This window comes from Mytilus trossulus, chromosome 7 (genome assembly GCF_036588685.1).
Source record: "Mytilus trossulus isolate FHL-02 chromosome 7, PNRI_Mtr1.1.1.hap1, whole genome shotgun sequence".
In the NCBI taxonomy this organism is placed as follows: domain Eukaryota; kingdom Metazoa; phylum Mollusca; class Bivalvia; order Mytilida; family Mytilidae; genus Mytilus; species Mytilus trossulus.
This window is the reverse complement of record NC_086379.1, coordinates 35,124,745-35,326,699: the sequence shown is the minus strand read 5'-3', so window position 1 is coordinate 35,326,699 and position 201,955 is coordinate 35,124,745. Positions and strand designations below refer to the sequence as shown.

At 32.3% G+C, this 201,955-nt stretch overlaps 4 protein-coding genes, 2 long non-coding RNA genes and 1 pseudogene across 7 annotated transcripts; 3 read left to right on the top strand and 4 right to left on the bottom strand.

Annotated features, from left to right (window-relative positions):
- Nucleotides 1–14,389: 14,389 nt before the first annotated feature.
- Nucleotides 14,390–26,105, bottom strand: LOC134726368 (sterile alpha motif domain-containing protein 9-like; annotated as a pseudogene).
- Nucleotides 26,106–44,356: 18,251 nt separating this feature from the next.
- On the bottom strand, nucleotides 44,357–83,992 carry LOC134724991 (sushi, von Willebrand factor type A, EGF and pentraxin domain-containing protein 1-like). Its single transcript, XM_063588431.1, has 27 exons — nucleotides 83,891–83,992; nucleotides 67,977–68,142; nucleotides 67,458–67,568; nucleotides 64,395–64,524; nucleotides 63,751–63,884; nucleotides 62,582–62,773; nucleotides 61,502–61,684; nucleotides 59,982–60,236; nucleotides 58,490–58,681; nucleotides 58,036–58,224; nucleotides 57,438–57,622; nucleotides 56,650–56,935; nucleotides 54,977–55,138; nucleotides 54,548–54,709; nucleotides 53,884–54,079; nucleotides 53,474–53,643; nucleotides 51,998–52,180; nucleotides 51,485–51,715; nucleotides 50,939–51,109; nucleotides 50,186–50,389; nucleotides 49,353–49,613; nucleotides 48,890–49,072; nucleotides 48,418–48,573; nucleotides 47,828–47,860; nucleotides 46,872–46,956; nucleotides 45,880–45,981; nucleotides 44,357–44,799 (listed from the first exon to the last, which is right to left on the bottom strand). The coding sequence occupies exons 1-27, from the start codon at nucleotides 83,963–83,965 to the stop codon at nucleotides 44,580–44,582; spliced, it is 4,617 nt and encodes a 1,538-aa protein (XP_063444501.1). The 5' UTR covers nucleotides 83,966–83,992; the 3' UTR covers nucleotides 44,357–44,579.
- On the bottom strand, nucleotides 69,921–76,038 carry LOC134726983 (uncharacterized). Its single transcript, XR_010108693.1, has 3 exons — nucleotides 75,889–76,038; nucleotides 71,440–71,527; nucleotides 69,921–70,565 (listed from the first exon to the last, which is right to left on the bottom strand). It is a non-coding gene; the product is annotated as an uncharacterized LOC134726983 (long non-coding RNA).
- A 620-nt stretch (nucleotides 83,993–84,612) lies between the features above and the next one.
- Nucleotides 84,613–94,341, top strand: LOC134724990 (protein jagged-1-like). Of its 2 annotated transcripts, XM_063588429.1 has the most exons (7): nucleotides 84,613–84,689; nucleotides 85,028–85,361; nucleotides 86,113–86,289; nucleotides 92,023–92,136; nucleotides 92,822–93,067; nucleotides 93,497–93,694; nucleotides 94,093–94,341. In XM_063588429.1, the coding sequence occupies exons 1-7, from the start codon at nucleotides 84,687–84,689 to the stop codon at nucleotides 94,275–94,277; spliced, it is 1,257 nt and encodes a 418-aa protein (XP_063444499.1). In that variant the 5' UTR covers nucleotides 84,613–84,686; the 3' UTR covers nucleotides 94,278–94,341. The 2 variants fall into 2 exon arrangements, with proteins under 2 accessions (XP_063444499.1, XP_063444500.1); XM_063588430.1 differs by lacking the exon at nucleotides 93,497–93,694.
- A 12,575-nt stretch (nucleotides 94,342–106,916) lies between these two features.
- On the top strand, nucleotides 106,917–109,536 carry LOC134726982 (uncharacterized). The gene is made up of 3 exons (XR_010108692.1): nucleotides 106,917–106,940; nucleotides 108,460–108,547; nucleotides 109,343–109,536. It is a non-coding gene; the product is annotated as an uncharacterized LOC134726982 (long non-coding RNA).
- A 42-nt stretch (nucleotides 109,537–109,578) lies between these two features.
- On the top strand, nucleotides 109,579–136,105 carry LOC134726367 (sushi, von Willebrand factor type A, EGF and pentraxin domain-containing protein 1-like). Its single transcript, XM_063590768.1, has 26 exons — nucleotides 109,579–109,582; nucleotides 109,712–109,831; nucleotides 110,157–110,289; nucleotides 110,668–110,789; nucleotides 113,120–113,302; nucleotides 114,025–114,207; nucleotides 115,324–115,602; nucleotides 116,003–116,212; nucleotides 116,571–116,747; nucleotides 117,298–117,786; nucleotides 118,593–118,754; nucleotides 121,017–121,178; nucleotides 121,811–121,991; nucleotides 122,244–122,437; nucleotides 126,042–126,197; nucleotides 127,131–127,364; nucleotides 127,654–127,824; nucleotides 128,601–128,792; nucleotides 129,478–129,762; nucleotides 130,069–130,260; nucleotides 131,268–131,423; nucleotides 133,155–133,253; nucleotides 133,803–133,901; nucleotides 134,240–134,389; nucleotides 134,814–134,910; nucleotides 135,785–136,105. Exons 1-26 carry the CDS (start codon nucleotides 109,579–109,581, stop codon nucleotides 135,900–135,902), a joined length of 4,548 nt encoding a protein of 1,515 aa, XP_063446838.1. The 3' UTR covers nucleotides 135,903–136,105.
- A 25,700-nt stretch (nucleotides 136,106–161,805) lies between these two features.
- Nucleotides 161,806–177,254, bottom strand: LOC134726981 (neurogenic locus notch homolog protein 2-like). The gene is made up of 6 exons (XM_063591375.1): nucleotides 176,926–177,254; nucleotides 174,979–175,155; nucleotides 170,859–170,972; nucleotides 163,601–163,846; nucleotides 162,603–162,800; nucleotides 161,806–162,269 (listed from the first exon to the last, which is right to left on the bottom strand). Exons 1-6 carry the CDS (start codon nucleotides 177,089–177,091, stop codon nucleotides 162,085–162,087), a joined length of 1,086 nt encoding a protein of 361 aa, XP_063447445.1. The 5' UTR covers nucleotides 177,092–177,254; the 3' UTR covers nucleotides 161,806–162,084.
- Between the last annotated feature and the right edge of the window lie 24,701 nt (nucleotides 177,255–201,955).

Genomic DNA, 201,955 nt, shown 5'->3' with positions numbered 1-201,955 from the left:
CTTGCCACTTGAGTGTCTATACATACTCATCAGAATCCCCCCCCCCCTTTTTCCCACAACCTAAAGGTCCATTTAGGTGAACTAGCTAAGAAGGCATTATTCTTTGTTAATATGTTTGAATCTTAGACAATAGTTATCAAAAGTACCAGGATTACAATTTTATACGCCAGACGCGCGTTTCGTCTACATAAGACTCATCAGTGACGCTCAGATCGAAATAGTTAAAAAGCCAAATGAATACAAAGTTGAAGAGCATTGAGATTCCAAAATTCCAAAAAGTTGTGCCAAATACGGCTAAGGTAATCCACTCCTGGGGTAAGAAAATCCTTAGTTTTTCGAAAAATTCAAAGTTTTGTAAACAGAAAATTTATAAAATGACCAAATAATTGATATTCATGTCAACACAATCATATTTTTCCTTTTGTAATAGCTTTGTTATAAAGGTGCTGTTTTTGAAGAAATCACTTCTTTCGTTGTATTATCCATGTTATATATATTTATCATATATTTAGTACAAAATACAGCTATTTTGTATATCTAATAAAGGTTCTTTTTTCCAGTCTGTATCACCTACCCTGTATCGCATACCCCGTATCGCATGGCTAAACCCGTATCGCATGGTAAAACCCGTATCGCATACCTTTTTTTTTTTTTTTTTTTTTTTAAACTTAAGTCAGTTTTTTGGGGGGTTTTTTTGCTGAAGAATTTTTTTTCTATTAAAAAAATTTTTTTTTTTTAAATATTAAAAAAAAAAAAAAAAAAATATTAAAAAAAAAATAAAAAAAAAAATAGGTAAATTTTTTAATGACGTCATTGTTTGGTATGTAACGTCACGAACATCAATTTTTTTGGCACACTAAATGCAACTATAAAAAATACAAAACACTCAATAATACAATAATAAACAAAATATTTTCAAAACAACAGATTGTAAGGTAACCTAGGTGCTTCGTATAAATAATTGAGCAGTTATTTAAAAGCTTTGAAACCAGACAAAAGCAGAACTGAAGGTAACCCAGTGCTATGGATCAGAAAACAGTTCATATAATATAAAAATCTTCTGTTGAAATATATGATAAAGCGTATAATACATGGCAAAATCCGTATCACATGCCGTATCACCCTCGACCAATATCATCCCTCGGGCCTAAGGGCCCTCGGGCTGATATTGATGTCTCGGGATGATACGACATATGATACGGATTTTGCCATGTATTATTCTCTATATATTTAAATCATCATAAAACGCATTATTTTAGCAGTAATAGATCCACTGAAAAACCGATCATGAATTATCAATGGGTTTACTAAAAGAGTTATGTCGCCTTAACCGGCTTAGTTGAACAAAATGTATTCTAAAGCACATAAGTTTGGAACTTGTTAAATATTTCTAAGAGATATAATGCGATAAATCAGGAAGTTTCTTCATAAAAATAAACAGTATAATCAATAAAATTGAACATCTGTGTACACATTCGGAGATTTGGGTAATAACTAGACTGACTGGTCACTACAAAAGTACAATGTAAGATGGTTGTATACCACGAATCTACTCAATTGCTTTGTTAATCTGTAATATGCACTAATATTAGTTTTCCATTTTCAATTTTATTATCCTCTTCAAAGTTTACGAAAATACATTACCTCTATATATATTATGTGCTATTCTAGGCACTCCTTCAAAGTCGTGTACATTTGTATAGGCTATATATTAATTTTAAACAAGTAACGTGACCAATATTTTAAAAACCAAGGGTGAAGAACGTACACAAAAAAAAATCATATCAATCAATACATAGAAAGTACCACATATCCTGTACTAACATGACTAAGTTGGCAATCACATGCATTCCTAGTAGTACTTAAAATTCGGATACAGCTAAGCAGTATGTGCCGCTTTTTTGGAAAGTTCTAACTTGAATAGTGTGACAGTGAAAATTTAGGTGCAACTTCATGCCTTAACAGCTGCATTCAAACTTTAATAATTTAAAGAAATTTGTATTATTTGTTTCAAATTATTATGTTTTATATATGAACTTTTTAGTATGAAAATCTTTTATACAATATTTATGAATCAGTATAATTTAAAGTAAATTATATTATCTCATGTCTTAATACTCATAGCCACAGAAATTAACATTTATAATCTTTAGCAATTTATCTAAAGACACAGGACAATAGATATAAATAAGTTTTATCTGGACAAAGTGATATTACGTAATCTTGGGTCATTTACTTATTTACGAATCCCAATAATCCGTTTTATGTCAAGAAAAGTTAAGGTGAGATTTTTGTTAGCGTCCCCCTATATGACAGGGGCCACTCAAAGGATATTTTCTAATTAAACCTTTTGTTAACGTTCAAAGTAAACCTTGTGGAACCTCACCTGAAAACTAAGCAGGAAACTTTGTTAACAAGCGTCAGTGTTGGTCAGTTTCATTCCGACCAGCACTGAATAAAGTTGTATTCTTAAAAGCTTGTTTTCATTACAGTCTCGCAAGCAGCAGAACATCAGCAAACACACAAACAAGAACATCATCACTGCAATCAGTTGTCATAACCCCCAGAACACACCCAAAACCTCGTTCACAGCTTGGTGGAACCCTGAAATTTCCCGTCTCTACCGATGCCAGGGAGTGCAGAGTCAAAGAAGAAAGGATCAACGCCTTTGAACTTCTACCCAAATACAAGGTCCTTTGCAGCCACTAGCGAAGTAACAGATACAGTACCAACAGAAGACGAACCGAATCATATAGGTTTGATAAGCAATTCAAGTTATGACTCAGTTGAACCAAATTGTATTAATCTAGATACAACAGATCATATTGATGTAATAGTACATGTTCAACAGGCTGAAAACCTAAATAATCAACCATTAGAAACAATTAATGAAATCATAGAACCAGAAAATCTAATAAACAATATAGAAACAAACACTGATTTAGATATAATGGCGTCTGGAACTGTGGTCCTTCCAAAATTCTATGATGAGTTCAACAATACACCTGTAGAATGGTGGTATTTATTCGAATCTTTTAAAGTATTCCACAATTTGCAAGACGATAGAGCACTTGCTTCACTAGCATTTAGTTTTGATGGACAAGCTAAAATTTGGCTTCAATCCCTCGCCCAGAAGTTAGAGATGATATGGCAGCACTTAAAGCAGCATTCATGCTAAGATTTTCGAACAATAGGTCAAATAAATTAATATACAAATTGCAACAATTACCTGGAGAAAATGGTAATGATTACCTAACAAGAGTGCAAAGACTTGCTATGACTACAGAATTAGGAGAAAGCACAATCGTTGAACTTGCCTTAAATGGACTTCTTCCACATTTAAAAGCATCAGTGACACAAAGTGATCCGAAAACTTATAATGAATAAAGGCAAGCCATAGACATTGCTATCAACGTTACAGAATGCCACAATCACAGCGTACCATCAACAAAGGTTAACAATGTACCGCATGTACCAGCAACTACAGAGAATACTGCAACAGCTTCCGGCTCAACTGACATTAACTCGTTACTTTCTTCTTTTATAGATTCCATGAAGACAGTTGTAAGGCAAGAAGTCATGGCGTTAACACCAAACAGGGATCAAAGAGAGGAAGGACAGTTCTCACAAGTGCCATGTAGAGGTTGTGGTAAGTCATGTCGCACAAGAAGGCAATGTCCTGCATACAATGTTCGATGTTTTAGCTGTGGTAACATAGGTCACTACAAAGAGGTGTGTGAACAAAACGACAGAAAAAAACCACAATATCAAAATAACAATAATAATAGGTATAGAAGACCACAACAAAACTATCAACAAAGAGAATCAAACTTTGATCAAGGTCGTTTGAACCCACAAAACCAACAATCACACAACAACTACAGACAAAATAACGGCTGGTAGGGATACGCGCCTATCCAGAAATTGGGTAGGCATTTCTCAGGGGACAAGAAGGGACATGCCAAAATACAAACAAACCCCTCCCCTATTCCTAAAAAGTCGACAAGTTTAAGAATAATGAAGAAGAAAACTCCAGGAGTTTTTCAATTAGTAACTTTAAATGTAAATAAAATTCAAATTGAGGTTTATGGCAAAAGTATAAGTTGCTTAGTTGACACTGGGGCAGCTATAAGCTGTTGTTCTAAAAACTTACTTAACTTCTTGGGAATAGGCAAAGATAAGTTACAAAAGTCAAACTTAAAAGATGCTATGGGAGTTGGTGGCAATGTTCTTCCTATTTTAGGTGTGATATCTCTTCCTTTAGTCATTGGCAATAATTCTTATTGGAATGATTTCTATGTTTTTGAAAATGTACAGCAGAGCATATTACTAGGCAATGACTTTTTTTTACCCAACAAGGTAGATATTTTGAATTCAGTTGGATCTGTTTTCTTTCCTGACAAAGAAAACAACACAATCAATACTCTCGAGTTGAATTCAGGGCTAGCTAGAACTGTTAGTGGAACAACAATTCCACCTTTTCACCAGGCCGACATACCTGTTACTATCTCAAATGTGCGAAATCAGGTTGCTCTTTTAGAACCCTTGCCTTCTCTTCCAGAAAAGTCACTTGCAGGAGCAAAATGTTGTGTTTCCCTATATGAGACAAACAAGTCTATTCTTAGAGTCATGAACCCCACTAAAGATGCAATTTATCTCCCTGCCAAATATGTTGTTGCTTCTGTGTCTGCATTGCATCCTGAAATGGTACTTCCAATGTCCACTTCCTGTCACCAGTCCCCACCAAAAACACCAACACAAAATGAGAAATGTGAAGAAGAGTTTTTAGACTTTGACTTAAATAATGCTGACCTTAGTTCCGAACAAAAGCAACTCCTGAAATGCTTTCTTAATAGGAATCGTCAAGTTTTTGCCAAAGATTTAAGTGAATTAGGTCACACTCACCTGTATAATCATGTCATAGATACAGGTAATGCCTTGCCAATCAAAAAGCGCTTTTATAGACAGTCACCACAAGTTTTAGCAGATATGAATAGACAGATTGATCAAATGTTAGAGCATGACATTATAGAAGAGTCAGATAGCGAATGGCAAAGCCCAGTAGTCATGTGTAAGAAGAAATCAGGGGAATTAAGGTTCTGTGTAGATTATAGGGCCGTGAACAAAATCAGATGCCCAAAGTTTTTTCCTCTTCCACGGCTAGAAGATGTATTTGATGCCATAGGTCAAGCAGACGCAAACATTTTTAGTACACTGGATCTCTTGTCAGGTTATTGGCAATGTGGCCTTGACCCTGAAACAGCACATAAAGCAGCCTTTGTCACCCCCAGTGGAGTCTATCAGTGGAAACGTTTACCATTTGGTTTGGCCTCAGCCCCATCCTCTTTCCAACATCTGTTGACTCAGGTTCTAAGAAACCTAAACTACAAAATTGCTCTGGTTTATGTAGACGACATTTTGATATTTAGCAAGTCCTTTGAGGAACATTTGAATCATCTCCAGTTGGTTTTTGACAGGCTCATTTCTGCAGGTCTTACTCTCAAGCCCAGCAAATGTCTTTTTGCTCGTCCTGAGGTGATATATCTTGGTCATAAGATTTCAAAAAAAGGAGTCCAGGCAGATATTTCTAAAGTAGAAGCTGTCGAGTCATTTCCTGTCCCCAAAACTGAAAAGAATGTTCGATCCTTTCTAGGCTTGACAAACTATTACAGGAAGTTCATTAAAGGGTATAGTCACCTTGCAACTCCACTTACTAGACTCCTCAGAAAAGATGTTCCATTTGAATGGTCAGAAAAATGCCAAAAGGCATTTGACCAACTCAAACAATCTCTATGTTCGTCACCTATATTGGCCTATCCTAATATGTCAAGACCATTTATTCTCACTACTGATGCCAGCGGCTCAGCTATTGCTTACATATTAGGTCAATTGGACTCTGAAGGTCAAGAAAGAGTGATTGCATATGGAGGTCGTTCTCTGTCTGAAGATGAAAAGGCATGGCCAATTAGTGAATTGGAATGTCTTGCTGTTCTTGAAGGAATCAAAACCTATCATGTTTACTTGGCAAACAGTCACTTCAAAGTATATACTGACCACCATTCACTCAAGTTGTTAAGTTCTATCAAGCAGTCAACAGGTCGTTTGGCAAGATGGTCAGTTCTATTGCAAGGTTATAGTTTTGATATCTGTTATAGGGAAGGCAGTAAAAATGGAAATGCTGACGGTCTGTCTAGAAGAGAATATTCTGTTTCTCAATCCTTTTCAGAGCCTGAAGACGTTATCCCCTCTGTAGATTTAAACCTAGTTTCAGTTGAACAAGAAACAAAGGAACATTTACAAGTAACATTTCTGTACAATTCTTGTAATTCACCAACCCCAAAAATCATGGAGATCACCACTGGCAATGCCACAGAACAACCAGTTCCAAGCACAAATGAAAAACATCCAGAACAAATTACTGAAGTAATTCCAGAGAATGTTGGTGAATCCCAAAAGGAATGTCACGATTTCAAACACATATATGGTTATCTTGAAACAGGTGTCCTGCCAGAAGATAAAAAGTTGGCAACAAAAGTTTTCTTAGAAGCTAGTCAATATGCCTTACTAGATGGTATATTGTTCCATTTCTATCAACCAAGAACACGAGGTAGAAAAAAGGATATCTTTGTTAAACAAGTTGCTTGTCCTCGTCAGTTTCGAAATGACCTTCTTAAATCTTATCATGAGTTGGGACACTTTGGCTTTGACAGAACTTATCTTGCTATCAAACAAAAGTACTTCTTTCCTGGAATGTTTCAAGCAGTTGCAGATTTTATTCGTGGTTGTGATTCTTGTCAGAGAGCAAAGCCACATGCTCATGCTAAAAGGGTTCCTTTAACTCCCATGCCTATTTTGGATACTTTCTCAAGATGGCATATTGATCTAATTGGTCCTTTCAAAGAGACAAAATTGGGTCATAAATATATCCTTATTGTGGTTTGTGCTTTTAGTAAATGGACAGAGGCTTTTCCAGTTAGGTCAGAAACTGCTGCAGACATTGCAGAGGTTCTTCACAAAGAAATCTTCTCTCGTTATGGAAGTTGTTCTAGCTTGGTCTCAGATCGTGGCCAAGGGTTCATGAGTAAACTCGTGGCAGCAGTTACACAAATTTACAATGTGAAACACTATTTCACAAGTTCTTACCATCCACAGACAAATTCTGTCGCTGAACGCACCAACAAAACAGTTATTCAATGCTTGAAAACTATTGTAGATGAAAATCAGTTAAATTGGGCCGAACTTCTACCTGGAATACTCATGGCTTTTCGAATGTCTCCTTCAGCATCCTCAGAATTTTCTCCTTATCACCTTCTCTATGGCAAAGAAATGAACTTACCAGTAGACACAACTCTTCTTCCAAAAACTGACTTAAACAAGAACCTAAAATTTCACATTGAAAATATTCTTGATTGTCTGAAGATAGCCAAAAGATGTGCAACTGACAACCTTCAATACTCACAGGAGAGGCAAAAGACACATTATGACAAGAATACTGCATTGCCACAGTTTGAAATACAGGACCTCGTCCTTATGCACAATCCCAAAGTTCCAGTTGGACACTCTTCTAAGCTTCATAGGAAAAATGATGGTCCATTCTACATTGTTGCAAAAGGACCTAACCGCACATTCAAGTTGCGTCGTTGTGAAGACAATAAGCTTTTAAAAAGCATGATCAATTCAAACAGATTAAAGAAATACATTCCCCCAGATCATCACCCAGATCAAAATGCTCCTCCCCCAGATGAACCCCGCCCAGACCCCCGAAGGACAGAACAACCAAATTTTCAACAACAAGAGCCCAACCCAAATTCTAGTCAAAATAGTCAAACTGATATACAAGATAGTGATGAACCCGTTGAAGAAAATTCAAAACAATTTTATGACATTGAAAAACTTCTACAACGTAGAAAGTACAAGGGTGAACCTCAGTTCTTAGTCAAGTGGGTTGGTTTCAAAGAAAAGACTTGGGAACCAGAACCATGAGAACAGAATCTTCCCATTCAATTAGTTCGTCAATTCCTGGCGACCAAAACTCAAGGAGGTAAAAGAAGAAAAAGGTCCATTAGGGACGCTGGTCTACAGGACCCAACAGTTTAAAAATTCATGTCAAAGTCAGACTTCTAGGTCAATCAACTCAGTCATTGAGTTCATTATAGCCAAAATTCTTCAGTTCTTTCAATTTGGTCTTATTTTTCATAATGCATACATATGACAAATTCATATAAATGAGTATACTCCATAGTAAAATTGTATTTCTCTAAGGTATCCTAATTATCTACACATGGACTTGGCATAATTTAGACTCATCTACTTTAAAATTCTTCAATCTTTTGTTTCTGTGTGGTGTTTGTCAAAATTATGAGGTTTCTCATGTAAAATAGTGCTACGAGGGAAGAGCTCTCCCTTAACCGACTCACACTACACATCTCTTTACATTCTTTCTTTGTTTTCTTTAGGTGCTTTGAGTTATGCCACAGTTTTTTCCTGGATTTTCTTGGTTGGCATATATGCCGTAAATGCAGATGGAGAAGTACAGATGCACCGCATCAACTATGGATTAACTTTTGCTAAGGAAGCAAACATTGTTTTCGGTAGTGAAAATTGGCTTCACACTTTTGAGATACCTCTTTCACACAAGATATCGTCAGTCCAATTCCCAAGATGTGATATAGTGCACCAAAATTGTCATATTCTAAATCAAGTCATTTCACAGTTATCAGCTGTCCGAACAGGAGTCACAGCAAATATAAATAACACTATAGATGTTATTCATAGATTAGTTAAGAAAGCAGATTTCAACTTAGATACCCGTTCCCAGAGTAGAAGTAAAAGAGGGCTTTTTGATTTTATAGGATCTTTTTCTCGTTCTTTATTTGGAACCGCTACAGTAAAAGATGTCCAAAAGCTAGCAAGACATATCAATATATTGGCTGAAAGAAACAATAAGTTTGCAAAAGCTATGTCACACCATGATTAAGAGTTATCATCATTCATGACAAATACTGACAGTCGTTTCAGTAATGTGATGCGTGGTATTCAGAAAAATTATGACAGTATCCAAAATGTAACTTTTGAAACTGCAAAATTTGTCGCTCACTTTGAAGATGTTAGTCTTAAGTTATCCAACCTGTTTATTGATCAAATGAATGATAGTTCTATTATTACAAAATATTTAGAGGAATTGAACATTGGAATTCATGAAATGGTGAAAGGAAAATTATCCCCCTTTCTTATTTCACCCAAAATACTTAATGATGCAATCAAGCACATTAAACTTATTCTAAGTGACAAGTTTAAAGGTTTTTATCTACTAAATTCAGATCCTGCATATTATTACTCAGAATGTAAAATGTTGTTTGCCAGAAAACATTCCACTTTGTACTTAACCGTAAAGTTTCTTATATCTACTTTTGCTTTTCCACTGTATTTGTACAAGATAACTTCATATCCAGTTCCTGTAAATGCTACAAGTACCCATGCAACTCAGATATTAGATTTACCAGAATATCTTGTAGTAACACTTAATAATCAATATTATGCATCACTGTCTTTTGATAAGTTGAGATCTTGTTCTGGAACAAACACATTATATTGTTCTCATAGTTTGCCTCTAGTGTCAGCTGTCAAAACTAATTGTATATCGTCATTATATTTCAATGCAAAATCAGATATTCACAAACAATGTGATTCTAGATTTCTGTTAAACGCAATACAACCTTCAATAGAACAAATTTTTGCCAACACACTTTTAGTTTATAAAACAAACACACTTGCATTTGAGTGTCAGAACAAACACAGCATTATAAAAGGTTGCAACTTTTGCTTTATTCACATTCCATGCAGATGTTCATTATCTACCGACTCAATTTTTGTTCCAAAGAAAATTGAACATTGTCAAAACAACACAGACACTATAACGGTATTACACCCAGTGAATCTTGCACTTATTCAACATTTCTTTTCACATGAAACATACAACTCTATTTTAGGAGATACTGTTTTCACTAAATCTATAAACATAGACATTCCAAAAATTCACATTTTTAACCACACATTTTCGAACATTTTGGCACAGGATAAAATTTTACATCTAAGTTTAAAAAGAATTGCAAAGGCAACACAAAAAGAACGTAAAGTATTCACATCACTGTCTGAACCACTTCTTGATGGCAAAATTACAGTAGACAATTCATGGCTTGATCTCAGTACAATTCTTGCTATTGCAGCATTAGGTCTGTTATCCATTTTAGCAATTGTATGCTTCACACTTGTCAATAAAATTCGCATACTCACAGCCACAGTACTTCTTCTACAAAAGATACCACAGGCACAAAGTACATCCATAGCTTCAACAATTCCATCATTTATTTACAAACAAATTTCGAAAACTACAACTCCAAGTACCATTGAAAACATTTTTAACACTCAGTGCAATCCATGGCCTTTTGTCATATTATCCATAATAACTACATTTACATTGACAATTTTTACATTCTATTTTTACAAAAGATCTACAAATAACAATCATACTAAAGTCGTTCTTGAAATCACAAATGGACTATCATGCATCACCATACCACTAGTCACACTATCACTTTGTCCTACAGATTGGGACATAAAGGTACCAGATACAATTACTAATATGAGAATTTCTGGATTTTTCATTACAAGATTACATGCAGACTGGCATGATTTTTGTATTCGTGGGACTAATACAAAACACGAAATTCCACTACCTCAATACATTTCAATCAATCCATACACTGCGAGAAAAGTACGAAAAATTTTAAACACACCATTCTTCTGCCATATTTTGCTCACACACCACAACCATTTTATGATATTGAAATAGAATATATAAATTATGTAAACCTGTATGCAACAGAACAATGCCTTTTTGTATTTTCATGACTTATGATAAACTCTCAAAATGACTTTTGTAAAATGTCTTTCTTACAAAAAGGGGAAACATTTATTTTTACTTTTGGATTTATCTACAATTTTGTTTTTCTTCGGGGTCGAAGAAATTTTCGACCTGGTGGGATATATGTGACAGTGAAAATTTAGGTGCAACTTCATGCCTTATATAACAGCTGCATTCAAACTTTAATAATTTAAAGAAATTTGTATTATTTGTTTCAAATTATTATGTTTTATATATGAACTTTTTAGTATGAAAATCTTTTATACAATATTTATGAATCAGTATAATTTAAAGTAAATTATATTATCTCATGTCTTAATACTCATAGCCACAGAAATTAACATTTATAATCTTTAGCAATTTATCTAAAGACACAGGACAATAGATATAAATAAGTTTTATTTGGACAAAGTGATATTACGTAATCTTGGGTCATTTACTTATTTACGAATCCCAATAATCCGTTTTATGTCAAGAAAAGTTAAGGTGAGATTTTTGTTAGCGTCCCCCTATATGACAGGGGCCACTCAAAGGATATTTTCTAATTAAACCTTTTGTTAACGTTCAAAGTAAACCTTGTGGAACCTCACCTGAAAACTAAGCAGGAAACTTTGTTAACAAGCGTCAGTGTTGGTCAGTTTCATTCCGACCAGCACTGAATAAAGTTGTATTCTTAAAAGCTTGTTTTCATTACAGTCTCGCAAGCAGCAGAACATCAGCAAACATACAAACAAGAACATCATCACTGCAATCAGTTGTCATAACCCCCAGAACACACCCAAAACCTCGTTCACAATAGTTTTACGTCGAATATATTTTGTGACCTAAAAGAACTAGGCGTTTCCTGTACTAAATTGGCTACCCCATGCATTCCTATTAGTACTTAAAATTCGGATACATGTTTTTGGAAAGTTCAATCTTGAATAGTTTTGCGTCGAATATATTTTGTGACCTAAAAGAACAAGGTGCTAGAGTAAAATGCCATGTTATTACTTTAAGTAATGGATAGTTGATTAATTCCGACTAGAATTAAAAAGATTGTGTTCATCAGCTTTGTATATAGATAAGAATGCTAAATGTTCCTTTTAATAGAAGGAAATAGATCAAGAGTATTTGAAATAAATTTAACAATTCATCGAGTTTCGCATCTGGATAATATGCGTGTTTGTTTGTAAAAGTCCTTAACAGTAACCATATTGTTTTGTTTCTAAAAATAGATGTGGGTAAGCCCATAGTTCGTGTCGACATGTAAAATAAATGTGATAGTAAAATACAAACGTATTAAAACCTCAATGTTCACATATCTGAGTTAGATAAGACAATCAAAAATAATCTAAACAATATATGTACATGTATATATACAATAACATTATCGCACTTCAAAGTGAAGAGGATGTTGTGTACCATGCTCTGTCTTCTGCTTCGTGAGATATAAAGTAATTGGATAATTGTGTGAAAAGTGCACATTATTCTCTTATTTGCTCTAAGTTGACTTGTTGGTAAACTAATTGTCCTGTCCATGAGCATTAACGAGCTATTTAAAACCTATACAGACTATCGCTTGTATATAACTATATTTGCTTGTATCACTATATGAACTATATTTACACAAGTCAGAAAATTTAGGGTCGGGCTTGGTATGTAAAATTCAACAACGTAAACATGAGCTCTGTAAATCTCTCACAAGTTCAACTGACTTGATATTTCATATCAAATCAAATATCATATTTAATAAAGCATATTTTACAACAGGAACACATGCATAATGTAAATAGCTAGGCAAACATGTAAAAATTAAAACAAGCAAGCTAACAAGAAAATAAACGCAAATTGAAAAGTATAAATATAAACATGTAACTGAGAAGCTCACTCGTGTAAATAGAATTGGTATGATTCAATGAGACAACTCTTCACAGTAGAACAAACGGCAAATAAAATAAAACAAAAAGTCATTTTACTGCCTTCAACAATGAGCAGAGCCCATGCCACATTAACTATATTTAGTCACTTTTCTGCCTTCATTTATGAGCAGGGCTCATACTGTATTAATATCAATAAGTCATTGTACTGTCGTCAACAATGAGCAGAGCCCAAGTCGCATTAATAACATTTAGTCACTTTCTGCCTACAACAATGAGCAGGGCCCATACTGCATTAAACAAAGTCATTGTACTGCATTCAACAATGAGCAGAGCCCATGATACAGCATTAATGAGTAATTAAAAACCAAAAAGAAAAATGTTAAACAAGTCAAACGAGAAAACAGTAGGCATAATTTATGTACATTTTTTTTTATATAGTAATCTAAAGCTATCGCGTCATCCGCCACACAATCTCTCATATAGTGTATTTCATTTACACGTCAGCTGAGCCATCTAACACATAGTGTATAATTGTGTATAAAAGTGGTAGAATCTATAAAGTAAATAAAGATTGAGGAATTTGCACTTATTGCCCTCGTGTGTATCTTGTGTGTAATAGCGCTAGGTGCGTCTTCAAAACGACTGCATGGTTATATAATTTATGTACATTAAAGCAGAGACATGTAAAAAAGGCCACGAATTAGATATATGACATCAAATTATAATAATAAATAACCCTTTCAGTAATCTTATCTTATCACCACCAGATTATCTTATACCTAATGAGATAAAAATCAATTAGAATAATTATACACCACAAAACATCAACTTTTTTTTTATATATATATAAATTCAACATACCAAGGTTAGAGCTTGACGAAATCTGCAAACCGCTGGAACCAGGTAGTGAATTCTTTGGATCATTGGTTCTCCTTCTTTTAAATCGTGTTTTCCTTACAAGTGCATCTTGTGCTGTGTGGAATTCTAAACGGGGGCTCCTGGTGTGAAGATTTTGTTGTGCCATTAAATTGATCACCGATCAATTAATGAGCCACTGACAAATTGGAAGCTGTCCCTGTCATTCGAGCATTGTATAACTTTTATGGCGCAGATACATTATTAAATTGTTCTAATAATCTCACAAACATAAGCATGTCGAAAGAAGCTGGATGTGTTCCTCGTGTTGATGGCATCGGATCGTGTGGTGACAGTTCGGTTTACCTTTTAATATCGTCGTTTGCTGACATTTGCAAATGAAAATCCTTTCTTGGAGAATTGTCTTGTCTCTACGATAGTTTCATTTCAAAATATTAGAATATGATATGCGGATGTCAATGATTTTTTACGATTGCATTTTTTGAAACTTTTACATATCTACAAGATTGGCTAGTGCAATGTAATGCTGACGAGTCATGTGACGTTGATTGACAAGAACAAGAACCGGATCCGAATGAGGCAATAATCATTTCTCTCATTCCCCCCCCCCCCCAGCATTCGTACACATTGCATAGTTTTCACCTGTGTCAGTCTGTTATCTAAGATTCTAGTTAGATACAAATTGCATTTATATTTCAGATTTGTATATTTTTTAGAGCTTGTCTTTTTAATCGACTTGGTAAGGATCATTTTTCTTTATGTCGATTGCTGTTCTTATGTCATCTTCTTGCTTAAGGAGTTCTTTCTGAAAGAAAACATTAATAACAGCAAATGTAGTTGTAATAAGAAGTAAGACTGATGTTATATACTGTATCATTAAAAGAAACATGCAGACTAAGTGTAAATTCGAAAGCCAACTAATTCCCAAACAGAATGTTATTGTAGCTAAATTGTAGCTGGAAAACACGGGTTTGAATTGCAGACAGCTTATTGAAGTAGTCTGCGTGTTGATCTCCACTCTATACTAAATTCTTACAAGTTTTTGTGACTCAACCCCTTTCTTACCAACCAAATTTTGTCATTTTCACAGCTTTCTGAATATTTTACCATAAGTTTAACTTCACATAAACCAGCCGACATAAACTGAATTGTACATGTATCACATTTTTACATGACATTTTTAAACCAAAGATTAAAGTCTAACATGTACTGCGTTACGTTTGGAAGACAAGTACTGTTAAAAATAACCCTTGTTTTCTGGAAATCGAAAACAAGTATTCCATGGAGGTTATATATAAGAAATCACAAGAAACCTCAAAAACATAACAAATCACAAGAAGACATCAACAGTATAACAATACATAAGAAAATCTCAACGATAAAACAAATAAGAAGGTTTCAACAATGTAACAAAATAGTAAGAGAACTTATAGTCATTGTAAAAGTATTGCCCTCCACAAGTAAAATCCTATTGTGTTTGTTAAACGATTTAAAATGGTAACAAGTTTGTTGTTAAACTATAGCGCAAAGGGTTTGATTAGTAGTGTGACATATTTCGAAGAAGTAATAGACATTTTGTAATGCTTCAAAGATGCAAAGAAAATTATTTTATTGATAAATGATTGGTACCGCCATGTCGGATATGTTAATTAAAAGCATCTGATATCAAAAGACGGATCTTTTGAATGTTGATAAAATGGAAAGCTGATTATTAAACACACCCATGGAATAAGTGGATTCCCATTTACTTTAGAAAGACGTAGATCTTTCCATTCCCTTCAATATACAAATGTAACGTAACCATATTCGAGTCATATTTTTGTTTGCAACTTAATTAATATGTTGCATTCAATATATGACTTGTTTGATTTGTTTTACGTTTGACATTTTGTGGGGTCTTTTAAAGCTGATTATATATGCAGTATAGGGGTTAACTCATTGTTGACGGCCGTACGATTACCTATAGTTGTTAATTTCTGTGTCATTTGGTCTCTTGTGATGACTTGTCTCATTTGCAAGCATACCACATCTTCTTATTTTTATAATTAGTCATTTAAAAGGCAGGTGGTGACCGAACGGATATTTGAAAACATTCAGTGACAGGCAAGAGGTAGGTGGTGTAAGGTCGGAAGAAGCTTGTTGGTCAACCTTTTTGCAACACTGTATACCGAATATGAGTCATAGTGTTGTCGCATATGTTGCTTTAATACCAAATGACAGTTCTTTATCAACAGAATTCACGGATAATTTGTTGATTGTGGATTGATTGATTTTCAGGTGCAATTATTTTATGCATTTTCAGGATGAAAACGAATTGATAATATAGATGGGGAAGAAAAGCGGGACACTTAGGCAGCCAAGGGCGAATGAAGTTACATGTATGTTTGGAAAGAGCAAAATTTTTGCCTTGCAACAGGAAACCTTCATATTTAGAGGACAAGTAGGGACATTTAATCGTATATATCTGCTGTATATGGCGAAATGTACCCAATATGCAATATGTGAAAAACTAAAAGGATGGGGCTGTGCGTGTGTATATATAAATTTTTCACAGCCATTTAGCATGGGTTTTAGTGACGGATAGAAGATCATCAAGGAAGACTAGGTGACAATATTTCGGTTCCATAGTCAAACCTTAATTAATTGACTTATGAATACTGGTTGTCCCTTTTGAAGCTTCGTTCCAAGATAGTTACAAAATAGTTTATGCCTTTGCAAATTGGTAGGTTATACGAAAATAACCGGACATTTTCCCACAATTCGGGGTTACCAATTGCAATGCATAATTTTATCAAAAGAATGCGTTAAAACTCTTTAATTTATATGTATTGTTTTACTCGTCGTCACTTTTACGCATACACATAATAAAAATCTAGTTACAATTAAAAATGCAAATACTCACCTCTCTTTCCTTTAAATGTCTTCCATTTCTTAATTTACTTTTTAAGTCCTTAATGGTATCTAATTTTTTTTGCAGGTCTTCCTCATCTTCTTCTAAAAAATTGTCGACTCTTTCATCGTCCTGCCAAAAGCTCTGTTCTATGGCTTTATCCTCGTAACGTGTAGGTTTAACATGGTAAGCAATAGGTCCAGAAATACTAAATCCAGGGTTAAAGTAAACCTCCTCTTGAGAATTGAATTCTATTTTTCCAGATCTTATTCGGCGTATTTCAATCAAATCTGACGACGGAGATTTTTCATTTGCAACAAAAATACAAGATTTTCCGTTATGAAATCTCAAGTCACCTCTCAAGCGTTTAAGATTATGTGTCGATACAAACCTTTCCCATGCTGCACTATTAAAAAGAATTGTTTCTCTCGACTCTGAACTATGACATAGAGATTTGAAACCAAGTCCATTTGTCAGAAAAAAATGAGTCGTTGGTTGAGTAATGTTTTTTTCTTCCTTGAAAAACACATATCGAAAATCTCGTGGTCGTTCTTCAATTGTTTCTTTTTTGCGATGTAGGAATTTCAAACTTTCATAACAGTTGGTCATCATATTCAATATCTTTTTGACATGATGGCCACATCAGTAAGCAAATGAAAAAATAAGCTACATCTTCGTAATCTCTTCTCATTTTTATCACTAGCTTACAATGCTCCATTATAGTCTTTGTTGAATCTCTCTTTTCACCACCAAGAAGACCTAACACTACATTTACTGAAACTAAATTAATTAAGTCTTTTGTGATTTTATCAGTTGTGTACTTTAAATGTTTTCTAATTTCGATGCTTTTTTTTTTATTCCGTCCTCTCTGTTGAAGGACATTGATCTGTCTTTAATGTTACGCAAAATATAGAAGATATTCATATAGGAGTTTCCACCTAATTTTATCAACCTTCTTCTATGCCAGTCATTTGTAACTTCAGGTAAATCAGAGTGGGGTGGTAATTCATCGCCGTTTGCTCCAAAAAATTCGCTGTAATCATTGTAAATAGAAGGATATCGATATTGTAAACCTCTATATAACCGATGTACTCTATCATGGCTAGTATCATCGTGTGAATAAAAAGTTGTATGAAAACACCGACATTGTTCAATTATAGCCAAAGCTTTTTCGCCCTCATCAAGAAATGTATTCAAAATTGGTTTGAAGATCATCCAATCTTTCAATTCTGGTGGTGAAAATGTATCATCGGAGACAAACATCATTACATGTTGGGCGAATTTGCATCGCATTTTCTTTTTAATAAATTTCAAGCAGTTAATTATGGTGTTTAACACACCCTGTATAGGATTCAGAATATGATCTGTGTTCCCTTTCCTCAAACGACTAGCATCTAGAAAATTACTATATGCTTCTAAAATAATCTTTAAATATTTTACTGCATCTTTTGGGCATATCATTGCTTTTATTTTAGCTTTTTCGTGTTTGAATTGATCAGCAAGGCATATTGCCAATGACTGATGACAGAATCCAGTAGCGACTTTAGTTCCCATTGACATTTCAACACTTAATCTTCCGTACTCTATTCCTTTCTCAAAATCTTTATGCTTTGAGCACAATCGTGCTAAAGTTTGTGGTATATATGGATCATTCACCAGAATTTTTGTAAATACGGTCTCCAATATCGTCCTTGCGTTTATCCACGATGTTTCACTCATGCAAATTTCCTCAACTAACGGAGAAAATGACGTTGTTCTGTCATCATTATATTCTTCCTTCAGTCTTCGTACCAGCATTTCTTTTGTGAAATTGATTAATATCTGTCTACCATAAGAACTGCTCTGCAGAATTGTACAATCTAAAAATCTTTGAGTGAGTGAACTTAAAGTTTCATTTCTTTTTGTCAGAATCTGAAGGAGAACAGGTTCTGCAAGTGCCGGGTGTGACATTTTAACCTGTTTTCCACTGGCGGTTTCTTTCTGTTCTATAACTAGAAATATTTTTAGAGCATTAGACATATTTTTCTCCCAAAGAACTGTTTTCGTTAGACTGTACCCCATTAAATTGTCGCAGCATTCGACCGGAATGAAGGCACTTGGTCCTCGTTTAGTTTTTGGAGTGTAAGTTGACAATATAGCTGTGTATGCTAACAGCTCAAATTCATTTGATGAAACGTCTATGTATAAAAGAAATGTGCTTATTGTGTTTCTGATGTACGATGGACTGAAGCCTTTTCTTTATATCATAAAAGAAAGCAAATAGTCTGGTTGACAGTTGGCTCCTTTCTCTTCTAATTCTTTATATTTCCTGTCCATCCATTGCTTTTCTGGTTTGTCAAGTTTTTGTTTCAAGTAATAAAATATTGCACTGGAAGTGTTGACTGAATAATCATGCTGAATTGAAGGTATATAATGAATTTCTGTTTCGCGTTGACACAATATGCAACAACAAACTAAATTATTCACTTTTGGATTTGAGCGATATTCAATATAAATTTGACGCCGCAAATCTTCAAATGTAAGGTCTGATTGTTCAAGGTCGTCTATCAATAACAATAATGGTTTTGCATTGTTTTCGCTCTCTTCTTTATGTCTCCATAAGGACATCACATTTTTTGCTGTCCTTTCTGTTATCTTAGTTATGATTGCACAACGACAATTTTTTTCGAAACGTCCAAAGCAAATCACGGGCAAGAGTGGTTCCTCCAGCACCCGGTTCGTGTGAAATTATAACTGTTGATAAAATTTTCTGGTCACCCCCAAGAATTTTACTAATGGTCGATTCTACACGATCAAAAATTTGTCTTTTTAGGACATGGGTTCTAAAATAAAAATTAAACCACTCCACTTTTTCACCTCTATAGAAACTTAATTCAGTTTTTGATGAGAATTCTTCTCTTTCATTTTCTGTTTGGAATTCTTTGTTTTCACACTGTTTTGCACTTAGTATATTGAACTCGGCTAAAGTTTCTACAAATTTTGCATCAGCTGGAACGAACGCCCCACTTGAAGTAGGTAAAATAACATTCTCTTGATCCTTACACCCCGTAAGCTCTAGAAATGTAGCATTTACATGTTCCCAAGTCATTCCTTTACCTGATATGCTATATTCATCAATTTGTGCCGTCATATCTCTATATTCTACTTTAAATCGCTTAAGAACATTTTCAGTTGCAATGATAACCATTTGCTCCCATCCAAATCTAATAGTCATTTCTCGAATTGTCTCAATGATCCCATCAAAATTATTTGAAAACAGCAACACTATAACAAGTGCTCGTCCTTTTGGAATTATTTCCTTTTGACTGAAAAAAATCACGGCATCTCGAATGCCAGCTGAATAGTCTATTGTCCAATTTTCGGGGTTTTTGCACGGTTTACACGGTTTAATATCTTTTCTTCCATTGCAAAATATCCAAACAGTTTTGTTTTCATCAGGTATACCTAGCTTGGATGCAAGGTCAAGCTTGCTTCCTGCAAGATCAAAAAATATTTCCTCGTCTTGAAGAATTGATCTCTCTTCATTTCTGTGAGCAGCACACAAACCGTCTTTGTTAGATTCGTCATCAAAATTAAAGACTGCGTGAAAATTTATTACTTTGATGAATTTCAAGCATTGAATCTAATGCTCGCTACGTTTTTGTTCTTCCGTTGGTTTATTAAAACAAAGTATAGGCCAAACAGAATTATCTAACATATTTGAACCTCTGGATATGATTCTTCTAAGTTTATCCATAGGAGTTTCAGGGGATTCATACATCTCTTGGCGTGCCATTTGTTTTTCATCTTCCTCCCGTTTACGAGTGATGTCTTTTAACTCTGTCTGTAGAAATAATTTTTCTTGTTGTTTAGTTTTTGAATAGGTGCCAACCCCTTCCCTTACATACAAAGTATTTTCTTTCACAATATTTGAGGAGTTCGTTATGTTGTTCCTATTTATTCTAAAATAAATGTCCTTGCAGAAAACCGACGATGGTTCAATGTCAATCTCAATAACGTAAGCTTGGGAACAAGGTAGACGAGAAATAACTGGAACAAAGACTGGATTGCTGATACATTTATCAGCGGTTTGGCTTACAAAACTCTCAAAACATCTCAAGATTGCAGTGCGTAAAGATTCGGTCCATATCCTTCTGATATCGCCTTGAACTGAATTTAATGGTACACCAACAATTTCGCCATGTTTATATTTACTCTTGCCGTCAGGTGTTGAATCACTTATACCAAACATTATAGTACCATTTTTTCTCGAATTCATACAACCACATGCAAATTTTATCGTTTCTTTGTTCATAAAGAGACATACAGCATCACTTCCTTTACTTATCAGATTCTCTGGAACAAACTTGTATTCGTAACAGCGATACGACACTGACCCATTATGTTCCGTCGTTGATACTCACTTACCCTCAGTATATTGTATTTCTGATGACTCGTCTTTGAAACGCCGTGGAATCTGAATATTATGTGAAGAACTTTTGGTTCCCTGTACTTTTTCGTCCTCTTGGTTTGCCTTTGTAACTGATATTTGTTCTGCATTTTGCTGATCTATGTTCGTCTGTTCAGGAATTATCTCGTCACCAGTCATCTCAATTGAACTTTCTCTATTGATAACAGCGCTGCCGAATAATGAATTTTCTGCCAAAGATTGTCCAGATGATTGAAGTGCTTCAGGATTTTTTTTCATCAACTGTACGTTGTCCACAAAGTTCACTTGGAATGCATTCTAACACAAAATCAAACGAACTATCATCGGGAACGTATGTCCAGTACTTAAAACCGGTTTTAAGTGTAAAAAATAGTTCGATGGCCTTCTTTTTTCCTGGATTTTCAAGATATGTACAATAACAGTCAGTATCTTTTAACAAGATGTTTTTATTAATTAACAGGAAAACATAGCCTGATTGACCTTTTGAATTTTATTCCATAGAAATGACCCGTGTTTTTTATCGAGACAATTCTCCTGTCCGTCGGGACAATCGGTTAATATGAAAAATAACATTTTCTTTTCGAAAACGTTTCGATCTTTCCAGTCACTGTGTATAATTGTCAGTAAACATGTTTTATTTTTTGATTTAGTTTCACAGATATCAAGTTGTAATACATTTCTAATATATGAATCCCACTCCTTTGGCAACAAATAGGCATGTTTTTTAATGGGGGTTTGAAATGCCAAAGGATTCTTATCTTTTGCAGTCACCTGTAAAACCTGTTCTTTTTGAATGGGTTTTGACTGTAACAACCTGTTATTGTCAAGTATCTCGTCTCTTTAAAAGAATTCTTCTGTATATTACACCTAACTCTTTGCTCCCTGGAACTTCCAATTGTAGTTCTTTCGTATCTTTGTATGAAAGAAAAACGAGACCATCGATTTGTTCATCTGCTATTACTCTGCATATTTCATTAATGTCATTTGACTGAACGGTCACTGACTTACGGATAAAGTCTTGCACCTCAGTCACAGTCCATTTCGCCATTTCAATTTGTAAAAGGTTTTTCAAATGATTGCTACTTCTTTGATTAAGATATAGTAATATCTTTTTTGCCATTCCATACGGAATGGTAAGTTCTGATTTCAAATCGGAAGTGGTAGATTTTTCATAAGACAATATTGTTTGGCCGTCTAAATACTCAAACTTGGGATATTTTGCAATATCGTCCTCAGTTAATCCTACTTCTTTTATTAACCAATCTCTGACATCATTTTCTGTACTTTGTTTTGTTATGAATTCATCTAAAAAGAATAAAACAATCTCAGACTGTTGTCTTTCAAATTCAAAATTAACATTTGTTTATTTGAATGAACCATTAACTTTTTGGTACTTCATTTTACTAGATAATATTATCTTATAATATATGATGATATGTTATCGAAAACATATTAATGATTCAGGAGAAAGTGGTTTCTCGCTGCATTGAAGACCGATTGGTGGCCTTCGGCTGGTGTCTGCTCTTTGGTCGGGTTGTTGTCTCTTTGACTCATTCCCTATTTCCATTCTCAATTTTATGAATAAAATCTGATAGATAAATTGTGTGAATTTAGAACTCGACTCTAAAACGGGATTTAACCTAAATTAATAATTTTACGTATTATATCTTAATATATTTTAAAACCTCAAATTTCCTCAAGTCACGAAAAGATGAAACTTCATTTTACCCATCCGCATGATGATATGATTAGACATTTAGTAACAGGTGCCCCGACTACGTTTTCTCATTTTGACGATTACCGCCATTGGTCTGGCAATGTCTTAGTGATTCACATATTTTAGTATTATATTTCATAATATACTTGGCTATATGTCAATAAAAGAACACACCAAAAAAAAAAATGCAAAGAAACAATCTTCTAGAAGACATTACCCGCTTGAACTTTTAGGACAGGGTTAATATTCCGTTATGAACTTCATCTTATAGTTTTCTGAAGTTGTGATTAGTAAAATAATACATATTATAGTCATATAAGTAGATTGGAAAATTAACTGTTTACAAAACTTTGAATTTTTGAAATACTAATGTTTTTTTACCTCAAGAATAGATTACCATAGATGTATTTATTAGTCAAACTTTTATAATCTTTCGGTCCTCAATGCTCCTCAACTTTACCTGGTTTGAAACTGTATTTCCATTGTCTAATCTTGAATTGATGAAATATCTCTCATGTTGAAAACAAGGTGTTACCTGTAAAGGAAAAGAACCAGCTCAAAATCTGATGATTGGATGAGTTACGGGTTATAACCTTCATCAGGTCACTCAATGGATCAAAATGTTTTAACAGGTGTTCATGAAATTAACAGCCTTGTGGAATGTTGAAGGCACTCGAAGGGATTTTCGAAAATTTGGAAAATTTATTTGATAATCATTAGAGAAACAGATTCTGAAATAGGTACTCGTGGATTATCGGATGTATCCAATCTTGATAGATAAATTATCAATTTTAAAGTCCACGCAAAGGCTCTGACTTTAAAATTTGATAATTTAGCTATCTTGATTGGATGAATCCGATAATCCACTGGTACCAATGTAAGAATATATATATAAATGCCATTTAGTTTTAACTAATTCACGGGTTACATTGATATAGAATCAAGTTGAGGATAAGGTATTTTATTTTGTGTCTGACAACTTAGTATGAATATCAATATGACATTCATATTTTCAATTGGATATAAATGCCTCCATAGTATTTCATGTATGTCATGCAACAACAACAACAAAAAATGATTGAACGAACTGACATTTTCTAAGAATTAAAAAAGAATGGAATTTCATCCGATTTCACCTGGATAGATGCACTCGCGATAAAAAAATTGGCTAGCGAAATATTGCGTTTATTTTTAATCGCATTATAAATATTTTGAACATTCCAATATTTACATACTTTAAAAAAAAAAAGATACTTGTTTATTCCAAAAAATTCATGTTTACAATTTCCTCAGTTGCCCAGGATGCAAACTGGGGATTCCCGTTTACATGTAAAACCAACTGTCCGGGAAGCAGGGGGCTGAAAAGGGCACTGTATTACCAAAAAAAGTAGTACATGTATAATAATACTTACATTCTTTTATATGACAATGAATGAAAAAGAACATATATTTAGAATGTAATACTAGTAATAAATAATATAACATTATAACATAATCGAGTGCACCTCTAAATCAGAATAACATAACATTATAACATAATCGAGTGCATCTTTAAACCACGGATAACCTAATACAAATTAAGAAAGTTTCAATTTTTTGTTTGTTTTTTCATTAATTTCATTATCAATTTCTAAAATTTGTAAGCAGTCGATTGGTATTGAACTTTTGACTCTTGAAAATTCCGATATACAGTTTATTTTAACCACAAGCTTTTAAAAAATAGAACAACAGCTGTTAACTTCGTTGGTTTCTTCGTTCCATATGTCTTTGATATATTTCATGTTACTTTTTAGAAAGGAAGAAAAAAACAATGGCTTATTTTGGAATGAAATTTTTGAATTACCAAATAGTCCCATATTAAGTACTTCGTTCTTTGTTTTGGGATTATCTCCAATTTTTAGAAAATCAGACCATGTATAAATCATTTTCTGATAAAATAAAGGAATATTTTTAAGAATTAGTCCTTTGATATTTGAACATTTACATAAAAAATATTGATCATTATACTTGTTGTCAAATTGTCGAAGCCAATACTTGCCAATCGCATTCCAGCTTTCTGACGGTTCATGAAGAATGCGATATAGAGACTTTATTTGCTTACTTCTAATGAATAAGTCTATACTAATCATGCCCATTCCACCCTTTGTTTTATCAAGACAAAAGACCCGTCTTTCTATTTGGTTAACTTTCCCATCCCATATAAAATTCCAAATAACATTGTTTATTTCTTTTGAATATTTTTCAAGAATTCCCCGCATGTCAATTTCATAACTGCACAAAGGCAATATGATTTTTTTTACTATTAAGGTTTTACCACTAAATGAAAGTTTCCTGCTTTTCCACACGTGGAAAAAGTTTTTAATTTTTTCGATAATGCTTTGCCATATAGCATCATTATCAATTTCATATCCGTGATTTACTCCGAGGGTTTTTACATTACCTGTAATCCATTTAATTTTATAAGATTTTGTTTTTTTCCTTTTAAGAGATCCTATAAGTAAACCTTTGGTTTTATCAATATTAAATTTAGATCCCGAAGCTTTTTCATATAGCGTTAGAACATCAAAAGATTTTCTACTGATTTCTCATTTTTGTTAAAAAGCTGAGTTTCATCAGCAAACATGCATAATCTAGTTTCTATACTTTTACCCCCTCACCAGGTATCTTAATTCCTTCAATTTCCTTGTTACCTCGTATTGCACATGCCATTGATTCTGCTTGCAAAATGTATATAAGGGGTGCTATTGTACAGCCCTGTCTGGCCGAACGAGTTATCGAAAGTATTTTGAAACATGTCCATTTGTTTTTATACAAGTTATAGCATCATAAAGTAACATTTTGATCCATTATCTAAATTTTCCCCCAAAATTAAACTTTTCTAATACAAAATCCACCCATTCCCATTCAACTCTATCAAAGGCTTTTTGTTAATCAAGATTTATTATTATTCCATCTTCATCTTCGTTGTCAATATAGTCTATTATATCTTGAATTAATCTGTTAGCATCACTAATGTTTCTTCCTTTAACAAATCCTTTTTCATCTGGATGTATTATTTTTGGTAAGGCTTTTTTCAATCTCATTGCCAGAAGTTTTGCTATGATTTTATAATCGGTGTTAAGTAATGTAAGAGATCTCAAGTTTTTAATATTTTCTCTTTCACCACCCTTATGTAATAACGTAAGAACCCCTTTATGTTGTGATTTACTTAAGACATTTTTATCAAATATTTCTTGAAGGAGTGTAAAAAAATCATATTTTATAATATCCCAATACAAAATGTAAAATTCAGATATAATGCCATCCTCACCTGGCGATTTGTTAGTCTTTAGATCTTTGAGCACTTTTTCTAGTTCTTCCATATTTATTTTACTTTCAAGCATCTCCTTATCGTCGGAACGTACCATATTTTCAATAAATTGGCAAAGCTTTTCACCGCACTGTTTGTCCCACCCTTCAGAAGCAAAAAAATAAATAAAACAAAAGATTTTTTAATTCTGTGGTACCGACGTCATTATTTTGATGTGATGTCATTCAGTCTAGTTTTTTGTCTAAAGTACAATTAAAGTCTCCTGATACTACGGTGTAGTGTTCAACGCTATCATTGTCATAAATTTTATTTAAATTACGCAAATTTTCGTAGAAACATATAGAATGTGTTTCTATCGGAACCGTTGTTCGGTGTATATACATTAACAATATGATATACAGCATTAACTCTTTTTATGTCACACATTTGACATCTTCCGTTTTCATCGTGATAAATAAAAGTTACATTTTCTGAAAATTTCTTTTGCAAAAGGAATCCCACTCCCCTTGAATTAGAAGTTCCACAATTCCAAACGGATTCACCTCCCCCAATTTTTTTCCAGTCATTACTCCAGTTATCAATATCAGATTTCAAACAGTGTGTTTCTTGTAGACAAATGAAATCAAACTTTTTTGAAACCAACAAATTAAAAAATCACATCTCGTTTTTTATTGTTTCGTAAACCATTTACATTTATTGAAGCATTTGACATAGACATATAAAGTTCGATATTTTTTTTTCTTTCGTCATTTAAATGTTTCACTTGAATGCTTTGAACCTGGTTATGTCTATTCGGTAAAATAAACTTAACGGATCCTTCATTTGTATACCTGTGTGTAAACAAATCAGGTAAAACTTTAATTATCAAGCGTAGTTTTAAAACCGTAATAGGTCTAATAAACAGATACTTATTCGTATTCTCCATATATAACATTATTAAGCGTCGTTTTGAATCCGTAAAAGGTATAATAAACAGATACTTATTCATGTTCTCCATATACAAACGAAAAATATGTTTAAAAAAGTGGACATGATATTTACAGTGATACATTTGTGTTTTTTTTTTGTTTTTTTTAAATATTTGTTTTTTAACAGTTTAATCAGATAAGATATTCTGAGTGTTTATTTACATGATTTAATCATGATCTATGCCTGTCTCTTTTCTTGATACTTTGGATGTCCGGTCTGCTGATGTTGGAGTAGTTTTGTCACTTCTATTGCGTTTGCGATCAATCGGAGTGTTTGATACGGTAAAGTTTGTATTTGGGCTATGAAGAAACTCACAAAGTTTACTGTTAATTCTTTGTGCGCCTTCTGTGCAGACGTGTACCCCGCTACTGTCATTTTTATCAAACAACGCTCTGACTACAGCTCCGTGTTTATAAAATTGATCATTTATATCAACAAATGCTACTGATTGTTTTCGAACACAAAGCTTTTTCATGAAACTATTTAAATTTTGGTTGTAATTCATTTATTTTCTTAAATTGAGCGCCGTTGCCTTTACGCGGTATGATATTGCAAATACCTATTTGTGCCTCTGGAAAGCTAGACTTCACACGATTGACAGCGCTTGTTACAAGAGTCACTTTATTTCTATTTATGTCATTTGTGCCTAGACAGAACACAACGTTTTCAATATCTTTGTTTTCAGTTTTTTGTAAAGCTAGATCAATGTTTTGTTCAATTTTGTTAAAGGATCCTCCAGATATTGAAGCGTTTACTAACGAATCGTAGGAATGTCCGAGCCTAATACAACTAAATGCTCCAAGGAGAACACACACTATCTCTCTTTCACAATTTGCGTTGTCTGATGAGATGGATTCTTCGTCGTCTTCGTCAGTGTGAATGTTTTTTGTATTGTCTTGTCTTCCCTCTAATATTTCAGAACCATAACTGCCTAATTCCTTTTTTCTGTTTCCTGTTTGTACTGTTCACAGTTTCGTCTGGCGTGACCTTTGACGTTACAGTAAGAGCAGTATCCTTCACTTGTACAGGCGTAAGCTACGTGACCTATACCACAACAATTGTAACATCTCTTTTGATTCATGAGACTTGGTTTGTCCATACATCTGTATGAAGGATGACCTGTGATATGACAGTATATACATGGAGTGCGATTGTTATCAGCAAAAAGTCTTACTTCAAAACGATCAAATGATGTTCTATTCGGGAGCACTGCATCACATTCCAGAATATCAATATACCGAGACCCATTTTCGATGTTGGTGCCTTTGATGACGCCTCGTTTTATAGAGCCTTGAACCACTTTACAAAATCTATACATCTGAGTACAAATGTATAAGTTTTCCAGTTCGTAAGGTGTGTCTTTTATTGTTACATGACAAATTAAACTCTCTACTTCATAAAATTTAATAGATCTGTCTCTTGGCGTTATGCCTTGAGCCGCTAGCTTGTCTTTTTTTTGTTTCAGGGTTTTTTGAAGTTACTATACAGTCTTTTTCAGTGATTTGAATAGATAACACATCCTCAATATTAATTACTTTACCTACTTCTGACAAAACTTCATCATGCGATATCCCTTTGAGGTCCCTTATGTATAGATAATTGTCTGTTTATTTTAGAAATTTTGGGAGTTCCGTTCAAGATGTCAACAAATAGACATGTATACATCACAAATACTAGATTTTTTTGAAATTAAGTTAGCGACATTTACTCACATATTCATCATTTGGTAAAAACCATAAGAATATCTTGAAAAATTGCGCCAGAAAGTTTAGATATAAGGAATTTATAACACTTTTCCGATGAGCAAAAAAAACTCACACATCCATTTTCAAGGGGACATAATCAATAGGTCAATATTTACATACTTAATAGAGTGTTAATATTACATCTGATGATTTAAGCCTATTCCAACTATTTCAGTATGCATGTGCCTGTCCCAAGTCAAGAGCCTGTAATTCAGTTGTTGTTGTTTGTTACTACGTTACATATTTGTTTTTGTTCATTTTTTGTACAATAATTAGGCCATTTGTTTTCTCGTTTGGATTGTTTTACATTTGTGATTTCGGGGATTTTTATAGCTGACTGTACGGTATGGGCTTTGTTCATCGTCGAAAGCTGACATTTTGATGTTATTTCTGTGTCTTTTGGTCTAGCGGAGATTGTCTCAATGGCAATCATACCACATCTTCTTTTTTATGTTAAAACTACATTGTTAGATAATTGATTTAATCTTTGTACTGATAAATCTACACTCGAATAGATTTGTATTTTATGTGTTTCTATTTATATTAATTGAATATGCTATTATATGCATTTAGATGTAACCTGCATGCAATCTGAGCAGGTTTCCTAAAACAATCTTGAATGTTATATAAATTAAAAACCAAACTTTGCTTGTATAATTCTAAAATTTATAAATATATATTAATTTTGTAATTTATGGTTGTACTTAATCTTCATTAACTTTGCATTTTAGAGTTATATAAGTTCAAATCACACAATGCTTTTCAGTTTGGATGCATAAATTAGAAGGCTCTATTTTAAATTCTCAACATGCGTCCACTTTCAAATTTTAGAATTGTTCAAGCATGGTTTGATTATAATTTGTATAACATTAAAGAATGCTTTAAATAGAAAATCCAGCACAGATCGCATGCAGGTCTCACCCAAATGCATATGATAGCATATTAAATGAATCATGTTCAATCCATTGATATATTAATAAGACACTATATCAGTTTATAATTGGTACGTATTGAAATATAGTTATTTTTTAAGAAAGACAGTATAACTAGTATACCAGATATTAAATGTACATAACTCCTATTGCACATGCAAATCACAGATACGCCTAACTTACTAAGATCGAAAACCTGCAAGAGTTCATTTTACACAACAGTATCTTTATAAAACTGTCCATATGTTCACCAAGGTGTAAAATGCAGTTAGCTATGTTGAACACAGGGTGGCGGTTTCAAAGAGGACAAAAAGCTATCGAGGTAAGTGAACGAATAAATATTTCCGCTTTGAAAAAAGTTAGCAACAAATAATATTTTGCACGGAAGGAACCGATCCATAATCTATTTCCAGGAATCGGACGTTCCCAGTGCTCTGTTTCCTCAAACACCCCACTTCAGTTTTCCATGTCGCAGATCTAAGACTTCAAATGGAAGTTTCATGATAAAACCATACTTTTGGCCATTTTCGAGTTTACTTTAAATAAAAATGAATACCTATCCCCGAATTTAACCAAATGCTAGCTTATTATTCAAAATATTTTGTATTTATATACATTTAATGTATCGCATGGGGAATTATATTTTCGTCTATTAAGATGAAATGAAGCCTGCAAGACTTACATTAAAAAGTACAGAGGAACTATATTTGGCGAATAGATAGATTGTAAGTTGTAAAAAGTAAAAACACAAAAATACCGAACTCCGAGGAAAATTCAAAAAGGAAAATCAAAAATCAAAAGGCAAAATCAAAAATCAAAAGGCAAAATCAAAAGTCCAAACACATCAAACGAATGGATAACAACTGTCATATTCCTGACTTGGTACAGGCATTTTCTAATGTAGAAAATGGTGGATTGAACCTGGTTTTATAGCTAGCTAAACCTCTCACTTGTATGACAGTCGCATCAAATTCTATTACATTGTCAACGATGTATGAACAAAACAAACATACTCAAAGAGTAAAAATGTCAAAAATAGGGGTACAGCAGTCAATATTGTGTTATCATCTAATATCACTATAAAAACAACAAATGTAACGAAGTAAGTTACAAAAAAACTGCAATTTTAACCTTGATCACGTCACTATTTTAATCCATGAAATCGAAGTCAGGTGAATTCTGTCTGACTGGCATTAATCCCAACCAAGGAGCCAACATATCAATATAGTTATCATTTACACATAATGAGTGAGAAATTCACATGACAAAAATAACTTTTTTTTAAGCGGTAGCTCAACCATGATAATGAGGTATAGGACAGTAGGCATTTTACAGACGGAAACCTTCTAACATAAGGTATCTCTATATATACTTAGTATGAAGCATCCATGCCTTCTACCCTAAAAGATATAAAGTTTTGTAGAAATACTTTACGCCACCGTCGGATCATATATGATACATTGGATACAATCATAATTATCTGAAAGACAACAAGAAGTTCAATACGGAAACATTAAATTTGATAAAACGTTAATGAAATATGGAGTGCATCAAGTGTCTATGTTATGTCTCTGTTATTTTTTATTTATATAAATGATTTACCACATCATGTTACACAATCCAATATGGATTTATATGCTGATGATCCAACATTGCATTTTGATAATAAGAAAATTGAAAAGGTAAACAGTAAATTGCAAAATGACTTAAATGGTATACAATCTTGGTGTAACAACAACAGTATGAAAATTAATACACAAAAACAAAGTGTATGAAATTGTGTTCAAAACGAAACACTTACACGCCTATCAGAATTTTGATTACCATCAACGAAACATGTATTGAGAATGTCCATTCTTTTAAGTTACTTGGAATTGACACTGATAAAAATTTAAGCTGGGAAGATCATGTAGATAGTATATGTAAAATTATCTCATCTAAAATATCACTTTTGTATAAAGTTTTAAAAAAAAATACAAGACATGCTACCATATATAGATTATTGTGTTTCAGTTTGTGGAAATGTATTACAAAAAGATTTCAGAAATAATCATAAAACTTCATAAAAAGAGTAGCAATAATTATACCTCAAAGTGATAAATCATTTCCATCTTATTTTATGTTTTTCTTATTTAAAATGGCTTTTACAAAAAAATAAAATATCAACAATCAATTCTAATGTTAAAAATTGTTAATGAACGAACAACTGATTACTTAGCAATGCTAAACATTTATGATGTTCAACACTACTAATTACGATCTGTCTCTAATAATGATATGTTCCTAGACCAAATACATATTTTTTATAAAAAATCTTTTAATTATTCTGCAACCAAGATAGTACGGAATAATTTACCATTCACAATAAAAAAATGTTGTAATGTGGAATTATTCAAAAAAACATTCGATGCAAGTCGAATAATTTGTTTTCTTTCTAATATGGTTAGAACATGAAATATTAATCAAAATTTTATCAATTATTGCCATTTGTATGTTTGAATGATTGAATTGTGCATATACTTAGTCTAGTACTATGTATTGTATTTTAATGTTATGAATATTTACTGTATAAGTGTATTTTGTTTGAGGGCCTCAATGAAAATTAGACTAGTTATAATTGAGTTACTCCTTAAAATAAAGAATTTTATAATTATTATTATATTAAACCATAGTAATCTTTATCTCAAAATTTCAATACTGATAAACGATTGAACTGTTTAAAACATAACTAGTTACTTGTATCTCTTCCCAAGGCAATTATTTTCTCCAGAAAACAACTAAGTTTCTTTTAAAAAAAGCAAACCGTAAACCCGAGACTATTGACTGTTCCCCAAAAAAATGTTTGCTGAGTTTGTGTTTGCTTTTGATTTAAAATTATTGACTGTAAATAGATGATGTCAAAACAAATTCATTGAAAATATGTAAGGGTGTGTAGATTCTTGCACAGGTCAACTGAAAGCAATGTTGGACAGCTGTGAAAAGAAAAGTATATATATACTGCTTCTATTTAAACAAAATTTCGAAAAAGAATTTTTTATACTTTAGCCAACACCCATGTGTTGAATCACTCATGTAGTGTTCTACTAAATGATGTTAACTTACATGTAGGTGACAGGATCAGGATGATTAAAATAATCACATGGTATAAATCAAAGGTCGGTGAAGGTATTTATTTTTTTAGATACTCACTGATATCTGCAAATTACTTTTTCTTATTGCAGTACATATTTAGAACATTCGAGTACGAAATTGTATACAGCCTTCTCAGATTTACATGAATACATTTGACAAATAGGATACTCGCTCACATTAATTTTATACAAAATTTGATTCACATGTAGACAGCTTGTTCATGCTAGCAATCTTAGCCTTAAAGACTTAATGATCGAGCAAGTATGACGGATAATACTGCCTACCAGCTTCGAATTATGAATAGAGAATGCATTTTGACTTGCTTTTAGTTCTTGTTTCTTGATATTTCCCTAAAAAAGTCTAAATGTCCTAGTATTTCAGCTAACATTCAAATGATAAAAATGAACCAGACCAACTTTATTACATGTTCAGTAGTCAAATTATATGCCATTTGGTTTCTGATAATGAGTTTAATTCATTTGCAATATATTATACCACATCATGTTATTTTTATATTGGCCCTATTTTAAGTTACCTTGGAAATCGGTGTTTTTGTTTCCACTTTTTTCTCCAAAAAATCATTTACATTACAGACGAAAAACAATATGTATCAAAATGCTTCCATATCAATTGGTAATTGGTGATAATGGATGTGTTGTATAAATGCATGGCATAAAATACCTACACAAACTGAGCAAAACCAATAAACAAAGAAACATATCTGATATTTACGTCAAAGTCACAGTGACGACTACATTTTTGTTTGAAAGTATGTTTAAGAAATAATTCATGGGGGCTTGAATATATCGTTATTTTACCACGGGTTGGCCCTTTATGACAAATATTTTACCCTGAGCGATAGCGAGGGGTAAAATATCGGCATAAAGGGACAACCCGTGGTAAAATCTAGATATATTCAAGCCCCCATGAATTATTTCGATTCTAATAGGACAAATACGGCAATTGTTTTGGATCGAAGCCTCTAGGTGATGGCCATTATTTGCCGTTCCCATAAATTAACGCACTTTTAGATTGGCGTAAAAGAACGGAGCAAATAACATAAGTGACATGCTAAAACTATTCACAAAACTTCATTAGATTGATTTGGATGAATTTTAATGATTATTTACTTATATGTCTTCTATGTATATAAAAAGTGGGCTTATACCACATTTTAGCATCGTATGTTTACGTTTCCTTGTTGTGATGATTTACGGTATCAGAGGCGTGTATTTTCCCGGAAAATTATTAAATTATTACGTCATCATATTATGACGTCGTGTACTTCATTCATAAACAATCATATGACGTGGGAGTACAATCGCAACAGCCCAACAAATATATTCATATTTTACCACGGGTGTGTACTCAAAGCGTTTGAAGGACGTCATGTTAGAATATAAACTTAAATCAGTAGATTGAATTCACGTGTTTTTGTTGTTGGTTCTAATACTGTAAATTTATAGTTTTTACTTTTAATGTATTTTGGATAACGTGAAAACTTACTAGTTTTTTTTTTCCTTTTCGTTCTTCTTCGTTTTGTTCTTTAAATGCCAGCATTGAGTTTGTCAATATAACTATAATTCATTGTCCTTAAATATTTTCTTCTACATCTCTGCTTTCGTTGACGAAGTATAGAAGTCATGTGGCGGAAATCATCGTAAAACGCATTAGATCCATTCTTTTAGTTTGTATATGTGTAACACAATTCACCAGTTTCTTTAATATCCATTTCCTAAACCGATTTTTTTTTATAGCTATTCAATCAAAGGATTTACCTTTGTTTCACTTTCAATGTTGACATTTTTTTCCTTTTAATAACAGACCACGAACCATTTATCCGTTATCCATCTCTAACTTATGGGTTAGATTGAAGTGAGTTGCAAGTGAATAATTCATCATCAATGTTTCTTAGCTTATTCTGACAAAATTGCACCATACTGGCTACTAAAAGCGCTTTTTTTTCCGCTATTTCATTTTCATTAATGATGAAACAAAAAGAATCATGATTTAACGTTTTAATATATCTCGTAGCTAGTGCCCGTTCATGGAAAAGTTATTGTTTTTATAGTTGAACTATTATTGTATAAAGTCATTGTATAGACTACTCGGCCTTCAAATTCCCCCAGGTAGTGAATTGTTAATCTGGTTTCCTAAGACAACAACCTACCTGATTAATTACATAAATACAATTTCACTTCATTTTATCATCTATCTCTCCAACTTTCCTTGTGTAATAGAGATCAATGCTATTGACAATAAATAACGTAGTTTCTGTTATAATTTTTGCATTAGGTTTGTGTACTCGTTTTCCTATCTCTGAGATTATTTAAACGATTAAATTAACACCGAGGTAAGTGCAGTTGTCCTCGAATTTGAAAGATTAAGATTCAAATAAATATTTGTTTATTGTATCTCATGTTTATGTTTCATTAAACTATATGAAAACCTATCTGAAATACAATATTTGGTCCTGTTTTTAACAATTTAGCTAAAACAATACAGTCTCTTATATGAAAGTCGGTTACTCTATTAAAACCCTTCAATACGCAGAGTTTAATTTCAATTATAGTAGATATTAACAGTTCTATTATACTTGCACAAGTGAATGTAACGGCGTATATCTTTGTTCAACAGTCAGATAACAAGAGGTAGCATAGCAAAAACCACAAGTATTGTCTACCGTAGCCAACATACAAAGGGCAGTTTAAAAACAACACTTCGTAAAAAGACTGAAAAATGAGCAACATGGAATTACTACCACATCTGTAATTTTCATAAGTTGCTGATCAAATAGTATTATCCGTTTTGCAACTCATACTTTTTATGCTACATATACCATACTTTTGTTTTAATTCACCTATTATGCTCATAAGGCAATGAATTACTTCTATGTTAATTGTACTACTAATTTCTACATTATGCTTAAACCTATCAACGATCTAAACAAACAACCACGCCTCAATGATAAACAAACTCATATGTGATTGTTCTTATGTCCGAGAACTTAGTTTTTTTCATTCTGTAATTAAACTCAATGGAAATTTAAAAAACGGGGGAAGTCCATAAAATCACTCAAATTAAACCCTGGACAATATCAACCAATAAAAGAAATGGAAACAACTTTATTATTCCTGATTTAATACACGCATTTCCCGAAGCAAGTGCTGGCTAAACCTCTTACTTGTATGCCAGTTCTTTTAAATATAGTTTTGTATAATATAAAGAATAGCTAAATCATAATCATTCTTTTACTAATTTAGTTTTGCCATTAAAATTTATCTAATGACTACTCCCCTGTAAAAGAAACTAGAGGTTTATGCCAATGAACTGTCGATATCGGCCATGTAATACACGACTTTGACTTAAACGGAAACTTTAAATGTTGTTTGAATATTGTGTTATCTATTAAAGAAATGTTAACAAGAGTTTAACAGGATAGATTATTCAGTTAATTCCAAAATTGTATGCTGGAAAACAGTTGTTAAAATATGTCTGTATAATAAGGATAAATTAATCAAATTATAAAACAATTTTACTGTAAGAAGAGAAGAAGACCCTCTTTGTTAAGATGGTAAACACGAGCTGAAAAATACTTCGACAAGAGATCCTACTTCATGCATGAATAATGTAGGATAGTATGATTTAATATCCATTTAAAAAAATGTTATCTGAGGTCGTTTAGTACAGAGACAGATATGAGAATTTTTTTTTTTTTTTATCTATTTGATCTTTTTTTGTTCATGTAATACATTTATCATTGAGGAAGTGCTTGTAATGCATATATTTTTATCGTACAATTTACTATTATTATTATGTACCGTTTGATAGTTCACTGAGCAAGATTAAAAAGTCGACCGGCTGATACCTAAAAAAAGATATTACCTAAATATTTATTTGTTTATTTATTTATTTTGGCCATCAATTTATATGATGCCTACTCCCCTGTAAAAGAAACTAGAGGTTTATGCCACAGAACTGTCAATATCGGTCGTCAAGTTATACACAACTATGAACTATACAGAAACTTCAAAAATTGTTTAAAAATCGTGATATCCAAAGAATTAAACAGGAAAGACTATTCAATAAAGAGTTTTCTGTGCTGTGTTTTGTGTTCTGCTTTGTCAATAATTCGGTCTTTTGATTGCCATTGCTTTGTCAGTTTATTTTCGACTTATGAGTTTTTATGTCCCTTTGGTATCTTTCGCTTCATTTTTGCTAATGCTGTTTCATGCATACACAATTCTTTGGAAGGAAAAAGGGCAATTTCAACGGCTTTCGTGTTAACAAGCAAAAGTTACTAGGTCACCACATGTTTAAAAAAAGAAGCAAAAACAATAAATGATTTTGTTTCAGAAATTTATTTTTATGCAAAGAAATGAAGGATTAATTGCCTTCAACTTTGTTACTTCGAAAGGACTACATGTAACTACGTTTTTGCTATATTTCAACATGGAACCCGATGTCACGATGCACTTCCCTCTGGTATCTCTCTTTTTCAGAGGACATTTGTTTTAAAACACTCATGTGTTTGTCGTCCTTTCCAGTAATAGCTATTTAATAAGTTACTGCCAAGTTTGGTAGTATTCATGTTTAATAGTTTTAGAAAATATTGTATGAATGATGAAAAGGAGATTCTTAGATAAAAAAAATCCATCTTGTGTTCTTTTTGCCCCATGCAATACATTTTTTTCTCAAAATTCGCTTTATATGCTAATCAATGATAATTTTATGGTAAATAAAGGCAACAGTAGTATACCGCTGTTCGAAAGTCATAAATCGATTGAGAGAAAACAAATCCGGGCTACAAAATAAAACCGAGGGAAACAAACACATCAATTATAAGATGAAAACAACGAAGCAACAGAAACACTGAGGTGAATAAAAAACAAACGACAATGCAACACACATAGAAACGAACTATAAGATGACAACTGCCATTTTGCTGACTTGGTACAGGTTATTTTAAGAACAAAATGATGGGTTGAACCTGGTTTTGTTGCTAACCAAACCTCGCACTTTTATGGCAATGTTAAATATATCACTAAAATGACACGATTACATGACAGGAATACAGTACAAATAAAATGCCAGAACTTAAAGGACAGAGAAATACACAAATAAACAATACAATGATATTTTCGACATGCTAACCACAGAATCAAAACGAACATGTAAAACAACATAGGACAGCACACAAAACAGCACAACAGAACCACGAACTGTCTTTCATACGAGTTGATCAACGCCACAAAAGTGACGTCACAGGTAAATTTCTAAAATTGTTGATACTGTTCAAGATCAGGTTTGTAACTTTGTCATTTGATGTATTTAATAACAATTACAAGAATACTCATATAGAATTGTGTTAGTAATTAGATAATTGTATTATCTAGCTATGGCGTTTTTTTTGTCTAAATCAAACTGTAAAACAAATAAATCGTGGACATATAGTTGCTTTAAACTAAAATCTTAGAAATGCACTGAGTGATTAATTATCTTTCTTTTACAAACGAATAGTAAATAAATAAAAATTGGAATAGGGCATGTTCGGTACTTAAAGACCAGACGACGTAAATGGTAAATCCCAATCTAAGACGTGGTAAAGATGTCCTAAGTTAGTTTAGACATAGACACTTCGTATGAATCAAACAATTCGTGAAGTCCATATAGTGTGAACATGAACGAGCATAACGTATCAACTGAGATTTTTAAACACCTCAGAGGCAGAGGGTATGTTCCTGCTGAGAAATGGGAAATTGATAATTGGGAAGTTGAAATCGTCCCGTTTGTCATAGATATTTTAGTGTGAAGTCGTCCATCTGTATCAATATTGAGGAAAAGATCAAGGTATGAAGCAGTCCTTCTAGTATCAGTAGTATCCTTTATTTCAAGTTCACTGGGATATAGGAGATGTAAGTATTGGCTGAAATATGGGTTATTCAGTGATAGGACATCATCAATATATCTGAAAGTAAAGGTAAAGAATTTTTGCAAGGTGCTTTTTCTTTTTGTCTTTTAGAAGGTTCTGGATAAATTCAACTTCAAACAAATCAGCCAGAAGAGGTGCACAATAAGTTCCCATTGGAATACCGACTGTCTGTTGAAATATCAATCCTCCAAACTCAACAAATATATTGGCGATCAAAAGTCCAGCATTTTGATAATAGCATCTTCAGTATTTTTTCTGGTAGATTCAGTGTGGTTTTTCACAAAACAAGAATAATTATAATCCAAAATAAGAATAATTATAATCCAAAACAAAAAATTTGTATGTACGATTCCCATTTTTATAGAAAAAACTCTGTTTAATGAGATGGTGAAGTCGATCTTTCAATTGAGCATGATGAATAGTAGTGTAAAGCGTAGAAAAATCAAAAGTATTAAATGTTGCTGCAAAATTGCAGAGATTGTGATCCAAGATTAAGCAGTAGATCTTTAGAATTTTAGAGAATCCACATCTGGTTAACACCACTGGTAGAATATATCTCATCACAATATTTTTGAAGGCCATCTTTTACTGTAGAAATAATAGTAGTCAGTACTTTAGAAATATGTTTAGTCAGACATTTTGATGGAGGCTTTATCTACTAGAACAACGACATATTTGTCATGCAAAGAGGATAAAGCATCCACAACCTCCGGATTCTTGAAAGGGTTAGAAACCCTTGTGCTCATAGTACATCGTAGTTTCTGAATGTGCTTCTGAATGCATGAGCGAATAGCTTTGATCCATTCAGACAAATTGTCTAGTTCTGGTTCGTCTGATTCGCGCTTTACCCATTTTCTAGCATAGTCCTCAACTGCATCCATCAGTAACATGAAGTTCTTTTTCCAGTTGATGAGTTGGGGGATTCTATATTTTGGTCCCTTGGCTAACAACTCTCTTAGTTCTTCATTGGTAACTATGCCAAGGTCGCCAGTAATTACATGACCTCTTGGACTATAATTGTATTGTGATGATGCACATGAGCAATCCGGAGGTTTGGATTTGACATCTTTGAGTTAAAAGGCCTCTAAAACCCTCTTGTGGTTGAAAATCGTGGATGTGATAGACTTGGTGTAAGAATAAGAAATTACAGGTGTAGCTTTATTTTTGAAGTAATCAGGTATTGTTTTTTTAACAGATTTCTGGTAAAAAAAATATTGCTAATATTAAAAGCATCTAAACCTTTATTGGCGAATTCTACCTTATAAAAATTACGTTTTTCCTCAACACCCACACATTAATGTAAGTGATTTGCTGCAAATGAGTTATTGAAGTGATCCAGCTAAATAAACTTTTACCATAAAAGTTAACTGATACCACGAAGGTTTCTTAAATCTTTACGTACAACTTAAAGGGGCACTAGCTGTCAAATTCATGTTCACCGATTTTAATCAAATTCTCATATTTTATATTTAACAATGTAAAACATTTATCCAAACTATTAAAAGTCTAAAGTTAACAATTAACAGGGCACGGGTATGAAAATACGTAGCTTCGTTTCGTTTGTATTTTAGTCTATACGCCATCTAATTAACTATCGAGTTGACCTCTAAAGTCATCCGATGACCATATAAGCGATGTAAACAACATAAATATAGATATAAATAGATTAAGCAAACTCGTGCTGTTAGATTTTTGTAGGTCTATTTAATTTCATATTACATGTTTTTACATGTAGAAGAACGATTTTTTGTTGATCGAATCAGTCAATCAAATGATTTACCTTTGTTTCACTTTCAATGTTGACATTTTTCCCTTTTAATAACTTTACACATACAATTCACGTGTTATCCATCTCAAGCTAAGGGGTTACATTGAAGTTCACATGAATACGGATTCAATGAGGTCGAATTATTCACTTGCAAGTGAATAATTCATAATCAATGTTTTAGCTTATCATTACAAAATTGAACCATACTGGCTGCTAAAAGCGAATTATTATTTCACTATTTCACTAATGATTGAACAAAAAAAATAACATTTTTAGATTTTTTGTATATCTCGTAACTAATGCGCCTGTAAGATACCGGCATGTCCAAATATGGGGACACAGTATGGCTTTTTTCCATTGTATTGTTTCTTGGTAATGCTTTTAAACCCATCTGTTTTAATATAAATGTATATTTTATTAACGATTTACCTAGGTTAGATGTACTTTTCTGGCCAAATATAGACTACTGGGAGAAAGAGTATGAAAAACACTGGTTATGTCTTGTCCTGCCTTCAAATATAATAGATTATGCATGGTATAACCCTAGTGCAAACAATGTCATCTTATATTTTGAGACTTAATCTCGAACTATTCCATTTTATAATTTTTCATTGAAGTGGCACAAAAAAAAATAAAAAAATAAAATAAAGAAAAGCAAATACATGGCATAACTAGCACGTGCTGTTTAAATAACTAGGGTTCGTCAGTCTGACTTTGAGATGAAGAAAACAATAAAAGCGCTGTTATTTAGCTTTTTGTGTTTTTGATATGTTTGTATTGATTTAGTTACATAGATGGATGCCCCGTATCCATTCTTTTCTTTTCTATCAATACAATAATTGATTTTCCGCAATTATATAATATAGTCTCTATCAAATTTGCATTTTCCATGTTAATTGTTAATAATTCATATGTCTATATGCCTTTTTGAGTTACTTTGTTATATATTTGTTTTTATAGTGATTAAGATTATAACACAATATTGCCTTTTTACCCAATCTTTAACATTTTTAAGTTTTATTTCTCTTTGTTTTTGCACACATCGTTGTCCGTATAAGGTAATTTAATGCTACTGTCATACAAGTGAGGGGTTTAAGTAGCTAAAAAACAGGTTTCATCTATCATTTTCTACATAAGAAAATGTCTGTTCCAAATCAGGGATATGACAGTTGTTATCCATTCGTTTGATTTGTTTGATGTGTATGAGCTTTTGATTTTACCATTTGATAACGGACTTTCCGTTCTGAATTTTCCTCGGTGCTCGGTGTTTTTTTTTTGTTTTTTTTACTTTTTGAGTTATGATGGATATATACGAATACTATAATCTGGTCATTGCATTGCAGATGTGTCATTGTGACATATTTGACCATTAATGACCATTTTGCAACATAGTTTTTTCAAGTCTCATGTCGAAAGTACATTTAATAATTTTTTTTTGCATAAAACATACAGTTAAGATATTTCTCTAGGTGAGAACTTTATACAGTGACATACTTGAATTGCCGACGAGAAAACAAACTCTTATATATTAATATAGTCAATGATCAGAAATCAGAATACTAAAATTATTCATATATCAATTTCGTATATACACATTAACTCACATTTAGGGCCTAATCGAAATTATATTCGCTGCATTCAATATTTAAGTATCATAATAAGGATTGTCTGGCGTCCGTGTTTAATTTGTTAAGTGAATCTTGAACGATTTTCCTTAGTTTTTTTTTAATAGTATCTATAGTATAGCTACTTATATATGGATTAGGAAAATTAAGCAATTTAATTGTTCGGTATCAGTTTTCCTTTATTAAAATTCCTCTAAAGTTTTAAAAGAAATCTTGAACTCTTACTGATTGTCGACAGATATTTGTGTCCAAAATTTTTTTTTTATATTATTTGAAAGATTTTGAATACATCGTTAAATTGAAATTTTGCGGGTCAAACTCGGATCTTATTATACCTCCTCCTAAGTCGGAACTTTTCGGACTATGCAATACGTTGCTGATTTATTACAGGTTTGCAAATGTATCGTCTGCATGTAGTCATAAATGCGCGATTTGGGATCGAATACATAAAGAAAATAGTTAAATCAATACAAGGTCAACTTTGACTGAGGGAGTTTCAAGATTAGTGTCTGTATAATTTCTCATTTCTAAATGGATTATAATTCAAGAAAGGTTTGTTATCAATCATGTCAGAGTATTGGCTACTGAGCTGATGATACCCTCGGTGACTGATAGTCCATGTTAAATTAACATTTTAGAAATGTCCATTCAGAGTTAATTTTCGCGCAAATGGTAATTTTATGACAAAGGTCGGTTAGTGATACCCTTATCCTGGAATCCCCTATCAATTTCCACAACTTTGAAATTGATATGAGCATAAGTTATTCCTATCTCGCATGTATCGTCGGGATTCGCATACATTGGAGACATTATTTCAGATCTGGTCAGTTATATTTCTATTTCAGTGAAAGTGAATCAATGACAAAATCAATAAAAAAAAACACTTTAACACTTATTTTTTCTAGACTTAAAAGAATTTAACTGGTTCCCGAAACTGCAGATATAGTCACTATAAAAAATTAAAATGTCTATGACATGAGTAAATCGTAAAAGTAGTTCTCAAGGACTCATATTACGGTATGACTGACGTCTGCCACAAAAGAGGTTGCTGACCATTGATCAGTGAAACTATCAAGAATGACAATATATTGAACGTACTTTAGCAGGTCAATACTTATTATAAAAACTTACGATGTGATAGAGACTATCGATGAAGCGACACGCTTAATCATTCTTAAACAATATAACCAAATGATATGTATAACACAATGTGCACTAATACTAGCAGATGGTCCGAGACCACAATTGTCGTCCCTTGATTTTCGTTGTTCTTTCGTTGTTCACGAATATAGTCCCTAGTGTTAACAGTGGGTTACTTGCCAATGATTTTTATACCCCTTCCAAATTTATTTCTCCATGTTTAATGCCTCAAATTGTAAGTAGGGGGGTGAAATTACACTGTAAAAAAATTTGGGTCCAGAATTTTACAGGAAAGGAGTGGTTCGGTCCAGCTGAAAAAGGTTAAAAATTAGCACTTCGGAAGCTGTCAAAAGATTTCAAGACACCCTAAACACAAAATTGTCCATATTTTGAGTTTGAGGCGATGAAGTTTTCTATAATTTTGATATAATTTGTCCCAAAAGTAGTACAACACACTGTAAAAATTTCATTGAGAAAGCGCAGGTGGGATTTTTTTAATTTTCATTTATGTTCTAAAAGAAATGCACTACGAATTAATTGTGTTCTCGGACCAGATAATGAATATCTAATGTGGATCAGGGTTTGCTTACCCTTCTAAAACACCCCGCCGGTTTTTACTAGGGCTCGTGTTGTAAAGTCTTTAGTTTTTTTCTGTGTTGTGTTATGAAGAGGATTTCTGTTTAAGTCGTTTTTTGCTTCTTTTTGACATGGCTTTTGTCGGTTTGTATCATCGTATCGTTTTGTGAGTTTAATTATCAATTTGAAATTTTCTGTCTGTCTCTTTTTTCTTTTTCTTTTATAGAAGTAGACTTTTAGAAAGCATGAATAAACCACTTGTGATCTTAACAGCTTTTAAAAGACTGCACAATAAATTATTATGAAAAATATATTAGACACTGCAACTGCAGGACATTGATTGTTCTGACAATTTTCTTGTTTGTAGTTATTCCAAAAAAGTAAAACAAACCACTGTTTGTGTACCAAATCTTCATATCAAGATCATGTATATAATATATAACTCTGATTTCGTTATACTCCATTTATGAAGTATAAAATCAGAGTTATATTTTTTAATAAGAGTTGTATAGTTTTTGCCATTGTTTTATCGGCCCTTCTTCCGGTCTTGATCTTTGATTGCTATCTTGGAATTACTTCTTTATCCACCACAATAGTAAGGTCATTCAATAAACTTTATGTCGTATATTTTTTAATAGCGGTTACATTATTTGAGAACAAAACAATAAATAAATAAAAATGCCGGTATTAAATATCTATTCACGTTCATATTTCTATGAAGATAAGGACTTTAGTATAGCTTAAATCTTTTATTAACAGTCTAAATGCAAAGATTCGTGTGTCCAACATTCCCTAGGTGAAATTGGCCGTTCATCTTCATCCACTGATAGATTCGAAGTATGTACTTTTTCGCCATGCTTTGATTTGGCTAGGGAGAAAGAACAGCCAACGGGAGGCGGTGAGCTTATTCCCAGGCTGATTGTGTCAAATTCAAATCCATCATTACTAAAGTAGCTACTTTGCATAGTTGTTCTAAAAAAAACAAATTATACAAAAGTTAATGATGTACATTATTAATTCAGTATATAAAAATTAAGATATTGACTGAGGTATCTTTGTTTGGTTTTTTTAATTTTCATCTGGTTCAAACGAGATAAAATGTTTCGAGGGTTAACATATAAAATATGTTGGAGCTACAAGTTGTATACTAGTAGTGTTACTTTGATAATTACAGACAACTTGAAATAATGGAATACGTTACAGCATATCAATTAATATCTTTATCAACAAAATATTGTCGGGGTGTAGACCATTGGTTTTATCTTTTCTACTACTAATCAGTTTTCACACTTTTTGACATTTTCTACACATATTGTTTTAACCGGAAGGTGATTATGTAATACCATGTAATACTCTCAGAATGATATCAGGTCTTTAAAGTTTTGGATTGTAAATTATTTGTGGTTCGAGCATTGCTGTAGAAACATATATTGGCAATACGCACATAATGTGTCGAATACGCGGTACCGATTATGTTATTTCTACATAACAGAATTTTACTAAATTTAAAAGGTGTAATACTGCCTTATTTTTTTAATGAATAGAATCAGGGCAAACAGTTATAGATTCATCATAACATTCATTATCTTCGGATGAAATAGATTTTTTTTTTAACCGGCACCGCATCAACTAAAAACGGATCTATACTGGATAAGCCTTAATTGGTTTCATTCTAAATTCCGACATCAATATTGACTGTTATCAAAGGTAACAGGATTGTAATATGATACGTCAGACGCGCGTTTCGTCAACATCAGACTCATCAGTGAAGCCAAACAAGTACAAACTGTACCTTACATGGCTGCGCTTATCTATATCGTCAGCAATTGTGTACCAAGCGAGATTTTGCAGTTGTTTTTTACTTGTTCCGTACTTATTTTTGGCAAAATCTTTTGGTTTATCTATGCTCTTCACAAATTTACTTCATTTTGATTTTAACTTGTTTTATTCTACCGTCACAGTGAGTCTGAAGACAAAATACGAGTATGATGTACACCTTTGAAAGCGTGGTATATATGATTAATGTATGATTATAATCGATTTGATACTTACATTGTGTTAGGTTCTAATCGAGGTTTGCCCAATTTATCACAGTCACCTTTCAGTTTATTGCTTTTATTCTGTTCAAATCCTTTTTTATAGGATTTGAAAATTCTAGAAATAATAGAAAATGAAACATTCTTGATTATTTGAAACTAATGTAGACAAACAGTTACGTGTCATATGCAACTCACTTAATTGACAACAATGATTACCATAAACTGTTCTCTTATGTGATTTCGTTCTTTTACCTGATTTTGGGGATATAGATAAGTAAAAAAAATGTAAAATTATGAATGTATACGCATCCATCTTTTGAATCAACGAAATACTTTATTCTCGACTTATAATGTCGGTTGTTGTCTGCTATATGGTCGGGTTGTTGTCTCTTTGGTACATTCCCCATTTCTATTCTCAATTTTATTATCGAACAAACATAAAAGCATCTTTTTGTCTAGCATGTTCGATTTATGATAATAAAAGAACCAGAAGACATTAGCCGGAGATATGATAAAGTTACAATGTTACTTATTACTGGTAATAAGGTGGTCACCCGATTTTTGTTCTTTTGATACAGATTTAGGAATACATTTAAAAGTATAAATACAAATGGCAATGCTTTGGACGCATGCAATTATATAACGTGTTGTTTTATTTTTTTTTATTATTAATAATTTGACTACATGACGAGTAAAATTTATCCTTAACAGATAGAAAGATCGCGTCATACATTGAATTATGAAAACTCTTTATGATAATGTTCCAACCTTTAAAAATTATTTCTCAACATACAAACTATTTCTGTAAGCTCAGGCTTTAGTTCTAAATGCTGTTTAGATTGGCTTGGCGTTACTTTTTACATTTATTTTGAAGCCAAAAAACTCTAAGTTAAGTACTATGCAAAGCCACCTGTTATAAACGTTGATTTAATTGTTTGTAAATTGATAAATTGTTGGTGGTTTGCCTATGAACACTTTTAATAAATTCTTAATTATGCAACATACCCATTTTGTCTACAAATCACCATAATGACAACCACTATAATAACTAGAATTGGGATACTGATACATACTGCTAAAATTATTGGCACTAAAATAAAATGGTAAATATCATTAACATGAATACCTTTTAATGCTGTTAAACATAACTACAAGAGAAGAATCTTGATGTTTTCTCCCAAAATAATATTCATCGTTATATCTAAGACAATTTGAGTTCCTGTTACCGATCAGTTCTGAAACGGACTTTAATCAAATTAAATGGTGAAAGCCTTAAACTAATATGAACTGTATTTTTTAGGTTTCCAAACGGTATCGATTAAATATATAATATTTAAATGTGATAATCATTTGCCATTAAAATGAACGTTGATATAAGAGTATTCTCCTTCACCAATCCTATATACTTTCCGCACAAACTAAGTATTGCCTATTCATCGTCATTATTCCTCATAATTGGTGTTAGTCTCTTAACATCGATTTAAAAGGAGGGGCGAAAGATGCCTTAGGGACAGTCAAACTCATAGATCGCAAATAAACTGACAAAGCCATGGCTAAAAAAAGAAAAATACGAACAGACAAATGATAGTATACAAGAAACAACATAGATAACTAAAGACTAAGCAACACGAACCCCAACAAGATCTCAGATGCTCCTGAAGGGTAAGCAGATCCTGGTCCACATGTGGCACCCTCCGTGTTGCTCATGTTATTACAAACCTGGTAAATAGTCTAATTCGATCACATTCGGGAAAAGTAAGAAAAAAACACTGGTACAAAATTCACTTACTAAGCATATTTGAATATTTTAACTAGTATATACAAACGGTTATTTCAAGGTACATGTACATCGGAAAAGAAGCATGCAGTAAACATGATCAGTTTTGTTTACGTGGATTCAAAAACAATTGTTCAATTCTTTTTTGAACAGGACAAAAATATATATAAGCAAGAATACTCACACTTATTCTCCTCACTAGATATTGGTGTAGGTACTTAAATATAAAAATGATAAGTTTGATATTTTTAATGAAAAATGAGAAAAGTATAAATATTTAAGACTAACAAATGTATGTCGAATACTGGCATATCTCAAATAACAGAATGTATTCTCTGGTATAATTAACTCCCATTCTTCAATTTTAACACTAAATTGCTCAAGATATTTCACTGTAGATGTTCCGCGTTACATTAATTCATGGAAATATAAAGTCGTTATAACAACTTACACATTAACTGTATTCAATTTATTTCTAATCTAACACGTCGAATAACTTCCAAAGCAAATGTGGCAAAACCCTATAACATGTTTTACATTGTTGTAAAGAAATTTTCAAGAAAAAGGTAAAATACCAAATATACCCTTTTTCTGACAGTCTGACAGTCTAACGCATTTAAAAGCCGTTGGAATAAAATATCCGTCTTGTTTAAATAAATTCTACCAGCGAGATCGAACAAAATTGTCAACGGAATTAGCAAACAAAGAAAGAAAGTTCTTTTTATGTAAAATTAGGGATATAAATTCATTCGGTCATATTTTTATCATACATACCATTACAGTCATCAATATACACAGAGTCCGTTCCTTCAGTTGTCATTCCCTTTGGACACGAAAAACAGAACGTTTGACCTGTTTGATCTTGGTATGTTCCTTTAGCACATGACAGACATCCTTCATTGGAATAGTAATGACCAATGCTACATGGCACTACAATGAAAACTAAAGAATGACAAACTAGAAAAAAAACCTATATATATCAGCTTTCTATTGATGGTTTCTAAGATAAATGTGCAGAAAAAAAAAACAAGTCTGCAAAAACAGTTAATTATTTTGAGACAACAGTTATATCATTATTGTTAGCAAATGCTTTACAATTTGTTATGAATACCTTTGAGACTAAGGGACAATTCAAGGTTGTCTTTTTTAAATATATGTATGGTTCGAAATAGTATGCAAAAATTAATGTATAAAGGATTCATTGAAAATACTTCCGTTTCTGAAAATAGCTATGAGAAATAATTACCGCAATATGCAAGAAAAGGAACTGTTCCGGATGGGCAATTTAAACTGCTGTCTGATGAAGAACTATTCTGTACAATTTTATATATGAGACTATTGTGTGGAAGATCTAACTCGTTTCCGTTTTCCAATTCTTCTAATTCTGTAATGGCGTCTTCCAATCCATAAAAACAGGTCTCAGTTCCATCTAAAGTTTAATTTTTTTCTATCATATTTCAAGAAATATCATACATACTTAATAATTTTTTATTTATTTCAATGATAAATATGTTCATGTCTTTAAGTCGTCATATCGCATGGTTACCCTTTTCTTGGCATTTGTAAAGATTTTGTCAAAATATGAAACCTAAAGACTTAAGTTCATGTCCTTTTTGAAAATGTTACTATTTATGTAATGATGACGATATCAATGTTTGTCTAGGTAATTGTTTCTGTTAATTTGGCTACTTATATGGTATATGACTTACGTGTAGTGGTATCACATGTTAATTTTACTGTAAAACCAACAAAAGTGCTAGTGTCTCGTTTCCTACGTGAACTGTCGCAATTAATAACTTCATTGCTTGAAATGGTACAAATGTTTGATGTCACACTTGTTAATTGCTGAGTAGCTGACTCAATTCTAGCCGTTATTTTGTTTTCGATATCAAGAGAGGATAGCGTATCACATTCCTCCAAGTCGTAATAAGCTGAATGATCAACATGCATCTTGAATGATTGGACAACCTCTGAAATGAAAATAAGTTATTTATAGTATTCCCTGAAAGTCAAAGTGAGGTTATATTTTTTTAATGTTCACACACGCGACAGTAATAAACAAGGGTATTACACCAGGTTCAATCCAACATTTTCTACATTTGAAAAGGCCTGTACCAAGTCAGGAATATGACAGTTGTTGTCTACTCGTTTGATGTGTTTTATCTTTTGATTTTCGCCATTTGATTAGGACTCTCCGTTTTGTATTTTCCTCGGAGTTCAGTATTTTTGTGATTTAACTTTTCAATAGATAACTTTTATAAATTAAACGCTAAACAATTTGACCTGATATTGAACAGACTAATGAACTGACGTGCAGACAAGAACAAATTATGCCTCTCTATCTATCATTTATCTAAAAAATGTGTTAAAAATAAGACTTCATTCAATTCACTTATTACAGTCAGTTTAGAAAATGATTGACCCTAACTGCCGATCTTATTGTAAGAAAAAACAAATATCGTTTGAGGTGAAAGTATCAATTTACTTCTTTGTATGTTCTTCTTATAAAAAGCTTTCTTCTTTGACATAATATCTAGAATACCTGTACAATAAGGTAGTCGACCATATGGATTATTATTCGTCTGAAAGTCCCAGTAATAATATGTTTCGTTTCCACAAACGTATTCGTCCTTCACATCATGGTCAAAGTCAAATCCATCATCACAATCTAACACACATGTGATAGTGTTGCTGTTGTTAACACATGACAAGGTGGAGTTATTCGGTTCAATAAGCTCTGTACATTCTAAAAAATATAAAAAACTTTTTTTGGATAAGTTATCTAAAATGTAAAATAAGTAATAGGCTATAACCGTAAAATCGAAAATAACTATGCACTGCAAGAACCCCGATTTAAATCCTGGTACTTTTGATAACTATTAAAAATAACAGATTAGGACATTTCAATTCTGCAAATAATTTGGACAATTCATATGACGTTTATGTGCCAATAAATATTGGGTCAATGCCAAAGTTTGACCGAAGTTATTAATTGTCTGTTTGATAATTAAATATTACAATTAAATGTTTATTTTTTATTTTTTATTTTAATTTTGTATTATATTTTTATATTTTATATTATACAGCTTATATAATTATAATATGATGGTTCTCTCCTTTCTCTTCATACACTTTTGCAAACTTTTTTAATCCTGTGTTTCTATTTCTAAATATTCTATTTCAGAACATGTATTTACACTTAGACTTAAATGTACTGAAGATAAATGAAATATCAAATATGCATGCATTGAATATAAATGCTCAGTTTTGCATCATCAAAAAGATTAGACAGTACCTCGACAATGTTCCAAGCTGCATAGTTCAATTTCTGTATCTGATCCTTCACATAGTTTTCCTCCATTATCTGGAAGTGGATCTGTGCATGCCCGGCGACGTTGTATTGTTCCATTACCACAACTTACGGAACACTCTGTCCAGTTATCCCAGTCAGACCAACTGCCGTCAACTTGAACCAAAAGTTTTTTTTATTCATTAATAGAGGCAAATTGATCAAGGTAAGTAATCAAAACTGTTACAATACATTTATAAAAGTAAAGTATTTCTGCATAACCTCCTAATTTTGTTAACGCATTATTATTAAACAAGACAATCAATTAATAAATTGTTGTTTATGCATAAAGCATAGATATGAAGGCAGGGTGAATATTTTCGGCTTCAATTCAATAATATAAAGAAAGAAAAAATGGTAAATACAAATGACTACGGTTCTAATTGAATTCAGTTTTCAATTTAATATGCAATATGCTATTATCTTATCATCCCCTCTAAAAAAATCTAGGGAAAAGATAAATTGACAGGGATTTCTTCGAAAATTACTTACCCATTGCAATTTCACATAACTCTCCTGTATACTCATATTCACATGAGCACGAATAATCATTTACTTCATCAATACAAGTTGCATTATTTTGACAGGCATGTGCAACGCAGTCATCAATATTAATATCACAGTTACTGCCCGTAAAACCAATATCACAAGAACAAGTGTATCCTCCTAGATTGTCAGTGCAGCTTCCATTCACACAAGGATTTATTTGACACTCATCATAGTCTGTAAAATTAATTGTAAATTACTGTTTTCACTGATTTCACTAAGGGAACACGCAAAAAATCGTCCTATAGCAGAAACAAAATTACTACAGCATGTGTCCATCGAGTTCAGTTTATATTTAAAAGGTCAAAAAGAAAAAAAAACCAATTAACCTTTGTGGATTTTCATAATCTTTATTTGTGATTATATAGCTTAAAAACCTTTAAGTGGTCTCTATTATTTCTTTTAAAATGAAGTTCTCAAATAATACGTGATTCTTTGAAAGTAGTTTTATATACTTGCCATCACATTTGGAAGGGATGTTAATGTATCCATTTATTAGATTGCTATAAGCAAATTCGTTCCAGTTGACGAATCCGAAAGGCACACCTTCGCTTTCACATTTTGAATACAATTGTTCATTACTTATATACCCTTGCTGGGAAACAATGCTAAACTGGGAAATGGCTCCTATGAAGGCATCTCCTGAAGAAAAAAAAATATGATACAATTATGCTATTCTCTTGGATTATGTGTGTTTCAAAAAGAAGGGTTTTCCAAATGCGAACAATAATTCACAATGCAAAATAGTCAAGTGACCAATTCTGTAAAAAGAAATAATTCACAACGCATTTAACTTTCAGTTGATGACGGGAGAATCAAAGACGAAATAACTGTATTGCGGCCGTCATGAGTATTTTAAACGCGCGTCTGGCGTACTAAATTATAATCCTGGTACCTTTGATAACTATTTACACCACTGGGTCGGTGCCACTGCTGGTGGACGTTTCGTCCCCGAGGGAATCACCATCCCAGTAGTCAACACTTCGGTGTTGACATGAATATCAAATATGTGGTCATTCTTATAAATTTCTTGTTAACAAAACTTAGAATTTTTCGAAAAACTAGGGATTTTCTTACCCCAGGCATAGATTACCTAAGCCGTATTTGGCACAACTTTTTGGAATTTTTGATCCTCAATGCTCTTCAACTTTGTACTTGTTTGGCTTTATAAATATTTTGATATGAGTGTCACTGATGAGTCTTATGTAGACGAAACGCGCGTCTGGCGTACTAAATTAAAATCCTGGTACCTTTGATAACTATATTCAATGATTCATATCGTTAAGTGTTCATTAGTTTTTTTGACTTCTTATCTGTATGATTGTAATTGTATTTACTCATTCCATTGGCAAAATGGATGTCGAGTGGTCAAGATAGTTGAACTATTGTACAACTAGAATTTTGAAACTTAAGTTTGTGAGTTTGAATCATGCAAATGGAAGGTGCGCTCAACTCCAATCTTAATTGAAGACCGTCAGTTTTTCTACCGGAGGTTGGTGGTTCTCTACCAGCACACCAGCTTCCTCAATCAGTTAAAACTGACCATCACAAAGCACGACAATGATGGAAGTGTGTTTAACACCATTCAATCAACCAATAAATCAATAAGAAGAAAGAATTACGACTGGGAATTAACATAAATTATTTGCGTTAAAATGCTTCTAAGTTTCATATCTTTTCTATAACTATTCGAGTTGAAAACGGTCTATTATAAAGACTTCTTAAATTCGATAATTAATTCGATAATATCTCATTTAAATCTTCTTTACTACAAACGAAGTTGAAATGATTGAACCAATTAAGTCGGGTCCAATACAAACTTTAGTCACCTGACGATCTGCTAAATATAAAAACAGAAATCTTTTGACCGCACAGGACTAAAGACATTCTAAATAAAGATTTGTTTGCTTATTTTACTTTTGATATTTAACCTACCTCCTAAAGTAATATTCACATCAACATTTTGAGAAAAATCTATGTTGTTTGTATATACTTTATGCATATCTCCATCCACAAATAAGGAACTCTCATTTCTTCCAATATGTAATGCAATATGATACCATTTTTTTGAAAAGTCGAGACTGTCAAAAGCAGCATGAGTGTTTCTGTCAAAATTTTAAACATAACATTACACAAGTCATGTAATCATGTTTGCGATCGAAATCAACATCTATAATTTTTTTGTTTTGTTTTTTTGTTTCTTATTTTGTTTTATTTTAATTTTTCATGCGAAATCTTCCTGCATTTTACAATTAAATTAAACAACAACATATCAAATTGATTTATACTGGAAATATCAAATTAAGATATATTTGTAAATGTGGGAATGAAAAATTGAGACTTACGTGTTGATAGTAAGTAAACTATATGTCATATCTATGTGGTCAGATGCAGAGGAAACCATACTGAAAAACGTTCCCTGACATTTAATATGGCAATATATATGAAAAGTCACGACAAATGGTGTTTGAAGTGGAATTTCAGTTATTTGCAGCTCCGTGTAAGCAGGTTCTGTGCTGTTTGGAAAAACAACATCATAATCTGAAATAAAAAGTATATCTTAATACATTTAATAGTTATAGCATTTCGAAAGAATCTAGTATTAATACTTACATATAATCCTCTCTGGAACAGTCCTTCAAAAACTTTCAAGATTGAAATTAATTTGTTTGGAATTGAAATATTGTTATATTCCTGTAATAGTTTATAAAGTATCGCTGTTCAACATGCACATAACACTTTTCTTTTCAAACGTTTTGTATTATATTGCACATTTATTTATATTTCTCTACTTTGTTATCGATTAAAAAAAACTGTTTCCTATATGAATTTATTATATATCTGTTCTAGATATAGTGACATATTTTGCTTTTAGTACTTTTAACAACTTGACGCGACTTTTCTTGTTGACTTTTTTTAAATTAAAAAGCTACCAGATTATCTTAACAAAACATAAAAAAAAACTTAAAAAATTAATACAATAAATGTCTGAAGTTTCTAGATTCTTACCAACACAAAAAGATATATTGTCACTTTTTTCCATCAATGTAATACGATTTCCTGGACATTGTTTACATACTGTAGAACCATAGTTGCTCTCGTAAAAACCAACATCACATTCTACACATGGTGGTACACCAGTGAGAGACCAAGTACCAGGTTCACATGCATCTAAAATACAATACATATACATGTAGCATATATGTTCTCTTTTACAACCGCCTATGACAATTAATTACTTTATCACTTAGCAAATAAATTTGAGGGATTTTTAATATTTTTAAATGTATTTTTGTTGTTGTTGAAATCACCTCTCACAATGAGTAATTTAAGTCAACGGCTAAACTTCAATACTAAACTTTTTTTTTTTTTTAAAGCTAACGATTTAGTGTATTAAAAGTATCCCAATGTGCAAATACATTCAGTTATATAATATACCTTCACACTCCGATGCATCGATGGCCCCAATTCTGGCTGTTGTCTGAGTATAGGGACAAGGGATACAGTCATCCTGAGCAGAATGTGGTTGGTAAGAACCTCTGGAGCAAGTACTACAGGTTTTTGAACTGCCGTCATAAAACGTACCAGGTGGACATTGCACTAAAAATAATATTAAAACATTTTTTTTCAAAAATCGGGAAGTTAGAATAACAACGGTTTGAAAAGAGTTTTAAATCATCATGGTTATAACGTTTTAGATAATGTAGCTTTCAAAGATAAAACAAGGTCCACATACGCTTTTATTCATAAAGGCAACAGTAGTTTACCCGTGTTCACAAGTCATTTTCATAAAATGATTGAGAAAAAACAAATTCGGGTTAAACTACATATAAAAAATAGCAGATTTAAACACATTTCGAAGTATACTGTTTTTTTAACTGCTGTAATAAAACGACCCAGGCGAACATTGCACTAAAACATAATGATAAATCATTTAAAAAACAATCGGTCAGTTAGAATGATAACTTTTGGAAAAAAGATTTAAATCATCATGGTGATAACGTTACAGTTAATGTAGCTTTCAAAGATAAAACAAGGCCCACACACTTTTGATTAATATAAAGACAACAATAGTAAACCGGTGTTCAAAAGTCATAAATTGATTGAGAGAAAACAAATCCGGGTTGAACTACATAAAAATTGGCTGATTTCAACACATCTTAAGTAGAATCATATTCAAAACAGTGTAGCTGTGGCTATTGATTGACGACCTTAAATCATTCCATTGACTGGGGCAGATTATGTGAACGTTTGTCTGTAGCGTCCGCTGCTCACTATGTACTTGTTAAAGACACTTGAACTTTGGGGTCACAAAAGGTTCTGAACACCTAAATAAAGTTATTAGAAAAACTTCTCAGGAATAGCACGATGTTTTGATTTATATCAATAACAAAAATCAAAACATAAAGTTATACCTGATTAATGTTTCGAATTATTTTAATATTAAAGGCGTTAAGAACCTTTGGTGTCCCCAAAGTTTAAATTCTATAAGTAAGTAGTGAGCAGTTGTCGTTACAAACACACGTTCACCTAATCTATCCCAGTCAATGGAATAATTTAAGGTCGTCAATCAATGGCCACAGCTACACTGTTTTGAATATGATTCTATACTGCTTAGTAAAACAACACCTTAAAAATTTGGTGCGTCCTTTGTACTGAATTAACCTTCAAGAGAATGCACAAAACCAAAAAACTACAAATGAAAGAGATGTATCAATATTTCAATAGCTATAAAATCAAACAGATCTAAAGGGAGTGGCCAAAAAAAAAACACCTTTACCAGAGGAAGTTTGAACCTTAGTTTTGTGATAATTTCTATGTGTTTATAAAAACCTTCTTTATTATCTACATGTATTATCACCCACGTTTTTTTACGGCTCAATCTTTAGTTTTCTATGTTGTATACTGTTGGTTTTTTTTCTCTTTCTTTTTTGTCATTGCATTGTCATTTTTTTCAACCTATGAGCTTGAATGTCATTTTGCTATCTTTTGCTCACGTCCCTCTTGTATAATATATTGTTTATAAATTATGTCAACTACAATGCATTTACTTGTTGATACCATAGTTAACTAAATATAAACTTTAAACGCACACATTTTAATTCACTAACCACAGGCAACTATAGTACTGAATACAGGAACAGAATTATCAGGACAATCTAGCTCTAAGTTATTTGATGTCATTTCAAGAAGATGAGCATACTGGTCATGTATGACCAGAGTAAAGTTGTCTGATTTCTGTTCTGTCTCTAGAGATTTCACAAATTCCCTATAAGTAAACACTTCTGTTTCATATTGCTGTGATGTAAGTGTACCATTTCCAGACTCAAATGATATATCTGTATTAATAATCATGGTTTCTGTTGATCTTTTCTTTGATGTTGTTGGGCAAATAACCTGTATTCACAAAATAATATCAATGATATGGTATCTGTAGAGCAAGTTGCCTCAAGTATGCAAAAATTAAAACAACGCATTAAAGAACAACTCATGCGTCAGAAGTGCTTTTTGCTGGATTTACCTTGACCAGGAACGCTCAAAGCCGATTATTTGAAAAAGAATGATGTATAAGAACCAAAACAGTATATAAATTATACAATAACAACAAATACATGAAAATGGAAATGTATCCAATGGTTCAAATGTGTATGATTCTTATTTTTCGCCAATATTGCTAAAGTTTAGTTTTTTCTTTGAAAATACATGAAGTCTTGTTTGCAGTTCAAAATACATAAACAAGTATTGCCAAAAGATGTCATTTTGGAAAACTGTTTCAATCAACTCGGTTATTTACAAATGAGAAGGAAAAAAATACAAACATTTTATGTTGTAAACTTGTAATATTTGGTCAATATTAATTAAACGTGAATGAGTTCGAGTTATTTTTTAAATGAAATACCTTCACGTTTCCAATATTGCATTCAGGAGTCATGCACATTTTCTTTACCAGAAATGAATCTGAGTTTGTTATTGAAGTCATATATTTTCCCTTTATTTCTGCCTGAATAGCTGGATCGTTACAGTTTCCCGTGAAATAGAACTCAGCTGCCATGGTAACATATCTACGTCTGGCGTTCGATGTACCTGTGAAAATGAATATTACATTGCATAGTTTATCCAATAATATGTTTTACACGTATATGCTCCATATATGTCCGTCATATTCAGTTACAAAGTCATGTGAAATTATGTCATTTTGAACGAAAATGTTTTAATGAAACTTTAGACAACTATCCATCAAGTGGTTATAAAACCTGGTTTAAATGCCAATTTTCTTTGGAAAACTATATACCTACGACAGTTGTTTTCCATTTTTCTGAATGATAAAATCTAACGTTTGATAGTATCAGAGTTTTACAATTTCATCTTTTTTTCAATTTACATTGGAGTATTTTTGTAATACTTTTGTCACCGTTTCGACTGACAATTTAACATACTAACATGATTTCAATCCGTTTGAAAATATTAAATATTACCTTCTGGGAGGCCGTACTTACTAAAACAGTCCTTCAACCTGTCGTGCTGTGTCCAAATTCCGTTTGCTTGGCAAATCAAGAAATTTGGCAATGAAGCAAGTACAGAATATCCCTGAGAACACAAGGGGTGACAATAGCGTCCACCAACCCACACGTCACATGCTAGAGCTCCATTTTCTGGTGGTACCAGATCTAGACAACCATTTGATACTGAAAATTAAAAGTCATTTCTTTTCAAGTAATTCGGAAACACATAAATAAGCAGACATAATTGACGTGTGTTTATCAGTTTATACAATTTATTAAGTTTGAATATATATGTTAATATCAAATGAAAAAAAAAGATGCATTCCTGTCTTGAGTATCATTGTTGAGATGCATTCTTAAATAAACTGTAAAAATCACATTGTATTTTAGAAAACGACAAAATATTGTGCCTTTTATTAAATGACAGAAACAAAAGATGAAATCTCACGTTCACAGAAAGGCTGGAAATCCATCGCCCATTTTGCATAGGGATCTTCTCCATTTCTTTTGCAGTAGGTGTTTCTTTTGCCGACTAAAACTGAGTTATCTTGACATGTAAAAGCACACTCAGAACCACGCCTCGTTCCGGTAAAGTTCAACTTCATATAAGGCAGTGGATATAGCTTAGGACATCTCAGTTCTGTAAAAAAAAAAAAAAACACCAATATGGAATAAATGTCAATTGTGTTTATATATATGCAGAATAAACATGTGTGATAGTTAATGAAATAATGTAACACTAAGAACAAAATATATTATGTTAACTTAGATCAATGGAATATGAGATGTAAGTAGTTGAATCCTTGTTGGTCACATACAGAAAAAGATGTAATCTATCGCTGAGGATATTAAGTCCAGCGCTTACGATGTAAACACAAGTGATGAATATTAAAAATGTAAAGTTTAACGCTGAAAATTAAATGCTGGAAATGTTATATTAGATTTGAAGAAGCAAACAGTTTAAAATTTGTTGGTAAGGGTGTTCCATTTTTGCCTCAATAAACGTACCGATTTTAGTATAACATTCACTGAAATTCAGTACATAAAGTTATATATTTGAATATTAAAGAAAAAATTACCTATACTTAAACACAACAGATAAAAATCGTTTTATATACAGTGCATTCAACGAGGCCATTTTTTTAGCGCTCAAGTATCAAATTGACTGGATCAGATTACAAATGTAGGTGAATGTTCGACTGTAACGCCCACTTATCACGTCTTACTTATTATAGAACTTTAAACTGAAACAGTGGGATCACCAAAAGTTAATCAAATAATTCAAAAAGCTAATACCCTTGTGTTTTGATAACTATTGCATATTTAGACGTTCTTAACTTGCGTTTTTATAATGTTTCATTTTTATGTTTCTAAATGTGTAACACGTGATTATTTAAATCCACACTGAAAGGCCTCTGAAAGACTGAGTATGCATCTAATCATTGTTATCGATAGCCGACGACAAACAAGTTAAAGGTGAATGATTCAGTATTATTACCAACATAAGTAGTACGGTTGTCTATACTTTAATGGGAATACCTCTAAAATATGACCAATGCCTAAGCACTAAAATAATAGCATCACTCATAATTCATCAATATAATATAATTTAGAATAATTGATTATTTAGAATAATTGATTATTTAGAATAATTGATTATTTAGAATGTAAGATTCTCAATAGCATATTTATAAATATACGCAGATCAAACCCGAAGTCAATATACATTTATGAAATGCTTTTTAAAATAATGTCATTAAAAGGAGGGTTATTTTTATAAAATAAAATCTCGCAAAATCTTGACACATTTTTTTGGCACATTTATGTATACACAATAACAGAATGTAAGCCCATGGATATTGATAGCATTGAAAGAAAGTTAACTCTCTTTATACAGAAAATGATTTCTATAAAATTATACAAGTAAGTTACTTTCTTACGTTTAATCACAATGTCAAATGAGCACTCCTTCCCTTCATTTCCTGCTGAATCTGTTACTGTATACTTAACATTATACGTGTTAACTCCTTGTTCGGAGGCTGGTGGTGGACCTACTACTTGTGTAGGTTCCAAACCCTTGTCCTTGTTGTCTGTCACTACTGGTTTGTTCCAAGAGATAAAGGCAGTGTCTTTGTTATCTCCAGGATAGAACATTAAGGTATTTGGACATTGTTCTATTGAGGGTGGTTCAACGTCTACAAAATGAAAACCAAAATCTTATTTAAATGATTAAAATAAACTTGTTCTCATTTATATTGAAAAAAGAAATCCAGGTTTTTCCTGAGTTTATCCTGAAACACTGATATTTGATCGGTGAAATAATTAATGAATGTCTATTGAAACATCTGTAAACTGTAATTTGTTTATAAACGAATGATGTGAGTAAAATGCATATATAGCAATAAAGTAAATGGTACCATTTTTTTCTGCACTAGATGCGCATTTCGACAAACAATTCATCTTCAGTGATGTTCGAGGCCAAAGTATTTGAAAATCCAAAGCTTATTGAAAAGATGATGATATGAATAGCCAAAAGATGTAAAGATAATTATCTAAAAATTGGAATAATGATATAATATTGTATTTGTTTTGTAATAAACGATTCTATAAGGAACTTAAAACGTTTTCTGTATTTTGTACTTTTTAAAATGCAGTCAGCAGTATAGTGGAAAGTTAAAGATGCGTGGTGACTTAGCGATGTATGATACAAAACGTTTGATGCTGTACTAATAATTACAGGTAATTAACATTGTGTCATGTTTATTCATACGGCAATTCTACTGGCACTTCAGTCTCATTGCAGAACAAATCGATTTCTTCAAATCTTATAAATACTTAGGCAGTCTATGCATTAATGAAACGTTAGTAGCGCTTACCGGGAAAATAAGATAAAATTCATAAATTCGCAGGGCCCTTTTTCTGTACTGATTTTCTTTATGATTCAATGAACAGTTTGAAACAAATGGTCATTGACATGCAATGTATATTTAATCAAAATCACCATAGCTCTTCAATTTTGTACTTAATTTAGTATGTTGAATTTTTTTGAGTCGTGCGTCACTGATGAGTTTTTTTTAAGACGAAACGCGGGTCAAAAGTACAAAATTATAAGCCGGGTATTTCTGATATTCTATTTTATGTAACTGTCATACAAGTGAGAGGTATAACTGGCTATAAAACCAGGTTTAATCCACAATTTTCTACATCGGAAAATGTCTGTGCCAAGTCAGGAATATGTCAGTTGTTATCCATTCGTTTGATGTGTTTGAACTTTTGATTTTGCCATTTAATTAGGGACTTTCCTTTTCGAATTTTCCTCGGAGTTCAGTAATTTTGTGATTTTACTTTCTATTGATCATTGTTTGACGCCGCCTCATCACAAATCATTAACACTTTATCACGGCGACTGGTATCTTAGATGAGATTTAGTTACTAGAAGTGTTAGGTTCAAAACATTTACCAACGCAATCTGGGTCGTATCCATTCCATGTTCCTGATGCCAGACAAACTTTCGTTCTCCTCTGATTTGTAGGAATATCAAATCCTGCATCACATCTAAATGTACATATAGATCTGAAGTAAAAATCTGCTGTGCACGAAACTCCTAGCTGACCACGTTGTACAATTGCTGAACACTGTTTCTCTATAGAAAGAGAATAACATTTGATAATTTATCTATCTTTATATTTACATGTATATACATTAGCTGTTCAATTTATACAAATGCCGATCTCCTATTGGTTGTAAAACGAGACGTTTGATTTTATTCGTCCTTTGAATAAGTTTTAGATTCTTAAATAGATAGTTTGGCCTCGAGCATCACTGAAGAGACATTTATCACCGAAATGCGCGTATGTTATAGAAAAAATAGTCCCGTTTATGTTCAAGTATGTTTATTGATGCCGTCATACGCTTTTATTTCATATAAAAGCAGCCAATGCCATATGAAAGCAACCCATGATTATGAAATGATTATCACTATTTTTATTCAATATTCTCTCTGTTTCAACATTGATATATTTTACAACTAAAAAATCATACTTTTAATAATTCCTAAATGTCTATGCTATTTATAATACGCATATATATTTTCTGCGAGATATATATGGTCAATGTCAGAAAAATATAAACTTTTTTGTATGAGGCTGATAAACTGCGGAAGGGCGAGGTTTTACCGAGCACTTCCAAAGTTTGTGCCGAATACAAAATTTTTTAATATTTTTCTGACATTGACCTTATATTGTTTTTATACTGCAACTTTAATTAATTCATTGATAGCTTTTTAAATCGTAACACAGATGTCAAACTTATGTTCATCCCTTAATGAACCCCTGATTGTGGAGAAAGTGTTCCAATGACCATGATGAAATTGACATTGTACAAAATATAGCTATGTTGCTATATTTATGAAATAAACACAACTAGTTGCAGTATAAATAAATTAAATTACCTACTTATGAACAAGCCCCGGAAAGAACCTAAAAGAACTACAAAGTAGAGTGTGTTCATGTAAATACAAATCTTTCTGATTGACACTTACTCTCACAATATGGCTCCTTTGGACTTGACCATTGACCTGTTTCTAAACATTCTATTCGTGATGGGGCTCCTTTTAGTGTATGCCCCTGATAACAGCCATACGAACAAACTGTTCCTAATACCATATCATAGCTCGGGTGACATACTCTATATCCATCTGGTATGTTGCTCGAACGCACTGGACATCGTATAACTGGAAGCATACAACACTTAGCTCGTTATACTAATGATATATGAATTGAAAAAGACCCGATATTGTCATCTTTTTTATGCTAACTTATGAAAATTAACAAAAATGGTCGTATTTCAAAAAGATGTAACTATATTTACAAAATGTTTGTGTTATGTTTTGTTTGGTGAAACGTTTAGTTCAAGGCTTACACCTGTTTTTCATGTGGTTTAATTGATTCTAATTCATTCGAATAAAGCTTTCTGCTGTGTTCCGCTACATTTGTAAGTACTACTTTATGTAATAAGCTTTCATGTTTGTGTGTTTTTTGTTGTTTTTGAGGAGGGGGGTCTGAGTTTGATCAATTAAACGTGATTGCTTAATTCGTTTGCATCTCAAAAATGCTAATTACGAAATTCTAAACATGAATTGACTTAGGAAAAATAGATAATCTAACATGACATCGTATCCCTTTTTATATCAAATAAAGAATTTATTTAATACTAGAAGACAATAAAAAGAGGGGCGTAAGATACCAGAGGGACATTCAAACTCATAGATCGAAAATAAACTGACAACGCCATGGCTAAAAAAAAAGAAAAAAGGAACGGGATTGTAGTTACGACATTAGGAACATAGTTCATAACGGAAAAAAGGGTATATGTATGTTCCAACTGGAACACATATTATTGCATTGTTTGTAACAAAGATTCCACGTGCTATCCATGACAAATTGAATATTAAAAGAAAGCTTTGAAAAACAAAAGAAAATCTTAAGATTTAACTCTTCATTTAATGGTTGTCCACAAATGAAATTAAAAGAGTTGATGTTTTTTAAATTTGTTATCGTGTAAAAGCGTTTATCATGCTCGCATTTGAATCATGTAGCGCAGCTTCATACAAAACGTCATAAGAATTATATAAAGAAACCTTCAATATTCAGAAGTGCTCTGCTTAGTTCAGCTATTACTTGTATTTTAATCTATTACATATATGTCTACCTTTTACATATATATTGAAGTTGCAGGTTGCCATATTTCCTGCTCGATCTCGGGCATAATAGCCAACTGTAGTGGGTCTACCATCTCGTTCAAAAAATGGACCACCAGGAAAGTAGGGACCATTTATATGAACGCTGTGAAATACAGAAAACATTTTTTTCTCTTCTTTTTTTATTGAAAAAATTGAAAATGAAATCGTCATCGTTCATTTATAAATATCAATGAAATAACAAAATTACGAACACAGTTCTTGCAGTCCAGTATCGAATTGAATTTAACTTTCTGGATTTATATATCTTCAGTAGAGCCATTCTAAGTTTACTTTCTAAAAGCAACTGTCAGATCCCACCCCAAAATTTGAAAATAAAATACATTTATGAATAAAAACATATGGTAGCTAAACTACATTGCTTTACTAAAACGACTACCCAGTGTATGCTCATTTTGCTCATGAGTGTTGAACTAAATTATTTCTTGAACTATATTATACCGAAATTCATAAAATGAGAATTTATCAAATTTATGTGAAACAAGGTAACCAAAGCCGAAGTATAAATGATGTGTGGTTTACACAAATAATGTTCAACATGTTATTATGATGTATAAAAAGAAAAATAAGGGGTTCGTCCAGTATGTTTTCTTACCTGATTTGTCCGTCTTTGTTATCCCATGCCGTAGGAGGCGTCCAATCAACAAAGGCATGGTGCTGTATCGGTATAGCATTTACTGTTCTGTCAGACGGACAACTACTTATCTGTGGTTTAGTTCTATCTCCTGAAAAATAATTTTAAAGAGAATGATTATTATTACCATGATTTATCAGCATATTATTTGTTTTGTTATTTAAAACCTAGCTTAATATTATATAGTACCGGGTACGGGGCGCCGAATGGGACTCTTGTGGTTTTGTACTCGAAATTCAATTTTGTACAGACAAAAGTTAGTTTAAATTTGTTAAAAAAAAATGAGTTCAGTTTAACAAAATTTGTAGCATACTACAAATTTAAATTTTGTCATACAAAATTATCTTTCAGTGGACAAATTTAGTTTTGTCATGACAACATTCATTTTTGTAACACAGACTTTACTTTTGTTACCTAATTTGAAAATTGGGCGAAAAAGTCTATTTTGTATGCAAATTAGTTTAGTTTAGATTCTGTGAACTAATTTGCATACAAACCTGAGATTTTTGTGTTTATTTTTGTGCAGACAAAATTGAGTTTTGTTAAACAGAAGTGAAAATTTAACACAAAAGTCAATTTTGTCTACACAAAAAAAAATTGTAATGACAAAATTCATTTTTGTAGAAAAAAATCATTTTTGTCTTGACAAAATTCAATTTTGTGTTTATTTTTGTGTTGAAAAAATTGACTTTTGTGACACAAAATTGAATTTTGTAATGACAAAATTAGTTTTTGTCATGACAAAGTTTAATTTTGTGTTTATTTTTGTGTAGACATAATTGAGTTTTGTTCAACAGAAGTGAAAACTTATCACAAAAGTCAGTTTTGTATTCAAATAAGTTTATATTTGATACCTATTTGACAAAATTGAATTTTGTTTTGTCATGAAAAAAATGAATTTTGTCTACAAATCTACAAAAATGAATTTTGTCTACAAAAATGAATTTTGTCTACAAAAATGAATTTTGTCTACAAAAATGAATTTTGTCTTGACAAAAATGAATTTTGTCATCACAAAATTGAAGTTCTCATAAAACAAGTCTGTATCACATAATTTTGTAAGACAACAAGAGGCGCTCAAGAGCCTGAATCGCTCACCTTAATTTTGTCTACAAAAATGAATTTTGTCTACAAAAATGAATTTCATGACAAAATTGAAGTTCTCATAAAACAAGTCTGTATCACATAATTTTGTAAGACAACAAGAGGCTCTCAAGAGCCTGTATCGCTCACCTTAATTTTTTTGGTTAAATCTGTCATCAATGATTATTTTGGCTTTTCAATTTATTTAAATGTTCTTTGAATCGTCCTATTTTTCTTCAAAAGCAAAAAAAAAAAATCATTTTCTCCTATGTTCTATTTTAGCCATAGGAGCTTTGTTTCTTGACATACAAGGAAATAAAATATAAAATTTATACTAGATACTCTGAAACTCATTTAGCCTAAGTTTGGCTGAAATTGATACAGCAGTTTCAAAGGAGAAGATTTTTTAAAGTAAGTCAACATGATGAACAAATTGTGAAAAAAGTTTTTAAAGGGCAATAACTCCTTAAGGGGTCAATTGACAATTTTGGTCAAATTGACTTATTTGTAGATCTTACTTTGCTTAACATTTTTGCTATTAACAGTTTATCTGTATCTATAATAATATTTAAGATAATAACCAAAAACTGCAAAATTTCTTTAAAATCATCAATTCAGGGGCATTATACCTGAAAAACCAGTTACCCAATTCGGCTGAAAATTTCAGGACAGGTAGACCTTGATCTAATAAATACTTTAACTTCTTGTCTTATTTGCTCTAAATGCTGGAGTTTTTGAGATATAAGCCAAAATCTGCATTTTACCCTGTGTTCTATTTTTAGCCATGACGGCCATGTTTTTTGACGAAATAAAAAAAATAAAACACAAACTTTATTTTATACACCCTACTGATCATTCAGTTGAAGTTTGGTTGAATTTGGTTGAGTAGTTTTAGAGGAGAAGATTTTTTAAAGTTAGCAAATATGATGAACAAATTGTGAAAAATTGTCATTAAAGAACAATAACCCCTTAAGGGGTCAATTGACAATTTTGGTCATTTAACTTATTTGTAGATCTTAACTTGCTGATCATTTTTGCTGTTTACAGTTTATCTTTATCTATAATAATATTCAAGATAATGACCAAAAACTGCAAAATTTCCTTAAAATCACCAATTAAGTGGCAGCAACCCAACAATGGGTTGTTTGATTCATCTGAAAATTTCAGGGCTGATAGATCTTGACCTAATGAACATTTTTACCCCGTCAGATTTGCTCTAAATGCTTTTTTGAGATATAAGCCAAAAACTGCATTTGACCCCTATGTTCTATTTTTAGCAATGGCGACCATGTTTGTTGATAGATCAAAACTTCGCATACAATTTATAAACTAGATACCCTAAGGAACATTCAGTTAAAGTTTGGAAGTATTTGGCCTAGTAGTTTCAGAGGAGAAGATTCTTGAAATAGTTTACGACGACAGACGACGACGACAGACGACGGACGACGACGGACGACGACGGACGCCAAGTGATGGCATAAGCTCACTTGGCCCTTCGGGCCAGGTGAGCTAAAAATGATTTTGTTTTGACAGAATTGAATTTTGTACAAAACCACAAGAGTCCCATTCGGCGCTCCGTACCGGGAGTACAAAGTTTGTGTTCGAAACATCATTATTTGATTTGTTGATTTCAAAGTCTGAGTATCGAAATGTTATGACTGCAAGACCATCCTAAATAATGTCATAAGACCTAGGATACTTTCATTAACGTTTATTGTTTTGTTATAAATTATTCTGTTATTTTTTTCAATCGAATTGTTTCATATATTTTTCATGTTGAGGCCTTTTATAGCCGATTATCTGTATACGTTTTTCATTGCTGAAGGCCGCACGGTTGCCTACAATTGCTTACATCCAATTTAGTTTAACTTTGGTGGCCGGGATAGATGTCTCAGTGCAATTGGAAATTATATTTGTGATGAGCATTAAAATTTTACTTACGGGAACTAGGACAATTGAATACATTGCAAACAAATCTGACAGCCTTTCTGACAATTCGTCGAACCCATCCGCGTTTTCTTCTTTTTAAAGGTTTCGCTGGTTCTGAAGAACCTAAAAAAAATGTATTATATGGTTCATAAATTAATAAAAACTGATTAATATTGGCTATTTATAACTTTTAATATACTTTATGAATATTCATTATTGCATGTATTTAAAAAGGTTCTTCAGGTGATTATAATTCAAAGTTCTTACATTAGAAAAAAAACCCAGAAATCTATATATAGCAATTTATAAACTCAAACAATTGTATCAAGCAATGCAACACCAGAAAAATAGAACATTTCGCGATGATAGCGCAAGCTTTGATCGCTTTTTATGTATAACTTTGTGATTGCTTCACCGCCCAGAAATAACATGACATCAGAAAAATTCAAAAAAATGTTTTCAACAGACTGCTTCATGTCTTGCAGTACTCGTTTGTGTAGTTAACTTATACATAAATAACTGTGTGCTTACAGTCTTTATCTTCCACTGTCCATTGACCACTTTGGCAAAGTGCCCAGGAAAATTCTCTCATAGATTTGCATCTAACTGTCAATGTGGTTCCATGAGGAATAAAATCTTTTACATCAAGATAATCTTGTCGAATATGAAAATATTCTGTCAAGGCAGATATTGGACACTGTAAACATACACATGAAAATGTTCTGTCAAGGTAGATACCGGACACTATGAAAATACACATAATAATGTTAAATCAAGGCAGATACCGGACACTATAAACAGAAACAGTGAAATTTTCTATACAGTCACACAACAGGACACTATAAACACATACTTTTAATGTTCTATCAATGAAGATACGAAACACATTTAACATACACAAAAATGTTATGTTAAGCAAATATAGGACTCAATTAACATTCACAAAATAATATTCTGTCAAAGCAATTATTTGACACTATACACATATTAAACACGCGTAAAGTTGCAAATTTGACACTACATACATGTACGGCAGATAAGGGACACTGAAAAAATATTCTGCCAAGGCAGATACGGGACTATTTAACTGGCACAACTTTTTGGAGATTTGGGACTTCAATGCTCTTCAACTTTGTACTTGTTTGGCTGAATAACTATTTTGATCTGAGTGTCATTAAAGAGTCTTATGTAGACGAAACGCGCGTCTGTCGTACTAGATTATAATCCTGGTACCTTTGATAACTACTAACATACACATGAACATTTTCTGTCAATCGCAACTTATAATACGGATATTTTCTGATTTATATAAGATAAAAACAAGTTATGGAATATAAATGTTGGTATGGGTAGGTATCAAATGGAAGAATTTATCTAGTGAGTTTGTACTTGGAATTCTATGGTGAGTTAAAGTCTCTGATGAGTTTGTTCTTAAAACTCTCGGCTGAGTTTCTCCTTGAGTAGTAGTGGTACTGCAGGCTATTTGTTCAAGTAATTTATTTAAATCGTTTCGATTGGCAGAGGAAAGAACATGTGTCTTTGCTGCATCACATTTGTCTGCAGGTTATTTTTTTCGTGATCAGACCTGGTGTTTTCTTTGCTTTTTCTTCGGACATCATCGTCATTATAAAGCAATGTTGTCGGTGGTGATGGTTTTTGTTAAATGTAAGTATTGTAATGTTAAAAATTGTGATTCGGAATTGAAGCGTACGTTTGAATACAAGTGGAAACACCATGATACATTTACACGAAACACTGGACACTTTTAATTTGCAAAACACTCATTTGCAAATCCGCCGCCGCCTCAAACAAGAGCTACAATATCATGTATATAACCAAAATGTGCGGAATTACATGGGATTTAATAATTTCATTGGTTTTATACTGTTACTTTCATATTTATTTTGCAATTTGAATTATAAAAACATGGGATTTTCAATATCCCATGGGACAGGGCAAAATCCCATGGGATTTACCATTATCCCATGGGATTTTGGTTAAATCCCATGGGATTTTTTTGGTCCCATGGGATTATTGTAGTCCCATGGGATATTTGTTGTCCCATGGGACAAAAAAAATCCCATGGGACTATAATTATCCCATGGGATTTTTAATATCCCATGGGACAAAATAAAATCCTATGGGATTAAAATTATAAAGTTATGTGTATGTTACAATGAATGCTGTTTGGTAGTAAAATGTTTTAAATGTATATAAGTTTTTTTTTATATATACATATATATAATTTTTTTTAAATTTTGTCACAAACATGTTTTTTATTTGTTTATATGACAATAAAGATTATTCTTATTTTGGAATGTATAATAATAATATTTTACAGTCAAAGAATAAAGTCCTTTCACTGAAACAAAATGATGAAATTTCTAAATAAATGTAAAAATATTGTTTTGAAATCTATGTCTTGTTTATTCTATTATGAAAAATAGAATTGAAAAAATATTTCATATTCTGACTGAATAGTTCACTCTTTTCATGAGGTAAGATTTTCTTTGTTATAGGTTCATTGCAATACTTGTATAGGCAAACAATTTGAATTATATATACCTTTGTGGTGTACATAATAGTATGCTTATATTTGCAAATTTATAATATAAACACTTTTTGTTAAAGTTTTTGCTTTCTTTATTCACAACTTGCTATGTACAATTATTCAGTACACTATATAAGAGTGAAGTCAATAAATAATTTCATTCACTAGAATATTCCTGCAATTCTTAGACAAAACATTTTTTTCAATCTGTTCTTCAAAGATCTTCATCTGTACATCTTTATTGAATGGAGAGATTCAAATAAGAAGACAAAGCAAGTTTATTTGGACAACAACATTCTAATATCTTGTTCATTCGTTCCATCTTTCAATTGATAATTACATTGTTGTATTTATATGATCAAGTTCTTGTGCATCAATGATCGTGATGATATGACTCCTTTTTGTTTATAGTCATCATGTTGAAATTTCCTCTTTCAAATAAATGTAGGAAAAAACATGTTCCATTTCAAATTAATAAAAAAGTCGCACTATAGAGAAAAATATCAGCTATAAGTTTTCCGTTCAGTATTGATCTGTGAATGATGACCATGAAAATCGAGATGTCTGACCTACAAATAACCAAACTCAAAAATTATCAGTGAAGAGATCAATAAAATGGCTATTTTATCATGTTTATGATTAATATGATAAACTTTCATTTAAATATTCAAGTACTAAATTACAGAAATCGCTTAAATTTTATAATAGTTTAGTTATAGTACAGCTTATTTAAAATTATAATAAAAAATATAGGCCACCGATGAGTTAAATAAGATATTACATTTCTAATGCAAAAAAATGGCATTTTTGCACCAAAGGGAGATAATTTGGAGCTTTTTCAATGATATATGCATTTTAAAAGTCATCTGGGGCCAAACCGAATTGATTGTTTTGAATGATTTGGTGTACCATATGATAAAGTTATAAATAAAATGAGTTTTGAAAAAAAAATATTAAACATTTTTTCTGAAATTGTTATACCCTAGAGCCTCCTTAAATGTCATTTGATCTCTATTGGAGAAATGTCTCATTGGAAATCAGACTGCTAAGTGTTTCTTATTTTTATATCAACCCAGCCATATTATACCTGTCTAATATCAGGAGCTTGTAAATAGTTCAGTGGTTGATGTTGTTTCATATCCGTCATTTTTATTTTTCATAATTTTTTGTTTTTATAAATTAGTCTGGTATATTTGACGTTTGAATTAATGCTCTGTTTCAAATTTGGTTAGTGTTGACTTTTATAGATTACTATAACATGTATAGGGTATGGGTTTGCTCATTCCTTACAGGTCATCAATGGCCTTGAATAAGTAATTACAATGCTTACATCCACTAAATTGAACTCTGATGGATAGTTTTCTCTTTCATCATACCACATCTTATTTTAATAAATATTTAATCATTATTTAAGGACAAAAACTTTAATAACAGTGAACTTACCATTTAGGCTTTGTTGACCTCTGTAAATCTTATTTTGTTGATAATTTCTTCTGTTTATAGTTTCCCCTTTATCTTTCATGTTCTTGCCCTACACATAAAAGGGTAAATATCATTTAATGACAAAAATAACTACTACATGTATTACATAATTAGTAGGCAACTGAAAATTTTGTCTTATTTGTATATAACATCAACTTACTCATCATTCTTGCTGTTCAATATCATGAATATTATCATTATTCTATGAATATGAGGTCACAGTAAAATTAACCTTGGAAGGCAGACATCTTTTTTTATATGATCATTCCATACAACAAGTAGACCTATGCTTAAAAAATCTAAGGCCAAAATTAAAAATATGTTTGTTTCCCCTCCCTCCACACGGGTCAAAAAATTATTTTCCACAAAAAAATCCAAATTATTTTTTTCCTGAAAATAATTTGTTTCCATTTTTGGAAAGTGCTTGAAAGCAGAAGGATTGATAATCTAAATAAATACACTCAAATTGAGCACAAACAACTGATAAGTGGCCTGGACTGGACAAGTCAAACCATTCATGTGACCATGCTATGACAATCACATCCAGTTAAAAAAAACTAGAGGCTCTCAAGTCAAGAGCCTGTGTCGCTCACCTGTTAATGTGTTTACTGATGTCGGCCATCTTCGTTGGTAGGCTGGGTCATTAGACACTTTTAAAAAAAATAGATACCCTAGTATTATGATTGTGGCCAAGTTTGGTTAAATTTGGCCAAGTAGTTTTAGGAATGATTTTTATACAAGTTACAAAAATGATGAAAAGTGGTTCAATATTGACTAAAAAGGTCAATAACTCCTTAGGGGGTCCTCTAACAATTTTGATCATGCTGACTTATTTGTAGATCTTACTTTGCTGAACATTATTGCTGTCTAAAGTTTATCTCTTATCTATAATAGTATTCAAGATAATAACCAAAAACTGCAAAATTACCTTAAAATCACCAATTTTAGGGCAGCAACCCCACAACAGGTTGTCCAATTCAACTGAAAATTTGTGAGGGGATATATCTTATTCTGATGGACATTTAAATCTTGAAAGATTTGCCCTAAATGTCTTAGTTTCAAAGATATAAAGCAAAGCCTGCATTTTACCACTATGTTCTAATTTTAGCCATGTCGGCCATTTTGTTTGGTAGGCTGGGTCATCGGACACATTTTTTAAACTACAAACCACAATGATAATTGTGGCCAAGTTTGGTTAAATTTGGCAAAGTAGTTTCAGAGAATAAGATTTTTTAAAAAGTTACAAAAAATGATGAAAAAATGTTAAAAATTGACTATAAAGGGCAATAACTCCTTAAGGGGTCGACTGACAACTTTGGTCATGTTGACTTATTTGTAGGTCTTACTTTGCTGAACATTATTGCGTTTACAGTTTATCTTTATCTATAAATTATAGTATTCAAGATAATAACCAAAAACTACAAAATTTCCTTAAAATAACCATTTCACAGGCAGCAACCCATCAACAGGTTGTCCGATTCGTCTGAAAATTTCAAGGCAGATAGATGTTGACCTGATCAACAATTTAACCCCATGTCAGATTTGCTCTAAATGCTTTGGTTTTTGAGTTATAAGCCAAGAACTGCATTTTACCCCTATGTTATATTTTTAGCCATGGCGGCCATCTTTGTTGGTTTGACGGGTCACGCCACACATTTTTTAAAACAAGATACCCCAAGGATAATTGTGGCCAATTTTGGTAGAATTTGGCCAAGTAGTTTCAGAGGAGAAGATTTTTGTAAAAGTTTACGGACGCAGGACGACGGACGCCAAGTGATGAGAAAAGCTCACTTGACCTTTCAGGTCAGGTGAGCTAAAAAGAACCTGCCTTCCTGGTCTGTTTACAAAGGGTAGACCCAGGGGAGGGGAAACAGACATTCTTTTAAATGTGGCCTGATAAAATGACAAAACCAAGAAAACTTATCATTGACCAAAGAACAATAAAATGCGGTCATGGTTTATATATGAATCTGCCCTTCGGACGGTTTATTCCTTGAATGCCAACATTCTTTAATCTACCGACAATTTACCTGTAAAATTATGTTGGCATTCAAGGAATGGGTGCAAGAAGTTATCACAACAAAAGTGGATGTTTTCAAAACAATCATTCTAATTAAACAGAAAGGTATATTCCAGGTAGCTAAATCACATTGAATTTCATGTTTGTAAAGTATTTGGAAATTAATTTTGTGCTGCAACTGCTTGAACCAATATGTTCTTCTCTAAAAATAAAACTTTGAAAATTGTTGCATCACTAAGTTTATATTTACTAATAAAATATTCAATATGATATATGGATTTAGATTAATCTCTAATATCCTCTTTTTAGTTTGAAATAATTGTATGTAACTAGAATTTAAAAAATTTAAAAATTAAATATGTCTTATGTTAATAAACATTCCATTCAAAAATATTGTCTTTTTATAAAAAGTAATGAAAATATTTTTATTTTCTTTATTTCTTTAGAATTCATGATAATTTTAACCCCAAAATCAACTACATTTTCTTATTAAAAAGTGATAAAATGTTGCAATTTTATGAAGTTCTCTAGTTAAGTGTTACAATTAAATGCTTTTAAATTCATCTAAATAGTTATAAAAACACCTATTGTTCTTCTATAAACATGTATCGAAATATTTTTGTTGGCATTCAAGGAATAGGTAACATATAAAATGTTGGCATTTGAGGAAGACACCCTTCAGACATGCACACCTTACAATTGTTTCATATCTACCAAATATAATCTACCTGTAACTTTAAACATATGATAAACTGACAAAACAATGCAGCGTTTCATTGACCAATGAACCATGAAAATGAGGTCAAGTTCATATAAAATATGACAGACTGCAGCTAAGTGCATCTTACAATTATTTCATTCACTAAATAAAGGGGCCTTATTGCTTACAGTATCCGGAAAATAGACCAAACCACAAAAACAAAATATTTTCAAAGTTCCTTATACCCTGCCAATTTGTTATGGTTGTGCCTGTTCCAAGTCAGGATCCGATAATTCAGTGATTGTCGTTTGTTTATGTGTAACATATCTGTTTTTCATTTTTTTTGTACATAAATAAGGTTGTTAGTTTTCAACATTCAACTTGGCTATCATGTGTAAAATCATACAAGTGTTGGGAAAACAGGAAGTTGTCGAGTGATGAATCTGAAAATGCATCACACGGTATAGCTGACTTATTTAACCCTGAAACCAAATTTCAGAAATCCTTCTATTGTAGTTCCTAAGGAAAATGGGACGAAAAATATTCATCGGACGGACAGACTGACTGATGCAAGGATGGATGGACAGACAGTGGTAAAACAGTATACCCCCCTTTTTTTAAAGTGGGGGCATAATTTTAATACCGGGCTATAAAAACCCATGCAAGATGTCAAAACAAAAAGAAGTAACCTAATTCTTACTTGTTAGGGGCTATTTATTTATTGTCGGTTATACATATAACAATACAACATATTAAAGGTCTGTAGAGCTTTTATCCGACATACATATATGACAAGCACAATACATTTGTACATGAAACATAAAGCTCATCACTGAGATAGTAGTCTCAGATAGAGGGAGGCGAGGTCAACCAAACTCCCCTATTCAATCTGAATGTAGGACAGAAAGTCACAGTCAAAAAGTCACACACTGTCACAGGGCAAAAAGTCACAATTTAGTTTTGAGATTATTTTTCTTTGAACAAAAAAACACTCTTTTTGTATTTTTCTTGAAGTTTTATACATGAACATGATGTAGCAACTTTAAATTAAAATTTATTAAAAACAAATAAATTAGTGCATTAGGTTTGCGCACATTACCATTACATTTGCGCACAAAAATCATTACGTTTGTGTGCAGCTTTTGATTACATTTGCAAGCATTTTTTAACATGTAAATATAAAAAAAAAGATATAGTATGATTGCCTTTTACAGCTGATTATGCGGTATGGGCTTTACCTCGGGCTTTGCTCATTGTTGAAGGCTGTATGGTGACCTATGGTTGTTAATGTCTGTGTCATTTTCATTGATTTTGGTCTCTTGTGGACAGTTGTCTCATTGGCAATCATACCATATCTTCTTTATATTGGCTTATGGTTGAAGGCCGTAAAGACCTCTAGTTGTTAATGTCTGTGTCATTTTGGTCTCTTGTGGACAGTTGTCTCATTGGCAATCATACCACATCTTCTTTTTTATATTATGAACAATTTCCTAAAATTAAAAATGAATATATGTAATAAAAAGCAGATATTTCAAAATCTTTTTTCATTTATATTCAATCAATTGTCAACAAATTGTTTGTGACTTTTTGTCCTATCAACTTTGTTACTTTATGCCTGAGTTTGACATGTGTTTGAATTTTTGTTCTGTGACTTTTTGTCGGAATGTCCTGTGACTTTCTGTTCGTTTACCTTCCATCTTAATCAGTGAACTGAATAATTGTTTTTTGCAGAAGTCCGGGGAGTGTTAAAAAATCACATGTGCAAGTTGAGAGTCAACACTTACACAGGGACTACACAATACTTTTTCAGAATGTCAGCAAAACAGAATCACTTGTGACAGGGGAGTGTAACCGATAAATTGATCCTGAATCAGATAAGATTTTCCCGGTACGTCTAAACACCTCTCAGGAGGACCTCCTGGGTGCACACATGCAGGGCATACAAAGTGCACTCATGGCAGACCCTATATAGTCGCCGTCGTATCTGCACACATGATGGATGTATATATTCGTTATAGATCGTCATACACTTCTCATTTTAGAGTTAAATTTGCAAGCAACCTCTTAAGATTTTAAAATAATAATGCTAGATCTACTAAAAATATACTATTTCCCCCAATTTTCGCATTTTTTTCGCCATATAAAATATTTAGGCGACTGTGCTTTTAGTGAATATAAACGATGACGAGGCCTCACGAATAAATATAAATATGAAATATACTGGAACATCGATTAGCATAGATCGAGCGGTAAACGGACAGAAAGTCACAGGACAAAAAGTCACAGGACATAAAGTCACAAATTAGATAGGACAAAAAGTCACAGGACAAAAAGTCACAATTAATCCTTCGACAATTGTTTGAATATATAAAAGAAAGATCTTGAAATATTATCTTTTTATTACATCTATTCATTTTGAAGTGTAGGACATTGTTCATAAGCTTTGTTAAATAAAAAAATAGTAAATTTTAATCATTCAAAAATGATATTTCTTGGCACCATGAAGCCATTTAAGTACCATGTCATGATGACATCTTGTTTTCATAACAATTATTTGATCATTATTGATATTTATTGAATAATTTTTAATTACAAAGTTGCTTTAAGTTTAACACTACAAGAAAAAAACAAAACTTTTATTTTTTAAATTATTTGTTCTTGCTTAAAGAAAAATATTCTAAAAACTAAATTGTGACTTTTTGTCCTGTGACTTTTTGTCCGTGACTTTTTGTCTGTGACTTTTTGTCCTGTGACTTTCTGTCCTACATTCGATCGAGCAGCAGAGTAAACTTCCACATAAATCTCGAAGTTATTTACGCCGGGTAATATAGACTGCTCCTGAATAAAGTTGTCAAATACATTAATTTGTGTTTTTTACTTCTACAAGAAATTTGATTCAAATGCTAATTACGCACCATTTGCTGAGCAGAGAATCATTCTAAGCCAGGAACTATCTATTCTAACTGATAACAGTAAGAATAGAAAGTCTCTGTAAAATGGCAGTCGATCCTAACAGAACTGTATTAACTTAATGATACATGTACATCATAATATCGATTATTGAAAGCGATCCATTTTAACTATAGATGCGATGAATTATTACTGTTAGTGCAGTCATTATTAATGTAGAATTTTCAAAGATGCGAGGAATTTTTATTGTAGAATTATGTGATAAATGCACTTGCAACAAATGAAGAAAAAACTTAGTTGATGACTTTAGGATTTATGATACATGTATTTTCAAATTGAAATACAAACTCCTCATTCATTCCTCTTAAAATATATAGCTTTTCAAACTTGTAACAAAAGCGATTCTCAAAATGTCATACTGTATTCTTCAGATTACGTTTCTCCTTGATTTTAACTTAGTTATATAGGGAATCACTGGAGCGTGACAGCAGCGGGCCCTCTTAGGCAGTCAGTGGACCCCTACTTATGAAAATTTATAATTCCGCGAATGGATACTACCGCAGAGGTAAAACCATGCACATTTGGGTTGGGTTATTGTACACGAAATGCATGCTACAATTCATTTGTGTTGATTTTAGACCCTTTGGAACTCTATGTGGGCTATTTCAGCAACTAGGCAAAAAATACACGGTTAGATTCAGCATGTCAACGAATTCCAAATATCTATATTAAAGGACTTTTGTCTATAAATTTGGACCCCACAAAATTGAAAAAGGGACCAAAAATATAAGAAAAATGCATGCATCGGATACATTTGTTATTGAAGGCATGACTGTAACAATAGAATGAATATACAAAAATATCTTATTCTGGGGTCTCATTGGGGGGTTCTGATCCCGGATCCCGCTTACTGTTTTGGCAGATTCCCGTATTCCGCTTAATGTTTTGTCAGATTCCCGTAACCCGCTTATACTATGCAGTTCTCATTTTTTGTAATTATCCGTGTCCCGCTAGACTTCATTTTCTGTTTTTTACTACACAATCATTTGACTTTCACCTGTTACGTTTGCGCAAAAATAGACGCTTATACCCAAAAGCGACCCACTACTTTACTCTATTTTGACTCATATTAAGCCCATTATAAATATATTAAAAAAGAAGCGTGGATTTTTTTATCCCTTTTTATCCCGTCTCGTTTCGTTTTTGAGCCATATATAGATGTCGTATGTGACAATGAGACAACTCTCCATCCGAGTCACAATTATTAAAAGTAGACCATCATACGTCAAAATACGGTCTTCAACATGGAGTCTTGGCTCACACCGAACATCAAGTTATAAAGGGCTCCAGTGTAAAATCTTTTAAACGGGAAAACAAAGGTGCAATATATATCAAGATTTATGTAATGAGTGGTGAAGTGTCATGGAAATGGATAAAAAAAAAATAAGGATAAAGATCCCTATACGCTTTATAAGGAACTAAATGGAATACATTTGAAATAAATGTTATTTCTATTGAATTTATTAGAGAGTTTTAAAACCAAACTTTCCTCCGTAAGTTAAATTTTATCAAATCTTTCTCTTACTTTATCTATTGTTTGAGCAAGTCGGCTAAATCAAGCCTTTACAGCTAATTTCCTAATGCATGTAAAGCAAAACTGTGGTTGGCTTTTTTGCTTTGTTTGTAAAATTGTTTATACAAACTTTGTAAATAAGATAGACATTTTTAAATAATATGAAAAGGCATAGTTTAACCTGTTTTTTCTAATATTTGAATTAAATTGGGTGTTATCATAATGATTATCCAATAAAAAAAAAGCAAGCAAATCAACTAAAGTCTTGCTCTTCATGCTTAAAGAAATGAGCTGTAATAGATAAAAAAAAATATACAGTAAAAATGCACCGCATATACAATAATAATGATTCGCTCCACAGTGGAAATGAAAGAATAGTATCATTATTCGACAGTAAACATGACTAGCATTACGAAATCATCATAGTGGAATTTAGTTAAATATGAAGAAACTGAATGACAAAACATATTCTGCGCTACACAACTTTAATAATTGTATTAAAATGAATATGTTTTACTGCAACAACATCTTACATGTTAGTTATAAAGCACCTGCACAATCTGTTCGTGAAATGTCCTAAATATTCACCTATTTTGGTATATATTTCACAGCTGGATGGCTGTAGGCGCGATAAAACCCAGCTCGCATCTGTTACTTTGTTTTATTAGTATTATGTATTTCTGAACATATACATTTTAACTCATTTTCTTCATTTTCTTCAAAAATTAAAAAAAGTTCGTCTGTTTATTTATCATTCTACATTAGACATTTATGGCATATACAGTAAAAATGATATTTTAGGATCCGCACTTTACATACACTGTGTATTATCTTTTAAAAAAAAAATACACCTGTATAGTGTATATTCTCTAGTGTAAATCAAGGGAAAATACTGTGAACTATCTGTGCATTGGGGCTTATTAAAAGGTATTTCGGGGGAAGAAAGAAGGGAGGGTGAGTTCATGGGAGGTAATCCCCACCCCTTTCAATTTGAGAATATATTATATGCTATTATCTTGTAAACAGTCCAGATCCCCATCCCTAAACCATATATATTCTTGAATGGGACGATAAAACAAATCAAATGAAATTAAAAGGAGGTCTTTGGGGGTTACCCCACCCTGTTCAATTTGAGAATGTGCTATTATCTTGTGAACGATCCAGATCCCCACCCCTAAACCATATATATTCTTGTCGGGGACAAAAAAATTAATAATGAAATAAAATAAAAGTGAAGTTCTACCCCCTCTAGTTTGAAAACTTGTAAACGGTCAAGATCCCCACCCCTAAACCATATTTATATATTCTTGTATAGAACAATAAAACAAATCAAAGGAAATATAGGGAGAGTCCATGGGGTTCACCCTCACCGCCACATGTTTGAGAAACTTTTAAATGGTTGAGATCCCCTGTCATCCAGTGGTTAGGTGAAAATATTTCAGGATCACTGATCCCCACCCTCAAACCATATATATTCTTGTATGAGACAATAAAACAAATCAAATGAATATAGGACCATCCCCTTTGTCTTGGGTTGGCAACCCCCCCTTTTTAAAATGGCTGGATCCGCCCCGGCATACCATCTAGCTAGCTATAAAGGCTTTAAAAATATGAAATCAAACAAGGAAATTAAGTGTAGGCAACTGTTTTGAATTTAAAAAAAAGTCTTTTACATATATAACAATGTTAAATTTTTTGTGCATTTATTTTTGCTTATCGTATTTTCACTAATGGACAAAATTGCATGATTGAATATTGTAATTTAAGAAAAATCAGCATACATGATATAAAATGGGAAGTGGAAACTGGGAATTTGACAAAGAGACAACAACTCAATCAAAGAGCAAACAACGGCCGAAGGTCACCTGTAGGTCTTCAATGCAGTGAGAAAAATTCGGCACTGGTCTTCAGCTCATAAATATGTATCAGAAATGAAAACGAGATACAGCTTTCAGTTGTATTAATAAAAACCTCACAATAAGTTCTGAATATCAGAATATACATTATTGCAAGATTCTCTCAAAATGTACACATAGAGCTGAAAAACTGTCAGTGACTGTAAAATTAATCATGCTTACATTGAAGTCCATGGAGTCCATCTTAATATGCATACTCTCGTAAAAAGGAATATAAGTATGCAATAAACATCAAGTTTTCAAAAATAAGAGTATCTATGCCATTAATTTACGACAAGATCTTAATCAAGTAATAATTTCAGTTTGTTTAAATATTTCGGAGGTTAGTATGACCTCCTCTTTGGTGATGATGTTTTCTTTTAAAGTTGGGAAAATTATGGTACATGTACCAACAAAAATAGAAACACAAAGTCAATCTAGAATTATGTTTTTATCATTTTTTTATGTTTAGGTTGTCAGCAAGATGAAAAGGACAAGTATGCAGTTCAAATTCAAAATGTGGATAAGTTGAGGTTCTAGGTCTTACCTTTGCAGATTTTCATATTTTGCATGAATGAATTCAAAGGTTATATGATGGACAGCAGAGAAAGAAAAAAACAACTTTTCAATTATCCTGGTCCTGGATAAATGTAAAACATCTTGTTTTTTGGTAAGTTTTATGCTCTGTTTTGATAGTGTTAGTGCATTCATCTTTCCAGTCTTTCCTCTAAATTGTAAGTTTTTGGTGAGTGTTCACCATGAAATTCAGTAAGTAACTTGTGGATTTACATGTATATACTCAAAATTTAGTACTAATATTAATGGGATTTTAGCATGACATCCTGCCAAATGCTTGTTAATCATGTTTATGTTCCAGAACATACAAGTATTTGGACTGTACGCATACAGTCTGCCCAATTTTAAGAAGTTGGTCAAGTTTATTACAAACAAATGTACAGTACAGATCAACATAACTGAAATCTTTAATAGATTAATACAAAAAGTTTAATTGCAGTTAAAATAAAAACACAGGTTTGGTCGAGCTGGTACCAGACAGTACAAGTATACTTAAATGGTCTGACTGTACACATATGATGGGACTGTAAGTTCTGGACCGTAAAAGTAAGATCCAAATACTGATATGGTCTGGAAAATTTATACATGTCTTAAAATTAATATCTTAATTGAACTTGGTAATAAGTTATTTGATAGAACTATAATGTTTTGGGATATCAAAATCAAAAATATCCGAATTTTAACTTTTAATAAAGAAGAAGATTATTGATGTATGTTTAAATGTATATTAAAATGAGACAGCAAGCCAACAACACAAAAAGTAAGGATAAAACATACATATTTTTTTTGTATCAATGTTATAATTTCCAATATGTTCAAAGAGTTCAAGGTATTTTTTCATTGAAATAAAACACAAATTGAAATCTGTCTGAACTTCAAAGCTTAAAGAAAAATTGTTTCTGTTGTCTGCATTTTGTATGATATATTGCAAATTCTTGTGAATAATGGAATGTTATTATAGTTGTCTAAAGTTTTAAAATTGATCTTTATACTGTAAATTCATAAATTATTGCGTGCATTTATTATTGTGTTTCTGTCATTTTAGACTTAAATGCGATTTTAAATTTTACGATTTTGAGAAAAATCCTGGTTAATCCATATAAAATATTTCATAATGTGAGTTTAAATTATTGCGTTTACAACTCCGTTGCATTTTTCGCAATAAAAAAAAAACGCGCATTAATTCCGAATTTACAGTATATATATATGTTATGTATATAACTTGGGAAAATACCCAAATGTTATAAAGAAGAATAAATTAATTGATTGTTATATGGTATTAGAATAGGAAGATGTGGTATATTGCTAATTTGACAACCCTCCATCAGAGACCAAAGGATGTAGGCCGTTAGCAACTGATGACACTGGACAACCTTTAACAATCAGTAAAATCCATACCGCATAGCTATTTTTATTGAAAAATCATATTATTGCTACATGTATGAAAACAATTTTGTATAATCCATTACTTTAGATTTTATTGGTTCTTTTTCAGAAGGATTGAAATTCACCACCTAGAATAAATGGAGAAAACATAGAAACAAGACCAGAATAAATTCAAAGACAAAAGTTGGATCAGTTATTATTTTCATCACTCAGTCAATGATTTGAAGTTCTTTTAAATTAAAAAAAATATTGAAACCACAATAATGTCAAAGTTCTGTGCTGAATGTCCAAAAAGTGGACTATACCATCAAACAATGCTGGATGATAAGAAACTTTTAATGTTTTGTGATGAGGGATATTGTGAAAAAAATAGATTTACTTAAATAGCTACTAGTATGTTAAGCCTAACAATAGAGTTAATTGATTTCAAATGGCAAATAATTGTGTTTCAAGAAAGTATTCTATAATTCATGAATAAACATATATTGATACTTACATTATCTGCTTTGTTGTTTAAAAGTTTAGTTTTGAACAGTTAAAGAACAATATGCTAAATTAACATTTCCCAAGAAAAAAAGATATTCAATTAAAAAGATTCATCTTAAAATAATTTACTACCAAATAGAATACATTGTAACATACACATTACTGTTTATTTATATCTATATATTTATAATTAGAATCCCATAGGATTTTAATTTGTCCCATGGGATATTAAAAATCCCATGGGATAATAAAAATCCCATGGGATTTTTTTTGTCCCATGGGACAACAAATATCCCATGGGACTACAATAATCCCATGGGACAAAAAAAAATCCCATGGGATTTAACCAAAATCCCATGGGATAATGGTAAATCCCATGGGATTTAGCCCTGTCCTATGGGATATTGATTTTATAATTCAAATTGCAAAATAAATATGAAAGTAACTGTAGAAAACCAATGTAATTATTGAATCCCATGTAATTCTGCACATTTTGGTTATATACATGATATTGTAGCTCTTGTTTGAGGCGGCGGCGGATTTGCAAATGAGTGTTTTGCAAATTAAAAGTGTCCAGTGTTACGACATAATTCGGTACGAGACCAACTTATTTTCTGAAAGTTGCTTTTTTATTCAAGTACGTCTAGTATACTGAATTTGCATGAATTATTAAAACATATATTATATTGATATGTATAGTACATTTAAAAAGTCCCTGTATTTGGTACATTGTATTTAAGATATTTCAATATAGAAATAAAAATGCCGTATTGAAATTTTCTGTCGTCTTGTACTGTTTTCAAGGTGAATTTTTACCAGATTGTAAAGAGTTTATAAATGCTTACAGTTTTTAATAAATTACTTACATGTTTCTCATTTTCTCCAAAAACTTTTACGATGAATAAGGAAAATACAGCAACCACAATCTTTAACGTCGTCATACTGTTAATGTGTATAATTATCGTTAATTATCCTAAAATTTAAAAAAAATTATGTGAGTTATTTTTAAAATGCAGAGGAGGGTTCCGCATGTTTTACCCCCTTCCTTCAGATATATATTTAAAAAAATTCAATTAGAAGTTCAAAAATTTGTGACAAACACCCATTTAAAAAAAGAGCCTTAGGATTGATGCCTCGGCTAAACTACAGATCAAACAAAAAATTGTTGAAGCATTAAAGAAAACATTTGTCAATGATATCATATGAAGAATATCATTTAGAATTTGAGCAATTTTAAAATTCAAAATTTTGATTTTCATTTTTGTGAACGTATATTAACACTTTTTTTTTTGCTACAATGTATCTACATTTCACAGAAAAATTATCTGCGTGAATACCAACAAAACGAAAAAGTACTAATCTATACATTAAAAAAATATTTTCAAATTTAATGTATTATTTTGAAATTAATAGCGATTCTAGTATAATAATTAAGTTCTTTTAAAACAGACAGAAGTGACAAATATTATTTTCAAAGTTAACTTACCCTTAAACACCACAAGAATGATTGAACATAATGATAGATTTCTCAAAGGAGGAAGTAATGTTACGCATGGGTATCGAAATTATTTAATATAGCATATACGTAAGTAAGTAAGAATAATATATTTAAAATTTCCTAATACACCATTAGTTTGTTAAACGTGTATTCAGGAACGAACAATGGTAAGTAATGATTTAACTTATTAATATTTTAAGACAACGGTATGTTGTAAAAATTACAAATAAATGCAGTTAAATTATATGAACATCAAAATTTACTATATACCAGATTGAGAAATCATTAATAAATTTTAGTCTGATTGTATGTTTTCAAACCGAAAATAAAAGAATTATGACGTTTTTCTTTTCTCTGATGTATAACATTATGGCTCCATAGTATAACAAAATATCGATTATGATATTTCGGAATTGTATTTATGCCTTTATGGGTTTGTAGAACACTAAAATAATAAAAGAATATTTGTACTGAAGTTTTTCCTATGTCTATTTATTTCCTTCAGAGGTCCATTCCATGGCTTTTGCTTTTGTTTCTTTCGCTATTTGGTGCTACAGAATGTGGAATCTCCTCACAGTGGGATGAATGCAATTGTATATGGCAGGAGTGGGAAGCATGGGGCGATTGTGGCAGCGAGTGTAATGGTGAACGTCGTCGGTCACGACAAGTGTCTTTATATTCCAACGTACCCGGATGTATCTTCGAATTTAACACATGCGCTACCAACGACATGGGATGGGACTACTCTAGGTGTAATGCATTTTGTCACAACGGCGGAACATCTAATAGCTACTCTTGTAGCTGTATAACAGGATTTTATGGAACATGCTGTGGATTTCGTAAGAAATTGTCAATTATTTTATGTAAAAATCCATTTGTTCTATAGACTAGATTCTATTCAAGTTGAATATCATCTATACCTTGTGTTATACATAAATCATAGTGATTTTACTGTTGAACTGTTACTTTAATATTAATATCGAGCTAACTAGCATGGTCGGTCATATGTATTAAGGGAAATGAATTAATCTGTACAAAGCAAACAGGAATATGTCCACTCGCACTATTATTGTCTATGTTCATTGGACCGTGAAATTGGGATAAAAACTCTAATTTGGCATTTAAATTAGAAAGATCATATCACAGGAAACATGTATATTAAGTTTCAAGTTGATTGGACTTCAATTTCATCAAAAACATTATTGACCAAAAACTTTAACCTGAAGCGGGACAAACGGACGGACGGACGAACGAACAGACATACAGACCGAAAAACATGATGCCCCTCTACAACCGTAGGTGGGACATACAAAAAAAGCATCATATATATATATATATATAATATACTACTAAATTCAATCAATCAATATTTTGCTAAACTAAGTTACAACAAAAATGAAATCAGTCAAGCAATCAATCTATCAATCAATCAATTCGACAGTGGTTTACCTACTTGATCGACTACTCTCAATCAACCAACACAAACATATCAAGCAGTCGATGCAACATTTAAACAATAAGTAGTCATACTTGAAAGTTTAACCAAAGAAAGATAAAACAATGAAAAAGAAAACTTCGTGCTTATTGTAGAGGTAAACTGTGGAAATCCTGGATCTATATCAAATGGTAACTTAAACGGAGGTACCTTCACGTATGGTAGTACTGTAACATACACGTGTCAGACCGGATACCTGTTGGTGGACGGATCATCTAGTAGAAAATGTGAGCTGAACGCAATATGGAGTGGAACAAAACCAAGATGTGCATGTGAGTATCTTTAATTTACCATCTGTCACGTATGTTCCCGTTGTCTTCCATGTGATTAAGAATACTATTAGTTCTAATTCTATGAAAGTGTTATTTTAGTATGTTTTATATGTTACACTGAATTTCCATAACGCAGAGTAATGTAACCCGAACAAAATGTGTAAAACTGTTATTCATGATCACCACATAAAACGTCACATGCAGTCTAAGAAAAGGGAACATTGTTATTCACTGAGGAACTATAAACGTCACGTGCAACTCACAGGAATGATTAGCAATAGATATTCAAAGCCCTTAAGGTTAAGTGATGCATGTATGTTGATGAAACCATATATTTACCGCAATGACAAAAGACAGTTTAAACACGCATTTTCAATAAGGGGGTGCATTTGCGATATTTCAATATCGAAAATTTGAAGGAAAACAAACCCAACAATTCATGCTGATTTTGTTTCATTGATATGTTGTCTTGCTCGATATAAAAGCATTTGAACAAATAACAAAGGGTTTTCGTTTCACGATTCGCCAACTACAAGCTAAAATACTGTTCTAAAACTAGTTTAAAATGTCCGTTACGCTGCAGGTACTCCAATAGATATTCAAGTGTTTTTATTTTACGAATATCCTCGTTTGAATAATGGGTGTGATCGCTTAACATATGCCGTAAATGACTTTCCCGTTTCAACATTTACCTACTGTTGTACTTTTTCACTCTTTTCTCACTAATTCAAAATTGCATATCTTTTTACAGAGTAAAACTCCTGGCAAAATTATTTAAAAGGTTGCGTTTAATTCCGGAATATGTCAATAATCTGGATATTTTGTAATGACAAAGTTATATGACATCCTGCAAACTGACATAGTATCCAAAATGTGAAAGTTAATCAGTTAAAAAAAGTCAGTGTTTAGTAAAACCCATATATTTTCCGCAGGCTTATGAAAGTAACGAACATTTTCTAAAAATGGTTAAAAAATTAAATACAATCTTTTTTGTATTCTGAAGGAGAGAGTGTTGAGAGATGTTGGGAAAACGATGATAAAGTGCAGCATTATAATTGAAACTTGATATATATCTGAAATTAAGGACTTCCTGGTGTTTCGACCAAAACGAAATGTACGTTACTGTAGTGACACAATACAGAAACACATTTTCTTGTCAATTTCAGAATGAAATATAGCTACTAAAAGTTAAAATTTGATAGAAATGAGAGTATATTATAGACAATTCAATGAAACAACATGTAAACTTTAATAAACAGAAGCAAGTAACGAACATTTCAAAATTTTATAATCTTCTGCTCAAGTCAATTTTTATTACTGTAAAGTTTCTCAATTTTTGCTGCATCATCGGGGTTTACTTTAAGCATTCTTTTCGATTTCCCGGAGGGTTGTGGATTTGATATCTTGCACAAAATGTCCTTACGGTCAACCCAAATGATATCAGACCTACTTGGCCACTGGAACATTGCTTTCTTCTTTTCTAGAAAAGAGATTTCAATGGTGTTATCTTCAATATCGATTGTTTTTATTTGACCGATGTACCATTTATTTAAGTAGATAGCAGCCACGTAATCTGCAATGCTATAGTCCATTTCTGGATAGGTTTCCCTGGCTTCATCTGCAACCTCTGCTGTTTCACCCTCTTGAGTTCCGGTCTTCAAAACTGTTTCCAGCTGCCAATTTTCACATGTAAATTCATCTGACAAACAGGTTACGCAATAACAACTTGTATTACGAACAGCAACTACATCATTGCCCTTTTCTGCTACAGCATGTAATTTCATCGTACCTGGTACCGGACGAAGCTTTTGTTCAGATAAAAGTTTGCTTTTGTTTTCACATTTGTCTTTTGGCAAGAAAATAAACTTGATGCTCTTTAGGCTACATGATTGTGATTGTGTCCATGCAAAGAAATCATGTGGGTCTTGTATTGCGACTTTCCCAGTACGCACCGCTTCGTCTGCCATTCGTTTACTAGTACCTCCAATCCCATCGCATGGGCCTTTCCCATGACCGGCCTCCCAATAGTTCCACTTGGCCCTTATGCCGTAATCGAGACTGTGATTGGCAATAGCATTAAATATTGCTTTATTGCGATATTGAGATGTCGGACTATCCGTCCAGTAATGGATACATTCTACAGTTGGAAGAAGTTGTTTTATCTCTGGTATAATTAGGTCGATGATGGATAGTACAGTTGCTGAATTGTGACCCATCTCATCTGAGATTACTACTATACTTTTGTGTAGCAGCTCATCCTCGTCAACCTCGTAGTAAACTACAACGGGATGTATTGTCACGCTAGTCTGATTCCAATAGGCAGACTGGATCTCTTCCACGGATTTGCACTGATAGTTTTCGGCAAAGTCCATATGTACAATGCAATGATTTTTTGGTAGATTTATCTTCAATTCTTTCATTTGTGCATATTGTGTTTGTATTCTTGTTACATGGTCTTTGAATTCGTTCATCTGTTTTTCGAAATGAGCTATAAATCCACTTTTGTCAACTGTGCTGTCTACAACTTTCATTGTCATTTTTGTTCTGCCCTTCTCTTCTACTTTAACTCTTTTCCACTGACTAAATACCACATCACTGGCCTCTGTATTTTTCATGTCTTGTATAATCTTTTCTTGTTTTTCAACTTCTTTTTCTGCATTCAAAGAAACGTCTATTCCTAATCGTTTTACAGCTTTTAATGTAAATGACATGTTTTGGTGTTTGGTACATAAACATGTGTCTCTTCTTATAAATGATGTCAGAAGAATATTCTTTGGACGAAGTCGTGTAAAGGTGGTAAATGACAGCTTCACTGTGGGATGCTCCATCATAAATTTATGGTACAAGTTTGAAAGGTAGTCTGTCAAGATTCTTTTCTGAACTTTCTTAGCATCTGTTTTAACATAATCTGCCTTTCCTGGCATAACTCTAGAGTTTTCATCCCTCTGTAGAAATCTTGTTACATTGTATCTATACTTTCCCATCTCTCGAATTCGATAAAACCTTTTGATATTGATGTCTTTAGTTGCTACTTTTGCTAGTTTATTTCTACTGAGTCCTATTCTTTGTGCTAGTGTCTTAATCATCCTGTACTTTTTCATGGTTTTACCCGAGACAATGTTTCTTACTATCCTAGTTCTCATTCTTGCCTGAGTCGATGTTCCCTCTCCTGCTGATTTAATTTCATTACAAATTGTATTAGCGAAAAGTAATTCTTTTCTGACACTGCTTCTCTGTTCAGCTGATAAGTTCATTTCATCGAGTTGCTGTTCAGTTTTGGATCTTGGTGTACTTGTGTTTTTGTCAGTTTTTTTTCGTTTCACTCGTTGCAAAGAGCGAGCAGTTGTTCTGTACTTCCTCTTTAAATTTTCATGCTTGGCTTGTAGACTTTTCATTTCGGCCTTTATTTTAGTTAATTCTTTGCTTATTCTCATTTTCGGACCATTGGCTTTCTTCTGGAATCTCATTTGGACCAGCAGTCTATTTTCAGTAGGAATGACAGACGATGTTCCACTTTCATATCCACTTGTGGAGGGTTCAATCTGCTGGTTATTGGCATGGATTAATTCTAATACCTCTTTTTTTCTTGCTCTATAATGTTTTAGATAATCTCTGTTATATTCGTTTCTTTGCCTCCTCTTTCTTTGAGATAATTGACTACTAGGTACATAATTTTGTTTCCGTCTCTCTCTTTCCTTTTGAAGATAAGCTTCATTGTTTTTTTCTTTCAGGCGCTGTCTGTATTCTCTCTGAATCTGGGCCCTCGATTTGACCATTCCTGTAAATGAAAGATAATTGTATGTAGATACGGGTTCAATGATATACATAAAAAGCTTTCGGGGAAGTCGTTGAAGTCTTTAGAAATATTTATTTAGTAAACATTTAAATTTGAATACAAAATTTCATACGAGGTAAGCTAAAAATTATTTTGAAATGTTCGTTACTAGAGACGAAATGTACGTTACCACTACATATGTGGGAATTGTCCTACATTTTGAATGCACAAACTTAAACGTGACGATTGGAAACGTAGTACTGTCATCACATTAGTAATTTCTTCAAGAAATTGCATTCAAGTTGCATGCATTCTTTTGAAGCAGGTAAGTTATCATAGACGTGATAATTTTCAATACAAAAATATTAGAAAACGTCTGTTTCTGTAGGATTCAACTTTTTATTAATTTGTTATGTACTTTTATTTATTCAACTGACATACAATTATGCAATGAAAAGTGATAAATAGACATAGTGATAGTTTTAAGACAACATTAAAGAACTATTTCAATGTGTATAAATAGTAAAAAGTTCGTTACTTTATATAACGAACATGTCACAACTACAATGTCATTGATTAACACATTTTAAGACATCCATGTCAATTACGATGTATGACCATATTGTTTGGGTTATTATGTAAACACGGTGATATAATATTTCATAGTTGTGTATTTCATAATAAGAAATGCGTAATAATGTAAAATGTAAACGTACCTTATAAATGTGGATCCTTCTCCTGTCAAAAGTGTATAAATGAATGAAACTGTTTTCGTTTTAAATAAATGGCGGCAGTCAACTCATCCAGCATCCCATACTTTTATGTAAAGCTATCACGTTTTGAGTCTGTTTCGTATCCTAGGTAACGAATTTGTCAGTAACGTACATTTCAAGTATACTGAAGACCTTCAATTTAAGAAACCAATAGAGTTTATTGAATCGAAAAGGTTTATTTTTCTAGAAAGGATAATATACAGAATTACCCAGTGCTAATCGGAATATACTGAGGTTTAACTAAGAGAAGTTTTTAGCAGTAACGAACATGTCATAACTACGTTTTTACATCTAATATCTTCCCTTCCGACATTCCCAGAATCTGTTAACTGTACAATACAGAAAATTATATCTGTCTTGATTTGAGTAACTTTATCAACAAAGTTTTATTCCCTGTTTCAGCTCAAGTTTGATCATGTATATATATATATATTAAAAATTTCGACGTATTTAAGTTGGCGTAACGAACATGTACCTGCTTTTTGTGACAACCCTTAAGGAGTATGCTGTCATGCGTTTTCGGGAGATTGACGAATGAAAGTTTTTTCCCTGAAAGATATCACCAATTCCTCAACGCTGTGTAACTGTAAGGGATAAAGAAATGCACAAAGAGGCAACTTTCTAGTGATCAACACCTTATTTAAGATTTGGCGACAGTAACGAACATTTCAATTTGTTGATTCCGTTACCGAAAATTAAAAAAAAAAATTAAAAATTCTGATAACATTTTTTAATTAAAAGAGTGTTGGTCCACATGGATTAAAAATATACAGCAAATAAATCTGATACTCATACAGGAATTCGTACACACACCGGCGACAGCACATGCACCCTCTTATTGAAAATGCGTGAAAACGTATAATAAGATATTTGATTTTAAATGATCCAGTAACTCAAAGACACAAGAAAGTCATCTTGAAGTTTACATATGGTTTTAAACAATAAATTTGTGCACACAATATTGTATTTTAAGATCTAGATTACCCTGAATCTGATATTGGGAGATAAGATACCAAGAGGAAAGGGGGGCGGAGAGTAAACAACAATAAGTATAAATAGATAAAGGTAATTGAACATATACTTTCAAAAACTGCCTAAACATTGAACGTTTCTGCTTTGATTATTAAAACTGTTGTTTTTCAGATCAATGACCATCCAATTAAACAGATTTTTTCATCATTTCAGATTATAACTCCTGTTCAAGTGGTCCATGTAAGAACCGAGCAACTTGTACAAATATACCTGATGATTATCAATGTGCTTGTTCTCATGGTTGGTCTGGTAAAAACTGTGATGTTGGTAAGACTATATAAAAACTAGATATTTTTTTTTCTGGTTAAAAATAAATCATAGATGTAATGCATTATTTGTCTCAATTAAAATCCAAATAGATAAGTATAGTGGACAATGGAGTACACCAGCAACCAACATTCAACTTCTCCTGTTAAAGCATAGACAGACAACAACGAACAACAAATGGACTAGATGAACTACATGTAACTTGAAACAGACATAACATGTCTTTCTTTTTTATATTAGTTTCTTGTGTACAATTTGGAAATTAGTATGGCGTTCATTATCACTGAACTAGTATATATTTGTTTAGGGGCCAGCTAAAGGACGCCTCCGGGTGTGGGAATGTCTCGCTACATTGAAGACCTGTTGGTGACCTTCTGCTGTTGTTTTTTATTTGGTCGGGTTGTTGTCTCTTTGACACATTCCCCATTTGCATTCTCAATTTTATAACATGTGGTGAGATTAAACCGATCTTATGTGCACACACATACTAACCTTTTCAAACTGGACGATATGTAGTGAAATTAAAATACACAAACGAAAAATCAGATAAATATTTTTTCAATGTTTCAACTAGGTTTTGAATGGAACATTTTGTAGATAGTGTTAATTTTCAGTCTAATAATTAGTTTATCAATTGATATTTATTTGAGAATTCCACATTTTTTTCTAAACATTTTTTTTCTAGATATACTGCCTCCAGCTTTGACAAATTGTTCCAGCGACAAATACATAACTACATCAAAACTCACAGATCTGGTTGAATGGCAGATACCTACTTTTACCGATTCACATAATTTTCCGATAGATGTCACTGCTAACTACCTTAACAATGAGTTCACATTTCCATGGGGAGATTTTAATATCAGTTATTCAGCAGTAAAACCATCAAACGGTTTAAGTACAGACTGCTTGTTTGGTGTCAGTTTGAGGCGTAAGTTTTTCTCAAGAAAATATTTGCCTAATTTGTTTAATTATTTTACAACCCATCCTAAGCATTCTCTCATAAATCATTAAAAAGATGGATTAGCATTTCAAGAAAAGAAACTCTTCTAGTGATTTACATGTAGGTGACAAACTAAATAGATGATTTAGACCCCAACCTATTTCGTTATATCTATATTTTCAAATATTATCTGTTGGAGTATGTTTTATTTGTATTTCAACCAAGTTAATGCATAATAACATATTAAATGAATTTTTATATTTTCAAGTATATATACAGATATATAAATTTACAGATCTAACATTGTTGGGTTGATGTTTAGACGAGTTGTATATACAGATATATACATGTATATATATATATGAAGAAATTGCATAACATATCTTTTCGCATTAGTTATTTATTTATTTATTCCAGCAAACCCTTGTACTCCAATCAATGTTCCAACGAACGGAGCTTTGATCTGCAACAACTGGAGAACTGATTATGGTCAGTTTTGTACCTTTTTCTGTAAAGAGTCTTACACAGTACCACGTGGTGTTATAATAGAGGACTTCTTCGTGTGTGGAGCTTCTGGATCGTGGACACCTACAAATACAATTCCCGATTGTTCGGGTAAATTTTAGAATGAAAAAATTTATAGTTTATCATATAAATTTGATATGAAGTTATATTCACCACAAAAAAAGTCATATTTGCAAAACGTTTCTTCCATTGATCGTTGGTAAGATGTGTTCAGTGGCAAATATTTCATGTACATTTTGTTTTTTTTGTAGATGGCTAAATATTATACACTTTTGGCTACGAAGGAATACGCTTCGTTTAAAAATTGTGAATTTGTGATATTCATATTGAAAAGTACATGATTTTTTTTGCAATGGTTGGTTATTTCTAATGACAAACCTCATTCTGAACTATTCAACATTAATTTGTTTCGTTAGATTGTAGTCAAGAAAGGTCCCCTTTTTTAGATAGAGATAAGCATTTAATTTCTTTTTAATGTTTTATTTCAGTAATGGTAACAAATTTACAGTCAACCACAGGATATAATATTGGTGCAACATATTCCAATTGTTCAGATAACCGTAGAGAAATGCAGGAGTTTTACATAGAAAAACTAAGCCAATCAGATTTCAGCTTTTTTTGTGACAAATTTCAAGAAGAATGTATCCCAGAAAATGTGTCTGTTCAGTGTTGAAGACTTATTTTTGTTCAGTACAGTCAGCATTTCATGTATCATTAAAATAAACACGTTAATTCTACATTTAACAATTATTGTATGTCCATGTCAGCACCTTCTCATTGCAGTGAAATTCCAATGCAACTTATAATTACTTGGTCTTTTTCCTTTTTTGCCATAGGTAAATTTTAAAAAGGAATGCTTGAGACCATATAGTATCATAAATCCTACTACACTTTTGTGTGAAATTTAATAGACTATTTATATATATATATCAGGAAACAAATTAAAGTTGACAGTTACATATTAATAAAACAAAACAAAAAACGTTCAGTGATTATATTTACCTGCCAACATATTTTAATGAAGAAAACACTAAAATAAGGAGATCATGAGACTATCCACCAGAATTCAAATGACGTTACTATAGCAATTATAGGTCATCAATAAGGGGGAAAACACCACATAATCAGATATTAAATGCCCATACAACGAAAATGTGTGAAACAATTCAAACGACAAAACTAAGGACTTAATTTACAACAAGACAATTTACGGAAAAACAAATATGACAGACAAAAGGCATTGACAACCACTTAACTACATGCTCTGGACTGGCAAAGGAACATACATGTACAAAATGGAGCGTAGTGAAACACATTTCTGTGGGCGCCCAACCCTTCCCTTACCTGGGACAGTTATGTAACAGCACAGCAAACAGTCTGTTTCTTTTTAATTATAACAAAATCGGATCATGAAATTTTTAATGAAATTGTTCCAATTGGCATTCCCATGGAATCCAAATGTGCTCCTCTTCTTGCCGACTCATTACTTTATTCATATATGAGACTGAATTCATACAGGAGGTTCTTGGGAAGAAAGTGAGGAAGTTAGCATTATCCTCCAAATTCACTTTCTGCTATATAGATGTTGTCCTCTCATGCACTAAATAATTCAAAGTTTTACGAACGCAATCACGAGTTGGTTGACCGTTATTGAATATCTGATTCACAGATGGCGACGGATAATTTCCAATTGTCGTAACCACAATCCAGTCCTCCTTTTCCCGAATGTGACTAAATGAATAGGTTTATCACCATGTTTGTGCTTACATGATGAACACGACGGATGCCACATGTTATACAGTGTCTGCTTTGATTCTTTTTCGGGCACCTGAGATCACCGCAGGTCATATATCCATCCCCAACCCTAACAACAAAAAAGACACTTATTACAGATCTGAGAGTACTCGCAGTTAATGATATCTATTTCAAAGCCATTAACAACTAATATAGAAATCATGTATAAATACCAACAGTACACACCCAACATCCAATGGATTTAGTGTGAAGACCATATTAACAGTCAGAGAAAAACCCGACCTTGTGTAATGCCAAAATATAGGTATCGACAGATTGTAGTGCAGTGAAAGTACAATGTGTAATATTTAGTATGATTTTAATTTACGGATAACAAAATCAATTTATACTGCACTCGTTCTATTTTAGCAGTCAAAATGCGTTGACTGTATATTTATATGTCATATACAGTCACTGACCCGATATCACTTTTCCTCATGAATATTTAAATAGAAGTTGCCGAAATTATATTTAATTATTCATACGACCTCTTCAACCTTTTCTTGTTTCCAATGTATACAAGGATGCGTGGATCGACTCAAACTTGTTTCTTTTACAATTTTTGGAAAAAAATATTTAACTTGTTCACCATCGATTGCGGGTTTCAATAGGTAAATAAATGTACATTTCATCGTGTTGTATATTTCACCGCCTGCATGATACGAGGACTTATTATGGGGGATTTTTCACATTATTTAAATCAAATAAATAACATTAACACATTAAACAATAATTGAAAATATGTTTTTAGATTGCAGTAAAAAGACAATTATAATAGAGCCTCGCATTCCCCCGTTTCTAAGCCTCATCCTTATATCGTTGATATGTCAGGTCAATGCACTATTATTGTCTATATGTATACCAACAAAACCTGATTCGTGGTCGGTCACTCTGTCGCTGACTTTGCCCCTTAACTATACAAACTACATGTGTAGTTCTCAATAGTTCGACTTAACCTTTATTAAATGATATGGGCAAATAAGCCCTTATACGGATTAATCAGCATGTGCAATACTAAAATCGTTCCACTGTCGATATACATCAAGATTTAATATTGCTCTTCGAACAGGGCCAATACGGAAAAAAACAGGGCCAATACAGAAAAAAGCGGGAAAAAAGCCGTATTAGCCCTAATACAGGACGTTCACTTCCGGTTTTCAATTTTCTTACGCCATTACTTAACTTTGGAAGTATCGTTATGCATAAAAACATTTGTATAGTATTTTTTAAATTAAAGTCATAAAATAAACAGGTTAAATGATGTGCAATGTTTTGTAACGTCTTAAAGTTTTGAAACGGAAAAAACAGGGCCAATACAGAAAAAAGCGGGAAAAAAGCTGTTTTGGCCCATGGGCTAATACGAGACGTTCACTTCCGGTTTTCAATTCTCTTATAATCAGTTAATAACACTATAATATTAATTGTATACATCCACAATGACCATTTACTTAATCTACTCTTATTTGATTGTACGTAGAAACTTTTATTATAGATATACGACAAACACAAATATGTTCGGGTGAGGCTTTTTTTTTCAGTTCAGAAGAATTGAAAAAAGGCTAACTAAATAGTTTTGTAGTTTTCTCTTTTATTAATGGAATTTTTTTTACAGCCTTAACATTGTAGATATACAGACTTTTGCCTCATAAACATTTTGCAGAAATTAATGGATAAATTTAAAATTCATCGTAAAATTCGAATTCACAGGACCATAAAACATTTTATTTTACTCCTTGTATCGACACTCACATTTTTTACAATGAGAAGCTTCTTATTACAGGTTTGCGAATTGACCCGAATTGGAATTACGGGCAAGAGACAGGGGAAATAATTACCAGTGTCCAGCTTAAATGCATTTAAATATAAATTTTTATGTAGATTCCTATTTGGCAATATAATCAACTATAAATATTTAGAAAAATTAAAACGTGCATTATGTGTCCATTGGCATATTTTTTTTGTACTAAAGATAAGGAATCTTTACGAAATTCTGGTATTTAAAAAGCCTTTTGTATGTTTACAAAACAATACAATGACGACTATGAATAAACAATTTTAAGACATACAATTGGACAATATTAACCATACAGCCAAACTTCCTGGTCCGGACTCGGGAACGTCCACATGCGGCGTTTGCATGCGAATATAAATATATTGTTTTCTAATGCTGCACCATATTCCTTTAACTATAATTATAATAATAAATATTTGTCCTTTAAATTAGTCGTGTGTCAATTTTTAATCTTGTGATGTGACAAATATAACTGTTGACTGATAATTATTTTGTTTTTTATAATTATATACTGACATTGAAATGCTAATGAAAAACTGTCAATACAGAAAGGAATGTTTTAATTGATTAGTAATTTTGTCGAAGAATAAAGAATTAATTTCCAAATGTCTATTTGAAACTAACAACTTATATTGCTACATGTAGGTATTTTTTAGCATTGAAAGAAGAAAAGTGATCTGGTTTCTTTAAGTGCAGAGCTTTTATTCCGGTTTTTTTCCACGGGATTAATTGTCTTAGTTTTAGACAGATTTTTTCTATTTATTCACGTACATTATAGAGCGTTCTCTTTTGAATGTTTAAACTTAAAGGTTCTCTATATATTATACTTGGCAACCCTTTTCTAAAATATGAAGAATATTTAGTGTCCGCTATTTTGCCAACGTCCCTTTTTAAATCATGGTTGAGGAAGTCGAAGGAAACTATCAATCTCCCGCCGGAAAACTGATAATCCTAATTAATAAAGATAGGAGTTGAAAGCACCTCGTCGTGAGGGGTTCAAACTCACCACCTCAGTGTTGACAGATACACAACTCAAACCACTCGGGAACCGGGGCCCTTAATTGAGAATCTTCACATGCCTGCTGGATTTAGCCTTTTACCTTTTTTATTCGAGCATCACTAATACCGGCGTCACACATCGGCGTATAGCACCGACGTTTGTTTGTTGTACGGCGAATTGCAGGACGTTGTACGTCGAATTGCAAAATAACAACTTTTGTCTGTACGGCGTCTTGCAATGTATTATAATTTTAAGAGGAAATTAATCACTGTTTAGATAATATCAAGTGACGATATTTTGTTGATATCAATGCTTTACAGGCTTACAAATATACAAAATGTCTTACTTATCAAATATTATTAAATATATGCCGTTAATTCAGTTCAGAAGGCCTCGTTGCGTACCGCTTTTCGATTTGGTGCAAAAAGTTTTTTTTACAACCATGTTATCCTAAATACATTCATATATCGTTATACTACTAATCGTTATTTGTTGTTAGGGTGAAATTTTGTAAGTTCAATAAAATATACCGTCCATTCATCTTTTGTTGGTGCTAGCTTTTTTGTTTTAGATAAAAACAGTGGAGATGTGGTATGATAGCAAATAAGATAACTATCCAGTAGGATCAAATAAAGTGTATGTAAGCAATTATATGCTATCGTACGGCCTTCAACAACGAAAACTCGTACATTATAGTCGGCTAGAAAAAGCACCGACCGAAAAATGTGAAGGACTCAACAAGAAAACTAACGGCCTAACTCATAACAAAACAATTTATGAAAACAACAAATAAGATAGAATTGAAGCAACGACAACCACTGAACCACAGGATCGAGAATTCGGACAGAGACATAAAATTGTTTAATTATTTAATTTCTGAAATGATTCATTTGTAAAGAGAAAAATTAAGAAAATACTTTGTTTTCATCGAATGTAAGGAGAAACAAATCACGAATTGCATTTCGAATTAATTTTCTTGTCAGTTTCTTTTTGAAAATATACAATTAGTATTATACATGTCAAATGCTGTCAAGCAAATGTTATTTCTATCTGATGCATTTTATCTAATGCATAATTAGATGGGGGAGGGGGTAAGGGAGTCCGTTAACATGTTAACAACACCTCGATTTTGGCAAAAACAGTTAATACCAAATTTTAAATGCTGATAAGAGTTACAGCAACTTTAATTTACCCTTTTTTTCAAACGAACCCAAAAGCAATGAAAAGGGGAAGTGCATATCTTCAATGTATTAAAAAGTTTGAAATCCACTGTACAAAGGCGCAAAAATGCCAAGCTCCATAAGGAATCTTTTATAAAGCTGACTAATTTTCAAAATACACACGCAAATACCATATTTTTTTATTGACACATGGACAGACAATTGAACGGATGGAAAAGCAGACGGAGTGATTGACTCCAAGAAAAAGGACTCTGTCATGAATCATCGAAAATTCTTCAAGCAGCAAAAGGGAGGCTTTATCTGGTTATGTATATTATTGAGTAAATGTTTTATGTCAATCAGTCGTAGCAAACTTGGGTTATCGTCATGACGTAGGAAAGTGTTACAAACAAATAGAATGAGTGAATACTATAGGGCGCGAACATTAATTTTTTTTTTATGGCGGGGGCTCTTATAAATTATGGTTACATCTCAGTCAGGGTATTCATACGACTCATTGCTTACATGATTTTATTTAAAGGAATTACGAAGGTTTACTGATTTTTATTTTAAATCATCAAAACCAATGTATAAATCAGAAAGTAACATGTAAGGTGTCACAAGTTGAAGCACTCTTCTCCAAGTCACAATTAAGAACTCTGAGCTGATATAAAAAAAGCCTTGGTCCATCTTTACATTTCTGAAGTCTTAGACTTGCAAATTTGACATCAATTTGAGAACCAAGTCCTCATTTTTCGGCCTCTTCTACCAGGCCACACTGTTCAGTTATTTTATGAATTGCAAATTGAAAAGGTACTTTATTTTTCACAATTCCGTCCAGGTACTCTGGGTCAATATAACTTATCAAACATTCCATATACATCTGAATTATTTTCATCATAGGACTGACCAGGGTTTTAGCTGGATAAGAAGTGGCCTTTCCTTTTAGCGTTTTGGATACATTACAAATAGAAGCCAGAAATAACTACATTGGTTAGACGTATAAAGAGGGGCATGAGATATCCCTAAACATGTTTAACACTGCCGCATTTGTTGCACCTGCATGACCCAACTTGAGTCCGTAACCTTTGCTATATAGTCTTGTATTTATTTCATTTTTTAAAATTTTGGTTCATTTATATGTTTCAAGAAACAAACATTGAACTTCTACCCCCTTGTTGTAGTTAAATGATCATTGCTCACTTAGGAAACAGCTTCAGGTATACCATGGAAGTAATATTGAATATTTAAATATTACTTCCATGGGTATACCAATACACAGTTACAAGTTTAGTTTCGCATTATAGCCATGGTGAATTTTCTAAATACAAAAGTTTTTGTACAATTGAATTGATTTTTAGATAGTTGAATAATAATATAGCCTTCCTAGTGGGTTTATATGAACATTTAGATTGTTTTTAGCATGTTTTATAAGCCATTTTTCAGTTTGACCGTCCAAACTTTCCTATCCGTACCGCCATAGATTTAGAAATTTTGTATTGTTTTTCAACAAAGATTTGACGCTCGATCTTATCAATTCAATTTTAGGGAAAACACAACAGAAATGCATATGATTTTTTTTTTTTACCTCCTTAGAGATATATGTCTATGGTTTCAGGAAAGGTATCACTCTTATTGATTGAAATTTTCCTTTGGACCAAATTTTTTAGACCTTTGTGACATGTTCAACCCCCTTTTTCCGGCCTCACCCCCTATGGATTTTAATAACCCTCTATGGATTTGTAGGGGGTCAGTAGCGAACCATATAACTTATAATATTTGGTTTCAAATAAATGCTGATTGTTGCCATGGTTATTTCACCATTATTACTATTGGAAATCAAATCTATGGACGATTCTCTTTCCATAAATATACACATGCATAACTCAAATTTAAGCCTTATTTATAAAGAAGGAAGGGAAAGAGGGTGTTTAAAAATTATGAGTGTCAATTCTATTTTTTTTTCTATCTGTGAATTGACAACCCACCCTAGTGCATAATTTTCTCGCTGCGTTGGGTTGTTTCTTCTATTTGGTCGGGCTTCTGTTTCTTTGACATTTTCCTTATTTCCATTTTCAATTTTATCAAGGATTAATTTTACTATACTCAAAGATTTTTTAAAGACATGTACAGTTACATATATGTAGTTTATGTCCTTTGCGGAAGCAACGTAAAGAAAGAGATGGACAGTAAATTTTAATGTGATTCTTGTAAATAACGGTTAAGATCAGTTAACAGAGAAAATAATGTCAAAAACGGTGAACACTTTAAGTATTAAGTAACAGATAACATGAATCTCAATTTCAAATAAACAGTTAACAACATTGCAAATTTTAACAAAACAGATTACAGACAGGGGATCGAAAACAGTTAGCAGTTTTTTAAAATTTATCAGTCAAATAACAGTTTTAAACATATTTAAACCTTCAAAAGGACAAACATAGGTTTAACATAAAAAGGTACCCCCCCCCCCAAGCCCCACTCCATCTTAGATATTTGAACTTGATACTTTATTTTCTTTGAAAGGACGGTAAATAGCTATTCTATAAAATTAGCAAGTTGACATACAGTTGAAAACAAGTTGCCATCCAGTAAATTTGTCAACACGAGCAAGATGCCGTACCCTAGACTTTATTTTTTATGGTCTATATTCTTTAAAATACAGGGTTTTGACAACAAATTTCAGTAAATATGATGCCACACTATAATAATCTAAAAACGTGTCTCAAGAAATAATGAAAAACAGTTAAATATCTTGAGAATGGGGCGACAGAGGACGATCGACCTCGAAATTTTCCGGTACTAAGTGGCAAGTTTTGGAGTATTACACAAAATCTTGTAATAATTTTGTACTTATCGGCCTAATAATTTAAAGAATTATATATCAGGAAATCATTTCTTAAGCAGCACCCTCATCGAATGAGTGGAAATGTTTTAAATTGAATGAATTCTTCACCTTTTTACTTTTTTTTCTATTTTTCTCCGCTTCGTTAGTACCCAATTTCCCGGTGGCGATGATACACAGTGTTAGTCAACATTATAGAAGAATAGAGAATGGAAAAGTAGTATATAAGTATTTTAAAATCCAGACCTTAGATTGTTGTTACAAGGAAAGTAATTTGGAATATAAACTTCCTCTTTGTCAATTTTATGAACTCTCGACTAATTCTTCGTAAAGTACAAGCATTTTGACTTGTTGCCAATTTCTATTAACTGCATGTTTGAATTACAAGGCGCGTTTTAAACACCAATTGACCGCTTTCTTGAAACAAATTGCAGTTACAATTTCGGAATAACAAATTTGTAAATTCCTAATAATAATGCAATCAATTGTTTATAGATCCGATGTTTTTTATTCAAACTTCATACCACAGAAATATCATTAATAATGTTTTATGTGACTGATGTACATGTATGTAACAATATAAATGAATACTTACTAGTACTTATCTTATAATTACAAAGTTGAAAATACCCAATTCGCTGCCAAGAATTTGTTTTCAGCATTTAGTCCAAAGTAGACTGATTGCATTCAGTTTTTGAGGTGATTTTATTGATATTTCAAGCATTTATTCAAACTGTTTATTTTGCTTTAAATAAATCGATGCATGTTGTTTCAAATTTTTATGCCTCATTTATGGGCATTATGTTTTCTGGTCTGTGCGTCCGTTCGTTCGTACGTTCGTTCGTTCGTACGTTCGTTCGTTCGTTCGTTCGTTCGTTCGTTCGTTTGTCCGTCCGTCCGTCTGTCCCGCTTCAGGTTAAAGTTTTTGGTCGAGGTAGTTTTTGATGAAGTTGAAGTCCAGTTGAAGTCCAATCAACTTAGTACCCTATATTATGATCTTTCTGATTTTAATGCCAAATTAGAGATTTTCCCCCATTTTCACGGTCCATTAAACATAGAAAATGATAGTGCGGATGGGGCATCCATGTACTGGGGACACATTCTTGTTGAATAATTATATATATGTATTTGTTATGTTTGACAGAAACAAATTCATATCAATAGTGAAGTTTCTTTTAACAAATCAACAACCATGGTTGAGAATAGATTTTTAAGAACGTCACTGATAGAACTTTTTGTTCTAACAAGAAAAAATACAAAAAGCCTTCAACACAAACTGGTAATTTTTGTTCCCCAACTCAATTACATTGAATTTATAAAGATGTGAAAATTGTCTGTTTTATCTATCGATGCATAATTATGTTTGTAGTGTCATCTTGGCTCTCAATGGACATTTATATTTATATGTTTTCTTAACGGTCATACAAGAATTATGTATTGATATCGTATTACAACTCCTACTTTGTTTAATCATTTATTGGAAACACGTTCTTGTTGTTCCGAGACAAGTCATCTGGTTAAGAAATTTCAAAAAGAAATATTTGGCACAATGATTTATAAGGTTATGTCTGTAACAAAACCATACAAGTTTTGGAAGATCAAAATAAAAAAATAAATATGTCATCTGAATCGTATATTTTAAAGGTTTACTCGTTTTTGTTATATTTTTCTGTTGTTGGCCTGGTAAGGATGTCCGTTGTTGGGCAACGAAAAACTCAAATTATGTTTTGCTATGCAATTTATTGATTATTTATGTTCTTTTAAACATACCGTAATTGTTAAGGTCAAGTTACAGTAATTGAACTGTGTCACAGATTTTTGGAAAAATTTGCGTACAACTTTTGCTTGTTGAGCTATAAATGAATTATTTCAAAATAAGATGTGAACATGTGTATAAAAAGCCCAAATATCTGCGAAAAACGTTCATAAATTTGTCTTGTCTTATAATCATCAAAATTGTCCAACTTTGAGTCCATAGATTTTTTTAAAAACATGTATGTTTATACATAAATTTCCTTGTAAATAATATAAAATAATCATTTAGTCGCCGACTTAATGAGTTAAATCGAATAACATTTCAGAATATAAAAAGTTTTCATTTTGGTCAATTTTGTAGATTTTTATTACATAGATCCACCAATTTAATTTTGAATCCATATTGCATAATGTGTGTGCTCTTTGTTTAACCGTTGTAAAGGCTATATTTGGAATATGTTCCAATAAGCACTAGATCTCGCCTCCTTCCTCCGAATGTGACTTTTTCGAATTAGGCAAATCACCGGGTATGTACTTTAATGAACAACACGACGGGTGCCACATGTGGATCAGGATCTGATTACCCTCCGGAACACATCAGATAACCCCCAGTTTTTGGTCGGGTTCGTGTTGCCCAATCTTTGTTTTTTATGTGTTTTTTTGTACTGTTGTTGGTCTATTTTTCTTTTTCGTGTTTAGTCATGGCGTTGTCAGTTTGTTTTCGACTATACGTTTGAATGTCGACTTTCTTTAGACATATCAAACAATGTTCATTATATATATATTTTGAAATTTTCATCAGGATTAGCATTTTATGAAAATTGATAAAAAGGTCGTTATTTACGGAATTATTCTTTTAACGTAAGGGAGTGTAAAAATATTATTTACTACATTTTAAAAATCAATATAATACAAGAACTTTCGGCGAATCAATATAGTGTCTGCCTTTTGTGTTTTTCAAAAGCCTTTGATAAAGTGCCAATGTCTGGTTAGTAAATATCAAACGTACGCACAACGCACTATTAGAGTACGTCTAGAATGAAAGTAATCAACAATCTTAAATTACTTGGTATTAAATTATATTTCCACGTATATTAACTTCCTCTTACAGAACCGGTTATTTATATCAATAACCAATTACCTATATAGTTTAAAGGACAAACAATATGTATTCCCAAAATAAATAAGCTCAATACATTATCATACATTCCAAATACCTTAACAGTTGCATACAAAAACAAAATTAAAAAACAAAAATTTAAAATTCTACAAATGTATACCATAAATTATAATTTGATTGTGCAGCTATTAAAGGAAGATAGTACACACACACCAGTCCTCGCTGAGATCATGAAAAAGGGGGGGGGGCATATACAATACAGAAGTGCAGAAGCGATCAATTCAAATGCGCTGTTAAATAAAAAAATATTAAGAGAAAAGAAGTAAAAAAGATATTTTTTAAAGAAGAAAAAAACAATTAAAGATTTAGTTTATACATAACTGCTATCACTCAGTGATTATATTAGGTTATATGACACTCGACGGTCTCTGAATGCCATCTCGATGCTTAATTAGAAGGCGTATAGTCTAAAATACGCACTATATATGCTGAAACTTTAGAACAAGAAAAAACTTGCATTTTACCAATAAGTTCTACTTCAAACCATGTAAGCCATCTAAATATAAGCTGACATGCGGGGTCATCGTGCATCTTTTCAAAACAAGATACGCCAATGATGATTATGGCCAAGTTTGGTTAAATTTTGTCTAGTTAGTAGTTTTAGAGGACACGATTTCTGGACGACGAATGGCTAACCTGGTCCAGGTCAGCTAACATGAGAGGTTGATCTAAAGAAAATATTAGATAACAAAACCTATTTAATATGTTTGTTTATTTCCAATTTTCAAGTAGGCAGTACAAATGACTTTTATGTATGGCTTTTCATCTCGGTCGGTCCATTTACAGGACCTACCTTTTATATGTATTGCTCATTTGTTCTCTTCCTGAATTTGCATACAATATTTGCCACTGGTCGTAAAGAACAACCAATTAACAAAGTTCGATTAACAGAGCAAAGCAGCAACGAAAAATATCTCTCTTTACATGTAACTTAGACCTGGTCATGAGTTAAATGAAACATTTCGCTAACATTTGTTGCAAGTAAAAAGTTTGAATTTTTTTTTTGCTTAAAGATAATAATTTACAAATTCAAGATACAGATCCACAAGACACAAGATACACAAAATCAACGAACACCACCAGGTTCATGCATTTTGACTTAATGCATATATGAAACACTCTGCACCAACCATGTCAGAGTGTCTTGACCATGCGTTCTTCTTTGTGTTTTGTTTGTCTATTTTAGTGATATAAGTTTCAGGGTCTAGATGATCTAGCACCCCACTGGTCTGCACTTTTAGTCTTATAATTGTTAAATAACTGCATCATTCTAATGGTAACAGTCATGACATTTAATTGAATAAAAGAAATATTTGCGGAAATTAAGATATTCAGTTGATAGAATTATCTTTCTTCATTTGCCAGTCATTCAGTTATCTGACTGTTATCTCTTAAATATGAAATTAAGGAGATGTTGTATGATTGCAAAATTGAGGCATCTTTCTTCCAGAGATCAATTGGCGTAGAAGTTTGCAAGTACAAGTCACCTTACGGCTTTCAAAAATGAACAAAACCATACCGCATATATTTAGTAGAAATTTAAGAAACCAACAAAGTATCTTAATCTATTCAAACTAGAAAACTAACGGCATAAGTTCTTTAAACAAATGTTTCACTGTTTATTTAATATAACTTTAACGATTAGACTAAAATAGTTACCATCCCAGATGCAAAAGTATAATTTGGAAATTCAAAATATAAAAAAGTATTTATTACCACTTCCTATATGTGGTCTATTTAAAAGTCCTGATATTAACTTTAACCGTTATTGTATCGATATTTATTATTTTGAGTAGACGTTCAATGAACGGTATGTACTTTTAACTTTTTAAGGTAACAGGTGAAAAGAAACTTTTTTAAAGATTTTATTTTATTGAAATGTGATTTTTAAGATAGATAGATAAATAGATAATCATTTTATTATAAACGCGAAGAAATATATATATATATATGATTTTTAAAATGTTCATGGTTTTCCTGAAGAATTCTTTAAATCAATTTGTTTTCATTGTCAAGTAGCGACACTGTCTCAGTACCGTTATTACCGAATTAAAAGTCGCCGATGGTTCAATCTTCCAATTAGGCAATAGCAAGTGTTTTAATATTGGCATTACTCTCAAATCGTATTTTCTTGTTAATTCGACCTGTTGATACTGTTTATAATGCTTTTTTGTCATTTTTTATTTATATGGATCTTGGCTGTATACCAGCTTTGATTATTTGTAATATCTTCAATTTTTCACTTATTCTTACAACATTTGTATAAACTTCAAGATTATAAAAAAACGTTTTTTTTTCTAAAGTGAACATTGATTGGTTAAATATTTCTCAGTGTGTTTGAATTTGTTTGATAGCCTTTTGGTCATGACTGTTTGTCTCTAATATTTAATTAACTGTGCATTTGTATTCAGATATCGCAGATCAAATTTATTCGTTCTTTGTGTAATCATTCGTTTTTTGATTGAGTTAAGTCTGCTAATTGATATTTTATCGTATGTTTTTATATGTTGTGATGTTATGCTATTGTTTCAGAAAAAGGGAGAAGGTTTGGGCCCATTAAAACGTTTAATCCCGCTGCAAATGTTTGCACCTGTCCTAAGTCAGGAATCTGATGTACAGTAGTTGTCGTTTGTTTATGTAATATATACGTGTTTCTCGTTTCTCGTTTTGTTTATATAGATTAGACCGTTGGTTTTCCCGTTTGAATGGTTTTACACTAGTAATTTTGGGGCCCTTTATAGCTTGTTGTTCGGTGTGAGCCAAGGCTCCGTGTTGAAGGCCGTACTTTAACCTATAATGGTTTAATTTTTAAATTGTTATTTGGATGGAGAGTTATCTCATTGGCACTCACACCACATCTTCCTATATCTATTAGTATTTTTTGTATTTTGTAATTGTCTTTCAACTTATAGCTTATATTAAATAATAATAGAACTCGGGTTGCAGCACCATCATGCAACGTCGAACTTAGTATTGTTTGACTGTTCTGTTTATATCCGTTTATTCTTGCTCTGAAACGTTTATTCCGTTTTTAAAATTTTTGTTATTGTGTGTAACTGATGAATTTTAATTTTCCGAAAAGTGTTGTTCATATGGAAATAACATCTCAGTACTTGATTTTTTTCCTCAAACCGAGGATCAGAAAATAACATCTTCACAAATTAGGAAAATGTCCACATAGTTATTTGACAAGTTATTGATCTTTAAAAGCAGTTTTATTGTGTATGGTAAAAAAATTTGTAAATATAACGCTTTAAATAATATTTCACTTTTTCTGGTTCTTTAAAAATGTTTCCAGCTTTTAAGTCAATATACCTTACTTTTTTCAGCAAACCTAATATGAAAAGTCTTCACTTTATCATTACGCTATTTGCGTTAATCTCCATGACGGTCGGTAGTAATGTATTGAATAACGTGGTAAGTAAATGCATATAAAATCTTATCAAAATCCGATATCTCGCAAAATAACGTAAACTACTCTGCAAATGTTCAAAAATGCTTTCAAAAGAGGGACGAAAGATACCAAAGGGACAGTCAAACTCATTATTCGACTTATTAGTTTGAATGTCAGTTTGCTATCTTTCTTCTATCTTCTTTACTCACTTACAAGTTCAAGATAAATTTCTTGTATTTTTTTTTGTTCAGAGTGCCAGTGAATTTACAGGAATAAATTCAGTGAATATATATATATAGCAGTTTGACAAACATTCATTTTGATCACTGAGAAGCTTGAATCCGATCTCATTACTGATTCATTATAGTTTTTAAATAAACGTTCAGCTGATTTTTAAAGAGTGGTTCTGTGCTTTTAATATACAATCGTGATTTTAATATAGCAAGTATTTTTCTCTACAATATTACACTAATACTATAATATTATTAGAGTTGTTCCTGTCTATAGAAAGCTAATTCGAAGCAGATGTAAGGAAGAAAACATGATTTAATTTACCCTGTATCAAGCATTGAAAAAAATCTGTTTTTTAGATGATTACATTGGACAATCCGGAAAATGTCTGCCAAAAATTATGTTGACTTAAAATGATATTTATATGTACATTTAATATGATATGAACCAAAATGTTGAAACAACTAACATACACATTTTTCGTTATTAATCCATCATTAAGACTTGATAATCATCCTCCAAAAATAAACCAGTCGTAAATAATTAAATAAATGAAGTTTACGTTATTACATTATTGTTTTCTTTAGATATTTGAGATGCGAAATGTGGAAAGCCAAGCATGTTCAGTTGAATCTTTCGAGGCGAGAAACTTAGTCTGCAATGTACCAATAGAAGATGGATTCATTCAAAATAATGGAACTTGTGATTTGTCCCGTAGTGATGAAATCATTAAAACTATGTACTGTTACCATGGTTATTTGTATATATCATACACGAAACAGCAAGGTATTTGGAATAATCTACCAGTTTTAAATTATTATTAATGAGTAAAGGTCACATAAAACAAACAAACAAAGCAATCAATCACTTTTCGAAAGGGGAAATACCGTTTACGTTTGTTTTTTAAAGCATTGATTTATATTTATTTTTATTTTTTGTTTCTTGTGTGTTTTTAGGCAGAGTTAAACGGGCAGCGTTGGGTGACTTGGTATCATGGACGACAGGGGGCGCTGGAGCAGGAGCCGCTGTCGGTGGTCCTCTTGGTGGTGTAATTGGTGGTGCAGTTGGATTGATTGGTTGTTTTTTATTTTGCAAAGAACCACAAAAACGTATGAGCTCAATTAGCAAGTCGCATTCCAAAATAGGTCAATATTTTCGCCGTACCGGTTGTCCCGTACGTTGCATAAATTTAGAAATGCCTTTTGGTTCACCTTTTATTTAAACTTATTCAGATGATTGTCTTAAAAGGGCTATAACTACGAAATATAAAAACTAAATGAAATAGGATGTTCTTGTTTCATCATTAATGAAAGTAAAATAGCATATCAAGTTTAAATAATGAGGATTCTGATTTATAGTTAAATATATGGAGCAGTTTATAAAAATATCATTTCATTTTAGCTAATAAGCCCCCATCTATAACTTGTGGAACTCCTCAACCATCAGATAGTGTTTCCGCCGAACCATTGGCTACGAGTGCTGCTGTCACGTGGAATGACCCTTCTTATTCTGACCCGGATGGCGACCGTGTGAGGTATACTGTATTTTAAGAAGAGCTTAAATAAATCTCATAGACAGTAGAATACAATATACAAAATACGTGTAGTTTCAAATTTGATTTGTTGAAAAATCTTATTAATTTGTCAGAATGATATTGATGATATCTCCCCTTTCCATAAGTAACATGACGTATAAGAACTTATAACTATTTATTGATATTAAATTGGTGGGGGTACCTGAATGTTTGAATGGTAGTTTGAACCGCGTTTCATTTTCCTGTCACTTTCAGGAAGCTCCTCAGCAGTTGCTTTCTCTGAGATTCAATGTAAAATGTCTTTGAAATATGTTTTTTATGTACTAGTAAATCATTCAGGAATTTTTTTCAATAGATGCGAAAACTTCTTTTTTTCAGCATAAATGGTGGACATCCTCCATCTGGGTTTTCCTTTGAACATGGTTACCATATAATATCTTATACTGCTACTGACAGTTATGGTAACATGGCAGTCTGTAGTTTTGGGTTTCGAGTAACAGGTAAGCAACAAACTCAGTCATCTTATAAAATGTAAAATATTCAAATATGATCTATTTAATATGAAATTAACCGTAACTGTTTTTGTATCACCAAAGATCAAAGCTTTTGAATGAAAAACTTTTGCTTGTACTATTTTCATGCTACATTATTTTTACCTTTTTAGCTCACCGAGCCCGAAGGGCCAAGTGAGCTTTTCTCATCACTTGGCGTCCATTGTCCGTCGTCCTCGTCGTTGTTGTCGTTGTTGTCGTCGTCGTTGTTGTCGTCGTCGTCGTCGTTGTCGTCGTCGTCCGTCGTCGTCCGTCGTCATTAATTTTTACAAAAATCTTCTCCTCTGAAAGTACAAGGCCAAATTTAACCAAACTTGGCCACAATCATCATTGGGGTATCTAGTTTAAAAATTGTGTCCGGTGATCCGGCCAACCAACCAAGATGGCTGCCATGGCTAAAAATAAAACATGGGGGTAAAATGTAGATTTTGGCTTATATCTCTGAAACCAAAGCATTAGCGCAAATCTGACATGTGGTAAAATTGTTTATCAGGTCAAGATCTATCTGCCCTGAAATTTTGAGATGAATCGGACAATCTGTTGTTAGGTTGCTGCCCCTGAATTGATAATTTTAAAGAAATTTTGCCGTTTTCGGTTATTATCTTGAATATTATTATAGATAGAGATAAACTGTAAACTGCAATAATGTTTAGCAAAGTAAGATCTACAAATAAGTCAACATGACCAAAATGGCAGTTGACCCCTTAAGTAGTTATTGCCCTTAATAGTCAATTCTTAGCAATTTTTCGTAAATTTTTGTAATCTTTTACCAAAATCTTCTCCTCTGAAACTACTAAGACATATTTCAGCAAACTTGTACACAATCATCATTAGGGTATCTAGTTTTAAAATTGTGTCCGATGACCCTGCCGCGAACCAAGATGGCCGACATGGCTAAAAATAGTACATAGAGTAAAATGCAGTTTTTGGCTCAAATCTCTGAAACAATAGTATTAAGAGCAAATCTGACAAGGATTAAATTGTTCATCAGGTCAAGATCTATCTGTCCTGAAATTTTAGACCAATCAGGCAACCCGTTGTTGGGTTGCTACCCCTGATTGGTAATTTTAAGAACATTTTCCCGTTTTTGGTTATTATCTTCAATAATAGTAAGGATAGAGATAAACTGTAAACAGCAATAATGTACAGCATAGTAAGACCTAAGAGTAAGTCATCATGACCAAAATGGTCAATTGACCCCTTAAGGAGTTATTGCCCTTTATAGTCATTTTTTACCATTTTCACAAATTTTGTAAATTTTTACAAAAAAAGTTTCCACTGTAACTACTTGGCCAAGTTCATTATAGATAAAGATAATTGTAAGCAGCAAGAATTTTCAGTAAAGTAAGATCTACAAACACATCACCATCGCCAAAACACAATTTTGTCATGAATCCATCTGTGTCCTTTGTTTAATATGCACATAGACCAAGTTGAACGACACAGGCTATTTAGAGCCTCTAGTTTCTTAACAAAATTAAGAATAGAAATGGGGGATATGTCAAAGAGACAACAACCCGACTAAACAGCAAACAAAGCCGAATATCACCAATGGGTCTTCAACACATCTAGAAAATCCAGCATTCGAAGGCGTGCTTCAGCTGGCCCCTTTACAAATATATGTATTAGTTCAGTGATAATAGACGTCATACTTAACTCCGAAATATATAAATGAACTAAAAATTAAAATCATACAAAACTAACAAAGACTAGAGGCTTCTGACTTGGGACAGGCGCAAAAAGCGGCGGGGTTAAGAATGGTTTGTGAGATCTCAACCCCTATACATCTTGCCAATGTTGTAAAAAACAAACACAAAGCAATACACACAGTAAACTTTAGATTAAATGAAGTCCGAGTCCGATGTCAGAATAGATAACAAAAGAAAAAAAAATGACAATGATACATAAATTAACATTCGAAGCATGCCAGCTCCAGACCTCAATTAAACTGATTGAAAGAGTAATATGTCTTCATCATATGAATATTGTTGATACATTGTACTTGAAATATAACAATCTGTGAAAAATAATTAAATAAACTTATTCGCAATTTCCATCTTTATTTTTGCCTTGGTTTTCTATTAACTACTCATAGCGCTAAAAGTGATTTGATTCCCTTTTGGTGTGTTTCTGAAGGAAGTTTTAAATTAGTTCAGGATCTAATCATGGTTGTTTTTAATTATATGATTTTGATAAAATTTACATGTATGGTGATTATACCTATTTCCAATTTGCATGTGATTGTATAGTCACGAAATTCTACGAAATTTTATTTTTAGTGAATTACTGTCGCCAGAGTCTTTACGTTAAAAATGGATTTGCTGTATGTGATCCTGAAGATAAGATTTATGGAAGTGTATGTCAAATTCATTGTAATGATGGCTATCAACTGACATCTGACAGCGTATCAACAAAAACGTGCGAAGGCACATCATTCTCTATTGGAAAGATTGAATGTGAAAGTAAATAGTATTAGACTAGATTTGATCTTCATTCATAAGATACTTACAGAAACAATTTTTTTTTATAACAACAAAGTTTTAATAACAACTAGTGAATCTTTCTACTGCAAAGAACATTTTATGAATGCGAGAAAAAATTTTAAAGCTAAACTGAATTAAAAAAAGGAAATAAAGGGAGGTGTGCAATATTTCAATCTAACTGCAACCAAACAATCAAACATTATTACCTTCAAGGAAAGACTGCAAGCCAGCATACTCTCTGCATCAATAAACAGGTTGTTTTCACAATATGTTAAGTCGCAATTTGTCTTCAAATGGACTAGTTTTTTTTTTTTACATAAAACATACTTTTCTTTAGGAACGAAAATAACAAAACTAGTAATACAGACTTTTTAACTTTTAAAATCTTGGACAGAAGCTTTCTAATTATCATTACCCAAATGAAAATTGAGATTTGTGTTATTCATTCTGCCTTTAATTGATAAATGGATATGGTTTTGTCCAGTCAAAACTACACGTTCACACAGCTCCGTCTGCCGGACTTAAACTATACGAACTAATACTTCATGATTAAAAAAATCACTTTTAATGTATTTGTAGATAAATGCATGTACATGTTTATTCAATTTTACTTCCTAAATATTTTGCAATTAATTCAACTGATATAGGTTATTATTACAGTTTACGGTTGTCTTTTTTATTGAATAACTAATCTGTTTTAGGAAAGAAATGTTCGATTCCAGTTCCACCTTGCAATGGCAACTATACCTGTACAAATGATTTATATGAATATGATTCGGTCTGCTATCCGAAGTGTAGTGCTGGGTACGAGACGGAGCTGAGCCGATACTTGAAATGCAATGGCGATAACTGGGAAGGAACAAATACCATACTCGCCTGTGAAGGTTCAAATACTTTTCATCATATTTTTAATACAAAATTTGTCAAATAAGCTAGATAACCTTATCTTATCCATTTATCGAATGTTTAGAAAGATCAGGATCTGCTTACTTTTCCAGAGGAATCTAAGATCAATTCTGGTGGTGTTGCACACAATCTTTAGATTTATGTCTTTTGTACTGTTGTTTGTCTTTTCGTCGTTTCATTTTTCTCTCGTTGGTTTGCCATGGCATTGTCAGTTTGTTTTGACTTATGATTTTGAATATTCCTTTGGTTATGATAAATTCGTCTCAATTTAAAACGTATATATTTCTTGTATTTATTTTTCTTGGATCATCTAAAACATCATATAAAGAAGATACATTTGCAAGTTACTCTGGTAAGGTTGTTAGTTTTTGATTTTTCATTACACAAATTTGATTTTATGACGTCACACACACATTTTTTTCTCAGAAAAATTGACCATGTACATATTGTTATACTCCTCGATTAACACATAGAAATGAATGGGATGGAAATATTCAACTCCTAACTATAACTGTACAAAATATGTCCCATTTCCGTTTGTGAAAATTTGAATGAGTGTGTTCCCATTTTAGTATCTAACCATTAAAAAAACTATACGAACCTCTCCCCAAACAATCAAAGCCCACCTTACCCCTCCTAAAAGAAACAAAGTAGCGATCAATTTCTGAATTTGATAAAACTCGTTTTAACACCTGCCAGTTTTTATGGAACTTGATTGGAAATTAAGGCAAATGGAGACAAACAACAGTTTATTGAGTGTACAAAACACAGCATAGAGATTTTCGCAACACGAATCCCTTCAAAACCGGGGATGATCTCAGGCATCTGTGAAGCCACGTAAACACAAGTGATTAAAATTAATGTCACAAAGCTAGCGACACAAGTTATCAAATATTTCATAAGCTGCAAAATTGCGATTTATATATTACAAATATATTTTTAAAAATGTAGCTTATACACAGTTTTGGTGAGAGTGAAACTTTATTATTAAAATTGATGCAATAAATTAAGGCAAGTAATAAAGTGATAAAAACCTATATACTCTCTGCAGCCTCGATATATTGAATATTACTTATTTGAACATTTTCAATTAGATGCGGAACCCCCCGAGTTTGTAAACTGTCCAACTTCCATTATCCGTTATGCTGATAGAGGAGGTGACGTGGCAACAAATGTAACATGGAATGAACCAATTATAATCGACAATTCTCAACAAAGCCAATCATGTGGGGATCAAGGTAAACCGCTATTGAAGCAAGTAGAAGGATTACCACCTGGCTCTGATTTTTCTGCAGGTTTTCATCTGATTAAATATGAAGCAACAGATGGAAATGGACTGACCGCTTTTTGCAGTTTTACTGTTATTATTGAAAGTATGTTTTGATTATTCACATTTTATTTGCCATATATTTTTATCATTTTAAAATGTTAATTACAGTGTTGTAGTCGAAATGTATGAGGAATACCTAAATATAAATGCTTTTTGACAAAAAATCTACCCTTGACCAACATTTTAAAGCTATTTCTTTCACCCTTTTTATAAACATATCTTATTTGACCATCTCTTCTACTTCAGACATCATATACTTCAGAAAATCGTCTTACTGCGTCAAATTCCAGACAATTAAACTTGATGGATTTTTACCTCAATGTTGGTTATAATTAGAATATTTTTTAAAACGGCGTTTCTTTTAGAATCTGTGATGGATGAATGATAATCTACTATGTCAGTTATCAAAAGTAATGCAGATACTATAATTTTGTATTTTATAGCTATTTCGTGTGACCCATTGATGCCGTCTGACAAATTTTTAATCTCACGATGTCCAACAGGATATACATATGGATCATCCTGTTCTTTCAATTGCTTCCTGAGTTACATTCTTAAAGGCAGTCAAAGTGTATCTTGTGAGTTAGATACAAGTGGTAAACATGGAGTATGGGCTTGGGCTAATGATACAGAATCATTCTGTGAGAAACTCAGTAGGTGTATCTTATTTTCAACCATATTTAAACTACAAATGTATATCATATTTTATATCACAATTAATAGTCACTAGAATATGTTATTTACCTTAGCCCCAGTATGACAATCAAGTAATGAAGATATATGTGCTATAAAGAAAAAAAGCAATTCTTTTAAATGTATTCACAAGGATGGGGGGCTTCAAACATCAACTAATCTATTTTTATTGATCTTCATTTTTATGTCTTTTTCAGTTAATTTATATTTGTATGCCTATCTTCTTTCATTCATATTTTATGAAATAGATCTTGAAAAACCTGCTCTTGCATTCATAATTTCAAAATCCGTTTAACAAATATTTTGTATATTTATTAGTGTGTCCAGATTTACCTGCTCCGGCCAATGGTGCCCTTGCCTGTTCAACAGTTTTGGGTAATCAAATTTGCACAATGGGTTGCAATGACAGATACCAGACTCCTCTGAAACCGCCGTCAGAGTTCGTGTGTAATGATGAACAAGAATGGATTAATGGGATGCCTCCAAACTGCACAAGTATTCTTATCTTATTTTTAATAGGATTATTTCTTAAGATATACTTGACTTAATCTTTATTCATCTACATAAGTCGTTGTAAAAAAAAAATTATGTTACGACTTTGACCTGCTTTGAACAAGGTATTGGTATTCATTAGAATTTATTCAGTATGTGTTTCATTTATTTATTGACATACGTTAGCACATTTTCAAAACTATTTTTTGTTGCATTTATCTGAAAGTTGAAGTATCTAAATTGTGAAAGTTTCCTTTTTTACGTTTCACAACCATTATATTTACGTGGTATCTTATGACCAAGAAGTATAATTGATACCGGTTTGTATGAATCGAAATACTAATAAAATTTTATTTTGTTCGGGTTTTTTTTGCGGCTTATCGTTTGGTTTTACATGTTTGTTTGTTAAATTGAACATCATATTGGAATTCTTTGGTTGAGCATGTTGAGACTACTGTTTAATTTTCTATTCAATATCGCCAGTTAATATTTATAATGTGTCATACATAGCTTCATAGTCAATATGATAAATCATGTCAATTTTTATTAATAGGCAGAAGAAATCCAAACTTGTCGGTAAAGCCTGGAGAATTAATATATTTTTATTCCGGAGACTGCAGTGATACAACTGTTCAACAAGGAATCAAAGAACATTTTATAACTGTTATGGAAGATTTGGCTTACAATAGAAACTGGTCAAATATTTGTCCGACATTTTGCAACATTAGTGATGTAACTGTTACATGTGGACCAACAACTGGAAGAAGACGACGGGACAGCGATGGATCATATTTTAAGCGACTGTTCACGCGATCAACAAATGAGATTACATTGACTTTCTCATTAACAATGAAGTGGATTGAAGGAGGAGACTACTGGGCAAATGATGATGAAATAGTTGCTGTTAGTGAAATACTCAAAGAAATGTCAACAAACGGAGATTTTATTTACAATGGACTTTCACCAGCTACGGTAGTGTTTTCGTACAGCTCTTTCAGATGCGAAGAAGGCTCTGTTCCCAATTACTTCACAGAAACATGCTGTAAGGGGCTGCTTAATTCTGATTTAATCATTAATAAAAAAAAGTTTGGTACCAGTAAAATAGAAGGTAGATAGATACAAAGTCGGGATATGAATGCATCAGCCTGCATCCTATACCAATATTATGTTGTTTAAATAGTTTCATAACGACGAGGGAAGATTCATCTATCAAAACATTTAATTAACATAAAATTTTGACGATAGTCATGACGCACACATTTAATGCAACAGTAGCTATAGAACGATTTTCAAATCTCATAAATATGTTAAGGAGATAGAAATCAAGGTGAAAAACAAAAACTGACAGAATCGATGAACTTCACAAGGAGCTAGATTGGTTTGCGACGAAAGGATAATCATCTCCTACTTTCCATGCGTTACCCACTTTTCGAATAGTATTACACTCAGCCAAAATGTCAAAATCGGAAACAGGACACACTCGGTTAAAAAAGTCAAACCTCTAAGCTGGTATCTAAAGATCTAAGACAGACTAATCGTCGGTCAACCAATTTGTAATGGTGATTGTAAAATCTGTCTGTGTCAGCTTGTCAGAGTCGTAACTTCCTTGTAATGTTAAACTGAGCATACAATTAAGGGATGATATAAGGCCTTTTCTTCAGGTCTTTTCCGTATCATATGAGTTAAGATTGATTGGAAAAGCGACGTTTGTCAAATATCAATTCAGTAAATTAAACATCAGTTCGATTATGTAAGCTTTTGTTATTTTCCTCTCCGTTGCATATGTACTTTTGATTTTTCGTTGTTATGTTTGTAATAAAAAAGAATTTTGTTTGCTTTCTTATTCAGTTGGGTGTGCTCCGGGTACCTATTTGTTAAAGGCAGCGGAGGAGTGTAAAGAGTGTGCCATAGGTTACTATCAAGATGAAGAATATCAGGCATCTTGTAAACAATGTCCTACTGGTATGTCTACTGAAGACGTTGGATCTAGCAGTCTTGCTGATTGCAAAGGTACGTTTATCAAATAAGTAAAGTAGTTATTAATAGGGGAAATCCACGAAAGTAGTAAGTGAAAACATATACACATATATACCTTTTTACAACAAATAACAAAAGAGTAGATCTTGAATTTTAAACTTACATTAAATGTTGTGTCCAGTTTTACCCTGCAAGTTGAAGGTTTAGTTAGCTCTTCAATTTTTGAATAAATTTAGGATTTTGAAATAGTTTGGCTTCAAATACCACTGAAGAGACATCTATGGTCGAAATACGCATCTGGTGTATTAAAATGTGTAGATTGAATGTTATTGGATGTTCATTTAAGAACTGTCTGTCGTGTATAATGTTTATTTCATGGAAGATAATTGTCCAGTAAGCAGGATAGAATTGAGGTTCTTTTTCTAGTGGAGAAATACAATATATCAACTCAACTTAAAATTGTCAGAAGTAAATAGAGTACTTGTGACAATTCTCAGATTCTTGGGAGGCAACATCGAAAAGAAAGACATTGTAATGTCATAGCATTGATGTTTTATTCTTTTTTTGTTTCGAAACAATGCAACGGAATTTTACTATACAAAAGAAATTCGTTTAGTCTTTTTAACAATCAAAACAAGTTTTAATAAAAAATAAAAATATTGATATTCATCTATGTATACTGTTATTGGTGATTCTAATATGACGTGCTTCTTAAGCTTTGAAAAGAAACCATACTTTATTATCCAATTAAATTAGTTTACAAATGCGTATATTGACGACGGCAGAAAAATAAATTTTATCAAATTGGTATACGCATTTAATGTATTTCATTAACCTAGGACACTTTCAAACACTAAAATGATACACTTTTTGTTACTAATACTTTTAATATGACAACAATGTGTTACAATTCGAAATTGGCATATTTGACCTAGATACCGCAACGTTCATGTTGGCTGTTCTAACTTCAAAATCCCTCCCTCTGAAAATCACAGTTCATCTATAAAAGGCATGACGTAAAAATGATTTCATTGAAACATATGATCTGACGATAAAATATAAAATAAGGTATAGGTTATTTATAACGGTTGTACTGAAATGACAAAATTGTTTCATATTTATGATAAAATGGATTGACCCTAGCAGGGAATCGAACCCCATTCTCCTATAAAAAAAAATAGGCGTAATTACCAATATACCACCAAGGTTTCCAATCCATTTTACAAATGCAACAAGATTGTCACTCAGTATTAATTTTGATCATCATGTAATACAGCATTTGAAATCGTCAGATGCACAAAGGCGTGCCCTAAATTCATCATCTTTACAGGGTGGCTACCGCAAGTATAGTCCAAATTATTATCACGTCTAAGCTATTAATGAATAAGCTTTATTTAGACTCGGCAAGGTATATAAACATAGACAAACATAAGCTCTAATGAGCTTTTAACCGACATAAAAAGCAAGAAGGCGTCCCAGAAAAAAAATTAAAATAGCCTTGCCAGACGTCGTAATTATTTGGACTACCGCAAGCATGAATGAATCTCTGTCAAATGGCCCCTCCTTCCAAGTCTAGAATGTCAGCACAACTTTATCAAGGAATTCTCTATCAGATATGAACATATTTACCAATGCTAGTATAATCGGCGGAACATTTACAATTAATTTAGTAAATAAAGATCGACCTACCCGATTCTCCTTGTGCATCCACCGCCATTGACAACTGACTGTGAAAATGTGCGTGTCAGAAATAGACCTCAAAGAAAAAGACGTTGAATTATAACTTTTCTGTTATATTGTGACACATATTGTTAAGGTCATAAATTTGATAATTTCTGTTTCAATTTTGAATTTTAGAAATTTACAACTTTGCGAAATTAAACTGGTTTGAACTAGTTGGATAAATATCGACAGGGAAGTTGATGGAAGAGCCTACATAAATACTGTACACTTATGTATAGCGAACATAGAAATTACCGTTATTGTCCTAATCAGAATCGAAATAATTGATGCCAGCTATACTTTATTTTAGTTTTAACATGGGTAGGCATTATATTCGTGTTATTTTAGCCCCCGTTATCGCTCTGGCAAAAATAATCACGAATATAATGCCTACCCATGTTAAAACTACAATAAAGTATAGCTGGCATCAATTATTTCTTAATTCATGTTAATTTAAAAAAGAAAACATGATGAAACTGTAAAATGGATAATTTTGGTATCATCATATTTCTAAGAATGTATTATATGCTCTACTTTAGGACTAAACCAGCATATCTTTTATTTTTATTTTAGACATTTGTCAACCAGGAACTTACTCGAATACTCGTGTAGTTCCCTGTTCAATTTGTGCGATTGGGGAATACCAATCATTAAAAGGATCGTCCACTTGTTTGAAGTGTACCAAGGGAAAATTTACATCAACCCTAGGTGCCACTGATGTTACAGATTGTAAAGGTATTGAATTTGAAGCCCCAGGAAAGCTATGCAAGATAATTAATGTGATCCATGAAGTTCAAATACTTACTTGAATCTTTTGAATTTGAGATGCTAACAGTGTTTTGTTCATACCTTTACCATTGTATTTCTTTAATGTATAGGCTTTTTTTTAAAGGAGAGGGAAAAGAAGATATTTCTCATAATTTTATCTTAGATATAAGCTAACATAATGATTATAATACTGTGATTACATAATACTTAAATTCATTCCAAGTAATCAAAGTAATTTTTCGTTTACGCTGCGTCCGAATGTGAACTTCTTAAAATTAAATATAATCATGTCAAGAAACAATGTTGGAATATTCAAAGTGTGCGTTTAACATTGAACATTATGCAATAAAAAAGCTAAAATACTAAAATGGTAGAAATTGTTTAAGTTATATGTATCAAATTGAAAATCTGAGGAATAGATGAGCAAAGTAATAAAAGATGTAAAAACAAAATACGGTTAAAAAATAAGAAATTTGTGCGTTAAAGTCTTTTTCCAATAAAACAAAGTTATTATCATTTTCTTCATTTTCTTGTTTTACTGTTTCGAGATAAATCATAACAATTACTTATTCTTTAAAATTGACATTCATCTCTTACAGATTTTGATGTCATGATTCCCGAAGATACACACATCAGCTTCAGTCCAGTTACTACTAGTTCGGATGATTTTTCCATCAGTTTCTGGTTATTTTGCCCTGAAAATTGTATTTCATTTATCACTTTGAAAATAAAGGAATTCACATTTGATGTTGGAAAAACGTTGACTGTTTCTCATTCTGGGTAAGTGATGAACATGAAAATGTTAAGATGAAATAGACTACCGAAACTCAGGATATCCTAAGAATTAAAAAAAAATATGACGAAGGTACTTTTGCCTATGTAATTTCCCAACACTTTAAATTTGAAGTACTTAACAAATACCTGATTAATGAGTTCTCTCAAGTTTGAGATTATTTCTTAAAATGATTTTTAGGAATCAAGTTTATGCTAACAGAACTGTATTAATCATATTTCAATATATCTTTGTTTTAGAGAAAATGACATAAAATCGCTTGACGAATTCAAATCTAAGACTTGGATCAAAATTATTCTTGCTTGGACACAGTCAAAGACTGAGCTGAATGTGCATGTGAATGACGAAATGCTATTGACCAAAGTGTTTTCTGGTGGTATTGACGGTAGTTTGGCTGTTGGAGATAAATTAGAAATGTTTTCCTCAACGCATAGTAAGTATCCATAGTGTAGTTCGACCACTTCAAAATATAAATTGCTCTTACTTGATCGATAAAACAAGAAAATGTATGTACCAATTCAGGAATATGGCAGTTGTTATACATTCGTTTGATGTGTTTGAGCTTTTGATTTTGTCATTTGATTAGGGACTTTCCGTTTTGAGTTTACTTCGAAGTTCATATTTTTGTGATTTTACTTTTAACACCCTTTGTACACACTTGGAACACTAATTTGTTTTCGAAATATATCACATTAACAGAAACCAAACAGACAACAAAATTTACAATGTGCATTATTTCAAAACGCATGAATATCCAGTCAGTGAAATTCTTAATCAATGGGCTTAGCTTTTTTGCAACAAAACAATGTTTTGCGTTTGGGAATGCAGTTTAACACACTTATGTGACGATAGTGTGAAGAAATATTGGTCTTAATGTTCTGATGCCAAGTCAAATAAGTGCAATGTAAAGAATTAAAATCAAAATTAACTGCTTTACAGTTTTTACACGACAAAATCATTGGAAAACAGTAAACTTTCTCCTCACATTACACCGATTATATGTTTGATTTTACTTAGTTTAATTGCTCTTACTTGACCGAGTACCAGGATGTCCTACCAAAAAAAATGTAAGCTGTCGAAAAATTATAATTCGGAGTCAAAAGTCGGTAATATGTAATAGTCTATTGTTTCTAATTTAACACATGTTGCCGTTACTTATGATCGATGGTTTATTGCATTTAAAAAAAAAAATCTTTAATGTATTCTGATTTGTAATATAATGTTTCTGGCCTCACAGTCACGCATCACATGTCCTTTTTATTCTGTTTTCATGTGTCAACCGAACATGATAATATTAACGAATATGTGCCATTTCTCGTAAACATAACACTCTTCGTATTTAATCTGACTTACCGAAATAGATTTATCAACGGGTTTGTCCTTACATGAACAACACAACAGGTGCCACATGTGAAACAGGACCTGTTTAACCCGAGGTCACATTATTTTAGTGGGGTACTTGTTATTCAGGCTTTAATTTTCTATGTTTTGTTTTGTGAACCGTTCTTTGTCTCTTTGGACTTTTTTTCCATGGTATTGTCAATTAAGTTGACCACCCCTTGGTTTCTTCCGCCTCTACAAATGCAAAGTGCTAACTCAATGTTAAAAGTTTCAAACGCTTTTAAGTGATAATTTTGAATGTAAAAAATGTAAGCTCCAATAAAAAACCGAAATTTCTTAGGCGGGGGTCACTCATTCACGATTTTTACTGCCGTCCATGACACGACCATTCCCGATTAAAATTTGTCAAAAGTCTGATCAAGATCCTGTGAATCGTGGATAAAAATTCAAACTTTAAGTAAAATTTGTAAAAAAATAATTTAATCACGACAACAATCAGATATTGTTCAGGAAGCGTCGATATTCAACCGTTTCCAAGCGAATTTATCCCGATAATCCCGTTCTCAATCGGCTTGTAATTCAATTTGTATCTTTCGCCAGGTAAAATTCGACCAAGTATGTTACGACTGCGTCCCGATTCTACCGAATGTAATCCGACAGAGATCAGACAGTGACCAGACAGTGAACCGACGCTGACGGAAGTTATCCGTTCGAAAACTGTCGGCATAATCGGGTTGAGCAGGTACTGTCGGAACGTTATCATATTAAGGTCCGCTCTATCGCAATGCAAACGGCTTTGTCTGGTCTCAGTCGTATTGTATTCTGTAATTGTCGGGACTCTGACGTGGGTATTATTGACGAATTTCGTATTAATAACGGGACTGTTCCGGAACGGTTTCGGCAAAAAACGGTTCGCAATCCTTACAAGATCTGGATGCAATCTGGACTCAATCGACAGAAAAACAGCAATGAAAAATTTCTCCAGATCATTCCCGTTCCACATGACACCGTCCAGAATACACAAAACATTGTAAGGATTTTGATCCGATACAGCAGAATCTGTCACGACATAGGCACGATTGTAATCAGACTAGACTAAATCGGCTGAGTTTTCCCGAATGTTACGGGACGCACCTAACTGTCGGGGTGCTTCGCCGAACTATTCGGACCCTTCCCGACCCGTAGGAAACTGTTACGAAATTAAACGATTGCGTTCAGACAATGATAGGACATTCCAGATGATTGAGGATAGTAATCCGACTTTTTCACTTTTCGTTTCGTATCGCTGTCTGATCTCAAACGGGAGCAATAATCGGTAATGTGTGAACCCCGCATTTATCGGGATAAATTTGCTTGGAAACTGTTGAATATCGACGCTTCCTGAACAATATCTGATTGTTGTCGTGATTAGATTTTTTTTTTTTAAATTTTAATTAAAGTTTGAATTTCCATCCACGATTCATAGGATCTTGATCAGACTTTTAATAAATTTTAATCGGGAATGGTCCTGTCAAGGACGGCAGTAAAAATCGTGAATGTGTGACCCCAGCTTAAAGCTGAGTTCACACATTCCTGATTTTTAATGTAGTCCTAGACAGGACCATTCCCGATTTAGATATGTCAAAAGTCTTATCAAGATCCTGTAAAACGTGGCTGGAAATTCAAACTTTTAACAAAATTAGTTTAAAATTATTTTTTTATTAAATCACGACAACAATCAGATATTGTTCAGGAAGCGTCCAAAATCAGCCGTTTCCAACCGAATTCGTCCCGATTATCCCGTTCTCAATCCGATTCTTATACGATTTATATTTTGCGCATGGTACAAAACGACCGAATCTGTTCCGACAGACAGCGTCCCGATTCTACCGAATGTGATTCTACAGAAATCAGACAATGAAACGACGCTGACGGAAGATATTCGTTATAAAACTGTCATCATATTCGGGATAGTCAGGTTCTGTCGGAACGCAATCCTATTACAGTCTGCTGTACCGCATTGCAAGCGACTTTGTCTGGACTCATTCGTATTGTGTTCTGTAATTGTCGGGACTCTGACTTTGGCATCATTGCCAATTTTCGTAATAATAACGGGACTATTCCGGAACAGTTACGACAAAGACGGCTTTCATTCGGGTTGATCTGGATGCAATCTGAATTCGATCGGCAAAAAAACAGCAATGAAAAATTTCTCCAGATCATGCACGTTCCAGAGGACAGCGTCCAGAAAACACAGAACATTTAATCCGATATTTCAGAATCTGTCACGACATAATCACTATTGTTATCCGACTAGACAAAATCGACTGAGTTTCCCCGAAAATTTCGGGACGCACCTTATTTTCGGGGTGCTTGGTCGACCTCTCCGGACCCTTCCCAATCCGTAGGAATCTATTACGAACTTAAACGACTTCGTTAAGACAAGGTCAGGGCATTCCAGATCAATGAGGATAGTTATCCGACTTTTTAACCTTTCGTGTCTTAGCGCTGTCTGATCTCAAACGGGAAATATAATCGGCACTGTGTGAACGCCGTATTATTTAGGAAAGTCTATTACAATATGTTGTAAAAATGCCATTTATACAGAAATGAAATTTTGATGCACAGTAAATTTAAAACTTAGATTTTATGATAATCAAATATTCAACCGAACATATTTTGAGTTTTCAAATGTCGACGTTTTATTTCTATTTCAGAAATTTACTTGTCAGGTTTAGTACTGCACACACATTTCACATCAGATATCTATACCAGAACATGCTCACCGGTGACAACAGATGCAGTATACACAATGTCAGATTTCCTGACCATTGACAACAGCGATATTGAACTACTGGTATCTAAATGTGATGGTGAGAATAATGTAATATCTTTGCTAAACATTTCCACTGCCACTGCTGGTGGATATTTCTTCCACCGCGAGGGTATCACCAGACCAGTTTTAAGCACTTCTAAGTTGACCAAAATAAGTATTGATAAGGTCATAATAAAAAAATGAACTGTTTACAAAACTTTCAATTTCTTAAAATACTGATTATTTTTAACCCAAAAAATAGATTACGATGGCTGTATTTGGCAAAACCTTTGATGATGTTGGGTCCTCAATGCTCATTAACTTTGTACTTTATTCTGTTTTTTTTTAACTTTTCGATCGTCTTTGATGGGTGTTTTGTACACAAACTGTGCGTCTGGTGTACAAAATTTTAAGCCGGGTTTCTTTGATGAGTTTATTCGCAAGACTGCTTATCTATATTATTATTAATTGAAGTTATAACCAAACAGAACAAGAAACTATTCAATGATAATTAAGATGTACTGTAAATAGAAATATTCACATTGAAGACTTGGCACAATTTACAATATAACTTTTATAAAGACACTTGGTCAAAGTTAATGTTTATTGTCATATTGCTATCTTTTTGTTTATTCTTTTATTGGGGACGTACAAAACACATCTCCATTATTCTTTATCGAAAAAAAATATTTGAAATCATCTTAATGCAGTGGAATTACCTGCGATGAGGAAAAAAATGGAAAATCTTAAGGTTAAGATTGTTTTCGACGCGTACGACACGTTACCTTTGTTATAAAACAATAAAGACACAATAAAAAAAATTGACGCATAAATATTCAATTGTATAAAGCGATCATGCAAATTGAACTAAACGAAGATGTACTTAAATTGATGGGAAAACCATCTGCAGAAATCTAAAACGTTTGTCACGCTACTCGTTAAATCTTACTAAACACGGTTCTTTCAAATTAAATTCAATATCACATTTTAGAAATAAACGAGTGTTTTTCAAATCCATGTGGAGATGGTAACATATGCTACAACAAGAAAAATGGTTATAATTGTACCTGTTTAAATGGATACAGAGGTAGTAACTGTCAGACACCACCAGACTTCTGTATTGGAAATAACTGTACTAATGGAGCAAATTGTGAGAGCCAGCAAACAAATTATACTTGTCAATGTGCATCTGGATATAAAGGTCCTTTCTGTGAAAAAGAAATAGGTAACAACCTTTAAATTTATCGTTAAAAGAATATTTTAAATAGTCATTTAAGCTTTTTGTCTGTTGCAGTTCTTATACATTCTTGATTCTCTAATATTCGTTTGTGGGCGTTCCAGATGAAGGTTAATCCAGAAAAGCACGTCGGACGCATAAAACGTATTTTCATTTTCAAAACTGAATTTTGATTTATCAAAAAAAAAAAACTTAATGTAAAAAAAAATGTTCTAAAAAACCATGTTTCCTTGGTGTACAATTAATAATCTTTTTTTATAATATTAAAATGATTTAGTCAATGGTGGATGGAGTTCATATTCAGCATGGTCTGAGTGTTCAAAGTCCTGTGAAGGTGGAACTAGATCACGTTTAAGATTTTGTGACAGTCCTGCTCCTGAACCAGAGGGACAATTTTGCATGGGAAGTGACACTATGGTCGGATATTGTAATACTGATTCATGTCCTGGTATAACTTTGTTTAATATAAGTTATGTTGATATATATATATAACTTGATGACGGGCTTAATAATAAAATTGCAATTACATAAGCAAAAGTATATGCGCTTTGAAATATGCATCTGTGATTTTTGATATGCGGCAGAGTAAAACTTATTACTTGGTAGATAGCAACCCTCCCTTTTTCTTCTTTATAAGTACACTAACAAAGGCAACATAAATGATCGATCAAATAAAAATCAGAAAAATTGAAAGAAAAGTACCACATAGAAATAAAATATGTAGTATGATATTTTAAAGGCAAGGCAAAACCAAGGCAACTACACATAGATCAAAGTCCAGTGATGCGTGCAAAAATAGATATTTGTATTTTCAGGGAACAACACCCGAATGTAGCCATATAGTTCACTAACACAGTAGTCAGCAATTTAGTGTTGACATGAATCACCATTGATATGGTCATACTTATAAATTAACTACGTTGTATTTACAAAACTTTGATTAATTTTGAAATACTAAGGATGTTTTACCCCAGAAATTTATAATATGAGCTTAATTTAGCAAAACCTTTCGGAATTGTTGGTCCTCAATGCTCTTCATCTCCGTATTGTGCTTCAAACGTCACTAATGAATCTTTTTATCCGCAAAAAGCGCGTTTAAGGTACAAAATTTTCATCCTGAAATTTATGGCGAGTTTATTTATCAATTATTTCTTTTATTGCAATATTAATATTGATTGCAGTCATACATTGTTTATTTTAATGATTATTTATATTTGTTTGCAGTTTGTAAACCATACTATGAAATAAAACAGTTCAAGAACGAGTTTAATTGTACCATTATTAATGACCATATATCATGCACTGTGACGTGTAAAAATGGATATGTATTTTTACCTGAACACCCACCAAATGATATATATGAGTGTGGAAAGACCACCAACTTTGTGTGGTCGTATACACCACCAGCTTGTGCCCGTAAGTAAAGATTTATTTATATCGTATATAAATTTAAATCATTGACATTATCAAAAGGACATTCTAAAATCAAATTGCAGTAGAAGAACCCTTTCAACATATTTGATTTAAAATGTGTTGTTGTTTCTTATTGATATGATGCAAGAGAGAACGTACACATTAACACACAATAAAAAATGTGTGATGGGAAATATTTTATACCTACACTAGCGATAACCAAATTCTTTATTTAGACGAGGTTTACAATAAAAGCAAAATACTGTAAACCAACAACACTTTTTTGCTCTTTGTCATTTTGTTGTCTTTTTGACACATTTTCCGTGTCCATTCTTTATTTATATTTGTTTTCATGTTTTTTGCGAATTTTGCAGTGAAATGTTTTCGCGATTTCCAATCATTATAACTTTCATTCAAGAGACGACCCAAGAATACCATATTCGAGCAACAAATTTACGCATATTTGTTTTATATACAAACTGCGAAAATTAGATGCTTAACAAAAACCTCATCAGATGCAGACGGATACTTGTTTTACAATTCTTCTGACTTTTGCATTACAAATTTTGTGTATAATTAACCTTGCATTATTTCAATTGTGTTCATCGAGTGTATAATGCTCTTAGTTTATTCGTGTAAGTTATTGAACTATCAATGCTACTACATCACTTTTTTAAATTCTAAACAGCAATTGGTCTTCCAATACGTCTCCAAACCAAGTACGCAATCAAATATGACTCCTCTGCATGTACCCATGAAGATAACATAACGAATGAGATGACATCTCGAGTACAAAGTCTATCATGCGTTGAAAGTGCAACATGCCAAGTATCGGTAAATACAAATGGATGTGGTGGTGGTACTGGCAGACGACGTAGATCTACATCAGAACTTGAAGTTATTGTTACCTTTACATCAACGCTTGACGAAAGTAATGATTTGGATATGGAAGCCTTTTATGCATCAAAAATAGGTATTCATTGTTTAATTTTTTGTCTCTATGACACATTCCTCGTTTCCATTTTAATTATAATTATATACTGATGGATTTGCATTATAATTTGAAAAGAGATTTTATGTAAATGTCACAGATTTTGTGGGCTGTTATTTTTACATACTGATTATCATATACCTTTGATTCTTACATCACTCAGATAATTTTTTTTTACGATAAGAAGTGGCGTTTTTATTTGTTTTAAAAATTATAGTTATGAAGTTGCATTTTTAAAACCATAAACAAAATACATGATATTTTCTACATATGAATATTTATTTACAGTTTCACAAGAACTAGCTGAACTTATAAATATATACATAAACCAAGTTACAACAGCACAACAAATGATCAACACTACGGACTTTTATACTATAGATGTCAATGGTGACGTATATACAACAAATTTTTCGAATATCAACCTTACGTCTACTGTAAGCTGTTCTCCAGGGAAAGTAGAATATCAAGCAGTTTGTGGTAAGAGCGCTTGTGTGTATATTTAATGCTTTTATAATAGAATTCTTACACACGCGAGATGACAAAACATGAAAAATTATATAACGTTCTTACTTTTAGTGAATTTGATATGGGACACTCAACTGTAACTTACTAATGTAGACGAAACGCGCGTCTGGCGTACTAAATTATAATCCTGGTACCTTTGATAACTATTTACACCACTGGGTCGATGCCACTGCTGGTGGACGTTTCGTCCCCGAGGGTATAACCAGCCCAGTAGTCAACACTTAGGTGTTGACATGAATATCATTAATGTGGTCAATTTTATAAATTTCCTGTTTTCAAAACTTTGAATTTACCGAAAAACTAAGGATTTTCTTATCCCAGGCATAGATTACCTTAGCAGTATTTGGCACAACTTTTTGGACTTTTGGATCCTCAATGCTCTTCAACTTTTTTCTTGTTTGGCTTTATAAATATTTTGATATGAGCGTCACTGATGAGTCTTTTGTAGACGAAACGCGCGTCTGGCGTACTAAATTATAATCCTGGTACCTTTGATAACTATAAACATTTAAAGATATCAGACATTTAATAAAGTACGGCAAACATGCATTTTGCCTCGACAAAACTAGTAAGTCGCACTCGAATACAAAACAAAATTGTAAGACCAAATCCATAAAAAAGGGCATAAGAAATCTTAAAGTCAAACAAAAATGAGCTAAATAGCAGGTAGAGGCAATATGTGCTTAGTGGTAGAGAACTGGCAATACTCTCGGGGACGTAACGTCCATCCGTAATGTCATTATTCCAGTGGTTGTAAAACTGTTATATTGATCTTCCTTAGACAAGTAGAATACATGCTTGTGTCTAATTGCTACCTTCTTATAACATGCCATAGACATTTGTTTATCAATTTCGGTAGCAATTAAGGAAAACACTTTTTCATCATTAAAAATGATTGAATAAATAGGTTATCGTATAATTGGTTGTGAATTGAATTATGTTAACTAATGTAATTTAAGTTGCATGTCCAACTGGTACATATTGGAGTGACGGGTTTTGCATATTGTGTCCTGTCGGAACATACCAGAATGAAACAGGACAGCAGAGATGTGAAGCTTGTCCAAACGGATATACTACATTGTACAGATCATCCAGAAATATTACTGATTGTTCTGGTAAGTCATACATAACAGAATATAAAAGAGGGACGAAAGATACCAGAGAGACAGTCAAACTCATAAATCGAAAATAAACTGACAACGCTATGGCTAAAAATGGAAAGGACAAATAGACAAACAATAGTACACATGACACAACATAGAAAACTAAAAAATAAACAACACGAACCCCACCAAAATCTAGGGATGATCTAAGGTGCTCCGGAAGGGTAAGCAGATCCTGCTCCACATGTGGCACCCGTCGTGTTGCTTATGAGATAACAAATCCGGTAAATAGTCTAATTCGGTAGGTCACATTTATGAAAGGGAAGGGGATTGTACTTACGACGTAAGGAACATATCCGATATCATTTGTGAAACGGTTATTTTACATGATATGGCGGGTCCATTCATAACACAAAAATCATAACACGCAAAGCAAAAACACAAAAGGCAAGAAGCATCGGTTATATTGCCTTCATATAAAGCAATAAACACCGAAAAAACTCTCACCTCACTGCGAGCTCAAAACGTCACCTAGCAGCGCCTTGGTAGGGATCCTTTGCATAAATGATAAGGCTAAGCTGAAGTGCAAACCTGAAACCGAACAGGCAACAACCTGAGTAAACCAGAAAATAAAAATTACCTCATTTGATTGTCTTCTGATTTTATTATGAATTTATATATCTCATTTAAGTAAACGACGAAACATTTTAAGATAAATAAAAAAAGTAAACTTTTTTGCAAAGAAAGATGCATTCGTCAAGCATGGTTCAAAATACTTGTATTCGTGAAGTGGTTTATTTAAATATACCATTTAACTCATGCCCGTTAGTCAGTTTTCACTTGACCTCGACCTCATTTCATGGATCAGGGAACAAGGTTAAGTTTTGGTGGTCAAGTCCATATCTCAGATACTCTAAGCAATAGGTCTAGGATATTCGGTGTATGGAAGGACTGTAAGGTGTACATGTCCAACTGGCAGGTGTCATCTGACCTTGACCTCATTTTCATGGTTCAGTGGTTGTAGTTAAGTTTTTGTGTTTTTGGTCTGTTTTTCTTATACTGTATGCAATGGGTCTACTATATTTGGTCTATGGAATGATTGTAAGGTGTACATGTCTAGCTGACAGGTGTCATCTGACCTTGACCTCATTTTCATGGTTCAGTGGTCAAAGTTAAGTTTTTGAGTTTTGGTCTATTTTTCTAATACTCTATGCATTCGGTCAACTATATTTGGTGTATGGAAATATTTTATGATCTATATGTCTGTTACGCAGGTTTTATTTGACCGTGACCCCATTTTGACGGTCCATTGCTAAGTGTTAAGTGCTTGAGTTGTGGTCTGTTTTTCTTAATTTATAAGCAATAAGTCAACTTTAATTGTTGTATTGAAGAATTGTTAGCTGTACATGTCTGCCTGGCATGGTTCATCTGACCTTTTCCTCATTTTCATGGTTCATTGATGAATGTTTCGTTTTCTTGGTTAATGTTGAGTTTATGTGACAGTTGTAATAAAGCTTTATATTTAGGTCTATCAACATAATATCAATGATTAGTAAAGAAAGCGAGACATTTCAGCGTGTGCACTCTTGTTTGATTGCATATTGTGTAATTGTGAAAGGTTAAATTATTCAAGTTTGTTTTCATATGAATTTATTTCAAGAAAACACTTCTTTTGTTTTTGAATGCTCTTATTTTTCATCATCAATAATTTTCATATAAGATTAAATTTCATTTCTCTTTAAGAAAATAACACAGCAGTTACACCTACTTCATCAAGTACGAATGCAGTTACTACAATTTCAACCTCAACTTCAACTTCTACGTTTTATGGTACATCAAATGGTGCGTTAAAAGTGTGTTTACAAAAATGATAAGGTCAAGTGACGGGCAAACTTTGAACCGTTTAGGCAACAACCTGAGTTCATCAATAAATAATATTTACCTAATTTTTTGTTATGAATTCATATAGGTCATTTAATAAAGCGACGAAACATTTTAAAATGAATAACAAAATTACACTATATGACCAAGAAATATTTATTGGTAAAGCATGGTTCAAAATACTCATATCCGTGAAGTTCTTAATCTAAATAGACCAATTAGCTCAGAAAACTTCAATACTGGTAATGTAGTCATGTTTGCAATGAGTTATATATGGATCGTATTAACACATGATACACGTGCTATATTTTAATGTTTGTTTTTATCTGCGGTTTGTCTTTTGGGCATGTGATAAATGTTTGATTTCCCATTGTGTAATTGTCAATGACAAAAACATTCAAGTATGTTTTCATATGAATTTATTTTCTAAAATAGACTCTTGTTTTTTAAAGTTCTTATCTGCCAAAATCGCTTTTTTAAAAGATGTTTAAATTTCATTTCTTTTTTTAGAAAATAACACAGCAATTACATCAACATCATCAAGTGCAAATGCAGTTACTACAAGTTCAACCCCAACTACAACTTCTACGTTTTCTGGTACATCAAACGGTGCGTCAAAAGTAGCCCTGTAAAAAATTAAGGCTAAGTATCAGTGCTAATCTGAAATCATATAGACAACAACAACCAAATAAGGATAATTACATAATTGTCGTTTGTTTTCGTTATAAATTTATAAAGTTCATTTAGGAAAGTGACGAAATATTTAAAAAAAAAAGAAAAAAAAGTAAAACAAAAACCTCTTTATGGCCATGAAATATGTATTGGTGATTGAAAATTGAAATACGTATATTGTTAACATTAATAGACCATTTAGTTCAAATAGTTTAAGTAGCTATAATACAACGTCATGTTTGTTTATATGAGATTAAATTTCATTTCTATTTTAGAAAATAACGCAGCAATAACATCTAATACAGAAACAGTTACTACAAGTTCAACCTCAACTACACCATTTACGTTCTCTGGTGCATCAAATGGTGCATCAAACGTGTCTAATTCACCTGATGTTAAAGGAGAAGACGAGGAAGATATTTCCGGTAAAGATTATAATGTCTCTTTTTGAGCGAAATTAATTTGTCTGATTCCTTTGTTGCATATAGTAACTGTTTGAGAGGGTCTTAGCTTGCTGGAACTAGATAACATATAATTTCAATCAGTTTGTTCATAATTATTATCAGATACAATGTATCTGCAAGTTAGCTAACATTAGCTATATATTTGGAGATTGAATTCAGGATAGGCGTTAAGAAATCCAGAAGAATATTTGAACTGGCATGGAATAGAACATTTAAAAAAAGCATATTCAAACTAGATAATGTCTAATATAATAAGATGAAGGTTTTTTTCATAACTTTAAAATTTCTATAGTTTTGGTAATCCAAAAACTAATACAATGTGTACGTTAGTATTTGTATACATTTTTTGTTTTGAAAAAATCGAATAATTTTGTGTTTTTTTCAGCCTTAACAACAGTTATCATTCCAGCTTCTGTAACTTTACTAGTTGTAACAACTATATTGACGTTTGTGGCATTGTTTAAATACAGACAATATGTCAGGTTTGTGTTAACTGTTCTTATTTACGTTTTCGTCTTTATCTTTGTAATTTATTCAGACAACTCATTCTCAATTTGATGTTGAAATCAGAGAACTTTTAACCAACAGAAGAAATGTCTCAATGTAGAAGAAATATATACTTGTATAAAATAAGTTAAACTTATGTAAATCTTCAATTAAAATTTTGCACTGTGACTTGTATTAACAGTTGTCTCATTGGCATTCATAAGCATCTTTTTATTTTATTTTAAGAGTTTTGATAACAAAAAATCCAAATGAATCTTTAGTGCAAATTGCTAGATATCATTACATTCAAAGAGGTGTGAAAGATACTAGAGGGACAGACAAACTACTAAATCGAAAATAAACTGACAGAGCCATGGATAAAAATGATAAAGACAAACAGAAAAATAATAGTACACAAGGGACAACATAGAAAACTAAAGACTAAGCAACACGAACCCTACTAAAACTGGGGTTTATCTTAGGTGTTCCTGAATGAATAATCAAATTTAAAAAAAAATGGAGAACATTTTAAAACGAAAGAAAGGCAAAAGAGAAACGACAAAAGGGACACAGGAAAAGAAAGAATCGCGAAATTAGCGAAAACCAAGCAAACATGAATAATAAAGTAACTGTAATTTTTGAAGATCATTATGTCGATAATCGTTGTGCAATTTATGATGCAGACAAAATAAATAAAACAAATATGGTTAAAGAAATTAAGCCATTAACAAAACGAGGTAGAATTACGTTTTCTATTTAATCATTTCTTTTCCGTTTAGTCATAAAACGTTTTCATCTGTTTTATTCAAACACCTTTTATTTGAAGTCCCATATTTTATTCTTGCATTGAATATATCATTTCTTTTTCAGGAAAATACATAGACACAAGCTAACTAAACGACAAAGCATTGCAAGTTTAAACATGGTCTACCCAACACTGTCAGGAAAACCTGATGTATGTGGTTTACCACCTGTCAGTACATGTTAGTTCTCTGCAAACTGAAACATTCAGATACTCAAAAAAGATTGACATTAATTATTAAGATTTATAACAAAATCTGAAAAAATAAATTTGACTGTTCAATTCATTAGAATTCATTCCCTTTTTAAATAAAAGATTTATGTGATGATGTACTGAACAATATGAAGAATAGATCGTGTTTAACACAAATATATAAAAGTGAAATTCGATGTAATTTGTTTTATTTTCATTTTTAAAAAACTGACTAGATCTATTATATTTAAGTCTCAAATCAGACAGACATTGTGTTTTATAAGAAGTGAAAACTACATGATATTATATATAAATTTCATTCGTCCGAAGCGCTTTTTTGCATTTACCTTCATCAGAAATGCTCAATGCAAACTATTTGAAAGCAAGGAATGTATAAGAACCAAAACAGTTGAAGAGCTAAACGACCAAACAGTACCAAAAATATAGCCAAATCAAAACATATTATGTCTATGTACCCATTTGCATAAATTAATGTTCTATTCATTAGAAGTATTCTTATTAAAATAAACTCAGCATACAAACCATGAATTATATTTGGAACGCCAGACAAGCGTTTTGACTACAAAAATATAGCGAAACCTGTCCCTACAGTACTGACTGGTGTACCCCAATTTTAGAATTTTTACGTCTTTATGTCTGTTTGTTTTGCTCACACATTGATTTATGTCAATTTAATGGAAATCTAAAGAACTGTCATACAAGTGAAAGGTTTAACTAGCCATCAAACCAGGTTTATTAATCTATCATTTTCTACATGAGGAAATTATCTTTCCAAGTCACGAATATGACAATTGTTTTCCATTTGTTTGATGTTTTCTATTTCCACAAAGATTTCCCGCTTTGAATATGCGGTGGAGTTTGATATTTTGGTTATTTACTTTTAAACACAAATCCATTGAATATACGAGGCTATTATGTTTGTAAGCCAGAGGTGCATTTCGTCTATATAAGACTCATCAGTGGCAGTCGATTGAACACTTTTATCAAATATTACGGAGTTTAAGATCATTAAAAACCGAAAATCATACGGCTAAGGCCATATAACCCTATTACAGAAAACCCTCAATATTTTGAAATTTCAACAGTTTGTTAACATAATATTGACAGAAAGTGGACAGATACATGACATCATGTTGTTGCTCTGGGCCAGTTTCCATCGGTTGATAATCGTCCACTTCCAATTGAATCAAAGAGTGGTTGTAAATATATAGATATCAGGCTTATCTAAATCAAAATAGATATTGATCAGTTGGGCACTCATACATTCAGAAAGAAGTGCGAAATACGGCAAAGGTAATTTACTTCTGATAGGACAATCTCTTAACGTTTCCTATATTTCTGTATTGAATAAACTGTTAATTAAAATCAGATTAACACGCCAATTATATGTCATTACACCCAAAGTAAAACCGTAAAGTTAGCATATTATTTTAACTATAATAGTTATCAAAAGTACCAGGATTATAATTTAGTACGCCAGACGCGCGTTTCGTCTACATAAGACTCATCAGTGACGCTCAAATCGAAGTATTTATAAGGCTAAACAAGTACAAAGTTGAAGAGCATTGAGGATCCAAAATTCCAAAATGTTGTGCCAAATGCGGCTAAGGTAATCTATGCCTGGAATAAGAAAATCCTTAGTTTTTCGAAAAATTTAAAGTTTTGTAAACAGGAAATTTATAAAAATGACCACATGATGGATATTCATGTCAACACCGAAATGTTGACTTCTGGGCTGGTGATACCCTCGGGGACGAAACGTCCACCAGCAGTGGCATCGAAAATTATGCAATGATTCGATGACTCGAATACAAAGATGTGAAAACCAAAGTCTATTATACTGAGTGATGTTGTAAAACTGGTTTTATTAAGGTATATATTTACCTAATTAAAAACTTCAAGTCTTAATTTTAATCTTGAAGTTGACGAGGAGGATCAACATTAAGCTATGATAATGGCTTGGCGACCTTTTGACACATATTCTTGTCGAGCCATTTTTCAGTGTCATGACCCATCGACGCACCTGAACTCGTTCTCATTTAATCAACGTATGTTCTCTGAATTTCTAATCAAAGATCAGACTTGTTAGTCAACCTGGCATTTGTTGATATGTAAAAAGTATATCACAAAAGTACTGAACTCCGAGGAAAATTTTAAAAGGAAAGTCCCTAATCAAATGGCAAAGTCAAAAGCTAAAACACATCATACGAATGGATAACAACTTTCATATTCCTGTCTTGATACAGGTGTTTTCTTATGTAGAAAACGGTGGATTAGACCTAGTTTTTTAAAGCTAGAATATTTAGACAAATGCGATGATTTAAGCTTCCGTATTGTGAATTGTCCATTTCTATGTAGCAACAGTGCAGCAGCTTCTGGACATATCATATATACAAATGAAAACAACACCATAATGCTTCCGAAGCGGTATTCTGCATTTACCTTCATCAAGACGCTGAAGGCTAAATATTCAAAAAAAAAAATCTATAAGAGTCGAAACAGTTGAGGAGCTATTTGACCAAAAAGGACCTACAAAAATAGCAAATAAAATTTAGGACAACTTTGTCCGAGGGAGTTGAAACCTTAGTATCTTACATGTAGTAATTTCGAAATCTTTAAACGCACAATTTCAGAAATGCCTATAAATCATATCAGAACCGAAGTTCGGACTATTGCGGTGATGATATTCTCGGTACTGATAATCTACCAGCAGAAGTACAGACCCAGTGAAACCATATTATTAAGCCTGCATTTCATAGCATGAATTTCATGATACATTTGTGATGCTCACAAAAATTATTATAAAACAAACAGTTTTAAATCTTGAAAGTGGTATAATTCCTCTGAAAATAATACGGACACCATCAAATGTTGGTTGACCGTAATGAAATATCTATTTCACTAATGTTTCAATTGTCAAACCCAAACCACCTCTTCTTTTAATCAAATGTGACAAACCGAATTAAATTTATGATTGGGGTTGTACTGACATCAGCGGTACGTCAGTTCTGACATGTGAATCATGATCTGCGTCCAGAGCACTCGAGACAACACCCATTTTATGGTCGAATCCTTTGGCTCCGTTTTTAATTTTCTAAGTTGTCTTATGTATACAGTTGAAAGTTATTTTTTTCGCCAATACATTGTTAGTATAAACGACGTATGAGCTTAAATATCCCTTTGGTATCTTTTGTCTCTTTTAACAAAAAGAGCCTGAAAACAAGCATGACGCGTCGTAGTCGTTAAATAAAGGCAATAGTAGTATACCGCTGTTCAAAACTCGTAAATCTATGGACAAAAAACTAAATTGGGGTAACAAACTTAATGTTGCTTTATATTTGTATTTTTTTTCAGTGTTTAATTTCGAATAGAAAGGCATTTATCACCTGCAAAACTGTTTAAAAATTAAAGATGACTTCTAAACCTGTCACAATCAATATAATTTGATTCATTTTTATTGTAATTTTTTTACTTTTTGTCAATTGAGAAGGGAGTATTTTTTCGTTTTTCGAGGGAATGCATTTTTGCAAGTGAGACTTGTTGGGTCACATCCGTGTCGCAAAATAGTATTTTATTAACGTTATAAATTATGTATGTTTTATATGGATACAATCCTTATATTTTCCTGAAGTCTCAAGAAAATATGATCGATTAAACACCGTGTCAACTATGAACGTATTTAAAAGGACAGTTATCGTATGACCCAATATTAAATTCAATACACATAATACACGACACATCCTTCAAAAAGGATTTTAATTTGTCATATTGCAGTAGAAATTATTCAATATCTGGTATAGAAAATAAAATGTTATTCCATCTTGATAAAACGGAATAACAGATGATACAACACAAGCATAACAATAATAATTAGTACTCCATAATAACACGACAGTACAGAAATTAAGTGCGACAATACAAGTTAAATAAAATCATCCTGAGGGTAAAATAAGAAATTGCCTTAAAAAAGGACGTTGATAAAGTTCTTATGAGCAAACCTTATCAAAATCCGAGTCAAAATTGAGGACTCATACTTTCATGATTTTTTTCTTCTTCTGAATTTAGCACATTAGCACATTAATCTTTGTTTAGAATTTAGGGTTTCTTGCTGGAAATAATTTACTTTTATTTTAGATTTTGTTTTTCAATTTTTACTTTATCATGGTATCATCTTGAAATTTTAATCTAAAATATCTAGTCTGTAACTTCTCAACTCATATCGACTTTAATAGAAATTCTCTCTAGATAAAAGACTATCTCACGAAAATTTTACAAATTGATTGCATTTAATATTGAAAGGTCAAATGGAAGTCCAGAATATGCATGAAATATTTGCCACTGACCGTTAAGCAACCAACAATCATTCAATCTATCAAATGGAAGTATTTAGGAGTTGTATGAAAGGACAATAAGTTTAAAAAGGAAAAAAGAACTATTAAAATATTAAAAAATGAGACATTAAATCTATGAAATGCATTAGTTATGTATTGCTGTCATGACGAAAATTAAGTTGTATTGATTTGCCAAATGTCACCTCATCAAGAAGTTTGCAGTATATATGTGAATATTTAGTTTCATTTTCCTGACATAACAAATAAAGACTCATTTACTAGTCGCGGTCTTGTCAGTGTTATACAATGACTCTGAACTGAACACATTCAAATTCTTTCGTAAGAAGCGGGAACACATAACTTCTCGTCAGGGTAATTCAGCAGACACAACATGTACCGTTTGGCATTTGTGTTAGTTTTTTTATTTGCTTGGACATTATGTGAAATAGTTGTTAGCACAAAACAAAAAGATACAATATATAGTGGTCACGTGCTGTTTACGGTATCTATTGCCAATGTGGTCATTGTGTGCCCAGGTTTGCTCGAGAGTGAAGGTATGCAAATCTATAAACTTTTTAGAATGGAATTAAACTTGCCAGATAAATGATGTTGATCCCGGAGATAGAAAATATCGACTTATCGAAAGTACTGGAAATATCTTTATTGCTGCCTCGACCTTTCCAAAGGTAATAACGATATAGGATATATCAAAAATAGTTATGGCAAAATATTCAAGAACATTACGAATAATCAAAAAACTTATCTTATAATTATGCTTGAGTAGAATTTGAGATATATTTTTGTCAAAGAATAACTAGCATGCAATGAAAAAATATTTTAGTCTTTTAAAAGTCACATTTTCAATTGTCTTTATATAGACGAAACGCGCGTCAAGTGTAAATACAAAATTTAATCCTGGTATCTATGATGAGTTTATTCATGATTTGACTCGTTATGTTCTTCACAAATGTTTTTAAATCCCATAAGTCATACAGTGCACTTTTATCAGTAATTAGTGATTTGCAATAGTAATTGCACGAATTATTATCTGAATATACGATTGAAAACTTCTTTTCCAAAGTCGAAAATGTATTTATAATAATATGATCTCTCTCTTCCATTAACATAATTTTGTAAGTTTGTCCCATTGGATATGAAAAAAAGTAAAATCACAAATGTACTGAAGAAAATTCAAAACGGGAAGTCCCTAATCAAACAGCAAAATCAATTGATAAAATACATCAAACGAATGGACAACAACTGTCATATTCCTGACTAGGCACAGGCATTTCAAATGTAGAAAAAGGTGGATTAACCCAGGTTCTAAAGCGCATAACCTCTCACTTGTATGACAGTCGCATCAAATAATTCCGTCATATTGACAACGATGTGTGATCAAAACAAACAGACATAATAGATAAAAGTGTTACAAATAGGAGAACAACAGCAACACGAATCCCACCAAAAACTGGGGTTGATCTAAAGTGCCCCGGAAGAGTAAGCAGATCCTACTTAACACGCGGCACCCGTCACGTTGCTCATGTAATTACAAAGCCGATAAATAGTTGGTCACGTTCGTGAAAAAGGAATAGATTGTAGTTACGACATAATGAACATATCCGATATCCTCTTTGAAACGGATAATAGACCTTAGATCTTCCATCAAAGTGCATTTTTCCTTCTATTGCTATTTGTCCTTTATGTCAGAACATTTCAATCCTTGACGTACAATTTGAATTTCATCGCAAGAAAAATGATGGCATTACATTACAAAAGGGATTATTGTTTGACATCAGTAGGTCAAGTGTCGCAAAATTAGGAACAAATGTCAAGAAGATCTAGAAAGATTGTATATTAATAAAGGGTGGACATTTCTGTCTAGAAATTACAACTTTTTTTTTTAATTTATGTATTGTTTATTATATTTAATCAAGTGCTAGGAAATCGTATTAAAAATAATATATAATGATCATATTTTTGAATTCATTGTTTGTTTCTCTTTATATCAATTTTCTAATCAAATACAGTAAATCTTTTTTATAAATGATACTCAATTGTTTTAGCAATTATTTATGCCACACCGTGAAAACTAGTAAAACATTTGATAAACAGAAGAATTAAGATGTACGGAATATTTTTAAGTTCTAAGATTCCGATAGGTTTCATTTGAAAAATAAGTTAAAAATCCTAGTTTTCGAGTTCAATCATAACAACCTTGAATTGCCTTTGTAAAAAAATATGTTCATCTAGGCTGAAACTATTACAACATCGGCCGAAATTCGGACAAATGATTAAAATGTTCAAATGTAAGTGTTTGACTGATAAACTTTCAGCAATTAGCTGGTCAATGCCAAGGAAATGATTGTAAGCGCAATGAGGCCTGCATGCCAAGAGGACCTGACTACTTTTGTGTTCCATTGCCGATTATTTCACCTGTGTGTAGCACACGTAAGTTTCGATATTTAATTACATTTTCAAGTACTAGTAACACATTTTAAATAAGAATGTGTTTCATACGGGACCTTTAAGTGTTGGAGTGAGAGTGAAACCGCAATTTTCTCCGTCTTTCCATCAGCTTCCATCGGCAGCTTTTTAAGGATTTAGTTTCATGTTAACCCGTTATTTTTAAACAATTGTGTGTCATATTTAAACTTTATCATGTAAACGATGTTCCTCGATGCTCTAATTAAATAGGTTTTTTTGTCGTTTCATATGATGTCAAAAGTGATGAATAATGACGTTATCTAGAACATTTACATTGTCATCTCTTTTATATAAAAAGTTAAATTACAAATAGTTTAAACAATAGTAAAGAAAGTACCTTTGATCATTGGTACACAAAAAAAAAATATTTATTTATTATGTGCTTCAATTGAAGTATGATGTTGCCATTTTTTCATTAAATGCCCTGTACCAAGTCAGGAAAATGGCCATTGTTACATTATAGTTCGTTTCTGTGTGTGTTACATTTCGGTGTTGTGTCTCTGTTGTGTCGTAGTTCTCTTATATTTGATACGTTTCCCTCAGTTTTAGTTTGTAACCCGGATTTATTTTCGATTGATGAGTTTTGAACAGCGGTATACTACTTTTGCCTTTATGTAATATTCATCAGTTACATCACACAAGAACAAGCATTGTCCTCTTTCAAGAAGGAAAGGTAGTTTACTATGACGCGGAATCAAGGTCATTTATATGTACAAGCTGAACAATTCAGCATATAAAAAAGAAGATGTGGTATGATTGCCAATGAGACAACTATCCACAAAAGACCAAAATGACACAGACATCAACAACTATAGGTCACCGTACGGCCTTCAACAATGAGCAAAGCCCATACCGCATAGTAAGCTATAAAAGGCCCCGATAAACCAATGTAAAACAATTCAAACGAGAAAACTAACGGCATTATTTATGTAAAAAAATGAACGAAAAACAAATATGTAAGACATAAACAAACGACAACCACTAAATTAAAGGCTTCTGACTTGGGACAGGCACATACATAAATAATGTGGCGGGGTTAAACATGTTAGCGGGATCCCAACCCTCCCCCTAACCTGGGACAGTGATATAACAGTACAACTTAAGAACGAACTATAAAAATCAGTTGAAAAAGGCTTAACTCATCAGATGGACAAAAATATTAGTGGACGTGGCCGGGTACTCATATGCTATTTTGATTTTAGCATTATGCTTAACTCAATGTAGCTTTTAAAATATGCTAAAATCATTTTAAGGATACCCTAAAATGATTTAAGCATATGCTAAAATCAATGATTCTGACCCTTATTCTGCGCCATACTTTACACATGTTATATAAAGAACCAGTATGTAAAGAAGTTTAACATTTGAAAATGGTGATCGTATATAGATATTATTACCACAAAGTATCATTGTTGATCTTTTATCTGTGCACACTACCTATATACATGTATCTGATATTCAAGTTACATATTAAATTGGTTAATAAACGAAAACAAAGTTACTTTTTAAATTACTTTTTAGAACTGCGCCCACGTCACTGCAGTGATCTTCCTATCAGAAGTGAATCGGGGGTATACACAATATATCCAACAAATACGATATTTGATGTTTATTGTGACATGGATACAGCAGGATTTGGATGGACAGCAAGTGTAATGTAGTTTTTTGCTAAAAAATAGTTATTACTTAGTTGTATCTATTTTTATTTACATAATATTGTAAGTATGTAATACAAAAGAAAATGTGTCCAGTAATTAATTTTGAAAAACTGATAACAATTTACGATGTACGACTTATTCATCAAATCAAAAAGTATGATTGTTTTACTAAATGAATAGCCAATGGGTGACACAATTTCTAAGGAGATATTATTTCCTATCTGTGGTATTTTTATAATTTTCATAATTTCTATTTTATCCTTAGGATCTGTAAATTCGTTAAAAAAAACCACCAAGCGAAACTTTACATAGGTTAAAATGTATTGCTTGAAATTTTATTTAGATTTTTGCTCCATTGGTTAAATTATTTACACATGCGATTATCGTTTCTTTGCTTGCAATTGAAGGCTATTTTTTTTTTGGAATTTGTCAACAATTCAATTTAAGGTAGCTGCGGTGTCTTCCTTCATCGTGGATTTTGAAATAGCAGATATTAATCGGTCTCGATCTTTAATGAAATGTTCAAATTTCCAGAGTAGTATGTAATTCATTTGTTAGAATTTTAATATTTTAAAAGTAAATTTAAGAAATGATTCTTTCATAGATATAGGAAGATGTGGTGTGAGTGCCAATGAGACAACTCTCCATCCAAATAACAATTTAAAAATTAAACCATTATAGGTTAAAGTACGGCCTTCAACACGGAGCCTTGGCTCACACCGAACAACAAGCTATAAAGGGCCCCAAAATTACTAGTGTAAAACCATTCAAACGGGAAAACCAACGGTCTAATCTATATAAACAAAACGAGAAACGAGAAACACGTATATATTACATAAACAAACGACAACTACTGTACATCAGATTCCTGACTTAGGACAGGTGCAAACATTTGCAGCGGGATTAAACGTTTTAATGGGCCCAAACCTTCTCCCTTTTTCTGAAACAATAGCATAACATCACAACATATAAAAACATACGATAAAATATCAATTAGCAGACTTAACTCAATCAAAAAACGTATGATTACACAAAGAACGAATAAATTTGATCTGCGATATCTGAATACAAATGCACAGTTAATTAAATATTAGAGACAAACAGTCATGACCAAAAGGCTATCAAATAAATTAAAACACACTGAGAAATATTTAACCAATCAATGTTCACTTAAGAAAAAAACCGTTTTTTTATAATCTTGAAGTTTATACAAATGTTGTAAGAATAAGTGAAAAATTGAAGATATTACAAATAATCAAAGCTGGTATACAGCCAAGATCCATATAAATAAAAAATGACAAAAAAGTTTGTTGTGTAATTATTTTAACATGGGTCGGCATTATATTTGTCAATATCTTTATACCAAGTGATAGCGAGGTGAAAAATATTGACAAATACCATGTAAAACTATCACAAAGCATGGCATGATAGAATTATTCCGATTCTGATAGGAAATTTAGATCTTTTGTACTTCGAAGGGGATCTATCAAACACATTCAAATGGCAATCATTTTGATTTGATGAACCGAAAACGTCATAGAAAATCAACAGTTGAACGATTAAAAATAGCATATATTGTATTACTGAAAAATTATTACACCTGGGTTTTCGATATCACAAACTAGTCAAAACATTTACTAAATTTTATCATCGGTATAATGACATCATTCGTAAATATAGCTCAACATGCAGACTTCTTATACGTTCAGGTATTTGACATCCAATTTTCTATGGAAATATTCTTTATAAAGCACAAAAATGTCAGTATTCACCTCAGAAACTAACAAAACCTTTAAATAGACTTATTAAGAAGGGGTATAGTTACGATACTGTTGTCATGTCATTAAAGATTGCATATTTTGGCGTTAATATTGATTCACTTATAGGGTCTTTGCATCGGATCTAAACACATTTATTCAAAAACCAGTTGTCCGCATGACACGGGTTATGTTCTTCTCATATATATTATGATGGTATGATACTAAACCCTGAACCCCTAACGGGAAGGATTGTGCCTGTATTCATATGATGAAATCATAATCTTTCAATGGAAGGTTTTTAACATGCCATTTAAATTTTAATATTCTTTGAACAACGTTAACTTCGCAGATTGATGCGATAGCGTTCTTGTAGTCTTAGCGACTGCATTAAATTATTGACATTATCTTTGGTCTGATAAATTTTTAAATTTCTTTTCGTCTTTTACAGCACTTCCTCGATAGATATTATAAATGACGGCATGAGAAATTTCGGACCGGAACGGCTTCCAAATTAAGCTAGATTTTTAATGTTGACCATCAATATTCATATAAAAAGAAACAAAGCGTAAATTAGAATCAAGGCTTCGTAAAACCTTTTTGACACGTGATCGAAGCTCGAACCGTATATGGAGTTTAATGACCCCGTATATATCGTATTAGGTCACTAGCACACTATGTAGCGAATTTATCTAACCGACTATCTTTATTTGTTAAATTTAAACAAGAGTTGCCTTATTTGCAAGCATACCACATCTTTTTATTGTTTATATTAAAGTATTCAAGTGTTTATTTTCAAGAACCTACTTCCATTGGCTGCACAAAAAAACCAATGTCAACAATGAAAATTATTATCATATAGTTACTTAGATATGATTTTTACTGTATGATAATAACATTAAATTAACGTTACCTCCATATTTTTCGAATTGGTGCTTAGCGGGCTGATACGAAAAGTTACAGATGCTTCGATTGTTATCACATGCCTTTCAGTAACGTTATCGCATGGCATTCCGGTGATACTCGGCAAATTCCGGAAAATACACCTCAATGCTACGTTTTCAGTGAAAAACAATACAAAATAGTATACAAAACTATTATTTGGATACTGGAAAGTATATTGTGTAAAATAATAAAAAAACAAAAAAAACCAAAAAAAATATTAATTAAATGCATTTTTAAAACATTTAAAAGTTTCAAACATAAGATAGAAAGTTACTTTAAAAAAAGGTTGACTTTTCCAAACAGTGTCCATTATGTATATTGTTGAATCATTTATTTTGTCAATCGTCCTTATTAAAATGTTTTTCTTCTCTGTAGAGGCATATGATAGAAAGATTCCATATCGAATGTACTAAATCTGAGGTCCGACGTCCATGAACTTTCAATCTTTTAACTTCTATTTTGGAACCACGTAAAAGGATCAATATATGAATATGTTATTTTTCTCCATTGTTGAAGCATATGATAAAAAGATCATAACATGTCATTTTCATATCTCATATATTATCAGCCCTCGGTCAATATCAGCCCTCGAGCCATGCGGCTCTTGGGCTGATATTGAACCTAGGGCTGATAATACATGCGATATGAAAAATGTCATGTTATAATCTGATAATATCAACAATCTTGATATGACAATAATTTAATTTTGGATGTAATGTGTTTTCTGATTGGCTGACGTTGTTTTGTTTATCAGCTCATAGACATAATTTTCGACGTTTTTTGTTGGTTTACTCAGGTTAAAAATGGAGTTCAGAATTAAGTTATATGAAATGACTGTAATATTTTTCTGTCTACTCGAAATGACATAAAAAATGTGGTGCACATTTTATAAATAACCTCTACGCGGGTTATTCAGTGTGCACCACATTTTTGATGTTATCTCCTCATAGACCAAAAAATATTACTGTCATTCCTTTCATATTAAACATACATTTCAACACATTTGATTAATGAAATAGTGCCAAAATTGAAATCCACTACTAATCGTGTATTTAAATAAGCCCCGCCTCCCTACTAACATAATATGGAATATGCATGGTATCCATGCGAACGCTTTTAACCAATGATATTACTAGAAATGTATAGGAGGAAAGTTAAAAGTTCCTATTGAATTTAATCAAATCCAATCTTTATTTATTTTCTCAGGAAATAACCTTTGTTTACCATAGAAACATGATGTTTTCAACTGAAAACAGAGATAACGATAGAAAACAACCAACCAGCTGCGCACGAATATTTAAAGGAGGATGGTGGTTCAAAGAATGTCTTCATTCTCATTTAAATGGGAAATATTTAGGAGGCAAGCACTCGAATTATGGCAATGGTATCGTATGGAAAGGCCGGAAAGGAGAATACTTCTCATTAAAAACTACTAGAATGATGATTAAACGGCACTAAAAACCATTTTATGATCAACTCACAATTTCTGTATCAAAAGTACAAGTCAATACAATTTAATGAAAGTGTTTTAATCAAGTAATTAATTACTTGTTAGATAGAGAGTTAGAATCCTGCTAACATGTTTAATCGCACCACATTATGTATGCATGTGCCTGCCTCCAAGTCAGAAGCCTGTAATGTCGTCATATTTGTTTTTGCTTCATTGTTTTTCTTTATATCATTAGGCCGTAAGTTTTCTTGTTTGTATTGTTTTAAATTTGTAATGGGATTTGATGATTGTTGAAGGCCGTACTTTGACCTCTATTAGTAAAATATTGTTTCATTTGGTCTCTTGTGAAAATTTGTCTCATTGGCAATCATACCGCATCTTCTTTTGATAATTATCAACTATTTTAAGATAAGCACAGCGTGTTAAATATATGCTATCTGATGTACAGTAGTTGTCGTTTGTTGATGTGGTTCATAAGTGTTTCTCGTTTCTCGTATTTTTTTATATAGATTAGACCGTTGGTTTTCTAGTTTTGATGGTTTACACTAGTAATATTTTGGGGGCTTTTTATAGCTTCCTTTATCTATAAACTGTGGATAATAAACTTCCTTATATGTTTTGTAGTACTCTTATTCATAAATTAATGATATGTTGAATGAATTGTCGATATTGAAAACTATATAATAGTAAAAACGAATTTAGGCAGCGTCCTCATGCTTATGCGTTAATATTGATTCACTTATAGGGTCTTTGCGTCGGAACTAAACACATTTATTCAAAAACCAGTTGTTGGCATGACACGGGTTATGTTCTTCTCATATATGTTATGATGTTATGATACTAAACTCCTAACGGGAAGGATTGTGCCTGATGTTCATATGATGAAATCATAATCTTTCAGTCAGTTTAATTGAAGTCTGGAGCTGGCATGTCAGTTAACTTCTAGTAGTATGTTGTTATTTATGTATTATTGTCATTTTGTTTATTTTCTTTGGTTACATCTTCTTACATCAGACTCAGACTTCTCTTGAACTGAATTTTAATGTGCGTATTGTTATGCGTTTACTTTTCTACATTTGCTAGAGGTATAAGGGGAGGGTTGAGATCTCACAAACATGTTTAACCCCGCCGCATTTTTGCGACTGTCCCAAGTCAGGAGCCTCTGGCCTTTGTTAGTCTTGTATTATTTTAATTTTAGTTTCTTGTGTACAATTTGGAAATTAGTATGGCATTCATTATCACTGAACTAGTAAATATTTGTTTAGTGGCCAGCTGAAGGACGCCTCTGGGTGCGGGAATTTCTCGCTACATTGAAGACCTGTTGGTGACCTTCTGCTGTTGTTCTTTTCTACGGTCGGGTTGTTGTCTCTTTGACACATTCCCCATTTCCATTCTCAAATTTATTATCATAAAAGTCAAAAAGCAGTAAAGAAGAAGGTATACGAAAAATACAAGAAACAAAACCACACAATTAAACACTACACACGATTTCTCAAGTAAATGTATTTATGTCTTTAACATTTTCAATTTCATATTAGATAAATTAGCAATTTTACCTGACCATATCGGGAAATAGGTATTTAGTCGGATCTTAACACGTACGTGTGATTTGTTGAAACCGGTTTTCGATAAAGATATACGAAGAAATGTCAAAATGTTTAGGACTTAATTAAATCCGTATTTCGGTAAGATTGTGCAAGCATACGATTTTAATTGCGTCTTACACTTTGAGAAGCGAATAATCTGTAACTACTTTATTCAAATATTCTGTAAAAACGTTAATTTTGAGCTATGAAAGTCAAGTGGTTAGAGAATTTTTCCTGAGGAAGTTTTAAAAAAGTGCAAAAAAATATTTTTACAGTGGGTTAGCTTTCATTAGTCTTCACTATCTATAGATTAACAACTTTTGGTTATATTTATAATTCAGAATCATCATTGAAGGTGGAGCGCGATTGCGCAGTTAATTAATTATATGGATGTGCCATTTGTATGATGAGTGACATTCCGTGGTATTATGTGCCAATTCGAAAAAGTTATACGAGAATTGTCTCCCCTTAACAGGTTCATTTTTTTATAATTATATTTAGGTTTCTGATATAATTTTGAATAATTACAAAATGAATCAATGCAATATATTTCAGTTTTTGTTATTGATGTATCAAAACAATTGATGTACGAATATATTTTCATAAATTTGAAACGTTTAAAATTTTTACATACCAATATAAAGAACTTTTTATCATTTTTGAAATAGACTATGAATAAAAATTGCATGAATTTTCTTCCCTTCAAGATAGATTGATTGGGAAATGAGCCAGAGTTATCTATTTGTGATCACAGAGAGGGACTAGCAAGTAAATTTTGATTGCAGCTAATTCGTTATTAAAACAATGTTCCACTATAAACGAATGTTATTTTATACAAATATAAGGACTTAGTTAGCTAAATCTACAAATTTTATTTGAAATTATGAATTTTTATTGCAATAGATTAATATGCTAGATAAATATTCTGAACTTGAACATGTTAAATAGTACCGTCGTGTTTAAAGTTGTACATTATTATTCAGATAGTTTCCTTTTGTAAATTCAGTTTGTTATCAGATATTTTCCCTGTCACCAATCAAATTGTCTGGCAAATCTGTATGTTGTTGGTTTGTATTACTAGATTTATTTCACTTGACTGGGCGGGGTTTAAGAAGTTCGCTTATTTAAGACCAGTCCATCTATAGACAGGAGTTTTGGGATAAACAAATCAATGAAGTGTCCAGTTATTCGCCCCATATCATATACTCAGTTCTTTTGTTTATGCGTTTTGGTGACACTGACAGGTGATTAGAATTCAATAATAATTATAACGGCAATCATCTTGATCACACACATCTTCAAATAGATTGTCCTTATGCAAATTGAAACATAAGCTCCAACCGATCAGTTGAAATAACATTGGTAATAACAAGTTGATAACAACTACTGAACAGTCTGAACATAGACTGAACATATCTCAATTGACTGTTATAAACTGAAGATAGCAAAGACAGTTTGGAATATGCAGTGTACAGCAAGATTAGTGTTTGATATGCTACAATAAAAAGTAAAATCACGAGAATACTGAACTTCGAGAAAAATTTAAAATGAAAAGTCCCTAATCAAATGGCAAAATCAAAAGCACAAACACATCAAACGAATGGATATATGACTTGGTACAGGCATATTCTTATAAAGAAAACGGTGGATTGAACCTTCCTTTATAGCTAGCTAAATCTTTCACTTGTATGTTATATTGAAATAATGCGTTCTCAAAACAAAAAGAAATAATAGGTTAAATGTCAAAAATAGCTGTACTGCACTTGAAAAGTCAAACGATAAACTCAGACTGCAGTAACATTGAACTTTTATCAGTATGTGGATGGAGATATGGGATTAAACGTCAATGAGCTAGCAACCCATGAGACATCATTGACGTCTACCTAAGGTCCTATCGAACTGATACTCGTTTTCATTGGTATAGAAAAAGGTCGTTACTTTAATATAACACGAGAAAATAGAATATGCAAACTCTAAAATGAGGAAAAAGAAGATGAGATGCATTTACTAAATTTTAACATGTACAGCTTTGGGTAATGTTATAAACCCCTTTTTAAGCAAAATATAAAGGAAAAATAAAAATATTTCAAAAGTTGATAACAAATCTCTTTTTATTTGGATAATAGGAAATGAAGATAAAAACATTTTGATTATAATTAGTCATTTTTATAAATTTTCTGTTTATAAAATTTAGAATTTTTCGAAAAACTAAGGATTTTCTTACCCCAGGAGTAGATTACCTTAGCCGTATTTGGCACAACTTTTTGGAATTTTGGGTCCTCAATGCTCTTCATTTTTGTATTTATTTGGCTTTTTAAACTATTTTGATCTGAGCGTCACTGATGAGTCTTATGTAGACGAAACGCGCGTCTGGTGTATAAAATTATAATCCTGGTACTTTTGATAACTATTAACACCACTGGGTCGATGCCACTGCTGGTGGACGTTTCGTCCCCGAGGGTATCACCAGCTCAGTAGTCAGCACTTCGGTGTTGACATGAATATCAACTATATGGTCATTTTTATAAATTTTCTGTTTATAAAATTTAGAATTTTTCGAAAAACTAAGGATTTCCTTACCCCAGGAGTAGATTACCTTAGCCGTATTTGGCACAACTTTTTGGAATTTTGGGTCCTCAATGCTCTTCAACTTTGTATTTTTTTGGCTTTTTAAACTATTTTGATCTGAGCGTCACTGATGAGTCTTATGTAGACGAAACGCGCGTCTGGCGTATAAAATTATAATCCTGGTACTTTTGATAACTATTAACACCACTGGGTCGATGCCACTGCTGGTGGACGTTTCGTCCCCGAGGGTATCACCAGCTCAGTAGTCAGCACTTCGGCGTTGACATGAATATCAACTATATGGTCATTTTTATAAATTTTCTGTTTATAAAATTTAGAATTTTTCGAAAAACTAAGGATTTTCTTACCCCAGGAGTAGATTACCTTAGCCGTATTTGACACAACTTTTTGGAATTTTGTGTCCTCAATGCTCTTCAACTTTGTATTTATTTGGCTTTTTAAACTATTTTGATCTGAGCGTCACTGATGAGTCTTATGTAGACGAAATGCGCGTCTGGCGTATAAAATTATAATCCTGGTACTTTTGATAACTAATAAGAGGTTTTTAATATAAACCGGAATACAATTTAAAAACTAGGCATTTAGTACATTAATATTACCATGTATATTTAAGGAAGAAACGATTTTTTTTTTAATAAAAATTGATATTTATAACAATTTTAAGAAAGTTCTTAACAGAAATATTTTGTTGCACTTGATATATTCATTTGTTTAAACTTATGTAGCTTTATAATCCCTTATCAAGACTCAATACATCATCATTGCCGAACACATAATTCATTTGAAAGGTCTTCCCGAATCGATTGGACATACACCGAAATATTTGCCATTGGTCTTTACAAAAACAACGATTCAATCATAAATGCATTACTAAAAAAAGTGTGAGGTAAATGTGTTGTTTGTCTAGTATCTCAGATCAGTCAAAATACACATAGAAATTAAAAAAAACAACATAACCCCCACTCTTTGACAAATACTCCTTAGAGAAAAATTCAATTTAAAACAAACAGAAAAGATAGAAATATAGTGATCCTTAACATCTCAATCCTTTTTCTTCGTTTGTAAGCACGCTGCTGCAGCCTACGTTTAATAATGCGTAACCGAGACATCGTTAGTATCTTTAAACTACTGCAAATAATCAAAACGCCTTTCATAAAGGAGCAACAACAACTTCAAGGATTCATAAGGAGCAACCACTTAACTTCAAAAAGTGGGGTATGTTTTTTTTGGTGTGTCAAATTTTTTTTTCGCACGCACGTTTTTATTCAGTCTTTTTTCGATGTTAGCAATCAAATAATATGTTTTTCAATATTTAACACTATAGTGCACAGGAAGTCTGGATTCAAAATATTTTTTTAAGATCTGTATGACCAGAATATTTAAAAAAAAATTATCAAATAGGGGATCAGAATATTTTTCAGGGGAAAATTCATCCTGTTTTTTTTAAAGTCAAATGATCGTTCCCTAAATGCTTGAAAATGTCCGAAAAATTTGCATTCAGTTCTACGTAACGAACATTTAAATGCCATATAGTTTATAAGTGTGAACAAATCCTATGTACAGGTAACTAAACATGGTGTATAGATGTGAGCAAATTTAATGTGAAACTATTGTACATTACATTTAACTAGTTGTAAACATGTTTACTGTACATGGCGTTTGGTGTGAACACGGCATTATATACTTTGTTTAACATATTTTTAATCAACTAATATATTATGTTTGAAAATTATATTGTTATAGTTCTGCTTATTTTGGACGCCGTGATTGGCGTTTGGTGTGAACACGGCATTATATACTTTGTTTAACATATTTTTAATCAACTTATATATTATGTTTGAAAATTATATTGTAATAGTTCTGCTTATTTTGGACGCCGTGATTGGCAATTAAAATATTTTATTTTTTTTTATTTTTTAATTTTGTTATTTGTTATATAACCAGTGAAACAATATTAAACGTTTAATTTAAAAAAAAGATGTTTTAAAGTTGTATAATTCATTAAAGCTTGGGTTGTTAATTAGATAGAAAATGAATATGAACCTTTTGGTCTAAAACAATTTAAAGCATGGAGTATGCCATAACCGATTAAGTTTGAACTTGCTTGTTTATAAGACATCAAATCGAATAGTAAACGGATACAAAAATAACATAAATAAAGATAACAGTAGTATATCGTTGTTCGAAAGTCATAAATCGATTAAGAGAAAACAAATCCGGGTTACAAACTAAAACCGAGGGAAACACACCAATTTTAAGAGGTAAACAACGAAACAACAGAAAAATGTAACAAAATACAAACGACAATGCAACACACACAGAAACGAACTATAAGATAACAACTGCCATTTTCCTGTTTATAAAGTATTTTTAAACGACAATCCCATACCATGTTGACAATCACATTTACTTCATGTCTTGCAGAATTTAGTTTCGTCATTATGTCCATTTACAAAGATAAACAATACTTGGCTTTATTGGAAAACAAATAGTTGTGTGTAACAATTTCATATACATCATCTTTGTACAGTTCATACTGATACAATGTCTAAAACTAGCAGAAACAATTAGATTGCTTTGAATTCGAGACAACAGTAGTTATCTCATCACTCTATTCAAAAGATTTAAATAAAGTTAAAAAATAGGGATGGCAACACGTACTCGAGTACTCGAGTATCGCTCGGTAGGACCGAGTATCGAATACCTGAAAGTCAAAATGATACTCGACTGATCGGTTTCCTGTTAGAATGTTTTTGCTTTCTTAAACTTAACCAACAATAAAATTGTTAATGAGAGCGCTTCCCGGGAAATTAAATATTGATCAAAGCAAATTAAAAATAAAATACGATTCGAATGTTTGCGTTTAACTGTCATTTGAATTACTGCAAACAGAGGTAGGCTATGAACAAGATCATTTGTCCAAGGCTTACACTTTTAGCTTATCCTAGTCATTCCTCCACTTCTGTACCGTCAGTGCATATATTTTCATGAGGAGGAATGCTACTTTACTAAAGAAAAAGTTGAAAAATCGCCTTGTCCCAGAAAAGTATGAAAAGATAATATTCTAAAATATAACAGATTCGTTACACCCTGTATCGACCCCCAGAAAAAGATTTGAGTCATCAGTAAGTTTTTAGCATCGCCCCTTTGTTGACCATTAAATGTGTTGTTTTTACGGTTCCTTAATGCTGTTGTTTGGGTTATCCTTTTCTATTGATATTATATTAATTAATTTACTTGATTAAGTTTTTGCCAGTTTACATTATTAGTACAAATGTACTATTAATTATAGTTTAAAAAAATCAGTTTGGACTTTTATCTAGTCTTAGGTAATTATGTTGACGATTTCATGCAATAAGAAACGGATCCACAATACATAAAATGGGTATAACTTGGTGTTTTTATCTAGTACATGTATTACCGAGCGAGTACTCGAGTATCGCTCGGTAAATCCAACGAGTAATCGATTAGTGAATCTTCACCGAGTTGACATCCCTAGTAAAAAACAAAGAATGAGGAAATATTATATACTTCAAAATGAGCAAGACCGACTGGGTCGATAGATTAAGCGTTTTCCGATATGTATACTTTACCAGCCATGCAAATCAACACTCAGTGATCAATCAAAATCGAGAATAGAATACAATCAGTCAAAATTACATATCGAGCGACTATTGTAAACCAACTTTTTTTCGCAGATACCTATTTTCGCCTTTTATGATCTCAATCCAACTTCACGCTTAACCTATTTCACGTTTAAAGAATCGTCACTTCAATTGTCACTACTAAACGTGTTATAAAAAGGTAAATACACGACGCTTAGGTCGACAAATTATAATTTAGATGTATGGATTGGTTATCGGTTAAATTCTATTTGCCTGATGTTAACCAGTAATCATAACACTTCTTTATTTTTTGAAATCATTGCTTGCATAATATGATGGGTAAGGTGTATTTTTCACGGGGAGAGAATATGTTTTGGAGTGTAGTATGACGTCCTTTTTCACTGAACTAGTACAAATTTTTATTAAGTAGTCAGCTGAGGTGCTAATCCGAATTTGGAATTTTTGTCGTTGCTTAATGGCCTTTTGTTGTTATCTGCGCTTTGGTTGTGTTGTTATGTCTTTGACATACTCCCTAGTTCTATTCTCAATTTTATTTATGTCAGATATTCTTTAAAAAGTTTTTGAAGTGTTTTAAGTATGTTTGATATCTTGTCATTCTTAATAGGTTCATTGAACAATGGTAAGCACCTACTTATGTATCGGACTTCAGTCATATCTTAACCTGAATCCTCGATAATTACATTTGAAATCTACTGTCATCCTAGACATTTTTTTCATAATTTAATATTCATTAAGTCTAGAAAATGCAGAAGTGAAAAGTCAATTTTAATGTTTTATCAACCTTTTTACTGATTCACTATCACTGACATAAAGCATGAAAACAGAATTTGAAATTATGTCTTTAAGAGAGGGACGAAACACACAAGAGGGACAGTCAAACTCATAGATTTAAAACAAACATGACCAAAATTAAAAAGACAAACAGACAAACAATAGTACAGAAGACACAACATAGAAAACTTAAGACTAAGCAACACGAACCCCACGAAAAACTTGGGGTGATCTCATGTGCTCTGGAAGGGTACGCGCTTTGTGACGAAAAATGTGAGATATGAACAAGCTTATAGTAAGTAAATAGATACGGGTAAAGCAAGGATAATGATTATGATATCATAACTCACCGTTATCCAAGAATTGCTAGTAATCGATTAGTGAATCTTCACCGAGTTGACATCCCTAGTAAAAAACAAAGAATGAGGAAATATTATATACTTCAAAAAGAGCAAGACCGACTGGGTCGATAGATTAAGCGTTTTCCGATATGTATACTTTACCAGCCATGCAAATCAACACTCAGTGATCAATCAAAATCGAGAATAGAACACAATCAGTCAAAATTACATATCGAACGACTATTGTAAACCAACTTTTTTTCGCAGATTCCTATTTTCGCCTTTTATGATCTCAATCCAACTTCACGCTTAACCTATTTCACGTTTAAAGAATCGTCACTTCAATTGTCACTACTAAACGTGTTATAAAAAGGTAAATACACGACGCTTAGGTCGACAAATTATAATTTAGATGTATGGATTGGTTATCGGTTAAATTCTATTTGCCTGATGTTAACCAGTAATCATAACACTTCTTTATTTTTTGAAATCATTGCTTGCATAATATGATGGGTAAGGTGTATTTTTCACGGGGAGAGAATATGTTTTGGAGTGTAGTATGACGTCCTTTTTCACTGAACTAGTACACATTTTTATTAAGTAGTCAGCTGAGGTGCTAATCCGAATTTGGAATTTTTGTCGTTGCTTAATGGCCTTTTGTTGTTATCTGCGCTTTGGTTGTGTTGTTATGTCTTTGACATACTCCCTAGTTCTATTCTCAATTTTATTTATGTCAGATATTCTTTAAAAAGTTTTTGAAGTGTTTTAAGTATGTTTGATATCTTGTCATTCTTAATAGGTTCATTGAACAATGGTAAGCACCTACTTATGTATCGGACTTCAGTCATATCTTAACCTGAATCCTCGATAATTACATTTGAAATCTACTGTCATCCTAGACATTTTTTTCATAATTTAATATTCATTAAGTCTAGAAAATGCAGAAGTGAAAAGTCAATTTTAATGTTTTATCAACCTTTTTACTGATTCACTATCACTGACATAAAGCATGAAAACAGAATTTGAAATTATGTCTTTAAGAGAGGGACGAAACACACAAGAGGGACAGTCAAACTCATAGATTTAAAACAAACATGACCAAAATTAAAAAGACAAACAGACAAACAATAGTACAGAAGACACAACATAGAAAACTTAAGACTAAGCAACACGAACCCCACGAAAAACTTGGGGTGATCTCATGTGCTCTGGAAGGGTACGCGCTTTGTGACGAAAAATGTGAGATATGAACAAGCTTATAGTAAGTAAATAGATACGGGTAAAGCAAGGATAATGATTATGATATCATAACTCACCGTTATCCAAGAATTGCTATTAACCGGATATTTTTTTTTGAAGGCAGATTTAAAAATAATTAATAAAACAGTCGATACAGCAGCTGGTGGTTCTATAAGTCACCAAGAGTATCATCAACAGATTAATATTGTGGTCAGTTCTTTGGTACTGATATGATCAATATCAAACATTAATGCGCAAAAAAAATGAATTGTCCGTTTTACAGAAATAAAGTCTTGAACTCCCACAAATACAGATGACCTTAACTTATGTGTTCTCATGTATTCTTGGCTTTCAAATATTCGGCTTTAAGCGTTACATGTTATGGTAGATCCAGAAAAGACCTATCGAATGCATGGAATTAGTGTTGTTTTAATTTTTGAAAAAAATATAAAATTGTAAACCATTTTACTAATGTATATTGGTATATAACTTTTTGCTTAACTGTGCACAATAACGTAACATTTTCTAACCTCTGTCGTCTATTTTCTTTTGTGAAAGTTATTTTCAAAAACTTGTTTCCTTTAATTCCATCCGTGTTCTGTAAACCAACTTATTTTCGGGGATACTTTATTTCGCGTTTAGCCATTTCTAACCCATTTCACGATTAAATTTCTCAATTCTAAAATTTACTCGATAAAGATAAATAAGGAAAATCTAATTTTGACATATTCGCGACGATTTATATTCGCGTTATTTTTCTACTCGTAAAAGTCGAGAAAATAAATTTGTCGAGAAAATTAGTTGGTTTTCAGTATCAATTATTTTATATTCATCCACATTTGCGCATTTGTGAGTACAGGAAAACGACCAATTATAAACCTGTCATAAACGAACAACTTATTGCATGATTTTAGGATTGCAATAAATCCGATTACTTCGACAAAGCAGAAAGTATAATAGGACAACGCTTTTGACCAGATAAAAAAATATATACTCGGCATTAGTTTGCCACAATGAGAATGGATTCAATATAAACGAAAATAAAATAAGTATTCAAAATAAAACTTAAAGCAAACTATCCAAATAGCTTCATTTTTATTCTTAAGCCATATTTAAAACAACCGCTTAACACTAAAAGCCTTTTTATTCAAATTTCTGTATATATTAAGAAACAATTTAGACGTAATATAAATGTTACATACGAAAAGACTTCATCTGAACTTTTGAAACCAAAGACTTCACTTAGGTGAAGTAGTGAACATTAATAGTTTACTATAAATACATTTGTAATATCAAAAACAAATTAGGAATGTCGTTCAATAGTCACTTAATAAACCAACCAAGGACGCCAGTTTTTATTACGATGTATAATTATTGAATGTGAGCGAATATCATTTATATTAAAGCGTTAGTGTATATATTCGAAAGAAAGTATGAGTTGTCGAGGTATTAAGGGATGCATTTGTAAAAATGTTCAGTGCAGTCCTACGTGATGTTATTAAACGTGATTTTAAACCTGTAAATTTATTTAATTTATTGATGAATCTCAGTTCGTTTTCTCGTCGGCAATTTCGGTTCCTAAATATTTCATAGCAGCTTCATTATGTTATCCAGTTTTGTTATCCTTTTACCTTTCGAAGTCACAATTTTGTATAACTGTCCGGGAAACAGAGGTAAATAAGATGATGAAGAAATAAATATGAATGTTATATTCGAGAGTTGTTTAAATGGCATCCAATAAGTTATCGCATACTGATTACATGTATTAGGGAAACTAAGTCATTAAATGGAAATGTGTTTTACATGCTCACAAAGTAATACTTAAATAAAGAGTTACAGTATAATTATCGATTCGTACTTATAATGACTGGAGGATCAATGCCACAACTGGTGGACGTCGTTTTCCCCATGGATACCAACAGCCTAGTAGTCAAACCTTTTTGTTGACATAAATTATTAATAAAAGGGTCTTACCTGTATATCTTAGGATTGTTAAAAAAAACAAAGGATTTTCTACCCAAGCATGTATATTAAGCTTCGTTTGAATTGTTTTACATCAATTTTGTCATTTCGGGGTCCTTGCTTGCTGTTCGGTGGGAACCAATGCTCCGTGTTGAAGGCCTTATTTTGTCCTATGATTGTTAACTTTTTATATGATGTGAAAAAAGGGTAGAGAGTTATCTCATTGGCACACTCTTCGTGTCTTTGTTTATAATAGCTGTGTTTGTCAAAAATGTTCAGAAATGTTGGTCCTTAATTAAGTTTATGCTCTCCAACATCATACTTTATTTGGCCGTTCAACATTATATTTGAACGCCACTGTTGACTTTTTCTTAGACAAATGCCTGTCTGGCGAACTATAGGTTTGGTTTTCTGCTTAGTTTTTTCATATATATTTACAAGTAATATTTCAAGATTTACAAGACAATCTGATGCAGAAGCTTACTCCTTATTACTCATAATAAAGTATCTAGTACTGTGAATTCATTTATGTTCGTGGGTACCAAAGTTCGTTGATTGGTGAAAACTTTCATATTAGTGGATATTAAATTTCCTGTTTTTTACAAGTTTGCATGAATTCCTATACAAAATATGTAATTCGTTTTATATATGAATTCGTGATTGCCGAATTACAATGAAATCCACGAAATTTGTATCCAACGAAAAATTATGAAAAATAAAATAACAAGAAACCGACCTCATCTGAATGAATCCACAGTAAGTAAAAGGTATGAGTATCTTAATTGTCAAGACTAATATTATAAAATGATTGAAATCTTAATAGCGAGCATGCTTCTACACGCAAGCTAAAATTAATTTTACAGTGTTTTCATGACTATAATTGCCTGAATTTACTTCATTTGAACTCTGTTGGACAGTTGTCTTTATGATAATTAATTTAGATCTCCTCATTTTCATATGATCTAACCCAAAACTTCAAGAGAGACTTATAACACTGTCGCATGAGCTTTTACATGATTTACATAAAATATACAATGATGGTTGTAGTACTACCTGGGATTGTTTTTTGTTGTGCTAGTTCATAAGTATGCATTTTGGGGGTAAATCTGTACCCTAAAATATTTTTGCTTTTTTTTATCTTTAGATTAACTATTGTGGGTTTTCTCAAATAAAAAAAAATGCGAAAACGTTAAATATGATATATTGTAACTTCTTTTTCTCGAAGGTTCCTTTTATGAAGTTTACGATATCCAGCATTTCGAATAAAACGTTGAACTGCTTATTAATGTATCAGTATGAAAACAGATTTACATTTTGTAAATAATTGGCTAACATAGAATAAGTACAATTACATGATTATATATGAATTTTGAACAAAGTCAAAAAAATAAGAGGACGTATATTCCAAACCGTCGTTTAACACTTAACTGACACATTTTCAGGAATACATTCTTTTTGAAACTTTTTACAAAATTGTCTGAAATGAGATTGGCTGAGTTTATCTATGTAATACTCCTGCATTTGTCTTCGATCATCCGTACAACTTGAATACGTTGGACCATTAGCATATCCTCCAGCTGCATGTAAATGTGTAGTTGTCACTGAAATAAAACATGAAAAAGATACAACATGTGTATATCCTTTAAAATATAGAAAAGTTCAGAGTATGTTTTATTATTAAGATATATTTCTCAAACTTTACATTAGCAGATTTACATGTACCTCGATATATGATAGTGAAAAGGCACCTACGGAATCAATGCGTATTCCTATGGTTTGACCCTTTTATATCAATTTTTATTTTTCTTTAAAATTCAACATAAACATACATGAATATTTTTAATGCAACCAACTAATTTAGCAAAGGTTTGAAACAAACAAAGATTTTAATGTTCTTAAGATAGTCAATAAATGGTCTCATTGTAATATTTTACCTGAACAATTGGGTATTGTATTTGAGGGCATCCATGTTCCAGAAGCTCCACAAACATAAAAGTGATCCATCATCACACCACGTGGAATTGTGTAAGATTCTTTACATAAAAATCTACAAAACTGTCCATAATCAGTTTTCCAGTTGTTGCATATTAACGCCCCGTTCTCTGGAACATTGATTGTAGGACATGGGTTTGCTAGAATATAAAATTGAATAAATATTCTTCGATCGCGAAAGGAAAACTGAGTATTAACTCTAAATCATTGTTAATATTCAAGTGGTTACACAATATTCAGAGAAATTACTAAGCATCTGTTAAATTAATGTCTGTTAGATAAAGGCAATAGTAGTATACCACTGTTCAATTTTCATAAATCGATTTAAATGAAACTAATCAAAAATGAGGGAAACAAATCAACTATAAGTGGGAAAAACAGAACAACAGAAACACATACTGCTTCTAAAAGGAACGTCAGCATACATCTAAACGAAAACGTGATGACAAATGTTATATTCTTGACTTGGTACAGTACATGTACATACATATACCAAAAATTCTTCATTAAATTTATCTATCTGCATATCCTATGTTTATATGTACATGTATAACGGTTAGCGTTTTAGAACTGTACAATAACAAAGCATACGATAAGATATAATGTATATAATCGATTTTAGTTTTGCTATACATATGTATCTAAAATAATATTCCAGTGGTCTGCCACATACCAAATTTATAAGAACCCTGATACAATAAAAAGAATAACATCAAACATTGATTAAGATATGAATTAAACACCTGCACCTCTGAATGCTTGAATCACTACCTTTACGTTAGTACAAAAAGTTATAAAGATTAGGGTATGGGCGGAAAACAACTATTGAGTTTGTCATCTCTTAACTCGCAACTTCTCCATCTACAAACGCATTCATTTATAATCTATAATTCAATAAGATATCATAAAAAATACACCAAAAATGATTAAACATACTTACGCCTTAAACTGATGCTGAATAAGCAGTTTGTACTTAAACCGGTTTTTTGTTTGATAGCTGTATAGCTGACCTTAAAATCTCCCCATGGAAATGTGAACTCATTTGAAGGGTAGTTTGATGTAACCTTGACTGCATTATGATGTGGATCAGTGAATGAAGGTATCTGCCATTTTACTAGATTTTCAAGTGCTGCTGTTGTTATAGATTTGTCACTAGAACAATTTGTCATTACTGATGGATGTATATCTAGAAGAAAGAGTTGTCAGATCATGCAAACAACAAGTTACTAAACTGTACAAACAAAATATATTAGAATTAGAACCAATTGTTCATAAAACTATTGAATATCTTTGTTCCTCATGTTTGATGGATAAGGTTAAAGTCAGTTTTTATACAGATATATGCCCAAAATGTTTTTGACAAAACTGTAACCTTCGTGTTAAAACGGTGCTAAAGAATATCTGGTCCTGTACATATTAATAAAACAAATAGCTTTTACTATTTTATGGTGAAATAAAAGTCATGATCAGCTTCAGTTTAAACAGTTATTTTCAATTTTATATTACATTTTACTTCTCACTGATTCTATAAACAAATAATTTCTTATTGTTACATGAAAAAGGTTTAAAAATTGCAACTGTCTGTCTTCCCAAGGTCATTTTTGTATTACCTTTACTATTAGATCATCTGTCTCCCTACCTTATAAAAAAAACTAAATGATGAAATCATGTACCAGTATACCATATAGCAAAGACCAAGTTTCTTGTGTGTATGGTAAAGATGAAATCGTACAATATGACAGATTTTGAATATGAAATAGAAAATCCCTCTTAAAAGTAACCGGACCACTTAGTTGCTTTCAGTAATAATTTGATGGCAAAATTAGGTCGATTACTTTTACGGTTTCTGCGGAAATTGCAAAGCATACCCAACTATATCAGTCCTATTCAGGACCGATAACTCTGTCGATAGATATTATCGGGTATACAATATTGTTAAAACCAGACCAATCGTATTATACGTCTCTGTTGGAATGTATACAATAACTTTTTTTTACGCAATTTAAACTTTATATCGATGCATTGCCTGGATTAAGCTTTAAATATTGAATTAAAAAATAAATAATAATAAAATCATATTCAATGATCGAAATTCATTTAAATTAAAATTTGAATCAGAATATTTCTTTGAAATAATTATAGAAACATATAAATATTTGAATGCCTTTTAAGCAATAAATATTTTTTTAAAGAAATTTTCATAATATTCATATTTTCCTGAAGTTTATTATGAACCATACTTCTTCTGATGTGACACGGGAAGATTTGTACATTTATGAAAACATTTGTATATCACAAAATTTAAACTCTGGTAAAACATGTATACACACTGACAGGATGTTGAATGTCACCTGGTTGCTTTTGGTTTGCACGTCTACCTGACAAGATATTATGATGTAACATTATAATCCAAGTTAGATTTCACCTGTTCGGTCAACGAATCAAATTTTGAAGGTATAGAATATTAATATATTATAAATTAATTGGACATTATTTTTATTTCTCTTAGGATGAATTTTTTTTATGTTTTTGTTTTAAAAGAAATGTATAAATATATTTCTAAAGAAAGATAAAATATACAGAATACTTGGATACACCTTTAAAAACGAAGAGAATATTTTTTATTATAGATATTGAAACTATTTTCTGGTAACAGTATCTCCTAGATGAATATCTGTCAAAATAAATTTTCCCGTGTCACACTTAATAATATATTTTTTTTTATTAAGAGATTTTGAAATCAAGGATATTGAAATATCACTAAAGGAAAATAACAGAATCATCAGAGATTCTTTATAAAAAAATAGTTATAATCTAGGAAAGTCTTACTATAGAATTCATTGATGTGATGCAACATTTTCATAGGATACATCAGCCGCCATTTTGAAAAATCTCGGAAAATTCCCTTTTTTAACTCGATGTTTGACCGAATTTGCCCTGAAATTAAACTGTTTTAAGTACTATTCTTCGCCAGCTATATGTTTAAATATACTTAATCGATTTGCAAAGTTTGTGTTTTATTTACAGAATTTCTTTATTTGTTATAAAAGTAGACATGTATATCGGTAATTTAGCATTGAGTCAACGGAGAAATGACGAGAAAAAGTGCATGTTTTACGATTCCGATTTGACCGAATTAAATCAAAAATTAAACTGTTAAGACCAACATTGTTTGATAGAAATATGTTTGAATATCAAGGATTGATTTGCAAAATTAAGAAAACGGATCAGGTTTAAGAGAAAATTAAACTTTATTGAAGCATATATGCATTTTGTATGGGGAAATACAATACAAAATGGCGGCTTTTATACGTCACAAAAGTCACGTGATGTCTAACTTAGTTGGATATGAACAAGCCCAAATGCTTTAGCATTAACTGTAACTTCCTGTATAAGGACTAAGGATTGTAATTGATTAGAATATAGATGAATTATTATATTTTATTTACGGGCTACTAAAATGTTTGATTTTCACCGACAAACCATTAATATCGAACACACAATAGTAAACGGCAAGATAACTCACATAAGAAAAAGTTTGCAATTTAAAAATGTGAGTTTCAAAACCATAATAACTGTTTAATTTCAAATACCAATATCTAATCGACATCTAACGGAACAAAAGTGGCGACAGAAAAAAAACCTATGAAATCCAAGGTAATGCGACGGAAAGAAGGAATGATCAAATATAAACTCTGCATAAAATGTAATTGTTCAGAACATTATTGAATTGATAAAAACAATATATATTTAGCTGGTCAAGGCTATGTAGGATTTTTGTTGGTCGTTTCTTATACAACATATCCTCTGAATCGGGGGAATGGGAATAATGAAAGTGCGCTCATAAAATAGTTTAAAATAGTTTACCCTTCCGGAGCACCTGAGATCACCCTTAGTTTTTGGAGGGGTTCGTGTTGTTTATTCTTTAGTTTTCTATGTTGTGTCATGTGTACTATTCTTTTCTGTTTGTCTTTTTCATTTTTAGCCATGGCGTTGTCAGTTTGTTTTAGATTTATGAGTTTGACTATCCCTTTGGTATCTTCCGTCCCTCTTTTAACAATTTGTATTTGTACCAAGGCTTGCTCATGGGTTGTCCGCTGTTGCTTGTCGTTGTGTGTGTTTTCCCAGAGGTTTTTAAAAAGTCTACGTGTCATCGTAAGTCCATCGTAAATAAATCGTAGGATTTACAGCCGTTTCACAAAGCCGTCGTAAGTTAAGATGATCGTAAATAATGCATAAATCCTGGCGTAACTTACTACAGCTATATACCCAGTCGTAACTCCATCGTTTTTTTTCTACAAAAATGAATTAATCCATCTAACATGGCTGCAGCGTCCTTTATTCTTGGTCAAGATGCCTCAAATGTTAGAAGACGAAGAAGGATCTTCAATATTATAGAACTACACTTAAAGTCTTTCTTCGTTTGTTTATTTGTATATGCAAGCAACTTACTTAATGCAAATCTAAGGTATTAATTATTGTTTACTCATCTTATTTCCTACCGGCGTACGTCTTAAAACAATTTAATAAATAGGCTTTTTATCACGTCCGCGTTCTGAAATCTATTTATAATTATATCACTACAGGCACAGTGGTAATCGATAAAACGTTTAAAGAAGGATGCTTTATTCCCATTTTTAATTTATGTGTACAATATAAATCTGAAATCAGTGTTTCACCATGTTCACAGTCAAACCAGATAATAATTATTTTTTTGTTATTTCGGCCAAAAAAGAAATGTATTTTAATTAGAATATCGAAATAAATATCTGACTGTTATTAGTTTCGTGGAATTTATTGCAACTATTTAGATATGTTACTGTATGCCTTTCTAGTGACTATTTTTGGATCGAATTTAATGTAGATCATATATACAAAAACTAATAGGGGAGGGGTAAGCTGCAGATCAATAAGACGTTGTGTAGATGCGACAAGTTTTTAAAAAATTAATACAGTAGAAAAAAAATTGGAAGGGGGAATGGAAGTTAAAGATTGAAAAGTGAAGCCTTTTTTTCTGTTTACTTTATATATTTTTTATTTAGGGACATTGCCACATGCACCTGTTTCTACCAATGGGAAGGTCGACTATCAATATGTAATATATATATGGATTGTTGACCTTCCCATTGTTAGATCGAAACAAGTGCCTGTGCACATCTCTCCTCGGTCCATCTTCTTTTATGCATATTATTTAGGGAAAGAAAGACAATTATTCTATACACAATAGCCGTTTTAGCTATACAAAACTGTTGGAAATGTAGGTTATACGTAAATGACAAAGACAAACTAAGGACATCCAGTAGACAACATAGTATAGTAGAGTTTTCAACATCTATGTTCCACACCGTATGCGTACTTTTTCAAAATACGCATACGTCGGACTGTTCGCGTACGGTCTGCCAGATTTTAAGAAGTTGGTCAAGTTTTAATACAAATAAATATATTACAGATCATCATGACATAAATCTCGAATTGATATAAAAAGTTCAATTGTAATTGGAATACAAACTTATTGCCTTGACTATTTTAATAGGTCGCGTTAATTTATTCTGGTAAGCTCCTGTATTTAGCATGAAATTCAATATTGCTCACTTAATTGAAGAAATAATGTGGTTGCAAAGTTTTTAGAATATTTAGGAACTTTTCTAGAAAAAATGTCAAAACAGCTGTTTCCTTGTGAGACAACAGGTCAATTTCTGGTTTTAATATAAAAATAAAAATTGATAGAAATGATACAAAAAAATAACATTAAATCGCAATTCTCCAAATAATGTAACAATTTAGGAAAAAAAAGGAAGAAGCCTAAATGTAAAAAAAAGTTAATAATTTAAAATTACCAATTTTTAACTACAGAAACGCGTATTTCCCGCTTTTCGTTACACTACAAAAAACTTTCCTAGGAGCCGTGGATTGCAGAATATCGTCTGTATATTTCCAAAATATTCACGTAAATTGATGGCGTCGTGTGTTAAAACAGTTATTGGCCAATCAAATCGGTATATATTATTTAATAGTCACGGTTGGGAACCCTTTAGCCCGAACTCCTGCGTCGTAAAAATTACATGCTTTGCATATTCTTTAGCTTTTATATACTTAGTAGGAAACCCTTTTAGTTGTTTGGTTGTAGCATAATATTCTCATGCACTCTTTTAAAAGAGACCACAAAAACTCTCTTTGTGGATACTCTTATAGTATTAAGCATCCTATCCCGCTAATAGGCGCTTGCATATCAGATATTTATTTGAAATAACACAAGATATATGAGGTTGTGAATGAGGTTTTCAGAATAGAGAATAATGCCCCTCTCCCCCTCCCCCCCCCAAAAAAAAAAGAGAGAATATAAAGTAAAGTTGATTAACACAATAACTAAACTCTGTGTTTTCTGCATACCAAATTAAATATTGATATACGTATATCATTTGGAATGAAATGTTGAACTAGTCCTTATAAGAACTGGTTCAATTATTTTAGCAATGCAAATTAAGTTCATTAATAAGCATCGGTATTTTCGTCTACCATTGCAGACTTAGTTAACCTTACATCCTTTTCCTACATTGTGTCATTAATTATTACAACAATGAAATTTCGTGAAAGAGTTCCGACAAAAATAACCATTGACAACAAAAAGCAATGTACAGCTGAAAAAAACATACAACAACTAGTCATACAATAAAAGAGCTATAATTCTCGATTTTTAGAACGAAGCATGCACACAAAGAACAGAAGCAGTTGAAGAGCTATCAGACCAAACATAACCTAATAAATAGCCAAATCATGCAGACGAAGATCAACTTTGTCTAATGGAGTTGAAACCTTAGTTTCTTTATAATTTCAAAATTTATGGATAATTTTAAGGAACGTCTCTTTCGCCGGAATGATTCCTACGTCTTCGGTTTCATATTTGAGAGATCCATAATTCATTCCAATTTAAAAAAACAAAAAACAAAAAAAAAAACCAATATATTTTATAGATCTGGAAGACGAATGCTCGAAGACGGATGACATTGTTTTTGATTTTTTGGGGGTTGGGGAAAACCTATTTTTCTTTCACTACGAATAAAAGTTAAATACATTTTAAAATCCGCCAAAACGACTTTATTGATAAGCATTTTTTCTATATTGGGCTATCAATATTCTTTTTGGAGACACACACAGTCAAATATATCAAACGAAACTATCCAACACAGTGAGGGTATTAGTGGCAACGAGGGGGTGCATTTCTTTGTGCTAATATTTTTTAATGCTGAAAAGATAAGAATGGCTAAAAGAATTAAAGAACAAAGAAATGCAACCCCCCCCCCCCCCCCCTCGTTGCCACTAATCTAGACCCTCACTGTGTCGGATAGTTTCGTTTAATATATTTGACTGTTTTTGTCTCCAAAAAGAATATTGGTACACAGTGTTGTTAATATATGTATTATTACTGAAGAGGTGAACACAAAGAAAAATATTGCTTGACTCACGGCTAATTTTGCTATGTATTCTAACCAAATTAAAATCGTAAAAAACTGCATTTGTGTTTAACCCATTGAATAATGAAAAAGAACCTCACTAAAAATATGGCCAAATAAACAATTAAACTTCAGACATTTCTGCATCTTATGGTATCTATTTTATAAAAAACACTCATAGACTTGGTATTATTTTTTGAAAAATACCGATTTTAGTTGAAATAATAGAACATTTTTTGAGTGGGAACTCACTTTTGTCCTATGACTGTAAGCGTCATATATCTTGAATTAATATTGAAAACGGACTAAAATTCTTTAGTTGTATTAATGTTGATATAAAAATATCGCCATAATTCGCCATCCATAATAATCATTTAAAAAAAGGTTTATTATGCCATACTCGATAAAAGTGTGGACGTGAAAGAAAGCACTCTTCTCGGTTTACGATACACTTACGATGATACACAGGACGTAATTTGCGATCAACTTAGTAGTTCTTTACGATGCCTTTGTGAAACACACGTAACGGGAACGTAGAACCACACGTAAACCGATCGTAAACTGATACGATGATCGTAAGTTAAGAAGGCTTTGTGAAACAGTGGCCTGGTGATTGGCGTGTTTTCTTGTACTATTGAATCCTTTTGTAAATGCTGTTATCCCTTAAATGCATATTTAATAATATCTATGAGTTATATCTATACAGAGAAATAAAAAATATATCCAGTTTTATTATTATATTCCTACCAACATCACAGTTTTTACCAGACCAATCATAAGTACATGTACATTGATAATGATCAGGTATGTTTGTACAAGTTGCTCCATTCTTGCATGGACCACTAGCACAGGAATTATAATCTGAAATAAATAAAGGCAACAGTAGTATACCGCTGTTCAAAACTCATAAATCCATAGACAAAAAACAAAATCGGGGCAACAAACCAAAACCGAGGGAAACGCATTAAATATAAGAGGAGAACAACGACACAACACCGAAACGCAACAGCACACAGAAACGGACCAAGCAACAGACAATACACCACGAGAATAACAAATATAACATCAAAACCAAATACATGAATATGGGATAGACAAGTACCGTGCCACGTCTTATCTCAAAAATAAGAGAAAACAGAAACGACTCAACGTTAAAATGCAACACACACACAGAAACGAACAATATTATAACAATGGCCATCTTCCTGACTTGGTACAGGACACTTTTAAAGGGGAATAAAAGTGGTGGGTTGAACCTGGTTTTAAGGCATGCCAAACCTCGCACTTTAATGGCACAGTTAAATATAACATTAAATGAAAACAAAATATTACAGGACTACAATACAAATAAAAAGCAGAACATATTAGACAAAGAAAAGCATGATTAATAGATAACAAAAAGCATCAGGTTTAAAATTCAATACGCCAAAAACGCGTCTAGTCCACACGAGACTCACCAGTGACGAAAAAAATACAAAATTGTACAGCACTGAAGATCAAAAGTTGAAAAGGTTTTGCCAAATACGGCATTGTTTGTATGCCCAGGATAAGAACATTCATATTATATAAAACAATTCACAATATTGCAAACAGTAAATTTTAACAAATGAATATGAAAGAGATATACATAATGAAACTGAAGTAAAAACTAATTACAGAAAACTGATTACAGAAAACTAAACCCGAATACATAACGCCCAGATATACAAGATCGAAAGTGAAACAAGTACAAAGTTGTACAGCACTGAAGATCAAAAGTTGTAAAGGTTTTGCTAAATACGGCATTGTATTATGCCCGGGATAAGAACACTATTATATAGAACGATTCATGCTATTGCAAACAGTAAATTTTAACAAATGAATGTGAAAGATATATTCATAATGAAACTAAAGTATTAACTTATTACAGAAAACTAAACCCGAATACATGATGCCAAGTTCAATACAGCATAGACACACCAGAATCAGTCCAGGCGTTAACGCAATTAAAAAAATGACGTCACATACGATGGCGAAAAGGCAAACGTTATGCTACATTTTAATTTATAGAATTCAGAAACAGCATGACGTCACCCATGAATCCTGGTACTTTTGATAACTATGAAAAACTATAATTTAAAAGTGAGCTAGAATTAGGATTGCTTTAAGATTATATTAAAACTAAATACTGATAATTCATTAAAACCAAATGCATATTGCAATACTTATTAATAGCAATTAACTGTAATATATATATGTCCAGTTTGTTATGAATCCAACTTCAAACGTAATTAATCGTACAAAATTAAATATAATTAATAAAGGCGGTGATTAATTTTTCTATCCGTAACACCTAAATATAATAAATAGACGTCAACACATTTGACGAAATGAGAAGATGAGAATTACAAATATAACATTAAACATATAAACTAAATACATGAATTTGGGATAACCAAGTACAGAAACACGTCTTATAGTAATACGAATTCACATACAGCAAAACAGTCACAATCGGGAATAAGTCACGTTTGGTAATTAAAAGATAAGACGACATAATGACAAACCACAATCTACCATGTGGTAAAAATGTCCTTAGCTAGTTTGGTTAAAGAGACATCATATGGATCCACCAATTCGTGATGGTGTCCATAAAATTTACGAAGTGTCAATTTTAATCTGTCCTCCTCATAACTTTGTTGGAGCAGTTTCTGCGTAAGGAGCACACTCCTGTATATGAAGTCCGTATAGTGTGAACAAGCACGTGAATAACGTATCAATTGTGATATGTAAACACCATACGAAGGGGCAGAGGGTATGTTACTGCTAAGAAATGGGAAATTGATAATTGGGAAGTTGAAATCGTCCCGTTTATCATAGATTTTCGTGTGAAGTCGTCCATCTACGTCAATATTTAGGAAAAGATCAAGGTATGAAGCAGTCCTTCTAGTATCAGTATCAGTAGTATCCTTAATTTCAAGTTCACTAGGATATATGAGATGTAAGTATTGGCTGAAGTATGGGTTGTTCAATGATAAAACATCATCAATATATCGGAAAGTAAAATTAAAGAATTTCGCAAGGTGCTTTTTCTTTTTGTCTTTTAGAAGGTTCTGAATAAATTCTGCTTCATACGAATACAAAAACAAATCAGCCAGCAGGGGTGCACAATTAGTACCCATTGGAATACCGACTGTCTGTTGAAATATAAATCCTCCAAACTCAACAAATATATTGTCGATCAAAAAGTCCAGCATTTTAATAATATCATCTTCAGTATATTTTCTGAAAGAGTCAGTGTGATTCTTTACAAAATATGAATTATTGTATCCCAAAACAAGAAATTTGTATCTACGATTCCCATTTTTATAGAAAACGCTCTGTTTTATGAGATGGTGAAGTCAATCTTTCAACTGAGCATGGGGAATAGTAGTGTATAGCGTAGAAAAATCAAAGGTTTTTATGTTGCTGCAAAACAGATCACAACAGCGAATTTAATGGCCAATGATATGCAGTATCTACTTTCTCTAAGCAAATTAGACAAAGAAAGCTGACATTGTTCAGTGTATATATGCACTTTTGATATTTTTATTCAATTACTTTTCGCCATACACGAATGATATATGTGACTGTCTGAGTTTCTTATTTCAAATGTTGTACTTTGTGTATTTTTTTTTTATAACAACATATTGTCTTTTTTTAATTTGCCATTTATATATTGAAATGTAGTGATAAATATAAAAATACAATTAAATATAACTCAACATGCAGACATCTTAAACGTTCAGGTATTTCACATCCAATCTTTTATTGTAGTATTCTTTACAAAGCACAAAAATGTCAGTATTCACCTCAAAAGCTTACAAAACCTTTAAACTGACTTATTAAGAAGGGATATAGTTACGATACTGTTGTCAGGTCATTAAAGATTGCATATTTGGCTTTTATATTGATTCACTTATAGGGTCTTTGCTTCGGAACTAAACACATTTATTTAAAAAACAGTTGTTGGCATAACAACGGGTTATGTTCTTCTCATATAGTTTATGATAGTATGATACTAAATCCCTTACGGGAGGGATTGTGCCTGATATTCATATGATGAAGACATAATCTTTCAATCAGTTTAATTGAGGTCTGGAGCTGGCATGTCAGTTAACTGCTAGTAGTCTGTTGTTATTAATGTTTTATTGTCATTTTATTTGTTTTCGTTTGCTACATCTTCTGACATCTGACTCGGACTTTTCTTGAACTGAATTTTAATGTGCGTATTGTTATGCGTTTACTTTTCTACATTTGCTAGAGGTATAAGGGGAGGGTTGAGCTCACATAAACATGTTTAACCCCGCCGCAATTGTGCGCCTGTCCAAAGTCAGGAGCCTCTGTCCTTTGTTAGTCTTGTATGATTTTTTATTTTAGTTTCTTGTGTATAATTCGGAGTTTAGTATGACGTCCATTATCACTGTACTAGTATACATATTTTTTAAAGGGCCAGCTGAAGGACGCCTCCGGGTGCGGGAGTTTCTAGCTACATTGAAGACCCATTGGTGGCCTTCGGCTGTTGTCTACTCTATGGTCGGGTTGTTGTCGCTTTGACACATTCCCCATTTCCTTTCTCAATCTTAATTAATTTGCAACAAAATATTAGAAATACCAGTTCAGTTTTACACTTAACATTGTTAGACTTGTGTCATTGTGGTCTTGAAATAAATTATATGCATCCATTTATTGTTGAAAGTCGTGTGTAAACTTCCAAATATCTTTCTTGCGATGTAAGAATCCTATAATAGAGGGCCAAATATGTGCAATATGACGTTTAGTTTTACCAAAAGTGCAAGAGGTCGATAAAGGTTATATTTAACATTGTACCACGTTTAACTTCACTCACATGCACATCGTGGTTTTCTTCCACTCCAAAATGCACGGATTCCGCATGTTCTACTAGATGATCCGCCCACCAACAGATATCCACTGTTACAGGTGTATCTTACTGTAATTCCATACGTAAATGTACCTCTATTTACTCTGCCATTTGATATAGATCCAGGATCTCCACAGTTTACCTCTGTAATATACATCAAGCTGTATTTTCCTTGTTTTATCTTGTCATTCAACAATTGTTATAAAAACAAACCACTGCATAAGAGAGAGTCGAAAGATAATAATGAGATATTCAAACGCATAAGGTGAAAATGAGCTAACAAAAGCTAATGGGGAAAAAACACAACTTATAAATCTAGAGACGTACAAGCACAAACCTCTACAAAAACCGGGAAAGACATCAGATACTCTGGAAGGTAAGAAATATTACGCTCCACATGCGGCATTAGCCGGATTGACTACTAGTATATAACACGTGTTAAAACAGACCGAATGATAAGTCTACGGTCACATTCGAGAATAAGAAAAAGGAATGATGTTTGCAACAATTTGAACGTATCCAGATCCGTCGTCTTCTGTAAAACACAGATCCTCGTGTTGGCGTCTAGAAAATTTTCGATGGAATGATCTCAACTTCACCACTTAGAACTTCTGATTAGATAGCTTCTTTGTAAGCAGCAACTCTCTGGAGGGAATCATAACAGATAATGCGAGCAGCTCTGGAAGGTCGTCTCAGCTGGGATATAAATGCTCCGTATGCAGGCGCTGCAGAAATGTTAATACATAAAATGGAAAGTTTAAGTTGTGAATTTAAAATAATGTGTTTTACGAAACGTTTTGTCCTCAACAGACTTCATCGTCAGTTTCCAAATGAAAATCAATATATAAGGTATACTTAATTGTGTCTGTTGTATCCTTTATTTTCAGTTCGAGGGGATAGGTGCGACCTTGCGGTCATCAAACATTGAATTCATTAGAAACATGTACCAAATAATAGTTTAGACGCCATCTACGGAGTTGGATGACCGTCGTGAAATATTATCTCTATAGAAGTAATTTATACGGGTATGTTCAAATAGTCAAATTGTCAAAACATCAATTCTGTACTCTTTTCCCGGAAACTGACAGAATTTGTACTTACAACATGATCATACCGACATGTTTCACGTGTGGTGGCAGGATGTACTTACCCGCCGAGATCATCACCGGACTTTTAAGCGTTCGTGTTGTTTTTTTCTGTTGTTTAGAAAACTATATATTTTTTCTTTATGTTGTTTTGTGTATTTTGATATGATGGTATCAGTTTATTCTTGATTTGTGAGTTGAATATCACTTTAAAATCTTTCGCCTATCTTTTACTGATATGATAAAGGAGCTTTGTGTACTGTTCTTGCTATTCAAATTCATCCTTTGAACTTCTAACGTTAAATCTCTATAAGCAATTATCCTGATTTTTTTATGTTTTTGTTGCAGCATTTATCTATTGATTGAGTTGATTGTTGACCGATCGACTGTTTGATTGATGAAACTATTTTTTTATAAAAAATTATAATTGATAAATTTTGAACAGGCAAACTCCTTTTATATATAGGATATTATTCTAATCTTGTTTACTTGTATATATTTATTTCTAAATATGTTTGAAAAAAGAGTGTTTTCATGATAAATAATCAAGCATTTCGAGTCCATTCATGGACATGTAGTTTCCTAAGATTGAAATTAAGAAAAAAAAACCAATCTTAACGAAATGTCTCATCAACTTGCATAAGACTAATTAATCAGCCGATAGCTAAAGTACTGCAAGTAGATCTACTATCAGTTCACAGCATGCATAGGTTGATACTGCTATTCCAAACATAATGATTTTTTGAAATTTATGGAAGCTGTTATTAAAATTTTAGAAGTTTATTCACTAGAAATATGAATTGAGACATAGAATGTTTTATATCATTACGAAATCCACAGCAATCTCCATAAAATCCTGTTACACAGCTACACGAGTAGCTATTTGATGTTCCTCCATTGTGACAAAATGTATTACATCTCGAGTAGTCCCATCCACTGCCTTTTGTTGCGCAAGTTGTGAAACCGAAGGTACACCCGGGCTCATGTGTATACATCCGTACTTTTTTTGACCGACTGCGTTCACCATTACATTCGCTATCACAAGTACTCCATGCTCCCCAATTCCTCCATTTACAGCCACATTGATCCCACTGTGAGGTCCTTTCAGTTTGTATAGATCCAACAAACAAAAGAAACGTGGCCAATAGACATTGAATTAACCTCTGAAATAAGATTTTCGGAATCCTTTTATTTTTTTTTCAAAACAGAATGTAGATAAGGAAATTTTAATTCATTTCAAATTGGTGAGGTCAAATATTCATTCATATCGATTCATTGAACACTTATTAGTTAGTTGATTTATATGTATGTGTGTAAGAAGTTGCTTAAAATAAATGAACAATTGTTCGAAGTTTATTTTAGAATAACGTGTAAAAACTGTTAAAATTTTTTTTTGTCGGATATATATTGTTTTGCAACATAATTTTAGATATCTTAAAAAACTCAAAACAGTCAATCTATGCTGGAAGGTCATACATAAACTGAATATACATTATAATGTATTATAATAAACACGTTATAATAAAACTTCATAAACACATCAAAATTGACATATTTGGAATAGAATAACCATTTCAATTAAGTTTTTGGTCAAAATATACACTATCAACAGTCTTACCCCAAAAAGCATCGTTTACACCCATTCACATCGTTGAAAACAACACGTCTTATAGCAAAATAATGTTTCGGTTAAAACTATTGCTCATCCTTAAATATTGATGACGAGATCTCAAAATGAGACTATTTGTCAGTTTTTTATAGTTTTGCACAAAAAAGAAAAAAATTGTGAAGCTTAGATGCAAAATGTAATACAATTTCAAAAATGGAAATTCAAACGAACATCGCAAGTTGAATTGTTATTATGCGGATTAAATGTAATCTTTAATTCCGAATTCAGAGTGCCAAAAAGAGGACTTTTTTTTCTTTAAATAAAATAAATATATTAAAGGGAATGAAATAAGCTATGATATTGGCAAACATTACGACAAATTTGTAAGGTTGAATAACTCTTAGGAAAATTTAACACGGAAAGTCCCTTAATGCTGTCAATTTAGAAATGTTTGCGATGTTTTTACTATTGCGAAAAATGTGACAGCGTAATAATTATAACAATAATTTAAATTTGCATTTTGAGGTTGTTTTTAAGCTCACCTGGCCCGACGGGCCAAGTGAGCTTTTCTCATCACCTGGCGTCCGACGTCGTCCGTCGTCGTCGCCCGTCGTCCGTCGTCGTTAACTTTTACAAAAATCTTCTCCTTTGAAACTACTGGGCCAAATTTAACCAAACTTGGTCACAATCTTCATTGGGGTATCTAGTTTAAAAAATGTATCCAGTGACCCGGCAAACCAACCAAGATGGCCGCCATGGCTAAAAATCGAACAAAGGGGTAAAATGCAGTTTTTGGCTTATAACTCAAAAACCAAAGCATTTAGAGCAAATCTGACATGGGGTAAAATTATTTATCAGGTCTAGATCTATCTGCCCTACAATTTTCAGATGAATCGGACAACCCGTTGTTAGGTTGCTGCCCCTGAATTGGTAATTTAAGGAAATTTTGCTGTTTTTGGTTATTATCTTGAATATTATTATAGATAGAGATAAACTGTAAGCAGCAATAAAAGTAAGAATTTCAAATAAGTAAATATGATCAAAATGGTCAATTGACCCCCTAAGGAGTTATTGCCCTTCATAGTCAATTTTTAACAATTTTCATAAAATTTGTATATTTTCACTACCATTTTCCACTGAAACTACTGGGCCAAGTTCATTATAAATAAAGATAATTGTAAGCTGCAAGAAAGTTTAGTAAAGTAAGATCTACAAACACATCACCATCACAAAAACACAATTTTTTCATGAATCCATCTGTGTCCTTTGTTTAATATTCACATAGACCAAGGTGAGCGACACAGGCTCTTTAGAGCCTCTAGTTTATGAATGAAATTCTCAATATTGCAAAAATCCAAATCTCATTTTAGTCTAAAATGACAAAATCGCAATGATAAATGCACTCAATAATTTCGATTTAGAGTACATCTTCAGAAATGGTCGGTTGAAAAAAAAACAAGATGTCAGTTTTTTTAATTATGAAATTTTTATTTTCATGTAGCAACATTCATCCAGCGCTGCGAACAGATTAAATATGTGTCAGTTAATATAATATTCCAGGACTGGAATTTCTTATAATAATTCCCTTGGTAGGGGGTTGCTGCTTACAAGGAAGCTATCAAATAAAGAGTTCCAAGTGATGTAATTAAAATCTCCCCTTCGTATTTTTTATTGACGTCATTACTAGTTGGTTGACCGTCATGTATTATCCGTTTCACTGATGCTAACAAACAAGTATTTATTGTCGTTTCTACAATCCTGTCCCTTTAACATCGTATATGATAAATTTACTTATCATTTGGTTTGTATTAACATGAGATGGTGTTACATGTAAAGAAGATGTATATCCTTTTGGAAATCACCCCTAGTTTTTGTTTGATTTCCCTTTCTTAGTCTATAGATTTCTATGTTTAATCAAATAAAAAAGGAAAAATTTGTTTTTATATTGTAGTAAATTAATTTATTCCCCCAAACATGTTGAAATATAATAATTCATTCAGAAATGTCACTGTCTGGACACGATTTCTTTCATAAGTTGAATGTCTGGATAAAGTAAGATTAATTATTAGGCACATTGTACAGAAAGATTTTATATCAAATTAAGTTGTATGGGATATTTTATATCTTACAGACATTCAACCCTTAAAGTAGTTTGAGTAGGTTCATGGGATTATTACGAATTGACGAAAGGGATAAATAATAGAATTCTGTTAAAATCGTTAATACTGTAACTTTAGGGTATACAGTAAATGAAGGTAAACTCAATTCTAGCTCACAAATGAACCCCTAAGGGACGACGTCAAAAGATCGATGTAGGAAAAAAAAAAAAAAAAACTTAAATCAAATAATTTGGGGGGGGGGTCAAAATTCCGCCAGTTTTGTATATCTAAAATCGATTTTTACATATATCACTATTGGTAAATCAATTTTTCCCAAATTAAGTTAAGAGGGGGGGGGGGGGCAGTGAACAAACTATGTGAATTAAGTTTTTTTTATCCTACATTGAACTTTTGATGTCGTTTATAACCTACTGCACTGTCTTTACTTTACTAAAGCAAACCCAAATATAATTTTGATATAAACTACATAGTTGGTATACATTGGCATTACAAAATGGTTTCGTTTCAATTACATTACAAGAGATTTAATTAGTGCACGCTCCAGGTTTTTGGTCACGGTATAAAAAGTGCAAAATATTATATGAACAATCTGTATATTGAGTTGGCAATAATTCTCAATTGCCCGAACTGGTCCAATCCAAATACTTATGATAATGCTATAAAATATAAATTTATTGTGCAGTTTATTAAATAGAATACATTTTAAGAGCAGTTAATTAAATGGAATATAATCCAATTCATTTTTAGGACTTGGTTTTGAAACTCGTGACTAACAAATTTTCATTTACTCCTCATCCCAGATACGGACTTTAACACAGCCTACCACCTCATTTACTCATCCATTCATTGTATGTCAGAATGGCATATTTCTTAGGACCCTCGATTCTGACGATTCAGTACAGACGCATCTACTGAAAAAATATTTTATATCTATATGAGTTGTATCTCAGATATGGACTCTAACGCAAACTTTAATCAGTCACTCAAAATAAGGAACGTAGGTCAAGATTACCTTATTTTGAAATGAACTTTTTGGTTATTCAAGACGCATCTATGAACCAAATCTCAAGAACTATGACTTTTACTTGCCCAGATAGATTGAATTTATCTGCGTTACGAACAGACGAAACACTTTATGCCTTCTCGACCTTCGTTTGACAAAAAATAAAAGTCTTAAGGCAAACAAATATTCAATTATTCCTCTTAGTAAAGGTTGAGAAATCCTAGACATAATGTTTTCATTTCTATTTGGTTTGGTGAAATCCAAAAGTATCAACAGTCATCAAATTAGGAGTGTAGCTCATTATGATATTTAACCATGAATTCTGGTCAAACGTATTACCAGTTTTGAGAAAATTTGATCATCGTTGAATGCCTTATGGTAAATTGAAGATGAAGGACAACCATAAACGTTCCATATTTGGGTTTTACAATATTGATATTAATATTGTCTTATGTACATTTACCTCAGATCCCTTCACATTTTCTTTGGGTATAGGACAGACTAAAAAACTGCTACATACCACACCATTTACAACTATAAATATAAAAAACTTCAAACAGTATAGCAAATTATTATCTTCGTCACAACTGACAAATTCCTGAACAAATGTTTTCAAAGCAATCTGTTTGGTTGTTCTGTAAAATTGCAAATATCAACAAACATATTTATTTCAATTATTTAAAATCTTTATTTTTCATATACCGCAGAAATAGCTCCGTAAAAACGCATGTAACAATCTCAAACCCATATCATATGATGGAGCGTCTTATATTTTTTGCCGGCCCATAATAAAAGTTTCTCATAATTCTGAAACAAAGGAACATCTATTACTGAGTATTTAAAAAATATCATTAAGTCCGATGCGTGCGATAGTCAATATAAAGTACGTGTAATAATTAGGATAAGAAATAGTAATAGGATGTGCAAAAGTAATTTGTAAAGTATTTCCTTTGCAATCAAACTATAAGGTAGTAAATTTGACACCAGATTTTAAGAGATAGTAAACATTAACGACTAATTTAGATAATTAATTGAAAAAAGGATGTGCAAAAGTATATCGTAAAAAGTTTTGCGTTTGTTATTAAACTCCAAATTTTGAAATCGGTCAGTAGATTTTGTTGTTGTTAGAAATTGTTAGTACATTTCATGTATGGCTGTATAAAAGTTATCAATAGTACCATGATTATAATTAAGTACGTCAGTCGCGCGTTTCGTCTACATAAGACTCATCAGTGACAATCATATCGAAATATTTATAAAGCCAACCAAGTACAAAGTTGAAGCGCGTATATAAGACAGCATAACAAACTTTTTTCAATTGTGTTTCCCTTCATCATACAATAGTCGTTTAAAGTCGAATGTTTTTAATTTAGAATCATGTTATATTATGAAGAGCACCAACATCCATGTATGTTATATAAAAATGTTTTAATCGAATTTAAAATGTCATTTTACAGTGTCAGTAAATCAACTCATCATAGATACCAGGATAAAATTTTATATTCAAGCAAGATACGGGTTTTGTCTACAAAAGACTAACCAGTGACGCTCGAATCAAAAGAAAGGCAAAAAGGTCAAATACAGTACAAAGTTGAAGAGCACCTTAGATCACCCCAAGTTTTTTTAGTTTTTAGTTTTTTTTATGTTGTGTCTCTGTACTATTGTTTCTCTGTTCGTTTTATGTTTTATGGACAGAGCCAGGGCGTTGTCAGTTTGTTTGTTTTTAGGGATCAAAACTCCAAAAAGTTTCAGCTAATGTAGTCTATTCCTGAGGTAAAAAAACCTAAGTTGTTAAAAAAAGTTTTGTAAACAGTTATTTATAAATATGACCATATCAATGATTATTTATGTCAGCACACAAGTACTGAGCTGGTGATATCCTCGGGGAATAAAAAAAACTCAACCAGCAGTGGCATCGCCCCAGTTATGTAAAGAAACTCATCATAGGTACCAGGATTCAAATTTGTAATTACGCCAGACGCGCGTTTCGTCTACAATAGAATCAACAGTGACGCTGGAATAAAAATAAATAAATAAGGTAAATGGAGTACAAAGTTGAAAATGATACTTAGTGTTTGTGTGTTGATACCAAAAATATAGTGTTTCTATACACTTTTGTTTGAAATAAGGGAGATAATTAGTCGCTATAAGTTTCACTACCGGTATAATATTACCGTTAACCTGACATGAATATATGTTTTTATATACTTTTACATATAATAAGTAAAAAAATATAGTTTCTTTCGATTCTAAAAAGGTAACTTTTGGTTAGCTTTTCCAAAACCATAAATAGCTTTAAATTAAAAAAAACTAGTCCAATGGCTGTATTTAAAAAAAATATATATAGAAAGTCAAAATCTAGATCATGAAATATACAAGTTCCAAACCATTTGAGTAATTAAACAATACGCGTACGATCATAACATATGGGTCCGACCATACGTGTATGGTCCTACCTTACGCCTATGGTCAGGATAATTAATTCTTCATAAGGTAAGACCATTTAGTTGTCATGTCATTACAAATAAGCTATCAATAGGCCATTTTATTATATCATGATATTCAAAAAAATGATAAAAATAATTTTGATTTTACTAACTTGTCAAAACACACTAATGGCCAATACCAATTTTTATGTCAGGTGAATGGCAATGTATGAAAAAAAAACCATGTGGATTGATTGGCAATATGACAGGTTTCTACAGCAAACCAAAATGACAAAAAAACTAACAGCAATAGGTCACTGTACAGCTCTCAAAAATAAACAAAGCCTAATAGTATACCATATAGTCAGCTATAAAATGCCGAGTCGAAAAGATAACTTCAAAAATATCTTAATGAACTGTAACACAAAAAGTCAACTGTTTTATTTAATGACAAAAACGTTGTTAGAGTTAAGAGTCTAATAATTGACCATCCTCTTTTGAAGTTAAATGGTTGCTTCCTAAGGTGGCAGGTACCAGTTTTGGTGTACCAGAACAAGTGTCCCACGCTAAGTATTGAGGTAACTAACTGCATCATGTGGACTGAAAAAATAAATGAATGTAAATTCTAGGCTATTGTACTACACAAGTAAGTAGTTGCATACACAGAGTGGGGATTTCCTTCACATATAGGTCCAATCAGATGTCAAAATTGTGGTCTCCTCAATTGATGGCATCCAATCAAAGTGGGGGAAATATTCATTTTTTTGTAAACAAAAATATCTTGAAATTTTGATGGTAAGGATAGGTTCGGACAAGGCTCTAATTCACTAAATATCCTTTATCTCTTGAATTTTGCCTAAAATTCTTGTCGGCTTTTATCAGGATTCTGCAGGTGAGCATTCGATTGGTATCAGAGCATAACATTTTTTGCCTTATTTGCAATGCTTTTATAAATTTTAAAATCTCCATGCTGGACAGACACCATCATTTAAAGGTTTTCTATATATTTACATAAGCACGCACACATCTTAGCTCCTTGAAACCATACATTTTATTTGTATATAAGCTTGAATGAATTTTCAAGAAAATAAAATCATAAATCCATGAAATTCTAAAGATTTATTGTAAAATAACTGGTTTCTGCCACCTAACTTTACGTATGCATTTACCAGACGTCGACATGGCGTCTGGTGATTTACCACACTTATTGTGTACAGTAGCTCCGTCAAAAACCATTGTTTATATCATATGTTTAGTAAGTAAGGTGTATAACAAGGACGTGCAATGCAAAGTAGAAAAAAACCTATGGTCCCGAGAGAAGTAAATGTCACCCTAAGCATACATACCAGAACAGAATTTTGCGATAAATAAAATTAAAAATGAAAATAAAGAATTTGTCAAAGAGACAACAACCTGACCAAAAAAAGAAGAAAACAGTCGAAGGTCTTAAATGCAGCGAGAAACTCCCCGCACCCGGAGGCGAGCTTCAGCACGGCAGGCACGGCGACCGCCGTACCAATAATAGTCATAGGTACGGCAGGCCATACCAATAATTATGATACACACGGCCTGCCGTGCCTTGTAAAATACAGAAAATAAAGGAAATAATAAATTCTTAAATAACAGATAGCTGCAGCTAGATATATATAAATTATTCTCCATAGTTTACAAGAGATGCTTGGCTGTTTTTGAAAGTTATTTTCAGACTAACAGACTAAAGGGTACGAGTTATCGAACTTTAAATGAGTCATAACGGATTGTAATGATAATCGATACGGTATTGATTTTAATATAATATTCATAATCATAATCAATAGCGGCAATATTAATTAATTAATGCACTCAAATGATAACAAAATCTAGGTCGTTTTTAAGTATGCAAAGTCATCATAGTTTCCGTTGCAATTGAAAATGATTTTTTGAAAAGTTAATAATTATCTAAACATGGAAGAGCTAAAGCTTGCTATAGCTAAGAGGGACATTGAAACTGTTAAACAAATATTTGCATCCAAATTAGCATCAGTAGGTTTATTTAACATAATTTCCGAGCAACAGGGTCTTACAAATAAAGCATCGGATGCTTTGTCTCAAATTTTGATACCCGATGATCTTGTTGGAAACAACCAAAATTTTGTAGCTGTGAAGACCACTGGAAATGGAAATTGCCTTTATAATGCAACGTCTCTTAGCATTTCGGGTATTTATCATTGGTTTTAACATTATTATCAAATTAATATTATGTAATAATCCGATGGGGTCGCGATAAACCTCGTTTCTTACACAAAAATGTCAATACCGTTAAAGGTATTTATATATTAAAAGTGTCAAGCAAATGCACTGTTTATTACTAACTCAACTACCTTTATATAATTTTAAAATGAAAGGTAGTATCAATTCCAAATTACCCGCTAGGTTCATCGTAATCACCCCTTTCATAGAGACCCTTCATAACACTATTTTTTTTAGCCCCTTCTAACAGTTTAATTCCCACAAACTTAACGTTATTTAATTTAAATGACACCTTACAACCCCCATCCCCTCTTTTTTCAGCAACAAAGTTTCAAGCAATGTTTATGAAATAAAACAAAATTTAAGACGAACTTCACTTTTATTTTCAATAACAAACGGGTGACAATAAGCGAGTTCGGAGTTTCGATTACTTCCGGTACATAGGAGATTTGCCGCTTTGCATTGTGGGATCGGACGGAAGATAAACAAAGCATGTCAGCGGTTACATTTTGAGGGGAGAGAGTTTGTTTTTATCGAGATGTCTGAAAATGACACCTCGATTGATACTTTTAAACGGTGGACGGTACCAGTGCTGCAACAGTGTCTGCGGATACGTGGTTTGAGAACATCTGGGAAGAAGGAAGAACTTGTATACCGCTGATTTGTTGAAGATTAAACCAGTGCCGGCTAACACCCGCCGAAGAGAGAAAACTGAAAGCCGATCAGTACTGTGACAGATTGAAGGCACCAAAAGATTACATTTATAAAAATACATTTACTTTGCAAAATACCCATAGCTCAAATAAAAAAAATATAAGATATAGACAGCCTATACCAGGTTGGGAACAAACCCTCTATATAAAATTATGGTGATTATACATGTGTAGAGGGATAATCCTTCTATAGAGGGGTATTTTTGTTTTGTCGACTGTTGATAAATGCAAGGGAAGCATATATCACAATGGGTATATTCTGCCCTTAATGCTTATTGGCTACCTCTGTATTATTTGGGATGAATGTAAAAATGAAGGGATAACAAGTATTTTAAAACTCATAAAAAGGGCAGCAAGATTAATTATAGATGCAGATCCTTTATCCCCCTCAGCCCCCTTATTTAAAAAAAACTTGGGTGGATGACAGATGACAATAGAATAAAACAGGAACATATTTATTATATGATATACTGTTCCCAAAATAAAATAACACAAATATTTACTTCTATGTCCATATTTTCATGGACACTTTTTCATTCCTGAGGACATATTGGACACATTTGAATAAGTAAATATATTGTCCATGGACAGTATTTATTACAAAATTATGCCTGCTTGACATTATTTCATGGGCCTGGGACATTATTTTAAAGCTCCTACATAACCAATTATCTACTGCCAGAAGCTTGTAACCCTATCTATTTGAAAATAGTTTATCCTATGGAAGTACATGTAGCAAAAAATAGCTTTACAGTGTTATGAATAAATTTAAATGAAATCATTTAAACAATCATGAAAATCTTTTTCATAGGTATTATTTAAAGAACAGATATATTATTTTATTATAACATTGGCAATGGATGACAGCGAATCTGTGATCAAGATATTTCACTAACAATTTCAAATGAAAATGGGGAATGTGCCAAAAAGACAACAACCCAACCAAAGAGCTGACAACAGCTGAAGGCCACCAAATGGTCTTCAATGTAGCGATAAACTCTCATACATGAGGGCTTGCTTCAATTGACCCCTAAACATAAGTTACTAGTTCAGTGATTATGGACTTCATATTCATACTAAACTGAAGTTAGAATTATACACAAGAATCTATAATTGAAAATCATACAAGACTAACAAAGGCCAAACTATCCTGATTTGGGACCAGACGTAGCCTGGTAGCTGTAGGATTAAATAGTGCCCCCCCCCCCCCCCCCCATGAAATGATGTCCCATGGACAAAATTTCATGGTTATGACATGTAAAATAAAAATAATAAATCTAAATCTACATTTGTTTTTAAATATATAGTAGGAATAAATGATTTGTTTTAAAACATCTTTGGATTGCCATTTTTAGCAAGATCAATAATATTTATGTCATGAATAATATTCATAAACACTCAGTTTGTCCTTATGAATAACAAGTTTAAATATTTTCTCCTGTGTTTTTTGTTGTTGTCTACATGTATATAAAACATTTCATTGTTTTTAATTTCAAATTGCTTTGCCTTCCTTCTTAATGATCTTCCTTCATTATTGTTAAACTCTAGAGGGTATTGACCATAACACAAAAAGTCATATAGCTGTTTATATTCACCACTTTTTTTTTGTTTACACCTGTGTTGTCTTGATTTAAATGTCAATTATGATTTAACTAGTTGATTAAAACATTTCAATGATTGCTAAATTATTTTCCTTCTTTAGGGACAGAAAAAAATAGCTACACTATGAAAAATTGTCCCTTGTGACATATTTATATAAAATATCCATGAAGTTATGTCCAAGTACTAGGGACAATATTTCACAAAGGGAGACACTATTTTATAGTTTACAAATGTGATATTCTGTCCCGTGAAAGAAATTTCACAGATGAACTGTGAAATATAGTTCAAGAAGACACAATTTCATGGGACACTTTTTTGGCTTACATAGCAACCCGTAAGCAAAAACGCAGTTACATACACATCGAAAATTTCACCCAAAAAAAATATGGTAAATCTACATGTAGTAAGAATATAACCATGATAACTAAAGTAAGGAAGTTAATAAAAACAATATATTCAAATATGTTAATGATCTGACACTCTGTAGCTATATTCTTCTGAATAAGGGCCTCAATGAACATGGACAAAACTATAAAGATTTTAGACATGAAGCCCTTTTGGTGCATTGCATATGTTAAAATTTTAAAGCAATAATATTATACCTACATGCATTTGTATTTGTTTTTATTTCAGCTTGATTCCAATCTTTGGCAATGGCTTATACAAGAAGAGGCAAGGCATACGTGTATATGTACAATACATGATTCTCTGTAGCAATTGGATTGTCTATTCACCCCTATAAATGTAGTTTCACAACAACAATGAAACTCTAGACTACTACATGTAGGATGATAGGAAGTTATTTACATTTACATATACCTACAAGTTCATCTACATATATGAACAATTTTGAAGATTGTTTATGCCAGGGTAATCATGTCGACTAGTACAACAAGTTTTGATTCAGCTTTCTGACGGGGATTATTTATAAACTTGCCAGCAGTTACAACAAATGAATATTGTTAATTGAGGTAAAAATTAAACTCATTTGGACAGTGAAGTGATTTTGACGTGTATTGGAGTAGACATTAAACATGTTAAATATTCAAATCAATATAAAATTATGTGTAAATGCATATCATGCATATGCAGCATTAATTTATTTAAGAAATTGAGAATATAGAAATATTAAAAAAAGATGGACAAAATATTTGTATTAAATTTGTTTGAATTTTTGTCTTGCCAAAGATGGCAGTCAAAAAGAGAGGCATATATATATGTTCCGGACCATATACACTGGGGGTAAAGCTGATGACCGTAACTGCATTCACGGTCATCCCAAGATGTCGGACGAAAAATTAGGTCAGTATTTGTGTTGTCTGTTAAGGTGTTTCTACATCATTTTCTTTACAAAGCATACATTGGTACGATGTAAATTTATAAAAGATTCACACGGAAGTCACAAATCTCTACCGAGGAACGTGTATAGAACGGGAAATTGGATTTGAAAAATTCGCTAAGATGACCGTAAATCATCTTTAAAATATTTTCAAGATGACCGTAACATATAATAAGGATGACCGTGATTGGTAAAATGATGACCGTAATTTCGAAAGGATGACCGTAACTTTCATAGTATAACTGTCATTTCTAAGAAATATCCGTATTTGTATTACCTTTTTTGTATCAAATAATTAATCGTGTTAATTAGTGTAAGACGTATTTATAAGACAACATTATCATAATGGTAGACACAAATAAGACGTGCGTCAAATACACGGTTCATCATATGTAGCATCCAACTACAAGCCAAAAGATTTTTTTTATTTCTGAGATTCCTATTAACTTTATATGATAAATACAGCTTTATAAAAATGCCAAAGAGACAATGGATGTACAGCCAAATGGCCCATTTATATTATATCGTTTCAACTACAATACACTGGGATGGGCCCAATTACCGGATATTCATAATGTTAAAGGTTCATCTGAGGGAATTGAAAAATATGGCCGTTTCTACACACACATATCTATTAAGAGAACAGACAAACTGATGCATCTAGGAACGTATTAAGGATTATGTACCCTTGTGTTGCTTCAATGCTAAACATATGGAAATTTTATAGAAATTCCACAGCCTTTATCCTTGTTCTATCATATTTGGCAATTTGATGACCGATAGATATAGGATTATTGCATGCAGTGCTAGCATTGATTTCCTTAAAACAAGTTTATTAATGTAGTTATTGGTTAGAACAAATAAAAATATGGACCAAATCAAGTACAGCTTTTTGGGTGCGCTCGACTTTAGTTACTCTGCACGAGGTATTTTGAAATTTACAGGTTGGTTAGACTTTTTTGTAAAAAAAATAAACACTAGCACAGCATAGAAAAGCAAGTGAGTAATCTATGTTTCAAATTTTATAACAAAAATCTCTTTATTAAAGGCTGTGAATTTTCTATAAAAATCTTTGTTAATTTGCCACAAAGTACTCTTTTTCAATTAAATGCAATGCAACAGTAAATAATAATGCTTTGCATCAAGTATATGTTCAAAATGGACTGTATCTATTATTCATTATACATGTATCTGTAGTTTTGATACAATTAATGTTTAAATAAAAATCGTACAAAAATGGCTACAGAAGGGTACATAAACCTTTAAGCATGGCAGGACCTTTAGATATGTAAAAGTTATGTAAAGTCTATGTTTGAGAAAAAAAAACTAACTTAACTGTTTTTTTAGTTGCATTTTTTTTAAATATGCAGAAGATAGCAAAATAAACAGACATACGAGTTTCATTTGATAAGGTCCACTCAGTTACACAGTTAAAATCACCTAGTGTTTGCAGTCCCTATTGCGACAAACTCAACAAAAACAATGCATACAAATATGGATATTTCTTTCAATTGACGGTCATTCTTTTAAATCTAGTCATTCTTTATAAATTACAGTCACCCTTAACAATTTACGGTCATCTTTTAACCAATTACGGTCAGCCTTGTTATGAATCGCTAATCCTGTTACGGTCATCTTGATTACATTTTACGGTCATCCTAGCGAATTTTTCAAATCCAAATTCCCGTTTTATACACGTTCCTCGGTAGAGATTTGCGACTTCCGTGTGAATCTTTTATAAATTTACATCGTATCAAGGTATGCTTTGTAAAGAAAATGATGTAGAAACACCTTAACAGACAATAAAAATACTGACCTAATTTTTCAGCTGACATCTTGGGATGACCGTGAATGCAGTTACGGTCATCAGCGTTACCCCAGTGCATATACGCGTATGGTCGGGGTAATTAACACTCTGTTACAGTTTACTTTTAATACTTCTAAACTCTTCATATGGTATGACCGTTCATTCAAAAGACGCTATCATATAGGTAATGTTATCATTATATTATAATAAAAAGATAAGCTAAATAAAAATAAGAAGTTCCACATAGTTAATTTTACTTAATTGTCAAATTTAAAGTAAACACATTTTAAACCGGTGGTCATTACCGATGGTCATTTCCGATTTGTTATTACGAGTAAATGGCAATAATTATGTCGACTAAAAAATTAAATTCTAGACATTTCTTAATGAAATGTTACATAAGAAGTCACTGGAAAGTAGCATACTATTAGTTTATTTAAGTTGTGTTGTGAAGATGGTGTATTGCATCTTGTATAAGTGTTGGCACATCTTAAGCTTATTTCTATAGGGATTGTTCAGCCCTGTACAACCAGTCATGCATCATTGTCTTTGAATATATTTTACATGTTAATGCATTTCTATTTTAATTGTATTATCAAAATAACAAATAGGCAAAACATGTCTCTGCATTAACAGCTGATTATAGATAAGACATGTACAATTATATTATAAAGATAAGACGATGTGGAATGATAGCCAATGCATCATTATGAGACAACTATATATATAAATATATATCCAACAAAATTCAAATGAAGAAAGTAACTAAGCAGTTATATTTAGGCAATCGTACAGGCTTCAAAAAATGTTGTATCATTCCTAGGCCATTATAACAACAATTGCATTTATTGTAATATAACTTACAAGAAAATTACACCACTTCAGATAGTTTCAGCTATGATTTGATGATCGTGCATACAATGTAGGTGCACCAGCTGATGCAACTAAAACTGCTTATATGGCATATTCATACTCTAGAATATAGTTGAATTAAACCATACACCACTGCTGGACCCCATTATTGAAATTATTATTCTGAAAAAATATTCCTCCATGCAGCTTGTAACTATTAGCAAAATCCTACATGTATACTGCATTGTAAGCTTTAAAAGACCAAGAAATTACAAAATGTAAAACAATAAAACTAAAGCAGCCTGATTTATGTACAAAACAATTATGAAAAATGGATATGATATACAGCAACAATTACCAAATTACTAGGTCCTCAATATGGACATGCACAAACTCTCCCCTTACATGGGACAGTGTACAGCACATGTATGTGCATGATCACAGATATTGAATATTTAAAAAAATAATTGGACATAACTTTTGAAAGTGGCAGGATTAGATAGTGAAAACTTGTGATAACCGAAACATTATTCAATAATTGAGAAAAAGCAGAGATAAATATTTTGACCAATTTTTCCACAATATTCGTCTGAGCTTCTGCCAAGTTTGTCTCTGCTTTTTTTACTTAACTGCCTACAGCGCCTTTGGAACTTTGATTTAAAATAAGCCATCACACACAGCAAGCTATGAGTAAGTTATGATCAGTTATATGACTGATAGAGGCCATAACCGGACCCAACAATTACTTGCGTAGAATCATTCAACATGGCAGACAAATAAATGCATTCCGTTTACAGTTGACACTTGTCATGAAAAAATATATAGAAAAAAGCTTTACAAGATGCATTATTGCCATCGGTAGACGGTACTGACATGACCGTCCAGTATCTCCGTTTTTTTTCATTTTTCTAGAAAAATTTTCCGTGAAACTCATTTAAAAACCTTATGTTCATCATTCAATACTACCGTTTGTTGCGTAACAATAAATATTTTTCTACCTGCGCAACGATTACTAACGTTTTAAAGCATATTCACGATATCCGTTGTGTGTTTATCCCGTTTGTTTATCTGCAATGACCTTTCGACCTTAGTGGGTGATCTCCCTTGATTTTTTTCGCACCTGCGCATTACGGAACTCCGAACTCGCTTATTCTATTTGGACTAAATTCGTAGATGAATTTCCTTTAACACATTATTTTACACAAACGAATAACGATTAAAGCAACTGCAGCTAACAGTTCAAACATTAAACTTTTAGTTTGCAAATATTAAAACATGAAATTGACGCGGGTTGATTGATTATGTTATTTAGGTCCAGTTGCAACTATTACATGCATAATAAGTAATTTACTCATTTTTAAACATACTCGTTTTTCACAATGTTACAACTAAGAAGATTTATCACAATTAAGCTCTTTACCGGACAAATAATTCTGACTCCGCGGTTACTATAGTCATCATACTACTCTTACTCTACAATACATTGTGCATAAAAAAAAGAGGAACCCAGCTTAATTGTCAATTGCGAATTTTTTGAAGTTTGAAACATATTATACATGTTATAACAGTACTACAAAAAAGACTTTAGAGGTGAATACTTTTCAGTGCTGGTTTTAATAACTTGTATGCTATTTTTAATTTAAATATGAGTTTTGCTAATCTACGAATCTCAAAATTAACTCAACTAGTAACTATCCTATATACCGGTATACAATATATGTATGTTGTCGGAAAATATAAAAATTATTTGTATGAGCCTTAGAAACAGGACGAAAAGCGAGGCTCCGCCGAGCTGTTCTCCTGTTTCGTAGCGATTAAAAATAAATTTTATATTTTCCGACAACGTACATTTATTGTGTTTATCCTGAAATTACTGCAAACACTTTTGAAAATTTCGTTATTAAAATCTTATTCATTGTCTCTAATTTCTCAATGAAATCAACATAATTGAAACGCGGACCGCGATGAAGACTCCTAAATGAACTGGTTAGGAAACAGAAATATACCGCTTGCTCAACATGGAAATGGGATAACAGGAGACATTGATTTGTACAACTGTTTATAGGGACGACATCACAAGTTCAATGAATGATAAAAACTGAATTCACATGGTTTTTTCACTGACCCCTTCACCCCTTCTTAACTTTATTTGGGAAAATTTAATTGACCAATATGAAAATAGGATAAATATTAATTTGTGTGCGCTGTTCGTGGATCTTCGAAAATACGACTTTCAGAAAAAAATGTTTACTTTGACATCCTCCAGGAAATTTCATTTATTTTTAAAAAAAATCCGTCGGGTGTCACCTTGAAATGTTTTACATTATATCATGTGGGCTTTTATTTTATTGCTAACTATACGGCATATGTTACTGTTAAAGTATTTCTTATTGTTGAATGCACCTCAGCAGTACGGTGAACTAAAGCTGTGGAGTATCGATCGTTTTCGTTGGCAATCAGAAATTGAATAAAGAATATAGTTACTTTTTTATAAGTGTGTGTGTTTCTTTATTTTTTGTTTATATAGGAAATGAGTCATTAGCCAGTGAACTTCGGTACTTGTGTGCAGCTGAACTTTATATGAATTCAGCTTCCTATGCAAATTATCAAGCGTTTAGCAGTGATGAGGATTTTGGGATGTGTCTTTCGGGTTCAGCTGAAAAAGTATTTACTTTAACAAAAGACAGGTGAGAATAAAAAAAAAACAATAAAAAACAACAGATTTACTTTCTTTGGTGAAGAGTTGAAAACTGGTAAGACATTCCAGTAAATGTTAATTTAAATGAACGCTTCTAAAGTCGCGGAATTCTTTTTTTCTTACAACTTTGTGACCAATCTCTGTTTTTGAAAATTTCTGCTGATTGCCGCGATGACAATAAGTTTACATCTTCTTTTAGTCGCTGGTTGAACGAGCTTTAGATATATCGAAAAGTGCTTGCAAAGTTTTACTCTAACATTTGAATATTCTTTATGACCATTACCAAATAAAGTTGATAAATCTGCCACGGTTTGTGTTGAAATATTGTAAATGAACAGAATGTGTTATGTCAAAGTCTTCTTAGGTGTACCTATCGTTGATAGAAAGTCTATTTTTTATGAACATTTCATGAAAAGTTTGACGTAAGTAAGCATTCAGAATTTTGAGATTTAATAGAAGATAGGTTTCAAAATAGGCTTTAAGAAACAAAGAAAATTTGATGTCACCGAACTTCTTCTAACTAGAAAAAAACTGAAAAGTGTACTATCAATTCAGTAAACAATTTTTAATATAAGATATAAAAAAACAGATGTGGTACCTGTATGATTGCCAATATATATGGTATACCATAATAATTGTGAAAATGAAATTAAACAAAAACAAAAACATTGTTTTTGTCAAAACAGTGCTACTGTAACAAAAGCAACAAACTATTCATTTAACCAAAAATGTTTCACGTTTACACTTTTTCTGTCTAAATATTTGCAGAATTCAGTTAAGGAATAGACCGATTGTGTACTGCTACTTTAACTTCCAAGATGGCAGTAGCTTATTACGGTTTAAATTACAAATACCCATATATGACCATTACAAATTCAAAATGTGATGAAAAAGATAAGAGTACATGAATTTCTAACCTTGATTTAAATTATTCCTACTTCAGGGAAGCAGCGATACACAATGATGCAGAAGAAACTTGCAACATAACCCCTAGACCGAAATGGAGCAACCTAATACATATAGCTGCATTGTCCAATGTCATTAAAAGACCAGTCTGTTCCATTTACCCCGATAATGTAAGTTTAATTATAGCAATGTCAGTTTTACGCAATATGTATTAAAAAGCAAGTTGACACCAAATGTATGTATTCTGTACTAGTCTTTTACATATGATCGTTGCCTCTTTGGAAAAATGCTGGACATGATAATTGCGATCAGTAAAGAACCAGAATTACAATATCTTCGCTGTTCGTTCTACTGTACAACACCTTTATCTGAATTCTTAATTCAAGATTAAAAATAAAGTGATATGGAATGATTGCCAATAAGACAACCATCCCGTGACCCGAGTTTAAATGACGAAGAATAAAGCAATTACATGTATAGATCACGGTACGCCACGGCCTTTAACTGAGTTGATCTTATAAGTTAGCAAACTGCTTCAGTCATTATTGAAATAACAAATTGAATAAAGCACTACAACGACCCCTTGTCCCTTCAATAATGAAATTTAATGTTATCTTTTCAGACAGGATTTCCATACAGAAAATTATTCAACAGACAGTTTAAACCAAATGATGAACTAGAATCTGATATACCAATATATGTCCTATGGTCTGTTGATGGAGGTTTACCTCATGGTCCATTCAATCCAAATCATTTTGTGTGCGTTACTCGTAGTAAGTTTAAAAAAATATATATTGTTAATGAGAAGATCAAATTAAATAAAAAGCATACAAACAAACAAAAAACAAGAATATATTATTCATGCATGATCATAATAGCACTCTTTGCTAAAAATGGTTTAAAGAGAGAGATGGAAAACATGAACCTACAGAAGAATTAATAAAATTAAGGGACGACATGAACAGTTCAATGTAGGATAGAAAAAAACTAAATTCAAATATTTTTTTCACATTTAAAAAAATAAAACATTATATAGTTCCATCAATAGAAAATAATAATATCATCTTTGTATATGTTGGTTAATCGTCTCAGTGATTTGTGGAATGCACGCAAAAACATGGCTTATAATATTCTGATTACACTATTATGTTTTCTTTCTGAATATGCATTCAACTTGTCACTGGACGTTTAAAAGCCGTTTATCAATTTATCAATTGTGATTTTCTTTTGTATTATTGAAGGAACAGTGTGTACAAGCGAAACAGCAGCATCCTTAGACAAAACTACAGCATCCTTAGACAAAACTACAGCATCCATAGACAAAACTACAGCATCCGTAGACAAAACTACAGCATCCTTAGACAAAACTACAGCATCCGTAGACAAAACTACAGCATATGTAGACAAAACTACAGCATCCGTAGACAAAACTACAGCATCCGTAGACAAAACTACAGCATCCTTAGACAAAACTACAGCATCCTTCGACAAAACTACAGCATCCTTAGACAAAACTACAGCATCCTTAGACAAAACTACAGCATCCGTAGACAAAACTACAGCATCCTTAGACAAAACTAAAGCATCCTTAGACAAAACTACAGCATCCTTAGATAAAACTACAGCATCCGTAGACGCAACTACAGCATCCGTAGACAAAACTACAGCATCCGTAAGCATCCGTAGACAAAACTACAGCATCCGTAGACAAAACTACAGCATCCGTAGACAAAACTACAGCATACTTAGACAAAACTACAGCATCCTTAGACAAAACTACAGCATCCGTAGACAAAACTACAGCATCCTTAGACAAAACTACAGCATCCGTAGACAAAACTACAGCATCCGTAGACAAAACTACATGTACAGCATCCGTAGACAAAACCAGAAAGCGTAAAGGAAGAACATTTATTGATTATTTATCGGTAAGCTTGAACAATTTAAAGAAATAAAACTTTTTTGAAAGAATGGTAAACATGTAATTCAAGGAACTTTTATTACTTATTTTTTTAAATTTTGGCATCTAAGGGAGCTATCATTTAATTTTTATGGGAGGGGGGGAGGGGCTAGGATGAAATTTGAAAAAAAGGGCATGACAGGAGTTTGATTAAAAAGCTAGGCAGGATGAGACACTTGCAAAAAAAAGGTCTCAGGATGACAATTTATGTAAAAAAAGTCAGGATAAACTAAAAAAAAAAGCAGGACCGGATAGAGTGAAAAATAAAAAGGCAGGACAGAGATTACAACAGGACAAAATTTTTCATCCTAGCCCTTCCATAAAAATCAAATGGTAGCTCCCTAAGCTCTTAAAATTATCTAATAAATAATTCATTAGCGTGTTCCTACGACGTTCCATGTTAGCTTCATGTCATGTTGTTGTGCTATGTTTATTGCAGTCAAAATAGACAAAACCTACAAACGATGCAGACCATAGCCTTAGTATAGATAGTAGTTAATGGCAACCCTCAGTCTAATACTGAGCCTGGTATTTCTCCTACAGATGACAATGTTACAGATACTGCCATGGATGTAATTACATTTTTAAAAACTCAGTTTTTAGCTCACTTTTCCTAAGGCTATGCGAGCTTTTGCAATTATTTGTTGTTCTCCATACAGAGTCTATCAATAAACTTTCACTTTACAATTTTTTTTCATTATGCCTTTCTATCAAAAGATCGGATGAAACAACGCAGAATTCCTCGTTATAATGTACTTGCCATATATGTTTGATAAAAATAAAATTGAGAATGGAAATGGGGAATGTGTCAAAGAGACAACAACCCGACCAAATAGAAAAAATAGAAAAACAGCAGAAGGTCACCAACAGGTCTTCAATGTATCGAGAAATACCCGCACCCGGAGGCGTCCTTCAGCTGGCCCATACACAAATATTTACGAGTTCAGTGATAATGAACGCCATGCTAATTTCAAAATTGTACACAAGAAACTAAAATTAAAATAATACAAGACTAACAAAGGCCAGAGGCTCCTGACTTGGGATGCGGCGGGGTTAAACATGTTTGTGAGATCTCAACCCTCCCCCTATACCTCTAACCAATGTAGAAAAGTAAACGCATAACAATACGCACATTAAATTCAGTTCATGCAAGAGAAGTCCGAGTCTGATGTCAGAAGATGTTACCAAAGAAAATAAACAAAATGACAATAATACATAAATAACAACAGACTACTAGCAGTTAACTGACATCTTTAAAAAAAACCAGGTTAACATAACTGCAGATGCTTACTGTGAACGGTAACAAGTGGTATTTAATTATAACTACACCATTATTTTTAAGCTGTTGAAGCTGAATACTTTTTTTTAGAATTCGACCATTGTTTCATATGTGGGGTTCGTGTTGCTTATTCTTTTGTTTTCTATGTTGTGTCATGTGCTCTATTCTATTGTTTGTCTGTTTATCTTCTTTCATTTTTAGCCAGGCGTTGTCAGTTTATTTTCGATTTATGAGTGTGACTGTCCCTCTGGTATCTTTCGTCTCTCTTTTATAACTGTTTATCTTACACACCTGTTTAATCATATTACAGACTGAATCCACTACACAATATACTACTGACACTATTCCAAAAAATGAGGACATAGATGAACACCAAAAGCCTAATCAACCGAAAATTTTCAACTTTCTTAAAAGGCCGTTCGGCAAAAAATCTATTGAATATAGATCATTTAAACCAGTTTGGTTTGAAAAGTTCCAATGGATACACTATAATAAAAATGAAGATAAAGCTTATTGTCATCCTTGCCAAATTGCATCTAGAAAGAGACTGATAAAATCTTCAAAAGCCAGTCAAGCTTTTATTTCAACTGGGTTCAGCAACTGGAATGATGCACACAGATGTTTTGGAAAGCATGAGCAATCAGAATGCCACCTAGAAGCTTTACAAAAACTAAATGTAAACAAATCTTTCACAGACATAGGACTTGCTATGGTTAAACAAATCGGTGATGTTAGAGAAAACAACAGGTCATGTCTTATGACAATTTTGTCAAACCTTCAATTTCTAAGTCGACAGGGTTTACCATTTAGAGGATCATCTGATGATTCAGATTCAAATTTAGTATAACTGAATCTTCTACGATGCGAGGACAACCAGAATTTTAGGGAATGGCTCACAAGAAAAAGTGACAAGTACACTTCACCTAACATTCAAAATGAAATCTTAAAAATCATGGCTCAGATGATTGTACGGGAAATTTTGGACAATATTCGAAAGTCGTTATATTTTGCATTGATGGCAGATGAAACTACAGATGTTGCCAATAAGGAGTAACTAGTTGTATGCTTGAGATGGATTGATCACGCACTAGATGTACATGAAGACTTTATTGGTTTGTTCCAGATTGATAAAACATCTGGTCAAACAATAACTGATTCAATACAGGACGCTCTAGTTAGATTGAAAATAAGTTTATCACAATGCCTGCCGTGGTCAGACATATGATGGCACTAGTGCCATGTCAGGCCCAAAGAGTGGTGTTCAAAAAAGAATTAAAGACGAGCAACCGAAGGCGCTATATAACCACTGTCACGGTCATCGTTTGAATCTAGCTTGCTCTGATAACATCAAAAAGACAAAAATCATGTGTGATGCCCTTGATACAACCTATGAAATTACTAAACTTGTTAAAAAGTCTCCTCAACGAGATACACAATTAGATAAGATTAGAAAAGTTGAGCTGTTGGAATCTGACGATGGTAACTACTCTGGAATATGCGTTTTATGTCCTACTAGGTAGACAGTCAAAGCTGATCCATTGTTACCGATAATTAACAACCATGAATCACTGATGAAGCTCTGGGAATGGTCTTTAGAAAGAGTTCATGATACTGACACGAAGGCAAGGATTAGGGATGTACAATCACACATGCTTAGATTTGACTTTTTCTTTGGACTTACTTTAGGTCAGTGCCTTTTACGAAATGCAGATAATTTAAGTGCAGGCCTTCAGTCAAAGGATCTGTCTGCTGCTGAAGGAAAAATCATGGCAATGAAAACCGTAAAAGCAATATCCCTAATGCGATCGGATGAAGCATATGGACTCTTTTGACAGAAGGTGATTCAAAATGCTGAGCGGAAAGGAGTAGCAGGACCATGTTTGCCGAGGCAAAAAAGAATGCCTGCTCGCTTTGAAACTGGAAATGCAGCCCCCGAATATCATGATACAACACAAGCATATTTTCGCCAGATCTACTATGAGGCAATTGACCATTTAGTGAATGCGATCGAGGACAGGTTTGACACACCTGATTTTGCAATTTATGCAAATGCTGAACAATTACTAATAAAATGTGTTCGAGGCGAAGTGTTTGAAGAAGAGTTTGAAACAGTTACAACATTTTATGGGGATGACTTTCACAAAGACAATTTGCGAACTCAACTTCAAATGCTTTCCGTAAATTTCGAATGTGATGGAAACAAAGGGGAAGCATTTTTTTCTGATATCAAAAATTTCTTCAAAGGATTGTCAAAGGGACAAACAATATGGCTAGGCGAGGTGGTAAAGGTCTTGCAGCTCGTCCTTGTCATGCCAGCAACGAACGCGACGAGCGAAAGGTCATTTAGTATCCTCCGCAGAATGAAGACCTTTCTACGCTCTACAATGACCCAAAGTAGATTAAACAATCTTATGGTTCTTAATGTGCATAAAGAAAAAACAGACCACCTCAATTTGGTAGCTGTTGTGAGAGAATTGGTTTTCAAGGAAAACCGAAGGAACATTTTTGGACAATTCTAATCAATCTTGTTCTATCGTTCATTATGAATAAAGATGTGTAATGTATAAATTAATGAAGTTTATAATGTAAACAGAAGTGTAATGTAATGCACAGTTCACGAGACAGAAACCTTTAACATAGTTAGTTATTAGTTGGTTATTGAAAAAAAATAATCAAACAATTTGTCAGAAGACTGTGTTCGTGATTTGCCACCTTATCTGTTTGTTCAAGTCATGGCTTTCCTAAACTAACTACTAACAATAGAAATCCCAACAAATTTGAAGTTCAACTGATGGACATACTGGCACTGAGGCATAAAATATTCGAAAGATATACACAAAAAAACATGACTTTTGGGGTATTTGAATTTTCCGAAAACAGATGAGAAAGCTCTCAGATTGCTCAGATTTGCATGTATTTTCAAAAAATTTCTTGGGGGGGGGGGGGGGGGGGGGGCATGCCCCCCAACCCTTCTAGCAGCGCGAACCTACGGTGCGCATCGGATTACGCCGTACCAATTATTTAGGCGGTGCTAGGTCCCTCAACAAAAAAATATACTAGTTCAGTGATAATGGACGTCACACTTAATAAACACAAGAAACTAAAATTAAAAATCATACAAGTCTAACAAGGCAAGAGGCTCATGACTTGGAACAGGCGCAAACATGCAGTGAGGTTAAATATGTTTTTATATCTGATTCTCCCTCTATACCTCCAGCCAATTGAGAAAAGAAACACACAACAATACGCATAAAAAAGTCAGTTCAAAGGAAGTTCGAGTCCAATGTCAGAACATGAAAAAAAAAAGCTAAACAAA

Excerpts from the sequence above, each read along its gene's own strand:
- LOC134724991 (XM_063588431.1), bottom strand. The coding sequence starts at position 83,965 with ATGACGACGTTAAAGATTGTGGTTGCTGTATTTTCCTTATTCATCGTA. Across the intron at positions 55,139-56,649 it reads CAGTACTATAGTTGCCTGTG|TGCAATGTCCACCTGGTACG; the intron begins GTTAGTGAATTA and ends TATTATTTTTAG. Across the intron at positions 48,574-48,889 it reads TCCTTTTCTTGCATATTGCG|TGCCATGTAGCATTGGTCAT; the intron begins GTAATTATTTCT and ends TTTTCATTGTAG.
- LOC134724990 (XM_063588429.1), top strand. Across the intron at positions 85,362-86,112 it reads TGGAACATGCTGTGGATTTC|AGGTAAACTGTGGAAATCCT; the intron begins GTAAGAAATTGT and ends TGCTTATTGTAG. Across the intron at positions 86,290-92,022 it reads AACAAAACCAAGATGTGCAT|ATTATAACTCCTGTTCAAGT; the intron begins GTGAGTATCTTT and ends TCATCATTTCAG.
- LOC134726367 (XM_063590768.1), top strand. Across the intron at positions 117,787-118,592 it reads TTACTTCACAGAAACATGCT|TTGGGTGTGCTCCGGGTACC; the intron begins GTAAGGGGCTGC and ends TTTCTTATTCAG. Across the intron at positions 134,390-134,813 it reads AGACGAGGAAGATATTTCCG|CCTTAACAACAGTTATCATT; the intron begins GTAAAGATTATA and ends TGTTTTTTTCAG.
- LOC134726981 (XM_063591375.1), bottom strand. The coding sequence starts at position 177,091 with ATGTATACACATGAGCCCGGGTGTACCTTCGGTTTCACAACTTGCGCA. Across the intron at positions 175,156-176,925 it reads TGGAGATTGCTGTGGATTTC|AGGTAAACTGTGGAGATCCT; the intron begins GTAATGATATAA and ends TGTATATTACAG. Across the intron at positions 163,847-170,858 it reads TGGTAAAAACTGTGATGTTG|ATATACATCCATCAGTAATG; the intron begins GTAGGAATATAA and ends TCTTTCTTCTAG.